Raw genomic sequence first — 243,661 nt, 5'->3', positions numbered from 1 at the left:
TGGAACGAAAATGTGGTAGCGAACGAGAGAGCTAAGTGGTGTGAGTGTGACTATAGGTGGATGTAAAGAGCCTGAATTTATTTTATAAATTCAGCCTCTTTAGGTGGATGGTGAGTCGGTGTGTAGCGAAGCGATGCCTCTGGGCAGACGTTCGGTGGAAAAATGGTAGAGACGGCAGTGGAAGTGAGATGCGAAGCACGAGGTTCGCGTCACTGCAGGAAGATAATCATCGTTGGTCTCATGATGGAACGACGACATCAGACTGCCACTATCAAATCATCGTCCGCTGGCCACCATCAGGGCACCGTTATCAGGCCACCGCCATCCGGTCACCACTATCCGGTCACCACTATCCGGTCACCACTATCCGGTCACCACTATCCGGTCACCACTATCCGGCCACCGCCATCAGACTGCTTCTATTCTGCTGCCGCCATCGGGCTACTACCATAGGGGTGCTTCCGTTCGGCTGCGACCATACGGTATTGGACTACCGCCATCTGGCCACCAACATCCTGTTGTCACTAACTGGCCACCACCATCTAGACAATGCCAAGCTCATCATATTGGTTCGCATAACAAATAAATGTAAGGTAAATTCTACTTTTATAGTTGGTTAGGACTTCCCCACAATCCGAAAGCTTCCCCACGCAAAAACGCCCTGGGACCCGGAACCAAAAGAGGCCTTGAGTGTCCACCCCGGGAGCTGCCGTTGGCTTAAGACCATCAGTTTGGGGCTTAGGCTGGTTCAAGAAGACCAAGTCAACAAACCGTAGTCTTTCGCAGCTGGTGGACTGCCGCATTCACTCCTGACGTCGACTAGAACCAGACCGGTCTCGAATTGTATCTGAGTGGGTTCCAGCTGACATCGAGAATGGCTAAAACAATATTGGAGCCGAGTGCATCCGGTACCAATGTTGCAGCAACAACAATTAATTAATTAATTTATCTTTATTAGGGAGGCTTTCAGCCTGGGGCTGGTTCGCCTCCAACGCAGCAACAACAAATAATAGGAGATCTAAAGGGTGTTACGATCAAAATTTGGTCGACTTAAACTTGAGTCATTTCGCGCCAAATCGTAGTCGGAGCTGGCAGCACCCTTTCAGATTTCAATGAAACTTTCTGAATGTGTGGACCTTGACTAAATAAGCCACTTTGCATACTTAGTTTTTCGAAAACTTATCTAGACCATCATTTGAGAAGGGCCAAATTATGTTTGCTGATTTTTTTCAAAAAAACATAATGGAAAAATGACAACTCCTACAAAAAAGTGTTGTATGGATGACTTTCAGGAAATTGTCCAAGTTTTCGAACAAAAATACTGAAAAAAACTGGATGAAATTTTGTCTCAAGTTAGGTAATTATGTTTAATACCAATCGTTCATTCATCGTGAGATGGGCACTTTTAAGGAAAAAAAAAGTTTTCTAACAACAACTTTTTCATGTCTGAACTGAATTTTTTTAACAAGCCATTTTCATACAAAACTAAACCATTGAAGGTCATAATAATCTCAGAATCCAATGAAGCTCAATTTGCAAGACAATTTTGTCTAATCAGCAACTAAGTTCACTTTGATAAATCGAGAATTCCATAAGAAAAGGGCTTATAAGGTAACTTAGCATTCTTTGCTACAAGTATTCATAAAGAATTAGGTATGAATAAAATTTAAATGGAGATCTTCCCTTCGAATCAACTGCGTGGAATCATAGAGGTAACAACTCTAAGACCAGAAGGTCCCGAAGAAATGTACTCAACTTTTTGGCTCAGCTCTGGCACTATCTTCAGTCCCAAGCTAATCGATGCACCCCTCGAAACATAGGAAAATCCACGGACCCCTAATTTTATCTGTCAAACTTTCATAGCGAATCAAAACAAACATAGTGTAGTACTAGAATTTCGACTAGCAAAGCAAATCGATTAACATAACCCATTCTAGTCAAAATTCAAGTACTACACTATGTTTGTTTTGATTCGCTATGAAAGTTTGACAGACAAAATGAGGGGTTAGTGGATTTTCCTATGTTTCGAGGGGTGAAACGATTAGCTTGGGACCGAAGATAGTACCAGAGCTGAGCCAAAAAGTTGAGCACGTTTCTTCGGGACCTATTAGCAACAATCAATACGAAACTAACGATTTTAAATTGGCTCACCACTTTAGTAGCCTATTGGTCCCAAGCAAACGATTAACGTACCCTATTCTAGTTGAAATTCTATTACTACACTATGTTTGTTTTGATTCGCTATGAAAGTTTGACAGATAACATCAGGGGTGTGTGGATTCATGCAGAACATGCAGGGGTGAGTAAAATAGCTTGCGACTGCTTGGGACCGTTGTTCTGGTACTGAGTGAGCCAAAAATAATAATGATTTTCTTCGGGACCCAGTGGTCTTAGAGTTACCTCTATGCTATTAGTCTTAGAGGACTAATGTGTGCCAGTGTACCGTTTTGTTCCAAAGGGGGGGGGGGTCAAACATATTGATTTTTAGCGAAACGGAATTAATGGACACCGCTCGGGACACCGTCCAACTATAATAATCAAAGCTCACAGCTCAAGTGCAGAAAACGGTTCCGCACCGAAAAGGTCGAAACTGCACAGTAGGATGAACGGGTGATGGCGATGGATTACAAGGTTCCAGTTAATATTCCCAGCTGTATTTGGACGGGAATTTGATCCGCAATATTCTCGCACAGAAATACATCACCCGGTGGGTGTCTTACTTCACTATTAGCTCTTTCTTATCCGAACCCTTGACCAGCAGCAGAGACGAGTAAAACTTGGGCCGAGTGGAAAAAACGACCTGAATTCCTTTTCCACCTGCTTGTCGTAGGGGGTTTCATTGGTAAGGCTTTTCCCGGGGCTAGAATCAGCAGTTCGAACGAAATCAACAGTTGCTTCGCGCCTGTTCGGTAACTTCCATGATACAACACACAGAGACCCGGGCTCTTATCCGTCGAATTCGATCGGTTTGAGTCCGGGAAATGGATGTGCGTTGCCGTCTCCTCCGTGATGCACTTGATGTTTTTTGCCCCCGAGACCGATTATAGACGAATGGTCCGTCATCTTTTTTTAGTTTTCGCACCGATTTTTTACCGGCATGGTCAGCTGACATACGTGGTGTTTGTTGTGGAGAGTGATGTAAACTGACAGTGAGTATGGCAGAGTGCTTCGCGGTCGACCTGAAAACTTCGAGAAACTGCACGGCTTGCTTGACAATTTGTGTGCATGCAGAAGGGATAAGTTGGGAATAGAAAGAATAGATAGGATGGATTGAAATTTTGTGCACATTGAAAATTATATGAGAGGTTTGGGTAAAAATGGGATAATCCTGAAGTGTCGTTCCCCCTGGAACTCACTACTTCCCAAGGTGCGGATTGCTATTTCCCCCACCTGAATAGTAACCTCCGGTACGCAAGTAGCGTTATGGTAGAGGTTGGTAAATGTGCCTTATTTCTTCATTGGTACGGTTGCTCTTATCAAGTACTTTGCATATTTTGTTTTTGTTTTATGAACTCAATGAAATACAGTTGATTTTAAACTACAGAACTTGCAACATCTTAATTGCGCATCATGGTGTCAGAAGTATAAAATACTGCACAATTTGAGAGTTCGAAGAGATTTTGTTTTTACTAAATCGTAATCTTCGGAAACAAAAACCGTACCACGAACACGCGAATTGTTTTGATACGCAAATTACGTGTGCAACATCAGTTGACCGTTCCGAACAATTGACGTTGACGGCGACTCTGTAGCTCTTTACTCCTATGAGAAAATCCATAAGCAAACGTCAGACTGTGCGTGAAACATGGCGGACTTTGTACTATCCTTTCACTCCACCGAAAATTCCCATAAGAAACTATCTAAATTTGCTGGAAGAGCAAATTTTTCGACGGTGCCGTCAACGCCAATAACAAAAAAAAATCAAGTAAGGCAGCGACGATGATGGCGGAGCACCCGTACCACCAGCACCTGCGGAACGAAATCAAGCTGGAAGGAAACATTAAAAAAAAACGTCACCAACTTTCGAGACGCATTCGACATCTATCTCATTGCTTCTGGGCTAGAGCTACGTGACGAGCGAGTAAAAGTGGCTACTTTTAAGGCTGCACTAGGTATGGAAGCACGAAAAATCTTCAACCTGTGGCCGTTGCAACCGGAGGAGAACAACACCGTGGAAGCTTGCTTGGTGTCCTTGGCGAAGTATTTGGTTCCACAAAAGGATGTCCAGTTGTTGGCACGGTACGAATTTTTCGAGTGTTGTCAACAACCAGCCGGTGAAGATATTGCAATGCGGAAAGTGTGACTCATTTCATCGACAGAGCTCGAGAGCTAGTCAAGGACTGTAATTTTGGAAACCTTAAGGACAAAATACTCCGAGATAAGATCATCACAGGCATTCTCGATACGAATCTCAAAAAGCGATTCATCGAGCAACACAATTTGACTTCGGCTATGGTAATCGTACAATGCCAAACCGACCATTAACACATTCGGTCAACAAGCTACAATCTTCATTCACTGACGGTGGTAAGGAAGTACGTTCTGTGGCAAATGGTTCCATAACAAGCTAGCAGATTTTCCAGCCCGAGGAGTTACGTGCAACTATTATAGACAGATGAACCATTATGCGGCGGTTTGCTGAAAGAAACAGGAAGACCAACACCGGCAGCAACAAAAGAAGTCGAGGCAGTCAAGCAGGAACCCAAACAGCGTCCGAACAATTGACCGTGAAGATCGATCTTTAGCACAACGAAGCATCAAGTTCTACGATGTATACAAGCGTCCCGTTTCGGTGAAATGAATTCTAGACTCGGGAGTGTGTGGTATTGAATACCCCCCGCATAGAGATGCTAGCCGCTCACTACTTACTACGAACATAACCCTGCGCACTCCTCAGTAGATGTGACGGCAGACTACGAGAGCACGCAGCGATCGTCTCTCGTCCTCTTCCTCATCGTACCGTCATTGCGAGTGGACGCTTGGGTAAGTGCAAAACCTGCAACCGGATTCCTCAGTCAATGACAGAACTTCACTGGGAGCATCGTGTAACGTCATAGGCAAAAGCAGCGCGATGAGGATTTTGGGAACAGAACAGCTCCAACTGGACGATCAGCACGTTTTGTTGAAAGCTTTTGGCGGAGGATCGTTGAAGTCTTTGGGAAGAACGGAAATAATGTATGAGCACCGTGACCAACGTTACAGAATGGTGTTTTACGTTGTTGATTTCGAGCAGCCTCCGTTGCTATCCGTTGACACAGGTCTAGCGTTAAAACTCATCAAGCTATGTTACTCGGTAAAAGAGGTGTGAGGTATTTCAAGGACTGGGTAGGTTCACCGGAACCGTTCATTCGGAAGTAGATACCAGCATCAAGCCGTCTGTCCAGTACCCTCGTAGAATAACGGTAACCCTTCGAGACGAACTTCAGCGTACTCTGATCGACATGAAGCAACAAGGCGTAATTGTGTACACAGCAAAAAAAAATGTAATATCGATCAACGTAATTCAAGCTGATGTGTGAAATAATGATGTAATAGCAAAAAGCAGATACAATATTTCATCAATGGATGTAATTTTGTTCGCAAAATCGATGTACATCGTACAACGTTATATTACATAACCGATGGATTGACCTGGTTGCAGCAGTTTGGATGTAATATTCAACAACTTTTTTTTTCTGTGTAGAAGCCGTCAAATTAGACGATTAAAATTGATGGGAATACCAAAAACATTGTAAATAGTGTTTGCGACACGATCTGAATAAACACAGACTAACCTTCTCCAGAAATCGCGTTTCGATGATGATTCGAATAACATGCATCAGTGCCAAACTGGGACTGCGGAAAACTGCCGACAGGAAATTTCAGAAGCTGTCAGTCAGCTGGAAACTGACAGCCTACCGAACCATAGCAGTGGCTTCATTCGGCGAAAGGGTCAACTGTTCCAAAAAATCCAAGCAAGCGCACATTAACTTCCTCGGGTCATCCGGGAGAAGGGAACCTTTTTGGGAACGAGTGAGCTTCTAACTGTTCCAAGTTATGCAGATACACTTCCTGATTAACTGCTTCCAATGGATGATAATCGCCCTTATCGAGGATGCACGCAACTTGTTGATCCAACGCAGGAGTAGAAGCTCGGTACAATGATCACGCAACAAAACTATCGAAATGTAAACAAATTTTGACGTTTAACTTTTTCCAGGCATCATTAATGCCGTCATAAAACTAAACGGAATAGTATCAAGCAAAATGGCCTCAGATTATTTATCGTGGGTCTTTGTAATTCCCATATGGCATAACTTCTCATGCACACTGCGTATAACATGTGTCTTCATTTCTTTTGGTACATAAAACTGAAGTTTTCCAATTCTACTACTGCGATACACCAATCCATCCTCAAGAGTGAAATGCTTAACGGGTCCATTCTCTAACCTTTCCCTTAGCTCGATAATATCTTTATTACGGCCCTGCGTTACTTGAAGTTGAAAATCGAGATCATTTTACGTTTCTGCAACATTCTCAACTCCAAATCCAGCGGATCCTCGTGTCCTGAAGATGAACCATCGCCATCGCCGTCGCCGTCGTCTTCATCGTCGTTCGGCGCTCCGCCCTGGGCTCCAATATGGCTTTTGTACAACGATCGCAGAAGCCGCACAGTTGTTGAAGGTGGGAAATCAATTTGGTTTTCCCGCAGCCACTCCATCAAATCTGCCTTATTCATACGGCTCATAATTGCAAACTTTCAGCTGCTTCCTGGATGAACTATCCCACTTCTGATTTACTGTAAGGATGTCCGGATGAAAAAACCACGACGCGTACTCAACGGTTAAAAATTTTATTCCGCACGCTTTACTTGCTTTTACACGAATGAAATCAAAACGGATCTAGATGAACCAATAAAGGTGGTTTCAATTTTTAGAACGGAAATACACTGTACTTTCTATGTTCGACACGGGTAGTCCAATTAGTTTCGTGCGGAGATCAGTGGTCCCACAATCGATGGGTCCGAGAGAAAAGGTGGAGTCAGGATACAAAAGCATAGGACCCACTATGCACCTACGGAATAATCAGAGCATCTATCTCGTGATCGTAAAATTTGCTTAAAGGTACATGTAACTACCTTTGTGTTCCTTTACTTCTGGGTCGGAATTTTTTGAAAGAAGTCGGCTTTACCCTGTACGACACAAGATTTATTGATTTAATTGACATGAAATCTAACATTGAACTTGAAATTGGATCCGACCCAAATCGAATAAAAATTTCTGGAAAAGTGCTACATTGTGTGTTTGATTATTCAAATGATGCGCATTCAGAACCTATTATAACATGTAACCAGTGTGACCATTCACCGGCTTCAGTGATCTCTAATATGCCTAATTTGGTACCTCAGGTTGCTGTTCCGCTTGTTCCGACAATGTCAAAGCAGCTGGCTTCGATTGATTCCGTTCCGTTCATTCCGATATTTCCAATGTTAATGTGCTAAATAATTCCGTTCTGTCAAAGCCTGTTCCGCTCGAAGGAAGAATACCTGTTCCAATGTCCCATTGTTATCCTGATGTACTTTGTATTGACCGGAATGATAGTGATTGTGATTATGCGATAAATCAAGAATTGAGTGTTGATAGTCGGAGTAAGATTGTGAAAATCATCCAGGAAGACTATCTTGACCTTCAGAATATCCCAATTCAGCAACATAGTTACGAAATGAAGTTGAAGCTTACTTCCGATATCCCAATTAATTTTGCTCCACGGAGACTTTCATATTCCGACAAACTTGCAGGATCGTATAGTCGAGGAGTTATTGAGTGGCAACATTATACGGCCTAGTGACTCGCTCTACGCGTTTCCGATTGTTTTAAGAACGAAGAAGTATGGCGAAAAGCGGATGTGTGTGGACTACCGTGTGTTGAACAAGTTGACTGTACGCGACAGCTACCCAATGCTTTTGATAGATGACTGTCTACCCGAGCAAAGCTGAAGATCAAATTGAAATCAAAATTTGCTGTTATGATATAACTTATTTCGAATACTCCAGTTGATCTCATTTTGGTTGACTTAACGGTTAACACAGCAAAAAAGAGAGCAAAATTTTACACTGTTGAAGCAAACGGAAAACTAAACCTGCTTGCAATGAAATCAATTTGATTACTGATTTTGCATTCATAATGTTCAACTGAATACGGGCCTGGAGTAAATGGTTACCATTCATGTTTCTCAAGCTGAAAGACTTGGGCTCCAATCTCACCCCGGACAAGTCACGAATGACCTAAAATGTGTTAAACAAATCAAATAAACAAAAATCATTAGTTCAACGACAGATGAATTTCAATTAAATTTTAAACAAGACGTAAACAGCAGAACTTCAAGTTAAGTTGCTGTCATTTAAAAAGTCTTGACTACATAATGAAAGCACAATATGATATCAGACGTATGTCGCAACATTTGAAATCAAAATGAGTTTTCATTATGATAGGAACTGCACACTTTAATATCGATTTGCTTTCATTTTGTTAACCGACTTTGCTCGGGTAGAGCGTGTTGAGGGAAAGAAGTATTACGTTGTTTTCTAAATTAAAAATAATACGTAAAATCAATGATTTCCGAAGGCGGAGTTATTTTTTTTCGATCGTTTGAAGCACATTTCATATTAAATTTAACCTGTCATCTAAAAATAGACCACAAAATGAGAACTGCTTTGATAAGTTTGGTAATTCTTTCACATTGGATGAGGAAATTTAAGAAGATTTTTGAAAGATTGATTTTTGAACAATGAATTTGGCAAGATCTAATGATATTTATGTATCCCTTTTTATCTTCATTGATGCTTTATTTTCAGTGCGGTTAGCAAACGTCAAAGGCAAATGACACAAGTATTGATGCCAAATGGCTTTTATTGTAGCTTTGATAAGGATTTCGAATGGTTTTCAATGCTTTCGTCGCATAACTTTTTTGCAGCAAATCAATCTTGAAGTGCCTCGAAAATATGCCCTTCAAAACCGAGTGGCTGAGTAGATAGAAGGAAGATTTATGTCGATTTTGAAGTTTTCCTGCAAAAAGATGAAGCGCGATGTAAGTAGATGCGAGAAGTGAAAGATGATTTTTCGAAGATTGATTCGCAAGTGTGAGATTCATTCCGTATCGAGCGCTGAGCCAGTTAACAGCGTCCTGGTCTCTTCATACGACACTCGTTTTTTTTTTACCGCGTTTCCATCGCTCTCGTGTTAAAAAAAAGTGTTCAGGTGAATCGCGCACGGTTTTCGGAAGCAGCTATCGTAAGCTGAGTCTTACGTATAGACTGTCCATCTTTAACCCAGTGATTGATCATCATAAAATCATCACCATCATCATCGCACCATCTCCGTCAATAGCAGCAATAGTAGCAGCAGCAAACGGAATACCTAGCTGCACCGGCTGATAGGTTGTTTACACAACCGGCACAAGTATAGTACAATACATTTTGCAAGTCCATTGCCTCCCTATTGTAGTTTTGTTTTGCCTCGTGGCGCGTGGCTCTGTCTCTCACCCCTGGTAAGGGAGTATGGTTCATAGTGAGACAACTTGTTGCAACTAGATATAAGTTTTTTTTTTCTCTCGATTTTTTTCTCTTAAATTTGCTTGTACGCCGTGCAAAACATTTAATTAATAGTAATTGAAATTAATCAATTGGAGAAGGTTTTTTTTTTTTTTTCCTTCTTAAGCGGTTGCGCACCGCTTTTGCGCAACACTTATGGCATCTTCCGATGCCAACGTTGCGCGAACCAGGTATTACCAACCACTTTCGAAAGGACCATGGGTTGTCTTTTTTCGGCCTAAAAATAAACCCTTGAAAACTCTCGATATTTCGAGAGACTTGCTGCGTAAGTATCCGGGAATCTTGGTACATAAGGAGAGATTCAACAAACTGCGTGTAGAAGCACCGAATTATGATGTAGCAAATAAAATTGCTGATCACGAGTTGTTTAGTGTTGAGTACAACATCTACATCCCTTCTCGAGATGTGGAGATAGAAGGCGTGGTATCCGACGCGAGTCTGTCTGTCGAGGACTTGAAACGTGCCTCGGGTTGTTTTAAAAACAGAAAAGTCACAAGCGAGCTTGTAAAGATACTGGATGTTAGGCAACTGCATTCAGTGTCTTTACAAGATGGCAAGAAAGTTTATCAGCATTCAGACTCGTTTCGGGTGACTTTCGCTGGTTCAGTTCTCCCAAACTTTGTCAAAGTTGATGGTGCTTTTTTTCCGGTGCGGTTGTTTGTACAGAGGGTTTATAATTGTACCAACTGCAAAAGGCTGGGACACTCGGCCAGCCATTGCGGCAACAAAACTCGTTGTGGCAAATGTGGTGAAAACCACAAAGAGGATTCTTGCCACAAAGAATCAGTAAAATGCGCTTACTGTGGCGAGAATCCTCACCCCTTGCAGGAGTGCCCCATGTACAAGCAGCACTCCGATAAAGTGCAGCGTTCAATCTCTGGACGCTCCAAGCAGACTTATGCGCAAATGGTGAAGGCTGCATCAGCCGTCCAAGATGCAAACCAATTTTCGATTTTGTCAGCTGAAGAATCGGACTCTGACTCATCGGATGAAGGTGATTCTACGGTGGTACACGCACCTTCAAAAATGGACGGATCCTCAAAAAGAAAATGCCCCTCCCCGAAAGTGCGCCGTAAGAAAACTAAAATCACCTCCAGAAGATTGCCAAATTCCCAGGGTAATGGGGATGAAAAAACAAAACTGAAGGCTCCTGCTGATCCAATCCCTGGATGCAGCAAGAATTTTCCGCCATTGCCCAACAAAGATAAAAGAAATAAAAAAGCTGCTCCTCAAACTTCTCAAAAGAAATCCAAGTCCGAACGAGGTTTGCTAGCTTTTTCGGACATTGTGGAATTCATATTAAACATGTTCAAGATACAAGACCCTCTAAGAAGCTTAATTTCTGCCTTGCTTCCAACGTTAGAATCATATCTTAAGCAATTGACTGTTTCATGGCCCCTCCTTGCATCAATCATATCTTTCGATGGATAATTCGTCGAACGAGGTTGATGATATGATCACTGTGCTACAGTGGAACTGCCGTAGTCTAGTGCCTAAACTAGACTCGTTCAAATTTTTACTTCACAATTCTGATTGTGATATATTTGCTCTCTGTGAAACATGGCTTTCTTCCGATAAAGAACTCAACTTCCACGATTTTAACATTATTCGCCTGGATAGAGACGATTCTTATGGAGGAGTACTTTTGGGGATCAAAAAGTGCTACCCTTTCTACAAAATTTCCCTTCCTGCTCTATCAGGCGTCGAAATCGTCGCTTGCCATAAATGTGAATAACAAAGACCTTTGCATAGCTTCAGTTTATGTTCCACCAAGAACCTCCATTAGCCGTAGTCAACTCTGGAATCTAGTTTCGATTCTTCCATCCCCAGTATTAATTCTAGGTGATATGAATTCCCATGGTACTGGGTGGGGCGATCTATACGATGACAATAGAGCGGCTATTTTTTACGATTTATGCGACGATTTCAAATTGACTATTTTGAACACTGGTGAAGCGACACGTATAGCAAAACCTCCGGCTCGAGAAAGCCGACTCGACCTATCTTTGTGTTCAAGATCGCTATCATTGGATTGTCAGTGGAAGGTTATCAATGATCCCCATGGTAGCGATCATTTGCCAATCATCATTTCAATTAAGTGTGCCTCTCACTCTGCAGAACCATCTCGTGTTCCATTTGATCTTACAAGGAACATAGATTGGCAGAAATATGCAACGGCGGTGACAATCGGTGCCGAATCAATAGATACACTTCCACCATTGGAAGAATATCGATTCCTCGCCGATTTGATATACAAAAGCTCACTGGAAGCACAAAAAAGAAAAGTTCCAAGTGCGCCCTTCAAAAGGAGACCAGCCACACCTGGATGGGACGAAGAATGCACAAAATTGTATTTAGAAAAATCTGATGCTTTCAAAGCTTTTCGTAGACACAAAACCTCCACATACTTCGAGGAATATTCAAAGCTTGAAACAAAGCTGAAACAAATAATCAAAGCAAAAAAACGCGGTTATTGGCGCAATTTCGTCGAGGGACTCTCACGAGAAACCTCAATGAACACCTTGTGGAGGGTGGCTCGCAACATGCGTAACCGCTCATCTTCTAATGAGAGTGAAGAATACTCCAACCGATGGATATTCGATTTCGCTAAAAAGGTCTGTCCGGACTCAGTTCCAGCACAACACATTCTTCGAGAAGCGTCTCCGAGCGGCAGCTCTCTGGATAGACCATTCACAATGCTGGAATTCTCTATGGCTCTTCTTTCATCAAACAACTCCTCACCGGGAAGCGATATGATTAAATTCAATCTTCTGAAAAATCTCCCAGACATCGCTAAAAGACGCTTGCTAGACTTATTCAATTCCTTACTAGAAAATAACATTGTACCGCCTGAATGGAGACAGGTCAAAGTAATAGCCATTCGAAAACCTGGCAAACCAGCGTCTGACCATAACTCATACCGTCCGATTGCAATGCTTTCGTGCATTAGGAAATTGTTGGAGAAAATGATCCTTCGGAGACTCGATCAGTGGGTCGGAGCAAATAACTTGCTATCAAATACACAGTTTGGGTTCCGCAAGAGCAAAGGAACAAACGATTGTCTAGCGCTGCTTTCCACAGATATTCAACTGGCCTTTGCACACAAGGAGCAATTGGCTTCAGTATTCTTGGACATTAAGGGGGCTTTTGATTCAGTTTCCATTGAAATTCTGTCAGACAATCTGCACAGATGTGGACTTTCTGGAATTTTAAATAATTTCTTGTACAATTTGTTGTCAGAAAAGCAAATGAACTTTTCTCTTGGAAAACTGACAACTTCCAGAATTAGTTACATGGGCCTGCCCCAAGGCTCATGTCTCAGCCCTCTTCTTTATAACTTTTATGTCAAAGATATCGACAACTGTTTGGCAGAACAATGCACGCTAAGACAACTTGCAGATGACGGTGTGGTTTCCGTAAGAGGTCCACATGCCGTGGACTTGCAAGGACCATTGCAAAATTCCTTAGATAACTTGTCGTCTTGGGCTATGAATCTAGGGATCGATTTCTCGCCGCAGAAAACTGAACTGGTAGTGTTTACTCGAAAGCGGTACCCAGCCCAAATGCAGCTTAATCTTTTGGGCAGAAACATTACCCAATCATTGTCTTTCAAGTACCTTGGGGTCTGGTTTGATTCAAAGTGCACTTGGAATGCCCATATTACGTATTTGAAGCAAAAATGTCAGCAGAGGATCAACTTTCTCCGTTCAATTTGCGGCACATGGTGGGGTTCTCATCCGGGAGACCTCATAACGCTTTATAAAACAACTATTCTCTCTGTTCTAGAGTACGGCTCTTTCTGCTTTCTCTCGGCAAGAAAAAGTCACCTAATAAAATTGGAACGAATTCAATATCGTTGTCTGCGTATTGCTCTAGGCTGTATGCACTCGACGCATAACATGAGTCTCGAGGTTCTGGCAGGAGTAACACCCCTCCAGAACCGTTTCTGGGAGCTCTCTCTCAGAATACTAATCAAATGCGGAGTGACGAACACACTTATAATTGCTAATTTTGAAGAAATTCTTGGGCTGAACACACAATCTCGATTTATGAGAATCTACCACCACTACATATCATCAGATATGTGTCTTCCTTGTTATACTCCAGACCGTGTTCACTTCACCAATCGCAGTTCCTCAATTGAATATGATCTGACCATGAAACAAGCAACTCATGGGATTCCCGATCAACTTCGACCTATTATTATTCCGCGTATTTTTACTGAAAAGTACCAACAAGTCAATTGCATGAAAAGATATTTTACAGACGGGTCCCGTCTCAATGGATCCACTGGCTTCGGTGTCTTCAATGAAAACTCTAGCGCCTTCCGCAAACTTCAGGAACCTTGTTCCGTTTTTGTTGCTGAGCTGGCAGCAATCAACTTCGCATTGGGGATGATTTCCAACATGCCCGCAGACCATTACTTCATCTTCACGGATAGTCTCAGTTCGATTGAGGCCATTCGGTCGATGAAACAAGGTAGGCACTCATCTTATTTCCTTTCAAAGGTAAGGGAGCAGATGTGTGTCTGGTCGAAAGATCATATATGATTACCTTTGTATGGGTCCCCTCACATTGCTCAATCCCAGGCAATGAGAAGGCGGACTCTCTCGCAAAGGTGGGCGCGCAGGAAGGCGAATTTTATGACAGGCAAATTTCACACGATGAATTTTACTATTTAGTGCGTCAGAGTACCCTTTCGAGTTGGCAAACCGATTGGGACAATGGAAATCTTGGACGGTGGTTACATTCAATTATTCCTAATGTTTCTTCGAGAGCGTGGTTTAAAGGCTTGGACTTAAGTCGTGACTTCATTCGCGTGATGAGTAGACTTATGTCCAACCACTACTCGCTAGATGCTCATCTCAATAGAATAAACCTCGTGGACAGCAACATCTGTCGGTGTGGAAACGGTTACGATGACATCGATCATGCAGTTTGGCAATGTACGGATAATTACGCCGCCAGAGAGCGACTTTTGAATACCCTTGAGGCCCAAGGAAAACAACCCTATGTTCCTATCAGAGACGTGTTGGGAACTCGCGATATCTGCTATATGCAGTCGGTTTATGTATTTCTTCAAATGTCTAGTATAAGAATTTAATTCCTTTGTCTTTTGTCTCTCTTTATTAGTTTTTGTTTGCCTTGTCCCCCCGTCTCGATGAGTCTCATCGTCGCCCACTGGTCACCCACCATACCCGGTCGAACTCCGGACGAAGTTAGAACAGCACTACCGTTCATACTGGCGACAACGCTCTGATGAGACAACGAAACCTTACCCCCAAGCTCCTCCCCTGATCCTATCCTTCGACAATGTACCTCTCTAACCTCGAGTAAGCCGCGAGTATTCGGCCCAACTCCTACTAGACATAGAATTAAGTGAATTTTGATACAAACAAAGAACAATGAACTATCGGCTCCGTTAAGCTAACGCGATTGAGCCTTCCAAATAAACATACTGGTTAAAAAAAAAAAAAAGTGTGAGATTTTTTGAGCATCTAGAATTGAGATTTAGATGTGTCGCCCCCCTCGTTCAAAACCTTCTTCGGGGTGGGCCAACTAGACAGATTCTAGTCTTAATGAGGTTTTGGTGGATGCAATAAAGGCAAAGCCGTCTTGACCAGGGTTTTATGAATGTTGTTTTATAGTAGCCTTGTAGTATTTCATAAAACGTAAAATGTTACTTGGGTGTGCTGTCATACGCTAGCGAGACGGAGTACGCATCAGCGGAGAGCATTCAAAAGGGTTCAGATCTTCATCAACCGTTGCCTGTGGTACATAATCCGTGTCTTGTGGCCTCACAACTGATCCTCGAATGCTGAGCTCAAAGTAAATCTACTTACCTTTCCTTTCCCTTTCAAAACGAATCGGAATGCAAATTGGACATTGTGATATCTCCCGAAATGAAACCCAACGATCATCGGTTTTTTTTTCTTCTATAATTTCGTATGAAAGTATTTTTTTTTTCTTTATTTTTTAAAGGAAAATACATGACTTCTGGTTCGTGGTTGCTGCTGTTGTTGTTGTTGTTGTTGTTGTAGTTGTTGTGAATTTTTATTCAGTTTTCTCATTTTCCGTTCTTTTTTTTATGTTTACTAATGCAAATATGACTGGTTCGATCGGGCGTTGGTTTCGTGTGGGGGTGGTAGTAGTGATGTCTGTTCATCTGTCAAAAGGTCTGTTGTTTTTTCTTCAAAGTGTGTGGATGGTGAATTTCGTGTCGGTGTCGTGTCTTTGTGTTTGTGTGAACTTTAAATGCAACATTATTATCGCTTTACTATAATTTCACCGAAAGTCTGTGTACTACATAGAAATAGGTTATCATCTGCTCTGTGGTTTACTCTTGTGGCTTTTGGGTTTTGTTGTTGTTGTTGTTGTTGTTTAAATGTTACTTGATTTTTTTTTCGTTTTCTCTCAAACTGTTAATATGATTCCATCTCTCAATAGTGAGCGTTAGTGAGTTTGCTAGTGTTTCTTAATCTCTTATTTGCTTTTCAATCTCCTGTTTCCGTGTTGACTTTATTGTTTAGTTGGGTTTCTTTTTGACATATGCTTGTTTTCGCTGTGTGTTTTTTTTTTAATTTATCGACTTGTTTTTCGTTATCTAAATATAATTCATCTTCACTGTTGCGCTTCGGGGCGATTTCTTTCTCTACAATAATTGTGTAATGTGATGGGACGAACGATGTTAGTTTTTGAATGGATGCTTTTACAAGTGTTTATGTATGTATATATGCTTTGTTTTACTCTCGGGATGACATGAAATACTTTTATAGTGGATGAGGTTATGATTTCGGTTTTCAACATATTTAATTCTTTAGTTTATTTATTTGCCAGTCAGTTTTTCTCGGTTTCCTAGTTGAATAAATTGATTTTTTTTTCTCTATTTACTCTTGCTTGCCTCTTCTTTGTTTTATATTTAAATATAAAAATAACACATAAATTTCGTTAAGTGTTTTACATTCGCGATCAAAGTTTATTTTTTACTTTATTGGTTAAACTCGCTCAATCTTCTGTTTTCATTTTTATTCTTCTTCCCCCCCTCTCCTGTCGGGGGCATTCATATGGCTCTAAACACGAATTCGAATCAAAAGTTGCCTCTGGTATTCTTCTGTCTTCGTTAAATAATTCTTTTAATAATATAATATATTTTTATTTAAATATTTTATTTAATATCATATCTGCTTTTTCTTCCAAATATAAATCTATTATAAATGCCTTTCTGTTTTAGTTTAATATTTATTATACTTTAATATTCTTCTTCTCTGCGTTTTACCGTGCGTCTGTGTGTTAGTGTGATCTATTTATTATTTATTATTCTTACTTCACCGAAATTCACCTGATCGCGCCACACACATACACACTCGTCTCGTTCTCGTCTCTTTCGCTCGATCTCTCTTTCTTCTTTGTTCTATCAGTTTCTTCTGTTGCTTCGTCTCGTTTTCGCGTTTGTTATCGAAAAAGACAAAATAAAAATTACCTCCGTCAAGCCTCCTTTTCTCCATCTAAATCTGATCCCTCGTCGGGAGCGCAAAGGCTGTGCTAAAAGTTTCTTTTTTATTTAAATACGTCTATGTATAAACAGCATCTCTCTCTACTATTCTTCCTGTTCTGCTTCTCGTTTTTTGTTTTGTTTCTCGCGTGCTGCGCGTTTGTCTCACAAGTTTTGTATATTTGATGTGTTTCTGTTTCTCTGCTGCGATTGCGTCGGTGTTTGTGTCACAGATTCGCTTGTATTCTCTCCTCTGTTTGAAGAGTTGTTTGCGTGTGTTTGTGTGTGTTTGTGAGTGTACTTTGGTGAACGAATGGACTGGTGGTGGTGGTGGAGGATGACAGCTCTTCGATGTTGTTTTGATTCTGCTTATTTTGCCTTTTTCTCTCCGGGTTTTAAGGAAGTCGTTATTGTGTTTTGTTTTGTCTTTTAAGGAGGGTTCACTGGGCAGTTTTTAAGTCTGATTTGATACTTTACTGTTGTTTTTTTTTATTAAATTTGTTTTTGTTTAAACTATTCGGTTTGCTTCTTTGCAGGACATCATCAAGAGAGACGAGCGGAAAGAAGTTTGGATGTCCATTTGCGGTTCTGAATGCATTTATGCGCGTATGTGTGTGTATGTGTTTGCAAATGCTGGAAAGGTGAGTGTGTTTAAGTCTGTTTTTTTTTCCAATTTCAGAATAAGTATATCCTTTTCTTTTAATAATTATTATAATCCTTTAATGATAATATGTATTAAAATGGTGTATAATCCTTCTGTCTTTAAGTAATGTCCATCTTCTATATTTATTATTTCTGCCGGAACGCATCTACGTTGCGTTCCGTACTCTTTCTCTTTCTCTGTCTTGCTCTGGTTAAGATATAATAAAGTTTGAGGACCACACCTCGATTTTTAAATATATACGTTCACCTGTCGTGATTCGATTTCCTTCTCCTACCCTGGATTCAATATAAATTGTTTCTGATTTTTTTTAGTAAAAAATTGAGCTCTTAAACGTACGTCTGATAGTGGTGTGTGAGTGTATGTGTGTAATAGAAAGAGAGAGAGAGAGAGAGGAGGTTCCTTCAATGCTATATTCTCGAGTATGTGTGAAAGGATAGTGCGAAAAAAGGGATCTACTACTGGAGAATGTCCTGTCTCTAAAATGGTGGAATTCAGAGGTGTCGTCATCAGATCAGAGAGAAGTACTTTATTATTCACGGTACCAGGAATACGTACGTGTAGGGAGATCCTCTTCTTAGCTATAGTATAGCAGTTAGAAGTTGAGGTTAGGAAAATTTAGCTGTTTAAAAGTGTTTTAGTATCACCCAGCGAACGAGTATTGCTAATAATCGAAAAATGCTCTACTGCTACTAACTGTATGATTTTGTCGAAATTTTCTAGTTGTTTGCCAATCCCTTTCCTGTATGTAACGATATACAGTTGGAACGAGTTGCCAAAAAGTGGGATCAGGAAATGTATCTATATAGAATGTTTTCTTCTCTTTCACGAGATAACTAAACAAAGCCATGGATTAATCGGCAATCGAATGGTCCATTGAATGAACCATAAACATACAAAATGATAAGACTTGTGGTATTTTGGCATCTGAATTAATGTAACACGTTGTCAAATGAGCTGGAATTGTATTCCGAACCATATTGCCGTTCAACTTTCAAATGGGGATTAATAAAACGCTGAGAATACTGCTAGAGGAAAATCAACTGATTTTTTTGACGTGGTATTACGTTTTTCGGTAACATATTGGGAGTCCAATTAAAAAAACCGAAATCAATCGCGTTACGAAAAGTGGTCAGGTTTTGTCCACTTATAACTCTGTCAATAGCGGATGGATTTAAATTCTAAAAAATTTAATCGGTTGGACATTTTTCTACGAATCTGCTAAAATGAACACTCTATCAATTTTCAATAGGTCACTATTGAAAATTACACAAATGTCCAACTGTTGCAATGGTGATCAAAATTATCACCAGTTGCCTGCAAAAAAGTGGTTTCTCCAACACAGTCGCCGAATATTGAAACCGAGCACGTAATCCTACGTCAAATCTACAATCGTGTCTTGGATATAACCTCTTACTTTTTTCGTTTAGTTTATTTTTCAAGTCAAAGTATTCGTTCTTGTAAATTTCTAAAGTGACTACTCTTCTGTTGAAAAACGTCATACGCACTACCATAGAGGTAACTCTATGATTATAAGGTCCCGAAGAAAATTTGTGTGTTGTTTTCTGCAGTTGGCTAACAACTCCTAATTTGCGAAAAAATATGGTTCGTTTCTATGAGACAACAATACTCCCATTCGTTGTTTTCTATTTTACTCGTTTAGAGAACGAAGAATTAAAGCAGTGAGGTGTTAGCTTCAGCGAGCAATTTGGCTCCCGTTTGACAGTTCTCATTTGATCCCTGTTGACTGATGATGTGCAACGTATCAATTTATCTTTATAAAAATTGATACTTTGCGTATCACTGATTAATCTATCGAGACGTCACATAATGTTTGATCTAAAGACTGTACTCGAAAAACGTGACACAGCGTGTGGGTAAAAATTGTCGAAATTTTGACTGAAACTAGCTAAGAGTGTAATGTTTATGCTGGCAGAATTTCATCACAATCTGTCAAGTGGTTATGACTAAATGGCATCGGAGTAAGAGCAAATCCGCCTAAAAATCTTGTGCGCCGTCGTGGAAACTCCGACTGCCAAAAACAATATTTTAAGATCACTCCCTAAGATTATTTCACAGAGTAAATCTGTAAAATTTTACCGAAATCTCAACAGCTGTTCAGCTTCGGTGATTTTCACAGTTCTCCTGTAATTGTTCACAGAAATTTCGTTTAAAAATATACAGAAAATCTGCGAAAAATCACCGAACTGTTTACCGAACGTACAGCTATTGAGATTTCGGACAATTTCACAGAACTCTGTTAAATAATCATAGATACTGTGCTTAGACATTTCCTGAAGTGATAATGGCCCACTAAGACCCATGCCCAACACTGTCTGTATCACTCTACGCTGTCACCATCAACCTATCACCATCTATCACTGCCTATACGTTTTTTTTTACCCTGGGAATGGATCGATCTTTCCTGGCTAAAATATTTGGAAAGTCAAAATCCATTGCATTTAAGTGAATCCGCAAATACGAGCGAGACGGAACCTTCGCACGGAAGCAACGGAAGGTGATTTATCGACGATTTGGGACAGTCCTACAAAGAACCTGTGATATATAGTGATAAAGCTCGAGACTGCTTCTAGCAACATTTCAACACTACTATTAGTGCTCCGTCTGTCATTCGGATTTTTCATACAGCAGGGGTAACGTGGGGTAAAAAATCGAGTTGGGTTCCATCAGGTGGCAGCTGCATCAACTTGTTTTCCTAGATGAATCAATTCGGAATCATGGAAATGTCATCTACCGCGGAGAATTCCATCGAAAGCCAGGTGAACTGGCATGCTTGCTCGCTAAGGAACAAGAACATCGAGTTCGTTGTCTTCCTAATTGCTGTCACATCCGACATCCACCTGAAGCCCGAGACTTCTACCATCCCGATTTCCGGCTCGTGAGGCTAGATCGGATCAGGAAGAGGAGTGGCCATCGCTGTAAGGAGGAGTATCTGCTCGCGGTAGCTGACTACCTTCCAACCATCAAGGTCTTTTTTCTTTCCTTTATTTAACGTCGGTCTCTGTTCCGCAATCTAGTGCCAATCACCGACGGACATCGATTGCCATCCATTGACGGCAATCGAATGTGCAGGAAGGCAGCTTCCACACCTGCGTAGGATATCGCACCCATTCAACACACATTGGCCTGGACCAACGCCTTTACTTCCCTTCCGAAGGAAGACGTGACCAGAGATTTTTATGCCTCATGCCACCGACCTCGACTGAGATTGAACCCATCGGGGTATTAGAAAGCAGTCACGCTTATACCACTACACCACCGGCGCCGGCCATCCACCATCAAGGTCGTAGGGGTGGAAGTATCTACTTCTGTTAAGGTGTTTCGCTGTTAGATCCTTGTTCCAGTAATCACTTCGAAACTTCAAGTGCCCAAAAATCAACTTCCAGAACACTTACCATAATGAAACTGTTACTCCACGTTCGCTGCACTGCAGCATACATAAAGTAGCAATTTCAGGTGAATTGAGGCACTAATTACTGAGATTTGTGTAATTGAAAATTCGAAGTGGAAGTGCATGTATAGTAGACTGATGCAAAATTTGAAATTTTCGCTCCACAGTGCTTAAACGGGTCCAAATTGGGTCCTGCTTAGCCTCCCAAAATTCGAACTACTTAAGAAAGAAACTGACTTGGCACAAACAATTTCAAGTTTAAATGGGAATTACTATGGGAAAACTTATGTTTTTGTTCATATTTTTCCCCCAATTCACCACATCATTATGCTTTAAAAAATGATAGCAGTGATTGTAGCTAATTTTCTCATCTACAACTTTGTTGAGAACCACTTTTCAATCAAATGTAAGGAACAAAAGTTAGTAATGATTCAAGTCACTGATGTCTTATGATTATGCTCATTCAACTGTTCAGCAGGCAACATTGGTGATTCTGGTGCGAAGAATAGAGCACAAATATCATGGCTACTATGACACACTGCAGAATACAATGCTGCCCACAGAACAGCTGCTTGATCATGCCATAAGGTTATTAATCTCTTAAACAATTAATAACAATTAAATTTGACATTTGGCTGAAAAACGATATTCCGCAAAGTTGTAGCTTATCAAATTTCCCGTAAGCATAGTTATAGAAATTTTCGAAAAAGCAATATGGAAAATGGGTAGAAGACAATGAACAAAAAGTTTTGTTTTCCCATAGTAATTTCCATATAAACTTCGAATAGTTTGTGCCAAGTCAGTTTCTTACCAAATGAGTTTAAATTTTGGGAGGCTAATCAGGACCTGATTTGAAACCGTTTGAGCACTGTGGAGCGAAAATTGCAAATTTTGCATCAGTCTATTGTATCCAGCTTTCCATGCTCGGTAATGGCGGCCTGTTTGTATGAATAAATGTATCCTTCACTGTGCTTTTTGACACTAACTGGAGGGCATATGTTGTTCCATTTTCTTCTGTTCCTGGGAAAGGGAGGGGTCAAAATCGGAACCTCCAGATAGCATAGTGAAGGATACATTTATTCATACAAAACGGCCGCCATTACCGAGCATGGAAAGCTGGATAGCCTTCGTGGCGGCCATTTGTGGACTCTACAAGGAATCACCTTAATAGATCGTTGCGGTTTATTGTCCCACACGTGTCAACAACAGGAACGGGTTGGCAGGTTCGGCAGCAAACCTATTGTTTCTGATTGAGAGCATTATCACCTCGAAATTTCAAAAGCACAAATCAGTGCCAACATTTCAAAGGGGCGTAATTGCTTTTATAAACAATGACTTTAGCCGTCAATTTCTCGCAAATGAAATCTTACCTCTCCAAAATTACAATGCTAGCTGGTAGAGGAAACATTCCTCTACCTGCTGGTGTCATTATTTTTCATGAGTGAGCTTTTATTCGCGAGAAATCGACGGCTAAAGCCATTGTTTACAAATGCGACTACGCCCCTTTGAAATGTTGGCACTGAAATATCGACTCTCACTAAACATATCAAGAGCAAATTTTCATTACGTCGAATGTAACAAAGGTAAACAAAGTCGAGCTATCAGTGTCAATCGATGCTCCTGCTATTACACTATATACTGTCCGAATATAGGATCACATCCCATTTTAAAATTTATTTACCAGTCGAATTGCTTTTTGACGTAATCACCTTCCGATCAACATAGTTTTCGATGTTACTTAAGTCATCCGATTTCTATGGAGATGCCGTTTGCCTTAACTAACAGCACTGAGAAACCCGTGAAAAGTGTACTTTCGTCGTTTCGCTTTCTCATTATTAAAGTTAATAAATCAACTGTTTGTTGCTAAGATGATTTCGGTGGTCTTAAAATGATGAATGGGCTGCACGTAAGGAGACGTAATTGATAATTCTCCCGAATATCCTGGTAAATACACTTTGACTTAAGTAACAATAGGGGCCACCAAACGACGTATAATAACTTTTGACTCAAAAACCAGTATTTCTTAGCATGAAAGCTAGCAATTTGCTTTTGTATGATTAAAACCCGGCTAAATATGTTAAACATTGCTATCACTATGAGATTATATGTGTTTAATTGGAAATAGGAATAACTTTTCGGTCATCAAAACAAAACTTTATTTTTCTCGGATCGGTGCGAATGTTACTTACGACATAATGAAAATTTGATCTTGATATAACAATGAAACTAGAACTCCACGCTTCACGTCCAGAGACGCACCCACACTATCGGGTACATCTCCAAGTAAAGTTGTTTGTTATTTTCCTCTGACTAACCTAAAAACTGTATGAAATTAGATCTGACAAAATGAATTCAAGAGCAAATTTTCATTATGTCGTAAGTAACATTCGCACCAATCTGAGAAAAATAAGGTTTTGCTTTGATGACCGAAAAATTATTCCTATTTCCAAGTAAACACATATAATCTTATAGTGATAGCAATGTTTAAAATATTTAGCAGGGTTTTAATCATACAAATGCAAATCGCTAGCTTTCATGCTAAAAAATACTGGTTTTTGAGTCAAAAGTTATTATACGTCGTTGGGGGGCCCCTATTGTTACTTAAGTCAAAGTGTATTTACCAGGATATTCGGGAGAATTATCTATTACTTCTCCTTACGTGCAGCCCATTTATCATTTTAGGACCACCGAAATCATCTTAGCAACTAACAGTTCGATTTATTCACTTTAATAATGACAAAGCGAAATGACGAACGTACACTTTTCACGGGTTTCTCAGCGCTGTTACTTAAGTCAAACGGCATCTCCATAGAAATTGGGTGACTTAAGTAACATCGAAAACTATTTTGATCGGAAGGTGATTACGTCGAAAAGCAATTTGACTGGTAAATAAATTTAAAAATGAGATTTGATCCTATATTCGGACAGTATATAGTGTAATAGCAGGAGAATCGATTGACACTGATAGCTCGACTTTGTTTACCTTTGTTACATTCGACGTAATGAAAATTTGCTCTTGAATTTGACAACGATTTTTTATGTATTTTCCTCGGATTTTCACAAACACGCTCTCACATATCGCACCAATACAACCGGAAGTGAAAATCTCTATCCAGTATTTTACGATCGCTTATGGCCGCCACAATCTGGCTGAGTTTCTGGTAGGGAACATAAGATTTGAAGTTTGCCTTGTGTTTTGAACGTTTACACGTCAAACGATACAACCCAAACGTCAAATCATATGTTCCCTACCAAAAACTCAGTCAGATTGTGGCGGCCATAAGCGCTCGTAAAATGCTGGATAGTCGATGTAACCAAATTGTTACCATCCAGTGACGTTCAAAAAGCTCAGTACAATCACCCATAATATTCTCGTTCTCGTTCAAACCGTTTTTCTAAACAAAATAATAAATAAATTTGTATGAAAAATACGGTTTTAACGACAACAAGAACGTGGGTGAGTATCTTGAGCCTGGTTAAGCATCGGTCTGGTATTAACGCTACCATCTATATCTTCAGCAACATGGCCAAGAACAGCTCGCAAGCTATCAACTACCCAGAACTTAGTTCGGACCACTTTTCGGTGGTGGCTGAAGTAGGTTCCTCCGTCAACAGATTCCAAGTATAGTTGCTATACAACAACAGAAAAGAGCACATCAGCTATTGCGAACAAAACTTCGGAAACCCTTTTCTCGTGACTCAATGCTCGCCTACGCAAACTAACACCATCCTTGGATTGAGGAAAGTTTCCCCTATCCGATGATGCCGGTAATTTGCGTTCGATTGGCGAGTAAAGAATAATCAACGTTTTGTTTATAAAAGTTGATAGTACCTTTTATATTGTTGATCATATATTGAATTGGTTGAATATAGCGACTATAATTCCAAGCTTCCCGGCGAAACTACCATCGTGGCAACTAGGATGAGCTCCAACAGTGTGTCCACACCGCTGTGACTATGATGTCCAACCGGAGACGCCACCCTAGCAGCACACATGTCACTGAACAATTGTTGTTACTTGTATGCAACTTATTCCAGTCACAAACAAGTTGCAGTATCTTATTTTGATGGAAGTGTGCTGCTTGGGCAGAAGCCGTTGACCAGTGTCTATGCTCTATCGAGAAGGCCATATCCCGGGCCATGTATTTGGCAGCATCCACGCAGATGAACAATACTCTGTACTTTGATAGATCTACCAACTGCTTTTCTTGTTGACCAACTGTAATCGCCTAACAACAAGTATCCAAACCAGGATATTTAGGCTGCGTTCCAATTGAAGACTTTACACTTAAATTTGACTGATGGAATTTTTTTTTAATAAACCTGCTATTGTACCAGACTTATTTCTGACCGATCATGAATCAATTTTGACAAACAATTTCTCGAAAATTCGACGATCAACAACAGAGGGATTTTTGTACATAATAATTTATTTTCGAATGGTCAAATTTAAGTGAAAATTCAACAAATGGAACGCGGCCTGAGGCTGCGTTCCATTTGGTGGACCGACCTTTGCGTCGCTACGGAGCGTTGCGATTTAGCGTAACTTTTATACTATTTAGATTTCAATATTTTTTAGTGTAAGATGTTCTTTTCATCGGCTGATGTTTAGTTCTAGATTAAAAATGTTGTCGAAACCTCGGGCCGGCGCCGGTGGTGTAGTGGTAAGCGTGACTGCTTTCTCACTCCAATGGGTCTGGGTTCAATCCCAGCCGAGGTCGGTGGGATTTTTCTGAGGCATACAAATCTCTGGTCACGTCTTCCTTCGGAAGGGAAGTAAAGCCGTTGGTCCCGGCCCATGTGTGTTGAATGGGTGCGATATCCTACGCAGGTGTGGAAGCTGCCTTCCTGCACATTCTATTGCCGTCAATGGATGGCAATCGATGTCCGTCGGTGATTGACAATAGATTGCGGAACAGAGACCGACGATAAATAAAGGAAAGAAGAAGAAGAAGAAGAAGAAGAAACCTCGGGCCACCATGATTTTGGATGATTTTACATAGACCAATAGTTTGTCAGCTGAAATCTTTTGAAATTCCTCGCGAAAATGGAATCTGATGAGGTTCCAAACCATTTGTGGGATAGTTTACTCATTTGGGATACAGTTCGTTAATGATATTTGTTTATAAGGGTTGTCCATAAAACATAATTAATCATGTTTTGTTGTTTTTGACATCATCCACATCCAGAGGGCCAGTCACTTCGAATGTATGGGAATGGTAGGAAACCATTTGGAAATGCATGAGAATTTTCAGTTTTTATTCATTATCGTCTTTATGCGAGGGGGGCGACTCTATCTACGATGAAGGAAAAATTGTGTTTTGCTGTGGTTAGCTACGCGCACGCTGAGTAGATAGTAAGAAGATTTATGACGATTCTGAAGATTTCTTGCAAAAAGATGATGCACGATGTAAGTAGATGCGAGACATGAAAGAAGATTTTTCGAAGATTGATTAGCTAGTGTGAGATTTGTTGAGCACCTAGAATTGAGATTTAAATGTGTCGTCCCCCTCGTCTTTATGGGCAGTTTTAGATGCACAAAAATTGCACGGGTACATTGCTATGGTGATAAGGTATAAACACTCGTTTATTTGTTTCCTTCTGTGAAAGCATGTTTAGTCACAAATCGTGGATTTTCTGATATTCTCCATACTGCAAAAATGATTTTCCTACCACTGAAGGGGCGACATCTCTCGGATCTTCAGTATAGCTACTACTCAAATCATATAATTAATTGTGATGTTTGTCCGAGATTATAGGAGCTGGTGAAGTGTTGAACTACCTCAGCAGCCTTCTCATTAAAACTTGCCAGGTGATTCACTGGTTTATATTTTATATTTTCGTTAGTTCCCAGAACCTGGGACGGGACTTGACAATCGGGTAGCGATTTCGAGCCAATTAGGTTCTGCAGCGTGATGTCACAAATGACCTCAGTGTTAATAGGCTGAACCTTTTTGACAGTTCAGTGGTACTGTTTACAAGCACTTAGTCGTTTTTTCGAAAAAACAAATTCTAAAATTTCAGAATTTTAACTTGAAAATTGTCGAGAAACAGCGCGGTGAAAGGATGTTGCTCGTGGACAATGCAGAAGTGTGGTTTACATCTCACTGCAGTCTGAAAAATTATCGAGAAAATCTACCCAAGAAAAAAACGACTAAGTCCACGTAAACAGTACCACTGAACTGTCATCAGATTGAGGTTAACCCCGACGGTGCAAAACCTAATAGACGAGTGCACGGATGGATTTGAGTTCACTCGCTCGACAAAAAGTGACACAACAGCGGGCCCTGTTTACTAAAAATGAACACATGAATAATGCTCGCATAACATTTGAAAATGGATTATCAATTTTTCTAAGCAACTTGCAAGTCTATTTGCTGTTAAATCTGAGCCAGTTGCTGATTGGTCGATTTGACAGTAGCAATCGTGGAATAAAAAGGACAGAAGGACCACAATATGATCCCATCATCAATGTCATCACTCTGACTGGCAGTGATGCCGGAATCAATGTTGACGTCAATAGCGCTGTTAATTGTTTATATTTGCGAAATTAAAGTTTGAAAATAGGGTCCACGGTGTGTTTTTATTGTGTTAAGCAAAAATGATGTACAAGGTGCTAAACTGCGGTAGAAATTCCGAATCAAATAAAAATAAAAATAGAAGAATCCTTCTGAAATCCTCGCATCATTGGTCAACTCCGGCATTCATCAAAAACATTAAAAAGAGTGAGAAGCTGGATTGTCAAGTCCCGTCCCGGCTCCTATCCAGCTTTTTACGCTTGCTATATTTTTTTTATCTATCACCGGTTTGGCATTTGACGATTACCAATTGATGAATCTACCTTACGATCGATCAGCAGATGGAAATGATGAGAAAATGAAAATGAAGTTTTGCTACCTGTCAAATCGTATGGAATATTTTTTAATACATCATCACTTTTGAGGTTTTTGATTTCGTTTTGCTACCTGTCAAATCGTATGGAATGTTGTTTAGTACATCATCACTTTTATGGTTTTGGAATTCAAACCTAAGGGTCGCATGCACTGGTGCAGTTTCGCGTAAATTCATCAATAATAAAAGCAGCCATCTAATTGGCGTCTTGCAGTGAAACTTTTCCAAGCTTTCGCCACCTACATTTCGAAGTGAGAACTACTAGAAGGAGGATAGTTTCCAATTTTTCCAAGTAAAACAGACGTTTTATGGGGCAATAGAGAATTGGTTGTATAGGACGCCAATATTCAATAAATGTTCATTTTGGCCTTTTTTAAGCAAACATATTGATACTCACAATTTTCGACGGAAAACGCACCGGAACTTGATTTACTCAACACGCACCATACTATAAAATGGTGCTAGATGGTCTTCAAAGTGATAACAAGATGACAAATCATCTCTATTTTGAGTAATTGAGCAATTTACTTCTGTTTACATCATATTTACAATGCAGCATTGATGGAGCCGCGAAATCAAATGAATATATCTAATGAAAGTTCAACTGGAAAAGTCAAAGATGCACATCAGTCTGATCGTAAAAACGTTTTCTTCTTCAATTCGAATGTTATATTGGAAGGATTTTACACAGGCTTGATGAAAATTATGATTTAACGCTAATTTTCACGAATTTTATATGCAGTCTGTCAACATTATCATCATCATGCAGTGGCGACATCTGCGTTGAGCTTTTACGGCAATCTGCCAATTGATGAATCTACCCGAAACTGCACCAGTGCATGCGACCCCTAGATTTGAACTCGAAAGCCATAAAAGTGATGATGTACTAAAAAATATTCCATACGATTTGCATCTGATATTAATCTCAGTTTAATCATGCTTGATTAGAATGAAGATTATCTTTTTTGAATAAATTTTAATCATTTTTGATTCTATTTTAATAATTTTTGATTGAATTTTAATCTTTTTTCATTATATATCAGTATTGAAAAAGAATAAAATTTAATACTGGGAAGATTATTTTGAATTTAATCATGCATACTGCCGAAGTAATCATGACTCGGACTCAATAAGGTGAAGCCGGAATCTGCATACTTTTTAAGCTTTTTTGATTTAATTTATCTTTGAGTGTAGGTTTAAGTGAAGTCAACAAATCAAGAAGACTGGCAACTCTTCCAAGGTAAATGCTTCGAACGAATTTTATAGCAAAGTTTACATCCTCAGAAGAAAGATTTGTGTATTTGCTCATTTTTCTATGCGTTGCTTCCACCTTCACTCAAGTGCAGCGCTATTGTATCTGTCGCTTGGATTCAGGCAAAGTTGCCAGTCTTCTTGATTTGTTGTCTTCGGTTTAAGCCAACCTACGGTTTCGAATATTTTGGCACAATTTCTAGAGTTGATGGAAAGTAATATCTCAAGATCGCAATTTGTTCAAATCAGAAATGTCAGAGGACGAGAAACGGAACGCTAAAAGAAACGCGGGGAAAACGGATAGAGACTTCTTCTTCTTTCCTTTGTTTTAACGTCGGTCTCTGTTCCGCAATCTAGTGCCAATCACCGACGGACATCGATTGCCATCCATTGACGGCAATCGAATGTGCAAGGTAGGCAGCTTCCACACCTGCGTAGGATATCGCACCCATTCAACACACATGGGCCGGGACCAACGGCTTTACTTCCCTTCCGAAGGAAGACGTGACTAGAGATTTTTATGCCTCAGAAAAATCCCACTGACCTCGGCTGGGATTGAACCATAGAGGTAACTCTAAGACCAGAAGGTCCCGAAGAAACGAGCTCAACTTTTTGGCTCAGCTCTGGTACTATCTTCGGTCCCAAGCTAATCGATTCACCCCTCGAAACTTAGGAAAATCCACTAACCCCTCATTTTATCTGTCAAACTTTCATAGCGAATCAAAACAAACATTGCGTAGTACTAGAATTTCGACTAGAATAGGGTACGTTAATCGTTTGCTTGGGACCAATAGGCTACTAAAGTGGTGAGCCAATTTAAAATCGTTAGTTTCGTATTGATTGTTGATTGAACCCAGACCCATTGAGGTGAGAAAGAAGTCACGCTTACCACTACACCACCGGCGTCGGCTAACGGGTAGAGACGATTCGAATCAACAAAACGAACAACCAAATCAAAATAAGCTCCTCTCGACAGATTGTGACAGATGAGTCACCATCTTTGGGTTGATGCATATATTATGTCACACTCTCTGGGGGGAGGTGGTCTAAGATTTTGTGACAAGCAACCCTAATAAAAAATAACCATAAACGAACGATAACCCAAATCATTGAACTATTCCACAAATGGTTTGGATGATACCCAGAACACGTCGTTAAGCAAATTAACCATACAATTTTCATTAGGGAATGCATTAGGTATAGGAAAAACGTCACGATAGGGGGGGAAATTCTCCTCGATTTAGCGTGACATAATTAATGCATGGGCCCTTTCGAGCGGTCGAGTCAGCCGATCAACTTGACTGTATCTGGTCGACATCGACATGAATACACCAGTCGAGTCAAGTGACGCTCGACTCGACTTACATAATTGGACCCTAAAATTGGAAAAAATTTAGGCTGTGTCCCAAGTGCCGAGTTAAACTTAACTCGTGGTTAAAAGTGACATTTCGAAAGTTATTTTCAATGTTCGAAAATCCCGGTGTTATCGATCGATCGGTTTTAAAGCAGAACTCAGCCACGGTTGTCAAAACATAACTTCTAGTTTGTCAGAAATAACCACGCTCGGATAGCAGGGTTATTCGACAACTTTCCATATGTCACTTTTAACCATGAGTTAAATTTAACTCGCCAATTGGGACACAGTCTTAAGTACCATCATAGAGCTAACTCTAATAGTACGTTCAGACTACAGAGTTATAACATGTTATATATCTTGATGGTGGTTTCTGTGTTGCAATTAGTTGACAACCCTTATAACATGTTATAACCAACAATCAATACGAAACTAACGATTTTGAATTGGCTCACTACTTGACTTGCCTATTGGTCCCAAGCAATTCGACTAACGTACCCCATTCTAGTATAAATTCCAGTACTACACTATGTTTGTTTTGATTCGCTATGAAAGTTTGACAGATAAAATGAAGAGTTAGTGGATTTTCCTATGTTTCGAGGGGTGAATTGATTAGCTTGAGACCGAAGATAGTACCAGAGCTGAGCCAAAAAGTTGAGCTCGTTTCTTCGGTATCTTCTGGTCTTAGAGTTACCTCTATGTTATAACTCTTCAGTCTGTACAGCGTTTAAGCTAATCGATGCATCCCTCGAAACATAGGAAAATCCACGAACCCCTTATTTTATCTGTCACACTTTCATAGCGAATCAAAACAAACATACACAGAGAAAAAAAATTACCCTAAAATTAAGTTCTTTTTACTTAATTTTGGGTAATTTTGAGTTTTGCATCCCACTCTCACTTTTTGCTGTTGTCAAAAACGGAACGAGAGATTCGACTTTCTCATGACTATCGTTCAATAAGCTACTAGCATAGAGGTAACTCTAAGACTAGAAGGTCCCGAAATAACGTGCTCAAATTTTTGGCTCAGCTCTGGTACTCTCTTCGGTCCCAAGCTAATCGATTCAGCCCTCGAAACATAGGAAAAACGAATAACCCCTCATTTCATCTGTCAAACTTTCATAGCGAATCAAAATGAAATGAAATGATTTACTGAAAATTAGCTTATTGAACGGAACATGGGAGATGAGTGAAAAAAAACTTAATTTTGGGTAATTTTACGGTTCCGTGTAGTGTAGGACTAGAATTTCTACTAGAATGGGATACGTTAATCGATTTGCTAGTGACCAATAGGCTAGTAAAGTAGTGAGCCAATTTAAAATCGTTAGTTTCCACCTGTTGGTTCTACGGTACTCGAAAGTACAGTCAATTTTCGCTCGTTGGGCTAAACCCGTAGCCCACTTAGTGAAAGGCTTTCGTTAGTTGGGCTGAGCTGTTAAGCTGAAAATTGGTTGAGGGCTACACCGATTGTTTATTATCGTCACAATCCTTTATCAGCTATCCAAATTTTTCATACATGAGCCCCTCGAAAATGAATCAGCACTGTCAGAAATGACGTTTGACTTTGATTTAGGTTGGCTACAGCCCAATTCACGGGAGCCAAACTAAAACGTAGCCCACTTAAACATAGTCCAACGAGAGAAATTTGACTCTATACGCCTTTTTAATAGAAACTAATCGATCGATTCAACCTCTGGTGGTGAATATAAGAACGTCAAAAAGAGTGTTGTGAGCAGTGAGACATTGGAAGCGGAACACTTTTTCATTTTTCCTGATAAATTGATTCATCTGAGATGCTCGAAAACTTGATCTATAGTTAAAAAATTTAATTCTGTATCATTTTTGCAAGGATTCTGCTAGTGTTCAGGAATATTTTTGTTGAGAAAAATGCAAAATTTCAATAGTTCCTTAGTGGTTATGTTCTTCCGGATTTCTCGTGTGTGAATAGTTTAGGTGAAAATCAGTTCAGATGTGTGGAAAATCGTAAAATAAGACACTTACCGATGGAAACTAGCAAGATGTTCAATGGAAAATGCTTTAATTTGCGTTGTGAAAAATCCTTCTTCTGATGTAAACAAACGGTTTGGTTGACGTTTCCTCTCGAACTCGCGTGGTGCCCTCTACGTTGGTCGTGCATTAAAAATGCCTATTGACAATCATATTGATGCAAAATCAATAAAAAATTATTCAATATTTCCCCTTCTGTTTGACTACAGCAGTAGATGGTGCATGTTCCACGGCAACTTTTGTCAAGATGGTTGTGATTTGACTCGAAATATTCCATCGGATACAAGAATTTTAGTGAGGATGTTGTTGAAAATATTGGCGAAACTTCTGTCGTGTGCGGTGCACTTGACTACTCAAAATTGAATTGGATTTAACTCAAAATGGTTAAAAGTTCGGGTAATTTAAATTGAGTAAAAATAATTCTCATTTTTGAGTAAAGCATCCACAATTTCCGCCATTGTTTTAGTTATACTCAATAGTAAGTCCCAATGGCCGTGCATGTTAGAGATATGATATACGGGAATCACTCGAAGAGCGCAGTGGGTGGTGCCGTCCACCAACCGCTTTTTCTCGCTCCCCTATCCCCTACAGATTTTATTAAACCACTTAAATACTTTCTTTCGGTTAGATAATCCACTAAGATTGGTAAGGAGTACGGGTTTTATAGGGAAAGATAGCCATAGTCGTCACATCCAGCTCATCTGATCAACGCAGTACGCAGTTAAAGAAAATAAAGCCAAACTACCACAATGCAAACTCAACTAACTTGTTCTTCATCCAAACGAAAGCCCTGCCCCACAAGTTGCTGATGGAACCAAACCAATTAACTGCCAGATCCCAGATAATTAACCTCAAATGCGACAAATACCTAAGTGGGGGGAAAAACGTGGTAATTTTTGTTTTCAATCACACCATAAGCCTTTTCTACACGGTTTTTTTTAGTGTTGTTTGGGTATGTCTTTGTGTTGTTGTTGCTGCTGCTGTTTTCCGCTTGGCTTCTTTCTTCGAATGTAATATAAAAATAAATAATTTTCGGTTTATTTCTCTTTGTATTTTCCTTTTTTTTATGTTTCTCTTGTCATGCTAAGTCATTTTTTGTCCTGCATGATCTTCTTCTTCGTTATCTTTCTGATTCTTCTTTTTATTAAATATTTTTTAATGTAACATAATATCATAAAGTTTTACTGTCTACGTTTACTATATAATATTTTCACTCTTTTCTTTGCAATATTCATTATTTATTGGGCTTGTTGTCTAGTGTTTATTTTTTTCTTTACTTTCTTTCTTTTATTTATATTTACTTTATGCTTAGTTTGAGTCACTCACTGCTGCTGCTGCCGCGCCGTTTCCTACTTGTTCCGGGCTGCCATCATTGTTTTATTTATTTTTTCGCATGCAAGCAATTTTTTTTTTATTTTCATCGTTTTAGTGTTTGCTTGCCTGCTGTTTTACTACTCTCCAATATAAATATTTAGATAAAAATAAACTATATAAAAATAAATTAAACTTTTAAACGGTAAAAATAAAAGCACTAACAAAAATATAATCAATCAGTTTTTTTGTTTGTTTGTTTGAAGGGTCTTTTGTTTTGTTTGTTTACAATTATAGTTTACACACATCATTCTTATTTTTTTTCTTTTTCATTAGAGTACCATTCAATAAGTAATAGTTAAATTTGCTCTTGCCATTTGTTGCTAATAATGATATATGTAATAGGTAATAATAGCTTTCGCGTGTTTCAGTGTGTGTGTTTTCAATAATAATCGTAATCGTCAATGAAGCGGTAATGCTAAAAATTTTAAATATCGAATTGTCACATATAATTTGAAAAAAGAACTACTATATCTTTTTAGCGCTTTCATGCACAAAACTCAACTTAATCGTCATACACTGTCTGCCGTATGCCTAGCAGTAATCTCTGTATCGCGGGGATTTTTTTTTTTTTATTAAATATATTTCTAATTGATTACAATAATAATGATAATAAAATCAATCTCATACAGTTTAATAATGAACTTACTCTTGCGACTTAAGTCAAAGTACCACTTTATTTATTTGTTTCCTTTTTGTCTCTTATTTTGCTTATCGTTTGCTGCTCTCCCTTCCTCACTGTGTCACATTAGTTTTAGTCTCTTTAGGTTGTTTTCTCTTTTGTTTTGTTTGCTTAAATTGGGTTTCTTCTCTGTGTCTCGGGTTTTTACTCCATCGATAATAATTAAATATAATCATATAAATATATATACTTCCATATAAATAATTTTTATTCATATCAATAGTTTTCTGTTTGCATCCACTTTCATCTCTCTTGTTTTTTTTTATGTTATTACTTTCTGTTCTCCGTATCAGTTTTCTTCTCTTTAGTTTTCATCTTTGCATTCAGCGATAAATTCTTCTTCAGACATGTGGTTTAATCTTCTTATACTTCTTCTGTTTTTTTTTTCTTTGGGTGCTGGGACGCCCAAAATACGCACACACACATAGTTTGAGTCGCTCAATTAGTAATCATAATAATGGTGAGTATAATTATACACTTGTTTCAGTATAATTTGTTATGAGTGTATGTGTCACGTTTAAAGGGGTTGGGAGCAGGGGGAATGTTTTGGGCAGGGGGAAGTCGTTAAGCTACACGAAAAAATTGCTTCTGTCAGTTTCCGCACTTGATTATCGATATTTTCAGTAATATAGAATCTTCTCTTTTCATTTTCTCAGTTTTCTTCCTTTCAGAATTAGTCATAAACAAAAACACATAAATGTAACTACTACACTGTAACAAAATTTTCCGAGGGGGGAAATAAACTCGTGATCTCTCTCAATCGCGCTTTTCTTTGTTTTGCTCGCGGCATTGTCTTCTTTCGACGATTCTTCAATAATAGATTTGTGTGCTTCTCAGTTTGGGGGGGCACGGTTTAATAAGTCTGTCTGTGTGATTTATATTAAATGTATTTCTTTGATAAAAAGGGGATATATGGTAGACAGTCATACTATAAATATGGGATTACGGTTTTTTTCTTTCTTTGCTAGGTCGGAAGTCGGAGGATGATTCTTATGTTTTGGTTTTCTGCTTAGTTGAAGTTGGGGATTCGCTCGAAAATGGTAGCGCTGAAGTTTGACAGTTGAGAACAGTGTTGCCAGATTGTGGAATGGAACGGAAATCAAGATTGTTACTTTTGCCGTTTTCAGCTTTTGATCATTAGAAGTTTAAGAGGTTTTGCATAATGACTTTTCATTTTCAGTCATATACATTTACTTGGAACACCTAAATTTGGATTGCGTGAAGCGAAGTCAAATTCTAGGTCAAATTTCACAGGTAAAAGCGCAATTGAATTTGGATTACGAGAAGTGAAGTCAAATTTTACTTGGAAATGCGCAATCGAATTTGGATTACGTGAAGCGAGATCAAATTTTACTTGGAAAACCTAAATTTGGATTGCGTGAAGTGAAGTCAAATTCTAGGTCGAAATTCACTTGTAAAACCGCAATCGAATTTGGATTACGAGGAGTGAAGTCAAATTTGACTCGGAAATGCGCAATCGAATTTGGATTACGAGAAGTGAAGTCAAAAATTCTAGGTCACAATACACTTGTAAAAGCGCAATTGAATTTGGATTACGAGAAGTAAAGTCAAATTTTACTCGGAAATGCGCAATCGAATTTGGATTACGAGAAGTGAAGTCAAATTCTAGGTCAAAATTCACTTGTAAAAAAGAAATTGAATTTGGATTACGAGAAGTGAAGTCAAATTCTAGGTCAAAATTCACTTGTAAAAGCGAAATTGAATTTGGATTACGAGAAGTGAAGTCAAATTTTACTTGGAAATGCGCAATTGAATTTGGATTACGTGAAGTGAAGTCAAATTTTACTTGGAAATGCGCAATCGAATTTGGATTACGAGAAGTGAAGTCAAATTCTAGGTCAAAATTCACATGTAAAAGCGAAATTGAATTTGGATTACGAGAAGTGAAGTCAAATTTTACTTGGAAATGCGCAATTGAATTTGGATTACGTGAAGCGAGATCAAATTTTACTTGGAAAACCTAAATTTGGATTACGAGAAGTGAAGTCAAATTCTAGGTCAAAATTCACTTGTAAAAGCACAATTGAATTTGGATTACGAGAAGTGAAGTCAAATTTTACTTGGAAATGCGCAATTGAATTTGGATTACGTGAAGTGAAGTCAAATTTTACTTGGAAATGCGCAATCGAATTTGGATTACGAGAAGTGAAGTCAAATTTTACTCGGAAATGCGCAATCGAATTTGGCTTACGAGAAGTGAAGTCAAATTCTAGGTCAAAATTCACTTGTAAAAGCGAAATTGAATTTGGATTACGAGAAGTGAAGTCAAATTTTACTTGGAAATGCGCAATCGAATTTGGATTACGAGAAGTGAAGTCAAATTTTTCTTAGAAATGCGCAATCGAATTTGGATTACGAGAAGTGAAGTCAAATTTTACTTGGAAAACCTAAATTTGGATTGCGTGAAGCGAAGTCAAATTCTTGGTCAAATTTCACTTGTAAAACCGCAATCGAATTTGGATTACGAGAAGTGAAGTCAAATTTTACTTGGAAATGCGCAATCGAATATGGATTACGAGAAGTGAAGTCAAATTCTAGGTCAAATTTCACTTGTAAAAGCGCAATCGAATTTGGATTACGAGAAGTGAAGTCAAATTTTACTTGGAAATGCGCAATCGAATTTGGATTACGAGAAGTGAAGTCAAATTTTACTTGGAAAACCTAAATTTGGATTGCGTGAAGCGAAGTCAAATTCTTAGTCAAATTTTACTTGGAAATGCGCTATGGAATTTGGATTACGTGAAGCAAGATCAAATTTTACTTGGAAAACCTAAATTTGGATTGCGTGAAGCGAAGTCAAATTCTTGGTTAAATTTCACTTGTAAAACCGCATTCGAATTTGGATTACGAGAAGTGAAGTCAAATTCATGTTCAAAATTCACTTGTAAAAGCGCAATTGAATTTGTATTACGAGAAGTGAAGTCAAATTTTACTTGGAAATGCGCAATCGAATTTGGATTACGAGAAGTGAAGTCAAATTTTACTTGGAAATGCGCAATCGAATTTGGATTACGAGAAGTGAAGTCAAATTTTACTTGGAAAACCTAAATTTGGATTGCGTGAAGCGAAGTCAAATTCTTAGTCAAATTTTACTTGGAAATGCGCAATCGAATTTGGATTACGAGAAGTGAAGTCAAATTTTACTTGGAAATGCGCTATGGAATTTGGATTACGTGAAGCAAGATCAAATTTTACTTGGAAAACCTAAATTTGGATTGCGTGAAGCGAAGTCAAATTCTTGGTTAAATTTCACTTGTAAAACCGCATTCGAATTTGGATTACGAGAAGTGAAGTCAAATTCATGGTCAAAATTCACTTGTAAAAGCGCAATTGAATTTGTATTACGAGAAGTGAAGTCAAATTTTACTTGGAAATGCGCAATCGAATTTGGATTACGAGAAGTGAAGTCAAATTTTACTTGGAAATGCGCAATCGAATTTGGATTACGAGAAGTGAAGTCAAATTTTACTTGGAAAACCTAAATTTGGATTGCGTGAAGCGAAGTCAAATTCTTAGTCAAATTTTACTTGGAAATGCGCAATCGAATTTGGATTACGAGAAGTGAAGTCAAATTTTACTTGGAAATGCGCTATGGAATTTGGATTACGTGAAGCAAGATCAAATTTTACTTGGAAAACCTAAATTTGGATTGCGTGAAGCGAAGTCAAATTCTTGGTTAAATTTCACTTGTAAAACCGCATTCGAATTTGGATTACGAGAAGTGAAGTCAAATTCATGGTCAAAATTTACTTGTAAAAGCGCAATTGAATTTGTATTACGAGAAGTGAAGTCAAATTTTACTTGGAAATGCGCAATCGAATTTGGATTACGTGAAGCGAGATCAAATTTTACTTGGAAAACCTAAATTTGGATTGCGTGAAGCGAAGTCAAATTCTTGGTCAAATTTCACTTGTAAAACCGCAATCGAATTTGGATTACGTGAAGTGAAGTCAAATTTTACTTGGAAATGCGCAATCGAATTTGGATTACGTGAAGCGAGATCAAATCAAAACCTAAATTTGGATTGCGTGAAGCGAAGTCAAATTCTTGGTCAAATTTCACTTGTAAAAGCGCAATTGAATTTGGATTACGAGAAGTGAAGTCAAATTTTACTTGGAAATGCGCAATTGAATTTGGATTACGTGAAGCGAGATCAAATTTTACTTGGAAAACCTAAATTTGGATTGCGTGTAGCGAAGTCAAATTCTTGGTCAAATTTCACTTGTAAAACCGCAATCGAATTTGGATTACGAGAAGTGAACTCAAATTTTACTTGGAAATGCGCAATCGAATTTGGATTACTAGAAGTGAAATCAAATTCATGGTCAAAATTCACTTGCAAAAGCTCAATTGAATTTGGATTACGAGAAGTGAAGTCAAATTTTTCTTGGAAAACCTAAATTTGGATTGCGTGAAGCGAAGTCAAATTCTTGGTCAAATTTCACTTGTAAAACCGCAATCGAATTTAGATTACGAGAAGTGAACTCAAATTTTACTTGGAAATGCGCAATCGAATTTGGACTACGAGAAGTGAAATCAAATTCATGGTCAAAATTCACTTGCAAAAGCGCAATTGAATTTGGATTACGAGAAGTGAAGTCAAATTTTACTTGGAAATGCGCAATCGAATTTGGATTACGTGAAGCGAGATCAAATTTTACTTGGAAAACCTAAATTTGGATTGCGTGAAGCGAAGTCAAATTCTTGGTCAAATTTCACTTGTAAAACCGCAATCGAATTTAGATTACGAGAAGTGAACTCAAATTTTACTTGGAAATGCGCAATCGAATTTGGATTACGAGAAGTGAGGTCAAATTCTTGGTCAAAATTCACTTGTAAAAGCGCAATCGAATTTGGATTGCGTGAAGTGAAGTCAAATTTTACTTGGAAATGCGCAATCGAATTTGGATTACGAGAAGTGAAGTCAAATTTTACTTGGAAATGCGCAATCGAATTTGAATTACGAGAAGTGAAGTCAAATTCTAGGTCAAAATTCACTTGGAAATGCGCAATCGAATTCGGATTACGAGAAGTGAAGTCAAATTTTACTTGGAAATGCGCAATCGAATTTGGATTACGAGAAGTGAAGTCAAATTTTACTTGGAAAACCTAAATTTGGATTGCGTGAAGCGAAGTCAAAATCGTGGTCAAATATCACTTGTAAAACCGCAATCAAATTTGGATTACGAGAAGTGAAGTCAAATTTTACTTGGAAATGCGCAATCGAATTTGGATTACGTGAAGCGAGATCAAATTTTACTTGGAAAACCTAAATTTGGATTGCGTGAAGCGAAGTCAAATTCTTGGTCAAATATCACTTGTAAAACCGCAATCAAATTTGGATTACGAGAAGGAAGTCAAATTTTACTTGGAAGTGCGCAATCGAATTTGGATTACGTGAAGCGAGATCCAATTTTACTTGGAAAACCTAAATTTGGATTGCGTGAAGCGAAGTCAAATTCTTGGTCAAATTTTACTTGGAAATGCGCAATCGAATTTGGATTACGAGAAGTGAAGTCAAATTTCACTTGGAAATGCGCAATCGAATGTGGATTGCGTGAAGTGAAGTCAAATTTTACTTGGAAATGCGCAATCGAATATGGATTACGTGAAGGGAGATCAAATTTTACTTGGAAAACCTAAATTTGGATTGCGTGAAGCGAAGAAAAAATCTTGGTCAAATTTCACTTGTAAAACCGCAATTGAATTTGGATTACGAGAAGTGAAGTCAACTTCTTCTAAAAAATGCACAATCGAATTTGGATTACGAGAAGTGAAGTCAAATTTTACTTGGAAATGCGTAATTGAATTTGGATTACGAGAAGTGAAGTCAAATTCTAGGTCAAAATTCACTTGTAAAAGCACAATTGAATTTGGATTACCAGAAGTTAAGTCAAATTTTACTTGGAAATGCGCAATTGAATTTGGATTGCGTGAAGCGAGATCAAATTTTACTTGGAAATGCGCAATCGAATTTGGATTACGAGAAGTGAAGTCAAATTTCACTTGGAAATGCGCAATCGAATGTGGATTGCGTGAAGTGAATGAAGGAATTTGGATTACGAGAAGTGAAGTCAAATTTTACTTGGAAATGCGCAATTGAATTTGGATTACGAGAAGTGAAGTAAAATTTTACTTGGAAATGCGCAATCGAATTTGGATTACGAGAAGTGAAGTCAAATTCTAGGTCAAAATTCACTTGTAAAAGCGCAATTGAATTTGGATTATGAGAAGTGAAGTCAAATTTTACTTGGAAATGCGCAATTGAATTTGGATTACGTGAAGCGAGATCAAATTTTACTTGGAAAGCCTAAATTTGGATTGCGTGAAGCGAAGTCAAATTATCGGTCAAATTTCACTTGTAAAACCGCAATCGAATTTGGATTACGAGGAGTGAAGTCAAATTTTACTTGGAAATGCGCAATAGAATTTGGATTACGAGAAGTGAAGTCAAATTTTACTTGGAAATGTGCAATTGAATTTGGATTACGTGAAGCGAGATCAAATTTTACTTGGAAAACCTAAATTTGGATTGCGTGAAGCGAAGTCAAATTCTTGGTCAAATTTCACTTGTAAAACCGCAATCGAATTTGGATTACGAGAAGTGAAGTCAAATTTTACTTGGAAATGCGCAATCGAATTTGGATTACGAGAAGTGAATTCAAATTCTAGGTCAAAATTCACTTGTAAAAGCGCAATTGAATTTGGATTACGAGAAGTGATGTTAAATTTTACTTGGAAATCCGCAATCGAAATTTGGATTACGAGAAGAGAAATCAAAACTTATTTGGAAAAGCGCCATCGAATTTGGATTACGAGAAGCGAACTCGAATTTTACTTGCAAAAGCGCAAGTTGGATTACGAGAAGTGAAGTCAAATTTTTCTTAGAAATGCGCAATCGAATTTGGATTACGAGAAGTGAAGTCAAATTTTACTTGGAAATGCGCAATCGAATTTGGATTGCGTGAAGTGAAGTCAAATTTTACTTGCAAAAGCGCAATCAAATTTGGATGACGAGAAGTGAAGGCCTCCTGAAGGACCTTAAAGTAACCGGTGGTTCATTATTTAAATCCACTCGAAGAAACATTCTGCAAAGACGTGTGTGAAGTACACAATGTAGGACCAAAATGTTGGACGAATCAGTACGATTCTACCTGTATAGGTGGTCTGTACTAAAAATTTCAGTCAGTTCAGTCACATGTCTGGACTTTGTGACTAGAGTTAATGAGTTCTCGATGAACATTTCAAATGGTCCTATCTGCTTTGATCGATTCTCTTCATCGACTTTCTCCTTTCATAACCACTGCTATGCAAACAGATTTCGCGCTAATTCTACCACATAGTTTGATAAAGGAGGTTCTTATCTAGCGTCCAAAACGTCAAATACAACAGGGAAAGGTTTTGCAGCTGAGTTATTAACGAAAGAGAAAGTCGATGAAGAGAATCGATTAAAGCAGATAGGACCATTTGAAATGTTCATCAAGAGTTGTCCTCAAAAATTATGTTCGTAAAATAACCCTAACTGTAAGTGTGTATTGAATTTATAGCCGATCTCATAGACCATCTACAACACTTTGGTAAAACAATACAGGATCAGTTTTGATCTGTCGACCCACAGTTTTACAACATGTTGGAGCAGGTCGGTTCTTGGGGGTGCACAAGGAGCCAAAAAGTCCGATACAAAATTCGAGACTTGTGCTAAGGGTTCTCTACAATAGCATGAACGGTTTCTACATAACCTCAGGTGTAATCCAATGTTGAATTTCACGGACTTGAAGATTTGACCGAAAGGTAGATGAAGGGCTTTTTAGGACCCCAAAACAAATTACGCGGAGATTCTAATCCAACACGAAAGCTTATTGCGAAACTCGTTGGGCAATCATAACCAATCGAAGAGTTGCTAGACCTGTGTATATATTGGAATTTCTGAAAGGGTCTCTACCAGGGTCAGGGACAGCTCGGATACCTGAGAATCACCTTAGACTGAGAGGAATGTGAGCAGTTCCAGAATTTGTTGATCGACCTTCTCCCATTTTTTTCCTGGTGAATAAAAAATCAGATTTTTTCACGGTTTTCTTGGTTGAATCGCCACTCCGAATAAGTCTTAAATCGCGTCCAAACTCAAACCCACAAAACACTTTGAAACGCAAAAGTAGCAACGAAAAAGCAAAGCTGGCATCTACGTCGGCAAAACTGCATAAAAACTCCAAAATGCTTTTCAAAAAACGTTGTTCCAATCCAAAATTAAACCGCCACCAGACGAAATAGTTGCAGCCTCTGAGGTCCTGAGTGGGAGAGTTGAAAATCAGTCCTAGCACAACTGGCAACACTGCTTCACGTCACATTTTCCCGCATCGAAGTTACTTTCGTTTTTCTTGTGCTGATTCCAAATTTTAAAACCACAATAATTTTACCTGTTTTTCAATCGTTCGCTTTATACATCTATAGTTGCATCTTTCGTTATATGATTGTTAAGAACCTCTGTACATCTATTACATTATCTGCTGTTCACCTACAATCCATATCATTCGGTTAGTCCTCCCGATATCTTCTTCCTTTTTTTTTTTTTTTGTTCTCTTCACCATTCCTCGCTAACTCCGGGAACTGGCCGTATCTTCGCATTTGCGCTGCAACCGTTACCTTTCCTCTTAATTGTATTCATCAAATAGATACGTATCAAAGTAATAATTCACCAAAAAAAAAAATAACTAATCCAGAATAAAACAACACGTGCTGTTCACTACCGAGCATTAAAAAAAAAATAAATCCGACCATAGATCTTATATATCAATAATAGCAATAAAAATAAACAAAGCTCAGTAGTAGCATCTCCGCGCAGGCGCGCGCGCGCCGCCTCACTCGCTCACACCGTCTTATCGCTGAAAGATGAAATCATCCGGCGAGTAGGACACGGAGTTGCGCGACGACGACGGTAGGGTCCAGATGAGCGACGAGTTGTCCGTATCCGTGCCGGCACCGGAGCCCTGGCTTTCGCTCAGGTTCTCCCAGATGTTGCGGAAGTCCGGTACGCTCTCGATTCCGCCGCCCATGTTTACATTGCCGACACCGTTTCCATTGCCACCGAGACCCCCGATGCCGCCGGCATTTCCGCCGACGCCATTGTTGATACCCCCATTGCCCCCACCCGATAGGTGATGATGGTTGACGAGACCGTTCAGGGTGGGTCCCGCCGTGTTGGTCGGCGAGTTGTACGCCGTGCTCATGTTGTTGAAGTACTCCAGCAGGTTGTCGATGATGAACTGGTTCGTGTCGAAGTCCTGATGCCCTTGTAGCCCGTGCAGTCCATGCAGTCCGTTGACTCCGCCTCCAACGCCGTGGTGTAGCATATCGTGATGTCCGTTGGTCAGTGTGCTCTGTGGGGAAGTGTTGGCAGTGCTGCCCCCACTGCTCGAGCTGCTCGAACTACTCGAACTGGAACTGCTGGAGCTGCTTGAGCTCGAACTAGAACTGGAACTGGTGGCCGACGTACCGGCCCGGGTTGCAATGTGTTCCTCGATCAGCTGCCGCGCCGTGTGGACATTCGTTGGCAGTCCCGTAATCTCGAATACCGATTCCTGGTTCCGTTTCGGCGTTATGATGTACGTATTGGTCTTGAGCTGAATGTTTTTGATGGTCGCTCCCTTGGGTCCCACCACCAACCCAACAACCTTCTGCGGTACCCGGATCTGAATCGTAATCTCATCGGGCGTGCTGTACCCCAGCATATTCCGACTTTCGGCCAGCAGGGCCATCGCTTGCTTCTTCGACGACCGCAACGTGCTGAAGTGATCCGCCGCCGACAGAATCTCCTGCTTCGCTCTCGTAACATCCTCCTTCGTGCCGGTGATCACAAAGATCGGTTCTTCGCCTCTGATCGGAGTCTTGATGAATGTGTTAGTCTTCGCCCTCAGTGCCTTGATCTTGCAACCCTGTCGGCCGACGATTTCCGCCACATGCTCCGACGACGGCACCGGGACGCATTCCGTGTGTGACTTGTACTTAACCGGTCGTTCCTCGACCTTGGGCGCCAGTCCGTTGATCATCGCTACGAATGTATCGAACACCTTGGAGTTTTGCTGAATCAGTTCGTCGACGGCACTGCCACCGGAATGGTTGTCACCGGCCCCGCCACCGACACCGGTCATGTTAAGTGGACCACCACCACCGCCGCCACCGCCGCCGCCTCCTCCTCCACCGCCGCCGGGACTGTTCATCTGGAGATCCTCAAAGTGGGACGTCAACTGGGCCAGGGTTGTAGTGCCTGGCGGGAGCAGCGCCGCTGCCGTCGTCGCACTCTGCCGATTATCATCAAATGCAAGAGAAAACTCATCCATGCTGGCTGAGGACATGGGTCTTTCTAGTATGAGCGGAATTTTGATTGATTTTCTTCTTCTTCCGCTTATTCAGTTGTAGTAGCAGCTAGTAGCAGTACGTGTGAGTCAGTGGGTGTGTTGTAACAAATTTTGATTATCCGATCGGTGTCCGATTAGTAGAATAACTTTCTTTTCTCTTATAGGCAATTATAACGATATTTCACTAGAATTTTGCACTGAACACGGAAAGGAAAAGAGAAAAAGAAAGAAAAAAGAAAAAGGGGAAAATTAAAATCATTCTGCTTGTTCGGCTCGCAATGCGTGTTGGTGTGTTGAATGTTGGAGGTCACTCTCGGTGGTTATTTACGATGCAATTGCATTTGGCAGAAGCGAAGGTGTAATAAGGGGATAATTATTGATTCGGGGGTGACCTCTGGGGCCGAGCGCAACATCGAAGAAAAGGTGTCCATCAGATGATGATTACTGATCTCGCGGCGCCTAGGCGCTAGGGGTCACCACCATCGAATAAAGCTATTTTTTGTTTTGCTATAAATATGGAAAAGTAAGGTTACATATGCGGCTTTGTAAAATCAATGCTGTCAATGAGTAAAGAGATATGCGGCAGTTTAAGTTAAAATAGTTTATTGCGAGCAGCTGTAGTAATAATGTAGTCGAAATGCAGATAATAGTTAATACAGGTGTACAGTACAGTCAACTTTTCACAACTCGATATTGAGTTATACAACTTTTACGATGGCCCGTTCGATTTTCTATGAATTTATAGTTCTAAACATCGAATCTCTTCATTAGTTGGAGTTACGGAGGGTTGAGTTTATTAAAAAGTCAGTGGAAATTGCGTTGATTTTTTCGTTCTTTTGTAAAGTTGACAGAGAAATCGATTGAAATATCACCAGCGGTAATTCCAGTGAACTAACTGATCTCATGTGCTTTCGTCGATTAGAATTGTTTTCAAAACATTTATGAGAATATATCTAATCACTATAAATAGTGACTTTAGTGACCATGTTGAAGAAATAAGCGCACTTAGTTTTTTTCTACCGAGCTCGGTTGTGCAAATCTCGGAAAAAAAAGTTTTACTGAGATCTCAACAACCATTTCATTTGTTTGCTGATATTCAGCTAAGCATTATCCGAGACTCAGCAATCAAATTTGACTTTTGCTGAGATCTCAGTGACACTTTTCTTGTCGAGATTTGTACAGCCGAGCTCGGTAGAAAAAAACATTCATAAAGTTTGTAAGAGAACACAAATTTGTAGCATAAGTCCTTGGATTTTTTTTAAATACTAAAAGAAGGATCACAATTAAATCTGAGAATAACTCCATCTTCAAAGGAATTCGGAAAATAAATTCAGGAGAGTTTGCCAAACAAATTATCAGAAGAAATCTAAGGAATTTGTGAGTACAGGGTGTCGACTCAAAGTCAAAAATAAAATTCCCTGACTTTCCAGCCGGTTTTCAGAAAAATTCCAGTCCACAAAACTTCGTTATTTAAACCTAAGAACCTACACCGTGATGTGCTACCGTAGTGTAAATTAAGGTTAGTTTAAAATGAGCAGTAGGGCAAACTTTCGAAAATATCAAGAATAGCACACTCATGGCACGTACAACAGAACTTGATACTAATACAATTTTTACAGACCATATGACCGACTACCTACGAAGGATGTGAATAAACCTAGGGCTATAAATACATATTATAATATAATAATAAATAACTACTGCTCACAACTAGGCTCACTATTCATTACTAAGTAATAATAGGAATATTTAATCAATGTCACCAAGCTCTCAATTTGTGTTCATAATTTCACAGCCAAATCAACATCATCCCGTAGACGATCCTTTTTCTTAACATATAAATTATTGTAAAATAACAGAGCAGTGATTATTCTTGCTTTTGGAAACCGAACCTGGGGATTAGTCAGTTTCGTACTCTCTGGAACTCCATATGACAACCGCAGACATGGCAAAATAATTTATGTTTAATTATCATTAACATTTTATTATCTCAGTGAGTTCACATTATGCCTTGTTCAGACTGGAGAGTTATAACATGTTATAACGGTTGTCAAATAATTGCAACACAGAAACCACCATCAAGATAGCGCTATAACATGTTATAACTCTGTAGTCTGAACGTACTATTACAAACAGAAATTACAAGTTGAATAGGGAAGAGCGCTACTTCGTCGTAATCGCCCATTTCCGTTCTATCGAGCAGAAATCATCAATAATGTCAACGATTTCACCATGCACAAAACAATAATACGTTTGTTCCGATCCGTTAGTTCATAAGCCACAACATGAAGCCTATTACACCGAATTGTATGAATATTTACACTCATTGTTCTTAAAACAAAAGAAGCGTTCCTAGCGAATCCCCTTTTTCTACGTTTATCAGTAGGACGAAGAAAATTAAATAGCGTTGCAATGCGTTAGGACGGAATTGAATCTCGTAGGACGAATTTAGAATCAAGAAGCAGTGTTAGATTTTTAATAATATCTCAACATTGTTTGACTCTTTATCAAATCTTTATTTAAAAGTTATCTTTGATGAAAACATTCCATATTTTGTTCAAACCCATTAAAAAAAGAGAGGTAAAGTGCGAGATGTGCTTAGTAGAACGGAAATTAGATCAAAACCCTATGTGATTATTTTCGGATTAATTTTAAAAATGTTTATCATTTGAGCAGAATAATTTTCTCCTGCAAACTCTCGGCTTCTTTTTGAGCATCTTGAGCTCTCGGAATTGACAGCTTCTTCCATACGACGATCCTTGTCTACATGGAAAGCGAATGCGATTTTTCGAACTCGCTGAATAAGTTCATTCAAAATTTGTAAGTTTTCAAAACCCGCCTGCATCAGTAACACCATCATAGATCTAACGTCGCGCTACGACCCGAGCAGGAAAAAATAACTTATTAATACCAAATTTAGGTATGGAAATAGCATAACTGGCAACCTAAATATGGTATTAGTGAGGCTGACATACAAAATACCAAAAATAATACGTCAAAAATGTTCTACGAATAACGAAATAATAAATATTTTTGTTATTACAATAACAAACGGATAACAGATGCTTTTTAAGATGCCAGAATACCATAGTTTGTTATTTTGAAGGTCTTCTAATACCAATTCAATAACTCTTTTAGGTGTAATTGTCTAAAAACTGAAAGATCACATTTTGTTATTTTGGTATTCATTTGATATTTTACAAAATATTTCGATAAGTGATCAAAATCAAAACAAGGTTTTATACCACATGCATACCAAAATCTGGTATCATACCACATTAAGATATTGATTTGTTATCAATTAGCTATCGGTTCCTGCTCGGGGACTGAAACGTAATGTGGGCGGAAGCGGAACGGAAACGGCAAGTTTGACAATTGTCACAAATGACATCAAGATGCCTAACCGCACTCGATTTGATTCTAACTAGTTTTCAATCCGACAAATAGGCTTACTCAGATCGGGCTTTTCCGCTACCACTGCCATTCCGCTTTAATTGCGCTTGGGCCTTGACTCTTCCCTCATGTTTTCAAAAAGATATTCTGCATTTACCGAAAAACCTCTCTCTGCATGCATTGGCGTTGCCATGCGATAAGCAGCAAATCATTTTCACAACCAACAATAGTTCTGAATACGCCGACCAATAACCTGTGCCAAAAAACGTCCAGTCGTTCCTTTTTGCGATCATATTGATCAAATGTGCAATATTGTTCAGATGGTCAATATTAATGAACCTTTCCATAATGCCTCTAACTATTTGAGACATCACGTTGCACAAAAAAGGCACCATAGGGTTGTCCGTCTGAAATTCGCATTGAAATGGCTCAACTTCGACAGCAACTGATTTGAAGAAAGCTAGCTTAATACCACGTTCATACTACAGAGTTATAACATGTTATAACGGTTGTCAAATAATTGCAAAACAGAAACCACCATCAAGATAGTGCTATAACATGTTATAAATCTGTAGTCTGAACGTACTATTAGCCATCAGCAGCGAGACATTCAAACAGTTTTTAACATTTTGGTAGGAAGCTGACGTTGGTTCGATTTGTCTTTCTGGACGCCTTGAATGAATTTTCGTATTTGCGGAGTAATTTTGATTGCTCTCTGAACAGCAGCAATATTTTCCAACCATCGGTGACCGCAAAACTTTAGCGGGAATATGGTAGATCCAGAATACATCGTGATAAACGCTTGTCTTGCTGGTACATCTTTGAAGATATTGTAGATACCACGCAAACATTTGACAACATTCCAACTTATACTGCGAACACTATCCTTGAATACATTATGCAAAATATACAGCCCACAGCTTCCCAGATCTATCAGCTTCTCGCCACCTTTTTGTACCTCTAGCTTCAATTCACATTGGGCCCATCCATGGACACTTCCAGCAACTTGTTCGAAGAGATACCGGCAAGGGCGTCCATAAACGCAGCGAGTAGATCTGATGGCCGGGATATTCCCAAAAACTTTGACGTCATGCACTGATAAAATTTCAAAGATTGTTTTATGTGTCCCACACATGATTTTTTGCAATGTGATCAACATTATTTTTTCCCCTGACCTACATTAAAATTCCCTGACATTCCCTGACTTTCCAGATCATAAATAGAATTCCCTGACATTCCCTGACTTTCCAGGTTTTTCCAGGTAGTCGACACCCTGGAGTAGAAATGCCAATGAATTTTTAGGAGACTTTCAATGTGAGTAGAGTTCCAAGGGAAAGAGTGAGATTCAAAAGGAAATAAGAAATGAATTCAATTAATATTCTGATAACAGGGTGTCGACTCAAAGTCGAAAACAAAATTCCCTGACTTTCCAGTCGGTTTTCAGAAAATTTCCAGTCCACAAAACTACGTTATTTTAACCTAAGAAGCTACAACGTGATGAGCTTTATTATACCCAGTGCTGTGTTCCTAAAATTTGAGCTAAGTAGTCGCACCCAATATTGACCGGCGACCTTAAAATATAAATCTGCCTAAAATAACGATGCATTCGCCCGCGACGTTGATGGCGTTGTTTCACATAGTGTTTTATCTAGTTTATAAGTCCCTTTACCCTTTCTTCTTGAAATTAAGATTAGTTCAATTATGAAAGTTCTGTCAACATTTTCCCAGTACTATCATTTGTGTTTTCTAATTTATATCATATTTATCTTGCTTGACTTTCTCCTAATTTCAGGAAAAACCTTGAACAATTTCTAGAATTTTCCTAAACATTCGTGGGCAAAGCAAAATTTCCAAAACTATCAGTATGTTATCAAATCAAAACCTCAGCAGTAAGAAGCCCTTACTGCGCTAACTGCGCAAAGGCGCAACGAACTTTTGTTTCTCCGAGGCACTCGGTCCCCCTTCTTAAGTCACAAGTACTAGGCCAATTAAGGGGAAGATTATGGATATGATGATAATTAAAATCAAAAAAACAAAAAATAAAGATACATAAATATGGATTCGTTTTATGCGTTTTACTCAGAACACCTCTGGCGTTTTACAAATCATTACCATCAATCGTCGCTATGCAAATCTTTGAAATAAGAACCAGAGATGTTTGTGTTGTTACAACTAATGTTACCTTTGGAAACCTTTTTAGGCAATACATTTACTGTTTCAGTGCCACGTTTTCACGTTTATAACAGGTTCTTGCTTTAAACGTTCCCAAGAACTCGTGACATTACTGCCGAAAGTATTAAATCAGTCCAGAAAATTTAACATTTTCGGAAGTGAGTCTATCTTTAAGCGATTCAACATTTTCCCTACTGAACTCAAGCTTTTCTGAAGTTATTAAATATGCTATGAGCTGAATACACGAATCCAGTGCTTCCAATGTTTCCGAAGTGATTCAAAACGTTTGTAAAGTTCAGTACTGTTTGAAGTTATTCTGTTGGCTGCTTTTTTTCTGAAATGGTCCAGTACTTACCAAAGTGATCCTAATTTTTTCTCAAGTTATTCAGTACTTTCTGAAGGGATTCTTAACTTTCCAAAGTGATTCTAAACTTTCCTAATGGAATGTAATGTCAGTATAGACAGATCTCGTTTTTGGAAACGTAACTACAGTGCACTCTCTACGACTCGAGGTACCTATAGAATTATCGAGTTATAGAATAACAATCTCATACAAATTGGCTATCTCAGTAGCCATGACACTCATTTTTATGATGGTTATATAACTGTATATCGAGTAACTGAACATCGAGTTGTGAAGAGTTGGCTGTTCTTCATCTATGTTGCCAAAGTCGAGATCTTTTTCGATGTGTCACAATTAAGTAGCTTAGCGATAATAATCAATACTTCCTGAAGTAAATCCTGCTGAGAAACTGTTGAAAAATTCCTGGAAGTGAGGAGGATCTCTCGGTTTTTGACGATCTAATTGACCTACATTATGAAGCGGCCGGCGCTGTTATTGCCTATCCTTAAGTATGAGATCAGCAGTTTTTACTCATTGCAGATGCATGCTCGTCCAACGCATCGTTTTTTGCTTCTCTGATAGGTGATCTGGCAATAACGGAGTAGCAACCGCGAGCGGATTTTTTTTTCTTTATTTAAGAGGTTTTTAGCCTAAAGGCTGGTTCGCCTCTGAGAACCGCGAGCGGTTAATCATTCTCATGCTCAATTATGTCTGTGCTATTTGAAGTGATTCAGTACTTTCTGAAGTTTTTCTGCAGTAATTCAGCACTTTTCAAACTGATTCCGAGATTTTCTATCGTTTTTCAGTACTTTCAGAAGAGATTTTGAACTTTTTTTTAATGATTCTGTGATGCCCAAAGTTATTCCGATTTTTCTGAAGTTACTAAATATTTTCTGAAGGGATTCCAAACTTTTCTGAAGTTATAACAAAATGATCTCAGCTCTAGAAGAAGTGATTGCAAACTTGAGAGAATTGATAAAGTACTTTCCGAAGTTTTGTGAAGATGTTCAGTTCTTTCCGGATTTTTTTTTTTAGTTTTTACGAAAGCGATTACAAACTTTCTCGAAAGATTAAGTATTATCCAAAAGGATTCAGAAATTTTCTTAAGTCACTCAATACTATCCGAAGAATTTCAAAGTTTTTTCTGTTTTATCAAAGTAACATTGTAAGTTTTATTGAGGTTTTAAAGCACTCTACAAGTCTAAATCACGGTCTACAGTACCCTCATAAAACCCAAATTGTTACTTGGGTACTTTCAGAATTGATTTCAAACTGTTCAAAAGTGATTCAGTTCTTCCTGAAGCGATTCAGTACTTTCGGAAGTGATTACAAACTATCTGGAATTATTCAGTACTTTTCGGAGTGATTCCAAACAGTTCTGAAGTGATTCAGTACTTTCTGAAATCATTTAGTGCTTTGCGAAGTGATTATGAACATTCTGAAGCGATTCAGTATTTCCGACGTGAGGCTGAACGTTTCTGAAAAGATTCTGTGCATTCCTAGCTAATTTAATCATTTTCGAAGTTATTCGGTTCTCGCGGAAATTATTACAAACTTTCTGGGATGATTCAGTACTTTCCAATGTGAATCCGAAATTTTCTGAAGTGATTCAATACTACCCCAAGAGATTCCGAGCTTAAAGTGGTTCAACACTTTCCGAAGTGATTCAGTGCTTTCTGAAATAATTCAGTACTTTCCGAAGTGATCATGAACTTTTCCAAAGTGATTCCGAACATTACTGAAGATATTCGGTGTTTTCCGAAGTGATTCCGAACATTTCTCAAGTGATTCAATTATTTTCAAAGTGAACTTTTCGCAATGATTGAGTGCTTTCCAAAGTGATTTCGAATATTTATTGAGTGTTTTGGGTCTTTTCTGAAGTTATTCAGTACTTTGTGAAATGATTCTCAACATTTATGAAGTGATTCAAGACTTTCTAAAGTGATTCAAGACTCTCTGAAGTCATTCCACACTGTTCTAAATCGATACAGTACGTTCAGAAGTGATTTCGAACATTTCTAAAGTGATACAATACATTCCTAAATGATTCAGTAGTTTCCGAATTGATTGAAAACATTTCTGAAGTGATTTAGCACTTCCGAAGTGAGTCCAAACTTTTCTGAAATGATTCAGTACTTTCTGAAGTGATTTCGAACTTTTCATTAGTTATTCAGTGCGCTCTGAAATGATTCAGTACTATCTGAAGAGATTCCGTATTTTTATGAAGTGATTCAATTATTTCCTTAAGTGATTCAGTAATTTTTTAAGTGATTCCGAACTATTCTCAAGTGATTCAGTACTTTCTGAAGTTATGTCGATCTTGCTTATATGATTTCAAACTATTCTCCCATACCTCACCATGAAAGAATTTTGAAAGCACCATCATGTCAAAATTTCTATCTTACGTCACTAAGTAGCGCCAACTTTTGCCCGCCAATCAGGATTTGCACCGTTAGTGGTTAACCTCAATTAGATGAACTTTTGAACAGTTCAGTGGTATTATTTAACTTTTTTTTCCCTCGATCATGGACACAGCTCGAGCAAAGTCTGAGATCAAACTGCAATCTAAATTTGATGTTGTGATTTCGCTGATAATGATAACTCAGGTTGCTGTCGTTTTGGTCGTTTTAACGGTCGTTTTAACGGTTAAAATTGCTATCAGTGAGAGCAAACTGAATACTCAATTTGATATCAATTTTTCATGTTGATAACAAAACAAGTATTCAATTTGATGTTATGTTAAGGCAATGAAATCAAACCCGCAACAACATATTTTTGAAGAGCAAATGTACAGCAAAATGAAAACAAAATTTATCAATTGCATAAACTGAAATCAAATTACGAATTCAGTTTGATGTTGATATCAAAACTTGATTTCAATATGCTTTCATTTTGATGCTGGACTGATGCTGATACTATTTTTTTTCAAAAAGATATTCTGCATTTCTAGATAGAGCTGAAATTAGGGCGTAATAGCTTTTTTAAACAATGACTTCTTTCGATGATTGCTAGAAAGTTAAGGCTCACCAACGCAAATCAACAGCACCATCGGGTATAGGAAGGCTTCCCCTACCCGACGGTTTCGTTGGTTTGCGTGGGCGTGCATTGAGTTCCTAGAAATCGTCGATAGAAGTCATTGTTTACAAAAGTTGTTACGCCCTAATTCCAGATCTATCTAGATTTACCTAAAAACCTCTCTCTGCATTGGCGTTGCCATGCGATAAGGTACATCTTTGAAGATATTCTGGATACCACGCAAATATTTGAAAACATCCCAACTGATACTGCAAACACTATCCTTGAATGCATTATGCAAAATATACAGCCCACAGCTTCCCAGATCTATCAGCTTCTCGCCACCTTTTTGTACCTGTTGCTTCAACTTGTTCGAAGAGATACCGGCAAGGGCGTCCATAAACGCAGCGAGTAGATCTGATGCCCGGGATCTGCCCAAAAACGTTGACGTCATGTACTGATAAAATTTCAAAGATTGTTTTATGTGTCCCACACATATTTTTTAGCAATGTGATCAACATTATTTTTTTCCCTGACCTACACTAAAATTCCCTGACATTCCCTGACTTTCCAGATCATAAATAGAATTCCCTGACATTCCCTGACTTTCCAGGTTTTTTTCCAGGTAGTCGACACCCTGGATAATCTTTCCAAAGGGTGTCTTATTGTGGAGAATTTCAAGGTTATTCCGAGGAAAACTAAAAAAAATGGATTCGGAAGAAAGCTTCATCAAAATTTCCATTGAGTATGGAATGGACTATTCTGAGAACTTCCCAAATTTTTCCTCAAGTTAATGAATCTGCCTTGAAGTTCTTTTGTAGTTTGAGAAACTAGCCTGATGCTCACAATACTACTCATCAAATTCTTAAACTTCCATGGACTTTATAGGACTTCCTAAAGTTGCCTTAATTTTTCTAACGATCATGAATCTCTTCTAAAGGTTTAACAATTCGCTGAAGTTCTCCTTTAAAATTTATATGACATCTCTAACGTTAAATTCTAATTTCTCTGGAGTTTGCTGCAGATATTTGTCGCTGCTTGCTAAAAGTTCTCACATTTTTTTAGATTTATGGAACTTCGTTGATATTCTCTAATCAACTAAGCTAAATTTTCGTATTTTTTAAAGTTCTTGATATCTCCATGATATAACACCCTTAAAATACTCTCACGTTTTTCGGATGTTCATATAATTTTTATCACGTTCTAGAAGTTCTATCGGAGCTTTGCTGAAGTTTCCGGAAATTCCTTACGGTTTCTAAAATTTTCTTTAAATTATTTGAACTGTCCTTTGATTTTCTGATCTGTCTTGATGTTTTCGAAGCTTCCCTAAAGCTCTCAATTCTATTGAAGATTAATTTCCCTGAAATTCTTTGGACTTCTGGAAAGTTCCTGAAATATTTCTGAAGGTTTCATAAATTCTTTGATGGTCTCTGTACATCCCTGAAATTCTCGGAACATCTTAAGGGTTCTCAATTTTTCTAAATTTACGATTATAGATATTTCAACTGCTCCAAAAGGTCTGAACAAAAGACATGGGATCTGCTCTTAAGATCTGAAATTCCCCAAAGATCTCTAGATCTAGCTTGAGGTGCTTAAAACTTCTTAAAAAATATCACAATACCCCTCAAGGTTTCTATATTTCTCATGTTCGCTGAACACCTGAAATTCTATGAGCTTCATAAAAGTTCCTAAAAATCTTCGGATGTTAAAAGACCCGATTTGAGGATCTTAAAGCTTCCAGTATGCTCCCAATAATTTCAGTGTGTTAACTTCCCTTATGGTACCGTAGTTTGTTTATGGAGCTTTACTAAAATTCTCAGCATTTCCTTTCATTTCTCAGAACTTCTTCAAAGTTCCTACAATTGTTTTGAAGTTAATGAGACTGCAATGAAGATCTCTAATCTTTCATAAAGTTAATTACGAACTTGAAATAAATCGTTTAATGTTTTCCTTAATTCAGGCACTTGTACATGGAATACGAAACTACAAGACATTGAATATTTTTAGATCTTGAACTTACTCAAATTAATTAGGTTTTTTTCTTTACTTTGTAATTGTAATTAAGTAAGTGCTAAACTTCAACATTCAATGAATTTGATTATAAAGTTGTTTCATTAGAACTGATAGCCATGTCTTAAAAACGTTCAGGTTAATTACTGTTGTTTTTGATCTTCCAGAAAAAGCATATTTTGAACGCTTAGCTTTCTTATTATAAACCTTGAATTTATCCGTTAAAGTTCTGGAAAAACCTGGAAAACTCAAGTAATTTGATTTCGAAGAATGAGTAGACACCCTGTAGATAGAGAAAGCGATTAAACGTCACAAAGCAAAGAATAATCAATCTTGAAATTAGAAAATAAAAATAAAAATCGAAAAAGTTTGTACCGTGCTAGCACCATATTTGACGCGGTCCTAATGATGACGCAGTAGTCTAATTTTGATCGCATCTCGATTTTGACAAGATAATATTTTTTTAAACTTCGGTACACCATCATCCATACAGCACTGGAACCAATATTTGCAGAACTAACATTTCAAAAATAACCCTGCCTTTTGGTTCAGTGAGGGTTAGGGCGTGTTCTGCAAGGTTGGTCGAGGCAGATTTCATGTGTGAGTAAGTCATTGTTAAGTGCAATTCACTTTAAAAGGTGCGTTTCATAGTTCACTACATGTAGTTTCAAAGAGCCTGAATCTTCTCTTTTCCGGTACCATGGAGTCGACGAAGTATAAGTAAAAGGAGAGCAGCAAAATGGAACACATGCGGTACGAAAATGGAGTGATGATCGTTAAGAAAATATCCGGAGATGGGCAATGCCAATTTTCCGCAATGATGTTACGGTTTTATAAGACGCAACTAGGAGCTCAGGATCATCATACTAAAACAATGGACGTCGAAATGTCGTGGAACACATTAGAAAAAAAAAACTTGGGAGACTTTCGTGAGACTAGCAGGAACTAGCAATGATTCAGAGAAGGACAAAGAGCTCACAAATAGACACGACAATTGGACAGAAGAGTGAAGAAACAGCGAAAGTTGGTGAGATCGTTTTAAATTATTGCTCATATTTATACAAACATTGCTAATACCGAAGACAACAAATCAATAAGACTGGCAACTTTGCCAGAATCTAAGCGACAGATACAATGGCGCTGCGCTTGAGTGAAGGTGGAAGCAACGCATAGAAAAATGAGCAAATAAACAAACCCTTCTTCTGAGGATGTAATCTTTGCTATCAAATTCGTTCGAAGCATTTACCTTTGAGCGGCAGATGACGCGTTTTTTTTTTGTATTCTGGAAGTGTGAATGCATTACATGTGTCCAATTGATATATCGATGTGTTCATGCGGGGCTTATTGTATATGAAGGCGACCTCAGAATGTACGTGTATGAACAGGCATTCTTGAAATGGGTCGTTGGATGTACAGTGTAGCTATCACCTTCCATCGCCAGGGCTAAAACTGTTTGCATCTATGCATAAAAATAGATGCCACCACCGGGGTTAACCGAGCAAAGGGCGAACACGAAATTATTGCGACACATTCAACAGGGCATAACTTTTTTACCATTGGGTAAAAATCAACCAAATTTTGCACACTTTCTCATTGATGTGTATTATGTACATGCTGTCAAACTCGAACTCGTGTTTTTCGATTCAACGAAAATGGAGGTGAACCAACGCGAGTTGAGAGAACAAATTCTTTCCAAACACCTGGAATCTCCTGACCTGTCGCACCGGCAGTTGGGAAAAATGTTGAACATTCACCATTCAACCGTCTCCAGAGTGTTGAAGCGGTTCCAGGAGCGGTTGACGTTGGACCACGGCAAAGGAGCTGGAAGAAAACCGGGACCGGAGAACAAAAAGACGGAGGGAAAGGTGAAGCGGATGATTAAAGCAAATCCCAACGTGTCAAGCCGTGATTTGGCTAAAAAGATCGGCATGTCGCAGAGCTACGTCCAGAATGCAAAGAAGAGAGCTGGACTACATACATACAATACAAGGTACAGAACTGAAGATGCTGACAAAATATGGCTGCTGTGTGATGGACGACTAAACGTATATAAAAGCCGATTTTAAGCAAATTCCGGGGTTGGAGTTTTTCACCGGCAAGAGCAAGTTCGATGTGGACGACAAATTTAAGAAGAAGAAAATGTCGAAGTTCGCCTCCAAATATCTCATTTGGCAGACCATCTGCTCTTGCGGACTGAGGAGTGAGCCTTTCGTGACAAAGGGCACAGTAAATGGCGAGATCTACAAATCTGAGTGCCTCGAGAACCGCCTTTTGCCGTTCTTGCAGCAGCACGACGAAGCTCCGCTATTTTGGCCAGATTTGGCATCATGCCACTATTCTAAAAGTGTCCTGGAGTGGTATGAGGCCAATTCTGTCCATTTTGTTCCAAAGGACATGAATCCGCCAAACTGCGCCCGGTGGAGCAGTACTGGGCAATAATGAAGCGGGAACTTCGGAAGAGCAAGAAAACAGTCAAAGACGAGAAGGACATGTTAAGAAAATGGAGAAAAAAAAACTGAGAAACTGGTACCGGATGACACTGTAAAGACTTTGATGGAGGGCATCAAGCGAAAATGCGTTCAATTTTACACTCAAGGCTCCATCGATTAACTTTTCTTTTGATTTTTGAAGTAAATATATGTATAAAACTACGCTAAAATTTTGGTTTGATTCTAAACATTATAAGAAAATTGGCATGACATTTTCGGTGTCGCAATAATTTCGTGTTCGCCCTTTAGAACGCGAAACTGGGAGCTAAATGGCTCACAAATTGGAGAGACGATCAGCAAAGTGGAAGCGCCAGTTAGCTGAGGTAAAGTGAGGTGCGTAATGCACAGGCCCCTGCAAAGTAATACGACAAGTGGTTCCGGGGAAAAAAGGGCACACCGTGTCACCGCGACAGTACGGCCGGTCGTCAAGCGGTGGCATGATGGCCTTTTGAAGGTTTCCTACTTGCAAAAAAAAAAAAAAACACACACACACACAACTAACATTTCAAAAATAAAGATTGAAAATACAACATTCGAACGACCCTGTACTGATCGACACACCTCATGTTGATCCTTGCGAACCTTGCCAACCTTGTTGCCATGATCCAGCAACAAATGGAACAAACCAGTCTACAAATGGAGCGCATGAGCAGCAATTTCCAGTCAGCCATCGATGCCCTGACAGCCACCCAAATCGAGACCCAACGCAAACTGCAGCTGATGGAAAGTAACATCCAGGCACCCGGCAAATCATGCTCTAGTGCAATCCTAGCGCAACCCATAACGATACCACCACCGCCTAAACTAAACACCGTAGTTAACTCACCGGTTATCAGACCCTCGCCATTCTCTCTGAAATCTCCAATGTCCAACTCACCACCACCAAGTACTTCGAACACACGCAATAACCTGTGTATGGCCTCGGGTAGCCGGGGCACCGTTGAACCGGAAGCTATATCCCAACCGGAATCCTCGGACACTCCCCGACGCTCGAACCAACCAGGCAAAGATATTTGTGCCACACCGGAACTGACGACAACCCCCCGGCGCCGGGGGAAGTCTGGCAGAGGGACGCACAAGGGCGGAAACGCTATCGGGACGGATAAGGGCTCATCAACCCATTCCCCGAAGGATTCCGAGGGAATCGAAACCGCCGCCACAACGACCGAAGTTACTAGAACTTCACCGGGTAACACATCCTTCGCTTCCGTTGGGACATCTCTGCCCATATTGGGGCTCTGTCTCATTCGGCATACGAAATCGACCTTTCGTCCGTTTCGCAGCAATACGATGCATCGAGTATGTTCGATACTAGCCTACCCGACGACCAGAACAGCAGCCATCAGCGTGATGAAACTGAGTCCCCTGGTTCGTACAGCTCGTACCCCCCACCGATCTTGCCAAAGCCGATAAAGTGCCTGTTGCAATGGAACATCAACGGTTTCTTGCATCATCTAGCGAATTTGGAGCTGCTATGTCAAGCCATTTCTCCCAGGATGATAGCACTCCAGGAAGTCAACAAGGTAACAGTTGAGCAGATGAACCGTTCGTTGGGCGGTAGATACTGCTGGACAGTTAAACGTGGGAACAATTTCCGACACTCCGTATCCATCGGGGTTCTGAAGGAGGTCCCTTTTCGGTTTATCGACCTTGACTCATAGCTTCCCAGTTCGGGAGTTTGCTTGGAGGAACCAGCCAACATCGCAATAGCATGCGCATACCAGCCTTGTGGGAGATTAGCAAACCTCAACGGTCAAATCGACAGCATCTTCGATAACCTACCTGAACCGCGTATATTTTTGGGTGACTTGAACGCGCACCACTCCAGCTGGGGGTGCCCCCGGTTCGACTCGAGAGGTTCCACACTGGAAGTCAAGTTCGAAAGGGAGGATATGATCATCCTTAATGACGGATCGCCGACCTTTTTCAATGGACGGCACACCACGACGATCGATGTAACTGCTGTTAGCCGTTCCCTCGCTGGAAGAATGCAGTGGAGCGTCAATCCGGACCTCTACGGTAGCGATCATTACCCGGTTCAGGAGCAAGTCTTTGCTGCCGTTATACCGGCAGCAACGCGGAGACCTCTTTGGCGCTATGACAAAGCCGATTGGGAGAGTTACGGTGAAACCTTCCAGTCGCTCTTTCAACAACGTAACCCTGACAGCATCGAGAATCTCACTGAAGCAATAAGCGCAGCTGCGTCAGCAACTATCCCGAAAACCAGCAGCATTCAAGGCCCGGCGAAAGACCCTTTGACGAGTCAAACGGCTTCCCATCGATGATCCGGATAGGAAAAACGCGCTCTGTACCTATCGAGAACGGCACAACCGGTGTCACCAATTGGTGATGCCAAACGATCCAGTTGGACGGACTTCCTCGAAAGCATAAATGACTCACAGTCTTCGGCGGAGCTGCAGTCTCCGACCCCGCAATCGTTTGCAGATAAGCTTGGCGACTATGTCGCTGACCTCTCTGCGATTTCCAAGTACGAGGCGGACACGAACAACCTGAGGATCAACCACGATTTCACCTGGCAGGAGCTTCAGTTCGCGCTTAGTAGAAGCAACGGGAAATCAGCCGGCCCAGACGAGATCGGCTACCCGCTGCTCAAGAACCTGCCTACCGCGGGTAAAGTAAAAATGCTGGAACTCTTCCACCAGCTTTGGCAGACAGATTCGTATCCAGAGCATTGGAGTTTGGTTGTCCCCTTCCCTAAAGCAAACAAGCCGACACGGGACGTGGCGAAGTTCCGACCCATTGCGCTCACCTGATGCATGGCAAAGGTGTTCGAGCGGATGGTCAACCGACGCCTGAAGCAGTTTCTTGAGTCTGGCGGCCTTCTACACCATCGTCAACACGCATTCCGGCAAGGCCACGGTGCATCCACGTATTTTGCGACGCTAGGAGAGCTCCTCAAGGATGCCAAGGATAACGGTCTCCATAAGGAGTTGGTTTCCCTGGACATTGCGAAAGCCTTCAACCGTACATGGACGCTCGCGGTGCTGAAGCAACTCATCAGCTGGGGCCTTAGCGGCCATATCATCCATTTCGTCCAAAATTTCCTGACTGGCAGATCATTCCGAGCCTCGGTAGGTAATACCAAATCCCGCACTTTCTGCGAGGAAACTGGCGTTCCCTAAGGTTCAGTGATCGCTGTCACCTTGTTCCTGGTAGCCATGAACAGTGTCTTCGAGTGGTTACCAGCGAACATCTACATTTTCGTGTTCGTAGACGACGTGCTAATCGTAGCCACAGGTCAAACTCCGGGACGAACGAGGATTAGAGCCCAAGCAGAGGTTTCCGCCGTAGCCAGATGGGCCGCTTCGAAAGGTTTTCAGCTGTCTGCTGGAAAGAGCGCTAGGTGCTACGTTTGCCATTACCAACATCGGGTCTGCGGACCTTCCATAAAGATCGGTAGTCAAGCTATCCCATTGAAGAAAACTGTCAAACTGCTGGGGGTTTTCATTGACCGGTCGCTGAGTTTCAAGGCCAGCTGTCGCAGCAGGATCAACCTCATCCGCACAATCTCCCGTCACCACCGGTCCAACAACATAGAAGTACGTTTCCATGTTGTTCGGGCCATCGTAGACAGCCGGCTGATGTATGGACTCGAGCTGACCTGCATCGCCACCGGCTGTTCATTAACTACGTAGACAGTTGCCCATACACAAATTTTAAAATGTTTATGGGCCGTGGATAATTGTCAACCCTTCTAAACTGTCTAAGTAGTTTATGAACAGCTCCTAGTGAGTTTTTAGTGACCGATTTGCAAACAGTGACCTGCTACCAGTCCTGGCATTAGGAAAAATTTACACATTTGTTATCAGACCAAAAATGACCCAATGCACTAGGAAGGTTAAATATTACATACGAGAATACTGCATGTAGCAATCGTAAACAAAACAATACCCGTACCCTTTTGATATGGGAAACCAAAACACAAATTAATCCCATGACAACATCAATGTTGTTGTAAATATGGACGATAAAAAATACTATCTTGCACCTACAAATTTACACCGTTGAAAATTTCAATAGGTCCGATCTACGTTGATCGATTCTCTTCATCGACTTTCTCTTTTGAACGGCGGGTGCCTTCGACACGCAGTTCGATGGAAGAAGCAACAATCTAGCATCTAATATGGCAAAGACGACAGGAAAAGTTTTTCTAGTCGAGTTATTTCAAGCTGAACAATGCATTAGGTACTAAGTAACATTGAAAGATTCTTTTCATCGACTTTATCTTTCGTTAATAACTTGGGTACAGAACCATTTCTTGTCGTGTTAGAAGCTAGATAGTACTGCAAATAGCTGGGAATGTCTTAAGGTGCAAATCAGATTGGATTTAGCCTTTGTATGTATAAGTATGCATAAATGATTTGAACGTATGTATTGGTTTTGGTGCAGGAGTACCAATACATACAGTAAATTAGTGTTTATCTTTATAAAGGGGGAAGTATTGTAATTTTGCAGTTTTAAGTTTAACTATAATATTTTCTAAAAGCTTCAGGGCAAGTGTAAACTTCAGATTCAAATAAATTCATACATGTAAGGGGTAATGTACTTATTACGTAAGGGTTTATCGGGGGAATTGAGTTCAGCATTTTCTTATTTTTCAAAATTGCGTTACGTACTGATTTTTTTTCCTTTGATTTATTTTCCGTCGATCTTGTTTTCCCTACTGAGTACCAATGCTACCAACCGCTGGTCGTATCAATGGACGGATTTTTTTGTTAACGGTCGCTAAATTGAGGAAGCTAACAGTTCTGCTGAAACAAGGACGTCATTTGTAACTACTTCGAAAGATTCGTTGATGTCACGAAACTCCGTTGTATGGCATTCAGCATACGCCACTGTTCCAGATGAACCTTCCATTGGGTCAAGATCGCAGAAATAAGGAATACTTGGAATTTATACAGTAGACTCGTCACGATCGCTAGTCTAAACACAACCATTAAATTAATTTAAGAATCTAACTTTACAAAATAAAATCTACATACATATCGATCATCTGAACATCATCTTCCTCGACATTTGCATCTTTAAACTTGAAAAAACACTCAAATTCACTGCCCTCACTATTGACCGAATATGCTGAATCTGATTCAGAAAGAAAGCTCAGCTTTTTGCACATTGCTTTTTTGGAGTGTGTTAGTGTAGTGTAGTGAGAGGGTGTGCGTTGGCGACCCAAAATAAAATGAAAGCGTGCCTCAATTGAAATGGGCAGCTTTTTTAATCGAAAAAGGTTAAAACTCAGATTCATGTGAGCGGTATAACAAGGTAAGTGTTTTAAGTTTTTGTTAATGGTATTCCCAATTTTCACTGTGTGCCGGAATCCACGTAAAAATGGGTAATTTCAGTAGTGTCTCTTAAACACACAGACACTCGCAAGTATGAGTTTGTATGTAGTTGAAGTTTTTGAACTGACTTCCACCTTAACATGGCGGTGCGGATGCAAAGAGAAAGTCGACGAAGATAATTTATCAATGTTTCTTAGGACCTAATGCATTGTTCAGCTTAACGAAGGAGAAAGCCGATGAAGAGAATCGATCAATGTAGATTGGTCTACTTAAAAAGTTACATGTTCAAATATATTACCCAACAGGCATTAAACGCTGAATAGTAGCCTATTAAGTCCTAATTATGTCTGATAAAAAGACTAAAATCAAGCTGAACAGTGCATTACGTCCTAAGTTACATTGATCGATTCTCTTCATCGACTTTCTGTTTCGTTGATAACTTGGATATAAAACCGTTTTTTGTCGTATTAGTCGTATGGCGGCCCATACATAAATTCAGCAATCGATTAAATTTTCAATAGCAACCAAAAATATCCATTAGTATGACGCGTACATCTAGATAAAATTGATAAATAGCAGATTTTTAGCGGTGGGCCTAATCTTAGATCCATAGGTCAACATTAGAGCCATTTCCCCTATTTGATATACGGGAAATGGCTCTAATGTTGGCCTTTGGATCTAAGATTCGGCCCATCGCTAAAAAATATGCTATTTATAAAATTTTCTATATGAACGCCTCATTGGGACGTTACTTATGGATATTTTTGGTCGCTATTGAAGATTTAGTCGATTGCTGAATTTATGTATGGGCCCAAATTAGGAGCATTTAGGCCAACATCCATTTCCCCTACCTATGTAAACTTGAATAATCTTCAAATGCTACAATGTGCCACACTCCACGCTTTCAAAAAAAAAAGGACCCTCATACCATCATAGACACCGAGAAGACCTCACAAGTGGCGACCGTGAACTTGCTCGCTTACCTGGGTCTTAAAAATCCTCTTCTCCCTTAACAAGTTATCCGGCAGAAATTTGCCAACAGCAAGTACTGCAGTAGACGAGCGGCTGCTTCTCCGCCGCCGAGTTTCCTTTTTTTCTCTACGATCTTCTTCCGTGCAGATCCACCATGCAGAACGATAATAATAGATTCCTCTTCTCCTTAACCTCTCCAGCGGTAGCAGCAGCAAGCTGGAGATGGACACGGTAGAGTGATGAGTGTAATTCCTGCTTCTGGCTGAAGAACTCCGTGTATCTGTACCTAGAGGTACCACCAAGCAAGTGTGACTAGACGATCATCTACCTTTTTCTTCAGAACAATACTATTATTGCTTTCGATCTCACTACTCTTCCAAGATCTTCACTTTTTTTTGTGAGTGCACAGAATTTATATACAAAAAAAAAACTTCAACTAAAAACAATCACCAAGTTCGGTCCGACGACGACCGGCAAGCAGATGGAGCAATTTGTGCTTTCTCTTTTCCTCTTCCTTGAAACACGGTGTTATCCTTTCGACGGGGCACCGAAATCCTTCTTTATTCCGTATTTACTACACTTTTGGAAGGCACTATTTTTCACTAGGACACTGCGCTGGGTAGGATATTGCGAATTTCGACTCTTTTGTTCGGTACCGGAAGGAAACGAAGGGATTCGAGAAAACCAAGAAAAACTTTTCGGCTGTTACTTCTTGGAAAGAGACACGTCCGTTCGCGGTGAATCACATTTTACTTCTGCCGATCTCTGCCGGTTCTGTTCTTGTTGAACACGCGAGAGGATCTTCACACAGCAGAACGACGCAACGAAAAATTGAACCGACCGACCGAATGAGAGATCGAAAGGAACTGGAAAGTGGTGAGCTGAGCAAGCAGCAGGCCGAGAGGAACAGAACAGAGAACAGCTGCTCGCTTCCGTGAAGATCCTCACAGAAACGCAAAGTACATAAGGACACCAACAAAAGAGAGCAAGGAAAACACACCACTACCAGTGCACAATGAGCGACCGGCTCTCTCACCGAGTCACCAGGGTCCGGCGGTGGGGAAATGAGAAGTGAGAGAGAGAAAGAGAGTCGACGATGACGACGGCGCGGTGGCAGATGGGAAACGCGCGCGCAGCGACCCGGCAAGAAAGTGCTCAGGACAAAACCAAACTTCAAAATTCAAAATCCAGTGAGCCAGCCGCGCACCAACTAGACCACATGTCGATCGATCGGTCTCGTTCTCCTATAATATGTTGTTGTTGTTGAAGATGCATATCGAAAGGGAGACCGAAAGAGCACAATGCGCAAAAAATGTGTAGACAGAGAGAGAGAGCGAGACGTCGACGTCCTTTGCGCAAAGTAGGCACCGAAGACAAAGGGGAATAAGGGGTAGTAAAAGAAGCTCACTCGAGACGACTGGACGGAAACAGGGATGCCAGAGATAGTTTTACAAATTGCCTGTACGAAGCGAGGTACGAAAGGCTAATGAAATGTCTGAATTTGTCTGTATAAGGAATTTTGCAAAGTTTGAGCTTGCTGAAATGTTGCTAATGTGACGGTAATTTTACACGGTAAGAGAAGTACCCAAAAGTAGATTCTTTTCACTCATATCGGCACTATACACTGTACCTCGAAAGTACCCATTAATGGTTTTCAAAATTGATGAAAATTTGAATGAAAATTTATACCTGTGTGTGTAGGAAAGTATTATCGTAATTCGTTTATTATCGGGGTTGGAACCAGTTCCAACCCAGTGCGAAACCGAACTTTTTGTCAGTGCGAACCTCAACCTGAGCTAGGTTTTAAAAACGAACGAGCAAACTGACGTTTGTCAGAAAACAAGCAGACCCAAACTTGATACCCGATCCAGGTTGGAACTGAATAATAAACGAATTCGCTATAAGTTTCAGTAGAAATTACAGTAGGGTTTTCGATCTAATTTCCGTCGTACTAAGCACAACCCGCGCCTCTCTTTTCTGAACGAGTTTAAACAATAAATGCAATAATTCTGTCACAGATGACTTCTAAATTTATTCACCTTTCCATACGTACAGTTGGATTTGATAAAGAGCCACAAATTGTTGAGATATTGTTTAAAATCTAATACTGCTTCTTGATTCTAAATTTGTTCTACGAGTTTCAATTCCGTCCTAACGCATTGAAACGCATTTAGATTTTCTTCGTCCTACGGATGAACGTAGAAAAAGGGGATTCGCTAGGAGCGCTTCTTTTGTTTTGAGAACAATGGGCGTAAATATTTATACAATTCGCTCTAACAGAATTTATGTTGTAGCTAATGAACTAACGCATCGGAACACACCTATTATTGATTTGTGCACGGTGAAATCATTGATATTATTGATCTTTTCTGATCGATAGAATGGAAATGGGCGATTACGACGAAGTAGCGCTCTACCCTATACGCGACTAGTGATTGGCACTAGATTGCGAAACAGAGACCGACGTTAAATAAAGGAAAAAAAGGAAAAAGAAAAAAAGAAGCAGATGCAAGGTCCGTACTCCATGAAGTTTATCCAAATGATCAACTTGGAGAAGTGCAACCAATGTATACCATCATCAAGGTGTCAACATACTAGTGTCAACATCAAATAATACAGACGTGTTACAACCGAATCAGTATCAATGTCACTCAAGAAACATGGTAGCACAGACAAACAGACATAGCTCATTGAACATTTCTCACTGTAAAACATCATCGCTTAATTACTACAGCCATCTGTTGCGTTAACTGTGACTGGTAGTACACTCAACAGATAGTGTGTTAAACGTCAAACGCAAGGGAATTAACTTTGGCGGTACTCGGGGCATGTGACACAACTAAATCTCAATTTAAGATCGTTAACAAATCTCACGATAGCGAATCAATATACGAAATATCTTGTTGCATCTCTTGCATCTAAATCCATCTATTTGCATCACTCTCCACCTTTTTGCAGGAAATCTTCTCACAAAGCATCTCACAAGCAGCAAAGCAAAATCTCAAAAGATAGAGTCGCTCCCCTCGGCGGTACTAAAGGATGGAACGGTCTAAAATTTAGAGTATTTTTTTTTAAATCGTGCGCTTAAAAAACTTGAACACCCCTCATTTTGTAGGTGTGTGTAGCCTCTATTTTGTTATTGCCATTTACTATTTAGCTGTCAAAATGGCGTCGATGCAAAAGGAACAGCGTATCAAAATTTTGCTTGCGCATAAGCAAAATACCAATTTTTCCTACACAGACTTGGCAAAATCGCTGAAAGTGCCCAAATCGACTGTGACAAATGTTATTAAAGTATTTTGGGAACGTCTGAAGACTGCTAGGAAACCACGATCAGGAGGAAATCGAAACTAGGATGCCGCAGCGACCAGTGGCCAGCGTTTTCAAGCGTAATCCTAACCTTTCCATCAGACGTGCTCAACTTTTCGGCTCAGCTCTGGTACTATCTTCGGTCCCAAGCTAATCGATGCACCCCTCGAAACATAGAAAAATCCACGAACCCCTCATTTTATCTGTCAAGCTTTCATAGCGAATCACATCTAACATAGTGTAGTACTAGAATTTCGACTAGAATGGGGTACGCTTATATATGTACTAGGGACCAATAGGCTAGTCAAGTAGTGAGCCAATTTCAAATCGTTAGTTTCCACCGGTTAGTGATACCGTGGCCTAATTGTTTACCATCGTTCGGCAGATTGAGAGCGTTCTGGAGGAACAATGTGCGCCAAAAGCCGATTGATGGCGCCATATGCAGCCACTAGATTGCTCCAAAAATATGCCTTTAATTAAGTATGAAATGAGACATTGGTCAACCGTTTATTTAAAGAATCAGTTACCTCATGCATTCTTCTACCTCACAATTTTCTATGACCACTTTTCACTATTAATTTGATAAAAGTAAAGAAGATTCGCGAATTTTGCAAAACGAAAGGCTGCCAGATTCTTACTTCTAAAAGTTCAAATGTCAAAAATGTGCCACAGTGTACCTCAAATTGTGGTATGAATTGAAAATGGATGTTCCGTTGATGTGAAGCATATGGATCAATGAAAATGCTGAGGTTTTGACAGAACTATGCTGTGGCTACCACAGTATTTTACATTTGATCGACCATATACAGTAGCGCCAAAAGCACGCTGTGGAGTGTTCAAAACTTGACCATCTAAATTGATCCATTGGCGTTGAAAACACCGTCGAAAAATCGTAAAAAAGTAACAGTTTCTTATAGGAATTCATGCCATCAAAAATTCGAAGTGGCAAGGCAAAAAAAAATCCAAATAGCGGCGATTTGTGGATTCTATCATCTTTCACCATTCAGGAGCAGAAGTTGCTTAAACTACATTTGAGTTCAAAGATCTTAAGGGACGTTACGTGAACAGGAAAATTGCGGGAAGTTCAGCGACGTTCGGAGAGCTTTAGGTAAATTTGGTGAAATTAAAGGCAGTTCAAATAAATTCAGTAAAATAGCGAGAACATTCAGGATATTCCAAACATTAGAGAACTGAAGAAAAAAAATAAACTTCACAGAAACATAGTAAACTTTCAGAGCAATTCCAGGAACATCATCCGAAGAGTAACCCAAGTAACAATCTAAATGCTTGGAAGATTTATTCTTATTTTATCATTGTTTTATCATAGCATCCCTTGCAGCCTGTGGTTGTATTACGGTTTTGTGTGCTTGTCATAAAATCAGGCCGTCAAGTCGAATATAAAACTGTTTTATGACTACTAAATTAAAACTCAGACTTCATAGTTTTAATGATAGCTGTAAGGTGGCTCTATATCACTGCTTATAACTGCAGAATAAAACCAAAACAAAACATACAATTATGTTTTATGGCATACTTTTTATGACCGCTATAAAACTTGAAGCAGTCTTAGACCTTCATCAAAACCTCATTACAACCATCATCTTTATCAGAGGCCTAAGATTTACAGATAAGAAATATACTACAACAATAACAAAAAATACTCTGAAAATTGTTACCAATATAAAAAAAAAACAAATCTATTGAGATACATGAAATGAAAACCCCTTCAGTTTTTTAAACACGATGAAAATGAGACAATCGCCATTATGAAACTCCTGGAGTATCTACAGTTATGGGCTCCCTCATTCAGCATAAGGCACAGTGTGGTGAATGAGCTTTTAAAAATATTGAATAAGCGGCTTTCCGATACACTTCCGACAGATCCACGAACCCTTCTTAAAACAACGCAGACAGTTTCACTAAATCCGATTGGAGATGGTCAGTATTTGCATCACGCCTCACACCTTGTATTGTAAAAGCTTTTAAAAGATCCAATAAGCATTTCTTACATCTTGATTACAAGAGAAAATAGGAGGATCGCTTGGAATGTTGACTTTTTGACAGGTTGCCATGGTTTTTGTTTTGTTTTGATTCGCTGTACCGAATAAAACCAGCAAGCTATTATAGAGCTTAGATATAACTTAACGTTCTCAATTCGGACTATGAAATGCTAAGATACAACCATTAGGTTTATGTTATGCTGTAGAAGTCCAATCTAGGAGAATATGTTATATTGAGGTATTTTTAAGGAGTAGCAAGTTATAACGAAAAAAATGTCACCGTATGAACAAATTTAACTCAGTATGAATAATTACGCTTTAATTGATAGGCGATAAAACACTTTCACACATCTATGTATAATTAAATAATAAATGACTGGTTATTGCTCAACAGTAGTAACAGTTTTGTACTAAATAGATAATCTTTTAATGACTCTTTAATGCATGGTGCAAATGCAGACAAATTAAAAATATCCCTATTTTTTAGTATTCATATGGCGCACTGAATTTATGCTCCTATTTGGTATAATAATCACCACAAATATTGCACGGCATGCTGTGAAGCATATACAGATTGGTTTAAAATTGTAATAAAGTCGTTTTATTTTCAATACACAATAATATCAGGTATTATTACCAACTGACAAGGATCATGATTCCACATCAAACATCGAAAGAATAAAACCACAATAAAATATTTCTCAATATTAACTATCATCCAAAAACCCCAACTTAAAACCTTCAAGGTTGCGTTTTGTGTATCATGTTTTATCAACTTCTTCAGGAGCGATTTATGCGGTTGTAATATAGTTTTATGGTAGTCATCAAAAGGTTGTTAAAACTTTCTGACCTGGAGGAGGTTTTATGTTTGCATTTTTGACAACCACGTGTAGAGTGTGATAAAACTAACATAAAACCTTTGCTCCTAAGGTAGTTCGCATATCAAGTTATAATGAATGCATTAAAACTGGGCCAATTGGCCATGACATGGCTGTATAGCGGTTCTCAGGAGGTTGTTAAAGCAATATGGTCGTCAGTGAAAGTTTTATAATTTGGTTGTATCAACTGGTATAGAACTTCAATAAAACAAAAATTGTTGCTTGGGAATGAGAGCTTCAGGGTGGAGAAAGATGTTCCGAAGATTGAAAGGAAATATCGAGGTTTTCGGGGCAGTTTCATTAACAGACGGTGGGTTAATAAGTTTAGTTTCAAGAACTTCTACAAAATTTCGGGAACTTCAGGGTGCACTTCTAGGCCGTTCCATCAGCTTCAGGGAAATCGCAGCAACTTTTAAGAAGTTCTAAGAGGTGCAGGAATATCCAGAGAACTTCAGGGAAGTTAAGATAACTTCAAAGAAGTTCAGAGAACTTGAGGATAGGTCCCCAGTCTATGAGTTGATGGGTCGATAGGTAGGGTCCATGTGTGAGAGCTGCTTGCCTGGCGTCGGTGGCATTGATACTCAGTACGGAAAACAAATCGAAAAAACAAAAACAATTCAAGGAAAATTGAGGAAACTTTAACTAGGTTTGAAAAATGCTAGGTCTAGAGAGTCAGATATTTCCAGAAAGTCTAGAAATTTTCAAGGACGTTTGCAGGTTTTTAACATCATTTAATTTATTTCTGGACAGGTTCAATAACGTCAGAAGAATCAAGGAAGATTAGAGATCCACAGGGCAGTTAAATTAACTTCCTGAAAACTTCAGTACAGTTCCGAGATATTCAAGGATGTCCAAAAAACTTCAGTTGAGATTTATGGGCAGTTTTATTTTTTTTGCAGGGATGTTTCTAGTACTTCATGGAAGATCAGAGGAACTTCGGGGCAGTTCAAGATGTTCCGAGAAATTATGAAAAATCCAAGAATTTCAGGAATGTAAAAAAATAGGAAAAAAAAGGGCAGACCTTGAATATCAGGAAAATTAATGAAACGATAGAGGAAATTTATTGAACTTCATGCAAGTGCGAGAAATTTAGAGAAGTTGAGAGATTTTAAGGGAATTTCCGGGAGCTTCTAAGTTCTAAGAAATTCAGAGAAGTTTAGAAAACTCTATTAAAGGCAGTTCCAATAATTTCAGGGAAGCACCGAGAGCATCAGAAACGTCTATGTGGGAACTTTAAATATCTTGAAGAATTAGTCATTTGTTTCGGCTTCTCGCCTTCAAATGCTGATTTCAGTTTTATCATCACTAACGTCCAGGGATTGGGAACATTATCAGGACTATTTTAGTTTTAAATCAAAAAGCGTTTGGCACTACACAAAAGAGGGTACAAATTTATAATCCCTTAAGAAGGCCAAGTTAAAAGACCGAAACGTCGGACGTTTGACATCGTAGTTGATCCCCTGAGTTGAACTGAAAAGCCAATACCCGAAAAATTAGTAGTTTTAAGTTTTATGGCGAGCTGAGTGCAGACAAGTTTTATCCGTACCCTAGTTTTCATTAGAGGGAATTCAATTTTGTGTACACACTATTTGAAAACTACTCAAATGTGGGTAGGGTTCACCCTGATCGGTGAAACGTACCCAAAAATGGGTAAAATGTGTTGGGAGTGACAAGTTAAAAAATGAACTACGTCGGTAGGATTCATGACAATGTTGTCCATTTGTCAACTTGTCACTTCCAACACTCCCAACACAGTTTACCCATTTTTGGAAAGGTTCACTTTTGGTTGATCAGGGTAGATTTTAGCCAAATTAGGGTAGTTTTGAAATAGCGTGAACATTTTCAAATTACACACAAATATGGGCTTCTACAGGGAGCGCATGTATTTGAGGTGGGTGGGAGTGCTCATAATAGCTCAATGAATTACCAACTCTAAATTTACCACGACGGCACTGTTGATAAATATCCAGAGGACTTATTGAAATCTCATCTAAAATCAGAAGTTTTCTAAGAAGTTTGCTGAGTATGACCGCAACGCTTCTTGAACTGAAACGCAGTTCCATGAGTTCAAACGATACACCCTGAACATTTTGCTCAATCCATGATCTTCTATACGAGTTCAAGGAACGAGTTGCAGGAAGTGCCGCTAGATCCTGGAAAGTTCCGCCAACTTCTGTGAACTTCCAGGAAGACCCTTAAGCTTTTCTACGAGTATTCCCGAACATCTGGGCAGTTCCCTGAAATACAAATAAATTCGCTAAACTTCCAGAATTAGTGCAAGTTCTTCAAGCGTCTTCAAGTGTAGTTATTTTAATTTTGTGCACTTAAAAAGTCCCTTCTTTTGAGCTTAGTCATTTCATGATTAATTCACCTAGCAGGGAGATCAAAAATTTACTTTTTTTATTTGTCGAGACAGCAAAATGGTGTCTTGAGCAAAGCTTTAGACAATAAAAGAACAAACATTTTTGCTCAATACGTCAACCCTCTATCTCTTATGTTTACAAAGATATGTCATTTTTGGGTAAGAGCCTTCAGAAAGAGCCTTGTTTTTTTTTAAATACGCCATTTTGTCTTGGGAAGCAAGTCCATATCTTCAATATTTCTTAAGATATTCAAGGTTTTGATCCAAAATTAATACTATTTCCGATTGATCTCTGCTCCTCCCGGCAGGTGATTCACAGTGTCGGTAGTAGGGACCGATTGATTGAACGAACAGTGGTCCTTGTTCTTCCCGGAATGTGATTCTCGGTGTTTGTTGTAGTAACCGGTTAACTGAACGAACATTGGTTCTTGAATCATCTGACCCGTTAATTTCAACAATTAGACCTCTTCCAAAACAAGCAAAACTGCTATTGTCCAAAGATGCTCAAACTCTTCTAGTTCCATCTACCGATGGTGAAATATATTGAGATATAGGTAGAAATAATTTGAGGTAGTAATGTTGTTTTTAATGTTCATAAAAAAAAAACAACAGTAACACAACTATACGGGAAGTCGTGACCCTATAGTTTGGTAATAAGCAGATTGGCAGAGAATACTAAAGAAGACTAATGATTTGGTATGCATTGGGCAGTATTTTAAGTATACTTTCAAATGTAATCAACCTGGTTTGCCCAATTTTGCCCAACTTCGAGCTATTGACCTTGGAAATAGTGCTAATTTTGGATCAAAACCTTGAATATCTTAAGAAATATTGAAGATAGGGACTTGCTTTCCGAGACAAAATTGCGTATTTAAAAAAAAAACTAACATTTGTGTAGAACATACTAATGTCAAAAAATTACATCCTGAAAAAAATGATTTTCTGAAGGCTCTTACCAAAAAATGACATATCTCTGTAAACATAAAAGATAGATGGTTGACGTATTGAGCAAAAATGTGTGTTCTTTGATTGTCTAAAACTTTGCTCAAGTCACCATTTTGCTATCTCGACAAACGAAAAAAGTAAAGTTTTCATCTCCCTGCTAGGTGGATTAATCATAAAATGGCTAAGCTCAAAAGAAGGGACTTTTTAAGTGCACAAACTTCTCCCAAGACACTAAATGGCTTAAATGAACCTGTTTCGAAAAAAAACTAAAAACGCACGTTTTGGCACTATTAGACCACTGTGCGACGTCAGGAAGGCAGTTCCCACACCTGGAACCTACCTATCGAACCATCAACGGTTTTACTTCCGTTGTCCAAACTACTAAGAAGTTTCCTTTAGCTATGTAAATATAAAATAGTGAACACCCTCCCCCGCATGCAAATTTGAAAAGTAGTGGTGAAGACATGTGGACATTTCGTCGCTATCGTTGAAGATTTTTTTTCTAAATACACCTGGCATCCCTGCCAACTTGACGGCGCTGTTCACGGCGGTGTTGAAGAGTGAAGAAGAAAAATGAGCCTACTAATGACAGAGATAGGCTCGAACCGCTTCGTGCGAGTGCGAATTGAAGGTTGGATATTTTAATTGAATAGGACTTGGAGGAAGACGCATTTGTGATGCGACAAGGTTTCTGATACAATGCACGAAACATTGGTAATTGAACGCAAATTTTGGACATTTACGGGTTACTGTGCAACTAAGTATCGACGGTGTAGACAAATAATGAGCAATCAAATGAGAAATCGATGAAATGATGAATACGTTCCATTGGCATTCAATCCATGACATTCTGGCTATAGTCGCTATATTCATAGTCTGGCGGATAGAATTTCTATCAATCAAAAAGCAGAACCAATTCCATATATTTAGGCCAACAATTGAAAAGGTTCTACCAACTTTTATAAACAAAGCGTAGATTATTCTTTCCTCGTCAATCGAACGCAAATTACCAGCATAATCGGATAGGGGAAACTTTCCCCAACCCAAAAATGGTGTTAGTTTGCGTAGGCGAGCCTTGAGTCACGAGAAAAGGGTTTCCGAAGTTTTGTTCGCAAAAGCTGATGTACTCTTTTCTGTTGTTGGTCGTGATTTGCTCGATTGGTTCCGCTATTTGACAGCTCAATTGGCTCCCGAGATTTTATCTGCCAGACTTTGAATATAGCGACTATAATGGTTGAATATGTCAAGAAAGTTTTATAACCGCAAATATCCGAAGGAACATGTTTGGGCCTCTCTTAGCTTAGTCGGTAAAGACGCAGCTACAAAGCAAGACCATGCTGGAGGTGGCTGGGTTCGACTCCCGGTCCGGTTTTCCAACACGAAAAATTTCTCGACTTTCCTGGGCATAGAGTATGATTGTACTTGCCACACAATTATAGACTGTTCCAGAAAGTATAAGCACACTTTCAAAATAACAAAAAAGTCATGTTTTTTTAAGTTTTAATAACTTTATTTGGCAAATCATATTTGTATTTGTATTTCAAATGATATTTTACTCTCGTTCATGCTTGGCATGCACAGTAGTACACACCAACTGCTCATTTGGTAAAACCTTTTCACTCAGATGTTTAAATTTATTTTTGTTTAAAGTAATTGATAAATTAGCCTCATAGTTTACTATAGATAGGCGAAGATTAGGTAAAGCTTAACATTTGAATCAACACTAATCAATTTAACACTTAAATTCCGAGATGTGTAGTGAGCATTTCTCACCTAATTTTAACAACGCAAAAACAAATACAGTTTACTACTAGCATTAAAATCTACTTTTTTTTTTACATATCTGTAACAAGCTTACACTCTATTCTATCTACTGCTTCAAAAAGAACTATGTTCCGTCAACTGTGTGCAAAGTTATTAGCAAATGAGCAGTTCGTGACTAAAACTGTGTATGCCAAGCATGCTCTCGTTTAATCAACATATTTAATCATAGCCAAGACTCCTAACTTTTCCTCGAACATGACCCATTAGCTTCTGCACAGTGGTACTTTCATGTCTTTCGGCACGAAACATACATTTTGACTTTTGTACCATTCTAAAGCGTCCTTTGCGTAATGACATGACGCCAAATCAGTCCAAAATACTACTTGACCTTCGTGCTGCCTGATCATCGGCAACAATCGCTTCTGGAGACATTCCTTAACGTATTTCTGAGTGTTCATCGTCTCCGTTGTGATGTACGGAATAGATGTTTTACCACACTCGCATATTGCCTGCCAAACCATAACCTTCTTACCGAATTTTCGGGAAAAATTGCCTTCTTCGTTTCGGGGATGTCCTTGCCTTCGCTTACAGTATAGAATTGTGGTCCGGGAAGCGTTTTGTAATCTAGTTTCACGTACGTTTCGTCGTCTATTATTATACACCCAGAACTTCGACACAATAACGAATCGTAGAGTTTGCGGGCCCGTGGTTTCACGGACGCGTCCTGTTTTGGGTTCCTTTTGGGTTTTTTCTGCTTCCGGTATGTTTTTAGCCCAAGTCTTTCTTTGGCACGCATGACGTTACTCGACGAGGTCCCTAGTTTTTTCGCAACATCCCGAACGGAAGTCGCTGGTTTTCGTTTGTAGGCATCCCTGATCTTTTTATCGATATCCGGACTTACAGGACCGGATTTCCGGCACTCTTTGGCGCATCTTCAAACGTACACTGTTCTCTATATTTTTAATCGCAGTTCGTACCGCTCCGACGCTTACACCCTCTTCCTTAGACAATTTTCTCAAGGAGAGTCCGCTCACAGTGCACCATTTGTGCACGATACTTTTTCGTTGTTCCGGAGTAAGACCACGCATTTTGACAGGAAACACAAAACTGAGCACTTTTTTGATGCTATGTCATTCGGAAATGAGCAAACAAAAGGTCGCAGCCAAAAAATGTTGAAATATTTCATTATATTCAAAGTGACCGTTAAAATAAGGTGTGCTTATACTTTCTGGAACAGTCTATATACCAATGCAAAAATGGTAGCAGACATCGAAAGCTCTCAATTAATTAACTTTGGAAGTGCATCTTGCACACTAAGGCTCTGAACCATTTGGTGGATTATTTTAACTTTTGGTTAAAATTTTACAGATGGAAAGTTATCGATTAATACCCCGTTCACATTACAGCGTATATCACGTGATATACGCTGTCTTGCAATGAGCACTCATACATCTAGTTTTCACTGGAAATCATATGTATGAGTGCTCATTGCAAGACAGCCTAGATTACGTGATATAGGCTGTAATGTGAACGGGGTATAACCCTGCTATCCGAGCGTGGGTACTTCTGACAGACAAGAAGTTAAATTGACAACCTTGGCTAAGTTCTTCTCGAAAACCGGTCGATCGACAGCACAGAGATTTTCGAACATATAAAATAACTTTCGAAATGTCACTTTTAACCACGAGTTAAATTTAACTCGGGAAATGGTTCACAGCCTAAGGCTGTGTTCCGTTTGGAGAATTTTTACTTAAATTTGACCGATGGAAAATTTTCAAATAAACCTGCTTTTCCAGCAAACTTATTTCTAACAGACGAGGAATCAATTTTGACAGACATTTTCTCGAAAATCGGCCGATCAACAACAGAGGGATTTTCGAACATCTTAATTTATTTTCGAAGTGTCAAATTTATGTGAAAAATTTCCAAATGAAACACAGCCTAAGTTGAGATCACACAATAAGCTAATATGCGATAAGCAGTAAGCTTGAAAAGCAAAAAAGAAGAAGAAGAAGAAGTTTTGCCTTGCTAGGCTGTGTTCCATTTGTTAATTTTCACTTAAATTTAACAGATGATTTAAATATCACTTGAAAAACACATTAAAGGGTGTATTCGATAAAAATGGCACACACGTATTTACTCACCAAAATTAAACCGATTATCGGATTTTCTTGAAATTTTCAGAGAATGAAAACCTACTAATCAGTTATGATTTACAAAATTGGAAGTTTTATAAAGCCATTGGTCCCGGCCCATGTGTGTTGAATGGGTGCGATATCCTACGCACTACCGACCCTCAGCAAAAATGTCGATGTTTTGTGGTTTTCTGAGTCCAACTTTATTTCATGATGAGTTATAAAGAATGTTTTTCGAATTTTCTTTATCCTACCGATTCGATTGTGGTGGTTTGAATTCTACTCTAACAGTTTCAGGGCGCCCTTCTTAGCAAACCATCCAGTAGGAAGCTTAATAAGTATTGCGAATTGTGTTATTCGATTCGTTGGAAAGAGATTCTTAAATTCCCGTGGATTTCGCGTAAGTGTCTCAGCTTACGGGTCCGCCCTTCTGTTTTTGGCCCTTCATACAGCGGTATTGTGAATTCAGATCGGTAGCTCAAATTGATCTTGCTATTAAGTAGAGCTGCATACAAGACAAGTCTTGAAGGGATGCACTATCAGATATCAGGCGGTCAAAAATCAAAAAATCGACTTTCACTAATCCTTATTTCGTTATTTTTGGTCGATAGTAAACATTTCAAATAAGAGAATCTGAAAGTTTCAAGCTTCTAGCAGTTTTAGTTTCTGAGATATCGGATGTCAAAGTCAACAAAGAGTAAGAAAAGTACAAATTTTGCCGCAAAAATACACTACCACTCAAATAAAATTTCATCCACTATTTATCATATAACTACCACATCATTATACATCGTTGGAAAGGTAATTTAATAAGCTTTCCGCAAATAAAATCCATTTGGAAATTTGATGGAGATAAAAAAATTTAAAAATAAAAATAGAAAAAAAATAATTGAAAATTAATGAAAATTTAACTTTATTGATCACAAACTTTCGAGTCTCGCACATTCTCAGGCTAATTCTCAGCTCTGGATGAAGTTTTGAGTGTACTCTAACAAGTACTGAAGAGTTTGCCTGCCCCAACCTGCCCCATTGGAAATATAAGCGATTTAAAAATTTTCGGTTATTATGGGAGATTTCAAATTGTACAAGAGCCGGCTTGGAAACAAACTTTTTCAACAATTATTTTGCAACTTTTGGAGTTATATTCGGTTGGTATAGTCGAAATATATTGTTAAAGAACATTTTCTAATATTTCATGACCAACTTTTAAAAAGGGCTTAAGCTTTTGTACAAACAGAAGTCATCATTATCATAAAGTTCACTGTTGGATGAACGTAAAACTACATTCGTTTATGCTTTATTCTAAAGTATGTACCTACGCATATGCACGGATGAGTTTAATTTATACCTAAGTCTGTACTTAACCTACTGTAGTGTCAATTTGAAGTCATAGTGTATTTTGTGTAGCTTTTATTTAAACTACTACAGTGTAATTCAAATTTACGGTTGAGACCAAGCATGGATAATAGAACCATTATTAATCTATTAGACGCAAAATTAAGCCATAGTGACAATGTTCACAGAGCCATTGAATTCATTTGTGAAAATTATAACATCTCGGTGGAAAAACGTGAACGTCTCGATGAAAAGATCCATAAAATCGTTACTAAATACATCAACAAATGGCATGAAGCTAATCGCACGAAAGAGCGATTTGAGTCGTATTTTCGGAATTGGCTTGATGGAGAATTTGGCATCGAGGAATTCATCGAACAGGAGCAATGTGTTGCCTCAACCTCGGCCTCGGGAACAAAAAGTGGACGACCTTCAAAACCTTTCTTGGATTTGAGTGAAAGAGGAAAACGTCGCGTCATCGATAAAGAAGCAGTTGATTCAAAATTCGATACCATCGAGAAAGCTTTGTTATTTGCAAGACCTAAAGGATTTTTATTTAGTTAAAGTTATTGGGCATATTTTAAAAAACCAAACAAGCTCTAAAACCATGCTGGCTCAACTAACTGATCAACGAGGAATGATGTCACCAGAAGAGGCTTTTAGTGTACTTATCGAGGCTGGATTGAGTAGATTTCAATACGAAGTAATACATAGTGAATCACCTTCAAGATTTCCACCTTACTATGTGATCGGAGCAGTGAAAAAAATATGCGCCCCTCCTAGTGAATTCATCGAAGAAAGTGCATTGGAAATAAGAGTGAAACTCCAGGCGCTGATGGAAAATACAGTGAAACGAATCGTCCAAATAATTGATGCAGAGCTCAACGAGTATACCCAAGTAACAATCCAAATGTTAATTGGTTTTATTCATGTTTTATGGTGGTTTTATCAAAGCATGACTGAGTCTATGTGGTTTTATCATTGCTTTTTTCAAGTAAACTTAGTCTCATATCATTGATATTTTTGAAGAGTGTTTCAAGAATACTTGTAGAAGCCTCCATAAAACTCCATCTTTTATAGGTTTAATTGACCTTATGAACAGTTTTAAGAGACACTTCAACTCCCTTTCAAGCCTTCTTTTTAAGCTTTCATAAAACTTGAGAACGGTTTTGAAAATGTGTTATGTCATTCTTCTATAAGTTTAATGTCAAATGTTTAATCTTGAGAATGCTGGCATAAAACTTTCTTAAAACCAAAAGGTTTTAACCGAGAGTAAAAACTCTTGAGAAAGAGTTTCCTGGAATACATAAACAAGCTGTCACAACAAATGGACGCCAACAGGTGGAAAAAATTGAAAAATAGTGGATCTTACAAACGGAAATTGAGTAAAAACCTATCCAATATATTGAACACTCCTTCATCTCAGCAAGCATCGACTTCAAAACAAGACGAACAGGTACGAATAGGTATACAAAGTCACAAGGCAACAAAGCCGGAGAACATTCCCTCCGATGCCCCGGAAAACGAAGCGAAGGAAAAAGATGATAACGAAACATGTCAGCCTAAGATACCCTATGAAGAGTGGCTACTTTCGGAAGACGGGGTATGGCAGCCTGATCCGACACTTTCGGAAGACGAAGATGAAGAAGACAGTAAGAATGAAGCACTATTAGCAGCACTCAGGAGTTGGTCGATATCCCATAATGTCAAGCAAAATGCGTTGAGGGACCTCATAACAATCATCAACGATCGCCTACCAAATGTTTTGTCGAAAGACCCTAGAACATTACTACAAACTGCGAAGACTGTGTCCATTCAGTCCGTAGGAGATGGTCAATATTGGCACCATGGTCTTGAACAATGCTTAAAAACTCTTTTTGCTAACATAAATGAATCAAGTACCATAGCTATCAATATCAACATAGACGGTTTGCCAGTTTATAGAAGTTCTAAGGATGAGTTCTGGCCGATTCTCTTCAATATCCATGAAATGCCTCACATCAAACCAATGGTGATAGGTATTTATTGTGGAAAAAGTAAGCCAAGTGATTTAAATACTTTTCTCGATCAATTCGTCAATGAAATGAATGACATTTTAAATAAAGGCATTATTATCAACCAGCACAAAATATCAGTTAAACTACGATGTTTTATATGCGACTCACCTGCAAGATCATTTATTAAAGGTAAAAATTAAAAAGATTACATGTATCATGTACAATATCAATAACTATCATCATTCCAGGTGTAGCATATTTCAACGCGCAAAATGGTTGCCAAAAGTGTACAGCTACTGGAGAGTATTCATATTTGTCTCACTGTAATTATTTTCCTTTGTCCAATAGTAGAAGAAGAACGGATGCTGAGTTCCGAACCAAATCTTACGGATCACATCATAAAATGGACACACCATTGCTTCGTCTACCAATTGACATGATAGCTGATTTTCCAATAGGCGATTCACTCCATTTGATCGATCTAGGGATCATGAAGAAATGTCTAATTGGATGGAGAGATAGCAAATTCGGAAATTTCAGAACAAAATGGTCAGCACAGCATGTTTCAGATATCACAAAATACTTGACACAACTAAAGCTACCATCTGAGATACATAGGAGCATGAGAGGTCTCGACTGTTTAAATCATTGGAAGGGTACAGAGTTTCGTACATTTTTGTATTATATAGGTATAGTAGTTTTGAAACCTTTTTTACCAGAAGACGTATACGAACATTTTTTGGTCTTTTTTTGTGCCATAACTATTTGCTCAACCGATTCTCATTCTCAGCTCATTGATCTAGCAGAATCGTTGCTGCAACATTACATTGAACGGTATGTTGATATATATGGAGAAGATTACATCACAAGTAACGTTCATAATCTCAGTCATCTTATAAAAGATGTTAATCGTTTCGGTATCCTGCCAAGTTTTAGTGCGTACCCTTTCGAGAGTAAACTATATCAGATTAAAAATTTAATTCGAAGTGGACATAAACCCCTAGCTCAGGCGGCAAAGCGAATAAGCGAACTAAATCAGCTTGAAGAAAATTGCAAACCATGTAACACAGTTCATGTAACTCCAACGTTGAAAAAACAAATTCGTACACCTGATTCTGATGATAAGTTTGCTAAAGTTGAATTCGAAACATATTCATTAGATAACAATGCGGCCAATAAGTGGTTTCTTACTAAAAATAATCAGGTGGTTTGTTTCGATCACGCTTCTCAACAAAATGGGAATATCTTAATTTCGGGTAGTCCACTAAAACACACCAGCGATTATTTTGCAACACCTATAAAATCAAGCCATTTACACGTCTTTTATTCCAGTAGTGAACAAGCTGCAAAAACACAATACACACTATTAGACATAAAATGTAAGATGGTAGCAATACTTATACCGAACAGAAATGTAGGGATGGTATTCATACCACTGCTCCACACAATACATTAAAAGTGATTATTATGTAAGTTGAATATTATTTTTGAATACGGTAAATAAAATCCATCATAACGTTTATGTTAAACCATTCATTGTATAATTACATTGTACATTCGATTTCTATTTATAGGATGGTTCATGTGACTCTGTGGTATTCGCATTAGGAATATTGTTTGACTGATTAATCTCAGAAGCATGCGTTGGTCCAGAACCAGCCCCGGATTTGTTGTACTTCATTTTTGTAGGCCTGTTCTTATGCTTCGACGTCAGGAACTTTGAGGAGAGTCGCTGCTTACTGTTCTTAAGGATCGTTTTGAAGAATTTGTCGCAATCAAGCTCCGAAAACTGATTGTCAGCTTGTACAATCAAATTCAGAAACAGCGCACGTGTGTTTTTGAAGAATTTCAATGGTACCTTTGTCGTAGCATCTCCACAAGTTGACGCCTCCTGCTGTGAATTTCCATCAGCCTGTCGCATCATTCCTGTCCATGAGCATTGAGTGAGAAACTTTCGGGTGAAAAAGTAATCAATTAACTTGTAACAACCATCCGTTCCTTGAGCTTTGCCAGTTACGCCGCATATGTGACTCATTCCACTTGAAAATTGTTGCATCAGTGTTTCATCCTCCAAAGACCTTTCCAAAGCTTCCAGTTCATCCACCGAATCGGCTGGGGACAATACATGCTGAACATGCCGTTTAGCCAAAATAGCATCATTTTGGGACGCACTGTAATGGTAATGAGTCATAGCGTATTCCTGTCCGGTTTGAATCTTCGCTAGGGCTTGCATGATTTTCGACTGATTTTCCAGAATAGTACGTTGATTTACCAGTACAGTTTCCAAGTTTCCATTGTTAATTCCATCGTCACCAGGCAGTAAGAAGATTTGGGATGATTCATTGTGTTCTGCTATTCCCTCCGTGTGAACGTTTTCCGTGACATAGAGCAGTTGTTGATCATTCACAGGAGCTGTAATCTACGATTGAAATTATGAATATTTCTCAATTCTTAATAAAAGAAACTACTAGATTGAAATACTCACACATGCATTGTTGACAGGATTGGATTCAGCGTTGCTTTCCGCTTCAAATTCTTCTTGAGTGTCCAAGAGGTTGTTAAAGTCTTTCGCTGCAAATACTTTCCTTGAGGGCTCACGACGCACACGCTTCTTTGGAGGTGCCAGTGGAATATCTTCCACTTCGGTATCATGTCGTGTTTCCATCCGATCAAGTTCATCATCAGCTTCCTTACGTGTCTTAAATTCCCTTTTCCTGACACAGTTCATCTTTTCCCATTTATCATCTGCAATGGATGTTTCGATCTGGGACAATTTTCCTACCAGGTGCTTTTTTGGCCACCGCAAGATCCCATTGGCTTCCCAGCCACTAGGTACAACACTAAGGCAAATTTCCCCGGCTTCGATCGTTTGAATAATTTTGAATGGCATCCTGAAAACGACTAAATCTTTTAAAAAGTCATCGAATAATACACTTAAATGCAATTTACTTACGCGACATCAATTAGGACAACAAACAAAAAACGGAGAATATGTGGAGTGTTGGTCGACCATAAATAAACAGCTGTCAAATGACAAACTCGATGACGAGCTTTTTTTAGCCTACTGCTCTTACATACCAAAAGGGTCTAAGCGGTATAAGAAATATTCCGCTTTAATTAACCAAATTAAATTATTCATTGCAAATCACTTTACTTCTCAATACTTTATATAACATTTAATTACATCGCGATGTTTTCATTGTACAGTTCTACGTAAGTGTGTCGTTTAGAATAATTAATAAAATCAAGATGGAATTGGAATCAGCAACAACAATTGATTATAAGACCTTTTCATTGTGATAGAAGCATTGAACTTATGGCGATCTTACATATGAAGCGCCCATACTCCGTTGCGCATCCATGTTTCACTCCCGTGTTGAAGTGCCCAACGTAGAGCAACAACTCGCGTGGTCTTTCTTTCTCCGTAAAATGAATGGGGTCTATTACTGGTTAATTTCTTACTCAGATTGATATTGGATTTTGAGGCCTTTGCACATAAAACTTATCTGTCTTGAATATCAATCACTATAATTTTATTCATGCTATACTGATCTTATTCAAGAAAACAACAAGGTTAAATGAACTTATCATGCTCCTTCATAGTTCTGCGCAAGAAAGATTAGTCTTAACAGAATCTTGAGGGGGGTTTATTTAATAATGGCGATAATACTGCTTTTGACATTCTTGGAATGGTAGCCATTAACACATAAATGACAATAATAATCTTTTGATTTCAGTTATCCCAACTGATTTTTACCGTTCCTAATAAGGTCCTGGATTTGACAAAGGAATCTGTACAATTCCTTTCAAAATCATAAAAAAATCTGCCTGTTTCAAATGTATCATTTTGCCAATAATATTTTTTTATTTTTAAATAAATCGATATTTAAGCAATATCATCGAGGCGCGTTCGGTTTTTCGAATTTTTGTATTGCTTAACGACGACAAAATAAATACAGCATGCAAAATCACTGAACTACAAGCTCGAAAATGATCGTTTTTGTTAGTACGTCCATGTCCAATTTTTATTCACATCGTTATTGGTAAAGGAATACCATATAATCGAAGTTTTTATAACTCGAACAGATTCTTCCATCTAGAAACAAGCTGTCTATCTAGCAAAAACTGGAACATGTGAAATAAACTTATCACGTACTGGAAGCATTCTTGATGAGAAAAAACATAAAACTATGATAACTTATCGTAGTTTTATCAGAGGTTTAAAGAGATCTTGAATGCCATTATAAGCATGTATCGATAGGAATGTCAAGTTTTAAGCGAACCTTAAAAACTAGTATTGAGAACCTCCTTTAGTATGGGCCTCCTTCGTCTTATGAAGGTTTTATGGCTGTTTTGGAGTAGCTTTGTAGAATAATTAGTTTTATGTTCGGTTTTATAGAACTGTCTTGAAAACTTCTTCAAGTGTACCATAAAATTCATTTTGTTACTTGGGATGGATAGCAACGATCTAGTTTCTACGGAACTGGTTCTTCTATGTAGCTGGGGTATGGACGGATCAACTGGATATTGGCAATATCATCAAGTGCTACCAGAAGGATGTCAGGACGATTCAGACGTATTTTCGTCCACTTTAACACCAATTCAGTTGTTCATGTACAATGATCGAAAGGAAATTATGTGGTTTAATCCCATGCCTCAAAGTATTCGATTTTGTAGGCAATTCATCCTTGAATTCATTAAAGAGAGTAAAGAAGTTATTCTGGCTACAAAACAGGATGTAGAACCAACGCCAGTGAAAATTGAACTCTCAAACGACAAGTTTATACTTGTTGATTTTGATTTTGTCCTCAGTATGATAGACGGAAAAGTCTTAACTTATATCACTGGAAATTCGTCGATGCAGAATTTTCCAATATGTGGGGCAACACTAAATGTAATGAATGATGCAGAGAAATTCAAGGAAGGATTTATATCAAACGAAGAAGCCTTGCATTACGGCATATCTCCACTTCATGCTTGGATAAGATTTTTCGAATGCCTTTTGCATATTGCATACAGAATGGATATCAAAAAATGGAAGGTAACGAAACCGTTCAAAGAACTATATAAACAAAGAAAAAAACATGTGACGACACAGCTTTACGAAAAATTTGGAGTAAGAGTAGATCAACTACGATCGGGTGGAAATTCTGTAAGTGATTCAGTAGTCTTCAATACCTTGGAGGAACTTATGAAAGCAGTCGATGAAATTGAAGAAGAATTTGTTCATGATGATATTGTAACAGAGGAATAAAAAGAAATTCGTTGAAACATATTTGATTTTGATTATTGTATCATGGCTTTTTGTATTTTTTTTACAGAAGATTTGTTGAAAAAAATAAACATATTTCCAAAAAAAAAGGTTTTATTTTATTTTTCACGGTGTTCTCCCCAATAAAACCATGGTAGGTTGTTTTGTTCAATAGATTTTATTCTCTGAAAACAAGCTTGAAACTGTAATCGTTATAAAATCGTAAAAATTAAATTTTAATTAATCAAAAGTTAGGCCCTTTTCAAAAGTTGGTCGTGAAAATGTTGAAAAGTGATAACGCACACCTTATATTGATGAAACAAAGCAATAGCAATAGCAGAAATTGTGAAAAAATGATAGAAATATTTTTGACCGCCTGGTTGTATGAAAATGCCCCATAGTGGGATGGTGGCTACCTTACATACATACATACTTATAAAGAATGTTTTTCGATATCTTTTTTCAATTTTTTTAGATCATCAAAACGTAATTATTATTTTTTTCGGATCCCCCTTAATATTGCCGTTTTATGGAAAACAATTCGACGCAACTGACAGTCCCAGCAAGCTGTTGAAGCTGATAATCTGACGCTAAATGCTAAATTTTCTCTGAATTGTTCTTCTTCTTCTTTTCTTTATTTAACGTCGGTCTCTGTTCCGCAATCTAGTACCAATCACCAACGGACATCGATTGCCATCCATTGACGGCAATCGAATGTGCAGGAAGGCAGCTTCCAATCCTGCGTAGGATATCACACCCATTCACAACACACACATGGTTCGGGACCAACGGCTTTACTTCCCTTCCGAAAGAAGACGTGACCAGCGATTTTTATGCCTCAGAAAAATTCCACCGACCTTGGCTGGGATTGAACCCAGACCCACTGGGGTGTAAGAAAGCAGCAACGCTTTCCACTACACCACCGGCGCCGGCTTTTCTCTAAATTGGCAATATTTAAACAAAACATTCTGTCAGACGGCGGTTGATTCCATAACTTCTTATGTTGAAAAATACGAGACTACTTTGTTAATTTTTGAGTAAATATGAGCAACTCAAATTTACTCACTGCAAATATATTTACTCAGACTACAGCTGTCTTGCCCCTTGTATCAAATGCTATGTTGATACTGAGCAGTTATAACATGTTATAAGCCTACCTTCATGACATTTATCTTGTCTTTGATAACAAGGCAATATGGATAAATCAAGCTGAACATTGCATTAGGTCCTAAGTAACATTGATAGATTCTCTTCGTTGACTTTCTCTTTGTATCCCCACGACCATGTAAAAACATTCCCAGGTATTTTCAGCACACAGATTGATAAAAGAATCTTATATCTAGCATCTAATACGACAATTACAACAAGAAACGGGTATGTGTTCAGGTTATTAACGAAAGAGAAAGTCGTCGAAGAGAATCAGTGTTACTTAGGGCCTAATGCAATGTTCAGCTTGAAATAAAATAATAATATTCGAATAAAAGTGATACATCTATTTCAATTAAAGCAATTCTTTAGCCGCCTTTCCTTGGCTGTTTCATTCATAGAACAGATCACATAACATATGGCCTTCAACACACGGAGCCAGAGTGTTGGCAAAAAAGAAATACAATGAACAGAAAATTGAGGTCCCAACATAGGATAGCTTCCATATCCAACAACAACAACAACTGAAAAAGGTGTTGCTCGAACGTTTCCCTCTTTGGGTCGTTGTTTTCCCCTGCATTACTTTCTTCATTAATACCACACAGCCATGTCCTAGTTTTGGCAGCTGTTTTCAGTTCACTTTGTTGTTAGTACATACTTCTACTGCGTCAGTTATAAGGACGAGAAATTGTCGATCATATGAGGTAGGTATGTACGCAACGCACCATAATTTACAATTTTACAACTCCACGTCCTGGCTGGATGGCATGGCGCAACAAATGGGTAGCAGCTGGCTCGATTTCGTCGTCCTGCCGTATAAAGACCCTATTATTTAATGTAGTGGGGGACTCCTGGGCAACCGATCGATCGCTTGTTCGCCGTTGCACCGGTCACAGAGACAGCTGATTATTACGGTTAATCATCATCAGCTAGATGTTGGTTGTAATATCGGCAGCTGGAAGCCACCGACCGGCTGCAGAAAGGACGATCACCTTGTTTTGGCACTGGCGCGAAAGGTGTCAAGAGGAAGTTTGAGTGCCTATTGAGGTGATACTTTCCAAAAACAGGCAGGCTTTAATTACGGTGGTCAAAACAAACAGGAAATCGTAAAGCTTCCCAATCAACAAGTTACAACTTGACGCTTTTCGGAACAAACATTGTAATACGTTTTATTGTCCTTCTAATTATCGCTAATAGCGACTTCTCTAGTTGTTCAGACCTCTTCAAACTGGAACGACGAAGGAATCGACCATTGAACAACGAGCGGCAGCGTGCCCTCTTATTCGGTGTAGCAGCAGCAGTCAGTCAGTCGCAGTATGTACCTCCTTCACAAAAAGCCGGTTGACTTTGGAGGAACAGCTGCTCTTCATTGCTTTCGGAATATTTACATACGCGTATCATGGACGATGATTGCTCTGTGTTGGTGCAGAGAAGGCATCATAGCAACTACACAATCCACATGGCGAAGCATGTTTACCTTTTTGCCTCCACGTTTTGTGCGACTTCCTTTTTATGCCTCAACATAAACCGGAGCAGTGGGACTTAGGATGAATGGATGTACAGTAATCCCTCCATTTATGCGCTGATTTTTTGTATGTGATTAGTGTCAACCACCCGCATGGAAAAATACCATTTCTAGAACAGTTCTAACTGACACTGACACCTTACTAGCTATATTAACTTTATACTAATTAGTAAGGGGTGAGACAGTTTACTCTGAGTTGCTTTTTTGCAGCTAGTAAGTCAATGTACCTCAATATTTAATCGACGTTCATCGATTCTTTTCTCTGCTTACTCCGTTTCCTCCCTTTAAGAACATGCTTCTCATATTAAACGTCAGTTTTGTTTGTCAACAAAGTAAGCCCAAGTGTATCATGAGGCTTTCAAATGGCTTGAATATTATGGAAGAACCTGTGCCGGTGCCTGCTTACTACCAGCAAGAACTTACAGTTCCAGCCAGCTTTCAGCAGTTGTTCTTCCTCCTCAGCAGCCAGCCCCAGTTGTCACTTCAAAAGGATCATCGCTGATCAAACAAGCTCTCCAAACAGCTATTCTTCTAAACATCTGGAATTTCACCTATAATGCAACGATCCCATCAGCAAGAATGATCCAGTAGTCGTAACAGTAGTCCCAATGAAAATTGTAATAACTAACTCCGATCCCCTTCTCGTTAGCACCATTCCATCACAGCACATCCAATAAAATCCGCCGCTACAGTTTCCGATTTAGAAAACATCTCCCTGGTGGGGCAACAACCGATTAACACTCAATTCCAGCTCCGACGGCAACGCTACCCACCATTACCCCCGCGGAATGTTCAGCCAGAGCAGCCGCCGTCATTTCCGCAGCCGAAGAGGAGAAGGACGTTGAAGTAACCGGTACCAATGTTTCCGGTGAGTGCGATCCTCGTGCGATCAGACCAACAATCAATACGAAACCAACGATTTTAAATTGGCTCACTACTTGAATAGCCTATTGGTCCCAAGCAAATCGATTAGCGTACCCCATTCTAGTCAGAGTTCTAGTACTACACAATGTTTGTTTTGATTCGCTATGAAAGTTTGACAGATAAAATGAGGGGTTAGTGGATTTTCCTTTGTTTCGAGGGATGAATCGATTAGCTTGGGACCGAAGATAGTACCAGAGCTGAGCCAAAAAGTTGAGCACGTTTCTTCGGGACTTACTAGTCTTAGAGTTACCTCTATGATCAGACGAAGAACAAATCAAGCTGACAGATTATCTTCGTCGACTTTCTCTTTGCATTCCCACGGCCATGTTAAGACCAAGTGTAGGATCGCCATGAGACGAGATCAAGTTCACAAGATCGCTACCAATCACCTCGCCAATCACTCGATATCGTCAGCGCTGTTCATAAACAGATGGAGACGAACAACAAATTCTACGCCTGGGCCGCTATGGACTTAGCCAACGAGAAACCGAAGAACACACGTATGTAGTGATGTTCTACTTTAAAGGAGAGGACCGTATCACCATAGAGGTAACTCTAAGACCACTGGGTCCCGAAGAAAATCATTATTATTTTTTGCTCACTCAGTACCAGAACAACGGTCCCTAGCAGTCCCAAGCTATTTCACTCACCCCTGCATGTTCTGCATGAATCCACACACCCCTGATGTTATCTGTCAAACTTTCATAGCGAATCAAAACAAACATAGTGTAGTAATAGAATTTCAACTAGAATAGGGTACGTTAATCGTTTGCTTGGGACCAATAGGCTACTAAAGTGGTGAGCCAATTTAAAATCGTTAGTTTCGTATTGATTGTTGGTATCACGATGATCCGGAAGGCACAACAGAAGCATAAGCATAAGCTGCCCCCACCCCCTAAACTCAGCAACACAAAGGCTTTCGGGGAAATGGCGTTCGATGAAATGGCTTTCGGCCAAATTTTCCATCGTAATTTTTTGTCGCCCCTCCCTAGCTCGAAACCTGGCTAAGCCATTGTGTCCAACTAGAACCTTTTCTGATGTGGTTAGACTATAGTTCCTTTGCAAAAAAAATGTATGGGAAAAAGGTAAATTTCGTATGATGAACGTTCTTAACTAGCGATTGTTCGTATGGTTACGTCTTCAAAATCTTAATCAATATGGTCAACACTTTATCTAGGTATGGTTCGATTAAAGTTGACTGAAACATTTAGAAGAAGATAAACCATTTTCAATGTGGTAATTGTTTGGTTGTGATTTATGCAGAAAATAAGCTCAATTGGTTGAAGGTACAGCCGAGTGGACGGTTCCACCCACCGCATAAATAGCGGGATTACTGTAGTTTAAGGTTTGGTCTAAATTCATGCTAGTCGCATTAAGCTGGGTTTAGACAGGGCAAGGGAATTAATCAAGTCAGTTCAATCCAATTGACTTGAACGCGAATTGAACGTGTAAACCATGCCATTCAACTGACTTGATCAACTCACTTGAATTGAAAAAAAACTTGAACCAGGCTCAACTTTTCAAGCAAATTGAATTCAACTGAGTTGATCATTTGACTTGCCCTGTCTAAACCCAGCTTTAGAATTATGCATACGGCTGAAAATGAAAGCGACATTTCCGGACTGATTCGTGATAAGAGCGCACATGCTTTTGTAAACAAACAAATCAATCGTTGATTTCACTCCGCATCGTGCTCTCTTGCCGTACGGATCTATTAACTTTTTGATGAAGGAAGTGTTACTGCTACCTAAGGCTACAACACCTGAACCTAAATTTTCTACCTTGTTCAACTCTTATTCCTCTTCGATCCTTGTTTGGACCCTACCCGAAGTAATCCGATTTGGAAAATTCCTCTTGGATCCTTCAAGAGCAATCTCTTGATCCCCCTTCTGATGAAATTAATTTGAGCAATATGCTGATTAGAATTCAGGTTTGTGGTTTAGGGTTGGACTGTTCATGAAGTAGGGTGCTGGTAGGTGTGTTTTAGTCGCCCAGTGACGTGAGGTCGGTGTAGCATCTTTTCGTCAAAGTAAAATTTCAAGTTTTATGAAATACTACAAAGCTGCTATAAAACAACATTCATAAAACCCTGGTCAAGGCTGCATTGCCATTTATCCATCCAACAAAACCTCTAGACTAGAATCTGTCTAGTTGGTTCACCCTGGAGAAGGTTCTTAAGGGTGCCCAAGTAAGAAAAAGTTCCGCATTCAACGATAAAACTCACTTCCAACTTCCATAAAGTTCAATTAAAGTTCCGACAGAACTTTTTAGTTCTATAAAGTTCAAATAAAGTTCCGACAGAACTTTCTAGTTCCATAAACTTCAAATAAAGTTCCCACAGAACTTCCAAGTTCCATAAAGTTCAAATAATGTTCCGACAGTACCCAAAGTGAGATACATAAAAATGGTTGCCAAAAATTCATTTTAAGTCGGATTTTCTTCAAACCTTCAGGGAATAAACAGCAACATTATGGTTTCAACGTCATTGCTTTATTGGATCTCCGCTCTATAACCGAAGGCCCACACCTTGCCCTCGACACTAGTCATAAGGTTTTCGGCAATGGTGGAGCCGACTTCTTTTGATATTTTTAACCACTGTTTCTTCAAAGCCAGCTCGTTCTCCAACACCTTAGATGATTTACGAAGTCTGACCTTCATGATGGCCCTAAACTTCTCAATCGGGTGAAGTTCCGGCTAGTTCGGTGGGTTGACGTCTTTTGGTACAAAAACAACAGTGTTGTCTCTGTACCAGTCTTGCACAGGCCGCACGCAGTGGCAGGTTGCCAAATCCGGCCAAAACAGCGTCTCGCCTCCGTGAGTCCGCATGACGGGTAGGAGCCCGAAAAAAAGAACCATAGAGATACAATGAAATATATTGTAACCATACAATACAGTTTATAGTATTTACAATAAATCGTATTCTCTATAACGATAAAATAACAATAGAATGTATTGTTTCCACAATAGAATCTATGGTAAATAGGGAAAAACACAATAGAACAAGGGGGTTGTTATGTATCTTAACCATACGAAAAATCTCTTTTTCCCGAACAAATTCATTTACCATAAATTGTATTGTTGTTCTATTGGTGAAAACTCTTACTATATGGGATGTATTGTACATCTATTGTAATAACAATATGTTAACATTTCTTGAACAATATATGCACAATAGGATCGATTGTTGGGAATAGATTTGAATGTAATTGTATTTTATTTTATGGTAATTGTATGGTTATTATTTTCCGGGAGGTGCTTCTGTAGGCAATTGTCCCGGAATATTTGCCCGTTGATGGTACCCGTCGTGACGTACGGCTGGCTCATCTTTCCGCATCCACAGATGGCCTGCCAAACCAAGAACTTTGGCGAATTTGTGCACCTTCTTCTTCCTTACCTCCTCAGGAACGGCCAACCGTGATGTGGCAACGTAAAACTTCTGCCCCGGCAACTGCTTTGTGTCCGCCTTGATGCAAGTCTCGTCGTCGATCACGACGCACCTCGGTTTCGTCAGCCACTTCCGGTACAGCTTCCTGGCCCGGGTTTTGCCTACCGTGTTTTGTTTGTCGTTCCGGTTCAGATGGTTCGTAGATGCCGGCACGTTTCATCGTTTTTTGGACAAACCAGTTGGAAAGAACCGCCTTCTTCGCCGCATCGCGGATCGAAAAATTCTGCCGACGCTTGAACAGAATCAACACCTTCCTGGCCTTCACCGGGTCAGCTGTCTTGGGTTTTCTGTCACAGCTGGGTCGCCTGGGTCTCCTTGAATGACTTCAACACCCGGGAATGATGGATTCTTAAGGCCGGCGCACAATAGATACGTTTTCAGGTTTTTTGACAGATAATGCATGGGCTAACTATGCATTATCTGTCAAAAAACCCGAAAATGTATGCATTGTGTGCCGGCCTTTAGGTGTTTCCCGATCTATCTGTGGGCGCAGTCCGATGTTCCACGACGGCGCACAAGATTTTTTGGTGGATCTCGATAACCACTTGACAGATTGTGATGAAATTCTGCCAGCGTAAACATTACACTCTTAGCTAGTTTCAGTCAAAATTTCATCTAAAAAGTTAAAATTAATCAATGTGTCTCACTTTTTTCGAGTGCAGTCTTTGCAACCCTAATGTCGGATTAATATATTTCCAAGATTATGGGACTTGCAAAATGGATGAAATCTTTGGAATAGCAAAAATAAAATAAAATTCTACGACTATGACAACTTTCACGATCTATGTAGATCACACCTGCATTTTTGTGATTCTTGAACTTCTAAAAACATCGAAATCTCGGTCAAAGAAAACTTTAGAAAATTCTGGGGCATTTTTTTTTAAAGATTTATGATTTAAACAAACAGGCAATTATTCTGGATGTGTAAATCTTGTGCGAGCATAATGTCAGACATTCGGCATAGTAGGAATATAAAGGCTGCATATGATGCTGGTCTGGAGAAACAGCTGAGTACTCATACGGAGTTGCTGGGGAAATTAAAACAAGAGATTCTGGAGGACTTGAAAATTGAAATTCGGTCCAATTTCACGAAGTTGACCAATACTGCTTCCATCACTCCAGTTTCCTCCAGACGGTCTGGTTTTATGTCAAGAACCATAGGCAGCCGGCGGTTATTTCCAAGAAAGGACAATAATGTACCAAACCTAATGCGTGCTACTGGTGAATCTGTATCTCCAAGCCTAGGCCACTTCACTGTGCCTGCCCCGGTGGAAAGTTTTTGGATTTACCTATCTCGGATTTCTCGTGATGTGACTCCTGAGCAAATTGGTGAGCTGGCCAAAAATCGTTTGTCAACCGACAATGTTGAAGTTACCCGACTGGTTTCAAAGAACAAAGACGTCTGCACCATGTCTTTCATTTCTTTCAAAGTCGGTGTCTCAGCAGATTTGACGTCGAAAGCACTTTCGTCCTCTGCATGGCCCTAAGGAATGCTATTTCGTAAATTCGTGGACAACCGCAGAGTCGAAAATTTTTGGAAGCCTCAAGGATTGTTACAAACATACCGCAAACAACTCCAAAGTCCGCCAATTCTAGTCATCAATCATCTATGACGGAGTGATATTGCCGGGTCAGGAACGTGAACCTCAACACCACATTTTTATCAACCGATTACCGGGACGCTCACTTGCCACTAGCATTTTGGAAGCCCCTGATCCCCTCATCACAGTCGAGCCTCTCCTGCCATCGACCTGCAGTCGTCCCGGTCCTGTGTTTGAGTCCGGAAACGGGGTCTTCCAAAATTCAACCGCAGGCAAGTATGATCGCTTTCTGAATAATTCCGTCCCTGGAACGATTATCACTTCTAGTCGCACTTCAACAATGAACTCCTTCGTGATTGACCCATGTTGGACACCGGAGCGCACGCCTGCCATATGTGTTATGGAAGCCCCTAATTCATCCATCACAGTCGAGTTATTCCTGCCAGCGACCTCCAGTCGTCCCTGCCCTGTGTTGGGATTTGATGAAGGGGTCTTCCAAAGCCCTATCTCAGGCAAGTACGACATTATTTCGAACAATCCACTTCCTGAAATGTATTATGCCTACAGCCGATCATTTCCGATAAAAGCACAACCTGCTTTATTCAACTCGACACTCGGACGCACACTTGCAACTAGCCTTGTGGAAGCCCCTGATCCTATCATCGCAGTCGAGCCTTTGCTGCCAGCGTTCAACAGTCGTCCCAGCCCTGCGTTTGAGTTAGGAGCGGGGGTCTTCCAAACTCCAACTGTAGGCAAGTATAATCAGCAAGCAACAACTGCTCTGTCTGAAAAATTCTTGGTTTCCAGAGTGCCATTGTATATGTCTGCTCCTCGACAATTGTGGTCTGAAGATAACATTAACAGTATACCAGCCCCACCCTACCAGAAGCCGAGACGCTCCACAGAAATTTCACCGGAAGAAGCATTCAGATCCTCTGAACCTTTCCTGCCGAAGATTGACGACTTACACCATTATGATGAATCAACTTCTGTTTGTTTACTGGGACGCACTGCCGTTGGCATCATGGAAGCCCCCGAGCCCCACGCCACAGTCGAGCCATTCCCGCCAGCGACCTGCAGCCGTCCGGGCCCTGTGTGCGGGCCTGGTGAAGGGGTCTTCCAACCACTCGTTTACGGCAAGTATGAACACGTCCATGTGAATTCAACTGTTGATCCGCCACTTGGTTTCAGTTCATCTTCGCTTATGGCCACCACTTCGAGCCTTTCTACGTCAGGTGATCTTTCGCTGCCTGATAGTTCACCGTTCTCTCGTGCGGATCCTGGACAAGTTATCATTGACACGGCTCGCACCGAACCCTCTAGCGGTTTACGTGTCTACTATCAGAACACCAGGGGGCTCATGACTAAATTGGACGATGTTTATCTGGCTGCGCTTGACGGGGAATATGACGTTTATGTATTCACGGAAATTTGGCTCGATGGGAGAATCAATTCAGTGCAACTGTTTGGTGACTCTTTTACTGTCTACAGATTAGACCGTAATTCATCCAACAGCATTCGTACTCGCGGTGGTGGTGTGCTCATCGCTGTTTCCAACGAATTCACCTCCTGCGTAATCTCCAACGAACTATTTACTACAATTGAAGCGGTTTGGGTTAAGGTCAGCCTCACTTCGCAGAACATCCTCATTGGAGCGGTGTATATTCCCCCTGAACGTCGACATGACTGCACCACAATGCAGCTTCATCTGGATGCTACAGAATTTGCATCGTCCATGGCTGATATAACGGATGTGCTTCTTCTGCTTGGTGATTTTAATCAGCCTGGGCTTAGCTGGTCACCCTCAGGCTAGGGTTATGCGTTTCCAGATCCGATTGCATCTTCAACTACTCCTGCCAGCCGCTTGCTTGTTGACGGCACGGCTTTTCATGGACTGAGCCAGATAAACCTTGTTCCCAATTTCCAGTCTCGTTTTCTTGACTTGGTTTTTGTTGGCGAAAGTGCACTTCTGGACTGTGTCGTCGCTGAAGCGCCTGATGTCATCGTTCCTCTTGATAATGTCCACCCTGCTTTGGATATATCTATCGTGAACGGATCTCAAATTCGTTTTGATGAAACCATGTCTGCCACTCGGCTCAATTTCCGGAAGACCGATTTCCGTTTGCTGAGGCGTTCCTTGCCCCAGATCAACTGGAACGTGTTGAATGACCTTGATATCGATACAGCAGCTGCTCGCTATAATAGCGTTTTGCGCGACTGTGTTTGTGCTTCAGTACCGAAGTGCCAACCTCCAAGAAAACCGCCTTGGTCTAACGCTTCTCTCCGCAACCTGAAACGAGTGCGATCTAGAGCTCTCCGTGCTCTCACTCATCGACGATGTACCCTTACCAAGCGAAATTTTTCAATTGCCAGCAATGATTATCGCCACTACAACAAGCTTCTTTACAAGAGGTATGTAATTCGTACTCAACATAATCTGCAATGCCACCCCAAGGGATTCTGGTCGTTTGTGAATACTAAGAGGAAGGAAACTGGACTGCCGTCAAAAATGTTTCTCGGCAATGACGTAGCATTGACAACTGAGGACAAATGCAGCCTATTTGCTAGGCACTTCTTAAGCGTCTTCTCGAATGACTCCCCATCGCAAGCAGAAATTGAGCGAGCCGTCCGTGATGTGCCAACCGACTTCGTAAACATGGATGTTTTTGCCGTTGATGTACAAATGGTTCTCTCTGTGATGAGTAAAACCAAATCATCATTTTCACCAGGTCCGAGTGTTATTCCATCTGCAATCCTAAAAAATGCTCCGATATCTTAGCTGCTTCGTTGTCGTTGCTTTTCAACCTGTCACTTCGTCAACAGAAATTTCCCGCACTATGGAAACGGTCTACTATGTTCCCTGTTTTCAAGAAAGGAGATAAACGCAATGTGGAAAACTACCGTGGGATTACCTCGCTTGGGGTTGAATCTAAGGTGTTTGAGTCGCTGATAAATGAGAGATTGTTTGCTTCCTGCAAGCATTACATAAGTACATGTCAACATGGTTTCTTTCCTGGCCGCTCCGTGGAAACTAATCTCGTCAGCTTTATGTATGCAAGAAACTTCAAGTGGATGCCATCTACACTGATCTTAAAGCTGCGTTTGATAGAGTTGTGCACGACGTTCTGCTAGCAAAGCTTGAAAAAATTGGATGTTCTGTTTCCTTCTGCAGCTGGCTTAGGTCGTACCTCGTGCAACGTGAAGTTACTGTATGCATTGGAAACTACTAATTGTACTGTTTCTCGAACAGATCAGAAGTTCCACAGGGTAGCACTTTGGCAATGAGCTGGATTACCGAGGTGAAGCAATCACTCACACAACCACTGTACGATACACGCAAGTACACGCAAGTAGTGACGTCACTACTTGCGTTTACGTTGATTTTTTGGTTTACTAATACAACCCTATTTCACGATCTGCGCCACCTCTCTCTGTACCTCATTGGCACTTTGGGACCAATGCTCTTCTCTTTATTTGATGTAACGTTTATTCTACTACGTGGAGGTAAATTGTTTTTTGCCGATGACTTGAAGATTTATCTAGTCGTTCGAGGCTATGCCGACTGTTTAGAACTACAAAACCTTCTTGAAATCTTTAATGATTGGTGTGAACGTAATTTTATGGTCCTGTGCGTCTCAAAGTGCTGCGTAATTAGTTTCCGTCGAACTAGGACTGCCATTTTGTTTGATTATAACGTTGCTGGAACTGCAGTTCAACGTGTCGATCACGTTAAAGACCTCGGTGTCATGTTGGATTGTAAGCTCACAAACACTCGCCACTTCTCAACCACGATCGACAGCTTGGATTCATGTTCAAGATATCTAAGGAATTTCGTGATCCTCTGTGTTTTAAAGCCCTTTACTGTTCATTGGTACGCTCACTACTGGAATTCGCGTGTGTTGTCTGGAATCCCTACCAAGCTGTATGGAGTGGACGATTCGAAGCTGTTCAACGCAAATTCGTCGGATACGCACTGCGCTATATTCCATGGAGTGACCCGCTGAATTTACCACCGTATGTTGACCGCTGTCGTTTACTGGGTTTGGATACTCTTGCTAAGCGACGAAACATATCGCAGGTCGTCTTCGTTGCTAAAGTTTTACTGTCAGAATATGATGTTCCTGAGTTACTGGCCAAAATAAATCTGTATGCTCCTGCCCGAACACTCCGTCCGAGAACCTTGCTACATGAAGTAGTACATGCAACCAACTATGCTGCAAACAGTTCCTTTGTCGCCATGATTCATCAATTCAACGAAGCCTCTGACCTATTTGACTTTGACATCAATGCCTCGAGGTTTCGTCATCGTTTGCTGTTGGCCAATTTTTAATTTTTAATTAGTGACTACATTTAGATTTAAGTCTTTCATTGAGACTATCAAGTCAGATGGACTATAATAATAATAAAACAAAAATACACAAATGAACGTTGCACCACATATTTAACAACTCCAGTGAGCCTACTTTACAAAAATTCCATGATTGATGGCACAATGACAGTGGCGCCGGTGGTATAGTGGTAAGCGTGACTATCTCTCGCCCCACAAGGCCTGGGTTCAGTCCCAGTCGGCGCCACTGGGATTTTCTGAGGCAAAAATATCTGATCACGCCTACCTTCGGAAGGGAAGTAAAGCCGTTGGCCCCCGGTCCATGAGTTGATGGGTCGATAGGTAGGAAATATGAAAGCTGCCTTCATGGTGTCGGTAGCATTGGTACCCAGCACGGAAAACAAGATCGACGGAAAACAAATCAAGGAAAAAAATGGCACAATGCCCTGATAATTCTAGGATTTTTCTAGAATTTTAAAATACCCTTATAATTTCAGGTTTTCCAGATTTTTTCAAGTAGTTGTCACCGTGCTCCTGAAAGTTCCATTAACAGCCACACAAACTCCGTATTGCACTGGAAAATTAGTCATTATTTGCACCGGGTGTATTCCGAGTACTTCAGATCTGTCAGATCAATTCAAGACTGAATTTTCAAAAGGTCGTATCCGTTTTTGAAAACGAATTTTGAAATCAAATGTCAATTTTTCGAACCTTTTAGCTCTCCCACGTAAACTAACACCACCATTAGGTAGGGTAGTTTCCCCTACGTGACGGTAATGTTGTTAGTTTGCGAGGGCGAGCTAAGAGTTTCGACAAATTTACATTTCAATCTTTGTTTACAACAGCAGATATGGCCGAAAACTCATCCTCCAATTAGCAGCATCTCTTTCAAAACCGTCTATGATTTGGTTGAAACTTTCCAACTCAAAGATCGATTCATTGTTTCACCAGAGCTGAATCCTACCAAACGAAGGGCCGAGAATAACATTTGCAGCAGAATGCAGCAGTCGGAGTTCATGGTGCAACCCAGACGGCATAGCTGGCGAACAAAAAGAAGTCTCTGTTTCCACTGTAGGTAGAGTTAAAGGTATACCTATGTACAATCAGACCCAGTTGATCTGGTTTCACCAGGTTGGGATTCGATTCAGCGAAATAGGAAGGAACCGAAAAATGTTCTCACTGCCATCGCAGTCGTCTGGTCTTTTGTTTGTAGGGGGTTACCTTGATCCGGCAGAGAAAACAGCCGAGGGGGTATAAATACGAAGAGAAGGGAAACCAGAGAGGCGACGACGAAACGGGGGAAGTGGCACACAACAACCAAAGGACATTCGAGTCGGGCGAGGGAAGGCAAAAGCATTCAAGGAGGCGAGCGAAATATGGAAAGGAAGTGGAACAGCTGAGTTGTTATTGAACCAGAAAATCCTACTGCTGTTGGCGAGGCCGCCAGGAGAGGGGATATGTGGAAGGTATATGTAGGTACCTACCTACGTACGGTTCAAGTGAAACATCTGTCAATCAAGTTGTAATTAGCGAGAAGGAATTTGTTAAACGCAGCAGGCTGCCTCAGCTAAGAGCACCAGTAGACCGATTGGTTTGGAACATTTCCAAGAATCTCGATAAGGATTACATTTTCGAGTAGACATTGGAAAATAACGACTTGATTTGAAAGATTTTAGAGCCAAGCAAAATCGAAAGTGAAAAACTCTTTTCCACATAAACTACTGTGACGCTAGCGTCACCAAACACCAAACCAAACCGAACCAGACATTCCCCACATTAAACGGTCCAAATGTCATTGACTTTTTGTCCTTATTTATTACGGTGGATGCACCGCACAACATCATCATCATCATCACTGTACACAACAGTCGGGTTTTGTGTAATGCACCCTTTCCCAGGGAATGGTAGAAGTACGTATTGTGCACGAATGTGCATATGTTTACTATGCGTTGACGATGAACTTGATGCACATCTTGAAAAAAATAGCACATCAGAGCAGGCTGGTAGTTCGTGGTGGTATCATAATAGTAGCCGAGTTGCGCACAGCCAGCCTCCGCCACCACCACCTCTCTAGCATAGAAGGTACGAAACTTCACGGGAACCGGCTTGCTGTGATGTGATCGTTGTTTTATTTTTTTTTTGTTTTGTTTGAGTTGGTTTTATTTTGCGTGTTGAGCTCTGGTAGCAAAAGAAAAACAAAAAGAAACGCATGGCACGCTGCTGCTGCCGGTCTCTAGCGAGCATATCCAAGCACGCTTTGCCCGTCGCAATTTTCGTTTTATGCCTAGAAATGTGCTAATTTTAAAGTCGAAGAAGCCGCACAGAAGCGGCAGCGGTTCTAAAACATCTGACAAAATGTCATCTAATTGCATCTTTGCAAATGACCAACGCGCGTTCGGTTCTGGTTTTGCTGCGTGGATTCCGGATTGGCCGGATTAAGATTTTCAGTCAATTTGCAAACTACAGCTGCTCGTATTTTGAAGGAACGGTTGACAGATGTGTCAAAGGTTGAAAAGCAATGATTTTAAAAAGCCGCAACTGTTTTTTACTCTCTTTATCGAACGATTAAAAAAAACGTGAAGAAAGAGGGCGTTGTTTGACTTACCGTTTCCGTTGATGCAAAAGTTGTTGCCTCTCGTCTTCCGGCTCCCCGATATTTTTCTGCTAATTCACAATCGGCTAAGGGTAGTAAGTTCGTAGTTGATGTTTTCCTGTTTCCTTCTCCTGTTTTCCTGTTGTTTATCCCTGTTGTTTCGGCTGCTCTGTTTACACTTTTGCGCAGTACTTGTTGTCTTTGTCAGAGTTCAAGGAAGATCTAACGCGATGATTCGTTTACCTTCTTTTTGTTATCTCCTGCAGTTTTCTTGCTTCGCGCGGGATCCGTTCTTATTAATTGGTATGTGCGTGTTATTTATGTTCTCGTAATGCTCGCATGTAAAAAGTCTAACCTTTAGAAGTACTGATTTTTGCTTCCTCTACGAAGAAATTTGGTTGCGTTTAAATTTGACTAAGTTCGGGTTAAATATTTGCCTAGAGATTGTTGTTTGATTTGACTTCTTACAAAAATCGCATGCTCGATTGACAATTTCAATGGGTTCGAGAAAGTAATTTCCGCTAATAATTACGATGAAAGTGTATGTTTGAATGTTTACGTCCAAAAATGTTTATGTTTCGCGAGCTGTGAACGAAAACGACAAAAGTTAGAACATTCGCGCACAAACGTCGGCTTGCTTTGACAGTTACCTTAGAAACTACGTCAAAATTAGCTAATTTGAGATTCCCTTTGCGCTGATTTCGATTCTGTGTCAAATGCAATGGATTGCGTTTTCAATCGACGATAGTCGAACTTTCGTTTCTGGTTTTGTGATTAAAGATTATTGATGATATTTTAACCTATATTATTATTTTGCTGGAACCAGTTCCGAATCACGCTAAATCCGTTACGTATGCACCGTGTTAAAACAGAACGTTCCTCCTTATATTGCTTTACGGTAACGTTTCACAAAACGTTTCTTTTAGGATTTGAATGAAAGTTAGCGGCAAAAGCCCGGATTCTCTATGTGACTTTTGAAACCTTGTCCGATAATTGTATGCGATGAGACTATCTGCAAATGGAAACAAGAGAAAGAAGTTTGTTAGTATGATATTTAAACCACAAAAAAAAATCAACGATGATAACCTTCAAAGCGACCATCGCAGAAGAAGGCTTTCGAACCCAATTATATGCGGCGGAGAACGATCGTGAACGATTTTGAATTTCGTCTCGGATCCGCGGCGCGGTGGCCAGTAGTCGCACGTCGTCGCGTCGCGTCGGTCAGGGGCACGGACAATAACAACAACAACAACGACGAGGCACGACCGAAGCAGGTAAAACAGAGCACGGGGAACATAAAAAACATATTGTATATCGGAGTAAAATTTCAATAAAAAAGACCTCGTCTACGTCACGGCCATTCGGCGCGTATATCTGGACGATGGAATCTTTCTCACCCCTTGGCTGTGAGCAGGCGGTTTGGGCTGGTTATGGAGCCATCACAGCCACTATTACCACTACTCGGTCGGTGCGGCAGTGTCTGTTGGAAGTTGAGCGAAATGTGCTCTTTGTCAGGCGCTTGAACTGGTCATAGGTGTACGCAGATAATGAGGGTATGCTATGGGAACTCCCCGTTTGGGAGGACTGAACGACTTCCTCGACATGCTCAAAAGACTTCAATAGTAAGTTATTAGACATTTTATGGAGGTTTTGAGAATATCTTGAAATTCTTAGACAAATCCAGAATATTGATGTGGTTAGCCAGCGTAAGTCTAGTGAAATTCCAGGGATAGTTTAGAGTCAGTGTTCCCATGTGCCACCGCTGTGTGAAGAAGCGAGTAGGTTGAATGATCATCTGATGTTCGTGGTGACGGATTGTTCCATCAGTTTGTACCGGTCGGCGCAAAATGTAGCTGAATGGCTTTGCTGGATCTTTTGAATCTATTCTGGAGATGGCGAGGATACACGAATCCGTTCGACGTTATTAGCGATATAGGAATACATCTAGCGGGATAAAATATTATCTCCAAAAGGAAGCATTGCCGTGACTCCGTATCTTCGGTGAAGATTTGTCACTCTTTAGAAAAGTTTCTCATTATAATAAGGATCAGCTATTAAGATAAACGGATAGATTGCCGAATGAAGGGTAAAATCCGCTTTTTCAGACACTCTTTAATGTAAACCTTCGACGTCATTGTGTGAGATGTGATGAAAACCTTGGCTATAAGGCCACAACTGCTGATTTCTTGCCAAATCATTAGTTTCCGAGCAAACTTATCACCCACGACCAGTTGCCAGGTAAAATTTTCGTCGGGGAATTTGTTTATAATCCATTTTAAAATATGTTTCGTCATCCATTAAAATACAGCCATCAAATTTCATAAAAACTCGTTCGTATAGTAATCGTGCTCGCTTTTTGGCCACTAAATTTTGTTTGCGATTCGGCACAAAAATACTTACATCCTTCACTTGAAAGGATGTTACGCACGGTGAAAAAGTTGGAATCGTATTTCTTTGCCAAATCACGTATGGAGACACCTGGGTTGCTTTTCACGTACCTCAACACCTTTCCTCAGCTATTTGTCCCTAGTGGCACTTTTATGATCGATGCGCTGTGCTCTATCCACACTCAGAGTATCCTTGTAACGTTTGATTACAAGACTGACCGTTGACTTTGGGAATTTTAACACTTTTGCTATTTTTGAGGCAGACCACGAAGGGTTCTCTTGATGTTTGTGCACAATTAATTTTCTTTTCTCAAGTTCCATGATCCGTAATTTCGGGATGCGTCGATCAATCGAGAAAAACTTTTCACCAATTTCTTCGTCAATGAAACATCAACAAATGCCTGTCAAACGTTTTTTGTTCCAACCAGCAGGGGCGCGGTGGTGGTGTTTTAAACCGTGCGTCCAGATTTACTTTGAATCGAGCTTTAAATCGCATAAAGTGCAGCAACTCAGTGATGAGTAAATTTGCCTTATGTTTTTCTAGGTCTTCCTGGGCAAGGTGACTACATATAAGTGTTCTAATGTGACTACATGTTCTAATGCGTCAAATTCATGATTCAGCCATGTTGGATTTTTGTACGGGATAGCGACCGAGTTTGTTTACAATTTGCTCTAAAACCGCACTTCCCCCCCCCCCCCCGCGACCTCCTCGCCTATATAGTGACAAAGCTGTATCACCATTTATATACCCACCATGGTCCTGGGTTTTGTCCAGAAAAAACTTCCCGAATAAGAGAACAGTAAATATTTGATTCATTCACTCTATTGGTACTACTCCTAGACTGAGTAAAATTTTCGTCAATTTTCTTCATTCTCCGGGAGATTTTTTTAGGTTTTCCACGGGAAACAATTAGGCTTATTTACTCATCGCTGAGTACCTGCAGTTTTGGCGATTATGATTGAACTAAACTCAAATTTACTTTAGTGTTCACTACCACTCAAACTCGATAACTTGTTCGTTGGCACCGTGCCGTACTTTTAATATTACACAGAAAAAAAGTTGTTGAATATTACATCCAAACAGCTGCACAGAGGTCATTCCGTCGGTTGTGTAATATTACTTTGTACGATGTACATCGATTTTGCGAACAAAATTACATCTATTAATGTAATATTGTCCTGCTTTTTGCTATAACATCATTATTTCATACATCAGCTTGAATTACGTTGATCGATATTATATTTTTTTTTGCTGTGTAGTCTCTACCCGAGCCTCTACTGTTATGATACAGAGTAATATCAACAATCAATACGAAACTAACGATTTTAAATTGGCTCACCACTTTAGTAGCCTATTGGTCCCAAGCAAATCGATTAACGTACCCCATTCTAGACGAAATTCCACTACTACACAATGTTTGTTTTGATTCGCTATGAAAGTTTGACAGATAAAATGAGGGGTTAGTGGATTTTCTCATGTTTCGAGGGGTGAATCGATTAGCTTGGGACCGAAGAGAGTACCAGAGCTGAGCCAAAAAGTTGAGCACGTTATTTCGGGACCTTCTAGTCTTAGAGCTACCTCTATGGTAATATCCAGTGTCTTTGTTATGTATAACTCAATCCGTAGATAATTTGGCTAGATGTAAGAATGATCGATTAAGTGTATGATGTGCATAATTCAATTCTTCTCACCTTTTTTTTAGGTAACTAAGTTTTAAATAGATAGCTAAGTTAAGTAGACTAAGTTCACAAAATTTATCTAGAAAAACGGTTTCGCTGTAATAATAGTTGTTAGGTTAGAATCCATGATTCACTTTTATCGTTAAGGATTCACTTTTACAACTAGTACCTAATGAATTTTGATATAAGCCGATTGCTCGTAAGTAGATAAGTTCAAAAATAAGAAAGTTTAATATTAAGATAGTTTAATAATGCGTAGATAGCCGGATAAATTTTAGCACGCCGTTCGTTACGTCTAGTAATTTTTCACTCAGTCCCCCTTTTATCCTTTACGTCCATTGTTCCCTGTTTGTTTTTGTTATTTCTTCACTAGGTTCATATTCGTCCGGGTCGCTGTGGACGTGGGATGTTCAGCACCGTCACCATCACCAGCGCAACGAACAGCCACCATTTTGTATCGCAAAACGTTGGCAGCCATCGATGGCCTTTACACATCGTCCCCAACAATAATTTACGTTAAAGCAAAGGATTTTTCGGATATACCCATATTGTAGGGTATTTGACAGTTTTTCTTGAACCGATGACCGCCATCTTGGATTCCAAAATAACGTTTGACATCGATTTCCGGCCTATACACGTCGTTGTAATCGGTTATATCATGCCGATATAAGCATCAACTTCTCCAGAGGATCATCACCCATCGTTTCAAACATATAATGCACTCTCATTGTTGGAAAATGACAGCACAGCGTTCAAAAAATAATCGATTAGTTGTTAATCGAGTAATTAAAAAATGGGACTTCTCTGATTCTGGTGTGATTGTTTCGATAAAAAAGAGCGCAAGATTTCATCTCTACCGAGGGGCAGCAAAATCACAAAATTACCTTTCATACGGGGGGTATTCATTGGATGAAAGGGACCGTGAAAGAGGACACTAAAAGTGAAAGTTTTTCTTCCGACTGTTTCATCTTAGTATTCTTCTTTGATAACATCTTATATAGACATAACATATTAAGGAAGTTCATGTGCACACTAGCACCGCGTAATGAGAGAGTTCTGAAATAATATGACCACCATCCGAAAGGACATGGTCACTTGATCAACTTTACTGAAGACAGTAACCTTCTATATGGCCAGGTTCTCGATATACAGCTTATACAGGAAGTTCACTTGCACACTAGTGCCGCGTAGTGTGAGTGTTCTGAACTTATATGGCCATCATCTGAAAGGATTTGGTCACCTGACACTGAAAGAACTGCTGATGAAGAACAATGAGGAGTGCCACACATTGGTTGCTGCCGAGTAAACAGACGATCGCGAGACACACATTGAGAGTGGTCTGCTTCTGTCGACAGCCGAGTGAATTCTGTGACGAACTATACGTTGTATTCGTCTACACCGTATATTCATTATAAGTCAGGTAGCACAGTAGCCCTGCATAGTGAGCGAATTCTAAACTAATATGACCACTATCCGAAAGGACATGATCAGCTGAACAACTTTGCTGAAGACAGTAACCTTCAATATGTCCAGGATTTTGAGATACAGCTTATACAGGAAGCTCATGTGCACACTAGCGCTGCGTAGTGAGAGAGTTCTGAACTAATACCACCACTATCCGAAGGGACTTGATCACCTGAACAACTTCAACTTTCTGTATGGCCAGTATCACGATATATTTTATGTTGGACCCAAGTTCCATAGATTATAGCGCCCGTCATAAGCTGAGTACTGCGAACTCAGCCGATTTTATTTGTCAAGAGAGCTAGAAAACATTTTGAAAATCTTCCGAAGTTTCAAATTGTTTTGCTGAAACAGCTCACGAAATTGTATATAGGGGAAATGTAGGTAATGTCGGCCTACATGTCCCTAATTTGGGCCCAAACATAAATTCAGCAATCGACTAAATTTTCAATAGCGACCAAAAATATCCATTAGTACCGTCCTAATGACGCGTTCATCTAGATAAAATTGATAAATAGCAAACTTTTAGCGATGGGCCCAAATTAGGGACATGTAGGCCGACATTACCTACATTTCCCCTACATGCTGTCAAATAAACTCCTCCTCCTCCTCCTCTACTCCAGAAATAACGTATACATGGTGATGGGAGTGCACTTGCCCACAAAGCTCACATGACTCTTATAAAGTTTGATTACATTCTTGTTTCAGCAACCCAGTTTTGGTATTATTAATATCAAATTAAAACACTTTCGATGATTTACATTATCCGCCATTTCAGTAGGTGGCAACACCTTTACTTGTGGTTCAAACAGTAACTACCTACGTGACTTCTGAACTCTTTTGAATGTTTGGCTCCCGTTTGACAGTTTGACTCGGCTCCCAGATGACAAGCATTTTGAGTTAGTTCGCAGTACTCAGGTCATAAGTAACATAAAAGCGTACACACTAAATCGAGCTCGGTAAAATCTCAAACACCCGATTACCTCGGCATTTACTTTTGATGATATCTCTGCAAAATATCTGTTTGTTGGCTGATATTTCAGCAAATAGTTATTTGTTAGCTGAGTCTCGGCAGTTGTTCATAGACACGTTATTTCGTCTGTTTGGCTATATACAGCTGAACAACGGCTATACCAGCGTTTGCAAGTTCTGATGAGGCCCGTAGCCAGGAAATAACTTTTCGGTTATGAAAACAAAACTATATTTTTCTCGGATCGGTGCGAATGTTACTTTCGACATAATGAAAATTTGCTCTTGACTTACCCGTTTCTATCTGCACGGTAAGAAAAGAATACTCAAAATTAAGTTTAAAAAAAACTCAACGTTGGATTCTATCATTTGCAGTGAATCCAAACACATAAAGCAACCAACGTTACAGCCAACACACATGCTACGACTACCACGACAAACTCTCTCTGCAACACAGCTCGATTGAAGTGGTAGAAGGATAATGATATATTGCTTGCCTGCTTTGTTGCAATATACACGGTTGAGGACATAGATTGATCGGAATCGGGAAAAGATTTACCAAAAAAATTCCCATTAACACCCGTCTATCATCTTCGGCTTTACTTCGTGAAGCAGCTTGCTTGATCGTTTCCTTCAACCAACCCGAGCGAGCTGTGTTGCAGGAGCTGTTTGTCATGAAAAAATAGGAAGAAGATTTTATCATTATTGCTTTTCATTTCTGACAAAGTGTTATCGTTCGGCGCGTTGATCGCTTGTCATTTTGTCATATGGAAATATTTTTGATTCCTTGATCATTTGAGGTTCACCGTTGAGTGAATTAGAAAAGCGGTGTTGGTTCAAATTTGCGAGAAGATTCCCGGAGTGTCGAAACACGCAACAGTGCAGTGATAAAAGCTTATGCTTGCGTGTGTGTGGGAGAGAACGAAACAGCTCGAAATCGTGTGGAAAGTGAGATCAGTGCTCGAGTTTTGAGGTGCGGCTACTCTTTAGTTGGTTTGTTTTGATTTGCTCGAAGCATCATCACCGCTGAGAGATTAAGATTAATCTCACTAGTAGTGAGAGGTGAATTCCCAATAGGACCCAAGCTGGTGGCCGAAGCGGCTGCACCAGTAGTAGTGTTTTAGTGTAGTAGTAGTGAGGAGCCGGTGAAGGCGCCTTATAAGCTTTCTTGTTCACGGTACTGCTGAGGGTTAGCCCGGAGGAGCTTGAACAGCGCTACAAATCGCGCGAGATTGATAAGTTTCTCGAAAAGGCTAAACATGCTTTTAGAAGACAGTACGCAGCAAGCCATACCACAAACTGGACTAGTTCATGTTAGTCTTTGTCAAGGGGACCGTCTACAATTTGGACTTCTACATCAACACATCTCAAGCAGCCGTTGGATGAACTTGGTGAGTTCGTTCCTTTTTATTCATTGTTATCTTTTCAATCCAGTAACGCTGGTAGATAAAATTTTCGTGTTGCGTTACTGGAGTAGGATTTTTCACAGGGCCCTAGTCCTGAACAGGAGTTTTCAGTAAGCAAAGGAATGCATTTTGGACCTCGTTATTTTGCTGTGCCTTGTTAGCAGTGGCAATACTCGGGTAGTAACCGCTCCAGTTAAGTATTTTTATATTGTGTATTTCATATCTAAAATAATGTCGTGTGATAGTAGAACTTAATGAAGGCCTACGGGTTTTTTCGTAGCTTTTAGTTTTCGGAATTGAAATATCGTCACTTGCAGTGGCTTGCTTACTGAGCAGAAAAACATGGTCCGCGGAATATCTGTGAAAAATCCCCGAGCTGTTTACCGAACGGTCAGCTGTTGAGATAAAATTCCACAGATATCGGTAAAATAATCGAAGCGTGTAGGAATATTCATATTAAAGAGATTTATGGTCAAATCGCTTGTTTATCGTCGTTTTGAGAACTTGTCGTTGTCCTCGGTACCGTGCTTGAATGGTTACAACAACTCGAATAGCGGTATGATGTGATATGAAGGGCTCAGTGGCCTTAGAGATACCGTTTTTGCCCACTGAACATCGTGAGTCTAATCTCAAACCCATCCACATTCAAGATTTGTCAATCGTTCTATTTGTTAATATGACTACATGGTAATAACAGCAACTCGATGATTAAAAGGAGCTCGTTTGCCTAGTGGCAAACGTTTTTGCTGACTGAGCAGAAGACCGTGGATTCAATCCCAAGCTCATTTGCGTTATATGATCGTTAGGACATCAATTCAGCTTATCGTTTACCAAAATGAACCCTGCTGCAAACCGAACCCTCTTATCCAACTTCCCAGTGATTCCTCGTGGAAGTGCAGAGGTGTTCTCGGCTTCCATCAAAGCGAGTGTCACGTCAACATATTCCTACCCATTCCATTCTTGACCTGTGTTCGGGCGCGGTCGGCGCTGGTGTTGCCTAGTTTGATATCACCAGTTTTTACACATTGCTAGTCCCAAGCATCGTCTATTGGTTGTATGTGTAATTACAGCTGATTTGGCAATAACAGAGTAGCAAACGTGGGCGATCAATGCTCCATCGCACCCGTTCGTTCTCCATTAGTCCTCGCATTAGTCTTCGTTAGTGTTTGGTGCATAGTGACAAGCAAAGTTGTAACGAATGTTGAATACTGGTAAATTGTGAGTGTTTTTGGTTCCATTGTTTAAAGAAATCTTAATCTTCTACAGCAGATTTGCATCGACATGAGCAGCCAAAAAAGCCAAACTTGGTATACAGACGATGAGGATTTGTTCTGCTGCGGACGTGTTGGCAATTCTTTGCAATAGTTTTAAAACGCTTATAATAAATATATATAACTCACACTAAGGCATCGAGTTATCAGCATACTTGGATGTTATTTCCATATACAAACGACCGACATGCCCCATACCCTGACCAACTTACCTCGCCTGTGGGCCTAGTTGGTTAATATGACAACCTTTCGGAAAACACAACATATCCATAAAATGGTAAAATATTTTGGACCGTTTATTTTTATACAGGATATATAAACTCATCACAATATTTAAACGATTTTAATTCCCATCAGAATATCACAAAGAAAAAGTTATAGAACTTTGTTTTGAAAAGTGACCAACTAGCCCCGCTCTACCCTATGTACATTAACCTCAAGTTTAAAAATTAGAGTACACGATTTTAAAGAGAAAATATCTATAGTGGTAATCCTACTTGTCCTGGCTATTTTCAAAATCACATTGAAAACATTTCCCAAGAATTGACATTGACGACTGCCTCTGAGCCGGGAAATTGTCTTTACTCCAACGGTGTTCCTTATTAACGTGTGTGTGAAAAAAGCAGAAAATCTTCCCTCCTTCACTTTCTCACGTAAAACCGCAAACAAAATCATTCACACTCGTCAACGCCAATACCCGGCATCCCTGACTTTGACAGTCGATTATTTGTTTACAAAATGTAACGAAGGGCACGTGAGCTGAATTTCTAACTTCTTTATGCATCATCAAGAAGAAAAAAAAAAAGAATATGGTTAACGAGTCGATTACGGATTTTTTGGTATGGAGCCCCAAATCGCTGCCGATGAAATTAGAAAGCGAAATCTCATCAGCAGAAGTTAGAACATGTATGGCTTACACAGCTGGGTTTCTTATTCCACGTATACCTACGTGCCGTAACTAGGCAATCGGCCGCATTGCACTTGATGCCTGAACTGCTGTTTCAGTCATGGCGTGCTATGGAGGAGTAGTGATTATTTATTCGAGCCATCTAGGTAGGCAGATGCGGGTGATTGTGATGATGATTTGCTTGCATGGCTCTTCTGATTGCCTGTCGGTAGTAGGCTCTATAGATTCAATTTGCGCGCACCATACCGCCGCAATGGTACCGTCCGTGGTGGGTAATTTGACACCGATCGCAACCGGTGCCGGTATAGGCTCTGGCGCACTGCACACTGTGCGGCCTAAACATGATGTTTTGGTGTGACAGACAGATCCCTCCGTGTCGGTTCTGGGGGACCCCGTCCGGTATTGGTACCCAGCCCACATTGTTTTTCTTCTAACAGCAAAGTGAACCATTTTTGGGAAGTGCGAGCAAAAATATACTCAAATTTCATCCTTGAATCGGGGTTTTGTTTTCTTTGTTTTTCGTTAGCATTTTTCTTTTATTTAATCTTTTAAGCATAGTTGACAAGTGATGCCGGTGCTTTGTTTCAAGGGTTGAGGATAATTGAGCTGTTAATCCATTCGGAGCATTTGGATCACGGTTGTCAACGAAGACACGAGGTAGTTTTAGCCGGGTGTTTCTGGGTTTTTGCAATTTGATACTGATTTTGACGGCATGAACATGGCGGAAGCTTAGCAAGAACTTTCTACATGGGTGTTTGCCAATTTTTGGTATCGAATTCACGTCTTGAAAATCGATTTTGTAAAATTCAATTGTTGTATACCCTTCACAAGGACTCAAATGTTTTGAAAATCGAATACATTCGTTTTTGTTTGTGTGTCTGAAAACCCCCAAACCATTCCACAACCGGAATTGAACTGATGAGTACCACCTAGACCCCCTGCAGGGGCCGAGAACTACAAGAAGCCATCAACCCCTGAGTGAGGCCACCATACAATCAACCACTCTTCCAAACCAAGATCTTCGCATAAAGTGAATACACACCCCAGCCCCGGCTCTCGAGTCTCATTGTGGTGTGCGCAAAAATTATAATGCCTTCCGGTGGAGTAGTAAAACAAAAAAAAAAACCCATCCACCACATCGAGAACGCCGGGCCCCTGAGCTGAGAGAGCCTCTAGAGATGGCAAATTGCACACCAACCAAGAAACTAGAAAGAATCAAAACCTAAATTGCGAAATGAACCACGCGTGCCCGCGCTGTGCCACGGCTGTTGAGAATCATCATCGTCAGAAATGAAGACGTAAGTTTGATCACCTCTCGCAAACCGCGTGTCGTAGGTACAATCAACTCTTGGCTGCCTGGCTCGATCTCGATCCATTCAGCCAGCCAGCCACACTGGCTGAGCTAGATGAGAGCGAGAAGAAGGCACAACAGTCAGAGTCAGGTACACATGTTCAAGGCCACTCTCGGTCGGCCGGTGTTGATCGGCGTTAAGAGCGAACCAGAACAAGAAGACAACGCGCTCAGCTCCGCGATCGGCCACCGGTGATGGGGTGTCTCAAGGTGGCGAAAAAGAAGCACCACCATCACCAGCGACCGACCGGCCGATTAGCAACAACCCCATCTCGGGCCAATAATAATGGTAGGCTCATTTACGACTGACGACGACGACGACGAAGACGACGGATGGGGGAAAATTTTCAGGGGCTGCTTCCTTTAGCACTCCACCAGCGCAGCATAGTGGCGATGGCGTGTGAAGGCACTAACTGCTAGGGGCATCTTGGTCGAAGCACGCAAAGAAAGACTAATTAATCCTTCTAGCGGTGCAAATCAAGTGCATCATCAGCTGGCATGGCATGGATGGGGTTTCCTGGGAATTCGCTCAATTCATGACGAAGAAGAAAAAAATCTGAAAATTACTGAAATGATCTGAAATCATAATTTTTGGGAATAATTAATTTAATGCCCTAATTTTCAACTTTGACAGAACTTTTTTTAACGAATTTAAAATGATCTCCTATTTGTTTGCATGTTCTTTTCAATGCGGCAAAAGTTGCGGTAAGTTAGAAGCGTTAGGTTCCTATACACAGTTGTGTATGGAGACTCCATATACATATTTTTAGAACAAAAACGAGCAAATCTTTACAATTTAATATAATTTATGTAATGTTGTATCCATGACAAACATGTGTAATTCGTCTACAATGTGCAGCGCTCAACAGTGCCAATTCCACTGGGAACACTGCACAATGGAGACAAAAGACGCGTATGTGTCATGGACATAAATTTAACCAAATGGAATTAACTCATTAACGCCCAGTGATTATTCTTCTTCTTCGTCGCATTTCAAGCTTATTTCTAATCGCATTTTAGCTTATAGCATGCTCTCAACTTCATCTACACCACGCACTTCCACATTTATTAATTGAGAGCTTTCGATGCCTGCCGGTAACGGGGTATTGTCACCGACGAATCGACATGCCACAGGAGCATTTCGTTTGTCCACAATTCGAATTGTCAAACGAGCGATTCGAACTTTCAAACGGCCGATCAGATCTGTCAAACGAGGTGAGACGCAAACCAAGGCAATATAAATTATAAGTGGGTTCGTGTCCTTGTTCATGGTATGACGCGATCGGATGAGTAGATGTCGGTAGTGTTTAACGTATTTTAACTATGGCGTCTTGGGCACACATTTGAAACTAGCTTGCATGAGCTGTCACGTCGGTTCGTCTGTGGTATTGTCTTCAGCAAAGTGACCAAGTACTTTCGGATGGTGGTCATATTAGGTCATAACTCTCACACTACGTGGCGCTAGTATGCTCTTGAACTTCCTGTACAAGCTGTATCTCGACGTCGTGGCCATATAGAAGGTTAATGTCTTTAGCAAAGTTGTTCAGATGAAAGCGGTCTTCCGAATTGTGTTCATATTAGTTCAGAACTCTCTCACTACGTGACGCTAGTTTGGGTTTGAATTTCCTGAATATGCTATGTCTCGAAAGCCTGTCAATATAGGATGCTGCTGTTGTGGTTGTTGTGGTTCCTAAGCTATTTGCTATTTGCAAAGCTATGTATTATTAATAAATTATTATTTATAAATTAAGAACGCCATTTAAAATTGTAGGAAAATGTTATAATGGAACCGCCTAATATGATGTTGGACCACAATTTGCTTCAATAACAGCTTGGATTCGTCTGGGAATTGATTCATAAAGTTTTTGATGGCTTCTAGTGGAATGTTGACCATTCTTGGATCAGAGGAGGTTCAAAAAGGAAAAACGCTTCGAATACGAGCTCACAATGTCGACCAAAGTGGCTATATTATATTTAAATCCGGCGACTGTGCTGGCCATGGCAGGTGTGTAAAGTCCTCGTCGTGTTCCGCACTACCGGTTCCCCCCAGGGCATTCCAGTCAATGTGGTCATCCGAAGGAAAGGTCAATGTGGTCAATGATCTACTTAAATTCTATAGAAAGCCTATTCATGAAAAACCATGAAGAATGAGCTGTCGCACGGCATGTTTTGGTGTAAAAATGCAATTGTCCCCTGCTCCAGGTTCCCCCGGGGGCATACCGGAGGTCCCGAGAGCGGCCAATGTGGTAAATGATTCACTTTAAGTCTATAGAAAGAATATTCATGAAAATCCATGAAGAAAGAGCTGTCGCACGGCACGTTTTTGAATTAAAACGAAATTGTCCCCTGCTACAGGTTCTCTCGGGGCATCCCAGTGATTCCAAGAGCGGCCAATGTGGTCAATGATCCACTTCAATTCTAAAAGCATATTCATGAAAAACCATGAAGAATGAGCTGTCGCACGGCATGTTTTGGTGTAAAAATGCAATTGCTCTCTGCTCCAGGTTCCCCCGGGGGCATACCGGAGGTCCTGAGAGCGGCCAATATGGTCAATGATGCATTTAAAGTTTATCGAAAGTCTATTGACGAGAAACCATGAAGAATGAGCTGTCGCACGGCATGTTTTGGTGTAAAATGCAATTGTTCTCTACTCCAGGTTCCCCCGGGGGCATACCGGAGGTCCCGAGAGCGGCCAATGTGGTAAATGATTCACTTTAAGTCTATAGAAAGAATATTCATGAAAATCCATGAAGAAACAGCTGTCGTACGGCACGTTTTTGAGTTAAAACGAAATTTTCCCCTGCTACAGGTTCTCTCGGGGCATCCCAGTGATTCCAAGAGCGGCCAATGTGGTCAATGATTCATTTGAAGTTTACGGAAAGCTTATTCTTGAAAAACCATGCAGAATGAGCTGTTGCACGGCATGTTTTGGTGTAAAAATGCAATTATCCCCTGCTCCAGGTTCCCCCGGGGGCATACTGGATGTTCCAAAAGTGGCCAGTGTGGTCACTGATCCATTTGAAGCTTAATTAATGCCTATTCATGAAAAACCAAGAAGAATGAGCTGTCGCACGGCACGTTTTTGAGTTAAAACGAAATTGTCCCCTGCTATAGGTTCTCTCGGGGCATCCCACCCAACAAACATTTAATGTTGAATAAGAGCTTATTCAGGCAAAAACAAGCTTCTTCAGCTAAAAAATAGCTTATTCAGCTGTTGATCAACTCAAATTGTTTGTTGGGCAGTGATTCCAATAGCGGCCAATGTGCTCAATGATTCATTTGAAGTTTATGGAAAGCCTATTCATGAAAAACCATGAAGAATGAGCTGTCGCACGGCTTGTTTTGGTGTAAAAATGCAATTGTCCCCTGCTGCTTTTACTGCATTTGTTTATTTTTGTGGCGATTGGATGTGATATTAAATTTATTTTTTGCTGTGCAGCGTTGTGTTGAATGTGCCGAAGTGTACACGGCAATGAGAACGACTCAAATTTGAGTTTAGTTCACTCCTAATCGCCAAAAGTGCAGGAACTCAGCGATGAGTTAATTTGCCTAATGTTTTCCCAGGTTTTTCCAGGATTTTCCAGGGAAAAAATCCCGAATTTGAGAAAAGTAAAGATTGGATTCACTCAGTCTATTGGTACTACTCCGAGACTGAATAAAATTTTCGTCAATTTCCTCATTTTCCGGCATATTTTTTAGGTTTTCCACAGGAATCCATGAGACAAATTTTACTGATCGCTGAGTTCCTGCACTTTTGGCGATTTTGAGTGAACTAAACTCAAATTTGAGTCGTTCTCATTCGCCGTGTAACAATTAAGCTGTCTGTCAGTCTCAGTAACCCATGAGTTTGGTAACCCTGCAGTTATGACTTTTGAGATTTTTTGTTTACCTTGTAGAACATTAATTCCTCTTGGTTAAACGATGCCAAACGAATGGGAAGATTGACAAGCGCTAGATTGTAGGCCATTGCTGGAACTGGTTAAGAGATAAACTAGCCTTCGGCTAAAAATCTCTATAATAAAATTTGAAAAAAAAAAACTGCTGGAACTGTTAGCCAGTATACGATGACCGTTGCCAACCACGAAGTTCTGCCCCTCCACGAGAAGGAGAAGGGTGACTAATGGCAGAGGTTGTCCACCCATGAGAAGAAAGTTCTGTACCGGGTGGCATTCTGGTAGACGTTCACGAACGGCTCACACCATTTGCCACATGAGCTAATTGCTTGTCAAATCATGTATTCTTTGGCAAACTTTGAAAGATTTTGCTTCCTTACTTCCTCCGGAACATCAATCTTGTGCTGGGCGGCCAAGAACAGTAGCCTCGGAAGCTGTCGGAAGTCCGCTTTGACGTAAGTCTCCTCATACATGATGAGACAATGAGGCCTCGTCAGCATCTGGGTGTACAGTTTCCGGGCTCGTGACTTTCCCACCGTATTTAGCCGTTCGCCACGATTTGAAGTCTTCTGTACTTTGTACGTATGCAGTCCCTCCCGGTCCTTAGCTCTCTGAACGAAAGACTTGGACAGAATCAACTTTTTGGCCACAATCCTGACCGAAGCATTGGGATTCCGCTTAAACGCTTTCACGACACGCTTGTGATCTTGATCACTAATAGAAGATCCATTCTGACCGCAATTCTTCTTCCGTTCAATTGAGTTCCGTAGTATCGTTTAATCACACAACTCACCGTTGACTACACGATTCCGAGTTGTTTTCCCATGTCCCGATGAGAGAGTCAAGGATTATTCAGGTGCTTGCGCAAAATCAATTCACGACGTTGCTTTTCGGGTGACGCCATTTTTTAAAACTTTCGAAAAACTGACAGCGATAAAAATACATTGTAAACAATACACTCTAAACTACTTCTACCCAAATTTTCAAGAGCAAATACCCAATGGGTAATTTTCTACAACGTAGAAGTGTTTCGAACCCCTTTGGATACGGTTGTGTTTTAAGTTTGTTCTCTGTTTTGTGCGTGCGTTCGCTTTCATAGTTTTTGGCTGCATTTGCCGGATTTGCGCTGGCCCTCTGCCTCCTGGACGGTTATACGTGTGTGATTGGTGGTTTTTTCGCTTTCCGGGAAGTTTTAGAATCGAGGAAGAAAACGTGATTTATCATGTTTGCAAGCAGCAGAAGAGATGTCACTATCTGTATTGTTTGATTTTTTTTTTCTCTCTCGAGCCAGAAAGTGTACCAAAAGTGCTTCTGAACGTGTTTGGCAGTTGGGTGTGGTGAAATTCGTGGGTTCGAGATTTATGAAACAGTGAAATAAGCATCAGGAATGTGCTCCCGGATGTATTGATTTGGTGAGTACGTTCCAGTTGAAGATACATTCTTATACATTTCTCGATTGCATTTTCGAGGAGACGTCCGGAGAGCTTTGAGATTTGGGCGTTGTTGCTTTTGGGGGCTGCCAACAGATAAATCAAGTGGTATTCGAAACAAAATTGGTAAGAAATGTCAATTCAAATCGATTTAATACAGTTGAAAAAATTTCAAAACTTTATACGTGCCTGATTTGAAAATAATATTTTTTGAATCTGGAAGTGTATTTATAATACCATTAAGGTAGAGTGGACATGCGGGGCTTATTGTGAGTAAAAGTGACTTCGGAGTGGTCGTGAATTACCAGGCATTCTGAAATGGGTCACTGGAGCTGCAATAGAGCTAACACCTTCTAACTTGTGGACTAAACCTGCTTTAATTTAAGGGTAATAAAAAGCAGTTTTATTCCATAATACACAGAAAAAAAAGTTGTTGAATATTACATCCAAACTGCTGCAACCAGGTCAATCTATCGGTTGTGTTTTATAACGTTGTACGATGTACATCGATTTAGCGAACAAAATTACATCCATTGATGTAATATTGTATCTGCTTTTTGCTATTACATCATTATTTCATACATCAGCTTGAATTACATTGATCGATATTACATTTTTTTGCTGTGTAGCACTGCCGGACAGTGGGGGTTAGATTGCACACACACACACAAACAATGGGTAATTTTCTACAACGTTTTTTTTCCGTGAAGCAATTTGATGTGGGACACCCTTTACTTTTCCGTATTTTTACAAAGCACCCTTTGTTTTACAAAATTCTACGAAGTTTTGTTTCTAAGGTTTCGAACCTGAGCTAGAGCCTTATGACAAATATAAAATTGTCTTTTCATTTTCTAAATGTGTGTAAACTTTAAAAGTGTTTCAGCTTGGCCTTTGGCCAATTGGAGTGTATTACCGTGATTGATGTTGAAAGTGCCAGGCAAGGAGAAATGAAAATGATATGGAAAGTGGACCCTACACGATTGCTTTTATTGACAATAACCGTATTGTCAATACATTATATATTGACGTCAATACATCGGTATTGACATTATTATAAATTTTATATAAACACATCATCAATATTATTGTCAATAATTCCCCCTCGTGTCAATATTGATTCGTGTGGGGTTCGCTGAAGGAAATTTAATTGGTAGCAGAGATGGTAACCGTAAACGAATTACGATCTAATTTGATTATTCTATTTCCGGTCAAACTTTGTAGAGACGAAGCTCTAGTCAGAGACTTGGGAGTTACTCTTGAATGTGCATTGACTTTCGAACCGCATTACAATGACGCAGTGAACAATGCTAACAGCTGGTATTATACTCAAAATCTATGAACTATTGTTCGATAGTTCGTTCTATCCTGGAGTATAGTGCTGTCGTCAGGTAACCTTTTCAAACCTGGTGGATAGCTAGGTTTGAGAGCATACAAAGGAAGTTTGTTTGTTACGCGCTCCGTCATCTACCTTGAAGTGATCCAGCTAACTTGCCTTCATACGTGGACCGCTGTACTTTGAATGGAATTAAAACCCTTTAAGTAAGAATACGAAAAGATCAAGCTGTCTTCGCCGCTAAGATCAAAATCGGTGAAATCGACTATCCAGAGCTACTTTGGCAGCCCTGCTGTGCAATGCACCTGAAAGAGTGATGAGACAACGCAACTTTGTGCATCTTGCAGATTATAACCGACAGGAATAAGCCTTTCCCATGGTCGATGCTTTTGCACGTTTTAATATCAACATTTATTATCCGACGCATTGCGTAACTTGTTTCTTTATATGTTTATCATTCATTTAGACAAATAATTGTCAGATGTCACATACTAAAAAATGAGCATCAACCAACAGAATAAATTTTCAATAGACCTTCCAATCTTCCAACAGGTTGCTTAAACATTTCTCGGAGCAGCTTACGATGGATCGTTTGTGTTAATTAACCAGAACCATGTCGATTGGAGCGACAAAGTCAATCGATAGAGTGACGCATTCAATTGAGCATAATTAATTAATCTTGTGGTCGGCATTACACGTCAAAATCTATAGCCAATCTGCTGCTGCACATGCTGGGAAGCACATGGGACAAACGTCTATTTAGTTATTCTTTTTAGTCTTTTTGATTGCTTCTCGCTGGCTGTGGTAAGGGGATGGGGGTGGGGGGATTGGGAATAGACGAAGTAAGGCTATTAAGAACAAAAGTGCGTACGCGATGTTGTTACAGTTTGCCGGCTGTCGGAGGGCGAGGCGGCGAGGGGTTCAACAGTTCTCTAAATCTATTTGAGCCAGAAAAACGAAATGTTTTGTTTTGAACTCGATCCCATTGAGGAGTCCCTCGCGGCACATACGCGTTCTCGACTGAGTTGGCCCTGATTTGCCGGTCGCCGACACAGCGAGAAGCCACCATGCTTCCATGCTTCCAACAACAACCGATGCCGACGCAGCCGATGCCAATGATGATGATGTTGATGGTTTGGTTGCTTCGGTTTGTCCTTGGTTTCATGAAAACCTTTTCACAATTCCAATCATGATCATCATGTTAATTCCGAAACTTAACCAATGGCAATGGGCCTCGTAAGAGCGGCTAAAGTGCTCGTAGTAGGCAGAGTGTAGCATAGCAATAGCAACAGCAAAAGCGATAGTATCGACTCGTAGTAAACGGTTGAGGGTGGTTTTGGGGAGGGTTGTGGTGGAGAAGCCAAAGAACACCAGACACTTATTGCAAGGGTTCGTTCGTTCCATCAATACCTAGGCATTTTTATATCGTGTGTTTTTTTTGCTTCTCTCCTCACCGTTCCATCTCGTTGTTTTCTTTTCGCTATGGTCTTGAAGTTATGGCACCGTACAGCAATGAGCCTTTCCTGAACTACGAAGGTTGCTTCGGTTTGCGCAATTTTGAGCATTTTTCCTATTTTTCATCCGTCTAAACCACCAGCAGCGGTGCCAGCAGGCATCGATTTGCGTGAATTGAATGAAATCAAAATTGATTGCCCGAATGCAATTAGGAAGGTGGAAACAAGTGGACCGTCGAGAATATTTTTTTGCGAACATATCCGCTGAAAGCAGGTTGCTGAGAGATGATGTGCAGCAGGAAATGATTTAACTTTAAGGTATTTGCTTGTCAGTTGCTTCGGAAGAAAACTCAAAGAATGGAATATGACTATCAGATACAATTTACGTCATGTGCGATAACTTTTTGTATTCAAGGGTAAATTTCAAGACTCAAACTCCCAAAATCTCATGAGTTCATTAGTAATTGATTTTGACATTTTGATAATGCCCTAAAACTTTAGATACCTGCGGCATATAATTCATGCTTAGTGGCCTAACAATTGCATCTCGAATGCTGAGCTCTATGGTCGATGTCGCCATAATCTGTTATCAACAGAAACTCAAAACATGAAAGGCTGTAAGAGCCCATGCATTAATTATGTCACGCTAAATCGAGCAAAAAATTACCCCCTCCCTCCCCTATCGTCACGTTTTTCCTATACCTAATGCATTACTTGTCACAAAATCTTAGAACCCCCCCCTCCCCTCTTAGAGCGTGACATAATATATGCATCAACCCTAACTGGATTTTCAGTTGCCTTGGTGTCTGAATTTATGACAATCAATCGTATGACAATCCATTGTATGATAATCAATTGTGTGACATTCAATTGTATGACAATAAATTGTATGACAATCAATTGTATGACAATCAATAGTATGACAATTAATTGTATGGCAATCAATTGTATGACAATCAATTGTATCACAATCAATTGTATCACAATCAATTGTATGACAATCAATTGTATGACTATCATTTGTATGACAATCAATAGTATGACAATTAATTGTATGACATTCAAATGAATATATAGTGGTTTATGTAATCGCATGAACTGGTGAGTTTCTTCGTCAATGGTGTGGGACGTAAGAAAAATGAATTTATAGATAGACCGGACACAAGTTCGGAAGAGTTTGTACCTCAGCGGTTCGCAATTTCATCGGGATGACCATAGAGTATATGAGTTTCCAATGAGGTGTCGGACTCTTAAAAGACTGGTTATGAACCAGAACCAGAGATGTCAGGGAAAGTCTTTACATGTCTTCTTCATTGATTTAAAAAATAATAAGGTATAACCAAGGGGTGGTCACTCTACATACTTATTTCTCCCCAACTTTGTTCTCAATGTGACACATGTGTGCCGGCAATGCCGAGAGTGTCATCAGACTGAATTTTTTGTTTTTTATAATGGTATGTTTGGCAACCCGGTTAATTTGACAGTTCATATGTTTTGTTTAAAAGAAACAATACAAAGTGGAATCTTATCCCAGATCCTAACTGTCATGACTCTCGGTTCGTTGCTCCCAAATTCTCTCGGAAAAGGACTACGCTGAACCTAATAAGCAACGGCCTCGGCCACCGAATCGAAGCTTCGAGCGAGAACGTTCTCCGGGGGAGGCACTTCCAATTTCTGACCGGACAATAACTTCTACTTGATTGGAGTATGATGAGGACTCGGATGTACCACATGTGACGATGGTGAGTAGACGAAGCGGGCCGTGCATCATCAGAGGAAACTGGTCCAGATACTTTTCAGATTCTGATGAAAGCTTCCGGGAGGAGTTTTTCCCGACAGCCATCGTCTCAGTAAAAGATATGTCGCCAGCGTTCTAGTGGGAATTTCGGGCTTCCCTGGTGGAGCAGTGAAAAGCAGTGAAAGCTGGGGCGCTTTCGATGGTAGGAAATCAAACACCGGTGAAGATTCCGAGCATGGTCCGAGTGATCATCGAAGGTGAATTCATCGATGTCAGTTACGATGAGGAACGAATCATGGAACTGAATGTTGGTTGGCTGATCAACGGAAGTGGTGAAGCGTTACGGAATCAAACATGGTAAACGACCACTGATAAACCTACGACGGCCAGATAAGGGTCTTTGTATGGACACCGATACCCTCACGACTTTCTGTGCGGCTCGGATTCCATAATCAATTCGTACCTCATAGAGTTCGAAAAACTGCGTTCTTGCAAACATCGCGATTTTGAAATGCTTACCAAACAGCTCCAATCGCTGGGCACTATGGAAAACACTGGTCACTTTACACTTCACCGGGACTTTTTCTCCGCCAAGCCTATAAATATTCTGTTTCAAACGCTGGGCTACCAGGGTCGTGTCCGAGAGCTAAACCTATCCTTTAACCAACTCACCGATCACGACTTTCAGGAGCTCACCTTCAAGCCCAACAACTGACGAATAAACATCTTACAATTCCACTTAACCTCCATCGGCTATGATTTCAGCTTTGTCACGACGCTTCCCGCCCCAAATCGATCTACCAACGGCATTATGACCAGTAGCAGTCCCTTCATGGTCATCTTTTCAATTAGCTCTCGGAACGATGCCACCTCCTTCCCAACTTCGATCAAATTGTTCTGAAGCACCAAAGCGGAGGTTCTCCGATCGCGAAGTCTTCCGGTAGCGACTGCAGCAGCATCCGGAAGAATTCTAGTATCACCCCCAGATTACAGTTGTAGTTGGCAACGGTCATCGCCTTGATGAGCTCGCAAGCATACCGCGTTGACTTTAGACTAGTTTTTAGCGAATCTTTTGAAAATATGTGCGCTGTGAGGAATCCATGGCATAACTTCGCCGAAAATTTACGGTTGAAGTTATGAAACCAAATTAACATTTTGACACATGCACAGAGCAGGCGCAGATATAGTACAGTGTTGCCAGATACTTTAAATATCATAACCATGGGTGCCAATGGAAGTGCCCAGGTGTGCCCATCTGTATTTTTAGCACACTGTGCGGAGTGACCAACCCCTTGGGTATAACACACTTCAAACTTTGTAGAATCCATGAAATTCATCTCCTCTGCACCTTCGGGTACGTAATGATTCGATTTAGGAACTAAAGCTATAATTATTTATTTATTTATTAGGAGGGAAAATCTCACTCAAGTGAGCACAAAACCTCATCTTTTCTGTACCAACAGATGGGTCATTCCGTGCAATCGACCCTCTCAAATTTTAACCACAATAATTGATATATACTCATTTTGGGTCATTTGATTGTGCTGGTTGGACCACCCCTCTGATTAGGCGCCCATCCCTCTTATTCAAATTTTTCAAAAACATGCTAGTTTCAAACGTCGATATCTCCATAAGGGAATTGTTGGAATTGTTAGACTGGAGTTCCAAGGAGGGTTTGACAAGCTTTCCTCAGCACTTCCACCTCCTCTTCCTCGGATTTCCAAGTTTGGTAAATCCAACACGCCAAAAAGAAACCGTGATGACGAAAACGCTTCATCTGATCAACCAGTCAAAATTCTACTTGTCATCGGTCCGACGGTGGTCAAAGTGTCATTAGCCCCTGTAGATAAACCGGCAAACAAGTTCTGGGTCTACCTAACCAAACTTGACAAGGAATCTTTGAAAGTGGAGGAAGTTGTTGTGGAATCGCTGTCGGCATTGTCTTTCGTATCATACAATCGAATTTCGGGAGTTTATTGAGGATGATACAAGGACCCGGCATTTTTGGAACCCGGTGCTGAACGCAGACTCTGGTCCGTCGAACAGCAATTAGAGCCAGCCGTAACAAATACCTCTTCTACTCCTCTCGTCAACACTCGTGCTCCTTTAACCGTCTACTATCAAAACGCCCGGGGATTGAGGACTTAAACGAATGTTCTGCTCCATTCGCTGCTTTCTTGTGATGTTGACGTCGTGGTTTTCACAGAAACGTGGCTTTATATTGACATCGCGAATGCTGAGCTGTCAAGAAACTACACTATCTACCACTGTTACCGGAATTCCCGCACCAGTGTAGTACGACGTAGTGGTGTTGTAATTGCCATGAAATCCGTGCTGAATTGTAAAGCCGTGCATCTGGTTGATTGCGAGAATCTCGAACAAATTGCTATGCAAGTTATGCTACCACATCAATCGCTTTTCCAGTGTTGCATCTACATTCGTCTCAGTAGTCAACTCGACACCTACACCAAGCACGCCCACTCCGTACAACAGCTTCTCGAAATGGCTAGCCCTCATGATACGACTATAGTTATGGGTGATTACAACCTGCCGAATCTAGCATGGGACTTCGATGAGGATGTCCAAGGATTCTTACCTCTCAATGCTTCATCTGAACAGGAACATGCTGTAGTCGAGTCCTTATTCTCTGCAGGGCTTAAGCAAATCAGCGATCTGGTCAACGCGAATAGTAAACTTCTCGACCTGGTGCTCGTCAGTGATTCAGATCCTATTGAGCTGTTTGAACCACCATCTGCCATTTTGAAAGTTGATCGCCATCATAAGCCGTTAGTTTTGAAAGTTGATATCTGTTCGAGCGACCATCCGTCATGGTGGAATCCGTAATTGCGTAATCTGCGAACTTTCGCTTCAGGACTGCTGAAAACAAGTATGGTACGCAGCTTGCCGAGTACAACAGTTTGCATGAAGTTCGCTTTCGTAAACGCTCGCAAAAGATCAGCTGATACTCCGGCAGACGTCACTTACTGTAATCGAAGCTTCTGCACCTGCAAACCTCTTCGCTGATTTCTTCCGAAGCGGTTTCGAACTCGATCAAACTCCTCCGCAGCAGCAGTACATCGACCAGTTAGCGAACTACAACATAACTTCAGCCATGACGCTATCTTCAAAGCCCTGCATCGAAAGGCTCAGGTCCGGATCGTATTCCATCGTCTTTTATTAAGAATTGTGCAGCGCTCGACGATCTCCAACTTGATCCTACATCAACACTCTTATTGGTAGCAAAGAAAAGCGTCGGCAAGTAGACGCCGTGTACATTGACTTATCTAAGGCTTTCGACAAAGCCCTCATGACCTCGCTATCGCAAAGCTGAGCCGCCTTGGTCTTCCGCCGTGGGTCGTACGCTGGTTAAATCATATTTATACTCCAGGAAGGCCTGGATGATGCCAGATCCGATGCGTTTGATATACCATCGGGAGTTCCACAAGAGAGCCACTTAGGACCTCTCATTTTCGTGTTATTTATTAACGACGTGTGTGACCACTTAAGTTCCTGTAAGTTGTTATATGCTGATGATTTGAAAGTCTACCATGTGATCAAATCGATCCTAGATTGTTGTGCTCTACAAACTGACATCGAGCGGTTAAAATCGTGGTGTCAGATGAACGGAATGCAAGCAAAAACTGCCAAATGCAAAGTCTTTACCTTCAGCCGTAGTCACTCGCAGGTCAGATTTGATTATTCGATGAATCAATTGCCGTTTGGACTTATCTGGGATAGTAAACCTAGATTCAACGAGCACATATCTATGTCAATTGCCAAGACCAATTCTATGCTTGGCTTCCTGCGATGATGTGCACGCTTTGAAAACATTTTACTGCTCCTTAGTTCGTAGCGTTCTTGAATATGGACTACAAATCTGGGCTCCATTCATGCTTATTATTTATTATTAATTTATTTGATAAGGCTCAACCGAATTAACTTTACAGAGCCGAGGATTCTTGGTCACTATACAATACATCTTAAACCAATGGTCAAAAGGTACAACACAATAAACACTTTATCTTCCGCTATCCAAAAAGCCTCCTCCATCAGAACTGGAGCCGCTTCCAGTGGTTTCATTGTATGGCAAATTGTTGTACGCCAACGAGGGTCAGAGCGCGTCTATTGCAGCAATGGACGCAAAACGTGGTCAGCACTCACACACCCATCACGAAACGGTTGCTTTCCAAAGTCGACGACGCATCGACCGAAAGAACTGCTGATGAAGAACAATGAGGAGGACCACACAATGGTTGCTGCCGAGAAAACAGACGATCGCGTAGCACACATCGAGAGTGGCCTGCTTTCAACGCCAGCCGAGTGAACACTGACCATTCATGCTGTGCACATATCGGGCATCGAAAGAGTCCAAAAAGTTTTTGTCAGATTCGCCTTACGACAGCTTCCAATCCCGATAACCCCTACCACCATACGAACACAGATGTGCGCTTATTGGACTGCAAACACTATCGATTCACCGAATCTTCCTGAAGAGACTATTTATTTTTGACGTTGACAGTTTCTCGTTCGAGTGTATTGTTTACATCCGCTCAGTGGTGCAGTTGTCAGTGAGATTCCGGTCGAGATGGAAGAAAATCAGCAAACCGTTCTCGAAAGGATTGTGTTCACCCAAAACTGATGAATATACATCATTCGAACGTGTCAAGGGTCCTAAAGGTTCCAGGAACGGATGACAGTGGACCACAAGCCAGGAGCTGGACGAAAACTGGGAACAACGCGCAAAAAATCGAGAGAGCGCTGACTGCTCATTTCAAGTGGAATTCGGGACTTGATGTTTCGCAAAGTTTGGTCCAGAGGGCCAATTAAAAACGTACAAGGTGCAGAACTTCCCAAATCGGCACTCTACACGAACCTGCTAACGAAATACCGGTGCTGCCTCATTGATAATGAGACCTACATCAAAGCGAATTTTAAGCAGTTGCCGGGACAGAAATATTTGACGGGTAAGGGACAAGTTTGCTGTGGATGACCGCTTCGGCAGACCAAAGGAGAGGCGAAGGATGAAAGGAAATGATGAACCGAGGGGGTGACTCTATCTTCGATGCAGGAATTTCGTTTTGCTGTGTTGAGCTTCACGCACACTGAATAGACAAAAAGAAGATTAATGAAGATTTTGAAGATTTTTTGCAAAAAGATGAAGTGCAAGTAGATACGAAAAATTAAAGAAAATTCTTCGAAGATTGATTTGCCAGCATGAGGTTTTTCAAGTATCTATTTATTGCGATTTAGATGTGTCGCATCCCCTGCCGGAAACGACTGTATAGGCGCTGATGGAGGGCGTTAATCGCAAATGTCGAGCATTTTACTCAAACTCATCCTATAGTTTAATCGACATATGTAAGATGCAATCAATACAGCAATAACAGTTGCGCTTATGAGTTTTGCCTTCCAGAATGCAACGTCGCAAAAATCTCCGATGAGTTTTCAGGTTCAAAAAATAATTTCATTATATATCGGCGCTATGAATTGTTATAACTATTGTTTGTGCATCAGGGATTGAAAAACTAACACAACATCTATAGGCATGCTACCAATTGACGTTTGAGTGGTTTTTGTGAGTTTAAAGCAGGAATGATTTTTCCGCGTGAATATGCATGAGAATCTCAAGCGTGAATTTTGTTTGCCGCATTCACACGCGAGTTTAGTCTCGCAATGAGGCTCAATGAATGAGATTTAAGAATGATTTTCCGAACACTGATCATGCTCATGCTCATATGTAAGCTGAAATAAATACATATACCAAACTATTGTACCAATTTGGTTTCATATTGATAACTATAGCCGATTTACCAATCAATTTGAAGTGTCCCAATAATTATCGACTCACCCTTTTCAGCAGGCCACAAGTGAAAATTTCAACTGATAAGCCCACTATGAGCGGTTTTGAAGGAATTGTGGGGCTCTAGAATCATTTTCATTAGTTGAATGCTTCAACGGATGTTCCGGAAAACTATCCCGTGGTCCTCAGGGGTCAAATTCCGGTCACAACTCCAAATTCATGCTGATAAAACCACTTTGAGTGGATACGAAAAAAAAACACGAAGAACACGAATGAATTTTCCCCTTTAACGGATGTTTCGAATCTTCCAGAAGATCATACCGTGGTTCCCAGGGTCTATATTCCGGTCACTACTCCGAATTCATTCTTATGAGACTTCTATGAGTGATTTCGAAAAAACCGCGGAACTCTAGGATTATTTTCATGAAATGCGTTTGAGGATGTTTTGGATCTTTCGGTGGACCATCCCGTAGTCCATAGGGGCCGAATTCCGGTCACAAAAACATTCATTCTGATACATCCACTTTGAGAGGATTTGAAAGAAATCACGTGACTCTAGGATAATTTAAATTAATTTACCACTTTTACGGAAGTCCTGGATCGTCCGGAAGATCATTCTATGGTTCCTATGGTTCATATTGCGATCACAACACCGAATTCATTTTGATGAGACGTTTATGAGTGGTTTCGAAAAAAAAAAAACAAAGGAGCTCTAGGATTATTTTCATGAATTGACAACTTTTGCGGATGTTCCGGATCTTTCGGATGACCATCCCGTGGATTCCAGGGTTCATATTCCAGTTAGAACTCCTCACTCATTCTAATAACACTGCTGGGCCAATCCGTCATTCACCACTTTCGTAATCTCTCCTTCCTCCGTCTTCAAAACAAGAATCCTGTGTTTCATGTAACAGTGCAGCCATGATATCAGTTTCCCAGGAATTCCTTGATTCCTTAGTGTTACCAGCAGTTGGTTTGTGTTAACGCAATCGAATGCCTTAGATACATCTAGAAATGCGACCAAGCACTCCAGGTTTTGGGCCTTCACTTCATGAATGGTGTTCACAACATAGTTGACACATGTTGTGGCGGAGCTATTACTTCGGAAACCAAAAGATCTCATCGGAATGAGATCGTTTATTTCTGCGACTTGCGATATTCTGTTTTTTACCACTGAGTTGATCAGTTTCAGGTTAACATTCATGAGCGCAATCGGTCTTTTCGAGTTAGGCAACGACGGATCGGTTCCAGGCTTCGGGATGGGTCGTTTTTCTGTTCGTCTCCAGCTCTCGGGGATGTTCTCTGTCATGAAAATTTGATTCAGCATCTCACTGACCTTCAACTGCAAGTCTAGTGACAGTCCTTTGAGGATGTAGTACGATAGTCCATCTTCTCCCGCTGCTGAGTGAAGTTTTCTCGTTCTAATACATTGCAAGATTTCATAGTCCTTCAATGCGTTTTCGAAACCTTCCAGATCTTTCACTGTTGACACAGTTGGGCAGAAAACCTCACTAGGCGTGTTAGGGAAGAAGTAGTCCATCAGCTCCCTTCCTAACTCTCGGCTGGCTACGATGATTTTCTTTTTTCCTCCTGACAACCCAGTGTCGACACCCTTCACAATGTTCCACAGCTGCCTTGCCGGGGTATTTTCGTCGATCTTCTCCTTCAGTTTCTTCACATATGCTCTCTTTTCTTTTCTTAACGCCTTCTTAAACATCGCCCTCCTTCGTTGTAACTCGATGAAATTTTGTTCTTGATCTGTCCCGATTGTACATGCGCAGCGCCTCTCTCTTGGTGTTGTACAGGTCGTCGATGTCCTTGTTCCAAAACTTCTTTAAAAAATTGTTCTTCTTGTTGCTGATTACATATGATGCCTCCTCCAGTGCTTCGTCGAAGATATCCTGCATTTCTTCCGGGTCGTAGATGTACTGAGGCCGGTTCGCGTTGAGCAATCTTATTGCTTTGTCTTTATTTATCTTCTTCGAAGTTCCGTACACCACTGGATTTTCCTTTCCCATCTCTAGGCTGATGGTCAAATGAGCACTCCCGAATTCTTCTGGCACGACTTCCCATGTCACCTTCTTAACTACTCCCGCTGTGGCTAACGTTACGTCTATCGCTGATTCTCTAGTCCATGGAGGGGAGTTCATTGTGACCGAACCGTCATTGAGCATTATCAGGTTCGAGTCAGTCACTAGACTGTGAAAAGTTCTACCTCTCTGACATTCCGGGTACTCGGGGCTCCAACTGGCATGATGTGCATTCACGTCAGCACCTACTATTATTTCTCCTTCCTGAAGATCTAGCCATTGAAAGAGCTTTTTAAGGTCGTTAGTAGCTTCTAAGTTCGAACCATGTGGCAGGTAAATTGAAAATATGCTTATCGGTTCCATTCCACTAACTATTTTGACTCCTACCGCTTCAAGAACTTCAAAATCTGGCAGTATAATTTCTCTGAACTCGACTGTATTCTCCATCAAAATCCCTACTCCTCCAAACCCCTCCGGTCTTCTTTTCGAAACCATCTCAAATTTTTTTATTCTAAACGTTCCTCCTTCCTTCAGCCAAATTTCTTGTAAGAGGGCAATTTTTATTTCGTTTTTCATCAAAAAAGTGTATAGTTCTTCTCTGGTATCCGTTGGACGTATACTTTGAATATTGTGTTGGATTATTTTAATTTTATTCGGCGCCATTTCTGTTTACCCGTTTGATTGTACTTCTCCATCAATGATGTCATTGATTTTTCCAAATATGTGCATTATCAGCTGATCCATGTCCAACGATGCGGTACCAGTACGCATATGGTTTGAAATTTCGTCTCGCAGCTCGATTAACGGTTTTAACCATGTCCTGATCCTCAGCTGTCTTAACAAATCTTGTCGCAACTGTGCCAGTATGGATTCCACTACCGTAGCGTTGAATGCGTTTTGCACTGTTTTCTTAGTGTGTGTGGCCTATTCGTTCCTTTCAAACTGTTCCGTCGAATTCTCTGGCGTCAAAACCTGGGCCTTGGAACCCCTCCTCATGGTTGCTTTTACTCGGCTAGCGAAGGTCGGTCCCGTCCGACCGGTATTAGTTTCGCCTGTTGAACTCTCGTTGGCCCCTGTCTCCAACTCTGGGTATTCCTCGTCTACATCCAGTATCTCGAATCGGTTAGTCAGCTTGGGATATCTTGACTCCACCTCCGCGTACGTCTTCCGTTCCTTCTTCATCGTTTTTATAATGTTGTCTCTCCTCTGACGTTCTTCACAGTGCTTACTGTCTGCTTCATGTTCCTTCCTACAGTTGGCACAACGTTTCTTGTTGGGACAATCCTCCTGATTGTGATCACTTGAGCATATCCTGCATCTTGGTTTTGCTCTGCAAAACTTCATCTTGTGTCCAAACCTCCAACAGCGTCGACACTGTTTAACCGGGAACACGTACAACTCCATATGGAAGGCACATCCGTAGATTTTAAACATTTTCGGAGCTTTTTTACCCTTTACCGTCACCTTAAGGCTGCTGGTGTCCACCAGCTTATCACCATCCTTCCATTTGATCCTCTCCACCTTCAGTACAGGAACCTCAGTTTCGATGTTGTGCTTATTTCCTCCTTCTTGAATTCAGCAGGCACTCCTCCAACAAAGCATATCGTTTCTGTCGTCGAAACCGGAACGAACAGCTTCAGATTGTGCTTTGCAAAGTTAATTCCTTCGAGAGAAGTGTATGCTTCCTATGATTCCAGGACCACTCGGAATCGAAATCGACCGAGTTTGGTAATCTCCCTGCATCTGTTGAAGTTTGCCTCCGCCAAAATTTTCCCGATAGCTGCCGGGTGCGAATGAATTGTTCCTTCGATATCACACGGTTCCAGAATTGCGATGTCCGAGAGCATCTGCTGCCCCTCATTTAGTTTTCCTCTTCCTGGTGGTTTCGTTTTAGGCACAGCTCCGGTCTGGGCTGCCTTGACTTGTGGAATTCTGCTTGTCGAGCGTAATGGACGATTCATTTTGAATATTTTTTTTCTTTTTTCAGGTTCTGGTATTCTAATCTTTTATTTTTATCACTTATTAATTACTTGCTTAACCTATAACTTATCTAAGCTCTCTTTTCAACTTTATTTTGTGTTTTTAGGTTATGTTTTCCTGCTTGAATTTTCTGCTCCGATTCTGCACTTTTCCTCCATCAATACCGAGTAATACACTTAAAACTATACTATTTTCAGCGTTAAACCTAGTATCTTATAATAATACTTCAATTTGGACACTAATATTCCTTTTATCTCACCGGATTTAAACTAATTTTTTCCAACTTTCGTTTTTACACGTTTGCACGTTTGCACGTTTGCATGTTTTTATCTCTGAACGCGATGCCCTCATTTTTCCACCAATGAGAGTGCAGAACATGTTTGAAACGATGGGTGATGATTAGCATAGGGCGATCTTAAGGCACGAATCGATCTTAGTGAATCGATTAATTCTTTTTTTTTTTTGAAAATAATCGATTCACCGACTTATTCAATCATTTTGAATGGATCTTTTGAATCCACTCATTTTTCATGGCACAATGGCACAAAAATGTTTAAATATAACGGATCATAGGAAAGTTGATGCAAATTAAGCCAAGTTCAGTCTAGAGTTGATATTACGATACATAAGCTATCTTGTTTTGACATTTCACCTATAATAGTCATTTAGTGTGATGATTGATATCATTTTGAAATAAATTGTGTGGTATGTACGCAGTGAATGTTGTGAGTGTAACATGTATCACTGCTGTTCATTAAAATAGGTGCAGGCAAAATAAATGCGAAATTTTAGGTTATGTTCATTTAATTTCATTTTATTCGACTTTAAAGTTAGGCATTTGATAGTGTAATAAAAATTAAGTAATTGCACGAGAAAACTCAAAGTTAAAACATTAAATGGCTTACTTCTTAAAATCATAAAATATGCCTGGTCAGTGAAAAAGGTGTGTTGCATAAAACTATAGTATAGAAAGCTTGTAAATAACCGTATAAGTTTTATTAGACTTAGTAACGTGACCCTTAGTAACGTAGTCCATAGTTGAACCTTATTTGAAAATGCTTGACCAGATAACTTTATTTTAAGCTCTTTCCATAAATTTTCGATGGGGTTGATATCAGGAGATTGGCTAGGTCATGAAATAACCGACACTTTGTTTTCACGAAACCATTCCTGTACATGCTTTGAAGTGTATTTCGGATCGTTGTCTTGCTGAAAATGCCATATAAGAGGCATGTTTAACGGATGGTCTACGTGAGAATATAGTAAATGCAAGAGGTAGGCCATTCCGCACACCAGTCTTGGGTCATATTTTTTGTCAGTGTGCCGCAAGTGTGCCGCAAGTGTGCCGCAGGTGTGCCGATCTTGCCGGTCATAGAGCAAGCTGAGATTGTTTGTGAAATATCAATCCCGGCAACCCGGTATTTCTGACACTTTGAATGTTTTAGATATACAGTACTTAATTCAGATATCCCAAAACTCATCCGAGAGGGATCCCAAGAAAGCTAATTGCATTGAGCCGATATCGATTCTGTGTAGTTTCACCAGTTTTGAAGAATAGCCTCTCTGACAGAACACCTGTTACCATTCTTGAACATAGTCTCGAGCAATTGGGTTTACATGGGGATATACACTACGGATTTTCTCTTATCATCGAAAAAGATCGACAGAACGTGAGAAAACAGACTGATGCAGGAAATTTTGTAATTCTGCCGGGGGCGATCCAGTTCTGACATAGCAGAGGACTGATGAACCTGAAATATGTCATAAGAAGTGAATGTTTATGCATATGTAGATTAATAACTTTCTTTACCATTTCGTCATGAATATCCCACAGGCCTCCGGTTGGTTTTGGTGGCGGACAGATGTATGCAATCATCGCATACTCTTTCGGTACTCTAGATCTGCTCAGACATCATGCGAATGCAAATGCGCTGATTTTTTTAATTGTTGGATCAAAACAAAAATCGAATGAAAAGGATCGATCCAGTCGATTACTGTCGTGTTTGAGATCGATTCGAAAAATCGATTAATCGAACCAAAAGAATCGATCTTTTGTGTTTCTATCCAAGATCGCCCATTGCTAGTGATGATCTTCTGGAGAAGTCAACGCTTAGCATGATAAAGGGTGTCCACAGTTAAATTGCATCACTTTAAAAAAGCTGTAAAATTATAATTAAATTTTGAGTGAGATGGCCTCAGCGTGTATTGTTTACACTGCATGAGTTTCATTGTAAAACTTCTGGTAGTTTTGAAAATGGAGTCGAAGGAACAGCACGTGCGCGAGAACATTTTGCACGCTCACCTCAACGACCCACATCTTTCGCACCGAGCCATCGGAAAGATGTTGGGAATCCAACAATCTACTGTTCCTAGTGTCATAAAACGTTTCACTGTCGATCGGAAGCAAGTGAGTGCAAGAAAAAGAGTTCCATACTGCGTTAAAGATCACTAGCGAGTAGTTGCTGCCTTCATGCGCAAACCCGCAAATTCCGTCAGGGATGCCGCGAAAAAACTGCATCTGACAAAAAGTTTCGTGCAGAAAGCCAAGAAACGAGCAGGACTTCGTTCATTCAAGGTGCAGAAAGCACCAAACCGCAATTAACAACCGCAACGGAATAGGACAACTAGAAGCTATACACACAAATTTTGATAAAACCACACTGCGTAAAAGCGAAGACTACAAATCAAGAAGACTGGCAACTGTTCCCTTCTCCCTTACAAATGTCAAACGTCACTGATAACAGCGCCTCTGTCAATCAAAGGTGGAACTTTGAAGCACGAGTGTTAGTGAGACTGCTCATAAACAGTCACCGAAACAAATAATCATAACACGGTACTCGTTGTTGTTTTTGTTTTGCCCTACAAAATTTCACGGCAATTTGTGTCGTAATCCCAGCAAGCCGGTGGTTTTCCAACTTCAAACCGAAAAACTTGCCATTGAAACTCGGATCGATACATAGTGAAAATAACTTTTACTTGTGAACGAGGAACCGAAATATTGTTTATTTTGCCTGTTGGAAGCAATCAATTACAAGGAATTGGCAGCTTCCACCACCAATTAGTGAACTACCTCATTCGGAAGCTGCTGAAAATTCAAGGATTCAAAAAGAAAAAAAAAGATCCGATACCTACACCACGATCCGACGGAAGGCGTAGCAGGATTTAATGTTGGGGAAAGTGAAAATGAAAGGTTGAAGGACTACAATCCCAAACGGTACCTATTTATAAAGAACCAGTTACTAATCCTCTGTATGCTTTAACAATTCTTGGAATCGACCTACCCCTTCCAGAGAATGATAACAACAGTGTCGAATTGGCCAGTGACATTCAAATGGTCAGCGAGTGCTGTTCCAAGTTGCCGCGCGTCACAACTTAACTTCCCCCACTGTAGCCAGGTGCCAAAGCCATACGGAACGGGCATGCATTTTACTAATGCAGCATATGAATGCCCATAATGCATCACTAAAGGGCTTAGGAAAAGTGGAAGATAATTCTGAGATAGCAAATTAATGATCGAGGAAGGTCCCACCATCATTGTGAATGGCATCATTGCCATAGTTTTAATTTTTCAAAACAAATTTACTTGCGCATCTGTTCTATTTCAGCTGGAATTTTACTCGTTGTCAGCATAGAGCAAAGAAAGAAACTTCTCACTTTTTACGACAAAAGCAACAAAAGCAATAATTGACAGCTATTCATTTCTACCTATGTGTGTGAATGCACCCGTGAATTAACACACACACTATCATACACAGGTTCCACTTTTGCTCAGAAGAGGCGTGGCCGTTACTGTCTCCTGATTTTTGGCAGAGTTGCCAGTCTTCTTGATTTGTAGTCTTCGGTAAAAGCAAGCTTCTAACAAATTTCGGGAAACCAGTATGTGACTGCGAAAGACAAGTTCGATGTTTCAGAGTCCCTCAGGACCAAGTGTCGAAGTTCCCTAAGAAATTGATGATTTGGCAGGCGATTTGTTTGTGCGGGAAACGGAGCAAGCCAAGTGCCTGATAAAAGGACTGCTTCCGTTTCTCAAATCACACAACGTTTCTACATTTGTTGGCTGGATCTAGCCTCTTGTCACTACTCCAAGGACGTACTGGAGTAGTACAAGACGAATGGGGTCAATTTCGTGCCGAAGGATCTCAATCCCCCAAACACACCGGAGGTGCGGCTGATCGAATGATATTGGGCTATAATGAAGCGCGAACTCCGTAAGCATCCTAAAGTTGTCACTACGAAGCAGGAAATGTTGAAATCATGATTGAAAGCAGAAAAAATGTTGATTCAACCGTTGTATAAAAGTGTATGGGTGGCGTTAAGAAGGAAGTTCAGGCATTTGGATTTGGTGAAGAAATAGAGTGAAATAAACATACGTAAACCATGCTTATATATGAAAATTTCATGACAATCGGTTGAGAGACTTATTTTTGGCGAGTACTTCTAAGTGATGCAATTTAACTGTGGACACCCTTTATAACCGATTAGAAACAATGGATTTTTTGGTTCTTTGGTCGATTAATCGATTAGTCGAATAAAACTCGGCATCAAGACCCTGAATTTATGAAGGGACGACATCTTACACATTTGACAGGTCTTCTGCTCGATTGGAACGCAAGGGGGGGGAGGTGGCTGTCAAATACGAACAATCGTCACCTACCTCGCATGCCTCGCATAACTGGTTCCAAACGTAAACAAGCCATAAGAAACCTACAGCGATTGTTTACGTTTGGAGCCAGTTTCATACAAGAATGATCAGTAGGCTGATTTGACAGCACGTCCCCCCCCAGTTGGAACGAGGATTGGAATGACTTTTCCTATGACCAGTGTTGGCAAAATCATCAATCAAATAATATTTTTCCGCTCTCATACGCTCTCAATATCACGCGTGATATTGGAATAAAATACAATGCTTGATATTGATTTCACAAGCTCCTTTGATATTGTGAGACTATTCAAAACGTGCAAAAATCAAGCAGAGAGCTGACTCGACACAAAAATGATTCCGTTGCACATCGTTTTCATAGAAAGAGAAAGTATAGTTTGTTATCTCTTTTTACTCTTCACTCTCCACCAGACACGAAGGGAGTGGTGCCAGCCGTTAAGCTGGGTTTAGACTAGGCAAGTCAAATGATCAACTCAGTTGAATTCAATTGAACGTGTAAACCATGCCATTCAACTGCCTTGATCAACTCACTTGAAAAATGTTGAACCAGGCTCAACTTTTCAAGCCAATTGAATACAACTGAGTTGATCATTTCTCGCCTAACTTTTCAAAAGGTCCTATCTAACATTTCACTCTTTTCGAGAAAAACGAGGTTGAAGATTGACAAAATCTTTTTTGATACTATTTTAAACCAAATCAACTTTTGACATTTTTAAGACCTTTAATAGTAAAATGCGATAGTAAAATTGAAATTGAAATTATAATCTACCCGTTTCATACATTTTTTTTCTATGAAAACCTGAAAAATGTTACATAGGACATTTTGCTCTTGTCAGGTGTACATTGGACATGTTATATAGGACGTTTTGCTATAATCTCAGTTACATAGGTCATTTATGTTTTCAACATTATTTGTTTGTTTTTAAGCATTATGAGTGCATAATTTAAGTTACACGAGTTAAACGAACAATATGATTATTGGACAATGTATCAACTTTTTTTTAACGGTATATCGCAACAATGCCCACAGATTGTTTTGGTCGATCGTTGGTGGTCGCGTGAGCTGCTTTTTATTTGATAACAGTGTTATTTTAGGGGCTGTTCATTAACTACGTAGACAGCTTTTCGGTATTCTTGACCCCCCCCCCTCCCCATGCGTAGACAATTGCCCATATAAAAATTTTAAAATTTGTATGGGCCGTGGATAATTGACAAACCCCCCCCTCCCACCCACGCGGAAATAGTGGGAAATTGCTTGACATGAAAACTCCAATGTGCATAATCACACTGTTTTGGTTTGTTTGAACATTTTAGACGTTTTATTCGTATAAACATAAAGGATCGAAGTACAGATCTGCATTGTTTTGGTTTTTCTGATACTTCAGACGTTTGTCTTGATGAACATAGTCAAACGTCTTATGTAACAGTGAAACATCGTTAATACAAATTTGGACTTCAGACGTTTTGTTAATTTCGAATTTTCTCAATTCCATTGACATTAATCTGAATGTGTGTGTGTGCATAATGTTCTTAGGTACAAATGTTACAATTTGCATTTATAAACTCGATTTGTTTACATTTCTTACTTAAGACCTTTTGAAAAGTTAGGCGAGATATGCCTTGCCTAGTCTAAACCCAGCTTTATGGAAGCTTTGGTTGCGTTCGGGTATAAAGCAAAAATCATTAAACTCAATCTCACCCCAGTTTGGTGAGATTTGCAGCTGGTGAGTTTTGTTAGCTTGATATTCCTAGCACGATATCACAGCTTGCAAAATCAACCGCAGTTTTTTGCTTGTTGATTTTTGTCTACGAAAATCAAGCATGATCTTGGGCATTGGTGAGATTTGATTTTTTGATATTTTTCAAATACTGCCTATGACTTTGACAGATAATCTATTAACGATCTTTATAAATTCAGGCTCTTTACACTAGATAAATGTGAAACGTCATTTTGACATCCACCATCAATGTCAAAGATAAGGTTCAGTCATAAATAACGAGACAATTTGAAAGGGCCCAGGGCTAATCACAAACGGTTGGAAATATTGAAATATTGTCAACATAGAATGTATTGACAATACGATTATTGTCAATAAAAGCAATCGTAAACGATTCACCTAAAAGACCTTTAAAATGGTGGTAAGTTTATCTGTCTACCTACAACCGTTTGCTAGGGACAAGTTGAGTATAACCCTAATAAAAATTGTATGGTTAATTTGCTTAACGACGTGTTCTGGGTATCATCCAAACCATTTATGGAATAGTTCAATGATTTGGGTTATCGTTCGTTTATGGTTATTTTTTTTATTAGGGAAGTCCTCCCCAAAAAACAAAACAAACATTTCATGTAACCCATTAATTTTTCCGCAATGTTATCAGTATTCCCCAAACACAAGTTTTCAGTGAAAGGAAAAGCAAGCCCCGAAAAAAAAAATCAGCAACCTGAGAGTGCGTGTTGTACGACCACCCTAACCTACATTGGCCCGATAAACATGCGTAAAACAAAATTGGCAAACATAAAAAAAAGCTGAATGCCGAGTTGTGGCGATGGATGGAAGAAGCCACCGCACATAGCAATAACAAAAAAACACCATTCTTGCTGTGCAAAACCGCTCCACTACCACCAGTTCACCATTACCAGTTAGTATTCACTACAGAAAGGGGGAGCACTAGGGGGGAGGAGGAGATTCACGTACGTTTTTACGCAAATAAACCATGTAAGAGATGAGCGATGGACGATGATCGACTTCGTCGAGAGTGAACGAGTACCCCTCACTTTTGTGTCCTCGAACGTTCAGAACCATAATCATCATCATCATTGCCATCGCGCCATCAGTCAAAGACCTTGGGGTCTGACTCCAAGAAGATCTATTGGGGATCGTGCGAAGCCCCAAAGACCGGATGAAAGCTTACCTCTCTCTCTCTCTCTTTCTGTGTCTATCTCCTTCCTCGCACAGCTCTCGTCTACTCCGATGTCAGTCTTCTTGCTTCAGTCTCCTTTGTCTGTGCCGCTCGTTCGGCTCTATACGGTTGCGTCCGTCGAGAGGTCTCTTCGGAGGACTGTTGTGAACATGTACATACACAGTCTGGCCGGCTGCTACTACTACACACTATCCCCCGTCGATGTGGGCCACCCTGCTGTCCTCTGCTCCTTGCTTCAGCCCTTGCACCGTCAACCGAAGCAAAACACGGCCACTGGGAGCCGGGACTTTTGCTCTCGTTTCCAGCCGGCTCTCCGGTTGAACACTGCTACCCGGTGAGAATCTTCTATACCTCCAACACCAACAATACCCCTCCGCTCTCGCGCTCTCCACACCCGCGCACTTGTGGCGATTCCCTGTTTTCCCCCTGCGGTATCCGACGTTCCTTCTTTTCCCTTTCAACGGAGTCTCCTCTGCTTCCTTCTTGCCTTGGGCAGAATTCTTCTCGCTTTTTGCACTGCGCTGCAGCAACTGCTTGCCGGTGTGATTTTCCCTCAAAACCCTTCGATTGCTCTTGCTTTTCACTCGGAAACTAATTGCTCGTATCGATTTTCCTACCACACCGGATTCGTCCCCAAAAACTGAATGCACTTGTCTTAGCACCAGCACACTTTCTGCTAAACCATCGGTTCTTGAAATGCACGACGGAAACTTGCGTGTCGTCTAGCACTTTGAACTGTCAAGTCCTTCGACTGATCTATCCGCTAGCCGCGTGTGAGTGAGTGTGTCTAGTCGCACTTTGCCGGGGTCTAGTTCTTCTAGGGGGTGGAACTCGGTTCGGTTCAGTCCTTGACGTCTGTCTAGTTCTACCTTGGGATTATGTTTGCAGCACTATCGCGAAACTGTGACTACCTTCTAGCAAATGCTGCGCTACTGCCGGTCTTCGTCGTCGTCGTCGTCGTCGTCGTGGTCGGTGGGGTTCGTTCGACTGGATTGTGTCTCCTCGCTTTCGTGGCTCCCTTTTCCGTCCCTTCTTCTTCAGTATCCACCAACAAGAATAGCAATAATGTATACACACACCATCGGCAGAGCGCAAGAAGCGCAGCTTGCCGGCTCTGCTACAAACGTGAGGAATCTGGTCGGTAGCATTGTGTGATGATGGTGGTACATAAAAACCTTCTTTTTATGCTCTTGCTTCGCTCAGCTCAGCTCTCCACTCGCTTCAGCTTGCTCCATATGTATGAATGTTTGCCTCGCATCTACCTTCCTTGAACCCCTCATATCCCCCCAACAATCGTAATCAGTTGAGGCTGGTTTCCCCCTTCCTGCTCCGAACAAACCAGATCTAGATTAACCCGGTTGATGGGCTGGTGGTTGTCATGCCATCCACTGAACGGAGCGGCTAGAACAGACTCTCCTGTTCTATATCTCAATTATACCAACACGCAGAATTTCCCTATCGAGACTTGGTCGAGAGAGCATGCTAGCAAAGACTGGATATTCAATTGAGACCGTCAACGTTTCTAAACAAAATAAGGCATACATTTTGCGACATTAAATTTTGCGAAAATAATAAAAGAAAAGTGTCAACTGCAAACAAATGCATTTTCCTATCATTACCCCATCTTCTCGGTATGCCGTCTTCGGTCGAAGAGACACTGATAAAACTGCACAGACAAAGTTCGGTCTTCCTTTTTCTCCCATCAGCAGCGTGATCTAAGTTGAGAGAGTACAAAATCGAACTCACATGTTTCTTCGGTGATTGTTTCGTTCTCCCGCTCCCAACTTTGATTCCAAGAAGGACCTCGCGGTTTAGAACCACTTTTGCTTTGCTACGGTTTGGTAAAATGCCGGTATGCTTCTTATGTACCAACCGCGACTCGGTCGTTCGATTATGTAAAACATATCTATCGAATCGAGAGTGAGAGACATCGCTCGAGCATGCTCACCGAAGAACGCATATGGACGGAACATGGAAATAGTAGGAGAGAGCAGTTCAAAAGTTGAGAGAAGAGATCGCGCCCTGTGCTGCTCTGCGGCATGTGAGGTGGTGTGGTGTCGGGGTGGTTCAGACAGGGGGAGAGTGTCACATTTGGTTGGTCTGTGCGTGTGTGCAGTTGGGGTGGTGTGGATACGTATCGCACAGTGGGTTTGATGTGGAATATTGAGGATAGAAGTAGGTGTTTCTTATTCCCAATTCCTAGTTGCCTGATCTTTGGTAGTAAGGATACTGACCGAAAATGGAGTCATTGTTACCAAAAAGCAGGTATCAAAGAATCCAGGAAAAGTAATACCTAACAGTGGTACCACTCCGTATGGTTTAATTTGCTATTTTATAGTCAAAGGCCATTTTAAAACGGAACAGCTGCAATTTTAAATTGCTCAATATGCTGATATCTTCATACATGGAAAGCATTGATTCTAACCTCTTAAGAAATCACATTGCACTCCGGAGGAAGAAATTCTGGACAGTTTGTGGTAGCTGCAGGTTGGATTTGGCTGCGTTATCAGAGATATGAGCTCCGTGTTCCAGTCTGCTCCTTATGACGGAATTTCCAACCTTGACTAGGGTGTTCGGGTTGGCGTCGCTGGTTGTCTTTCCTAACATTTTCACATTCCAACCGGTTCGAACCCAGTGGGAAACCGAACTTTTTGTCCATGCGAACTTCAACCTGAGCTAGGTTTTAAAAACAGACTATCAAACTGACGACGTTTGTTCGAAAATAAGCAAGCCCAATCTTGAAACCCGATCCAGGTTGGTATTTATTTATTTATTTATTTATGTTATGGTCAACAGGTAAAATATTCACCCCAATGACATTATACTTATTCTAGACAAATTAACATAAAATACTCTTGAAACTGCACTTATTTGTGAAACGGGAAACATTGAAGTCAAATACATTGTAGCGTCTGATAAAGATGCGACACATCCTCCGCATGGGCTCATTCCATCTGTAGTTGGTTCATGAGAGGCGGTGGTTCAGGAAAGCATGCGATCGTAGATTACGGCGGCGGGTATTGATGTCAATACTACTCAGCAGTGTAGAACAGTCAATGTTTCCCTGAAGATGATCGCCGACGAAGCTCGCCATTGCTACGTTACGTTTCGCATCCAAAAGCTCTAAGTTGATAAGCATACAACGGCTTTCATAGCTAGGCAGATTTCTAAGGTCATTCCAGCGAAAATGCCTTAAAGCATACCGGATGAACTTCCGTTGAATAGCTTCAATACGCATGGTTTCATTTTGGTCCAAAATAGGTCGCAGCAACGAACAGTATAATGCTTTTAGGCAGCATACATCTTTGAGTTTTTTGGCGAAGCGGAATATGAACCCGAGTTGTTAGGAAGCTTTGGATACTACGTATGCAACATGCTCCTTGAAGCTGAGCTTGGAGTCGATCAGTATTCCCAGATCCTTGATAGTCGATTCACGTTTCAAAGTTATGCCCGTCAGGGTGTAGTCATGGCGATGAAACGAACGCTTGCGGCCAAAGGAAATTACAAAGCATTTCGAGACATTCAGTGACATGCGATTAATACGACACCAAGACTTCCAATTGTTGCTGCAAGAAAATTGCATCACAATTGCATAGTTTAAGGCATTTCAGGATGGTACTGACGTCATTCATGTACATCAGAAACAGAAATGGCCCAAGATGGCTACCTTGGGCAACGCCGGATGTCACGGGGAAGGATGAAGAAACATAGTCTCCAATCTTGACAGACATGTTTCGACCAATCAGGTAGGAGTAGAGCCAAGTAAGCAGGCCAACGTGAACACCTATCCTGTCGTATTTATCCAACGCAATGTCATGGTTCATTTTGTCAAATGCTACGGAGAGGTTTGTGTAGATGGCATCTACTTGATGGCCACGTTCTACTTCATGAATGATGAACGAAGTGAGCGTAACTAAATTGGTCGTCGTGGAACGCTTAGGCATGAAGCCATGCTGATCCGTCGAGATACAGTGTGCAAAACTTTGAACCAATTTTTCGAGTATAATCAACTCAAAAAGTTTGGAGGTAGCACTTAACGAAGCTATTCCACGGTAGTTTGAAACAGTCCTTTTGCAGCCTTTCTTGTGGATTGGTAACCCGAAAGACTCTTTCCAGCAAGCTGGGAAAACCCCAGACATCAAAGAGAGATTGGAAACGTTGGCTAGAGGTGTTGCGAGAGCAGTCAGGCAGCGTTCGAGGACTAACGACGGTACGCTATCTGGACCGGAACCCGTTGAAGTTTTTAGCTGCTTCCCGGATGAAATAACCATTTCGCTGGTGATAGAAAATGGATGGCTTTTAGTTACTAGACGCAGCAATTACATCCTGAGTGCTGAGTCGTTCGTCGTTGAAAACACTGCTGAATTGTGTGCGAAACAAGTCAGCAATACCCACGATAGAGTCCACTTCCACTACGCCGTTCGTCATACTTGAGGGAAGTCCGCTTTCCTTTCTTTGGGCATTCACATGGCGCCAAAAGTTCTTAGGATTTGATTTCAGACGACGCTGAAGCTGGTCTTGCTGTGCATGGTACAGTTGGTTGTTGAGTCGCTTGTAATCCGTGTTCACTTTAGAATAGCATGCTTTCGTGGAATCGGTTCGGTATTTGCTGTGCTTACGAAGAGCAGCCCTTTTAATTTTTTTTAATCGCTTTAGCTCTGAATTTGACCAGGCAGGTTTAACAGGTTCGCGACTTATTCGCTTAGGTACGAATTGATCGATTGCGTACAAAAGAATGTTGGATGCCGTCGATGCCGCGAAGTTAGAATCACAGTCACGCAGTGCCTCTTCCCAGTCGACATTTGAGAGAAAATCATTCATTTCGCTGAAGTTGGCTTCGCCAAAGCTATAGAGGACGCTCTCTACAGCGTCTTTGAAATTACGAAGAACGTTGAGCTTCATGCTCACCAGCAGAGGAGGATGATGTCTACAGTTTTTAACAAGCGCGGAGGGGGCTGATATGATGGAACAATCAATGCACATCTCCTCACTTACGAAACAGAGATCGAGCATGCGGTTGTTATGGTTTGGAATTCCATTCATCTGTCCGAGTCTTGCAGTGCAATACCCAAGTAATAATTTTGGTTTTTGAGGGTTCTGAAGCCCATAATTTAGGCTTGTAGAATGCTTTAAAACCTTGATAAAACTTTCAATGTTACTTGGGTATGCATCCAGAAAATTATATGATGCTTGACCAATCGACGAACGGGATGCACAAGGAAAGTGAAATCCACGAGCATTGCGCTTCCAGCAGACGCAGCGTAGGTTGAAGTCTCCCAGGATGATTAAGTGGTCATTGGCGCCCATGTGCGAAACAATCCAATCGAGTGACAGCAGGTGCTTTTCGATGAGAGTACCATCGTTTACACGATCCGGAGGAATGTACACCACGGGATTGAGTAATAAACGATTCGCTATTAGTTTGGATGGTGCTTTTCCTAAGTAGATCAATCTTCAATGTGTTTTCTGTGCGATCGTTTTGTCGTGATGGTTGAGTAATTCTAAGCTATTAAGGTGTTCAACACGAATGAGACTTGCGAGCCGTATGTTGTTTGGAACGAGGGTGACGCGCTTGGCATAGATGGCCACAACGAGCTGGGTTGGGGAAAGCGCTGTTTGCAAGCAATTGGTGATAATTTTGATCACTACTGCAACAGTTGTACATTTGTGTAATTTTCAATAGTGACCCATTGAAAATTGATAAAGTGTTCAATTAGCAGATTCGTAGCAAAATTTCTAATCGATTGACTTGTTTAGAATTAAAATCCATCCGCTATTGACAGAGTTATATGTGTTCGAAACCTGACCACTTTTCGTAATGCGGTCAATTTAGGTTTTTTGAAATTGCACCTCCAATATGCTGCCGAAAGACGTAATCCTACCTCAAAAATACCATACTCGAACGATAACCGAACGGATGATAGGAATATTCCACATTTGGTTTGGATGATACCCTGAACATGTCGTTAAGCAAAATAACCACACAAATTTAATTAGTGCCTTGATCCTGTTAACAACGTAGTTTACGCAGCTTTGGACGGAGTAATTTTAACGGAAACCGGAAGATTGAGGGGGATGCAGACTCTTGACTTCGGTGATTTCTGACAACTTACTGTTCCGAGGTAATGAGTTTGCGTTGTTGACATTCATGGGAGCTATGGGGCGACTGAAGGCTGAGATTGAGCGGATATTCTTTATGTTTAGGAATGGGTTTATAAGGGTGGTTCTCCACGATTCCTGGATTTGTTCAGTCACAAAAACCTCGTTCAACATTCCGCAAACCGTGTCATCTTCCCTTGGGATAGAATGGGGTTTCTTTCTACGGAGGGCTTCTAGTGTTTCTTCAACCGCTAATGCCTCCCAGCTCAAAGGAGGTTTCAGTTGTAGGTTGGTAGTCGGTCCTCAGCTTGTGGTCGTAGTAGTGTGCAATGAATTGGTTGGCGTTATCCAGGGTGATTTTCGTCTTATATTCCAGAGATGCACTGTGGGCTGAAGCCATCAGCTGCAGCTGCCTCCAAGAGTTTCCGGCAATAGGCTCTCTTTGCCTTCCGAATGAGTCTTTTCGACACTGCCACTGAGGTTGAGATAGTTGGATGAAGTTTTGGACCTGTTGTATTCCCTCAGTAAGTATCGCTTAAATCGCTTAAGGTAGTTTTTTTTTGACGTAGGGCTACGTCTGTGATTTCTATATGGAGGTACACTTTGTGAAAATCGAAAATTGAACATGTAACAAAATTATGAAAGATTTTGAAGGTTAATAACTCAGCTGCTCCTGGACCAATTTCAATAATTTTATCACCAATCGATTAGAAATATTTCTACGAACCTGGTTAATTTGAGACTTAACCAATTCTGCTCAATCTCCTGCTGCAGTTAACAAATAAGATTTTTTTTTATATAAGACTACGTAGTCCTACGTCACCATTACGTACAACCGCATAATGTAGTTTTTATCTCTGACTACGAAACAGGCTTCTTCAGAGCTCTCCTCAAAGATCGATTTCATTTTCTGTGTATTGTAAATATATTAAGGGTTGAGCTGTGGTGCCTTGGATTTGTTGATTAGGGCCATTTTTTCAGGTATAACTGGAATCTCGCTACCTATTTCGATAAAGATGGACAGATGCTTGCTTCCAAACTACGACCTCACAGGAAGACTTAATGGCTAATCCACTAGTAGCCTGGGAAGGGTCTATCGCTGAGCTGCTCCTGTAGATAGTAGTCAAGCAGGTCGGTGATCCACCATTCAGAAGAATGAGGATATTGTTGATGAGATTAACCTAGTGGATGTAAAATCCCAGGACTGATGGTGACCATTGAAGTCCCCTCCAATCAACACTTCTTGTCTCATGTGCTCCGCGAATTTGAAGAACTTCTGGATGTTTGCCTTTGATTTGCCAGAAAGACTTTGTTCCGCTCCAACTTCAATCGGGAGAATGTATGGCAGGTTAAACATTCCACAGTCGAGGCTCTCGTGCACCAGGATGCCAACCCCGCCGTTTCCTTGGGTTCTTCTGGTGGATTCTAATCTGTAGTGTGCGATTCTGAATGGTTCTTATCTGTTTAGCCATATATACTGCAACAGAGCTACGTTGATGGAATTCTCCGCCATTAGGCTGAGCTCTTCGTGAGTTTCCGTCGGCCGGAGTCTCTGAATGCTGTGTTGCAGGATTCTTAGTTTCTAACCCTCCACTGTGGTGGCTCTTGATGGTTCTAGTAGGATCTGATGTTGCCGGATTCTTTTTCTTGTACGTCTTATGTATGACGACGAATGCCAGATGGTTTTGGATGAGAAGAATGCAGATAATAGTTAGAGTGCAAAGAAATGGAACAGCTGTATCGTTCTCAAGAGACACGTAAGTTCTAAAAGAAACTCAACCCATCCCGTAAAGGGTTTTTGCCGCGAGCCGAAATGTGTTGGGATAAGGATAGAGGTATCTTGGCAGATGGACGAAAGGTGGAGAACCAAGCCAGCAGGAGGAATGGCCTCATCGGTATGGCGGACAAGGAATACAAGCCTTTTCCCAACATAAATGAAGTTAAGGATGCTATCAAGGCAGCTGGGAAGGATGGTATTGAAGAGAAACTCATTAAAATGGGCCCGGATAAGTTGGCTACTTGTCCGTAATATGCTCAACATCCTTTTGTGTCAAGCTAGACCTAGAATGTGACATCACTATTCTTAATGCATCATACAACGTGCTTTCTCAGATCAGATTTCCGGAGTGGTTTGAGATTTGGACGTAATTGCATTTGTAAACAAACACGTCAATCACCAATTTCTCTCGAATAAAAGCTCAATCTTGAAAACTAATAACGCTATGAGATAGAGGAATGATTCCTCTATCATTTGGTATAGTGGTATAGTTTGTTTATGAGATTGAGCTTTAATTTAAGATAAATCGGCAATTGACGTTTTTGTTTACAAAAGCAATTACGCCCAAATCTCAAATCACTCTGGATTTATGGGAAGTTGTCAATCTGATTTTGTGGACGGGTGTGCCACTACAAACCAATCTATGGTGTTGCGGAAAATCCTCCAAAAGTGTCGAATGTCAAGTTTCATCGGTTTCAAGGCTGCTTACGATACTATTGGCCGTGAAAAGCTATGGATGATTATGGACAAGAACGGTTTTCCCGGGAAACTGACCAGACTGACCAAGGCTACGATGGATGGTGTACAGTGTTGCGTGTCTGATATCGAGTGCGTTATCGGACTCGTTTAAAACAAGGAAAGGACTTCCTGTTCAATATTACACTAGAAGGGGTTATGGACCGGTCGGGGCACGATCTTCAACAAATCCCCCGCCAGATCATTTGCTTCGCTGACGACGTGGCCATTGACGGAAGAACGCTCCTGGTGATTGCGAACCCATCATAGCGCCCCTCAGTGAGACTTTTATGGGAGCGAGCTGTCAATTTGTTAGTTTAGTGTCAAAAAGCGAAGCTAATATTTTACTTTAAATCACGATTTAAAAATCGAGATGAAAGTATATGGGGTCAAAAAAAATATCGTTGTGCTCAGAAAACAAAGCTCTTTCAGATGATGTATAGTAATCGATATTTTTTTTTTTTAAATTGATGAACCCTTTTCTCTGGAGTTTGCATAACTTCACTGGAGTTCGCAGAACTTAATTGAATCTCGTAGAGGAAAACCCGAAGCTCGTAAGACTTTCCGGTTGTTTGTAAAATGTCTCTGATGCTCGCAGATTTTTCTTTAAGTTTGCAATACCTTCTTAAAGTTCGAAAATTTTCACTGAAACTCAAAGAACTGCGCTGAAGTTTGCAGAACTTTTCTTAATTGAGGTTTGCAGAACTTTCCCAAATTTCACTGGAGTTCCTTGAAGTTCACTCAACTTCTCTATAGTTTGCACAATTTCCTTGAGAGTGACAGAACTTACCTGGTAGCTTCCTCAGAAAAATTATGGAAGCTACGCTGAAGCTCTGGTTACTCCACAGTCACTCAACTGTCACTCACTGAGGGCTATCTAAACTCACTGGGTAAGCTAGCTAACCTCATGTGAGTTTGAGGAGTTTAATTAAACCTATGCTCCGGTATCATGTTAGTTCTTCGGTGGTTGTTAAGCTTCTTAACCTCGAACATTCCTGCATTATCGACATTATCGGTCAACTGATTTTCTAACAGAACAACGAACGACATGTTTGTCAGAATGTATTGTTGGATTCGCCGTTAAGTAAAAAAATCTCTATTTAGTTTGGTTATATCCAAGCAATTTCTCCGCCCCTTAGGATTTTCTCACCAGCTGCTGAGGACGCTGCTGCTCACGGCATCTATTCTATTTACAATCAAACCACGCTTTTGTGAAGAAAAGCCTAGCTCATCACACCAACCGAACTATAGATCACGCGCGATCGAGGTTAAACTAGTAGTTTAACGCAAGCTCACTAATAGGGTGTTTACACTTATGCTATTTCACTACCGCTAATGAGCTAGCTGCTAGCAAAAAAGCTCACTAGCATAATGTAAACAAGGCATCATCGTCTACCAGCATGAAATTTCAGGAGCAACCGAAATTCGTGCTAGTTGGCGAGTACACTAGCGCTAGAAAATTCACACAGATGTGAACACCCCATAAAAGGCGTATTGCAGTGTAAAGTTTTTTTTTATTATTTTCCCCTGATACTAACGTCAAAATGCATCGAGCTCCATCTGTCAAACAGCGATGTTTGACAGCGATTTTTTTAAATGTATTTCCCTCGGATGTACACTACCATAGTCTCGTGCAGCGTACCAATACATCTCAACGTGATAATTTCTATGCGAGAGCACACGCGTAATAGTAAAAACGAGATCTTTTTAATTCAGTCAGGACCTGAATTGTGTGAAACCAATTAAAAAGTTGTTCTTTTATGTTAGGCTTACCCTAGGGGCATCCCACTCCAAACTGTAGTTCTACGATACATTAAATATTTTCCAATCGCTTATAAGTATTCTAAAGTATTTTTAAGTAATTTAAATCTTGTTGTTTTATTTTTAAGTAATTTAAATTATGTTCATCATAGTGACCGGTTGCTTGTGCAGTTGTTTGTTTGTTGTATCTCACAGAAATGTGTTGGTAGTGCTTGAAGCAGTTCCGTTATGTGTACGTAAGTTCTAAGCTTTTGGATATACTGCGTTTGATTTCATGTTCTTTCTGCATTCCAATGTTTTTTTGGCCCGCCAGTGCCGAGTTGCTACAGGAGGAAGCGCATTTCTATGTCGCCACGAAGAACAAACAAGTAACCATCAGATTTCCATGTGGACACGTCTTCATACGTTGTCCTGTATCGTATTGCCCTGGGTGTTAGTCAGAAGGATGCAACCTGTGAGTCGGGTCAACATCGGGTTGGGGTTTGGTAGAAGTCAGGTTGGTATCGGGTTGGCTTAGCTTTTTCGCCGGAATGTCGACCAGAGCTCCGTTTATATGTAGGTTACACTCAATTGAATGATATCAAGCGTTTCTCAAATGAGAATGATCCATGCTTTTGTCAAATGACTATGCAACTGATATCACCCATTCCTAGGAGGTCCTCTTTTATAGCGGATAGCTGCTTTTCTCATTTTCATCAAAAATGTTCAATTAATTTTGAGAATTTACAGTACTGCCTGTGACACCAGCAAGAAAGGGTTTTGGACATTTTGGTTACATGGATTTGGCACTACCTGTGTTTCGTGCTGATTACTTTCTGGCATGCTTTTTAAGGATTTCTTCCGATCTATGCTGTAGGACGACGAATCCAAATCATTTCAAGAGCCACATGTGAAAAGAGGGCATACAAGTTTTTTGTAAACAAACCTTCTTATACCCTTTTCTCGCCAACCGAGGATCGCCCACGCAAACCACATGTTGTTCTTGATTTGTACTTTGCGAAAAAGTCCATCGAGGAAATATACAAAGTGTTTATAAAGCGATACTTTAAACGAACTGGTTAAGAAATTAACAGACGTTTAATGAAATTATCTCGAATGAAGGGAATTCGATCTAGCTGCAAGATTTGTTTCGAAACATTTCACTGTTGGGAATGACTTTGCCAGGATTGAATCTGGCAAATCTCATCTATACCCATGTGCAGTGTTGGCAAAATCAGAAATCAATTGATATTTTTCCGCTCTCATGCGCTCGCAATATCACGTGTGATATTGGAACAAAATATCATGCTTGATATTGATTTTACAAGCTCCTTTGATATTGCGAGACTATTCATAACGTGCAAAAATCAAGCTGAGAGTTGACTCGACACAAAAATGATTCCATTGCATATCGTTTTCTTAGAAAGAGAAAGCATAGTTTGCTATCTATTTTTAATCTTCACCGATGACAGACGCGAAGGGACTGCTGCAAGCCGTTATGGAAGTTTCAGTTGCATTCAGGTGTAAATCAAAAATCATTAAACAAACACAGTTTGGTGAGATTTGCAGTTGGTGAGTTTTGTTAGCTTGATATTCCGAGCTGCGATATCACAGCTTGCAAAATCAACCGCAGTTGTTTGCTTGTTGATTTTTGTCTTCGAACATCAAGCGTGATCTTGGGTGTTGGTGAGATTTGATTTTTTGATATTTTCCCAACGCTGCCCATGTGTATGTTCTACAGGTTTGCGTCCGTCTGTCGGGGGGTTCCTTATCTATTATAAATTTTGATAATTTTTAATAAATTAAATAATATCAAATTATCACCATTTGTTTTATTATGCTCAATTGAATTTTTCCACATTCTAGCAGCTGTGTGACAAATTATTGACTGGAATGACCGCTGAGTTCTCAGCAGAAAGCTTGAAAATTCAATCCTAAGCTAATTGTCCTAAGTTACACGGTCATGATCCTAACGGACGAAAGATACATCTATAACACAATGAAGTAATTTCCCGATCGTGAACGGAAACAAATGAATTAAAACAGAATGAGCAACGGCTCAAATATTCCCATGATACGATCAGTGATATCAGGCATAATGCAAAAGAGCCACGGCGGCAATTTGTTTCCTAAATAGGAGCCTTGGTCGCAAATACTCTTTTTCACCATACGATATAGAGGTATAGAAATAAGCGCAATTCTTGCAAAAATTGTTTATTAAAAAGGCTCAACCGAATTAACTTTACAGAGCCGATTACAATACATCTTAAAACTATAGTCAAAAGGTACAACGCAATAAACATTTTATCTTCCGCTATCCAATAAGCCGCCTCTACGAACGGGAGCCGCTTCCAGTGGTTTACTTGTATGGCAGATTCGCCAACGATGGTCAGAGCGCTTCCATTGTAGCAATGGACGCAAAACGTGGTCAGCACTCACACATTCATCACGAAACGGTTGCTTTCCAAAGTCGACGACGCATCGACTGAAAGAACTGCTGATGAAGAACAATGAGGAGGACCACACAATGGTTGCTGCCGAGTAAACAGACAATCGCGTGACACACATTGAGAGTGGTCTGCTTCTGTCGACAGCCGAGTGAACACTGAATTCTTGCAAAAATATCAAATTACATATGGCTCAAGGTATAGGTAGCACTATTGAAAAGAAAACATATTATTTTCAGAATGTTAATATTCCAAGCACAATTTTTTTCACAGCTTAACTGTTATTACGGGTAAACAAAATATTAAATTTGTTTAGCAACGGTGGTAAAAATCTGACACTAAACATTTATTAAGTATTTTTAAGTATTTCCTGGTATCTTAGATATCAACAAGAACTTTCTATGTACAAAGCGAGAATAACAAAGTTTAGAGTGGGATACCCCTAGGGTTTACCCATTAAATAAGTATTCATATTTTGAATATCGACAGTGAGCATTCATAAGGGCGAATACGCGATGATCGATTCTCTTCATCGATTTTCTCTTTGCATTGCTACAGCTAGGCGAAAGAATTTTCTAGAATTTGTTCAATGCAGAGTAGTAACAGGTTGTATTGGCTATCAAAAGCAACAACAAACGCACCGAGAAACGTTAAATCTAGCGAGTTATTAACAAAAGAGAAAATCAACGAAGAGAATCGATCATCGCGTATAGGCCCTTATGCATGCTCACTGTCGATATGTTTCTACGGATAATCTATGAAGTCAATGGTAATTGAAGCACCAAAAGCGAATACAATTTGGATTCTACTATCAAGAATGAATAAAAATAGCTTAGATTACCGATAACCAAGTTAATTCTGAAGCGGTGCCAGTGGTAAGCGTGATTACCTCTCACCCCAGCAGGCCTGGATTCAATCCCAGTCGGCGCCGCCAGGATATTCTGATTGATTGATTTATTTATCTTTATTTAGCAGGCTTTCAGCCTGAGGCTGGTTCGCCTCGAATGGGATATTCTGAGGCATAACATCTCTGATCACGCCTTCCTTCGGAAGGGAAGTAAAGCCGTTGGTCCCCGGTTTATGAGTTGATGGGTCGAAAGGTAGGGTCCAGGTGTGGGAGTTGCTTCCCTGGTGTCGGTAGCATTGGTGCTCAGCACGGAAAACAAGATCGACGGAAAACAATCCAAAGGAAGAAGTTAATCCTGCTGCAGGAGCTTAAGTGTATTAGTACAATTACTCAGAAGCAAAGTTTATATTCGAAAATGTTCTTAGCCGTTGTACAGGGTGATTCGGAATAACTTTCACTTTTAAAAATGGTCATAGAGATTGAACTCTTCCTTTACTTTTACTTTTGGAGCCCTGGCGATGCGTCTAAGCTCTGATATTTAACGGATTTTCCATGCATGGTTCCCTTTTAAGCGAAAAATAAATGTTACATTCTCTGGAAGAGATTTCAGTTTCTAAAAGATAACACACGAATTTATACAGATTTATAACATGCTCCATTTTCACGTCCATGGCTGCTTGCAATTGAAAAAAGAATGAAATTTCAAATCCTACTATCAATACAAGCTGATACGTGTACGCACTTTAAAGTAAAAATTCTTGAACATATACCCATTTTACCCATTGATAATTGCATAATTGTGAAATCTGTGGCAGTTATTCTGAACCACCCTGTAAATAAAATTTTAAAATATTGTTTTCAATATAGCTAAATGATCTTAATGTTGGATTTACATAAATTATAATCTAGGCATCTCAAACATAATGACAACTTCATATAAATTGCTCCGAAAAAGCATGGGAAATATATAGACTATACAGGATCAATTGTGAAATAACGGATCGAATCTAGAAGTGCTTAAATAAAGCATATTTTTTAAAACCTTACCATCATCTACTATTCAGTGCCTCTGTGAGCACATGCATGCAATCGTGTTCTGCATTTCAAGCAAAGTGCAAATTTTACCACTCATTCATTGAGTAGTTGGCTATCTGAGGCAGCACAGCAGTTGAATGCTGCTGCGAAGCCGACTGCATGTATTTAGCATCCACCGACCGACCGACCGGCAGCCGCAAAAACCGAAACTCTTACCGGTGCATTCTCTTTGATGCACATACACACACGTTATAATGCACACCGTCGTCGCAGAAAACACAAACCGAATGGGGGGGAAAGACAGAAAATTGCATTCAACCACAACAAACTGCATCGGGCAATGGAAGAAAACGACGGCTGCGACTCAGCGACAAACCATTCGACGATTTCTTTTAACTTCTTGTTTTTTTTTCAATTTTATTTGCTGAGACCTCGCTCAGACAGAAGCTCAAACAGAGGAATCAAACTAATGAAAAGGTGCATGTACCTAAACCTATACTATATATGCTACCGGCACGCAAGAGTGAAGACCTCAAACTCCGGAGTCCGGACTCTGAGCTCTGAGCTGATGAAGGTTCGGTTGCAGTTTTATCGCATCGGTCGGCATCTGCATCTGTGCTGAGCGGGAGCGGGAGAAATTGAGCCAAGAGAGAGAGAGAGAGAGAATCTGACATACATATGTGCATGTATTGCATCCAAGCAGGCATGCATTTTTTGCTTCCACCCGGCGAGAGCATCAGACACCACCCCACAACAAGCGGCTTCCTATGCCTTACTACCTACTCCTGCTACTCCTGCTGCTGCTCAGCAGTCGATTCCGACAAGAAAGGATCGCTGTTCGTTTAGAGGTTCTGGAAGCTTTTTTTTTCCCTATTCTTCGCAATGCAATTTTCTTTGTGCTGATGTCTGCTGAACCGGCAATGATGATGATGCTGCTGGGGATCGAACGTCACCGACTAAGGATGGAAAAAAAAATGCAGCAAGAGAAAGAATTTGCTGTCTGGGTCCCAATTCCGAACGAACCGCCAACAACAACAACAACAACAACGGTGAGGAGTTACATAAAATCAAATCCATCCATCCGAGGACACGGCGATGATGCTGATGTTGATGATGGTTTAAATACGGTTGCATCTGTCTGATGCGGTGCGCGGTCCATTAGACAAAGGACAACGGGGAGGTTAGGTACGGACGGACGGGTCTCCCCGAAATGGATTTCACGTCTGATGGGGTGCTGTCTGGTCTGCATTTGGGGATTAGAAATTGATGCTCTTAACGTCGAATCGACAGTGACGACTGACGAGTACAGCATGCAGACTGTATAATGTATGATTTCATAGTTTGCAAAGACAAGGACGTGATAACCGTCATCATGTCGCGTGGCGGGGGCAAGTGCCCGGCAATGTGACAGATAACCTTATTTTCACGTACCCACTTGCAAATAGTAGATGTTACCACACGACGTAAACAAAGAGATTGTCCTTCACCGCCGCAACGGTATTTCTGTATGGAAAACCAACTTTTTGTCAAACAACAGACAAGAATGCCATTTGAAAAGAGCTAATTTATAATTTTCATTGTGAAATGAGATAAATCCATACAAATTGAACCGAGTTTCATCTTCTTATATCATCGAATGGCAATAAAAATACTTTGGTTTCTTTAGTTATTTTTTGCTCTTGAATTTAATTATCCTTCAGATTATTGCTTTGAGCATAGTTGTGCAATGAAGGCTTGCCCTGGGCCCGTGAAACAAGTTTACTTTCCCGTTTGACTAAAGTAAACTGCTGAAATTGAAAATTAGTCAAATTACATTATATATTACATATTTAGCTTAATGCATTTAAGGCCTTCGAAAGAGAGTGTACCCCATTAGGCATAAATACGTTAGGCATACGGATGTTAGGCATAAAGTCATTAGGCATAATGGACATTAGGCATAAAATATCTTGCTGCTGTGTAACTCTAGAAACCTGTTTCGAGCATGGTAAACAATGTTTAAATTAGGCTAAGCGTTGAATAAAAAATGATACAAGTTAAACAAACATAGTTTATTTAATAAGCACAGTTTGGAATCCATTATTTATCATATCATAAGTGACGTAGCTTCATATTTACTTAGATCCATGATTAGTAGCGATAGCGGTTAAGTAATCTGGTAATGAAAACTCAGCATAGTTTTGAACTATATCTTGAAATCAATCGCATCTAGAAATAAAAAAAAACACACATTGTTTGTAATATATTCTTACACACATATTGCAAAAGTCAAAGAAGAAAAGGTTTTCCTCAAAGAACAGCTCATGAAATGAAGAATTGTAAATTCTGTGGTTTTTCTTTCAATAACAAAAAAACATACCTACTGCTTTCAGGATTTCCTGCCATACTTTTCGGTACAACGATTCTGTTTTTGTTGTCATCAGAATCAAAACTAGCGGAACCGTCTGCTGATGTGAGGGAGCGATACTTCCATGAACAGTGACGAGTTGCCGAAACAAACAAGGAACTGTGCCAAACGTACCATCTGCAACCCAATAATTTGCCTGTCCGAGACGTCGCAAGTTTTCATGAGTTCCAAAAATTAAGGCTCTTTCATTATTGTCACCGAAGTCAGCAATCAATAGACGGTCCCCATTATCATCCTTCTGGAATTCATCGGGTAAATTATGCCTAACGTCCATTATGCCTAACGTCCGTATGCCTAACGTCGTGTACCCCTTCGAAAGACGCACAAAGTTCACCACTTTATTCTTTAAGCTAGTACCTTAAATTGTACATTTTGCAGTACTAGCTGCGTATGAAGTATCTCCCTACTCGGGTTCTCCTTTATCCGTCATCACAGTTTCTTAAGGAGCATTTTTTTTACATTGGTAACTTTGATTTGTATGGACTTGACAGTCAGATTATCAAATTTGTCGGATTAGCGGAGGGATACTGTAATAAGTTCGCTCTTACTCGCTGTTAAACCATTATTTTTTTTGTTCATCATCGACGATAACAGTAATAGTGTCGAAATAACCAATAGTATGCTCGCTCAATTCTTATTTGTTTCGGATAATTCGTTGACAATCACATAATTTCGTTATACAAATCATATGTTTATACTTCTGGTCCTGTTCTACTCAAAGAAACACGAGACTACAAAAAAAAGTTTCTTAAACTGATTATGAATTGCGCAAACAACTGAAAAACCAAAACGACATTTCTCGCTGGCATCACTGGACTTCCTATGTCACTAATATTAATTTTGACGTCAGACGCGCGTTCCGGTTTGGTTAGCGCGGGACAATGAGATGAATTTCAAAAAAGGATTTTATTTATTGTACATCATTTCCGCCGATAACCCTTCTGAAACTTGTGAGTTTGACAGAACCACCAGCACCAAATTGTCGGGGTACCCTAATAAACGGATACCATACACTAACGATATCATAGATGGTACGACCATACCACATAAAGTTGGGATCTTGTCCCGAATTGGTGGTTAGGCGCTTCTTATGGTTATTGTTTATGCGGGTACACAGGCAATATACTGGAGCTGTCAAGTTGCCCCCGGGTTGGGTGGGGGATTGGATTATTCCTTGCTGGGTTACTAATTTCGAAGTACATAGTCATGTATTGAAAGCAATCTGTATATTATTAGCTAAGTGTCGCATACGGTAATTGTAAGAATACGTTTGTTCCATTACCTGGTTATGATTGTTTAGGGAACTGTTATGACAGTTTTTCCAGAATTCATATTTTAACACATTTCAAAAGCTATGTAGTAGGGGAAATGGATGTAATGTCGGCCTAAATGCCCCTTATTTGGACCCATACATAAATTCAGCAATCGACTAACTTTTCAATAGCGACTAAAAATATCCTTTAGTGCCGTCCCAATGACGCGTTCATCTAGATAAAATTGATAAATAGCAGATTTTTAGCGATCTTAGATCCATAGGCTCACATTAGAGTTATTTCCACTATGTTTATTGGAAAATGATTTACTAGTCAAGCAAAGGTAAATTTGGAACCTGAAGCCTGAAGGGAGCCTGAAGGGAGCCTGAAGTTCGTCCTTGCTTTGATAAGCGTGGTGTTTAGGTGGTCAATATTCTTTAATCATTTTTTTTCGGAAGATCATTTTTTTTACCAAACTTTTAAAACGGTTTATCTCCGTAAATAAGACTCTTATCCCAATTTTAGGGGTATTTTGATAATCAATATATTTTACCCATGTTTTTTTTTGGGAATTTCAAACATTTTTTTTCAAAATTTTTAAACCCGTTTATCTCCATAAATATAGATCTAATTGTCAATATTTTTGACCTTTTTATTTAAATCATTTTTTTACCAAGTCTCTAAGCCCGTTTATCTCCGAAAATATGGCTCTAATTGCGATTTTAGAAGTATTAAGGTGGTCAATATTTTTGACCATTTTTTTTTTCGAAAAACCATATTTTTTTTACAAAATCTTTAAACCCGTTTATCTCCGTAAATATGGCTCTAATCACGGTTTTAGGGGTTAAGGTGGTCAATATTTTTGACATTTTTTTTCGGAAAATCAATTTTTTTTTTCAAAATCTTTAGACTCGTTTATCTCCGTAAATATGGCTCTAATGGAGATTTTAGGGGTATTTAGGTGGTCAATATTTTCGACCTTTTTTTTCGGAAAATCAATTTTTTTTCTCAAAATCTGTAGACCCGTTTATCTCCGTAAATATGGCTATAATGGAGATTTTAGAGGTATTTTGGTGCTCAATATGTTTTACCCATTTTTTAAGGAAACTCGTTTTTTTTTCAAAATCTTTAGACCCATTTATCTCCGTAAATATGGCTCTAATCGAGATTTTAGGGGTATTGAGGTGGTCAATATTCAGGACCTTTTTTTACGGGAAATCATATTTTTTTTTTACACTGTCTTTAAACCCGTTTATCTCCGTAAATGTGGCTCTAATCGTGATTTTAGGAGTATTAAGGTGGTCAATATGTTTACCCATATTTTTTTTTTCGAAAAATCAAATTTTTTTAAACCAGATCTTTAAACGCGTTTATCTCCGTAAATAAGGCTCTAATCGCGATTTTAGGGGAATATAGAGGGTCAATATTTTTAACCCATTTTTTTTGGAAAATCATATTTTTTTTTTAAATCTTTAGACCCGTTTATCTCCGTAAATATGGCTAAATATGGTCACTACTAGTGGAACATTGTCCCTCAACTTAGTGCTATAGATGCACAACCACAGTTGTTATTTGAGAGCTTTCTCATCTGATTAGCATTTTTGCTTTCATATTATTGTAAGGTAGTGATTGTATGCATACCCTATGTCCAAGGGAGATACAAAAATTTTCATCCTGGAAAATTCCCAGACCGGAGCGGGATATCTCACTGATCACCAATATATTTTTCTCTTCCAAGCTTTTTTTAAAGACTCAAGGTTATTTTTAGAATTATTCAAACGCAATCTTGAAGCGCTCGCTATAAAATAACACTGTGCGACAAACACGAATTAGGGCAGAAAAATTCAACCATGTTTGAATATATACTGGCCACTGAATATGACTGTAAAACATCGTCTAAAAAGCACTTTTAACGTTTGTTGACTGCAGTTTGGAAGGCACTTAAGCAATTGTTATACTGTTAATACTAGAGTCGGTGTATAATGAGTCACGCCAAGAGAAAAACAGTTAAACTCGCATCACGGTTTTCGAAAGATTCCCTTTCTTTTAATTTGGCAACAGAGGACTTCTACACCAACTTCAAATGACTTCTAGCGAGAAAAAATAATACCGGCTGTAGTAAATCATTATATCAGTGATTTTGCCAAATTATCTTAACAAAAAATAGTAGACATTCTCATTACTGGTCATTACCAAACGTATCCCATAAAAAATTGAATACTCACTGCGTGTTTATTATCATTTATTCGATTATATTTTATATTTTATTGCAATACCTTTCGTGGACCTTTCATAGCATCGTAATGTTTGTTTACTTTGCACGATAGGTAGCTGGTTTGACAGTTCGATAGGTAGACTTGGCTTCACTCTTGGCGTGACTCATTATACACCGACTCTAGTTAATACGACAAACTGCATAAGATGTCAAGATGTGCTGTTGGTGGCAATACTACCAATTACAAAAAAATAAAATTTTGGAAATAATAAGACGATATTTTGAAGGTAAGGATGATTGAAAGGACATGTAAGTATATTTGAACATATACATACACCCACTAGTCCTATCGATTATGCATGCATCGTTTATCAATATCTTCTAATTATTTCCAACACCTAATGGCATGACTTTCAGTGGTTAACTTTAGAAACAAAAAATTAAACTAACCGTTGAGTGAACATAATCATTATTTGAGACATTTTGTCTGTCCGTCTGTAATAATTGACTTTGGATCAAGATGATGAATGGAGATAAGTAATAAAAAATTCAAATCGTTCGAAAGGAAAGGTCTGGAGAGTGATTCAATTTGCTTTGAAAAAAATAAAAAATAAACACCTTCTTATCATATTTTATATTTTGCTTCCAAAACTTTAAATCACATATATCAAGAGCAAATTTTCATTATGTCGTAAGTAACATTCGCACCAATCCGAGAAAAATAAGGTTTTGTTTTGATGACCGAAAAGTTATTCCTATTTCCAAGTAAACACATATAATCCCATAGTGATAGCAATGTTTAACATATTTAGCAGGGTTTTAATCATACAAATGCAAATCGCTAGCTTTCATGCTAAAAAATACTGGTTTTTGAGTCAAAAGTTATTATACGTCGTTTGGTGGCCCCTATTGTTACTTAAGTCAAAGTGTATTTACCAGGATATTCGGGAGAATTATCAATTACGTCTCCTTATGTGCAGCCCATTCATCATTTTAGGACCACCGAAATCATCTTAGCAACAAACAGTTCGATTTATTCACTTTAATAATGAGAAAACGAAACGACGAACGTACACTTTTCACGGGTTTCTCAGCGCTGTTACTTAAGTCAAACGGCATCTCCATAGAAATTGGGTGACTTAAGTAACATCGAAAACTATTTTGATCGGAAGGTGATTACGTCGAAAAGCAATTTGGCTGGTAAATAAATTTAAAAATGGGATTTGATCCTATATTCGGACAGTATATAGTGTAATAGCAGGAGAATCGATTGACACTGATAGCTCGACTTTGTTTACCTTTGTTACATTCGACGTAATGAAAATTTGCTCTTGATATATACTTTTGAACTTATGTTGTTTAATCTATCTTATATGTAAAAAAAGTCTGTTGAACACGATGGTGCTATCAAATTAAATATTTAAATACTTATATCCACAAGTAAAGCCGTTGGTCCCGGTCCATGCGTGTTGATGGATACGATATCATACGCAGGTGAGGAAGCTGCCTCCCTGCACATTCGATTGTCATCAATGGATGGCAATCGATGTCCGTCGGTGAACAATTTATTCTTGATTTTATGTTTACTTGCTTCCAAAAACATTTGAAACAGTAGGCGAGAAAAATGAGTTATATTACTTAGAAGCGTGGGCGAAAGGAAATTCGAAGAAATCATTTTTTTCTCCAAAATCTTGTATCTCAGGAAATACGCAAATTACTATTTACTGATAAGTGTTTCTTACCTAAAAAAGAATTGTGCTGTCTGAATATACTCATTTAGAGAAAATTCCTTTTTTTTATATTTAAACGCAAATTTAAAATATTTGGCAACACTGTACAAACATAGTAAATTTATATTAAGATTCATTGTATAATTTTCTCATAAAAACACTCGAGGGGTGCTTCCATCGGCACAAAATTTGAATTCATAAAACTCTGATCAACATAAACATCTCCTTCAAATTTGGTCCAAATCGGAAGAGGTCAATTTCACGTGCTTTTATCCTAAGTCCAGTCGTTCTCAAGTTATTGCGAATTAATAATACACTGAAACCTCCGTTTACGAAGTCTTTTTTTACGCAGTATTCAATTTACGTCCCTCTTTTTACGAAGTAAATCCCAAATAACGAGTTTTTTTGTGATTTTGGGAAACTGGGATATACTGTGAAATACCCCACAATATGGGTATTGTTGGAATCGGAGTGACGTGTAGGGACCGGAAATCAATGTCTGACGCCATTTTGAAATCCAAGATGGCGGCTTCCGGTAGCATAAAAACATGGAAATTCTGTCATATACCCCACAATATGGGTATTTTTGGAATCGGAGTGACGTGTAGGGACCAGAAATCAATGTCTGACGCCATTTTGAAATCCAAGATGGCGGCTTCCGGTAGCATAATAACATGGAAATTCTGTCATATACCCCACAATATGGGTATTTTTGGAATCGGAGTGACGTGTAGGGACCAGAAATCAATGTCTGACGCCATTTTGAAATCCAAGATGGCGGCTTCCGGTAGCATAAATACTTGGAAATTATGTCATATACCCCACAATATGGGTATTTTTGGAATCGGAGTGACGTGTAGGGACCGGAAATCAATATCTGACGCCATTTTGAAATACAATATGGCGACTTCCGGTAATATAATAATTTCGAAATTCTGTCAAATACCCCTCAATATGGGTATTTTTGGAATCGGAGTGATGTGTAGGGACCGGAAATCAATATCTGACGCCATTTTGAAATCCAAGATGGCGGCTTCCGGTATCATAATAACTTGGAAATTCTGTCAAATACCTCACAATATGGGTATTTTTGGAATCGGAGTGATGTGTAGGGACCGGAAATCGATGTCTGACGCCATTTTGAATTCCAAGATGGCGGCTTCCGGTTACATAAAAACTTGGAAATTCTGTCATATACCCCACAATATGGGTATTTTGGAATCAGGGTGACGTGTAGAGACCGGAAATCGATGTCTGACGCCATTTTGAAATCCAAGATGGCGGCTTCCGGTATCATAATAACTTGGAAATTCTGTCAAATACCTCACAATATGGGTATTTTTGGAATCGGAGTGATGTGTAGGGACCGGAAATCGATGTCTGACGCCATTTTGAATTCCAAGATGGCGGCTTCCGGTATCATAATAACTTGGAAATTCTGTCAAATACCTCACAATATGGGTATTTTTGGAATCGGAGTGATGTGTAGGGACCGGAAATCGATGTCTGACGCCATTTTGAATTCCAAGATGGCGGCTTCCGGTTACATAAAAACTTGGAAATTCTGTCATATACCCCACAATATGGGTATTTTGGAATCAGGGTGACGTGTAGAGACCGGAAATCGATGTCTGACGCCATTTTGAAATCCAAGATAGCGGCTTCCGGTATCATAATAACTTGGAAATTCTGTCAAATACCTCACAATATGGGTATTTTTGGAATCGGAGTGATGTGTAGGGACCGGAAATCGATGTCTGACGCCATTTTGAATTCCAAGATGGCGGCTTCCGGTATCATAATAACTTAAACATTCTGCCAAATACCCCACAATATGGGTATTTTTGGAATCGGAGTGACGTGTAGAGACCGGAAATCGATGTCTGACGCCATTTTGAAATCCAAGATGGCGGCTTCCGGTATCATAATAACTTGGAAATTCTGTCAAATACCTCACAATATGGGTATTTTTGGAATCGGAGTGATGTGTAGGGACCGGAAATCGATGTCTGACGCCATTTTGAATTCCAAGATGGCGGCTTCCGGTTACATAAAAACTTGGAAATTCTGTCATATACCCCACAATATGGGTATTTTGGAATCAGGGTGACGTGTAGAGAAATCAATATCTGACGCCATTTTGGAAATATGGGGAAAAGTTCGCGAGTCATAGTGATTTTTTGCGAACTTTTCCATCACTGCTTACACGTCACTCCAATTAAAAAAAACACATATTGTGGGGCATATGACAGAATTTCCAAGCTTTTCTTTTACCGGAAGCCGCCATCTTGGATTTCAAAATGGCGTCAGACATTGATTTCCGGTCTCTACACTTCACTCCGATTCCAAAAATACCCATATTGTGGGGTTATTTAACATTATTTTTCTGTTTTTATGTAACCGGAAGCCGCCATCTTGGATTTAAAAATGGCGTCAGACATTGATTTCCGGTCTCTACACGTCACTCCGATTCCGAAAATACCCATATTGTGGGGTATCTGGCAGAATGTCCAAGTTTTTCTGTAACCGGAAGCCGCCATCTTGGATTTTAAAATGGCGACAGACATCGATTTCCGGTCCCTACACGTCACTCCGATTCCAAAAATACCCATATTGCGGGGTATTTGGCAGAATTTCCAAGTTTTTCTGTTACCGGAAGCCGCCATCTTGGATTTCAAAATGGCGTCAGACAACGATTTCCGGTCTCTACACGTCACCCTGATTCCAAAAATACCCATATTGTGGGGTTATTTAACATTATTTTTCTGTTTTTATGTAACCGGAAGCCGCCATCTTGGATTTCAAAATGGCGTCAGACATTGATTTCCGGTCTCTACACGTCACTCCGATTCCAAAAATACCCATATTGTGGGGTATCTGGCAGAATGTCCAAGTTTTTCTGTAACCGGAAGCCGCCATCTTGGGTTTTAAAATGGCGTCAGACATCGATTTCCGGTCCCTACACGTCACTCCGATTCCAAAAATACCCATATTGCGGGGTATTTGACAATATTTTGAAAAACCTCTTTTTACGAAGTAAATCCCAAATAACGAGTTTTCTTTTTACGAAGTAAATCCCAAATAACGAGGTTTTTTTTTACGCACTAATTCGATTTACGAACCCCCGTTTTGGTTCGTAAATGGAGGTTTCAGTGTATTAGTAATCATATTTTCAGCATTTTAGACCATTTTCAAATGTTAGTCGTGATGTCCAGCAACGAGATAGTCTCAACAACATTTCAGAAGACCGCACCCTTTTATCTAATACCTGCCATGAGAACTTTATTATATATAAGTTGCTAAAAATTGACGACCTGGTTGTAGCGGTATGTGATTGCAATTACGATGTCATCATATTGATAGAAACGGGCCTTGACGACAGCATCAACTCACTGCAACTTTTTGGTACTGACTTTAATGTATTTCGCTGCGATCGCAGTGCTCGTAATAGCCAGAAAGCGAAGTTTGGAGGAGTGCTTATTGCCGTGGCCAGCGTTTACAAGTCTGTTGAGATAAAGACTATTAATGGTAGTAACCTGGAACAAGTAAATGTGTCTGCCTGTATTCGCGGAAAGCGGTTCGTGCTTTGCGCTGTATATATTCCTCCAGATCGTAGTCGGGACGTAGGTGTTATCGATGCCCATTTAGCTACTCTTCGTGAATTACGTGATGCAACTCCAGATGGTGACCTTTTGCTTGCTTGTGGTGACTACAATCAACCACACATAGCATGGGATTGTCTTGATGATGGAATCTTAAACCTTGATCCTTCCACGACGTCTGCTGCCAGTGCTGCTCTGATGGATGGAACGAGCTTCCTGAATATCCGGCAATACAACTCTATTCGCAATCACCTGGGGCGCATCCTAGATTTGGTTTTCTGTGATTCCGATTGCAACATTGTAGTTAACGAAGCGGTGTCCCCATTGCTGGCTATTGATTTGCATCATCCACCGAGTTTATTCTCCTTACCAACTCAATCCGATTGTGTTGACCGTGTGGAATCCCTTGATGCTGGTGAACATACGCTCGACTACTCAAGAATCGACTTCGTCATGCTCAACGAGTTCCTGATGAGCTGTGATTGGAGCAGTATTCTGGCAACAAATGACGTCAACGATATGGCAGCACAATTTTGCAACATAATTTGCAATTGGCGCACCGATAACACTCCAAGACGAAAACCTCCTATATCTCCTGCTTGGAGTTCTCCTCTCCTGCGGCTTTTGAAACGCGATAAAAATTCCTGGCAGCGTAAACTTCGCCGACATCGAACTTCTGAAACGAAACGCAACTTTCATCGCGCTTGCAATGCCTATCGTAAGCTTAATTCAACCCTTTACAAGTCATATGTCTTGCGTGTCCAGACCAATTTACGTAGAAATCCCAAGAGCTTCTGGAAGTTTGTGAACTCCAAGCGAAAATCGTCGAATATTCCTTCATCCGTATTTTTTTTTGGCGATTTGGAGTCTACTTCTATGCTCGAATCGTGTGATCTATTTTCCCGCCACTTCAGTTCTGTTTTTTCGGATTCAGCCGCCAACGCAGATGAAGTAGAAAGAGCGGCTTGCAATGTTCCTGAGGGTCTCATCGATTTGCGTACATTTGTGGTTAGCAATATGTATGTCGTTAAAACTGTTAGGAAGTTGAAGAAATCTGTTTCACCGGGTCCTGATGGTGTACCTGCAATCATTTTTTGCCGCTGTGTTGCTGTTTTAGCTGATCCCCTAGCTCGCACCCCGCTTCGTTGCACCAAGGAGTTTTCCCCGAAATATGGAGACATTCCTTTATGTTCCCTGTCCATAAGAAGGGCGACAAACGTGACGTGACAAATTATCGTGGCATAACAAGTCTATCTGCAGCTTCAAAATTATTCGAGATCATTGTGAACGATGCTATCTTCTTTCATGTCAAGAGCTACATTTCAGCAACGCAACACGGATTTATGCCAGGACGCTCAGTTACATCAAATTTGCTGGAGTTCACCTCAACATGTATAAATCACTTGGAAAATAGGGCTCAAGTTGATACCGTTTATACCGATCTGAAAGCGGCATTCGCCTGGGAATTTCGGATGGTTTGGTTGATTGGCTGAAATCATATCTTTCCAACAGAACACTTCGTGTCAAGCTGGGTTCGTGCACTTCATCACCATTTGCTGCAACCTCCGGTGTTCCCCAGGGCAGCAATTTAGGACCATTGCTGTTCACAATCTTCTTCAACGATGTGACGCTTCTCTTGCCGAGTGGTTGTGTGCTCATATACGCCGATGATCTCAAACTATACATTGTTGTCAAGAACGTCAAGGATTGCCATCAGCTCCAAGCAATGTTAGACCAATTTGTTGATTGGTGCCGCTTAAACAAGCTTTCCGTCAGTATATCAAAATGTGTGGTCTTGACATTTAATCGCACAAGAACGCCAATCGTATTCGATTACTCAATTGATGGATTTGTACTAGAAAGAGTAGAACAAGTAAGCGACCTAGGTGTAATGCTGGACCCTAAACTTACGTTTGACTTACACCGTTCAATGGTAATCACTAAGGCTAATCGTCAGCTTGGTTTTATATCAAGAATCTCAAGAGATTTTTCGGATCCGTACTGTTTAAAAGCACTGTACTGTTCACTCGTTCGTCCGATTATCGAGACTGCATCTGTTGTTTGGACTCCCTACCAACTTTCCTGGAACATCAGAATAGAACGTATCCAAAAAACATTCATTCGTCGAGCATTAAGACAACTTCCTTGGAGAGATCCACTAAACTTACCTCCGTATGCTGAGAGATGTCGCTTGCTAAGCATGGACACGTTACAACGACGGCGACAAATTCAACAGGCAACATTCGTCGTGAAGTTATTAAGTGGTGAAATTGACTCTACCCACTTACTCTCTTGCTTGAACTTTCGTGCGCCAAGCAGATTTCTACGCTCAACGTTCCTATTGCGTCAAGACTCACACCGCTCTTCTTTTGGACAACATGAACCTGTTACGAGTATGATTCGCACGTTTTCTACAGTTGAAGAGTTGTTCGAGTTTGGGGAACCTGCTGCTCAATTCCAGAGACGTATTATTAACTCCAGATACATTTAGTATTTGTTATGGCTTCTGGTTCATTAAGACTTATTGTCAGATGGATGTATTAAATAAAAATAAAATAAAATAAAAAATAAAATAAAACAAAGTTTTCTTAAGATTCTAACACCACCTAGTGCGTAAGCTGAATTGTTTACCATTTTCAAGAGATTTTGGATTGGACAGTGTTGCTTTTTGCCGTTTTCGTGCGCTTTTTCAATAGCTTCTCAAACATTGATTTTAGGGGTATAGTTTGTTCAAAGATGTTTTTGCATATGTTAATCCGCTTCTTTTGATGTAAACGGTTTGGTGATTAATCCACTTAAAAGTGAGATCAAAAAAATATATTTTTACCTGATTCAGATAGAGACTTAAAATCTTCAATAAATTTGTAGCAAATGTTACTTTAAGCAAGTTTGCTGAACACTCAAAATTTCTAGCTCTTATAAATTGCGAGATATGTATCATTTTTCGTGAAAGGCCCTTTTAAATCAAGTTTTTTAGTATAACTGATTTTCTAGGCATCCTACAATTTTGGTTTCATGTACAACTATATTTTGCATGTTTAAACATATGCTTTTGCTCAACATTGCAAATAATTATCTCTGAAACAAAAAAGTTATTCTTATATAATCGATATTTGCTTCTCAAATAACTATTTCTGGCGCAAAATTCTAGGAAAGATTCTGAATCTATACTTATTTTACTGCCGAAAAGTTATAAAAACATGTGGCAGCACGCGATCTTTTAGGTGTTTTTTTAATAACTAAAAAACTCCTGCAAATGTCTAATTTTTTAATACATATTTTTATTTTAAGAGATAGCATGTTACAATGTTGAGCAAAACTATGTATTTTTGTATCACAATTTTGTAAAATATGTTAAAAATATCGAAAATCTAAGTTATACTTAAAACAATTATTTGAAGGAGTATTAAATTGAACTATATCTTGAGTAACCAAATTTATGCGTTTTATTGATAGTAAGCTGTCAAATTATATAAGAATAGAAACGGAGAAGGTGAACTGCTGCAAACCGTTATAAATGGCGGAATCATCAACTTCAAGTAAGCGTTTGTGATTATTTCAAGAACCGGAATGCAAAGAAGTGATTTCCTTTGTTTAATTTATATGCTAATAATAATGTTTTTGTTGCCTCTTGTTCTTTACCATAGAATTTTATAAACTTGGTCTCTTCTCGCTTTGAATTGAAAGGCATGCCAACGGTGAAATTTAGAGACGTTAAGTCTCTTTCTGTATTGGATAAAAAAATATTTTTTTGATCTCACTTTTAGGTAAATTAATCACCAAACCATTTACATCAAAAGAAGCGGATTAACATATGCAAAAACATCTCTTAACAAACTATACTTCTAAAATCAATGTTTGAGAAGCTATTAAAAAAGCGCATGAAAACGGCAAAAAGCAACACTGTGGATTGGTCCAATTGGAACAATTTTCATTAAGACATGTATAACTTTAGAGCTCAAGATTCTAGACAGTAATCAAAAATGTAACTTATCTATAAATAAATCACTGGGCGTTAATGAGCTTGAGCATGATTTACCACCCGATGATGCAACTCTGTTATTGTCAGCTCAGCTGTAATTACACAGAGAACCAATAGACGATGCTTGGGACTAGCAATCATCCTCAATGTGTAAATACTGGTGATCTAAAACTAGGCAATACCAGCGCCGGTCACGTCCGAATGCTGGTCAAGAAAGGAATGGGTAGGAATATGTTGACGTAATACTCGCTTTAATGAAAGCCGAGAACACCTCTGCACTTCCACGAGAAATCACTGGGATGTTGGATAAAAGGGTTGGGATTGCAGCAGGATTCGCTTTGGTAAACGATACGCTGAATTGATCTCCAAACGATTCCATAGCGCGAAGGATCCATAGGGTTTGAATCCAAGGGTCTTCTGCGCAGTAAGCGAAATCGATCGCCACTAGGTCACCGAGCTCCTTATATCAGAAAACAATAACCATCAAGTTTCCGTTCAATTTGTTATTATCATGTTTCGATCTCGGCAACGACCTCACCAACGACGACAACAACAACTGCTCTTGAGAAGAATTTGATATGGATCTCCAATTAACACGTCTTCCCTTAAACTCGAATATTACTTCTTTTACGTACCCGGCTTTTAAACCCGATTTCATTACGCTCAGTATTGTAAGGGGTTTGAGTTCAGGCCCACGATCTTCTGCTAAGTAAGCAAAAACGGTTACTCTAAAGCCATCGTGTCTCTTACATCACAACAAGCAAGTCAATGTCTTCCGAACCGGATCAGTCCGGATTGTCGTATTACTTTTCCGAGTCGTTCCACCGATTTTTATTATTAACGATTTTCTGCAATGGAGGCCTGGATAGATCAACTCAGTAATGTAACGAGGCTTGGGTTTTAACCAAGGGGTACTCAACTCTGCACATCTCAATGTGTGCCTAGTACTTTATCTGTGCCGACAGCTGTGTCCAGTGTTGCGCCAAATGTGCCGAATGTTATTTTTTTCCTAAATTTGCTCCCTAATTTCAAAAGATGGTTAGGGTATTATCGAACATGTTGATAATGCTGATGATGATGGTGTTGTTGCTATAGAAATATATTTTTGAACAAGAAACAATAACATTCGAAGCTGTGTTTAAGATTTATCTTCTATAAATAATGTTTGCAAATAGACAAACAAAAATAAATCTTTTTTCGGCGACTCTATAAGTGAAATGTAAGCACAGTTTGCTTGTCGATGAATATCATTCGATAAGGTTAGTTCTCCAGTTGAAGCAATAGTGTAAAAGTTACCCAAAACCATGATGCCTCTAGCCATGAAAGAAACAGATGTGAGTGGACAAGAATTTTATCGACATGTAGATTATAATTATTATAGTTTATGATATTAATATCTCATTTAAACTTCATTTGCAACGAGCAGGAGTCGGTATTGGTCTTGCCGGAGACATCAGACCAACCAGCTGCAGCTTACCACTGCAAAGTTCTGTCTTCTCTGCTGAAGCTGCTGCCATCTTTTTCGCTGCTACAACGCCTTCGGACCGACCGATCCTGGTCCTCACGGATCCGAGGCCCCAACTCATCCCTGGGTACAGGCGACGATGAAGTCCGCACCACCAAACACGGTATTCTGCTGGGTTTCGAGGCACTGCGGAATACAAGGCAACTCTGAAGCTGACTTTCTGGCTGGGGCAGGACCCTCGCTATACCAACGAAGGACCGTTACACGATGTCAAGCGTGAGCAAAGTATGGGAAGCTTGGTACGCGGAGTGGGCCCAAAACCGCTCCCTCTTCATCAGACGGATCAAAGGGACGACGAGGAAGTGGACAGAATCGTTCAACCAGTGGGATCAGAAGATAGCGTCACGTTTGAGGACCGGTCACAGCAAGATCTCGTACAATTTCGGTGGAACGTCGTTCCACAGGACTTGCGTCGGTTGTAGAACTCCAGCCTCAATTGAGTACATTCTGTGCGTATGCCCTCAGTTTCAGAACCTGCGGGAACTCCACTGGCTACCAAATAGCATACGCGACATGCTGGGTGATGATCCCTCCACACTGGGAGCAGTAATGCGCTTTTTAAAGAATGCTGCATTGTATTTTGAAGTTTAGTCTTTTTTTAATTTCTTTCGGCTGTTGGAACATCTCTGCCTGATGAGGGCCCTCCCGGTTCCTCCGGTGTAGAGCTCTGTCTTATACAGACTTTAATGTTTGTGTTCTTAATATGCTTGATGTGGAAATTTATTTGGCCATACTCCAGCTTCAACTGTTTCCAAAAGTACGCCCAAAAGTTGAGTTTGTATTTTATATTTAATAGCTTTTCAATAGAGCAGAACTGTTGACATTACTTAACTCATCCCGTGCCTCTTCCATTTTAAAACGACACCAAACTTGGTACATCTCAACAAACTTTTATAATTCTAGGATTAACTTCTGTTCTTCTTCGTCTTCTTTCCTTTATTTAACGTCGGTCTCTGTTCTGCAATCTAGTGCCAATCACCGACGGACATCGATTGCTATCCATTGAAGGCAATCGAATGTGCAGGAAGGCAGCTTCCACACCTGCGTAGGATATCGCACCCATTCAACACACATGGGCCGGGACCAACGGCTGTACTTCCCTTCCGAAGGAAGACGTGACCAGAGATTTTTATGCCTCAGAAAAATCCCACCGACCTCGGCTGGGATTGAACCCAGACCCATTGGGGTGTCACACTTACCACTACACCAACGGTGCCGGCATTATTAATTTCTGTTACACCAGTATTGACGGATATTTTCATTTGGAGTAAACAAACCTTAGCAACGGGTAAATCTATTTGAAAAACTGCAGCGATCTCCAGTGTTGCCGTTTTATATAATATTTTTCATGTCATACGTATCAGCGTGTGTCTTAACGTGCCGAACAGAGTGTCATACTGTGTTTCGGCACAGTGTGCAGAGTTGATTCCTCCTTGGTTTTAACCCATGATCTTCTGCTCAATAAGCAAAAACGGTTGCTCTATAGCCACCGTGCCCCTTACAATACCACAATCTTCGACTGACTTAACAAAAAGCTATGAAGCGACGTCCCCGAAAGCAGCCAACAATGTTTTCCAAACTGGATCACGCATACGCCCTTTCCGAAATGCATGGCTTAAACAATTTAGCTTTTGTTTATTAACTGTGCTTGATGCTTTCGGAACCCAACGATGGCAGTTTATTCTGTTGTGGGAAAGCTTGGGGTTAATCCCATGATATTCTGCTTATTGCTCTACGACAACGATCCCTCCAGGATAATCGAGCTTCTAATAACCACAACACTCCACGATAAAATATGATTAAGTTTTCGCTTGGTATGTAATGAACAACAGAGATTAACGATAATTCATATAGTTTCAGTGGTGATGGTTAACTTTAAATATGCGAATGGTACTGCTTACGGTGACTACACTCAAAAAATTTCACACGTTTGATCGAAATGTTTAAACACTTTATTTTTTTAAATGCACAATCACATTTACTTTAAGTGTATTTCACCTTGGTTCAATGTGTTATACACGTAAATTTAAAGTGTTTCAAACTTTGAAATGTTGAAAATCTTTCACTATCTATTCAAGTGTATTGCACATTGAATCACGCTACTGTTCAAAACAGATGGATTTAAAGGTTTTTTTTTTTTTATTTCAATACGATGTGAATTGCTTGCTCAGAAAGGTAAACATCGATAACAAGAGTTGTAACTTTATCCTATCAACCTGCCTCATATATGAGAACAACCGTGGCACAGTGAGATCGAACGAAGACTCCGGCAGCAGCATACCCCAACAGTCCATGATCGAATCCCAAATCAGACCCATTAAAAATATATGTGAAAGCTCTGGCCTCTGGCAGTTTTGTTTATATATTTGTCGATTCATTTTTAGAGTCGGTAAAGTAGAACTCGATAAAGTAGAATATTGTAGAATATTGAACTATGGTGTGCAAAGCTATTGATATCACCATATGAGGCACATAGAATCCAAGTGTGTCACAATTCAAATCCATAGTGTTCAGGCATGGTTCATAGCATAAGATTCACACATGAAATGGATGTGTTTCACAATATGCGCAAAATTAAGTGTGAGACACATGATGATGACGTGTGGAATTTTTTGAGTGTACGAAGGCGACTACGACGGCGACAACAGCGAATTTGGAACCTACCATTTGTCTAGGATATAACACCTTTGCCCGACACTTTAACTGGATCTTCATGTCCGCTATCTGTCACTGTTTGCAAAAATATCTAATAACAATTACCTTTGTCGAAATACTTCCTTCAACGAAAACACATTTTCTTGCATTGCCATGGTCATCTGGGAGAAGTTTCACTGGCAATCTCCGACACCGGCGAGAGACCAGCAGTCGACGGCCACCGAATCACCACCAAAACTCGCGACGGACACATTATCAGCACTTTCCCCGGCTAATTTGCCAACCGGACCGTGTTCAAACTCGTACACGGTGACGAGACTCTCGATACAACAACACGCCGAAAGTGTGACATTCGAATTCGGAGAAAAATCCGGGAGGCAATCCACTATTGCACAATTTCATAAAACTCAATTACAGTACAAACAATAATGATGTTTAATGTAAACATTCCAAATCCGTGGTAGAAAAACACACAGCAAAAATAAGCACGTCAGATTTCAAGCGCGGCTTACTACACTCAAATTAAATGCCTGATATTTTTCATGTGCGTAAAACACATAGATTGTAAGCAGAAACATAAATTTATATTTCATGTGCGTATAATAAAAGGTATGTGCGGTACTATTAAGAAACATTATGCGTAGATTGAATTTGAAGTGCACTGATATGGAATCCAATACGTCCTGCATAAAAATCAGAAGTGAAAACATAAACAAATTACATGACCAGCCGGAGTGAAAAATGGCGCTAGCTGAGGATACAAATTAGCTTGCGGACGTAGTTTTGGAGAAACTTAATTTACCGGTCGAACTACTCGAGCTGTTCACAGGTAATTAGTATTTGATTTACGTGTTGTACTCAAAAAAACATGTTTTGCTGCTTGCAGAATTAAATTACACCGCCAACACTTTTAAAAATATAACTAAAGGTGCGAACATCCGGCTGGCCTTGCGACTAGGACGCATTATTCGAACGCATCACCGGCTAGCGAAAGATAAACGTAAGTACTTATTAATCCATAAGTTTGTTTTCATATTGTTTTAATCATGGAATATTTTATATACTGCAGGGATTGGATATGATTACTTTTACAAAAGTAATCGAAGAATGGTTGTGCAGTGAGGGCCAGCGTATTCAGGCTCGAAGATTGTTTTGAATAGTCGAGTGAATCGAGCAGTTCTCCGAAACAAAAGCGCACATGGTCTTCCCAACAGCAGTCCGATGTGTCCGATGCTGACGCTCACTGGGTGTTCGTCAAAGAAACCATTTGATCCCGGTGCGATACCTTCCGGTGACGACGATTTGCCACCATCCTTTTGTAGTGAGGGTCTGGAAGTTCAAACCTCGCCATTCATTTTCTACCACCGCAATGAAAGCATTCTTTGGCCTTCGTGTATGTCAACAATACAAGGACGACGTGAAAATAATAAATAAATAAATGTATATTTTATAAACACATATGATTATAAAATACTACCTTAATCGATGGCAGTATTCAACAAAATCTTTCCTTTTCTTAAATTCTAAAATTCAATTTAAAAATAGTTTTGGATCAGTACAGATTACGGGTGATATAATTTAATTTTAATAGTATCAGCTGCTATGCAATAAACTCAGCAATAAATTTCATTAGTCTTACAAATATAAATTATTTTGCAGTGAGTATGCATAATCATTAGACTGGCATTAAAAATCAAAAGAACTGCACATAAAAACTATCTTTATGGAATCAACAAGATTTCATTAGCGCTACACATATTTTCTATATGCAAAACTAACTGGTCAAATTTTAAGTGCCGTGCACATGTATATAATATGCACTTTTTTATGAGTGTACGATCCTCTAATAAATAGATCACTGGGTGGAAGTTTTGGAACAACAGCTATGTGAAATTATGAAAAGGTAAAGGTCTAATGCGCGAAGGGGCTGACAAAATCGGATCATTGCTGTTACTGAAAGCTACGTTCAATCATCTATCAGAACGAGTGAAGGATTCTTCTTGGTGAAAAATTTCATTCTAAGATGCATTAAGCCATAATTTCTGATTGAGCATAATTAGTGTTTTTTTTTTTAATTTTAATTCAATATTTATGAGATTTTTAGCCGTAGGCTAGTTCATCTCATTAGATATGCAATGCAAATGGTGCGTGCAACAATTGGGTTCTCAGACACATTTATTGTATGGAAAATTTTAACGAATATAAATTGCAAATGAGCTCTGGAAACGTTTCATGAATCGCAATCGAAGATTTCGCGAGGAATACCTGCTTCAAAAAAGTTTTCAATCTCATACATCCACTAAATAACAAAAAGCGCGTGCTTAGATGTGCAACAATTGGCCCTATATCATTCGAAGAAAACTTCGCATCCTTGACCGTATAATTTGACGACCGAAGCTTCAATAGCGTTAGTTGCAATGCTTCTGTTTCTCTGATTTGGCAAAATTTGTTCAATCAATGTTACCAACGGGCGGCAGCATAATGGAAGCTACTCAACAAAGTCTTCAGCCAAGACCGTGGGAACTCCACATTTCACTTCTACCCGAACGGAAAGTCATAATTTTGTCCCGTAGTTTCCTCACGCCAATCAAAGGGACTTCCTCCCTAGCACTCCCCTGTGTTCTACCGTTGTGCAACGTTCGATTTCGATGGGGTCCAAATCCACGTCAAGACTACAAACAAACCCTCAATCCTACCATTTGAATCCCATGAACATTTAGCTCCGTTAGGTAGGGTAGGTACCAAAAGCCGCCAGAAGGTCACACGGACGATAATTGTCGCATTTGAATTTTAACGGAACCATGCCTTATGACGCCTTTTGCCTTTCCAACAGTAACCCATTTTTTTTTCGCTTCATGCAACTGCAAAGACGTAGGCAGGCCGGGAACCTCCCCGCTGCTGAAGAAAAGGACTACCGTTCCTGCTGAGAGCCACGACAGGCGATTAAAATTCGGCAGCTGATTCGCTTCCATTCCCGGGTTGCGCATTCATTAAGGGTGCCGAAGCTTTTCTACCTGAAATTTGTCGATGCACAGAACAAAACAAAGCAACACAAAATAGGATGCATCTCTATTCAGCCATCAGCCAGCTCCAGACAACCTCGATAAATCAATAAGCACGTTGTTTTGTCTGCTTGCAGCACCATCAGAACTCTAAAATCTGGTTCAGATACGATTGAGCGAGAGTCGTAAACGTAACAGACAAATTACGTTGCATTTTCGGGGAATTGCAAAATTTTACTACCTTTCCTACTAAATCGCAGCACAAGGACGCTCCGCTGGCAAGCAAAGCGTCACGAGACCGTCGACGACAACGAAGTCGAGAGAACGTCTAATTAATTGAAACTGCATATTAGTATATAATTTCAACGTCTGGCTTGAGTTTGGGACCGTGGTGGCACTTTCAGCCGTCTGTCTGGATGCTTTTTTACTGGTGGGATGGCACGAGGGACCAATCCTTTCGGATGGTGTTTCTCCCCGTTTTAGTGGGTTACAAATACAGACATAGAGCCAGACCAGAGAGAGAGAGAGACGGAGAGCACTGTAAATTTGTGGAAATAGTGCACACTATACCGGCGATGGGTGCATTCCGGTCTGAAAAAGTTTTGATTATTCTTCCAAACGAGTGGCGTAAAATTCATCTACATTGTTTATGTAAGCGACGAGAACAGAATATTATATTAAATATAGCAGAGCTTTGGAGCTTACGTTCTCGATGAATTAATTTAATTTGTTCTCTTGAGCAGTTACATCATAACCAACCCAAAATAAACCACAACGAGTTGTATAACAATGGAAATCCTGAATTTATCCCCCTATGATGCGATATGACACTCCTTGGTAAGGTAAATTTCGACTTTTAGTCTGAAGTCCGCGGGTCTGTGTGTTAGAACATTTTGGTTGCAATCCTGAGGGTACCACTAGCTAGCCCAGGTGTGACCAGTGTGTTTGTTGACACACTTAACAGTCATATCTTGTTATTAAATGATGCGTTCTGGCTCATGGCAGATTTTGGTCACTGCCCAGGGGGCAACGGCAACATGTCCGAGTGTAATTTATGCTACTTTGGGCGCTCAAAATGGTTATCATAGAGCTGCATCGAATTGCACTATTCAATATACATGGAATACATGTTGAATATATTATTCGGTGAAAGTGAAAAATCTATGTTATAAACTAGATCTCGTTAAGGTAAGGCAGAGAACTACATCGGTAGTGGTAAGCGTGACTGCCCGAGCAAAGTAAAATAACAACCGGATATCAACTTGAGAACAAGTCTTGTTATTTTAGATATCCATTTGTTTTTAGTTGTTATCGCATAACTAATTTAGTTATCAAAGTTGACTAATTGTGTTATCAGTTGATATCATGAAAGAATATGAAATGATGCCAGGTTAGTTCAAAACTTCAAATATTACCCAAATGGTGAGAAAAAAAAACACTGCCAATGTTATCAGCGTAAGGTTATCTATCTATAAAATAATTTGGAATTTTGTTGAAAAATTTGGCATGGATCACAAGATATGTTATCAAGATGTTTTCAATGATAACTAAATCAGTTATTTTTGTGATATCCCAGAAGTACTCTTTTGTTATAATTTTTGTTATGTTGGCTGTTTATTCAACTACAAAGATAACATGTTCAGTTCGGGTATCAGAACTTGTTATCAATTTGGTATAATCCTTTGATCGGGTGCTTTCTAACACCCCAAAGGGTCTGGGTTCAATCCCAGCCGAGGTCGGTGGGGTTTTTCTGAGGCATAAAAATTTCTGGTCACGTCTTCCTTCAGAAGGGAAGTAAAGCCGTTGGTCCCAACCCATGTGTGTTGAATGGGTTGCGATATTCTACGCAGGTGTGGAAGCTGCCTTCCTGCACATTCGATTGCCGTCATGGCAATCGATGTCCGTCGGTGATTGGCACTAGATTGCGGAACAGAGACCGACGTTAAATAAAGGAAAGAAACTGTGGAAGTGCATCTAGAACACTAAGTTGAGAGGACGCAATAAGCTAAAATGCAATAAGCATTCAGCTTTAAATGCGGAGAAGAAAAAGAAGGAGAATAACAAGAAGAATAAGAAGTTCAATGTATTCGTACGATAATTGAATCCGTATCCGCATCAAGTTTGTAATCAAGAAAGACTGTTAGACTTTTAAAAAAAATCTCAACAACTTTTGACTCTTCATCAAATGTATCGGTACGTATGGAAAGGTGAATAAATTTAAACTCAACCGCCCGAAAAAGAGACCGAAAGGGTTGTGTTTAGATGCTTTAAAAAAATTGACTGATTTTAGCGATTTTTCATGTACTATCTTTGGTCCCAAGCTAATCGATGCACCCCTCGAAACATAGGAAAATCCTCGAACCCCTCATTTTATCTGTCAAACTTTCATACCGAATCAAAACAAATTAGTGTAGTACTAAAATTTCAACTAGAATTGGGTACGCTTATAGATAACTTGGGGCCAATAGGCTAGTCAAGTAGTGAGCCAATTTAAAATCGTTAGTTTCCACCGGTTGCTTTTATCCTGCCACCTGGAGGTGAATCCACCTATGCGTCGAAAATCATAGCAACCCTATTGTGTACAGAAAAAAATGACAGCGTTATCAGTTGATTCGCCGCATCCATGGCGAAAACAGTCAGGCAACTACGCTCGATGGTTTGTTCGTACTGCCAGCTATACTCCGGAGCGAAGAAGTTGGACATCGTGAGGTACTTCGTGTCCGCCGGATATAGTTGATCCGGCATTTAAAACATCCTCATCCAGCAGAAGCTGAAGAGGAAGCCCGAGGGCAAGGTGGCCTCATCGTTCCGCGCCTTGGCCCGGTAGATTGAGGCAGGAGACAATCACCCAGAAGGAGCCGCTGAAAGTGTTTGTGAAAAACATCTTTCCGGCGAAGCGCTACGTCGTGGTCGCAATGGATGACGAGACCTACTTGACCCTGGACTGCAATGACTGGCAGGGGACCGGGTAATTTATGTTCCCCCACCAAGGAGGTAAGCGATGACGTCAAATATATCTCCCACACCAAGTTCCCGAAGATGGTCCTTCTGTGGCTGATGATCAACGAGAAGGGAAGGTCCAAGCCGCTGTTCTTTCCTTGGGAGCTTGCGGTGAACGGGAAGATATACAGTACGAAGTGCCTACAGGAAGTTGCCGCCTTCATCAAGATGTATCACGCGAAGGAGGATGTGGTTTTTTGGTCGGACCTGGTCTCGGTCCATTATTCCAAGAGATCACTGGAGGAGATGAGCCGGCTGAAGATAAACGTTGTGCTGAAGACCGCCAACCCGCCCAACGTCCCCCAGCTGCGATCGATAGAAAATTTTTGGGAGAAACCTCTTTTCCATCTATCAGGATCTATTCCAATAATTTAGTTGCCAAAACCGAGGAGCAACTGATCTGCATGCCAACATCCATCTTTTCATCGACCATGGCTAAGGTTCCGGCCAACTGCCGTAAGGCCACCCGGCAGGGCGTCGTAGCATTTTTGTAGAAGGCTTAATAAACGTAGGATTTAAGGAAATATGTTCCATTGAATTACATTTTGTATTTTTGTTTTTCATCGCTATCCGAAATTAGTCCAGTTTTTTCATGCATGCGTTAGTAGGCCCAACACTTGATCTAAGTCCTACACCTAGACTTGTTGAAAGTGGTAAGGCAATTTAAAATAATGGATTTATATCTGAATAAAAGAAAGTTCAACATATTTTGCTGACCGCAATATTTGTCGATAAATCTTAATGGAATATCGTTCGGATTAAATTTTATTAAGATTATATTCATACTGTACTGGACATATTTCAGCATGTAAGATGTACAACAAAAATGAGCTGTGTTTGTTCACATCGACTGATACTGAGTGGTTGCGGTACAAGCATAGAGGTAACTCTAAGACTAGAAGGTCCCGAAATAATGTGCTCAACTTTTTGGCTCAGCTCTGGTACTCTCTTCGGTCCCAAGCTAATCGATTCACCCCTAGAAACATAGGAAAAACCAATAACCCCTCATTTTATCTGTCAAACTTTCATAGCGAATCAAAACAAACATTGCGTAGTACTAGAATTTCGACTAGAATGGGCTACGTTAATCGTTTGCTTGGGACCAATAGGCTTGTCAAGTAGTGAGCCAATTTAAAAGCGTTAGTTTCGTATTGATTGTTGGTACAAGCACATATCGTCGATAATAGACGATTGTTGTGTATCAGAGAACGCTTGCGCAAAAAGACTAGGGCAAGGGGTAAGTCAGCTCATAATCATGAGCAATTTTAGAGTTGCTTTTGAGGCACCTCGAGTAACTCACATTGCTCAGTGAGCAAGATCACTGTTATTTGCATTCTCACTTTTCACATCACAGCAACATATGAAGGTGCGAAGCCGAAAAGCTGCTGTCAAGCAAAACAACAACAAACAACCGGCTTGATGTGGTAGAAGAACTCAATCCACCTGACCAAATACTCCAGATCCGAAAAATTATACACCCCGCCGTCCTCCGATACTCTTCGAAGCGTTCCCATCACTCAACAACCTGCCGCTAGATGAAACTGCGATCGTCAAATGGGTCATTTTCTGCGATACACCACCGAGATTCTGCTGCCGCCGTCGAAGGAAGTCTCCGTTGAAGTTGGACATAACTTCAATAAAGAAAATATTTCATCCAGAAGGAAAAAAGTTTTTTTTTTTACTATTATTCATTATATTCGAAGCATGTTTCGTTCTTCGGTTTCTCGTCAGCAAAGTCTGTAGCGATTATTCTGTACTTAGTTGGATCGGATTTACTCTTGAGAATCTTCAGATCGCCAAGAACCCTTTTCTTCCACTCTTTCTGAACCATCTGCATTAGCTTGGAGCGAACGCAGAACACCGGTTTTCACTTCGATTTCGTTGGGTAGATCGATGATGGGTTTGAAGTCCGGATGAGGCTCGTACTCACCGGAAACATTGGCAGCTGTGTCTTTAACGTCCTCGTCCTCTTCGACTTCAGCAGTGTCGACTGTGTTGATGCTCTAAAAGAACATTCTGGGGCAGTGGTTGGCAGCGTTTCATTCGGAGCTGGAATTATATCGGCTGTTAATCGGATTTTATCCAACATGGGAGATATTTCCTATGTATAGTGATTTCCCACAACGATTTCACGTTCTCCTCGGTGGACATCTGAGAACGATTCCTGTGGTTATTTTACGACAACAAATCGCATATGTCCACCAACCTACAGTAAATTCAAATTGAACGTTTTGAAACGGAGGAATACGAAAAAAAAGCACTTCCAAAACAATAACAGCAGCAATAGCAGCCAATCAGCACAGAGAAGCAGATGAAAATTCATGCCTACGCGCCCCCTTTCGGAGCTTTTCCAGCTTGGCTTGAACAAATTTTCTGAACAAAATCTGGAATTCACGTCGTTTCAATAGCCGAACAATTCTATTTTGTTTACAAACAAGACTTACGTCTAATATGTGAAGGGGATAAACGGAGTAAGCCAAGGAGTAACCAGAGAAAAACATCGGTGAACGTCGATTAAATTTTGAGGTTCAGTGAGTTACTCGCGAGTTACTCGCTGCAAAAAAAAGCAACTCAGAGTAAAACTGTCTCACCCCTTGGGCTAGGGCGGGAAACGGATTCGAAACTCAAATGTAATTAGCGAAATACATCCGTAGACCATAGGTTCCCCGTTGTATGATTGGCAATGCACCCTTGTACTGAATGGGAATTGTAGGTTCGAATCCCACCGGTGCCCTTAGATTTTTTTCGCAAATTTTCTCACACACACGTCTCTTACCGATGATATGTGCTTACTTCACAGTAGGTTCAAACTTTCGTATATATAAAAATAAATGAAACTCTAATTTAACTCCAATTTAAACAATTTCAAATGATCTGCCCAGAACGTCGTTCAATATGCATGTTTAACCCGGGAGTCCAAAAGTAGCCAATGTTATTCTGGACCAGAGCGTAAAATTATTGACTACTTTGGCTTAGTGTGAAAGCACTGCCCTGTCCAGGACGAGGCAATGAAAGAGCCAACAAAAACATTCAGTCACTCACGAACAGGCGACTCACATTGCTTGCCTTCGCTCACACAGCATATAATTGAGGCATTTTTCCATAGAAAATGTATGCTGAGTCATTCAAAACAAGGATTGGGTACCATCACGGAAGAATAAACGTGCTGACTGAGCTACTGACTGAGTGCTCTACTGTCAGTGACTTGTTTACTTCCCAATCATTCAGACTCTCACGAGGCACTTAATGATAATGCGTTCATATGAAAATAATTCATTGAACCTGACTGTTTTGCGCACTATCTGGACACTCGATATTGTAGTTATGGATAGAATTCTAAGGTAGTTCTGATTCAGTACTACCACTACTGAGCAGAATTTTACACTCGATTTTACAGGGAATATGAAGTTCAGGAAGACGTCGACTAAAATCCTGTGAAGATTCGTTACGGGGAGTTTTGAATATTTTATGGGTTGAATAAGATTTTATCACTCACCAGGTATCCTTTTAGGGGGAAAAAATCAATTGGCTGCTAGGCTCATGTCAAATTTGTAAATACCTGAAAAAGAAAAGAAATTAAGAAGAAGTGAGTTAAGTTAATAAGCTGTGGGTTGGGTATTCTTATTCGCGGTTCCATATACATACTCCCTATTAACCGGGATTCCTGAATCCAGGAATCCTGATTGTAAATAACGAGTTTTGGGGAAAATGAGGCAAAATAAGTTATCTCTTTAGTCTACACAGTATGAGAATAGTTGAAATTGATCTTCATGGCATTTTATGGTAGTAGACAGTGTCTGTTTTTATTATTTCTAGACTAACATTTGAAAAGAGCGTAATTCCAAAATGACCATATCGAGAAAATCGCTTCTGAATTTTGATGACCTAGAAATTAATCCTATTTCACGACTTTCCATTTTCTGGATGATTTTATAAGCTTGACATATAGTTAATAGTGTAATCTATCATCATGCATCACCAAAAACTCAAAAAAAGTTTTCTTTGTCGTGAAATTGAGAAGAAAACATCATACGCCCTGATAATTTCATACATGTTGTTACCCCTCAGATCTTCCACCCTTTGAACTGCCAACACTGGTGATACGCCGTGGAAGTACACCCTCGGGATTTTTTGTTTTTTGTTCCGCCTTGGTTCTTCGTTCGCAAATTTTGTGAGAGTGGAATTACGCCCGGAGATTTTTTTGGTCTTCTTTTTGTTCGTTGTTCACACGTGAACTATCAATCGGATGCATTTCAAATGAATCGGGCGTGACTAGATACTACAGAATCAAAACATTTGGCATATTAAAACGATATAATTCGTAGTTCTGGTGCAAGGCGTAACAACCAGATGCATCATAGAGTTGAAAGTTGAAAATACGCCATGTAAGAAGAAACGTTTCTGATGATTTGAAGTGCTATTTTCTTCTACTTTTTCGTGTTTCTCGAGTAGCTTGTGAACTATTCTCTCTATATGTGGCAAAATATGGTTTGTTTACATTTTGGCTCTTCCGCCCTTTTCAAATGTTAGTCTAGATTTACCGTCACACGCAAGGAGTAGCACTTCAACCAAAAGAGTTCTCCAGATGCTTAAAAGTGTGCGTGTGACCGCGCGCTACCTTTTAAAGTAGTTGTGATATCGCGATACCTTTTTGGTACTTCTTCTCCTCCATTTTTATACATGGATGTTGGATTTTAGTGTACGTGAGATTGCGCTTGGAGATCTCTATTGTAACTCCCCCCAAACTACGTAGTTTATGAACAGCCCCTAAATGAATTCAAGCTGAACATTTCATTAGGTCCTAAGTAACATTGACAGATCTGATCTTCGTCGACTTTCTCTTTGTAACCTCACGGCCATCTTGAGATATTCCCAGGTATTTTCAGCACACAAATCGATAAAAGAAGCTTTCATCTAGCATCTAATACGACAAACACAAGAAGAAACGTTTATGTGCTTAACGAAAGAGAAAGTCGACGAAGAGAATCGATCAATGTTACTTAGGACCTAATGCAATTTTCAGCTTGAATTGGGTTCGTTTGGAATATCTTCGCTGTCACCAGCGTTGCCAGATATACCGATTTATCTGTATTTATACCGATTTCCGAACTAGATACCGATAAGGTTCCTCAGTATACCGATTTCAAAATGATTTTTGCCGGCCCGCGCTCGAATTTCGAAGAAAATTAATGTGAAAGACTTGTATCTTTTTGAATACCTCATTTTTTTGTGCCTTTTAAAAAAAATCATCTTTAAAAATGTCTCTTTCGATTAATGTTTCAATTTCCTCACCGTTTTTGGCTACCCATGAATCGATAAACAGTTGATGGCTCTTTCTGGTATTTCCGAGGAATCGGCAAAGACTTTTTAAACATTATTTAACTTCCTGAATTTTCTTCCATCTTGCATCGTAAATTATTTTACGATTCCACTCGGAAACTTATTTTGACTCCCCTTGGAAGTTTCTTCAACCTTCGCTCGAATGATTCTTTAATCTTTTCCCGCCAGTTTTTTCAACTTTCCCGGAACTTCAGGGGGATGCTTCCAGATTTTGATTGCGGATCCACACTTTTGAGTAAGTTTCGATAAATTGAAGAATGTTTCAATAACTTCTGTTAAAATTCTAAAACCCGGTCCAGCGAACTCCAGTGAACTTAAGGAAATATCATAAATATTTTGGATACTTCACAAGTCCAAAGAACTTCTGGAAAATTTAATGGTTTTCAGGACAATTCCATTAGTTTCAGGAGAATTGAGAGAACTTTAGGAAGCTCCGAGAACATCAGGACAGATCAATAAATTTCAAGTAAATCGCTGAAATTTTAAAGGAGTTCCGAGAAACTCAGACAATTTCCGAAAACTTCAGCAATGTTCCGAGGGGCTCATGCAAATTTAAGAAACGTAAGGGAAGTTACATGAACATTAGCACATTGTGAGAACATTTTATGGGGAGTTGCTTATTAATGGCAGTGTTGATAACTTTTAAAAATCAGAAAAATCAGGAAGATCAGAGAACTTCAATGCTGATGTTACAGTAAATTCAAGAAAATTGTGAGAGCGCTTAAGAAATTGCGTAATCTTCAAGAAAGTCTAGAGACCTCCAAAGTTAATTAGAGGTATTCCGGTAGTATCATTATAATCAGGTTGGTTCCAAGTATTTCAAAGATGATCAGAGTACTCAAAAACAGCCCGAGGAAATATGGAATGTTCCTAAGTACATTTCAGGAATGTTCCAAAAACTTCAGGGGCATTGCGGGGTCTTCAAGGATGTTTTATGACCATTTGGAAAATTTTCTGGATCAGCTCCCTCAAAAGCTCTTTCTTCCGGAATTATGTCCTTGTTTCTTTCCACTGTTCCGTTAGCGCTCTGGCTTTTGATTTCCTCCAGATTTTTTTCTTCCAATCTACCTTAGGAAGTTTCTTCCGTCTTCTCCAGGAAGTATAATTAAACTTTCCCAGAAATTTCTTCGTATAGTTCTGGAATTTTGTCCAGTTGGTTTTGTTTTTTTTTTCGACTTCTATTGGAAGATTTTTTCGAGCTCCTTCTGGCTTTCCCTGTAAATGGTCACTTCTAGAATTTTGAAATACGTGAAATCCGAATTTTTTTCGAATGTTTCTTTAAATTTTCGCATACCAAAAGTACTATCGAGAAGGGGGAAATTTCTCCTACCCGATGGTGTTGTTAGTTTGGGTGGGCGTATTCGGTTCGCGCGAAAAGGGCTTAACAAGTTTTGTGTACAAAAGCGTATACGCCCGTTTCAAATGTTACGCGAGTATTATTCATATGTTCATTTTTAGTAAACAGGGCCCGCTGTTGTGTCACTTTTTATAGATTGAGTGAACTCAAATCTATCAGTGCACTCGTCTATGGACGAGTGCACCGATGGATTTGAGTTCACTCACTCGAGAAAAAGTGAAACAAGATGTAGGCAATATTTAATAATCATGAACATTAAATGTTCATGAATAATGAATGATGAACATTTAGTGTTCATGATTGGGCAACATTACCCGCAGCTTGTGTCACTTTTTCTCGAGTGAGTGAACTCAAATTCATCGATGCACTCGTCCATACAGGTGATAACAAGGGGTGAGACAACTTAACTCTGAGTTCCGTTTTTGCTGCGAGTAACTCGCGAGTAACTCAATGTACCTCAAAATTAAATCGACGTTCATCGATTTACTGTCTGTTTACTCCTCGGCTTACTCCGTTTACAGCCTTAATATCAACAGTGAGCATTGTTCGTGCAAGCAACGATTACCGCCTTTACCCTAAGCATAACACAGTTATTGAACCTGTCCATAGATGTCACCACTTGTCCACCTATAATTGTCACTTTTATCATGTATCTACTATAATGTGCTGTACTTGTATGTAAAAACAAACAATAAATATATAGTTCAAATGCCCCCGCCATGGCAGGACGGCCAATAAATCGGTCTGTTTCAATTAATCACACAACGTAGAAAATCGGGTCCTACCGTGCGCGATCAAGCATACATAAGGGTATATACAAGATAATCGATTCTCTTCATCGATTTTCTCTTTGCATTGCCACAGCTAAGCGAAACAATTTTCTAGAATTTGTTCAATGCAGAGTTGTAACGGGTTGTATTGGCAAAACCAACAGCAAACGTTAATTCTAGCAAGTTATTACCAAAAGAGAAAATCGACCTTGTTTGTAAACATAATAAAATTCTCGCGTCACTTTTCAATAGGCCTTTTCTGCATTGATCGATCATCTTAATCGACTTTCTCTTTGGATCGTCATGACCGTGTTAAGACATTTCCGGATATTTTGGACACCCAGATCGATGGAAGACGCAACAATCTAGCATCTAATACGACAAAGACGGCAGGAAAAGTTTTTGTAGCCGAGTTATTTACGAAAAAGAGAGTCGATGAAGAGAATTGAGAATTGAGAGAATGTAAATTGGTCTATTTTAATTCGGAGTAGGTAACCTGAATGACACGACGAGAGCGGGATGGTCAGCATCTAGACTGATCAGTGGCCGGTAATACAAAACCATTTGCCAGCACAAGATCTAGCAAACGTCCGTTTCGGTTGGGAAAAGTGTTTACTTAACTAAACCCGTGTATGTTAAATCCGTCCAAAAGAGTACAGCAAACCACCAGCATATGCAATAGCAGTGGGTCAGTGAATGGTGTGCCGCTGTCGGTAAAGCACCACTGTAAACCAGCTTGGTTGTAGTCGCCAAATAGTAGTGCGGGAGACCGGGGACTCAGTCGAGACCTAACGATGATGCTCACGGATGATCGTGCAGTCGGCAGGTAGACAGCGCCAATACTGAGAATGTTTTGTGGAAATTCCACGACAATCCAGAGCTGTTCCAGCAGACTGGAAATGGGCGAGATACTTAGGTAGCTGATTAGTCTAGTTGAGACAGCAGCCACTACAAGGGGCATGAAGTAGTTCGCCTCCTCGTGTTGTGCCCTGGAAACGTTAATTATCGAACCCAAGGGAGAGATATTGCGGCTAAACGAACTACAGCAGAGTAAGGACGCTGGATCCCAATCCAGCTCGTCCCAGGAGGTCGATAAGCCCTGCACAAACCCTCGTTGTGCAAAGGCAGGAGTGACACCAGGTTCTTAGAGTGCTAAGCACACGCAGCTGGTAAGCGGTCACATCTGTCCTGTGCTGCCGTGGACAGTTGGCTGGCTATTACGTTTGCTCTAGAACTCAGGCGAACAATTAACAGCGAACAATAAGAGGAAGGCCCTGCACAGCTGCTCACGGTGCAGTAGCGAGTGTCACGTCTGTGACACACCAGTAGTGTGATGCGCCATAGCGCAACCCGCCCCCTCCCATGATGTAATGCTTTCGGGCGGTTCCGGGGAGGGCAAGGGCCAAGAACGCAGGGTAAGGTTTAGTGGGTCGGGAGCGCTACTTCTCCCATCCCCACACCCTGAGTTATCTTCTCAGGTGTCTGGGAGCAGATTCCCCCTGTATAAAAAAAAAAGACGGCAGCCAGAACGCCTTTCGACTGTGCAGGGGAGATCGGTCACTTGAGGACGGAATAAAGTGATCCGAGGTTGCGATGCATAGATCTGGTTATCCAGTCTCGTTTCCGTCAGTACGATCAAATTCAACAGCCAAGAAAAACGAGTCGATTTTAGTCCTCAGCAAAGCACGATCCCGGGAGCTGGAAACCGAAGGAAATTTAGGACCGAAAGTTCAGAATTCCAACCATACTCGCCTGGAGCTGTAGACTGGAGGTTCCCGATTTTTGTTGTTGTTTTGCTTGACAGCAGCTTTTTGACTTCGCACCTCCATATGTTGCTGTGATGCGAAAAGTGAGAAAGCAAATGACAGTGATCTTGCTCGCTGAGCAATGTGAGTTACTCGAGGTGCCTCAAAAGCATCTCTGAAATTGCTCATGATTAGGAGCTGTCTTGCCCCTTGGGCGATAATGAAGAAACAGCCACGAATGAACAAAAACAAATGCTGACTTCGATACTCAGAGGTTGCCTTGATCAAGAGAATCTTTTTATGTCAACTTTAAAATTCATGAAGGTAGTTGGTCTATCTGTTAGGGTTGTCTTCATTTTCAGCTAAGTTGAGTGTAGAAGGAATGATTTTTGTCAGCACTGGTTGTAGATAAACGGCAGTCGCGTATAAAGCCAAATATCTTCTAATTTCACCAGAAAGTGAGGATAATTGGGCAAAATGCAGCACTTCCACCAGCGGCATTCGATTCCCTGGATTTTTGATTACATAATAACAGGTATCTCACGCGTCGTGAAACCAGCGGCCCGACAGAAGTGCGACCCTGGGTCAGTTTTTGCCCACTGTGGCAATGGTCTAGGACTTGTACCGTACCACTTAGGAGTTTGTGCAACTTGCTCAAAGCAAATGCGCAATGAGAAGTTTTAGAACTCCGATCGATTGAATCTGCTTATTTTTTTGCTAACATAATTTTTGACATGCTAAATCATGATTTGGAGGAATTGACCAATTTCTCATTCATTTTTGGTATGGCGTCTTAATTTTTATTTCCGCAGGAAAAATCGCATTTCCAGTTATTTCTCCTGCTTCTTCTTCTTCTTATTCGCATTTCAAGCTTATTTCTTAGCGCATATTAGCTTATTGCGTGCTCTCAACTTAGTGTTCTAAATGCACTTCCACAGTTATTAATTGAGAGCTTTCGATGCCAATACCAATGCAAATGACATTTAAGGTTTCCTTCTTGCTACAAAATAATCTCCCTTGTAATATGCTGGATTTGACATAAACTTGCATCATAAATCACATAAAGCAAATTTATCGTAAAATAATCATCTTGTACCACAGTTGCAAGCAATTATCATATTAGTAATATTCCGACACTTTCTTTCCTGCATTTAATAACAAAAAAGTGACCCTCTAACTTTTAACAGCATCACTGCAGTAGAATTCCATCGCTCAAGGACGGAGACCTCTTCCCTTCATTGCGATCCCCGAATCTCCTAACGGAAGCTGTGATATCCCACACCTTCCTGTCCTTCTATGTGTACCAACACATATATAGCCGCATGCATGTTCAGTGCACATAACCAGGAACTATCGCGAAACACGACACCGGCTAGACAAAGCACTATACCAACCAGCAACTCGAAGGCCGGCATGAACCCTCTGATCGTGTGACCGGGTGAGGAGGGTGAGTCCTTCCTGTCCTGGATGGGTGGCCATACTGAGCCAAGGGATGAGAGCGAAATTTAATTTCACGCAGACAACACAGACAAACCTCCGCTCGTATGCACTTGGGCAACGGTGTGGGTGCGTTCGCGCTGCACTTGCTTATATAAACATGCAAGTTTTTTTTCTCCCCCCTTGCATTGTTGTTGCAACTGCTCAGGGATGCTGCGGTTCTTATCACTGCACATTTGGATACTATATAGGACCAGACCGAACGGGAGAACTCCTAGTGTTAGCTCTCCGAAGCAGCCGGTCTCGATCGGAGGATTCTATGTACTATTTCCACCGCAAATTTGCACACAAAGAACTGCAAGAGCGGCAATCCTCGGTCGGTTCCCGGGTAGCACCGACGAGATGCACTGCCACAGCACAAAGCGCATGTATTTTGTGCACTTGTGCACATCGAACGGCGCTCACGTCTGGCTGCTGGGGGGACAAAAAGTGCTCTGGATATTTTTTCTGCCTCATCCAAAAACTATATAATTTCGTCTGGTCACCAGATTTTTGCAACGGGTGCCGCAACGGAACCGGTACCTACTCGGCTTCAACCGGGTAGACTTCACGGTTTCTGCGTTTGGCGAGGTGGCCCCGACGGGCGGCAGTGGAGATTGTGAGACGTGGAAACAAAGTAGCAAAAACTGTCATTTAAGTTGTCTGGCTGACAGTTTTCATGTACGCGAGCGACTGTATGCTGCTGCGGCTGCCACAGCATATAGAAGAAGCTCAAGGTGTTTGCTGCAATTGTGGGTTAGGGCCAATCACAAGGTGTGTTGGGGGTTCTTTGTGCGCGGTGTCGGGGAAAAGCTGTTCGAGAGGATAGTTTTGACGTGATTCAAGTTTGTAAATTGATCGAAATGTCTTTGACATGGAATCACTTATTCGGGAGGTCTTTCCAAGAATAGAATTTATGACTCGTGACAACGCACTTATGTAAGTTGATTAATGCTTCTGATTGATGGTCAATTTAGTTCAACATTAACTCATTAGGGGCGCACTAGTGAGCGTGCTCGTTGTTCTAACATTTATTCCAGCAAAATGAATAGGGGAAATCCCGGCTTCGGCAATACCTTTATCTATTATTATCAGGGAGGTAAATAAATTCGTTGAACGAGCAAATTTGGACAATCGATGCTCTAAAATATGATGCAAAAAATGAGCGCGTAAGGACTTTATTTACAGCGTTGCCAGATATACCGATTTATCGGTATTCATAGCGATTTTCAAGCTTGATACCAACGTACAGATAAGGCTTCTCAGAACACCGATTTTTGAAATTCAATACCGATTCATACCGATTTTTTTTTTGTTAATAATCAAAATGGTTACTTCTCGCCCGCGCTGACACTATTATGAGAGGCTTTTATCTTTTTAAACATTAAAATGTTGGAGCCAGCTCTATTTTTTTTTCCTTGTTTAAAAATGTCTTATGATTGATACTCTTTCAACTAATGCTTCCATTTCCTCGCCTTTTTTGGCTACCAACGGATCGAGAAACAGCTGATGGCGCATCCCGGTAATTCCTGGAAATCGGGAAATACTTTTATTCAGTGAAAAAATAAATCCATCAAAATGTTAATTTGTCAACTTTCTGAAATTTCTCTAATTTTCCCTTCGAAGATTCTCCCATCTCCCTAGGAAAGTTCATCCACCTTACCCTGTAAGTTATGTTACAATTACTTCCGGAACTCTATTTCGACTTCCCTTGGAAGCTTCTTCTGGCTTCCCTTGAAAGGTTCTTTCGAATTCTCCCTTACCTTACCAATCAGGCTAAGGCCTTGTTGTCCTCAGCTGTCCGAAGAAGTCGTCTACACTCTACTCGATCCATGGCCACACATCGTCAGCCTCGTGGTCTACAAAGAATCTTCGTCTTCAACTTTCCGGAACTTCAGGAATGCTTCCAGAGATTTATTGCGGTTCCATTAGCTTCAGGAAAATTGCAGGAACTTTCCAGAAGTTCTGAAACTGCAGAATGGACTTTTGGGTAAGGTTAAAGATGTGTAAGGGTAAGTTCCTGTTCGGTCTTGGAGACTTGCATGACCCGACGGGCTGTCGGAATATTCCCTCGACAACGCGTTGCAACGGCCAACTCCTTCCCCTGAAGGAGTGCCTGGAATGAGCCTCGGTTGGCTCAGCACCCAAGTAACAATTTGGGTTTTGTGCGGGTTCTGTAGACCAGGATTTAGACTTGTAGAGACCTTTAAAACCTCGATAAAACTTGCAATGCTACTTGGGCAGAAACCAACTGCTGGTGGACTGTATGTAATTTCCCTTCGGTTTAAGGGACTCCTCGGAAACGTAGCGTAATAAATAGCTCGACTTTGATTTACTAGATATAGCTATGAGGCTTATTTGTTTTGGCTGTGCAGGAGAATAAAAAGGCGCAACGACAATTCAATTCAATACGATGGTTTAATGTTTCCGGTGTCATATTTAAAATAACAAAGACACACTGCGCTTTTAAACGCAAACGCAGCTTCTTTTATACTCTTACTTCTAGCTGCAGTGATGCTCTCCTGTAAAAGGACTAACGTTGCCAGTATTCCAGATTTATTTGGATTTGCCAGATTTTTACTCGTCTTGTCAGATACACAGACAGACCACGTATATTTCCAGATTTTTTAAATATGTTCCTTATTCTCCCAGATTTTTTAACATGTTGCTTTAAAAATATCACTGCAATTGATTTACTCTCTAATACAAAAATAACAATCCAAACTTGCTACTTTAATTATTAAAAGCCGTTGGAATTATTGGAATTTTAAGGTAATTCTGAAAACAGTTCACAGTGACGTGTGAGGCGAATTCCTTGTGAAATCAAACGAGAACTTCAAGCTAATTCTGAGTAGAGTTCCATCCATCTTTGTGGGCTTCGTGGTTGTGCAGCAATCGACTAAATTTTCAATTGCGACCAAAAATATCCATTAGTATCGTCCCAATGACGCGTTCATCTAGATAAAATTGATAAATAGCAGATTTTTAGCGGAGGGCCCAATCTTAGATCCATAAGTCAACATTAGAGCCATTTCCCCTAATAAAATTATTCTTTGGCATAAAATTATTCGTAATCGTCATGCAAATAGTGGAGTTACCCGTAGTTTAGGTAAATTTTGTGTGAGTACCACGATGTTCGGCTTTGATTCCCACTTCAGCCAGGTGAATTTTGCTTCAAAATAAAATTGTCTACTGGTCTATTGGGTGTTTTGTGTTGTATGATGTCAAGAATTAAATTGTATATCTGATCAACCTCAGGGTAGTATTAGAATTATTTAGAACTAATAAAATCTTTATATTCTGGTACTGCATCTAAAAATATTTTCTGCAGTATTTTACCCACATTTAATTGAACTGCTGCGTAATGGATATTTAAACTTTTTGGGCATAGTGTGTCAATCAGTGTCTGTTTTTATCATTTGCCATCACAAACAAGGAGTAGCGCTTTAACCCAGTGTCGATGAATTGCGTTTGTTTTGAACATCTTCGTAGTTACGAAACGAGCGAAATGAACAAATGAGTTTATTATACATCAACGAATACGCGTTTGTTGATATTCACCAGTGCTCGGTTATCAAACCCATAATTGTCAAAATCAGAAGTGATCCTCAAAAGCAAAATAATCAACGAAATTTTGGGCAAAATGATTATTTTGAATATTGTCGACCACACTGCCTTAATCATCGATATTATCATCAGTTCAGCTTGAGGCAATAATTTGCCGTCGACTTATGTCTAAAAACCACGTTCTTCAGCGCTATATTTGTTTAAAATGAAAATAATCATTTTGCATTTGATCCTCAATATCATCCCGACCAAGATGAAGACGAATATCAATATTTACAACAACAGAGGCGATAATGAGAATCCAGCCACGAATGAAGAAAAACAAATGTTATTTTTGATACTCAGAGGTTGCCTAGATCAAGGGAATTTCTTTATATCAAAATTCAAATTCATGCAGGTAGTTGGTCTATCTGTTAAGGTTTTCTTCATATTCAGCTAAATTGAGTGTAGAAGAAAGGATTTTTATCAGCACTGGTGTCAATACTTTTCAACTTTTGGATGATTTAGCAGTGCTAACAAGTTATTTGCTTTATATACTTTATTTAAACATGTAATTTATAACCATTCTAGTAGTTTAAATAAATTGCAGATGATCATACTGACCGATTTTTATGGGAGATCGGCACATCACTTGGATTTTTCTGAGAATGACCTGGCAACGCTGGACTCTCAGCAGACAGCTTTCCTTGTATTCGTTTCATGACGGTGTGTTTGGGACATGTCCATTACTCGTAAAATGCCATTCAAGCGGAAATCAAAGCTGTCTCTCGGGTGAACAGTGCGTGTTGTTTGAACAAGGGCGTTAGTAGGTGAGGGCCCGATTACGCACGGTAGTCTCGGGGCTGGCAAGGGTGGGTTTGTCATATGTGAAAGGTGTTCTACGGGCTTACCAACGTTCGCTCCGTGCGTGAACAGCTCCGATAAATTAATGACAGTTTCATTAACTGCTGTTAAAATTCAAGAACCCGGGAATTTCAGGAAGCTCCAGAGAACGCCAGTGAACTAAAGGAAACATTTGATATATTTTGGAAACTTCACAAGTCCAAAGAACTTCATGGAAATTTAATGATTTTCAGGACACTTCCATTTGTTTCAGGAGAATTTGTATACGGAAAGCTCTGAGAACATCAGGACACATTAATTCATGAAAATGTCTGAACCTTTAAAGGAGCTCCGAGAAATTCAGGGAATTTCCAAAAACTTCCGAGAGGTTCATGAAAACCTTGTAAACTTCAAAGCAGCCCCATTAACTTCAGGAAAATTGCAAGAACTTTCAAGGAGTTCCAAGGAATTAAGGGATTTTCCAAAGTGCATTTCAGGAATGTTCTGAAAATTTCAGACAAATTGTGGGGTTTCAGGGATGATTTATAAATATCAGCAATATTGTTGGGTCATTTGAGCATGTAAGGAACTTCGGGAATGTTGCTAACATCGCCCAGAAATCTTTTTCTTCCAGATTTTTCCCCCAACATCTCCTTGAAGTATCTTGCGACTGTTCCGTAAGCTCTCTGGCTTCCGGCTTTTTCCAGAAGTTTGTTCCAATCTGCCTTAGGAAGTTTCTCCCAACGCCTCCAAAAAGTTTCTTCCATCTTCTACAGGAAGTTTTCCCAGAAGTTTCTTTCGTCCTCTAGAAGTATCTCCGTAGGTTTTTCCCACTTCGATTGGAAGGTTTTTCCGAGCTTCTTATGAATTGTTATCTATGTTATGTATGTTATCTGAATTTTTCCATAAGTTTCTAAAGTTTTCGCCAGAAGTTTCTCAATATTTGTCTTGGAAGATCCTCATCGGATGATCAAGATCTTCTTTATTCTTTCGCTGGAAGTTTTTTCGGTATCGTTAAGAGACTAATTCAAATATTCCCGGAAATTTCTCCCGACTTACTACTTCGTTCTTAGCCCAAAAATTTGAATTTTCGCCTACAAAAAGGCAAAAATATAAAATTAATTAAAATAGTGAATATCGATAAATACCGATTTTTAAACATTTGATACCGCTAAGCTTGAAAACAATCTGGCAACGCTGTTTATTTACCCTCCTGACCATATAAGGTAATCGAATTTCCAATGCCGTCATTTACCCTACATAGAAACCAGTTGTATACGGCAAACTTGTTCGGGAAGTCGATTAGTTAATGTTAACCTAAGTTTCGAATTTACTCGTCTGGGTGCATACACTCCCGATCAAAAGTTTGGTGACACCCCCAAAAAACATCCATTTTACGTCCAGATTTAATTCTTTAAATACCTTGAATGAAGCTTACTTCGTAGGTATTTGGCTCAGTATAATTTTCTAATTTTGTCTTTAGACTTGAGCGCAACAAATTTCAAGCCAAAGCTTGGTGTCTTACACACTTAGATTTTTTTTGCCGAGATCGGCACCAACGAGTAGACTCGGTATTTATTTTTAATGAGATCTCGGCGAAATTCCCGTCTGTTAACTGAATCTCGGCAAATTTTTCACTGAGATCCAGCAAAATAGATTGCCGTGCCGAGGTGGGACCCATCTCGGCAAATAAATCTAAGTGTGTAGCATTGATGTAATGATTTCATGGGATTTCTTATGGGATGAATTTTTGATCACATAAGACTAGTTGACGCAGCAAAGTTGACGTGTTTTGTTTTTGCAGTTGTTTTTCTCTAGTTATTTTTTTTTTCATTTTATGAACTTTTCAAACGCTTTGATGATTTCAAAAGTATTTTTAGTGTTCGGGATCCAAGAAAAAAAAAGCTTAAAAAATGTATCCTACTCGAGGGGAACCGATACCGAAAAATGAAGTTTTAAAGTGCCCTGTTGTGTTTGATGAGGAGAAGGCGATATTCACCGGCAAAATAGATACCTCTAGAGTGCGCGAAAACCGTGAATTACATTGATTATAACGAAAAATTAGATGAAAAGTGCAGTGACTTTTTTCGTTTTCTATAAAAGGACATAGGATCTATCTTGTTGGGCGCGTTTTTGTTTTTTTTTTTATCATCCATAGAATAGACCCGAGCAGGAGCGAATATCTCGGTACCTTAAATTGGTATGGATGAGCCTGACATAAGAGGTAAAATACCAAAAAAATGTTCCCACAATACCATTCCAATACCAAATTATGATAATGCAATACCAAAACAATACCACCAACAATCAATACGAAACTAACGATTTTAAATTGGCTCACCACTTTAGTAGCCTATTGGTCCCAAGCAAACGATTAACGTACCCTATTCTAGTTGAAATTCTATTACTACACTATGTTTGTTTTGATTCGCTATGAATGTTTGACAGATAACATCAGGGGTGTGTGGATTCATGCAGAACATGCAGGGGTGAGTTAAATAGCTTGGGACTGCTTGGGACCGTTGTTCTGGTACTGAGTGAGCCAAAAATAATAATGATTTTCTTCGGGACCCAGTGGTCTTAGAGTTACCTCTATGATACCACCCCGGTATTTTTTTGGTATCCAAATATCAATTTTTGGTACTTACAAAGTATTTTGCATGTAATTTTTTGGTATTATTCTTTGGTATTTTACCTCTTATGTCATGCTGGTCAATACCAAATTTTGGTATCAGATCAGAATGAGGTATTCATTAGTTATTTTCTCCTGCTCGGAAAGTGCTGGTTTTTACCCGGGGCTTTTGCAAAACTTTGAGGTAGCTTAATTAGGCTACCAGGTCCCAAGGCTGATCTGAATCTTTACCATATTGGAAAGATGCACACTAGTGTTGCCAGATCAGTGTTGAAAAGCATATGAACAGATTAATCATCACCGTATATTGTTTATTGCTCTGTACTAATAATAAATGATTAAGCACAGCATTTGATATTTTAGTAGGAATGCTGGATTTAGTCGCAGTGGAAATCAATCCTTTATTGAATTGGATTTATTTCTACGGATATGTACGTTTGGAAAGTATCATCATAAAGATTCTGCACTCGGTCTACAGCTTGTGGGCGGGAAGCGTGTTTGTTTTTGTTAATTTTTATCTATTTATAGAGTCAATACTTAGAAATACGAAGCGAAAGACAAATCAAGCATTAAGCACAAGACCTTCAAGAACACCAACAACACGAAGTCTGGAAATTGCACTGTTCCATTCAAAACGTCAAGTATTTCAAGAATATCGGGTGAGACCAATCTAATTGTATTTAATCTTATTTTTGTGTAGTAGGATATTCAATTGAACCGCTCCGGGTTATTATGAAGCCCTCCCCTTGGCTAGTATTTAAACTGGACGTTGGTGGGCGGGCCTCATATAATGCTTCATAGTGGAGCGTTGGAGACGGTTGGTTTAGGTCCGGCATCGTTGGCTCATGCCGTGGCAGAATAGCGTCATGAGCATGCGATGAGGATTACTGAGCTTCCCCTCGCTGATGAACCATTGCATGCGAGAACCAAAGTTCTAGTCTGAAGTGATATTATCACACCTGTTACTTCTTTTTTTTAAGAGCCGCTTCGTGGTATGCTTACGTATAGGCACTGACGTTGGGTGCGATACTGGCTGTTTTTTTTCCGCAAATCACTCTTATTTTATTTATTTTTACACAGATGGGTTTGTACGGGAGTTATACTATTGAAGTATTTTAGAAGGTGCCCAACGGTGCTCCTTCTACTTGCGTGACGGGCTTTCATTGTTGTTTTCATTGAAGTATTACTCAGGGAACAATGTTAAACCATTTGTGTACATGGTATTGTAACTAATCTTATATGTGCTTCATTTTGATTTGGGATAAGTGTTTGAACTATGGCTCGGGATTTCCACTGTGGCGTGCTTCTATTGTGACATACCCAAAAGTATTTTTGTGGTGCGACATAGTGGAAACGTGTGAGCGTAGTTCGAGCATATACCCTATGTAAGTTAAAAATCAGCTTGGAAACTAACTTCAAAGTGAAGCATTTAAGTCACTTGAAGGTGTCACCTGGGACGAACTGATATATAATAAGTATAGGTCAAAGTCAAAAACAACTTAAAACACGTTAAATTTTGGATAGCATGCACAGGTGCAGGTACTTAATAAAGCATGGTTATTAGGTGGATTAGAGATTTCAATTATTTATTAAATTAGGCTAATGAGATATCATAAATAGCCAAATGGCAATAAGTATATTAAAAAAGGAGTTAGGATGTGGGGGTCCGCTTAGGTAGGCAACTAGCCTTTTCATATATTGTCTGTTTATTTTGATGGTTGCTTTAAAATATCAATTTGATACATATGTGAAAAGATGAATCAGTGGGAGATGGATTTAGGGTTTCTTTACACTTTGCAGCACAAATCTAGTACTAGGTGTCATTTCCTCAAAACCCCCCAAAAAACCGACCATGGCGTTCAAGTGGTCCGCATGGACTATTCAGCCATTACCCTTCCTTTATCATCGGCTTTGGATTGACTTGCGCTCCCATTGCCCCACCAAATTGCAGCGTTTGAAAATGAAAAATTAAAGAATAAAGTGCTGGTTTTTAAAAGTTAGGGTAAACCTCAAAAATTCCCATCAGTTCAGTTTCTTGAAGTTCTATAAAAATTTTAAACTTCTATTCCGAGTCCTATATTTGAAGGTGCCCTAAAGTTAAAAGAAGGTAACAGAATTTCAATAAAGTTTCCTGTAACAAAACAAAGTTTCATTCACCCCAAGTAACATGTTGTCGCATATAAGTTGCAGCCACTATTTTGTGACCAAATTATGTATCGTAAAACCATTACAGCAACCATGAAGGCAACAGCAATGCAACCAAAAAAGCGCAAGATGTGAGTTGATATGCAACCAATTCAATGTTACAAAAGTAGTTACACAGTAGTGACGAAATAACAATATTGGATTACATACATGATTCGAAGAAAAAAGTCTTCTTTTTACACTCGGTTTGATGATTACACTTCTGACAAAAAGTTCTATGATATGAGAAAATACTTGAGATTAGAATCAAAACTTGATTATATTAATTTGTCCATAAGGCTCAGCATTTACAATAACATCACCATTAATTAAATATTTTACCATTTGGCTAAAAAATAAAGGAACAAACAATTAGATTGTGATTGGAGAAACATTTTACAGCTGCTGGGTAGCTTTCATTTTTCCAGATCATAGAGATTGCATTTGTGTTATCATCTGGAGACATGTGACTATTATGTAACTGTAATGCAGCATAAAACAGTTGCCAAGTTACATATTCGCCATAAAAATAAAATTTCAGCGTAACAACTTTTCCGCACGAATTTGACAGGTCGTACCTGTTCGGTCAATATTGTGTGGCAACTCAGTTACAGTTCAATCTTACCATCGTGACAATCTGACTATGAAGTTACCAATTACCATTGTGTGACATTAATGTGTCCTGTTACTTAGAAGGTCAAAGCCAGCGCCGGTCGTGTAGTGGTAAGCGTGACTGATTTCTCACCCCAATGGGTCTGGGTTCAATCCCAGCCGAAGTCGGTGGGATTTTTCTGAGGCATAAAAATCTCTGGTCACGTCTTCCTTCGGAAGGGAAGTAAAGTCTGTGGTCCCTGCCCATGTGTGTTGAATGGGTGCGATATTCTACGCAGGTGTCGAAGCTGCCTTCGTGCACATTTGATTGCCGTCAAATGGATAGCAATCGATGTCCGTCGGTGATTGGCACTAGATTGCGGAATAGAGACCAACGTTAAATAAAGGAAAGAAGAACTTAGAAGGTCATGGCGTAACTTCTTGTTGACTTGATATGTAACTGCATATATTTTATTGTTACTATATGCAATAATTGTGTAACATATTTCTCTTTCTCTCTTATAAAAAGATGTTACAGGTGCTACTTGGGACTTCATCGAAGTTTCTCAAACTTGTTCAAGTTTTGCCAGAATTATTTAGAACCTCTCCGAAAGTTTATTAGATTGTCTGAATATCTTCGATTTCTCTTGAACGTCTCCATCTCGCCTATAAGTTTTGCCTGCCAAAATTTAACGTCGCAAAAATCACCGCTGAGTTTTCAGGTTCAAAAATTCATTTCTTTTAATGTCGGCGCTATTAATTGTTATTACTCTTGTGTGTGCAGCAGGGGTTGGAAAACTAATACAACATGCATAAACATGCTATCAATTGACGTTTGAGTGGTTTTCATAAGTTTAATGCTGGAATGATTTTTCGGCATTGTGAGTGTGAGTGCGTGAATATGCATGAGAATCTCAAGCATGAATTTTGCTCGCCACATTCGCACGCGACGATCTCTTATGTCCTAAAGGGTGTACCGTTTAAAATCCGCACACACAAAATTCATTCTCAAAATCCGAGATTTTATTCGATTATCATCAAATTTTCAGGGAGTAAAGAGAATTATTTAAAGTTAGTTTTGGCATCATTTATTTAATTTATTTCGCCTTTATATCTTAATGCATGAACCTTGACCTTAACTCCATTCCGTTCTGCACTTCCCAAGAATCGTCAGTTTTTTGCATATTAACCCATGCTTTCTTCATTTCTTCTACATTCTTCACCACTTTAGGTAGTTTTTGAAGGTGCTTCTTCATAATTGTCCAGTATTTTTCTATTGGGCCCAGTTCCGGAGTGTTTGGGGGGGTTCAGATCTTTCGGCACGAAATCGACATCATTCGCCTTATACCACTCTAGCACGTCCTTTGTGTAGTGGCATGATGCCAAATCCAGTCAGAAGATCATCGGACCATCGTGAGCCTTCAGGAGACACATTCTTCCAAATACACCTGTCCATTAATGGTACTTGTGGTAACGAAAGATGTTCTCCGTTTTCCGCAAGTACAAATCGCTTGCCAAATTAAGAACTTCTTGGCGAACTTCGACATCTTCTGTGTCCGGAGGTTCTCGGAAACATCACACTTATCCTTGGTAGTCACACTTCCGGGCACGGCTTTTTGCGACCGTATTCTGTTTCTCGTCACGGTTCGGGGACTTCTGAACCAGAATTGATATCCCAATGCTGATTTTTAAATTAGAAAAAATGGGAATTGAGATGGAGCTCATCACCTGGATTAGATCGTATTTAGTTGATCGCCAGCAAATTGTAAGATTCAACGAAAAAACTTCTAAGCCAATTCATGTCACGTCAGGGGTTCCCCAGGGATCGCACCTAGGTCCTCTTCTTTTTATTTTGTACATTAATGACGTCTCTCTTATTTTAAAAAATATCAAGGTACTTATATACGCTGATGACATGAAGCTATTTTTAGAAATAGGAAGCGATAACGATATGAATGTGTTTCAGAATGAAATAAATGTTTTTTACAGATGGTGTAGTAAAAGTTTATTGAAACTAAATATCAAAAAATGTAATCTTATAACGTACAGTAGAAAACTAAACAAACAAAATCTTTGTATTACATTAGGTAATGAAAATGTTCAAAAATGTGAAAATGTAAGAGATTTAGGTGTTATTCTAGATTCTAAATTGACATTTGTGGACCATTATAACACAATAATACATAGAGCAGGCAATATGCTTAATTTTATAAAACGTTTTGGTCTCCACTTTAAAGATCCTTATACAATTAAATCACTTTACGTTGCTTATGTGAGGTCAATTTAAGAATATTGTAGCGTTGTTTGGTCACCCTATATGAAAAAGCATGAAGAACGAATAGAGTCAATCAAAAAGCAATTTTTATTATATGCATTACGTAAGTTAGGTTGGACGGCTTTTCCTCTCCCGTCATATGAAGCACGTTGCTTGCTGATCAGCATTCAAACATTGAAAGAACGTCGGGATTAAGCAAAGATTTCTTTATTAAACAATATCATTTCGCAACGCATTGACTCAGCTGATCTATTGTCAAGGTTAGATTTGTATGCACCTTCCCGACAATTACGCAATCGACAGTTGTTCGCAGTAGATCGCCATCGGACCAATTACGCTAAATTTGGACCGGTAAATCAGATGATGACAGTTTATAATCATCATTGTGAAATGATTGACCTAAATATGCCCTCAACAGAATTAAAAATATATTTCAGAACCCTGCGAAGTCATAGAACATAAGTCTTAATGTTAATATGTAGTCTACGATTTGATTGATTGACGAATAAATAAATAAATAAATAAATAAATAAATAAATAAATAAACGTACGTAGTCCAGCTCGAGTTTTGGTATTCTGTACGAAAGTCTTGCTCACATGCAACTTATTAGCCACATCTCAAACTAAGGCGTTCGGTTTCCGTTTAAAGGCCCTGATCGTTACCGTTGACCTGACGGCTTTTTTTTCGGATCTTCACTACCGATCAACAGTCAGACGTTCTTCGAACCGTTTTATGATACCAGACACCGTAGAATTCGCGATTCCCAATTTGTTTTTCCGATGGCACGATGAATGCGACAAATCCTTATTCTCAAAGTACTCGTGCAAAATTTTTCACGCTCGCACTGTTCTTTCGTCGCCATTTTGAAAACTTCTGCGCACCTGATGAAATAAACTCACAGAGTGTAAACAATACACATAAAACTATGTCTACGCAAAATTTCAACTAATTTTACCAACGGATCAAAAGTTAGAGCAATTTTAGTGTGTGCGATTTTTAAACGGTACACCCTTTACCTTCCACGAATAGCCATTGACTTTGATGAAGTTCCCTGTAAAGACTTAGTTTTATAAATCTGAAATAGCGTACACCTTTCCCCACCCGTATTTTTTAAAGTAAAGGAATGACGTGAAAAAAAATGCTCAACTGAACCGGGATTCAAACCCGCCGCTCCCAGCACAATCTAGCATAATAGACCTTTTTGACGTTGAATAGTCTTTCTCTATCTTGCACACATAAATGAATGAACGGTTTGTTTTCCCACTAATCTGTTTCCCTCTTGCTCGCACTCGCTCGATTTAAATGGTGCAGTAGTGTGCGACGATTAAACGTCAAAAAGCTCTATAGCTGAGCTACGGGAGCCTCATATGCCAAAATAGAAACGTGTACCCAAGACTTGTAATGCAACCCTATGTGTTTAAACAAAACTAAACTTATAAATTCAGGACTATTAGGTGAATTGATTCCGACTTTCGCGTTATGAAATACAAGCCTTTCTAGTGTGCTGTGTTTTGACCCCGTTCCAATACCACGCTCCGATCTCAATTCCGCTTATCCCAATTCCACACGAGTAAGAAAACAAATGACGATAAAAACAATGTTGCTACTTTTCCAACATTTCGAATCCATCCCAAGAATAAACGCCCAAAAGCTCACGTTTCTGTCGTTCCTGTGGCCCATAAAAAAAAACTGAATCGAAATCCGGCTCGTACACCTCGTACACGGCTTGTATGCGGCAACTACCTATACTTCCCGCGCCCATTTGGGTTGCCTGCCTGCCGGCGAGGTTGGGTGTTGAAAAGTGGCGGTTTCCATAATGGTAGCAACACACCAGCATCACCAACAATAACAACCGACTATGTATACTGCTAGGACGACTACCACTACCGACAGACCGAGAAAAACCTCCCTAAGGACTGTATCGAAAAGCAACGTCAAACGTTCAAAAAGTAAAATAAAGAATACAAAACTTTCAAATCCTTAGGCTCACTTTTAGTTCATATACCTAGTTTTTATAATAATTATGATATTTATAATTTAAAAAATTAATAGGGGAAATGGCTTTAATGTTGGCCTATGGATCTAAGATTGGGCCCATCGCCAAAAATCTGCTGTTTATTAATTTTATCTAGATGAACGCGTCATTGGGACGGTACTAATGGATACTTTTGGTCGCTATTGAACATTTAGTCGATTGCTGAACTTATGTATGGGCCCAAATTAGGGGCATTTAGGCCGACATTTCATCCATTTCCCCTATATTGTTGATTCCCGCTGTATAATCGCGCTATAAAGGGCGTCCCACATCAAATTGCATCACGCAAAAAACGCTGTAGAAAATTACCCATTCGGTATTTTCTCTTGAAAATTTGGGTAGAAGTAGCTTAGAGTGTATAGTTTACACTGTATTTTTATTGCTGTCAGTTTTTCGATAGCTGGAAAAAATGGCGTCACCTGAAAAGCAACGTCGCGAATTGATTTTGCGTAAGCACCTAAAATCCACAACTCTCTCATCGAGACATCGGAAAACAACTCGGAATCGTGCAGTCAACGGTGAGTTGTGTGATTAAACGTTACTACGAAACTCTGAGCATCGAACGGAAGGATAAATGCGGTCAGAGTGGATGTTGTACACTGGAACCTCCATTTACGAACCAAACCAGGGGTTCGTAAATCGAATTAGTGCGTAAAAAAACCTCGTTATTTGGGATTTACTTCGTAAAAAGAAGTTTTTGAAAATATTGTCAAATACCTCACAAATTTTGGTATTTTTGGAATCAGGGTAACTCGTAGGAACTGAAAATCTATGCCTGACGCCATTTTGAAATCCAAGGTGGCGGCATCCGGTTCATGAAGAACCGGAAAATACTGTCAACACCCCACAGTATGGGTATTTTTGGAATCAGGGTGATGTGTAGGGACCGGAATTCCATGCCTGACACCATTTTAAAATCCAAGATGGCGATATCCGGTTCATGAAAAACTGTAAAATACCCATATTGTGGGGTATTGAAAGTATTTTCCAGTTTTTCATGAACCGGATACCGCCATCTTAGATTTTAAAATTGTGTCAGGCATGGAATTCCGGTCCCTACACGTCATCCTGATTCCAAAAATACCCATATTCTGGGGTATTGAAAGTATTTTCCAGTTTTTCATGAACCGGATGCCGCCATCTTGGATTTCAAAATGATTTCCAGTTCCTACACGTCACCCTGATTCCAAAAATACCCATATTGTTGGGTATTGACATTATTTTCCAGGTTTTCTGTAACTGGATGCCGCCATCTTGAATTTCAAAATGGTGTCAGGCATGGATTTCTGATTTCTGACATGTCACTTCGATTCCAAAGATACCCATATTGTGGGATATTTCAAAGTTTTTCCCAGATTACCATAATCGCAAAAAAAAACTCGTTATTTGGAATTTACTTCGTAAAATAAAACCTCGTTATTTGCGATTTACTTCGTAAAAAGAGGGACGTAAATTGAATACTGCGTAAAAAAAAGACTTCGTAAACGGAGGTTGCAGTGTATCAGCAAAGTGACATTCACCATAATTTCACCGAGGGATGATTTATCTTTGACATTAGGCGCTTACAATTTTTATGGTACAGTTGTAGAAGGCTATGATTTTTTGAATTGTTTTCAAAAGTGACAGATTTGATCCTTACACATAAAGAAATTAACAACAACAACAAAAGTGACAGGTGAAAAATTATCCATACAATATTTTTATATCGTGACTGCATGTCCTCGAACAGACCAAGGAGAAGAAAGTCCTACAGGAATATCAGGACTACCAGAAGAAGCTCGAACTGCCAAAAGAAATGTATCAAAGGAAAAACGTTGTGTTACAGAAGGACCACTTCGAGAATTGGTTTGAAGATTACAACGCTCGGGAGTTGAGACGCATTTGGGAAGCACAAATGGCGGATGCTCAACAAGAAGCTTGACGAGGTGATTGGCCGCCAGAAGTGATCACTCCGTCTGCTCTAGGTTCATGGCAGACGAGGTGCGCCACCACCGCAGGTTACACAACAGCACACCCAGGTCGGATCCGGAAGCTCCATTCAGCGTCACGGATTTGATGCGTTGCTGCGAAATCAGAACGATTGCGAAGTAAATGGTCGAGCGGATTCGATTTTGAACAACCAGACACCATATTACACTATTGGAAATGTCTGGAACGCTTACGGCTTAAATGAACAGTCCTTTTTGCCGTTCAAATTTTAAGAAAATGATTAAAACTCACTGTTTGTTGGCCATATTTTGCGTGGCATCAATCCACGCAACATTTTACAGACATTTTTCTATATCTGAGAATTTAGTACACTTCTGAATAATGATGGTGAATCACTGTGACATCCTTATTCTCGGAACGACTTCGAAACTTTAATTGCATAAATATCAGCTTCTACGACACGTACAAAATTCAAATTGTTACTCCGCATACATGAAGTAGCAATTTCAAATGAAATGGGGCACAGATTTCCGAGATTTGTATATTTGAAAATTCGAAGTGGAAGTGCATAAATAGCCTACGTGGCGGCCATTTGTGGACTCTACAAGGAATCACCTTAAATTGAAATAGACTCAATCAATATAGGGAGCTGCACCATCGGATTAACCTCACTTTTTTGACGTCTGGCAGTGGTTTGTTTACATGGACTTGGAAAAAAAATTTAGTAAATGTTTTTTTTTAGATTTTTTGCAGAGGAATATTTTTAAAACAAACATAGTCGGATAACATAACTTTTAATTCTTTTTATTTAAAAACTCATATCCACTTGGAACGACTAACAAGCAAAGATAAACAAATCACCACTGGATGTCAAACAGATGAATGCGGGTTCATCGCGTTCATTCATGACATCGGGATGCAGCATCCTATAGAAATCAAATTTCTCACGTCACTTTTCAAAAGGTACTAAGTAACAAATGTAAACAAATCGAGTTAAGCGATACAAACTATTGCTCTTCTTTCATTGTATATGACACAAAAATACCCATCCAAATTTACTTTTATTTATTTAAGTTAATCATATGTCAAAAATTGTCCAACGTACAGTTTAAAATGATAAGTGCATGTTCGGTCATTCGGACTGCCTAACATGATTGGTGCTTATTTTTTAAAGGGGGGCCAATCTGAAGTTAAGTAGTCTACTCTGAAATCTGTGAAAGGGAATCTAGTATCAACAAAACATCTAATGTAACAAATTCAAAGCAAAATTCCAGAACAACATGTGAAAAGGGCATACAAGCTTTTTGTAAACAAACCTTCTTATGCCCTTTTCTCGCCACCCATATGACACCAACGCAAACCTTTAACATCACCGGGTAGGGGACACTTTCCCCTTCCCGATGATATTGCTGGTTTGCGTGGGCGACCCTCGGTTGGTGAGAAAAGGGCCTACAAAGGTTTGTTTACAAAAAGCTTGTATGCCCTTTTCACATGTTGTTCTGGAATTGTGGTTTTACCGTTTCTACTGAATTTTCAACGTTATTATTCACTGACTACATTAAAAATAGTATTGCAAAATGTATTGTTTCTAAACATTTAAAATAATAATATGTCGAACTTCAACTTCTTTTTTTTTCAAAATGGTGGATATGTTACATTGGTCTATTTGAAAAGTGACGCGAGATTTGTTTTGCTTACACTGTCAAAGTGCAGAACATTTTCTTCAATCAAGGCCATGTTTATTGTTTTTCATAATGGTAATCATCCAGGGGGAACGACACTTAAGAATTATCCCATTTTTGCCCAAATATCATCGATATCATAGATTTTTCAACGTGCTCAAAATTTCAATCCATCCTATCTATTCTTTCTATTCCCAACTTATCCCTCCTGCATGCACACAAATTGTCAAGCAAGCCGCGAAACTCTCTGCCATACTCACTGTCAGTTTTCTACGATCTCTACAAAAAACATGATGCTAAAAAAGTCGCCATGTTTCTTCGATTTGTTTTGGTAATAAGTAGCATTAGTTATAGTTTATAATTATTTTTGTTGTGAATTAATAACAATTGAATTCAAAACAGTTCACGTAGTAGCATGATTCTGGTAAGTATTGAGCGTGATTTCTTAGAAATGGCTACATTTTAAACAAGTTTATAGTTATTTTTTTCTACCACCATATGTTGTTTATATCGTTGGGTCGTGCTAATTTAGATTTTTACTTTTTAGGTGGACCGAAACATTGAATCCGATTGCCACGATAAGCTACGAGAGATTTCCAGAGCTTCCTAAAAAACGGAAGTCCTGAGTGCCATTCTTTTTTTCATCGAACTAGCAGCTTTGTTTAGTTTAGTTTAATCGTATTCCTGATAATATTATTTTATTTGAAACGCTTCATTTTTCCCGTTTGGATTGCATTGCTATCCTACATGTTAACGGCACGTTACATAGTTCATGTTCATCGCGTAAGATGTCCTTTCGTTTGGTCACTGCTTCATTGCCATTTTGAACAGATTCTCCGATGCTTCGTCCATCCGACCGTCAAATCCATCATATTGTTAGGACGCTCTTTAATGGCGATCCGAATATGAAAAGATGACTGTAGTTGAATTTGGCCAATCTAGAAATAAAACATGGTCAATTCCAATAACCATACACTTTAAAACAAGTCTATCCTTATTGTTACAACAGTGTAGCATCCTCGGAAAGTGTAACGTTGTTGATCCTCGTCATGTAATACCTGCCAGAATTCATTCAAACATTCAAACCTTCCATAATCAGGGTTTTTCATAGAGAGCCTTATCGTTTCCGGCTCACGGACATCCAGAAAGCGCTTATCACGTCGTGTGATTGGTTTTCTAAAATCAATCGTGCAATATCCAAATCAGAATTTTCCATTCTAGCATTTACTTTTAACTGTACTAACCTTGCTGTTACCTTGTTCTCTTCTTTTTCATCTTTTAATGCTTTTTACACCTATTGGCGTTCACGGCGACTCTGAAGCCCTTTCGAGAGCTTTTTACTCTTATGAAAAAATCCATAAGCAAACGGCAGACTGTGCGTGGACTTCGTACTATCCTTTCACTCCACCGAAATTTCCCATAAAAAAAACATTGCTAGCAGAGACGATTTTTCGACGGCACCGTCAACGCAAATCCTCTTCGCGTTGACACTTGTATTCCACTGAAATATTTTAACATCCCTCACATCCAATCCATTCCCTAATCCATTCCCATCTATTTTTTCTATCCCTGCTCTATTTTCGTCAAAACGACACTCTCAAAAAAATCCCATCAATTTTTTTTCTTTGAAAATCTCAAGTAATTACTAGACTGAAATAATGCATCCAAATGAGTGTCGTTCCCCCTGTTATCATCATATTTCAGAAAGGGGTGATTCAAATTTGATGGTGCTCGAGCGTAAAACACTGGATACTCTGTGGTAGATTTTAACTTCAGTGCATCAAACAGCACCTCACGCCATGTCCGAAATTGTCGGCATGGCAACACTGGTCTTGAGAAATGGATATGACTAATATTGAGCTAGGTGTTGTCACATTAGGGATATTGGTCCGAGTAAGAAACTGATCACTTCCCCCGGGGTACCCGGAACATGTCCGGATGTGACCAAAGTGGCCTTGGACACTTGATAGTACATACTACCATTGAACTAGGTTAGGAACTCTCATGTGATTTGAAGTGCCGCATGATAGGTTTTGGTGCAAGTAAAAAGCTGGTCACTTCCCCAGGGATACCCGAAACATGTCCGTGTGTTCTCAACAGGGTCCTAAGCACTCAATCTTGTTTTCGCATTCTCATGTGTTTTGAGGTGTCGCATGATATATTTGACACGTTTCAGGTCACTTCTAGTATTAAGGCCCAAATTCAGTAGAACATGTTCCGGCCATATTTCTGGAACCACTTGACCGATTCCAGGCATATTCTATGGGACCATATATCTTTCGTGCCGAAAAGCACACCTCTCAAATTTTGTAACTCACGTACATACCAACCCCGATGCCATCCAGTTCTTGAAACTGCCGAAATCATCAGCAGCGCTGGTGATCCATAACATATTTAAGCTCCAACCATGGCAACAAATGTAATGTCTTCAAAGCCATTCTTACTTTCCCGATAATTAAAAAAAAATATATTTAGTAGTTTTCGAATTGACGATCACAATTTGCGTGAATCTTGCTTCCTATAATGTTATCTAGAAAAATCTATATATTTTCCGCAACGCGGCACGACATGAACCAAGCTTAATCATAGAGGAAAAAGAGGAGCTGTCAAATTAGCACCAGAGAATTTTGGCTTCACTCGAGTTGTTCACAGATGACAGGCGTAGCAGTCCTGTGGTACAAACACATGCACTCCCATACAGACATTTTCCAATCCCGTTGAGCTGAATCGAGAAACTCGAATGTCGGTTTTCCAAGCGGTATATAAACCCTTCTTTGTAAGAAAGATAAACATACAGAATGATTGCCGCCAAACAACGTGTCAAATGTTGGCAGTTACTTTTCGATACAGTCCTTATTTCGAGGTGGCCTCCTTTTTGCGGTTGTTCCGCTTGGCTCGTGCTACGGAGCGATACCCAAACAGGATTCTCTATTTCTTCTAAGGTACAGTGCGCATTTCATGCCACAGATAGTTTTCCTACTATTTAATTGCACTAAATCTCCAACCAGAATAAATAATCCCACATCGTTCGAGCAGTTTAAAGTTACATTCCCTACCACTTGAACTTCAAAATATGATACTGTTTAGTGTTTCGTTTTTGTTGGCTCTATCCAATATACGCAATGGTACCCGTTATTGCACATATTCCATAGGCGGTACATATTTTAAGTGGTGCTAATGTTTATTTTTGGAGCTTATTTTTTTTCCACGTTGACACTGACAATGAGTTTCATTCTAGATTGTTTCATGTAATCAATTAAAAGTAAACGTCACCAATCGACCGCTTTACCTTTAAGTTGTGAAAACAGCGTGTAACAAGGTGGGGGTTGCGGCTCCTGCATAATTACCAGTCATCCCTTCAAGAGCCGGGCTTTGGGTCCTTTTGTTTTCGCTTTTTATACTTCGTCATCGCGCACACACTATATCGTACCTACCTATGAGAAAATATAGGTATATCTATGTCGGTAGCTACACTCCAGTCGGTGTATAGTATTTAATGTGGCATAGTAAAACCAATAGGAGGTCACTGGCATTTGAAGTCGCCGTCACTGTCGTCATTATCGTGCATAGTCGTCTTCGTCGTCAATTAGGGCCAGGCAACATGGCCACTAGACTGATGCAAAATATGAAATTTTCGCTCCAAATTGCTTAAACGGTTCCAAATTGGGTCCTGATTAGTCTCCCAAAATTTGAACTTATTTAGGAAGAACCTGATTTCGCACAAACCATTTGAAATTTATATAGGAATTACTATGAAAAAAAAACAAAATATTTGTTCATATCTAGGTATCTAAAAATTCATCAGTTCACTCTGCTTTATAAAATAAAACCGTTTGTTCAAAATAGTCTCAGCTACAACTTTGTTCAATACCACTTTTCGATCAAATGTAAGGAACAAAAGTTATCAATGATTCAAGTCACTGATGTCTTATTATTACGCTTAATCAACAGTTCAGCAGGCAACATTGGTGTTTCTGCCGCATAGAATAGAGGACAAAAATCATGGCTACTATGTCTCACTGCAGTTTAAAGTTTTGCTCACTTGTTAACAGTACAATATAGAAAAAAGGGCAGAAGACAATGAACAAAAAGTTTGGTTTTCCCCAAGGGGCAAGACAGCTTTTGATCATGAGTAAAATCGGAGTTAATGTTGAGTAACTCTGAGCCGCTCTGAGTAGCTCCTGTTTATCAACATCACATATGTACACATAGCAACCTGATTTTTGTGTTGCATTATGTCATCATCGGTGGGCTTTAATAATAGCCGATTGACATATTTTTCTGCAATAATTTCGTACGCAACTGAAAACTGGTGCTGAAGTTCTTGCATATGAGATACTAGTGATGCTGTGTCCGGTGTTACAGAATTCACGGATTGTAACGATGATTCAAGACGACCACCAGGCTTGAGTTAACGGATACCATCACCGATCGGATGGATATATTTGCAGAAAAATTGTAGCTGTTTCGAGTTTGCGACTTGTGGCGCCGTTTGTTTCTCCTTCTCCCAGTATTTAGGATTTTGCTGAATTTCCAAGAGTAGCATTATGGCATCAACAAGGCTGTCCAGCTATTGAACATGAAATTGCCTGAAACTATTGTTCAAGCTATCAGGGAAAGTTTAACACTGAGCTCTCCTGGAATTCTCCGGAATTCCTTTTGGAATTCACTGCGTTTAAGCTCAAGAGCGGATAGTGTCCTTGCCAACATCGTCAAGTCATAAACTGCTATTCATCGCATCATTTTTCTTTTGGCTTCCTCCCTCTTTGACAACTTTGAAAAGTAGCATCCACAAGTACTAGGAACATCGCCACGAAGCTTATATGCAGGAACAACAAAAACGTAATGATGTATTAAGAAGGGCTAAGATTGTCCCCAACTGCCACAAATCGAATATCTCCGGGTACAATCTGAGAAAGGCCTTGATGCAATAAATATTTGAGATTGAGCTATCTTAATCAACACAAATATAAGTCTTATTAAGACTGCTTAAGATGGAAACAATGGTGTTGCGAATATCACTCAGAAAAACTACGACCATAGTCCTTATTAACGATGTCACTTCACGGTGAAGTGACAACTTATCACTCCCGGTGAAGTGATTCCCATTTGATTTACATGGCCATCACTTCACAACAGCAGTCCCCGAGGAGAATCAAAACTCTCTGTCTGAGCGATCACTTCAAGTTCCAAGTGGTCATAAGGCTACTATCGATGAGATGTTTGTCACTTTCAAACTACTGCCAACCAACAATCCGTCCTAAGAGATTTCCAGGTTAGAGGAGCGCTGCAAGTCACACCTTCTATATGGCTTATGGGATATCGTCTGAGTGGAATCGCGTCCGCCTATGTAGCTAAATCTAACAAAGTACAGGAAATCAAGAAATAATCTCTACAATTTTGTTAATTGAAGTATTTTATAAAATTAAAAATACAATTAGGTTAATAATTTTTTGAATGTAGGTATTTGTTTATATAGTACATCAATACAAACCATATCTATAGTTATTTCACTTTCAGCGAAAAACATGACTCCTACCGCAAACCCATTCTGGTCTAAATATTGTACGTATTCTACCACTTCTAGCACAAGATTACACTTCCTTCCAATCTCCGACGACATCTCGCCAACCCATTCTTGATGGCGTCCCAGGTCTTGTTCCTCCGATGGTCGCGACTAGTTTTGGAACACCACGGATCATTTGTACGATCAAATAACATTCCTTCATAATTATTTCTTTCTAGATATAAGGAACTTTTTCGCCGCATATGACTTCCTGTCGTAACCAGTGGTAACCAGCCCTTTGATATAAGATTTCAGTAGATATCGTATGGTTTGTACGCTCTGGTTTGCGTCTAGACAGAATCTAATACACCAGCTGAGGTTCACGAGTCGAGGGTAGATTACTCCGTCATCGCCTATAAAAAATGCTTTAGCTACGATAAATCCTGTGTTTTCATAAGATTCAAATCCCTGTTTACGATATCTTGACGATTAATGCGGATTGATGTCACATAGCACCGATCAAAATGTTATCAGATATGAGCCGTCCTGCAAGTGATCTCATACAATTTTGTGGGTTACTAAATTTAACAAATGCATGATTTCAACTCAAATAAATAAAATCTCTTTTCATTGAAGGTTTGTATATGCTAAACAAAGCGAGACTACTTTGATGAGTTTTGAGTAATTCAAGACCAACAATTGAAATGGTCTTAACTCCATTTTGTAAACAAACCTTGTAAGGCCATTTTCTCGCGAACCAAAGTCCGTAAAGGTAAACCAACATAAAGAACAGGTAGGGGAAATTTCCCTCTACCCGTTTGTGGTTTAGGTTTGCGATTTCAATTTTTGGTCTTGAATTATGAGTTGCTCAAATCTACTCGCTGCGAAACTATTTGCTCTGAGTACAGCTGACTTGCCTCTTGGTTTTACCATAGTAATTTCCAAAACTTCAAATGGTTTGTGCCAAGTCAGTTTCTTACCAAAAGAGTTTAAATTTTGGGAGGCTAATATGGACCCGATGTGGAACCGTTTGAGCACTGTGGAACGAAAATTTCAAATTTTGGATCAGTCTAATAGCCACTCATCCGATGTAGATCGTGAACGGTAGGAAAAGAGGTTGTTTTTCAATCGTTCTGATGCACATATCTGTTAATGTACGAACTTTGTAGTGAAATTAAACGGACAACACACCCCTTTTATTCTTTTTCTTTTAGTTTATTCTTGTTTCAATGTTTATTATTTTCCTCGAGTATAAACCTAAACATGTACGGACATTGATCTGTCAAAATGTGTTTGACAGCGGTTTGTGTGTATGTTGTTCGGATTTACACTAAAGAGTATGATCGATGCAAATGGGCCACATACAAATGAGTATCCAGCTTTTCACGCTCAGCATAATTAAAAATAAATCACCCTCCTGTTTAAAGTTCGGTTCTTACCGGTTTTAAGCTAAGAGGAAGAGGAGATAACTGGCTTCTTTTTGTCTGTGACGAGTTCTTCTTCTCTCGCGGAAACGACCGTACAAAAACTATATCAATATGGGCAAAGCGAGGGGCAAAGTCGACTGTCAAAATACAAGAAAATAGATTCCTTGTTGAAAAAATTCTCACGTTCGGCCGACCAATCAGACGCTGGTTCGCGTTTGACAGAAAATTGGTGCATAAAAGTCCCCCTATTGTCTCCTCCTTCTCTTAGATTTTAAGGCCCAAGCGTATTGTGGGCGGAAGCGGAACGGACATCAAGATGCCTAACCGAAGTCGATTTGGTTCTAACTAGTTTACAATCCGACAAGTAGGCTTACGCAAATCGGCTATTATTCTTTTCAGATTTCAGGAATCAATTCGAAAGCTATTCGTCATTATTGATGCGTAATGTTTTAACGATAGAATAGTTTCCACAAAGCAGCTAAAATATCTATTCATCAGAGGATCGCTTTCACCCTTCACCCAGCATCAGAGGGAAATAATAAAGGACAATTTCAGTGATGGAAGAGAATTAATTAAATTGTTGTGTTCATTGAGCGTAGCTTGTTTAGGAAGGCAGAATCTTTCGCACACAGAAATGGGGTCTGAGTTTAAAAGTTATTCAGATATTAAGTTGAACCGTAAAATGGGGTCTAGTTGATCAGTGAGGTGTACTTGATAGGATAACGTAGTAACATTTTTTTTTTACCGATTTTAGACTGCTCTCCCCCTCATTTCTTAATCTACTATACCTAAAGAATGAACACGAAAAAATCCGGATACATTGAATGGCAGCATTTTTTGAGTAAAATTTTACAAAATTTCACTGAATCAAGCTAAAAGTGTATAAAATCACAGTAGGCATTGGTTGTCAGGATAACTTCACTTGTTTACATCATGGCTTCACCGTCGCGATTCGATCCTTGAACACTCGAAACGAAAATCCCGATCCATTCGCTCCTGGCAGTTTTCGATCAAATTCCTCCGCAGAAATTTTACACCTCGGTGGACCAGACGAGTGCCCCGGAAGAATGTACTATCAAAAAAAAAGTTGAAATTCCCCAAAAAGTTCCCTGTCTGGTAAGCAATCTGCAGTTGTGGGCTGAAAACGCGAAACTTTCGTTACTTCTGGGACCATGAACCAGCAAATTCACCAGAAGGAGTGCCTACGGAAGAGCCTACTGCCTTTTCTAAAGCAGCATGAGGTTCTGGCCGGATTTGGCGAGCTGCCACTACTCAAATTTCACCAAACAGTGGTACGGCGAAAATGTCGTCACAGTGGTTCCCAAGGAGATTAATTCGGCCGTATTTCCGCATAGTTTTCAAAAGTCCCATGGATTTTTTCCGGTAGGCTTGGTAGAATTCTTTTTTCCTTGATATACTTTTTGAGTTCTTTGCAATTGTTTCCATGCTCCAATGCATCTGAATTTTATATATCTCAAAATTTCATCACAATCCTTCTCGGAATCCCTTTGGTATTTCATTATGAAGTGAGGATTATTTCAAGTCAAATGCCAATTTTATAACTTTTTATTTCTAGTAAAACAAAATGACGTTTCTGGAAATTGAAACTTTTTGAGTGAATTTTACTTTGACATTTAAAACATGCCCTATTATTTTTTTTTTTTCAAGGTACTCTTTCCAAATCCTACACAGAAAAAAAATAATTTTGATATCACATCAAAGTGGATGCACTTCAATCGTGTCGAAAATATGGTGTAATATTACTTGCCAAATAGGACAAAATTATCATTAATACAGTGCATGAACTGACATTACGCTGCTTTTACTGCATTTGTTTATTTTTGTGGCCATAAAAATTACATCGAGTTGAGTACGCAAATGTTACGGTAAAACCGCGAGGTCCTGTGGGCACGAAGGAGAATTCGAAATGGCGGTTATCGACCGGATCTCACTAGACAACGGTTGGATCTGGTTCGGGGTTTTCTTGATGATGCTAATTACCCGGCTGGCTAATAATACGTGGCAACTTCCTCTACAACTTCTTCAAACTTCCAACTTAGCTCACTTTAGCACTTTAGCTTTAGTTCGCACCTTCATACTATTAATTTTTAGCTTTGACTTTCGCTATGTGACCGTAGTCTATAATGATCGCCAGGTTTATGACTGTGCCTCTTGGTGGACGATGACCCCGAACCGTGACCGTTGAACCGTCGTACGTGCCACGAATTCTCCACGCAATGGCCCCGATTACGCTACCCCTATGGACGTCTATTCATGACTTCACACAACGAGCTCTGGTGGTGGCTATTGGCATTGTTCTAAAGTTTATAGGGATTCTGGGACGTTTTACCTTTTACGAACATTTAAACTTTTTCTTGGAATTTAATAACTAAATATACGAAAACTACACGCGATTAATCTCACCAATCTTGGACGCAACACTTCCACTTGTTACACTCTCTTTCGCGGTTTTTTGTGTGTGTGTGCCCCGAAATGGGGAAGCATCGCTCGCGAAGCCCGGTGAAAGACAAGAACCCCGGTGAAGGAAGCTCGGGTGTACCTACATCCAACAGGTTTGCTGTTCTCTCCATGGATGGGAATATCCAGCCAGCTGTATTGGAAAAACGCAGCAAGAAGAGGAAGAAGAATCGAGGCCAGTCCGATGTCACTGCGACGAACAACAGTGATGTTGGAGATTTCGGTGACGCTGCCGAAACCGAGAATACTGCCGAAATGAGCACGGCAAAAGTGAATCTACCTCCATTGGTAGTGAAAAATGCCCATCTTAATGTGCTACTTACGGATCCAGCGACGCCGGGCGTTAAAGCCGAATGCAAGTTGGGTGGAGTCAGCACCAAGGTGGTGCTCCGTACCAAAGCGGAGTATGACTCGGTCGTCGCCCACCTGAGGACTTCCAAGGTGGAATTCTTTACCCACGACATTTCCGGTGAGAAGCCGTTCAAGGTCGTCATCAGGGGCCTACCAAACTTCGACCCGAAGTTTATCGAAGCAGAAATCAGGGACCGGTACAAGCTGGCCCCAAGTGTCGTCTATCGGATGACAAAAAGAGACGAGAATGTGAAGGCGTATCCGGATTGCCTTTTCCTTTTACAGTTCCAGAAAGGAACGGTGACGCTCAACGCACTGAAAGCCATCCGCTCCATCAATTCCATCATCGTCCGCTGGGAGCCATACCGTGGCGGCCATCGCGATGTGACTCAGTGTCAGCGGTGTCTGAACTTCGGACACGGCACCCGCAACTGTAACATTAAGCCACGCTGCGGCAATTGCGCTCAAAACCACGCCACCTTCGAATGTGCTGCGGATGAAGCTGTGGCGTCCAAATGCGCTAACTGTGGTAGTGCTCACCAAGGATCCGACAAGCAGTGCCCTAAACGCGAAGATTTCAAGCGCATCCGAAAACAGGCGTCCACCAACAATCAATCAGGTCGAAGGAAGGATAAAGCTCCGGCTTTCAGGGTGGAGGACTTTCCGCCTCTTCATGGACAAGCGAATTCACGGGTGCGATCCGCCCCCCCCCCCCCTCAAGAAACGTCTGGTGATTCTGCTGGCCAAAGCTCTTCATCTTCCCCCCTGGATTCTGGAGACAAGCACCAGCGCAAAACAACAACCCCGATCTGTTCTCAGCGGATGAACTGATGGAAATTTTCGTCAACATGTCCGGTGCTCTTCGTAAGTACCGCAATAAGCCCGAACAGATCCAAGTGCTCGGTAAGTTCATCATCCAGTATGGCGTCTAAACCGGTAACTATCGTCACCTGGAATGCTTGCTCTGTAAAAGCAAAACAGATTGAGCTTGCCGACTTCCTCCGCAAGCACAGCATCGACGTGGGCCTTCTAACCGAGACCCATCTAAAGTCCGGCGACAGCTTCTGGTTGCCTGACCACAACATTATCCGGCTTGATCGCACCAGCTCCAGGGGGGGGGGGGGTGTAGCGGTCATCGTCAGAAAGGGAATCAAGTTCTGCACTCTGCCCCACGTCCGCACTTCTATCATTGAGGCCGTTAGTGTGGAGGTGGAATCACCAACTGGAAACGTTCGGTTTATCGCTGTTTACTGCCCACGTGTACTGCAAGCAACGGACGAGGAATCCAATTGAAGAACGACATGACCGCCATCACCCGTACTAGCTTCCGATTCATCGTTGGGAGCAAACTGAATGCCCGCCATGAAGCTTGGAGGAACTACCAGCGGAACCGGAACGGATGTCTATTGTTCGACCACGCACAACATGGACTGTACACTGTGCACTGTGCAAATCACTCCACCCTGGATTTTTGACGTAGGACTACGTCTTTGATTTCTATATGGGGGTACACTTTGTGAAAACTGAAAATGAAACATGTATCCAAATTATGAAAGATTTTGCACGTTAATAACTCAGCTGCCCCTGAACCAATTTTAATAACTTTATCACCAATCGATCAGGGCTACGCTTACGCATCAATATCAATGCTTTTGACTGTTTATGTTCAACAAGAAACTATTGAAAAAGTAGTAAATGTCAAGCATTGTCCAAAAGCGTCGAAATAATTAACAAATCCACCAATTACGTACATGCATATGCTGCTTCCCCACACGGCAAGAAAAAAATACTCAAAATTAAGTTTAAAAAAACTCAACGTTGGGTTCTATCATTTGAAAAGCGGCGTTGGTTAAAATTTACTCAACTATTGAGTAATAATAAATGAACTCAAATATAAGTTTATTTTCATTGAGGTTGCTCTTATGCGCCTTTAACCATTTCAGTTTTACAAGCGTTGATAGACGAGTGGGGGCCCCGTAATCTCAACGTCCATGGTTCGGTTCCAGTCTGCTCCGTTTTATTATTTTTTTGTCAACTTGGTCAACGATCAGGATTACTCAAAATTGAGTTTTCTTCTTTAACTTAATTTTATCTAGCCCCACGGAAGCCACGTGATGAGTGAAAGGAACTCAATTTTGGGTACTTTTTTCTTACCGTGCAGCACAGTCTTCAGAGAGTAGTAAGTAGACGAAACAAGTCGAAGTGGCATTCGCCTCCGATCCTCGGGCGCGTCCGAATAGGGAGGATGGAATTGCGTAATATTTTGCACACTCATCGCCATATTCAGAACCACACGCTCCCAACGACTTCTCATTGGTTACTGTGTATAGCCAATAGGAAGCGAGAAAATATGGTACCGGCAGAGCTGGTTGTCTATCTAACAGGTAGCTTACTGCGCGTTCGCATTAGTTGCGATTCACCCGTTCAACAGCAAATATACAACAAAGGAGGCATGACTGGTCGTGGCAAGGAGTTGGTAAAGGAGTCGCCAAGTGTCATCGGAAGGTTCTGCGTGATAACATCCAGGGCCTGCCATTCGTCGTCTGGCTCGACGTAGTGGTGTCAAGCTCATCTCCGGTCTGATGTACGAGGAAACCTGAGGTGTGCCGAGAAAATGTGATCCGTGATGCCATCACTGAACACGCAGCTGCCTACACGTCATCATCATCTTCCAAAGGCTTTAAGCCTGTACTACCATCGGCCCTTTTTAGGGTCACCAAGAGTTAATTTTCTGAACATGTCCCAACTAAAATTCATATCAAAAGGTTCTTTTCAGGGCAATCATAGTCATACTAAAGAGTATAAACAGAGAGAACCCCGCTAAAATTCCTATTCCTACACAAAACACAAGCTCCTGCTGCAGTTAACAAAAATATTTATTATATCATACCACGTCCTACGTCATCATTGCGTACAACCCCATTGGGCTGTCTCTTGTAGTTTTTCCTGTGGAACATCGTACTATCCAAGCCGGAGGCGCACAACGATCTCAGTTCCGACCACCAACCGGTGGTGACTGAAGTCGGTGTCAACGTGGTTCCTGCTAGAAACTGCCTGCGTAAAGACTACCACCATGTCAACTGGGTGCAGTACGGACGAATGGTGGACAGCAACATCGATGAAAATCCACTGCTCGACACCATAGATTACATCGACCGGACGTTGGAAAGACTCCAACAGGCCATATCCATGGCTGACGAGACATACGTTCGACAAGTTCCTGTGAGGGGTAAGTTTGTTGCCATTGATTCCCACACCCAATTACTGATTCGGTTGAGAAATGTTCGTAGACGCCAGTTTCAGAGGACTGGAGGTCTGGACAAAAAACGTGAAATGACCGATCTGAACAGGCAGATTGCTTCCAGAATGAACTCACTCCGAAATGAAAGTTTCGGGCGTGTTGTCCAGAATCTGGATGACCGCTCCAGACCATTCTGGAAGGTAGCCAAGGTCCTAAAAACCCATCTCAAACCCGTTCCACATCTCAGAGTCGAAAATGATGACGATCGGCTTTTAATCACCCCACAGGAAAAAGCAAATGCGATCGGCGAGCATGTCGCTTCATCGCATTTGCTTGGCTCGACTATCCAACTGCGCAATGCGTTCAAAACCTAGATGCCTCCCCTTATGTCGTGCCTACGGCAGATATGATTACAGTTCAACAGATTTGCTCAGCGCTGAAATGCACCAAGAACATGAAGGCTCCCGGGTTTGACTTTGTATATTCAACTTGATCTTGAAGAAACTCAGCATGAAAGTGCAGACTCTTCTAACCGCTATCTTCAACAGATGCTTGTAACTGCACTACTTTCCAAGCATCAGGAAAGTAGCAAAAATCATACCAATCCGCAAACCCGGTAAGGATCCAACATTGTCTTCAAGCCACAGATCAATCAGCCTCCTTTCAGCGCTGAGCAAATTGTTAGAGAAACTCATTTTCAATCGTTTGCTCAAGTTTGTCGAGGAAAATAACATTCTCCTTCCGGAACAGTTTGGATTCAGAAAGGGGCATTCTACTAATCACCAGCTAGTACGGGTGATGAATAACATCCGAAGTAACAAAGCTGTATCCAAGTCCACAGCCATGGCCTTGCTAGACGTTGAAAATGCGTTTGACAATATTTGGCATGACGGACTTGTGTACAAGCTTTGTAACTTCAACTACCCATTACATCTGGTTAAAATCACCCGTAACTACCTCCAGCAAAGGTCGTTTAAGGTATCGTTGAATGGTTGTCTTTCAGACACGTTTTCCATCCCAGCAGGAGTCCCGCAAGGCAGTCTGCTGCGCCCCTTGCTTTACAGCATTTACACTTCCGACATTCCTTTCCTTGGAGACGGTTGCGTGTTTTTCCTGTTCGCAGATGATACCGCAATAGCCGTCAAAGGAAGGATGCCTCGCGAAATAACGATCAAACTTCAACGATGCCTTAACGCCTTTGCTGATTATGCCACCACGTGGAAAATCAAAATCAATGCCTCCAAAACACAAACGATCATGTTCTTCCATTGGCAACTGCCCAAACTGAAACCGGCTCCATCTTGTACTGTAATCATGGATGGCACAAGGGTTGAGTGGTCCGCCGAAGTAACCTATCTCGGGATGTTGTTCGATGAAAAGCTCCTCTTCCGTTCGCATGTACAGAAAACAGTAGTCAAGTGTATCCGCTTATTTGCCGCAGATCCCGCCTCTCAAGGGTGAACAAACTGGCTGTCTACAAACAAATCACCTGCGATCCTCTACGCAGCTCCGGTGTGGGAATCATGTGCACAGACTCACAGGAATAAAATCTAGGTCGCTCAAAATACCGTATAAGTGATAATGTTTACACCATCGTGCAAATAAGGTTCCCGTTTCACCTGTGCTTGTGTGTTTTCCAAATTTAAAACAAACCAATCTCACAAAGGTGGCCATTTTTAAAACAGGCCTGATAGGTCTAGGAATTGTAATTGATAATAATTGAAATTTCAAAAGAACTAAAGTTGAAAAGACGCATCTGTGTCATTTGATAAGTAATACATGTAAACCACACATATACAAGAAATAAAGATCATTTAGGAAGACAATTTTAGCCTCCCACCCTGAGTTCAGATTGACGGTGACGAAATCGAGGTGGTCGACGAGTTCGTGTATTTGGGCTCACTGGTGACCGCCAAAAATGATACCAGCAGACATTATGGCAGGGAATCGTGCCTACTTTGTACTCTGGATGACGCTCCGGTCGAATAAAATTCACCGCTGATCAAAGTTGACTGTCTACAAGACGCTGATTATACCTTTATACTTAGATAATCATTAGTTTTTAGTTTTTAGTTTTAATATGACAATTGTTATACTAACATGCATATTTAAAAAACCTGAATTTCCAAGACAGGAACAATGTACTAACACTTAGATATTTATCACAATTAAGGCCGTTAAGTAAATCTAGTAGCTGGAGCACCTAGGTTAAAATTAAATGTAATTTAAATTCAATTTGGAACAAATAACGAGTTAACAAAATCTGCTTTACTAGGGAAATCATGTATTTGAAAACTGCTGTTATTTCTCCGCTTTACCATGCCTAGTTCCCCTCAGGAAAAACACAGTTTTTCATTTCGATACACCCAAATAAAAACTGGCATTCGGTTCAGCATCCAACCTGAGCCATCTGCGATAAGAGTTCGAATTAGCAACGAAGTCAATTAGTTTACCTGTCGGTTTGAATTTCAAAATAATAAAAAAGCAACGATACACTCCCCCAACCCATAGCCTGCTTCTCATTCTGAACTCCATCTACGTGAAGCACGTTAGAACAGATTTTGCATTTTAGCAAGGCTACCTTCTCCTATTCCTACCTATACTGAGAAGGTGAGCAGCCCAACGCATACCACAAGAACGGAACTCTCGCCTCCCAAGGGTTGCTGGGGTTGTTGTTGTTGTTGCTTTTGTTTTTGTTGTCGTCGCTGTTTCTAGAGGGTATGAACAAGCAGTGGCAGCAGCAATGCTCGAGCTCTCCCCATACATCAGCCCTGTAGGTGAAAACATGAAGCGCTCACGCCATACAGAACCGGACGGACGGAGGGGGAGATTGGCGAAGTCGAGCTGTACTGTGGTTGGGGAAAAATCGATAATCCGAGACGTCGGCGACGACCAGCAACGACGGGTAGTAGGTTGGTTTGCAGAGGAAAGGAAAACCCGAAACGAGAGCAGGCACACAGAACCCGAATGAGCGACTTTTCAGTTCCGGGAAGCAAACCCGGTATAAACATTTTTTTTCTGTCCACCCTTCCCTGCCTAGATGGTGGTTTGGGAGTTGTTACGTCACAAGTGACAAGCCCGAGATCCCGCAGTCGGAAAGATCTTGGGGATCGCTTACTTGCCCCGAAATGGGGCCACTTTCTGTCATGAAATGGCCGTTTTTCCTAGGAAAAAGCTCTCACCTGGCTTGGGGCTGCTGCTGCTGCTGTGGTTGGCTGGATGACGGATGACAGGAAACAGGGCTGGGCTCGACGCACTTGCTCGTTGTTTTTCTTTTTCTTGAATGTGGGGTTTTCCTCCTTTCGGTAGGAAATGACGGTAACACTCTCCGGTTTTGCAGAAGAACAGAAAAGAAGCGAAATGGAACTTCCGGTCTTTAGGGGCTTCCGTTGTGGATGCAGGGCGGAAAAAGTTCAACCACTGTTGCGGTGAGCAAATTTTCCCAAAATGGGGAGCTTTCCTCCAAATGGGGGCTACGAAAGGGTGGGGTGAAAACACTTCAGTTTCTTCTTGTTCTACGCACTGGCCAAACCGTAGCTGACTTCCGGTTCCGGGATTCCTTCTCACAAGCTACCGGGTACCGAGGAACTCTGAATGCACTATTTTCTGCGATCCGCGCGCGGCGAAACCGACAACTAGTTCCGGGAACTGAAGATCGCGGCACACGATTCCGAGGAGATAAATTCGATCGGTCACAACTTTCTTCCGTACACTTCTCCGGCTCGATAACTTCAGACTTTTGACAACTTAAAAATTGATGCCACAGAGAGCGGAAAACCGATTTTTGAATTGGTGTTTTATTGCGAAAGAGCGGTGTGCTTTTGTTCTGTTTGTTCTGGTCGCTGATGTTACGATGATGATACACACGGTTCTGCTGCTGATGGGAAGGAGCCACACCGTCGTTGCCGTCATGCGAGAAAAGCAGACCGCGAAAACGAACACAGTGCTAGGCCGTAGTAGGTATGGGAAATTATAACGACGTCGGAGCGCCGCCGCCGGGGAGGATGGGAAATGTATCGGATGCACGCACACATCCAGGACCAAAGGGACCCACTTTTGCTGGTTTTCTCCCCCGACGTACGGCAGCGATTCTGGTCTGCTTAGGTTGGATGGGTGTATGACGGAGGAGTAGATGTATGAACACTGGTTATCAGTTGGGGGTGGCGCAGCGTTGCCAGCAATAGAATGTGGAAAATTTGGTTTCGGTTGAGCATTTTTTGTAATTATGCGTACGGTTGAAATGTTTTATAAGCAAATTGAATCGAGTAAACTTAGGTTCTGGTTCGTTGTTGACAGTTGTAGCACCGACGAACCGACATGCCACTGGAGCATTTCGTTTGTCCGCAATTCAGGGGAAACATGTCAGAAGGGTATAACTCGAAACGTAAACAATGACTTTGAACGTCATTTCATAGAGCAAACATTTCTCTGTCAGATGATTTAGTTAGGTTGAGTGGGTGTGTTGTCATTCGTAAGAAAAAGACGATCCAAGTCATTGTTTACGTTTCGAGTTAGAGCCTTCTGACATGTTTCCCCTGAATTCGATTTGTCAAATGAGCTATTCGATCTGTCAAACGGTCGATCAGATCTGTCAAACGAGGTGAGACACAAACCAAGACAATGTAAAATTCACGTGTGATCGTGTCCTTGCTAACGATATGACATGATCAGATGAGTAGATGGCGGTAATGTTTTACGTATTTTAAATATGGCGTCTTAAGAAAGAATTTGATTGCAGCTTCTATGAGCTGTCACGTCGGTTCGTCGGTGGTTGTAGTTCGTACAATTTCAATTCTCATTCTTTATAAATTGAGCGGTACATTTGTACAATTGAGTTGCTCAATTTTACATAAAATATGGAGTGACTTTTTAATGGATCATTGTCACTTTTATAGGGATTTTCACCAGGTTTTTAAATAATCATTTGGGTGTTTTTATGGGTCGTTTCATCAAATTCTTAAGGTGTATACATACTTAGGGCTGCCGAAAATGTCTATAATATTACATAAATGAATATGACAATAAATGTATTGAGAGTGCACTATTCCGATACAATATCGGAGAGGACTTGTGGTAAGTTCTTCTTGTTTGTGCCAGGTGCTGGACTACCATCGGGCTCTGCTGTCTCTCATGCTCGCAACTTTCTTCTTTACTTTTTTTTAAACTCTTTATTTGTTACAAATTCAAATTAAATTACATTTCATTTTTTTCTAGGTGCTCCATTATTAGTTTTTATAATATAAGTGTGTTTGTATTGTTCCTGCTTTGGCAATTCAGTATTTTAAACTGGTTTCCTATGTCAGTATAACATTACAACATAATTGGCATCTTGAAACTAAAAACAAAAACTAAATCTTATCCAAATATAAAGGGAATTAATCTTTGCTATTGAAGATTGCAACGATTTGACATTTTTCTCTAGGGTGTCCCAGAAAGTATAATTGCAGTATAAGTTAATGCACTCAAATTTTTGTAGTATTCTCTTTCAATTGGATGAAAATAATCCGCAGTTCCTTTAATCGTATGCCAAAGAGCGAACATTTGATCTGACGTTGTTCATGAGCTTTAGCAGGGATTCCTTGGCGAAAATTTTGACCACTTTTGTCCAGCCTTTTTTAAATCCTTCGATTGAATTCGCTGGCTTAAAGTGTTTCCGTAGATATCTCTTGGAAAGGGCCCAAATATTTTCGATTGGTTGGACTTCCGGATAATTCGGAAGATTCATCTCTTTTGTCACGTAGTGCACAAGCTACCGTGTCTTTCGAGTAGTGCATTGACGCCAAATCGGGCAAAAATAGTACTGGGCCATCATGTTGACGGATCGTGGGCCGCAGACGCCGATTCAAATACTCCCGTACGTAAATTTCAGTGTTCATCATCTCCTTCGTCACAAATGGCTTTGACAACTTGCCACACTAACATATCACTTTCCAAACCAAGGCCTACTTACCAAATGTTTCGGTAAACATTGACTTATCGGCATTGTTAACTAGCTGACCATCACGAACTGTGTAGTATTGGCCTCCCGGAAGCATCTTGTGTACACGCTATTTAAAAACTACCCAAACCTGTGTAGAATCCACCCGGATCGGTCAAAACTGAACCTACCTAAAAATGGGTAAACTGTGTTGCAAGATACAAGTTGACAAATGAACAAAGTCGATCGGATTCATGTCGATGTTGTCCATTTGTCAACTTGTCACTCTCAACATAGTTTACCCATTTTTCGGTAGGCTCAGTTTTTACCGATCTGGGCGGATTATACCCAAATTTGGGTAGTCAAATTTGACGTATGTTTCATCTTCCACTACAACATACGCCCATTTTCAAACAGCAGCAACTGAGCCCTCGTTTTAACGGATGCGGCTTGTTTGCGACTCCGTTTTGGTCCGTTCTCATTTTTTTGGTCAAATCTCGAGCAGAGGCACTTTTTGTATTGACGAAAGCTTGGGTGATTTTCCGATCCAGTTTTCCGTCCACCGGTGCAAGTTTACGGCCAGATTTCGGTGTCCTCGATCTTCCGTATGGCGGTTCGAAGTGCTCCGATATTCAAGGCCCAAACGCTCAAATCATCATCGGATAAGGAAACTTTCCCCAAAGATGGTTTTAGTTTGTTTAGGCGAGCCTTGAATCACGAGAAAAGGGTTTCCGAAATTTTGTTCGCAATAGCTGATGTGCTCTTTTCTGTTGTTGGTCGTGATTTGCTCGATTGGTTCCGATATTTGACAGCTTAATTGGTTCCCGAGAATCTATCCGCCAGGCTATGAATAGAGCGACTATATTCACAATGGGTTCGAAAAATTCCAAGGAAAAATCTTCTGCAAAATTTTTCTGCGACATGAATCTCGTAGAAACCAACAGTTCTTATCCGATTCGTAGCGAAACGCCCAGCGGCTAGTTGTTTCGTCCAGAACAGCTTCTATTCGGGCCCACGCCAATAGAGTTCTACTGTTGGTTCTACCACATTATGGACGGTAGAGAAGGTCATGTCGAGGCAGTCAAGACGGCTGAAATGGGTTACCTCCACCGAAGGTTGGTCAAATGACTGTAAGATGTGGTTGTCCAATGCGCTGGTATGGTGGAATGCGAACGGCCAACGGTATGGACGAAAATCCTCTGAACGATGACAAAATTGTGGCTGCTGAGGATTACGTATTTCGGCAACATATTGGGTGTACAGTTTTCAAAAAACTAAAATCGACCGCGTTCCGAAAACTGTTCAGGTTTTAACCACTTATAACTCTGTCAATAGTGGATGGATATTACTTTTAAACAAGCCAATCAAGCCAAACACTTTATCAATTTTCAAAAGGTCACCATTGAAAACTGCACGAATATGCAACTGTTGCTTTAATATTGAAAATTATCACCGATTGACTGTGAAAAGCGCTTTCCCTAACACAGATTTAAAAATAAAATCCACTCCGGTCTTACCGAACGGTGTTTATTCAATCACCGCGTGTGGTGAGTGGTGCTGTCTAGTGGTCATCATCAGCAGCAGCAGCAGTGCTTTCGACGCGTGGCGTTGTAGATTGTTCTCCAGTACACGACGAAAGGCTGCCCGCAAGCGCGAGCTGCAGCCCACTGAGTGGTCTATTCGCCGAAGAAGGAGGAAGAAGTTGCACCGCTATTGATCGGATTTCAGTTGCTCCACTGAAGTGAGCCACTGTGAACCAGCTATGCCAAGCGCGTCACCGTTCCAAACAACATACAGCTCGCCAGCCTTATCTGTGTAAAACGCCTTAATAGCTCAGCATTACTCAACCATCACGACAAAACGGTCCTTTTCAGGACCACCATAAATTTGTTAAAGAGTATTTTCTGGACACATCTCGCGTTACCTTGCATATAGACCAATCTACATTGATCGATTCTCTTGATCGACTCTATCTCTCTCTTTCGTTAATAACTCGGCTCGGCTCATGTTCAACTGTTATTATCGTCTAATACACTTAATAATAGTTTCTTTTAATAGGCTTTTAATGTTCAAAAATTAGCCCGAAATATTAATGCAGTCAAGTTATCAACGAAAGCAAGAGTTGATGAAGAGAATCGATCAATGTAGATTGGTCTATTTGAAAAGTGACGCGAGATTTGTCAAGCTCATCAATCGGATGTCAGTTCCCATAAGTATAAATCTTACATACCATGTAATTTAAGGCAACATTGGAGGTGAAATTTCAAAAACCATAGTCGTTCGCAGCATGAAAGTGGTCTGATTTAAATCCAGGGACGATGGATTTTAATTCTTAATACGCCAATCGATAGAATTTTTTCTACGAATCTGTCAACATTAAGACTATCAATCAAAATAAAATTATCATCGATTGCCCTCGATTGTGATTGATGTGTTTTCCCTAACACAGATTTAATTTCCAAATACCAAAATTAATTGGCAGTTCAATCTCTTTAAATTTCTACAATTGTAGTGCGAAGTAAGTGATATTTGAGAAATTGTTTGCAAGTTTATCGATATAGCCATGTCGCAGCATTTGCCTACACAATACAAGTGCGGATCACGTAAGAATGCAAAGGAACTGTAAGCGGACAAACATCCGAAGAAGCAGCCAAAAACTAATGCTGAAAAGAATCGATGTTACCGAGACAGGATTAGAACGGCTAGAGACAACATTGGTTTATCTACTGGTTGGGATGCTGGAGAAGGGTCTTAAAGATAACCTCTTCCTTTTTTTACAAGCTTGTTATGCAATGTCGTGCAGGTTCAAATCTCGGTCATGTCAAGGGTCTTTTCGTTTGCCCCTGTGTTTTTCCTCAGATATTTTTACCAGTAATTGCCAATTTTACCAGTGGAGGGTATGGACTTCGATGGGAAATCCACAGGATTTTACAGGGATGTCCATACAAATCCCTGTAGTGCCTGTACTGCTGGGTAATGTCGATACGTAACCACAAATATTTCAACAGATAGGGATCTGCACAATAGTATTGGATGTATAGGAACAGCTCAATGCTTTTACATTCCATTCCGTGAGTCCGACATCAAGTACATACCTATTATCAACGATCCGCTGATATTTCGGATGCATCTCTGTAATCATCCTTCTGTTGAACTAGTTTGTCTCAAGAGGTCCCGATGCGATGGGTGGCCTACCGATCAGTTCTTGTAAGGCTATAAGGCTTTGCTCAATCTCTAACAATCGCAACTTGCTGTTCGGCAAGAGCCCATGGGCGTGCTTATGAGCAACAGCAACCACAGGATCCTGTGGTAGAACTGCAGATGAGAAGCTTATCTGGATCGCAATCCATTTCCGAAGTATGACTGATCTGAAGTGGGGGATATTTGATGGTTTTCATCGGCCGCACCATAACTACAGATCGTGAACTTGGTAGGCTTGAACGTGTGTAAAAGGGTGGTGGCAAGAGACATCATATATAATCAGCACCACAATAGGCTTGGGTGATGTCTTCCAGGTCACGTACTTCTGAGTCAGATGAACTGGTTCAAGGATCTTGTTTTGACGCCCGTTCGAGTTCTGGTTTTGATTTTATCTGGGGAACATTTAACAGATAGCTGGAGGAAATTTCATCCACCATAACCTTCGTACACCTTCGTTTCTACACACGTTTCTTTTGAACGTTTTGAATTTGCTTGAACACCGTATAGGTAGGATGACTTCCAGTTCCTCTTCCACTGCCCGCTCCGGTCACGTTCAAATGAGAATGAAGCTTAATGTTTGACAAAAACCACCAAAGAAATTGAAAATGTATACAAATCACAAAACTTTTTAAAACTTCAGGGTTGCCAAACTGATGAGATATGGACACTTTGATTGATGTCTCATGTAAGAATTTAATTCGTTTGTCTTTTGTGTCTCTTTATCAGTTTTTGTTTGTCTTGTCCCAGTATCGATGAGTCTCATGGTCGCCCACTGGTCACCATAGCCGGTCGAACTCCAGACGAATCCGAGGGGGGCGACACATCTAAAATTCCATTTAGATTACGCACGATGTGCATCTGATTTTTTAGCTCAGTGTACTTTTGTTGGATTTGATTTCCTACCATTCGCTCGAGCATTTTTTCGATGCTACAGTAGATTGAAGTCGATGAAAATAGCTTCAAACACTACGGATAGGATTCCTAGCAAAAAGTAAATGTGCGTGTATTTATTTTTTTATTTGCTTCAAAACGCGGGGGTTCACGTAGTAGGTGGGGCTGCTTAGGTAAGTAGTTTTTTGATTGAAGCGAAAGTTGTAAATTTTCCTGTTTTTCATTGCAGCAAATTCTTTATGTTGATGTTGCAGCGACTATGGCGAGGCAATAGTCCTCTCCAGCCGGGTTCGTATTGGTGCGATTTGCGTGTGTTAGTGAGATGAAATTTTTTGTTAGCTGTGAGAAATTTTTTGTTTGCTGTAAGAACTGTCATTCTAAAGTAAAAATAAACAACAAAACGAAAACAAACCCTACGCTTGCACGGTAACAGTCAAGTACCCTTTTGTGAGTAAAGGTTAACCCATTTTTGATAAAGGTGGTTTTACTCATTAATGAGTAAAGTATTTTAACAACAATGAGTTTCTGCTAAAAGTAGCTAACAGTTACTACTTAATTGGCATAATGAATTACTCATTAATTAGTGGTGCTGCTTTTATTGACGATGGGTTCACTTTTACTCATAAATGGATGTTAGTGTGTGTAAAATTATGTTATCAGTGTAGTGTTCGTGAGATCCTGCTCGGAGACCTCAATTGAGAAGCCATCAGCACTACAGCCCATCATCTGGAAACCGATTTAGCGCATTCTCATACCGGAACCAAGATTATCAACAACTTTGTCCGTACGATCACCACGGTAAAGATGATGGAAATGTTCTTTCTCCATGTCAACATTGCTTTTATATGTAAATCAAGAACTAAAAAGACTTCCGATCTAGGAGAATACACTGAAGAAACGTCTGACCTAACACATCAAGGGAGCGGACTTCATTGACGACTACGATTGAGATCAGTGTCTTTCCGTAACTTCCCCTAGCTTATCAAAGGATGACCCAAATACTGCCCGGTAAGTTCATTCTTATTAACCGTCAAACTCTTCGTCTTATTCGAAAATAATCCTGGCCCGAATCGAAGACAACAACTACGACATTCCTATCCTACCCTCCGAAGATGCGTCATTTTTGGATTCAAGCAGGATTTGCAATTAAATATTAACGACCGACGAGTATCAAAAAAAACTGTCAGGTAAATCTATTTTCGGCACCGTTTTTGTCGTTTTGATTAATAGTGGATTTAATTTTAGAAACGAACCACTGTAGTACCATATCAAGAATCAGTGTGTGTACAAGACATGAAAGAATAGTTTAAGACCGATTGGGAAACTTCCAATGATTCGCAGACGAAATCCACCCAAGACGAAACATATGCCGACGCATGTTAGACATTCCAGTCCCAAACAAAAATTTGTATTAACAGTAACTACAATGACTGGCGTTCAGAACTCCAACCAGCAGGCGGTACTAACCGATATCGAAGGGAATTCCGAAAGGAGCTGGCTTACGATTTACGAAGTTATAAGCATTACGACAAGCTCGATGATTAGGAGTTTTGGAAGTTATATAACCAAAGCGAGTAGAACAACTCCAAAAATCCGGCAGATTGGAAGACATCGGAAAGTTCATCAGATGAAGCCTTAAACTTTTTCTATAGATTTCTGATCAGTATTTGTGGGATTTGTTGGAGAACTGCAATGAAGACGGTGTTTCGATGGCGAAGTAATAGAAGAACAGAAGACGTACGAATTAAAACGAGTGGACAATTTGAAAGCCTCACATCTATCAAAACTTAACAATTTATTCAGATGACAACTTTCGGAAACGGATACTTTATGAATTAAAATCATGGTGTATTTTGGTCAAAGGATGACGCTTATTTTAAGTTGATTAAAGATGAATGTAAAAAAAATGATAGGTGTAAGAATATTCATTATGAACTAAATTACACGTAAGATAAACATAATTGTTATCACCTCGATTCTCAAATGAACCTAATTGTAAAATTCAATATGAAATCAGACGTTATTTTTTGTAGGTTGCAAGTATTTTTTAAACGCAGGGTAAGTGCGCCAGTTTTGTCAATAGTGCTCATGTTTTTCAGCATTTCAAAACAATTTTTTAAGATTTTTTCGAGGATTTTGTTGGATAATGGATAAAATCTAGCGTTCAGAATCATACGCGCTTAACTTCGATGATCGAAAAAAAAAAACCTTCCTGTACCCATTAGAGATGAAGTGGCACGCTGCCAAAGGTTACAGAGCACTCTTCCACAATGGATTCATATTCCACAACTACTTGAAACAGTCCAATTTGCGTATCGGATAGTCAATCAATACTTTGTGGGTGGGTTAAAATGGTGATATTCACGGAAAATGCTATCTACCAGTAGTGAGCAAATGTGGTTTCACGCACGCACCGTATATAAATTAGAAAGTATTACCATCAATAAGGCCAATCTGAACACTGACCGGTTGATGAAGTAGCAGATTCTTAGGAGGAATAGTACTAACCAGTATTCCAAGATAACTTATTTGCAATTCGGTTCGGATTTGAATGCAATTCGGTAATTTTCAATTCAGCTGCACTTTCCAAGTCGTGAACAGTTTAATTTCTGTCAGGGTCAAATCTGGTATCCGAGCTGCCTAATGCTTGGTCGACACTAAAACGGCTATTGGGTACAAATCAAAAACAGCTAAAATGTCCGGATCTATTTTTCTTGATCTGAAAAAAAAACCATACGGATACGTTTTTGATCTTCGGAACAAATATTCGAAACAAACCTGTAATGAGTTGAAATGGTAAAAATCCGTTCCGTTCGAAATGTTGGGCCCTCTAAGCTTTCCAAGCGATTCCCTTCCGGGAAGACAATATGTAGATATCATCCCGTAAGTGTTTGAAGCACGATAGATCCCGAAAATAGTCACGGCTTTAACAAAGAATTAGTCATTTCGGCAAAAGCTGAAGTGTAATCGCCATCTGTGAACCGAACGTCTTGAAAATATAAAAAATGATTTAAATAAAAGTAATCCATCGTAGCTTGAAAACTTACTATCTAATATCTTTCCAATTGAACCATCGTTCGATGTCACCAGTTCACCCACCGAACGGATTTTGATTTACGAAACATTGAATTCTGATTTTGATTTGATTTTGAACTTGTTCAACTTGCCATCAACCAGGAACCAAATGTAAACAAACAACATTGGATTGCTGACGTTTACTGTTTTTGTTCGCTCGGCTCACAGATGGAAACAGATAGTGCACGGTGAGTAGATAAATAAATAATTAGCGTGATTTTTAGCAAAAAAGGGGAAAATCTAGATGTGTCGCCCCCCTCGGACGAATCTAGAACCACACTACCGTTCATACTGGCGACATCGCTCTGATGAGACAACAAAACCCTACCCCAAGCTCCTCCCCTTTTCCTATCGTTTGACAATGTACCCATCTAACCTCAGGTAAGCCACGAATATTCGACCCAACTCCTACTAGACATAGAATTAAGTGAATTTTGTTACAAACAAAAAACAATGAATTATCGGCTCCGTAAAGCTAACGCGATTGAGCCTTACAAATAAACGAACTAGATAAAAAATGGTTTTGATGAATTCGAGCAAGTGTTACATTTAGGCTAGTGAAATTAAACGGAATAAAATATGAAATGAAGCTACTCAATATTATGCGATAAATGCACTTGTACCGGTAGGTGGATTAATCAGAGTTTGTGATTGATGCTTGTTTTACGTTACTCAGACTATTGCACTCACAAAACGTGTTTTCGAAAGTAAAACCATGGAGGTAACTCGAAGACTAGAAGGTCCCGAAATAACGTGCTAAACTTTTTGGCTCAGCTCTGGTACTCTCTTCGGTCCCAAGCTAATCGATTCACCCCTCGAAACATAGGAAAATCCACTAACACCTCATTTTATCTGTCAAACTTTCATAGCGAATCAAAACAAACAGTGTGTAGTAGTAGAATTTCGACTAGAATGGGGTTCGTTAATCGTTTGCTTGGGACCAATAGGCTAGTCAAGTAGTGAGCCAATTTAAAATAGTTAGTTTCGTATTGATTGTTGGTAAAACGTAACTTAATTTTGATCAAAATATTTGTTTATGTATTATTTCATAATATTTTAGAAAAGTTCTTACGCCAAATATAACTTCTCCGAAGATATCCTCAAAAATAGTCCTGCATCACTGCCGTTCTATCAACCGGGCTCCGTCGCATTCCATAACACGAAAAGGCACATTTTTTGTTTCTACATCACGACACAAATACATCGCCATGCCATGCCACCCGGTTCTGTCGAGAGTCACGTCGCAGCCACCCAGCCAGAAGGATGTCGAATGTGTTTGGCTGTGTGCGTAGTGGGTGCAACACCACCACCCAAAGTAGGCGCGCATGCGGGTTGCCATGCGCACGGCCCGGCTCCCGGCTACTATACAACTCGTTCTCCGATGTGTGTTGTGTTGCTCTGTTTTGGTGATGGGTGTGTATTGGCTGTGTTTTGTCTGCCAATCTCTCCTCCTCCTCCTCCTGCTCCTCCTCCGGTGAGCCTTTCCGCCGTGAATTCCTCTGCTCCGATCCCGTTGCTGCTGCCGAGTGGAGCTGGAGTGGAAAAGCTCCCCGGACGGTTTTCCTATACACCACCACCGTAAACAAAAGCTTGAGGAACCGCCGCAGTGCGCAGGAAGGGCGGTGGCCGACGATCCGTTGGGAGCACCGAGGCAGGAGGCTCGCACCGAAAGGAAGAGGAAAATTGCATTGGCAAGGAAACACAAGGAGTGCAATGTGAGAGCTTCTACCTAGTTTTTGGGATTTGCTTTCGAAAGGGGCTGGGACGCTTCCGGGATCACGTGATTTCTGTGGGATGAAGTGGTTTTTTGAAAAAAGATTGTTTAATTAACTGCGTTTAGAATTATTATCCAAATGATGCAAAAAATTAAATGAAAATTTCCCGGAATTATTATTGAACACATTATTGATTTCTTGAAGCTTCCGCCAAACATTTAAGATTTCACAGTTTCCGACTTTTCATGCGCCCTTTGCTTTGCAGCACCTGCATTGTCCCGACTAACCCTCATTCCCATTCAAGTCTTCAGCAAACCCAGATCTCCCTCCATGTTTGACCCCCATTTCCACGTTCGTATAGATAGCCGTGGAGTTTGGCGAGTCCCGCGCGTATCCTTTCTCAGCCCTTTTTCAGCTCCTCCGGGCTTATGTGTTTGCGTAAAGAGCGAGCATAGAAATGTTTACCTGTGTGCGTGAGTGTACGGGAGCCTTCTCCTGGTTCGTATGCGAGTACACATTCGGAGTTTCTATGCACACACTCGGGGGTCATTGCACATATAAGCTTTCGCCGCCGAGTGCGACTGCGACTGCAAAATGCAGCTGCAAGCGATAGCGGAGGATGAGGCACAAGCCATGGGAGGGGAGGAGGTGGTCTGGTCAATGCGGCAGACGAGGCTACCCCTTTCGTCTCCTTCTATTCGGGCGGGAAACTCAATCAACCCCCTTGTTGTGCGTTTTTTATATTTTCAATTTTCCGGGCCGGCATCCAGGGCCGGTTGTCTCCCGCTCTCCTTGCGAAGGGTGAGGCTGATGATGGTTCACCCACCACCCACCACGTTGTCTTTGTCGACGCGATATGCTGCTGCTTGCTCGAATTAGTTTCAAATGAATCGAAATGGTCCATTAAACCAACAAAGTAAACAAAGCGGATTCCAGCGCAGAAGTGGAACAATCTCCGGAACCGGAATGGCACAAGAAGCAGTAACGGGAAACAGTAAAGTGCAAGTTTGTATCAACAGCTTGAGCGGTTGTGCAAACAAGGGCGCCCGTGCAGTCGGTATGGATGAAGCTTAGTTTGGATTGATCGAAGGTTGTTTTATATTTATAATAAACTTAATATTCTAGACATTAACTAACTTTGTCATGCATTCATTGCAAGTCCGAATTTTGTTTAACTTGATTTGACGAACGGCGATACCCAATTAACATTGCAAGTTTTATCGTGGTTTTAAAGTATTCTAAAAATCTAAATCACGGTCTACATAAACCTCATATACTACAGATTGTTACTTGGGTAGCCATGGTGATGTGCCAGGGAAGCGATTTCCACAGCTGAAATCTATCGAAACCTTCAACATATGGGCCAGGTCCAACGGCGTTACTTCCCTTCCCAAGGAAGACGTGACGAGATTTTTATTCGCTTCAGGAAAAGCCCCACGACCTTGGCTGGGGTTGAACCAAGACACACTGGGGTGACGAAGCTGTCACGATTACCACACAACCACTGGCGCCGTCCAATTCCTATTTTTAATTCACGAACTAATTAATGTGGGATGTGGTTCCTATTTATCTTGATGGCCATTTTCCCTATCCAACGGAACATTGAATGCTGAAAACGAGCTTATATGGGAAATGGCTCTAATGTTGGCCCATCTCTTAAAATCTGCTATTTTTCAATTTTATCTAGATGATCGCGTCATTGGGACAGTATTAATGGATATTTTTGGTCGCTATTGAAAATTTAGTCATTGCTGAATTTATGTATGGGCCCAAATCAGGGGCATTTAGGCCGACATTACATCCATTTCCCCTGCATCTAAAAAAGCCTATGCAGCTTAAACAGGCTTATTCAGTGAATCATAATCAGCGCTTTTATGATCATAAAATCGCTGATTGTTTATCTCGGAAAGCAAAATTGACAGGTTTAACGTTTTCATGTAACTTACAAGTAAAACATGTGATCACAGCTAGTGGTATTAAACTCTGCAAAGCTTAGTCCATGTCGAGTGTCAATATTCTACTCATGGAATATGGCAACTCCGAAAATCATGACTTTTGTAATTAGCAGGGGGTAAGTCACTCAGCACATTGTGCCAAAATTAGATTCGGCACAGCTTGGGCTCATCCATCGGCATACCTTCGGCACAATCTGGTAGGCATCAGATTGTTGTAAATAAAATGGGAGCATTGCTGGACAACTGTCTTTGAAGTGGTTCACAACATTACGTGCTGTATGACTGTCCATTCAGGGACATCCTCGAATTGAATATACCAGAGGAACTCAGAGCAGCAGTTCAGTTCTCGGTTTACTTATAGATCTAAATACGAAATGTAGGTTCTATAGTGGGCTCAAGAGAAAGAGGCAAATTCAAATAATGCTGCACCTCACATAATGCTCAAATAATGCTCCCCACCGGTTCTCTGTGGCTAAGTCTCTGTTCTGGGGCATTATAAAACCCTATAACACAGGACTTTTACTCTCCTATGAACACAAAACACTAAAATTTCGCACACCTGCCACTTCCTGCGTCATCTTCAATCCGATTTATCCTTGCTATTTCAAACCAAAACATTCAAGTTGTCAGAAATACCGGGTTGCCGAGATGGGTATTTTACAAACAATCGCAACTTGCTCTATGACCGGCACAATCGGCACGCCTGCGGCACACTTGCGGCACACTGACAAAAAATATGACCCAAGATTGGTGTGCGAAGTGACATACCCCTTGGTTAGCCCCCATGGAGAATAGACGAACTGTGAATGTGCTGATGATTTCAAAATTTTGCTCGGTGAGGTATAGGAATGGAATCGTAAAATGCTTTTATTTTGCGAATGATGAGATTTTTTTTAATCTGGTCTGCGCATACAACTCAAAACCAGATTAGATTTTTTTTTTTGTCAATCGAGTAGCCCTTGAGTTTTCTATTAACGTAGCAAAAACCCTAGCAACGACCATATTTTTTTAATAATCCCAACTAACAATTTTAGCTGCAGACTAGCTTATACAGCCGAAAATTGCCTTATGCAGCTAATTTTTGTCTGTATAAGCTGATCTGCAACTAAAATTGTTTGTTGGGATGTGTTCGCTACATAAATGCATTTTAAGATTGCACTCAAGGGGCAAGACAGCTGTACTCAGAGTAAATATATTTGCTGCGAGTAAACTTGAGTCGCTCATATTTACTCAAAAATGAACAAAGTAGTCTCGTATTGTTCATCATAAGAAGTTCTGGAAACAACCACCGTCTGACAGAATATTTTGTTAAATATTTTAAATTAAGAGAAAATGTAGCATTTGGCGTGAGATTATCAACTTTAATATAGCATGATGTCCATAAAACGGCAATATAAAGATTTCATCTATTAAAAGATCCAAGTTACATTGCTTTTGTCCAGACCAGGGGCCTCTTTTGATTTCCAGGGATTGATGATCTTCGAAGTTTTTCGTGATGTGGTGGTGTGATTTCAGGACCAAAGAAGTTGGAATTTGACCTAATATTATGAGAAGATTATTTTAGCTCATGAAAATTAATACTCAACCTCTCAAAGCGATGTAAGATGCTTCTTTTTCTGTTGAATTAGTTTCTGGCATGAGGAAACTCAACATTACTAATTATTTATAATTGAGGTATACAGTGACCAGCAACATTAAATTTATAAGCTTCCGTAATGGAAGATCGCTAGAAAATGTCAGAATAATGGTCAATTGTCACTAGAAACTTCCTTATACCCTTAGAAAAAGACAGTTGAAATTTGTGAACAGAAACGGGTTAAATTTTCATCGTATGGTGTTGTTGTGATGATCCACATTTTAGCACAAATGGAACATTGACGAATGCGGTCTTTTATGTAGCTGTTCACCCCAGGTCACAAAGATTAGTTTCGACCAACTTCATAGTTGATTCTATTCCAACACTTACATGAGCGATCGTCGTAGGGATACAGGAATCCCTTCATCTCTTTTTTGTCATTCTACTTAGAATTGTTCAGAATCCTCCATTTAGGATGACTGTACACGGAGAACAAATGTTAGCAGACGCAATTATTTTTCCGGTCAAAATAAATATATTGTTCAATTGTTTTAGAGATAACCCGAAACCGAGGGGGACGACTCTATCTACGCAGCAGAAAGATTGTGTTGTGCTGTGGCTAGCTGCTCGCACGCTGAGTAGATAGAAAGAATATTGATGACGATTCTGAAGATTTCCTGCAAAAAAATGATGCGCGATGCAAGTATATGCGATAAATACAAGAAGATTTTTCGAAGATTGATTCGCTAGTGTGAGATTTTTTGAGCATCTAAAATTGAGATTTAGATGTGTCGCCCCCCTGCCCGAAACTATACACTCAAAAAATTCCACACGTCATCATCATGTGTCTCACACTTAATTTTGCGCTTATTGTGAAACACATCCATTTCATGTGTGAATCTTATGCTATGAATCATGCCTGAACACTATAGATTTGAATTGTGACACACTTGGATTCTATGTGCCTCATATGTTGATATCAATAGCTTTGCACATCATATTTCAATATTTTACTTTATCGACTTCTACTTTACCGACTCTAAAAATGAATCGACAAATATATAAACAAAACTTCCAAAGGCCAGAGCTTTCACTTTTCTGGGTCTGGGTCTGATTTGGGATTCAATCATGGACTGTTGGGGTGTGCTGCTGCCGGAGTCTTCGTTCGATCTCACTGTACCACTGTTGTTCTCATATATGAAGGTGGATTGATAGGATAAAGTCACAACTCATGTTTTCGATGTTTACCTTTCTGAGCAAGCAATTTACATCGTATTGAAATGCAAAACACTTTAAATCCATCTGTTTTGAGCAGTAGTGTGATTCAATGTGCAATAAACTTGAATAGATAGTGAAATATTTTCAACATTTCAAAGTTTGAAACACTAGATATTAACGTGTATAACACATTGAACCAAGGTGAAATACACTTAAAGTAAATGTGATTGTGCATTTAAAAAATCAAGTGTTTAAACACTTCGATCAAACGTGTGGAATTTTTTGAGTGTAGTTGATTTGACTATATATAGAGGGCAACAACTATAGTCCATAGTTGGCTCCTCGGTTGGCTCAACTATATTTTTCAGTAGATGAACAAACGTCAAACTTCAAAATACAACTATGCTTTAGTTGATTCAAGAAAACTATTGTTAGGGAAGCAAAATTTTACAATGTTTATTAAACGAACTGCTCTTCATTATCGACATATTATCGACATATGGAAATGGAAATAAATATCATTTCAAGCTTATTGCTTATTAAGGAAGTTTGTTTTGCTTCTTTATCGATCTCAAAAACACAACTGCAAAATCATAAAAAAGTGAACCAGAACATTCAACTTAGATGTGAACCGCGTTTATCTGCGTGCGAGCCAGCTATCTTATCACCTGCTCTACGCATCACAAGTTAAAAGTATGTGGATTTATGATGATCACTCAATTATATAAATAAATTACATTTGACGGTTGTTATAATTGATCAAAGTTATAGTTGAATTGAATATTAGATGAACAGTTGAATCTATTAGGTAGATATGATTGAGTTGACGGTCAAATTAATGTTGGAATAACTATAGGTTTCTTTCAAACAACAATATTTTTCCATGTGAAAGTAACTATTAGGATTGTTATCTTAACTAAACAAATTTGTTCTCCGTGCAGAAAAGTTGTTCACAGTAATGTTCTCTACAGCTTTGCTCAGCACAATTGTTTTGTATCTCATCATATTAAAAAAAAATTGCATCTCACTTTTAGGTGGATTAATCTTTAATTTTCTTTTACCATAAGAAGGAATGTTGTAGCCGAGAAACTTCTCAGAAGACACCTAGTACCTTTAATCAACCATTACAGCGTAAATAAAAAAGCGCTTGTTTTGATATCCTTGGCACCACTGTGACACTTGACTGAAATGAACTATGACGAATGTACTAATTGGAAGTTCTGCTTTAATACGCCTCGTGTTGATAAGAGAAAATCACATCACTTGTGTAGGAAACAGTTTGGCAAGGCATTTTAACCAACATACACCATCTGGTCGCAAATCGAACTTTTTTTTGGCACTGTTTATGGCAAAATAGAGAACTTTTCATGAACTTTAAGGGCAAATAACTCACCAACACTAGCGGACCGTGAATTCCAGCCAGCCTGTGAGTAACCACCTTGAGATTTGTTTACGTTTCCCAATGCGCGTTGGTCATCGCGACTGAAAACCAGCAGTAGAACCAACAATCAATACGAAACTAACGATTTTAAATTGGCTCACTACTTGACTAGCCTATTGGTCCCAAGCAAACGATTAACGTAGCCCATTCTAGTCGAAATTCTAGTACTACGCAATGTTTGTTTTGATTGGCTTTGATTGACAGATGAAATGAGGGGTTATTCGTTTTTCCTATGTTTCGAGGGGTGAATCGATTAGCTTGGGACCGAAGAGAGTACCAG

The 243,661-nt window shown here is 40.2% G+C and overlaps 2 protein-coding genes across 4 annotated transcripts; both read right to left on the bottom strand.

Moving 5' to 3' along the window:
- Positions 1 to 42,049: 42,049 nt before the first annotated feature.
- Positions 42,050 to 226,209, bottom strand: LOC135707163 (RNA-binding protein MEX3B). Of its 3 annotated transcripts, XM_065228908.1 has the most exons (5): positions 225,575 to 226,209; positions 102,908 to 103,269; positions 102,613 to 102,842; positions 102,270 to 102,549; positions 42,050 to 45,280 (listed from the first exon to the last, which is right to left on the bottom strand). In XM_065228908.1, the coding sequence occupies exon 5, from the start codon at positions 45,078 to 45,080 to the stop codon at positions 43,605 to 43,607; it is 1,476 nt and encodes a 491-aa protein (XP_065084980.1). In that variant the 5' UTR covers positions 45,081 to 45,280; positions 102,270 to 102,549; positions 102,613 to 102,842; positions 102,908 to 103,269; positions 225,575 to 226,209; the 3' UTR covers positions 42,050 to 43,604. The 3 variants fall into 3 exon arrangements, with proteins under 3 accessions (XP_065084980.1, XP_065084978.1, XP_065084979.1); XM_065228906.1 differs by having other exon boundaries at positions 102,270 to 102,842; XM_065228907.1 differs by lacking the exons at positions 102,270 to 102,549; positions 102,613 to 102,842; positions 102,908 to 103,269; positions 225,575 to 226,209 and adding an exon at positions 64,792 to 65,554.
- LOC135707108 (uncharacterized) lies at positions 83,070 to 84,395 on the bottom strand. Its single transcript, XM_065228841.1, has 2 exons — positions 83,991 to 84,395; positions 83,070 to 83,924 (listed from the first exon to the last, which is right to left on the bottom strand). Exons 1-2 carry the CDS (start codon positions 84,393 to 84,395, stop codon positions 83,070 to 83,072), a joined length of 1,260 nt encoding a protein of 419 aa, XP_065084913.1.
- Positions 226,210 to 243,661: the final 17,452 nt, after the last annotated feature.

Source organism: Ochlerotatus camptorhynchus, unplaced genomic scaffold (genome assembly GCF_037179485.1).
Source record: "Ochlerotatus camptorhynchus isolate MF236.1 unplaced genomic scaffold, CSIRO-AGI_Acam_v1.1 ptg000304l, whole genome shotgun sequence".
Taxonomy (NCBI): domain Eukaryota; kingdom Metazoa; phylum Arthropoda; class Insecta; order Diptera; family Culicidae; genus Ochlerotatus; species Ochlerotatus camptorhynchus.
This window is presented reverse-complemented; position numbering and strand designations above follow the sequence as displayed.

What these genes read in the sequence shown, in the direction of transcription:
- LOC135707108 (XM_065228841.1), bottom strand. Translation starts at nt 84,395, where the DNA reads ATGCCATTCAAAATTATTCAAACGATCGAAGCCGGGGAAATTTGCCTT. An exon ending in ATCCTGTCAACAATGCATGT is followed by an intron (nt 83,925 to 83,990) that starts GTGAGTATTTCA and finishes TTTCAATCGTAG; the next exon opens with ATTACAGCTCCTGTGAATGA.
- LOC135707163 (XM_065228906.1), bottom strand. Translation starts at nt 45,080, where the DNA reads ATGTCCTCAGCCAGCATGGATGAGTTTTCTCTTGCATTTGATGATAAT.